Source organism: Elgaria multicarinata, chromosome 17 (assembly GCF_023053635.1).
Source record: "Elgaria multicarinata webbii isolate HBS135686 ecotype San Diego chromosome 17, rElgMul1.1.pri, whole genome shotgun sequence".
NCBI classification, from domain to species: domain Eukaryota; kingdom Metazoa; phylum Chordata; class Lepidosauria; order Squamata; family Anguidae; genus Elgaria; species Elgaria multicarinata.
The window spans coordinates 555127-833499 of NC_086187.1; the positions used below are offsets into that span (position 1 = coordinate 555127).

General features: G+C 46.9%; 2 protein-coding genes across 2 annotated transcripts; both read left to right on the forward strand.

Annotated features, from left to right (window-relative positions):
• Positions 1-33620: 33620 nt before the first annotated feature.
• On the forward strand, positions 33621-176261 carry LOC134410237 (maestro heat-like repeat family member 5). The gene is made up of 34 exons (XM_063143408.1): positions 33621-33650; positions 35818-35892; positions 37062-37073; positions 78243-78441; positions 80697-81199; positions 110252-110369; positions 112539-112693; positions 116257-116385; positions 120856-121015; positions 121431-121486; positions 122894-123001; positions 127536-127652; positions 135115-135213; positions 136016-136141; positions 137875-137997; positions 139262-139341; positions 139854-139992; positions 140590-140685; positions 141067-141171; positions 142847-142982; positions 148566-148681; positions 149875-150024; positions 152407-152564; positions 152708-152843; positions 153139-153329; positions 156468-156605; positions 157237-157354; positions 157534-157677; positions 162518-162694; positions 164716-164871; positions 166604-166726; positions 169756-169858; positions 175360-175434; positions 176164-176261. Exons 1-34 carry the CDS (start codon positions 33621-33623, stop codon positions 176259-176261), a joined length of 4449 nt encoding a protein of 1482 aa, XP_062999478.1.
• Positions 176262-187324: 11063 nt separating this feature from the next.
• Positions 187325-192754, forward strand: LOC134410238 (semaphorin-4F-like). Its single transcript, XM_063143409.1, has 5 exons — positions 187325-187400; positions 190166-190313; positions 190633-190693; positions 192021-192251; positions 192297-192754. Exons 1-5 carry the CDS (start codon positions 187325-187327, stop codon positions 192606-192608), a joined length of 828 nt encoding a protein of 275 aa, XP_062999479.1. The 3' UTR covers positions 192609-192754.
• The last annotated feature ends 85619 nt before the right edge of the window (positions 192755-278373 follow it).

Here is a 278373-nt window from a genome sequence, read left to right on the forward strand (position 1 = left end):
CGGAGAGTTGGGAGAAATTTGAGCACACCCAACCCTATTTGTCCCCACCTCTACACACTCCAGAAGTACAGCGCTCAGCATTCTGAGAACCTCATTTTCAAAAGAAAGTTTCTAGTCCTTAAGCTGGCTAAGGGTAGACTTGGAAGTCTCTGGGCTGTGCCTGGCAAGATCTCAGAAGCCAGAGCAGGGCCTGTGCAGGATTTTCAGTGATAGTGGGTTCTTTGCCCCTCTCCATAACAAGAAGGCTTGCGGAATTCAAGTACAGTACTGCTATTTCAGGCATTTCAAATAGCGCAGCATCTTCTTTCCCCATCCAGTCTAGAAAGGTTGCAGAACTCAGGTAACGACAGCTGTTTTTTGGACTGTTTTCCCGTTAAGTATGGAAAACCCTGTAATTGTGCTTGGTAACAGCTTTCATTTACTGAGAGGATTCAGCCCACTGACGATGGGGAATTTTCGGGGAGGTTCTAGGGAATGAGTGTACATATGGATGTACATATTCACTGGGCTCCCACGAAAGCACAGCCTCGGATCAACGTGCTGCTAAGGAGCTGGAACACTCCAAGGCACCCAACAGGCCTTGCCCTTCACATCTTACTCTGCAACGCTTTGAGGAGGCTCCCAAGCAGCAGCCCTCAGGATGGTATCAGTGACATGAAGGCGAGACAGACGGCTTTCCAGCGTAAGTGTTACCATTACGACACATGTGGCTCTCGTATTTCTTCCTGCAGCGCAAGCTCCACACACACAACATGGAACTTGGCGCAGCATTGCTAGCATCACGGCTACAACAGAGGAGATTTGCAGATGCTTCAAGCTGAACCACTACAGTGGGAGCTGCATCTTTAAATGTCGTTGGTTTACTTCAGAAGCCAGCAGAGCAGAGATCAAGCTTCTTTCATACCTCCGTAAACGTCGTTTTCTATTGTTTGGATCCCCAGAGGTAGAGGCGACATCCCCAACTGTACAAGTAGCACGAGAGCATAGGCTTTTCCTTCTGAGGGACACCAGCTTCTTGAAGCTCTCCCTAAAAGAGAGAGAGAGAGAGACCAAGGTGACAAAGATCAGTTGAAAAGTCACACCACGATCCCTCGGCTGTGGAGTGGACCAGGGTGGACCAGTCATCTTGCCTTGGCGGCTGTGACCCACAACTGGGTTGTGGCCTAACTCAGAGCAGGGGGGAATCACACCAATGACACCACTGCTATTTATTTATTTTTATAAAAAGTGAATAAACAGTTTTAAAATCTCTGCACCGGCTGCCAATTATTTTCCGGGCAAAGTAGAAAGTATAAAGTGTTGGTTATCACCTTCAAAGCCCTACATGGTTTGGGTCCAGGTGACCTGCGGGATCTCTTTCTCCCGTACAATCTGCCCCACACACTCAGGTCCTCTGGGAAGAATTTACTCCAGTCAACAAAAACAAGGCTGACAACTACTACCCAGAGGACTTTTTCCTCTGTCGCTCCCAGATTATGGAATGACCTGCCAGGAGGGACTCGTCAACTTAACAGTCTTCCAGGGCCAGATCTACACGTCGTTGCGAAGGGGCTTCCGTGCGCCTTTTTTAAAGACGTGCCTAAAAGAAGCGCCTCTTTCTTTCCTGTGTGTACTGTGAGCTAGGCAGCGCCGCCTGCGGAAGAATCTCTGCCCCATTCAAAGACGCTGCTCTGGCCGCTTCCCCCTCGCATGTTCTTCCATTCGAATAATCCCCCCTCCCACCCGGCGGCTCTTCTGGCGTGTCCCACCGGCGGCGGCTCCTCCTGCAAAACACTTTTCTCCCTCGGTCTGCAGATTTTAAAAAAGCTATAAAGACTGATCTCTTCCGGCAGGCCTACCCAGTTGAATTTTAAGATGCCTTTTAATAATGTGCTGCTTTTAATAATGTATTAGTTTTAAATGTTTTAATTATATGTATTTTATGGCATTTGCATATTATTATTATTATTATTATTATTATTATTATTATTATTATTATTATTATTGCATTAGTCCAAAGGTTACACAAGTGACCAATTAAAATTTGTCAGTAAAATTGTTAAGGTTAAAAAGTATTCCTAAAATAACTAGCTTTACTTATACAATACATGACACTATAAACCCGCATCAGAACGCATTTCTCATTATTCAGCATCTCCCAGGCAATTCATAGCAATGGAAACTACATACTTCTCCCTGTATTGAGCAGCCTTTACTGCAAAAGGTGCAACCCTCCAAACCAGATATTGCTTAGTTCCTTGTAGCAAAAATCCCAGTTTCCTCTTTACACCCCAAATTTCATTAAAAAAAAGGGGGGGCAATCTAACTAATGGGCTTTCCTGTCAATGTATAATTGACATTTGAGAGTATAACCTGCCAAATCCTCCAACGCCGCTTCCTCACAAACACACAATCTCTCTTGGACAGATACACCATGAAACCTAGTGGAATTCATCATACAGTCCATTTGTTCGAAGCGCAATCCATTGAAAGCCCTTCAGTATTCCACCGTCATGGAGATTAAGAGGTACCTTTGCGTTGATGCTGATGTCTGGTACCTGCCACCACCTAGCTATTCTAGAGGATGTAAGGAAAGCTATATCAGACTGGGTGTCAACATCCAAGACTTATTGTTTAAAGCAATTTCTAGTAACATTTCCCCATGGGTTTAAAGCCTGCAAGGAGCAACCAAAATTTAGTAATTTGAGAATTTCTGCAGCCATGAAGTACCTAGATTGCTTATTCTCTGTTTCTCTAGACCTGTAATCATTCTCATCCCCATTTCAGTTTTGAAACCCCTGGGGCCATTTTGAACTTGTTCACTTTTGGTGAGATTTGCATATCCCCACGTTTCTGCACTGAATGTTAGCATTGGGATCACCTTTGCTTTAAAAATATCCAAAATCGCATGCATTGACCCAGGGTATCTGAGACTCAGCAAACGGATTAGGGATTGCGCATGGGCAACTGATGTCAGTGATCCTCAGGGTGATGTGACACTTGTGCTCGTCATATGTGTCTTCTCAAATGCCTTCTCAGTGTTCTGCATTCTTTATCAAACCATAAAGTCTTCATAGGCTTTGTATCATTTGAACTGACAGTATAGCAGTCGTTAAGAAAGGTTTCAGAGTATCACACACGGCCTGATGCGCATGTAGAACTCAGTCAGGATCAGAATCACAAGACACAGTGATATTGAGCAAAGATCTAGCCATATTCAAATTCTGAAATGCTTCCAGCTTGATCGTATTTTTTTTTTGCTATTTTCATCTCTTTTCCTGATAAATTTCCTGGTTCTAGGAAAACCAGTGGTCTGAAAAAGTTTCAAGTCTTAAGTCGGATTCAGCAACCAGCATTACCACTACGAGTTGGGGATCCCTGTCTTCCCTAGGGGGAACCGTTACACTGGAGAATAGATGTGCTTTTTCTTTGGAAACACAAATGTAATCGAGAACAGTGCTGGAATAAGCCAAGAAATGAGTAAAAGGATATGTAGTGCTGGGACCATTGCCGCCTACAACATGCAATCCAAACATCTATGTTAGCCTAAATAAATTTAAAGCAGCACAATTTATCTTCACAACTCTGAATTTCCAGTAATTTAGTTCTACAGGGACATCTTGCGATATACCACCGTGTTCTGCAACTAATGGTAGTGATGAGTCCAGTCTGTCATTAACATCATCTCATAGGATAAGCAAAGCCTTTGGGAACTCCATATTCAGCTCCGTCAGTACTCGCTCCAAGTGCTCTTCTTTAACCAGGATGGCTAAACCCCTTACAGGTCTGGCCCTGTGATTTCTTTTGTCGGTTTAACTACACTGTAAAATGTGGAATCAGTAACTCATCTGTTGCAGTGAGCCATGTTTCTTGCAGTGATATCAGTGCGTCTATAGATAAATATGTCATCAACTCACAATCCTGAGCTCTGGCCTTCCTCTCTCCCCCCCCCCCAGCTGTATTCCATGACATAAGAGCAGAAGACATCCTTTTTTGGCCTCAAGCGAACCCTCCTTTGATTTCCTCCTGCTGATGTTTCTGGCCTGGGGGTCTTTCAGATTATGATCCTGCTGTTTGCGTTGTCAATTTATATAGCCCAGGTTTGTCATCTGCACCTCAGATAGCTCTTCCTCCTCCTTGATTCCATAGAAACATAGAATAGTAGAGTTGGATGGGGCCTATAAGGCCATCAAGTCCAACCCCCTGCTCAATGCAGGAATCCACCTTAAAGCATCCCTGACAGACGGTTGTCCAGCTGCTGCTTGAATGCCTAGTGTGGGAGAGCCCACGACCTCCCTAGGTCATTGGTTCCATTGTCCTACTGCTCTAACAGTCAGGACATTTTTCCTGATGTCCAGCTGGAATCTGGCTTCCTTTAACTTGAGCCCGTTATTCCGTGTCCTGCACTCTGGGAGGATTGAGAAGAGATCCTGGCCCTCCTCTGTGTGACAACCTTTCAAGTATTTGAAGAGTGCTATCATGTCCCCCCTCAATCTTCTCTTCTCCAGGCTAAACATACCCAGTTCTTTCAGTCTCTCTTCATAGGGCTTTGTTTCCAGACCCCTGATCATCCTGGTTGCCCTCCTCTGAACACGCTGCAGCTTGTCTACATCCTTCTTGAATTGTGGAGCCTAGAACTGGATGCAATACTCTAGATGAGGCCTAACCAGGGCCGAATAGGCAGGAACCAGTACCTCACGCGATTTGGAAGCTATACTTCTATTAATGCAGCCCAAAATAGCATTTGCTTTTTTTACAGCCACATCACACCGTTGGTTCATATTCAGCTTGTGTTCTATAACAATTCCAAGATCCTTCTCGCTTGTAGTAGGATTTAGTTTAAAGCCCTCCTGATCAAGTTCTTCATGCTGTGACCAAACACATTCTTCCCAGCCCTTAGGAGGTGCAACCCATCCCTTGCCAGCAGTCCATCTTCCAAGTAGCGTAGCCCGTGGTCCCAGAATACAGATCTCTCACGTCGGCACCACCTGTTAGCATAGGTGCCTCCATTTTCTTAAGGAAACTGTGAAGCAGCCATTATGTAGTAAGCAAAACGCCACGTCTCCAAGGGTGTCTCCTTGTATCTGTCTTATCTAATGAAAACAGTAGCCTCGGCTCCAGGCAAAAGTTAGCTTACTGTAACTTACTGTGAGCAAAGGGATTGTTTAAGCAAAGATTAGCTATGCTCCAGTGTTACGTTCTGATTGGTTAATGCCGCTACTGGGCACTGCCCCTTTCAAGCTTCAAAAGCTGTGCTGAATCCCCTGTTTCGGTTGTCTGACTGCTCGCCTTCAGAGACCAGACCTTGATTACTAAACAATAAAGTGCTTTTGAACCCTCTGTCGCTGGAAGTGTGGAGTCGTGCTTAGGGGCTGATTGGATCTCGTCCCTAAGGGCAAAGAACTTGTACAACACACCTTCGTAGCCAGTCATTCACCCAGAGTATTCTTCTTTCCCTTTCTTATCCTCTTCCAAGAACCGGGAGGATGGATGGGAAAACTATCTGGGCCCCAAAGTGCTTGAGTTTCCTTCCCAGAGCTTCAAAATCTGATGGGATTTCTTTGTAGCTCCGCTTGGCAATACCATTTGTTCCCACATGGATGAGAAGAAAAGGGTATGTGTCAGTGGGCAACATTATGGGACTCAACCAACTAACGTTTGAAAGTGCTGGACACATGTCTTTTCTTGGATAAGGGATATTGGATGTTGCCTTTTGTTTGGCTAGTCTCTGCGGGGAGCCAAATGCCTCATCTTCCAGGTATCTCATACCTGCCCAGGCAGAAGGTCTTCTTAAGTCCGTAAATTTTACAGTGGGCATACTACTTCCCTCGTATGGCATCTCTGTTCTATCTTACTTAGTGGGTTAGTCTCTACTGCCTTGAGGCAAGATGATGCGCCCTTCCCAGGCCTAAGAGGTTCCTGTTCATCTCCATCCCTTCCTTTATGACTATGGTCTGGCTGGGCTGAACAATAGCCCTCCATTAGCCAGTATGCCCCTTCTTCAGAGTCTGTGCATCTCCCATTTCCTGCCTGGAGATTTCTCATCTTTTCTTTCAGGCACTCAAATCTCATTGCAATTGCATTCTGTGCCTCTACTGGCAAAGCACAAAAAGAACGTAACAAGGCTTTCTCCTCGGTGTTGAAAAGAAAACACTTTTCTCTTAGGAGATATTTTCCAATGTTCTTGCATTCTGGCAGGTTCTGTCTCTTTCTGCGCTTGAATTTCTAAATTTAGAAAAGTGGGGTGATTTTCTGGGGTAGTATCGACTTTGCTGCCGAAATGAAAACATAAAAAAGAGAACATTTACTTTGAGGTTTTCATTTTCTGCCAAAAAGGCCCTCTTTGGCAGAAAAGCAGAGTTGAAATATGAAGGAATGAATTAACGAATTAATAATAAATTTATTTATTTATTCGTTAATTCATTCATTCGTATTTTAAAGCTGCTTTCCTATCGAAGGGAGCCTTGCTTGGCAGGAAATGAAAACATCAAAGAAAATGTTTCTCCCCCTCTTTATTTAAGTATTTCGAGAGAAGGATAAAAGAAGAAAGATTGTGAAAGGGCTTTTTCTAGAACACAGGTTTGAACTGATTCTCCGCAAGGAACCCCAGGAATTGTAGTTCTGTGAGAAGAGGGAGTTCAAAGGCATGTCTCAGGTATGATGCGCTGGAGAACTGGAGCTCCAGTCTATGGTACTGTTCAACATCTGTACACTACATCATTATCTTTGGTTAGATACATGAAGAAGGAAACAGTCTTTACGAAGTTTGAGGGAACCCTTTAGAACAAGGAGTCACAAAGCTGACTCAAGTATGCGGGCACCAAACATGATCTTGAATGGAGTAGTGAGCACTAATCACATCCAATAAGAGTTTTCATCTGGTTTTAAGCGAATGCTCTAGATTAAAACCAGAACGGGACACAGTTTAAGACCACCAGGACTCTCACCAGGTTTGCATATTCTCCCAATACTCATCACACACACAAGAAAGAGATAAAGCACTAACTTGAGCACAAAATCATATTTCGGCTGGCGCAGCTCTTCGTCCTCTGGGTCGTCTTTGACGTGGGATTTAGAAGGGCGCATTCTCTGCAAAGCTGTCGGACGAAGCCTGCTTGCACGGCGAAGAGTAAGCTTGTGGGGAGTGGGCGGCAACAATACCAGCAGGTGCAATAAATTCCCTCTCTGAAAAAAGACACATGCGATGCAAACTTGAGGCGACTGCCCTGGCAGATTCAGGACTAGCCATTAATTCTCGCCCCATGTTTGAGATAAGCGTGTTCAGTGCCGGCTGAGCGCTTTCAAGGTGATCCCTTTTAGCTGGTAATCTTATAGCGCAGGAAGCCATCTGGGCCATGTGAGCGAACAAAGTGTGCTAACTGGTTGCTGTCCGGGAACAGACGAGGCTACTATCCAGTTCTCATGGATTATTCTCACCCCAGCCTTCGCGCTGCTCCATGGCAAATAGGTTTGTCTTTCTAAATGACAGACATGCAGGGCTGCCATGTCATCTTTACTTCACGAATGGAAAAAACAGGCTACAGCCTGTGAAAGGGGAAAGGAGCTACTGCGCTATTGTGAATGCTTGAAACAGTAAATGCTAGTAAATGGGGAAAGGAGCTATTACACTATTGGGAATGCCTGAAAGACAGGAAAAGAGGTACAATGCTATTGTGAATGCCTGAAACAGCACTACTGCACTACTGTGAATGCTTGAAACGGCACCACTGTGATACTGTGAATGGAAAAATGAGGCTAGGTATTGTGAATGGAAAAGCAGTCCTATTTCAATTGGGGATAAAGAGGGAAATGGGGGAGGAAGGGGTGGCCCCACCGCTTGACCAGTTCACAGCCAGGTCAGAGAAATAGGCATGCCCAGGATTTAATGCCGGTGGCTGGGGCACACTGTAGTGGAACTGCAGGGTAGCAGCCTTTAAGGGGGAAAAGATGCACTAAAAGGACTTTCCAAAACTGCGGGGTCACTGTGGATTGGCGACAGTGTCATCAGTCACAAACAAACCTGGTGTGCTGCCCCTCTGCACTAAATCAGTCGTGTGGGTGGGGCCCTAAAATATTGTCATTAACAATATTTTGCTTGTGACAAGCAATCATTTTGCACTGTTTTACGTTACCGTGTTTTGTGATAAGAGCTTAAGAGCAGCTCCGCTGGATCAGAGTAAAGGTCCATCCACCCAGCATCCTACCTTCTGCTATGATCGCACCAGATGCTTCAATGATGCCTACAAGCAGGGCCTGGTGGCAAGAGCAATACCCTCCCCCTAGTCTTGCTACCCAGCAGCTGGAATTTAGCAGTATACTGCCTCTGAATGTGGAGGTTCCATATTCAGCTTCCAGGATTAAGAACCACTGATAGACCCCCTCCATCCTATCATGGGTCTAATCTCCTGTTGAAGCCATCTAGGCTTGTGCTTCTCACCCCATTCTTTGGCACCCAACTCCATCCGTGAGTTATGCCTTGTGTGAAGAAACACTTCCCCGCCTCTGTTCCGGACCTCTTGGCAATCCACTTCATTGGGTGACCCCACCTACCTCACGCTTCTTTTGGTCAGGCAATGGGTTTCTGAAGAGCGGATGATCCCCAAGGGGCGAGTCGTGGAGCAGCTGATGAACTACTTGCTGGTATCCTGAAGCATCTGGATGGAAATGAAGGACAAAAGTCAGTCCGATATCCCACAAGAAAATCCAGAGGAGGCCAACTTGTGGCCCTCCAGATATTTTGGCCTCCAACTCCCATGATCCTCACCATCGGCTATGCTGGCTTGGGCTGATGGGAGTTGTTGGCCCAAGTTTCTGGAGGTCTACACGGTGTCCACCCCTGCACAGAACGATTCAAGAAGCTGCTGAAAGAAGAACTGGGGTCTGTTGTCCTGCAGGTAAGCCCAGGGGGCAACAGCTTCCCTTGCCCAAGCGCTGGGCCCCTTCCCCGTTAGCTGAACGTTAGCTGTACAGGCTCTCAAAGAAAGCTCACAATGGCCAATGAATGCACCTGAATATGATGACTTGGTGGACAAAAGAGACAAATTGATGGAAGGTTTGGACAAGGATTTTCTGGCTAAGGCAGACTGGTCAAAGATTTATTTGGTTAAGTGGAAATTGCAAATGCCAAAGAGACTGCAACTTCAGCAATGGTGGATCTCTCTGTAAAGGGGCTGCCAGGACCTGTGCAGCAGAAATATACACATGTAATTTTAGGGTGGGGGAGAAGACTGTGAAGGAGCCAGTGAATGCAGTATAACAATGTCTGGGTGCTCAAGAAAGGAAGAGAGAAGACCTAAATGGTTCCATCATGGTTATGCAGGCGACTCCCTTGAAAACACAGGCAGGCAGGGGTGGAGGGAATAGCGGAAGAGGGGGTCGGGGAGGTTTTAGTGGCAGAGGAAAGTGAGGAAGAGGTCAAGGACGGCAAGGGGGACAGCTGCAGGGAACCCCAGTTGGAGGACTGAGAGCTGAGGTGCTGCCTTTCAGCCCAGGCTCAGGAGAGTGTTTTCATTGTGGTCAGACAGGGCACTGGAAAAGAGAATGTCCTTACGTTGAAAAGAAAGTGCCATAGGAAAGCGCAGCTACAGAGGCATGCGGAAGAAGGGGGGAAGTGACTCAGACTCAGAAAATGATGGGTTTACACAAATGTGTAGAGAAAGGTTGTGGTCTGGAAGTGATAGAAATTGGGTCTGGATTGGAGCAGACTATGATTGGGATTTGGAAGATGCTATGCATTTTGCCTGTGTTCAAGTCACTCCCCACCCGGGAGTGGGTACTCAAGTCTCTTTGAAAGTACCTGGGTGCGAAGTAGAACTTTTGGTGGATACAGGGGCTACAGATTCCACTCTTAACCCACAAAAGTGCGCCTTGCCTCTAGGGCAAAAGAATGTGAACGCGATTGGATTCAGTGGGTGTCTGAAACCCGGCCAATGTCAGAGGACGTGTCAGTGGAAGTGCCAGGGAGGCAAGAGATTTTGGAACATGAGATTTTGGAGCACTCCAGTCAATGTACTAGGTATAGACTTGTTGTGTAAGATTGACTGTGCAGTGGGTGCAGCGGAAAGTAGTGTACTTGGGACAAAGTTGTTTTTGTGGGTGTCTCTGCCAAAAGGGGGGCAGAAGGATGGCCATTGGCAGGATATGCTGTGGCAGGAAGCGCAGGAGTGGAATTCGAAGCTGCAGCCCTGCCAGGGAGTTTGTCAGCTCAGGGAGCGGAATGGTTTGCGCTCCCTCGAACTTGTTTGATGCATGAAGGCCGGAAGGTCACAGTACATACAGATGCTAGATATGCATTTGGGACAGTCCACAAGTTCAGAATTCTGTGGGGAAATAGAGGGTTCCCAACAGCAACAGGGACACCGATAAAGAACGCAAAGAGTGTAGAGGGACAACTGAATGCCTTGCAGAAACCCCTTGCAGGTGCAGTGGTTAAACGGGCAGGACACCAGACAGGAGCAGATCCAATAAAATGGGGAAACGACTGGGCAGATCAGGCCGCAGGAAAGGCCACAAGAGCCTTCGTAGGGATAGTCCAGGATGCCACCCACACTTTGCCCAGTGCCCTTGGACATTTGGCAGCAACACAACGTGCAGCCGGCCTTGGTGAGCAACAAGAATGGCTCAAATGGGGCTGCAAGCCGGATCCTGATGGGATCGTACGTGAACCCCCCACCCACAAGCCAATAACAAACCAAACCATGGTAACAAACCAAACCAAACAACGTATGTCATGTCAAAAGCATAATGTGGGGAACGCAACCAAGGTCCCGCAGGTGAAATTGCAGATTGATTTCATCCAAATGGCCAAATGTCAAAGATTTCAATATGAGTTAGTAAGAATCGACATGTTCTCCCAACGGATTGAGGCCTATCTGACCTTGAGGGCGGATGCCATGCCAAGAAACTGCTCTGGGAACTCATCCTGAGAGTTGGATTGCCAGCTACTCTACAGAGTGACTGGGGGACTCGTTTTACCAGCAAGGTGATCTCAGTCCTAGAAAAGGCTTTGGGCGTAGACCGACGCCGTCGTGGTCCTTCTCACCCGCACGCCACAGGGCTCGTGGAGAGGCATAATGGGATTCCAAAGAACAAAATTGCCAAAATCTGTGAAGGGATGGGACTCAAATGGCCAGAGGCGTTGCCTCTAGCCTTGTATGCAATGAGGGTCACTCCAGGTCCCCTTGGTCGGTCACCACATGAGATTGTGATGGGCAGGCCAATGCGTGTACCAGCTTCACCACCACCATGCAGTGAACTGCAGCGGGTCGATGAGCGGATTAGAGACCATTGGTCCAGCTAACCAACTCTATGCAAGGACGCTTTCCACAGGTCAAAGTTGCTTTACCTGCTCCCAACCAGCACAAAAGGGGCCATAAGTTGAAAGCAGGAGATTGGGTGTGCATGAAGTCATTCCAGTGAAACAAGCCAAGGAAGTCTGCGGGTTAAAATAGGCCAAACTTGCCAAACTTTTAAAACATTCTACACAGTACGTGATCTAACGAATGTGGCAGAGGGTGCGCGGTGTACAGAGTTCTCTAATGCTACTGTCTGGGAATGTGTCTGGGCCTCAAAGGGAGAATGCTACCTAAATGGTACCAAAGTAAGTGCCCCCACTGCCAAAGATAGAGGCAGTGTTATACCATTTGGAGGCCACTATGCATACTTCACACTTGGCTCTGATAGAAACGCCATTGCACTCGAAGGTCATTATTTTGTACGTGGTATTAAGGCTTACAAGATCTTGCGTGGCAATTGGTACGGCATATGGGAGACATTGCAATAGATGCACCGCTGAGGATTCCAAGGCAATGTTAGAGAACGGTTATAAGAATCCCCTCACTCAAGGGAAGTTGGTTGGGTGCTCCACAGTAGGGATTCTCCCAGTGGTGGGAACAGCCTGCCTGAGACAATATGTCATAAGACCTCAAGCGGTTGTTCGAAATCATGGCAGATGAATTCAAGCAGTCTGTTGGAGAGTTGGGCAAGGCAGAACAGATCAGACAAATGGGAATACCGAATCGGATGGCCATAGATTTCAGACTCAAAGAGGAAGGCAGAGCCTGTGCAGTTCTTTCATGGGAATGCTGCGTATATGTAAATAGCCCTTTTCAAGGGGTTGAAGCCCATATGAATGATGCTATTGTCCGTGCTAATAAAGCTAGCCAAATAGCAGATGTTCCCAGAGGCAGCTCTATGGACTGGCTGAGTGGATGCTTGCCCAGTCTCACAGGATGGGTGAGGGCCGTGCTGAAATATGTACTTATGGGATTATTTATTCTCATGTGATTGTATGCGATAGTGCAGTTAGTAATCTATGCTTTAAAATCCTGCATTAAGAAAACATCTGATTCTGTCCAGGCCATCTCAGCCACCAAAATGAAAATGATGGTATACAAAAATGTACACCTTTCAAAAATGCAGACAAACATTAACATATTTGCAAAAATGTACAAAAAAGACTTTATTCAATGTGGGTGGGGGAATGTGTACATTGGCAAAATTGTGCACAAAAATGTGTTCATTTGGGGGAATGCTTAAAAAAATTGAAAGCGTGCATATGCAGACTCAAAAACATATTGCAATCCAATGCAGAATTAGGAGAAAAAGCATATATATATATATATATATATATATATATATATATATTGAGGAAACCTGAGTGAAAAATGGGAACCAGAGTGAAATTGAGCATGACAGATTCACCCATCCCTATTGAATACAACAGCCTACAGATTTAAATATCTTTAAACTAATAAATAAGCCAAAGGGAAGCATTTGACTAAATTGTTAGTGTGGTCTTCATTTTGTGGACATTATAACAACAAATGAAGACCATACAGCACACTTATTAATTCATTTATTTGTTTATTTTGTTATTCCTTTTCCCTTCCATTTTTTTGCTTTTCTTTCCTTCTTTGTATTATTCTCCCCCCCCCCAAAAAAATTGTATTACGTAATTAATTCTATATAACAGCTGTTTACGCATCAGTTGTTAGGGGACTGATCATTTGTTGGTTACATTAAAATAAATTTGAAAATTTGAAAAGAAAGGAAAAAAAGATTTGCCTAAATCGTTACCCGAAAGTCCCCTTGTAGTTGTGCCAGATGAGGATGCGCTGGTGGCCGCAGGTCTCTTCCTAAATCGGGGCTGAAAAGAAAACCCTTAAAATCCACAGAATCACACACTTAAATACCCGCACGCGCACATCCACACGTCACAACCAACCATTGGTGCATATTTTCAGTTAGCTGCCAACAAAGGTCTGGGGAGACGGATGCCTTGCTGCCACCCGTATAAAGCACGTTAGCCCTCCACCTGCTTTCCAAATGATGGCTTCCTGATCCCTGGCCGTGTCGGGCATAATACTGAGCTATGGGCGTGGGGAGGGAAGAGTCTTGTGCTTCCCACTCACCCCCCAGCATCTCCTGGATACACGAGTGCCAGGACAGGACAGACCATGGTGGGGGGTTACGATGGTCTTGTCCTAGCCAGGCGTCTTCCCTTGTTGAGGGAGAGAACTGCTGCGACAGACGGTCTTCTTCACCATCTAGGGTCACAGGGAGGAACAGACCTTCTTGGAGATTAAGGCCCCTGCCGGGAGAAGGAACAGCTGCCAACTGCCAGCCACATACCCCACCAATGGGAGAAGGCAGCCAGAAACACTCCTGGGTTAGTCTTTGCCCAATGCAAAGGTCACCAAGGGACTTTCTCCCTGGAGCCCAAAGTACCGGTGGCCAGGGGGCCTCACTCAGTGTGATGTCTACCCACAGGGCTTAGGGTGGGAACTGTGCAGTTTGGGCTCATTCATGCACTACGGAAGAACACAGCCGGGATCACTTAACATGCTGCATGGCGCACTTTGTTGGGGTTGGTGCAGACTGCAGACTTGGCCATTGTGTCGGTGCCTGCAGGAGAAATGTTATCGGCCATCTCGGCTCCCGTAGGCTTGATTTCCGCTTCCCTGGTGCCAGACATCCCATCAGCAGTCAGTCATCATATGGGTGGAGCAGCAAGACTCCTGGGAGCACCTTGCTCAAGACTCCATGAAGCACGGCTACTTGCCTTTTGGGAGAAGGATCGGGTACCAAGAGAAACAAAGAGCCAGGCTTTGCTTACCATGGCATACGGGGCATGTGAACGTATCCACTCCCTGCCAGTATACGGCATCCTGGCGCTTGGCTCCCTCTGTCTGCTCCTGTGAATGCCCTGGAAGGAAGCCCTCCCAGCCTTGGACAGTGCCTCCCACTGCTCCTTCTCCTAGTCCAGGCGCAGGAAAGTTCCCCAACCTCTCTGCTGCTCGTGGCAGAAGAAAGGCGCAAGGCAACTCTCTCTTTCTTCAAATCTCAACAATCCCTAGTCCACCACCAACTGCCACAGAACTCCCAAGAGCAGCTGAATTCCACCCTCCCTTTAAAGGGGCCTCTGTGCTACAAGGATTCCGCTGAAGCAGCACCCCTGGTGTTTCACCCTGAGAACATGGATGCGGCTTCGTACCGAGTCAGTCCATGCTCCTTAGTCTAGTTGGCGTTGACTGGCAGCCACTCGCTGGGGCTTCAGGCAGGAGCCTTTCCCTTCGACCTGGAGAGGCCACCCATCGAGTGTGGGGTCTTCTGCATGCAAAGCATGTGTTCCACCACTGAGCCTTTCCGCAAAACTTCACACCAAAGTTCAACCACCGTTGGCTGGTTATTGTCATGCTATTCACAGCCGAATCTTCCGTGCCCCACATGGTTTGCATAATGCATATGTGAAGGACAATGGGTCTGAAATGGTTCTGCTTTGATCTAATGTTGCTTTTTGTGTCTACCAAGAACGAGCAAAGTGCATTTCGTGGTGTTTCAAGTTTCGCTGTCCCAGGCTCGGGTGGGAGGGAGAGAGCTGGGAGCGCCTGCCAAGGTCGTCTTGGCCTGGCGCTTCCGACTCCCGCTCTAGCACCTGGGAGTTATCAGGGGCTGCCTAGATGTTAACCCATTTCAGCTGTGGGAAAGAATGTTGCTAAGATGTGGGTCTCGCTCCTGTTGGGAGGGGTCGCCGGAAGCCCGGGAAGGGCATCGGTTGGTTGGCGTCGGTCATGGGGCCAGGTGGTCGAAGAAGGGATAAAAAGTCCAGTGTCAAGGAGTCGTCATCTTCCTGACTGGACGACACGTGTGTCGAACAGAAGATCAGGTCCGGGCAGTCAAAGGGGGCTGCTCGGAGTTAGTTAGGCTTTTCTTAGGTTTTAATGTGTTGGGGTATTGTGGACAAGGTCAGCCGCTGCCGCTGCGGCTGGGTGGTGGAATGACTGATGGTTTTATTGGGGTAATGGCTAGCCTTTTCTCCCTCAATTTCCTTTCTCACTCCTTTCTCCCTCACCCCCTTCTCCCAACCTTCCCTTGTCCCCTCTGCTTAGCTTTTACCGACCAAGGCCTTACATGTTAGTCTTAGTGGTGTTAATAAACCTCCTTTGGTCCCTAATGTGTGCTTGTGCTTTCTTCTTGGAACATCTGGCTCTTCCCGGTTGTGGACAGGGCTAGGGAGATGGGTTGCCTGGGAGCTTGGGACGTTTGGTCCAGGAGCCTACCTGGCAGGGACGTCAGGTAGACCCTGACATCCATTACAATGTATACACAGACATCCAGTGGGCTGACTTCACAGGGGAGTTCCTGCTGGCTGGAGGTGTTATGAGATCCTTTGCGGCACATGACGTCGTGGCCAGGATGCTCAAAAACAGTCCTTTCGGCCAGCTGAGGAGGTTTCAGGTGCTCGATCTGCAATGTGCCCCAGGCCGCCTCATTCAACGCTGGGCCTGCCTGTGATGTGGGCTGGCCCTCGGCCATCCCCTCCTTGAGCATTCCCGTTGAGAGACGTCTATGCACTTCCTGCATTGTTATTGTTGTTTTTCTCTTTTCTTTCTTTATATAACAGAGAATAGAACAGTCCCCTAAGAATTGGGGTTTAATCAGCTGTTACAGAAAACTTGGTTAATACAATTTTAGGGTTAGGGTTAGGGTTAGGGGAATCATTTGTATTGTAGCAATTTGCCAAGGTTCCATTTATTCCATTTCTTCAAGTCTGTAATCACAGTTTTAATAATTTCATTTATTTTAAACAATTTGTTAATTTATCTAAAGGAAGTTCTACAAATTAGTGTTCCCATGGTATGGCTAATAAGGTATTGATGGTTGGGGTGAATGTTGTATGACATGATAGTAGATTTTTCATAATTAACTTCTCAACCTGCCACTTGTCTGAAATTTTCAAGTTCTTCCTTTAGGTTAGAAACTGATTGATGTGGGTCCCCCAGCAGAATTATCATGTCATCCGCATACAGGTTCATCACATGTTCTTCACACCCTCCTCTGTGTCCGAGAATACCTGGGGGTTGGTGTATAATGTTAGGGTGAAGAGCAGAGGCCTTGTTTCATTCCCCGTGCCAAGCTGATAGGCGGAGAATCTATATTGTTAGTACGCACCATTGCAGTACTAGCAGCGTATAATTTGGAAATTGCGGTCACAAATGAGGTTCCTGGCTGATAATAGTTTAGGACTCTTCACAAGTATTGCCATTCAAGACAGTCAAAGGCCTTGACTATGTCGAGTGAAATTAGTGACAATGAGTGACCTGTTCTGCTTGCATCATAGATAATATTTAAGACTGGTTGTATCGGTCCAGATATATGTCTTTGGGGAATAAGTCCAGTCTGGTCTACCTGAAGACCTACCACCTATTTAATCGTTGAACTAAAAGTTATGAAAAAAATTTTTGATCCTGATTGAGTAATGTGATTGGGTGATAGGATCCCACCTTTGCGTTGTCTTTCCCAGGTTTTGGTATTACTATTATCCTGGACTTCTTCCAGGTGTTGGGGTTTGTTAGGATTTTAGGAACAAATCTGGAAAGGGGGATTATGAAATTTGAAGAAAAATCCATTTTTCCCCATCCTCCCCACCCCAAGGGTCGCTCTACTTTAATTAGAATTAACAGAAATGCTTACAGCACTGCCATTTTTAAGGATAAAGAGTTGAAACTTGGCACAGTGGTAGCTCCTAGGTAGAGCTTTATCCATGCCAAATTTGAAGCATATCCATTCATTTGTTGATTTTTAGGAATTTTCAAATTTTGAGGCTTTAATTTTTAAAAAACAACACCACACCATCATTTTTAAAGGTAAAGAAATGAAACTTTGTACCACAATAGCTCTTAAGTAGGGCTTTAGCCATGCCAAGTTCAAAACAGATCTGTACATCTGTTGATTCTTAGGAATTTTTTTAATATTGAGGTTTTAAAATTATTATTTCTAAAAGCCACGGGAGCTATACCCTTCAAACTCAGGTTATCAAGCCTCCTCTTTGGGGTCTTTCACCTTGAGCATGTTCAGCCCTTGGCATCAAGGGGATCTCCAGTTTTTAGCTAAGAAGTGCTGGGTTAGGAGGGCAGCTTTCCTGTTGCAGGTTTGGTGGGCAGTCGGGCACCTGGAGCTCAGCAGAGGTGAGGCAACCACAGATCAAAATGTAGGAAAGGAGAGGTCAGTCAAAGCAGCCCAGAGGTCAGGCAAAACAGAATGGGCCAGAGGCCTTTTTCTCAGAGTTCCACATCATGGGCGATGAAGGGTCATCCTTAGATGAAAACACTCATGACCAACAGTGACCCACAAAAAAGAACCTTTGCCTGCAGAAGGATCATTAAAACCTGTCGGGGACAAGCTTGTTGCGAAAACAGGAGGCAAAGGTCATAGGTTGCATGGGAGTGTGGATTCTGGCACACTTTTTTAATGTCTCTGAAATTCTCCGACTGTTTTTCAGGTGTCAATGCTCTGTGTGTGTGTGTGTGTGTGTGTGTGTGTGTGTGTGTGTGTGTGAATTGAATAACTCCATATTTGGAAGGTGATGTGTGGGGTGAGGGCTAGCTTTGATATTGACATCTGCAGCTAACCAATTAGGAATTGCCACAGCGCTGTCTGTGACCGTCTCCTCCTCCAATTGCAGTGTTTGGGGGAGTGGGAAACACTAACTGGCTGCTGATTCTACCAATGGGGTGAGGGAGAGGGAGGGCACTTCTGCTCAGGCTAATAGAAGTCAATCATCCACATTCCACAGTGTAAAAGTGCTGTTGGGCTGGCTGGCATCGAGAGTTAGAATGCTCCTACACCTGAGTCAGGCACAGGCTGGCTCTCTGTTTCAATTAAACTATTATTCCTGTTGCCTGGATGGGCTTCCAATGCAGAGGAGGGGGCCTCCGTCCAATAGATCTGGAGGGCACCAAGTTGGAGAAGGCTGGAGTAGAAACTTGCACCAGCAGCAGTGGAACTCTGCGTCAGCAAAGTAAAGGATAGAAGTTCCCTCCATAATTTGCAGGGCTGGATTAATGTGTGTGTGTATTTGTGTGTAAGGGGAATAATGTTTTGTTGGGGGGGGGGGGAAACAAAAAATCCTAAAAAATCAAGACATGAATGGATCTACTGCAAACTTGACATGTCTAAATCCCCACTTAAGAGCTATCACCATTATTTATTTATTATTATTTATTTACAATATTTATTTACCGCTCCCTATTGAAAATTTTGGAGCGGTGTACAAGATAAAATGAAAATAAAAACAGAATAAAACACTTAAAACAGATTTTAAAAGAAGCAAACACAGTGTGTCATGGCTGGACATTAACTTTGTACCACAATAGCTCTTAAGTAGGGCTTTAGCCATGCCAAGTTCAAAGCATCTGTTGATTTTTAGGATTTTTTTTAATATTGAGGTTTTAAAATTATTATTTCCCAAAAGCACTGGAGCCATACCCTTCAAACTCAGGTTATCAAGCCTCCTCTTTGGGGTCTTTCACCTTGAGCATGTTCAGCCCTTGGCATCAAAGGGATCTCCAGTTTTTAGCTAAGAAGTGCTGGGTTAGGAGGGCAGCTTTCCTGTTGCAGGTTTGGTGGGCAGTCGGGCACCTGGAGCTCAGCAGAGGTGAGGCAACCACAGATCAAAATGTAGGAAAGGAGAGGTCAGTCAAAGAAGCCCAGAGGGCAAAACAGAATGGGCCAGAGGCCTTTTTCTCAGAGTTCCATATCATGGGCGATGAATCATAGAATCATAGAATAGCAGAGTTGGAAGGGGCCTACAAGGCCATCGAGTCCAACCCCCTGCTCAATGCAGGAATCCACCCTAAAGCATCCCCGACAGATGCTTGTTCAGCTGCCTCTTGAAGGCCTCTAGTGTGGGAGAGCCCACAACTTCCCTAGGTAACTGATTCCATTGTCGCACTGCTCTAACAGTAAGGAAGTTTTTCCTGGTGTCCAGCTGGAATCTGGCTTCCTTTAACTTGAGCCCGTTATTCTGTGTCCTGCACTCTGGAAGGATCGAGAAGAGATCCTGGCCCTCCTCTGTGTGACAACCTTTTAAGTATTTGAAGAGTGCTATCATGTCTCCCCTCCATCTTCTCTTCTCCAGGCTAAACATGCCCAGTTCTTTCAGTTTCTCTTCATAGGGCTTTGTATCCAGACCTCTGATCATCCTGGTTGCCCTCCTCTGAACATGCTCCAGCTTGTCTGCGTCCTTCTTGAATTGTGGAGCCCAGAACTGGACACAATACTCTAGATGAGGCCTAACCAGGGCCGAATAGAGAGGAACCAGTACCTCACGTGACTTGGAAGCTATACTTCTATTAATGCAGCCCAAAATAGCATTTGCCTTTCTTGCAGCCATATCGCACTGTTGGCTCATATTCAGCTTGCGATCTACAACAATTCCAAGATCCTTCTCTTTGGAGTATTGCTGAGCCAAGTATCCCCCATCTTGTAACTGTGCCTTTGGTTTCTATTTCCTAAATGTAGAACTTGGCATTTATCCCTATTAAATTTCATCCTATTGTTTTCAGCCCAGCACTCCAGCCTATCAAGATCACTTTGAAGTTTGTTTCTGTCTTCCAGGGTATTAGCTATACCACCCAATTTTGTGTCATCTGCAAATTTGAACAGCGTTCCCTGCACCTCCTCATCCAAATCATTAATAAAAATGTTGAAAAGCACTGGGCCCAGGACTGAGCCCTGCGGTACCCCACTTGTTGCCTCTCCCCAGTTTGAGAAGGTTCCATTGATAAGTACTCTTTGAGTCCGATTCTGTAGCCAACTGTGAATCCACCTAATAGTTGTTCCATCTAGCCCACTTTTAGCTAGTTTGTTAATCAGAATGTCATGTGGTACTTTGTCAAAAGCTTTGCTGAAGTCAAGATATATGACGTCCACAGCGTTCCCACGGTCCACAAGGGAGGTTACTGTGGCGTTACACCCCACAAGTCAATTCCCAAAGGTATGTCTGCTGTTTGTAAGTCTGTGGTTTGTAGAATGTTGGCCTGAGTGGGCAGAGTTAGAATGTCTTGGGAGGGGGAGGAGTGATATATAAGGGAAGGACTGAGGGGATTGAGAGTTCTTTCCAGGGAGACTTGTTAGGGACTCTTAGAGTCTGTAGTGCTCTCTGTATTTATGGTACTTAAGTTTTGGGAAATTTGAGAGTATATCATTATCTTTAACTTTCTTTAAAATAATATTTTAATCGAATAAAATAGCTATGACTTTCTATTGCCAAACTTAAACATTAGCAATTGTTAAATACTCTTACGTACTACTTCTTTGTCTACTTTTCAGACATGCAGCCAGCTCACAGCCAGCAGCAAGGTGAAGATCCACCACTGTCACCAGCAGTTGCTGAGGCAGCATCACCAGCAGTTGCTGAGGACCCAGGTCTATCCCTGATTCCAAGAAACGGTAGAATAATTTAAGACATGAAGGTAATGAGTGATGATCCCTTTTTTTCATAACTAAAAGTACATGCTTCCCCTTTCAGGGACATCCACCCTCGATCCTCCTGCAGCTGAGCAGTCCTGCATGGAATATTAACAGTTATACTTACTCTATTCATAGTGCGTCGCTTGCAAAGGAGAGTCTCCTTATTAGAGGAGGACAATCGGCAGCTGAAACGCACCGTCCAGGTGCTCCAAGAGGGTCCACCAGCACAAGCCCCTCCAAAATGATCAGTGATCAAAAACTATTTTGTAAATATATTTTTTTATTTTAAAACATAACTTTATTATGTTGTATTAAAGAAATGAAAGAACTGTACATTATAAAAAAGTATATTACCATGCACTTACAAAAAAAGTTGTTGCAAAGAAAACATAAAAGTCTTATCTCCTTTATTGTAGTTATAATACTTACAATGCAGTAAAGCCGAAGTTTTAAAGAGTAACACTAACACTTTTGTCTTGTACACCTTAAAGCCCTAACATATTTTTTTAAAACAAAATTAGAACTATTACAGTAGAACCACAGTTTAAACGAAGCATTTACCAACTCCAAAAACATTTAACACGTTAAAAGTGGTTACATGAGTAATATTATAGTGATGGTGAAAACACAATAGGAGGTTTTATAAGCCCTCTGGGACTTACAGCATCTGCTAAAGTACCATTAAACTACTAAAGGTAAACGTGCTAAATACAAAAAAAAAAAAAAAACATTACAAGTACAGCAACCCTTTAACAACATCATAAACCAGATACATTAACATTTAACAAGTTTTAGGTTACTTCCACACTACTTTGACAGTTATGGAGAAAACACTAAGGGACGTTTAATCAGCCGTCTTGGACGCTCAGGATTTTCTACACCTCTTTTGGGAGTAGATGTAGCAGATGAGGAATTATTAGACATAATTTCCTCATTTTCAAGAATCTCAGCATTTACTTGCTGAGCGGCACTTTGAATCTCTGCTATTTCTGCAGCCTGGATATTCCTGTGTTGCACCATGCTGTTGGCATCTGGAATTTTATCAACCAGGCGTTCCAAAATAGATGAGTGATGTGCAATAGAGTTTATCAGGATCTTCCTGTCGCGTTTGTATTCCTCATCTGATTCCAAGGACTTGCGTAAGAAATCATTAAAAAAAATTGAATCTTCCTGCATCATTGCTCTTGTTTTAGCACTTTCTGACGAAGAGTGCTGCATTAACCGGTCAGCAATATCATTTGCTGTACGTCGGGTTTTTCGATTTCTAATCATCGCAAGCCTTGTGGCAGGCGACAAAGTGGCCTGTGTATTTGGAATCCCTGTGTCTGATAAGAAAAAAAAGGAATTGAAGTTAGAGGTAGTGGTTGTTGGCATTATCATGACTTAGAATATTAATTTCTAGACCATAAAATATGATGGATGGTCTCATGTAAGATTTACCAGTTCCAGGGTGCTGGGATGCTTGCTGTTGTGCATCAGCTGCAGTGCTGCTGGCTGAGGCTGTTTCTGTGAATATCAGTTGAAAAAGATGAACTCAGTTTCTCTTTCCATCGTTGACATGTTCACACTGGTTCTTGGTATAAAATTGAGGAATATCAATAGTTACAATGTTAATATTCTACATTAGAATGCTTTTTAAAAACACAGGAATAAAAAGTAACAGCATTATTAAATGTGATTATCGCATTGGAAAACATGTGATTACTCGTAGCCAATGCTACCCCGGGGAAAACAGGTTCAAACCCCAAAACATTGTCAGCCCATCTTTAACAGATCCAAACCTTGCTCCACAGTAATCGGCGCTTGCTCTTGATCTGTCACTGTGCAGCTCATATTTGGATCCGAATCCATGCTGACCTGTTCATCTGTGAGAAGTTTAAAAAAGCAATACTTAATACACACTTCTCCTGTAGGTAAGGGAGAAATATAATATTAACGAAAAAAATACTCACCATTGTAAAGGTCTTCAGTATTCACCGTTTCCAGAGGCACATTTTCTTCTTCCTGTGAGGACCCATAACTGATGTTCGATGAACTTCCGGATGAGCTGCTGCTGCTGCCTGATGACGGCATGGTCCTTCTAATTTCTAAACTTGATACTACACGCTTAGGTCTCATTGTAGCCTCACCCCTGAGAATGCTGTGTAGCTGGGAGAAGTAGGGACATGTGGTTGCATTGTTCCCTGACTTTGCATTGTGCCTGATGACTCTGCGGTACTCAAGTCTCATAGCTTTGCTTTTCCTCCTGCACTCTACAGCTGTTCGGTTGTGCCCCCTCTTTTGTAGTTCCTGTGCTATGACTTCAAATGAATCAATGTTCCGATGGGTTGCCCTCAGTTGCTCCTGAAGTTTTTCTTCCCCCCATACGACAAGCAAATCGAGAATTTCTGGGTGACGCCATGAGGTGCCTCGGCCCTTACGGCCACTTGCCATTCTCAGATCTAAGGATTATGAAGAATAAAAATATTTATAATATTATGAATTAAGAAAGATAACTCTTGCTTAAACTCGTTAACTCCTTGATTTGGTTTTAATGTTAGGTCAATGATCACTTAGCAGAATTGCTAACAGAATGTAGGTTTTTAATATGTGACCAAACATAAAGCAACTTTTAAAAGTATTGCACTTGGAATAACTCTCCTCATAAAACCATTACCTGAAATATGAAGAACTATACAAAAGTAGGTAAAGTTCCTGAACTGAAATATCACTTCTAAGAGATACATGTAAACTTCAGCAGCAGAAAAGGAACACTGTTATTTTACGAAAAAGGCATGCAAAAGCTTGCAATAATCTATGTAGGGGCGGGGTGGGTTTGTGTGTGGAGGGGAGAAACTTAATATTAATTACATTTCAACATCTAGACATTTAAACAGCATCATTTTCTTCTAAAGAAACTAGTAACATTACAAATGAGAAAGCCAAAAGAGTGAACGACTGAGGATAATGTATACCTGCACCCTCCCCCCTCCCTCGCTGGAAAAATGCGAAGAGGAAAAATGGAGACTGTTTCTCGCGCCAGATTTGGGGCTTGCCTATACTAGCCGGCGCTCTGTAAAGGGGGAAAAGGGGGAATATAAATAAATTAAAAAAGAATTACAACTGGGAATGGCGACTGAGGGTAATGGATACCTGCCGCCGCCGCCTCCGCCTCCCTCGCGCGAAAGGTGAATAGGAAAAATGGCTGCTTTTCGCGCCAGAATTGACCCTTGCCCATAGAGTTTAAAGCACACTTGCGTGTGCTGTGCGCCTATACACGATACACAGAGTCCGCTGCGCTCTGTATGGAGAATATTAAACGTATATGCACTTATGCGCATAACTCAGAACCCTAGAAAAAAATTAAAACTGGGAATGGCGAAAGAGGGAAGGCTTAGGAGAATGGATACCTGCCCCCTCCCTCGCGCGAAAGGTGCAGAGGAAAAATGGAGGCTGCTTTTCGCGCCGGATTTGGGGCTTTGCCTATACTAACCAGCGCTCTGTAAAGAGCCTTTTAAACGAATATGCATTGATGCGCATAGATCAGAACAAATTAAAAAAAAAATAGAAATGAGAAAGCCAAAAGCGGAAACGACTGAGGTAAATGGAACCGACCTCACCTGTCCTCGCACGCGGAAAAGTTGATGATTACAGATTAAAGAGGGATGGTGTTGTTCGGACAAGAAATATTATCGGAAGAGGAGAGGAAGTCAAAAGGCAACAAAGTAAGTCTGGTGGGTGGGGCGGGGCGGGGCGGGGCGGGGAGGAAAGAGCGACTAATTGATTCACACCTTGGAAGAAGGGACGCCTTAAACTGACCTAAGACAGACTAAATAACAGCGCCCAAAAGCCGGGAAAAGGCGCTTTGAAAGTACGCCTGTGTGCACCGATGAGCTTCGGGGCGCACTCCAGACACAAGCAAGCGATTTCGGAACGACGTGTGGATCCGCCCCAGGATACTCCAGTTCCTGGAGGGGACCTCATGTGTTCCACGGGCACCACGCAGACGCCTGCTTCGGCTTTTGGGAGAAGCAGTCTGCTGTGGGGTGCCTGCAGAACACACGAGAACTCCTCCAGGAACTGGAGTGTCCTGGACCACGTCAGGGAGTGGGCGATCACGCTTGTGAGTGGGCGATTGCAGCGGCAGCAGGGAGGACGTGAGTGCCCACTGACCCTGGGCTCTGGTAGGCTCAGCCCTCCCAGGCAATGTATGCTGGGAGTTTTTCATTTATTTGTTTATTTATTTATTTATTTATTTATTTATTTATTTATTTCCTTTATTACATTTATATCCTGCCCCATAGCCGAAGCTCTCTGGGCGATATACAAAAGTCGTAGGCGGTTTCTTCTTTAAGGAGGCCTAGGACTATGCATTGAAATGGTGGTTCCGTGATAAAATAACAGATCCCTTACGAAATGACCATCGTAATTTGGATTTCAAATTCTGAGGCCCGAGGCTTGCACAGACCTAGTTGTAACTACAATAATGTCTCTTATTAAAATTTGGAGGTTTTGCCTCAAGACCGGCTCACATTTGTCAAGGCAGAAATTAAACTGAACCAAAGTACACTCCTCTCCCTTTAGTTTCTCCTATCAGCATGTAGATAGGAAATCAGGCCTGGAGCAAGCTCAGTTCCAACTACTCTAAGACAAACACTGTTGCTACGTTGCCCCTAGGTGCCAACACATAACATATATTACAGTTTCCTTTAAGGTCCAAAGACCAATCGAAGATAGAATTCAGGAACTGAGATGGCTCAGCTACTCCCTCCTTTCCCACCTCCTCTCTTGCTGTAAAGAAAACAGTGTGATTTTGGTTTGATTTCCCCATCCATTGGGGGGATAGTCTCTGGAGAAGGTGCCATTCCCAGGGTCCTATATCCCCTTCCGGAGAGCACCATTTCGTAAAGTCTCTTACAACGCCAGTGATTACAGACATGTTAGAGTAGTCCAGTCATGATGTTCACCATGCACGAAGCATTACGGTGAGGTCCAACTGAACCAGGGATGGGTGCACCATTCCATTCCAGGGAAAAGCACACCTGGCCACAACTATTACCTGACCAGGTATGGTCCAGGAGTATCCCCAAGCTGCTGTCCTGATCTTTCAAGGGTGCACCATTCTATGCTGAGTGCACCGTTCTATGGGTGCAGTACTCCATGCTGAGGAAAAGCACACCTGGCCAACCATCAACTGAGCAGGTATGGTCCAGGAGTATCCCCAAGCTGCTGTCCTGATCTTTCAAGGGTGCACCATTCTATGCTGAGTGCACCGTTCTATGGGTGCAGTACTCCATGCTGAGGAAAAGCACACCTGGCCAACCATCACCTGAGCAGGTATGGTCCAGGAGTATCCCCAAGCTGCTGTCCTGATCTTTCAAGGGTGCACCATTCTATGCTGAGGATTTCAGTCTTAATTTTTGCAATTTTAAAAAGGGGGGGGAAACGGGGTGGGTGTCTGGGGTGGGGGAGCAAAGCGAGGTAGCAAGTGACCATCTCACCTCCCAGTGTAGGGAGGAGGAGACTTCAAATGCAGCACCAGGACCTCCAACGGCAGAGGAATTCAGAGGCAAATTACAGTTACTGAGAGGATTAAGCCCTCCTTTCCCATGTGGGGGCTCCCAATAAAAACTGGACCCCCCATTGTTAAAAAAGAAAAGAAAAAGGTGGTGAGATGCAGGATCCCCACCCCCACGGAGAACGCTTCCATACTATACATGTAGTGCATTTTTTAAAAGGTAATACACAACAAATTAAAAGTCATAAAATGCTCTTTTTCAAACATGGAATACATTCTAGTCCTTTTTTCAAACTGCATCGATAGCTGTTAAGACCATAACATACAGTCAACTCAAAGAATCTAATTAGTTATGCAGCAAAATCTAGCAACAAGATTAACAATACCCATTACATATACATATTTTGAGCGACCTGTTATAAGAAAACAGACGGGCAAGCTGCAATACTGCAAACACAATTCGCTTGATTAAAAAGCCTCAGCGTTTGTTGTGAGTCCTGCTATCAGAACTAAATTTTTTGGGTGCATATGTGTGTGTGTGTGAACAAGCCCTGATGCATTAGGGAAGGTGCGGGTTGATTTTATAGTGTTCAGCTGAGTCGTGATGGTGTGATTTAACCCTGAATGGTGATCAAAGGGTCAACGGTAAGTTAACAGTGATTAATTGTGTGCAATTAATTCTAAAGTATCATTGAGCCCTCCTGCAGTGAGGGACTTCAGAGATAGAATCCAATAGAGTTCTCTCCTGCTAAGAGTGGCTTCACTTCCTCTAGTTTTTTCAATGGCCCACAACAGGATAGATTCTGGTGAATGTTACTAGTGTAGGGTGACCATATGAAAAGGAGGACAGGGCTCCTGTATCTTTAACAGTTGCATAGAAAAGGGAATTTCAGCAGGTATCATTTGTGTATATGGAGAACCTGGTGAAATTTCCTTTTCATCACAGCAATTAAAGGTGCAGGAGCTATGCTAGAGTGACCAGATTTAAAAGCAGGCAGGGCACCTGCAACTTTAACTGTTGTGATGAAGAAGAAATTTCACCAGGTTCCCCATATATACAAATGACACCTGCTGAAATTCCCTTTTCAATGCAACTGTTAAAAATACAGGAGCCCTGTCCTCCTTTCCATATGGTCACCCTATACTAGCGGGGCTTCAATTTTGTTATGTCTCAAATTATAAAGATATTCCCCTATTCTGTCTTCAATTGCCTTGTTGTTTTCCCTAGGTAGAGTTTTGAACAAGGGCAGGCAATGGCATAATCCACTCCTATGGACTGAGAGGTGAGGAAATCTTTTATCTCTACACAACAGGGACACTGATTCAGAAGCAGCCAAAGGACTTCGCTTGAAACTGACAAGACATTTTGGGTGAAACTGACCAGGGGCAGATTGAGAGACTAGCTCTGGTGCAGATAAAAGTGCTACGAGCCGGAATTCTTTGATTAGAGGCAGTTCAGGCGAACGCTCAAAAAGGAAAAAGGCTCCAGAAAATATTTAACATATAAGAATAAGGTTTCCAGTGTCAGCTCCTGAGGAAGGAGTATTATTAATCCGAAACATCGAACATTCTGGACACAGATGAGAATTTATAAAGATTTTAATCACTTTTATTGGCACCAGAGCTAGTCTCTCAATCCGCGCCTGAAACTGACCAGCCTTTGAAGAGGCTGTTCGGGACCTACGGAGGAACGTGTTCCTTTGCAGTTAAACACACACACAGATCTAAAGAGTCTCTCCCCCCTCACCTTCCATTCTTCCCTGGAGGTCCAGTGTACTTAATTTGCATATAGGTGGGTGAGGGTTGCTGCTGCAAATCCCATTGATTTCAATTGCTACACGCTGCCCCTTGAACTATGCTTAGGAAAAGGGCGCAGAAAAAGGGGAAATCTTTCCAGCCCCCTTCCCTCTGTTTCTCTCCCCTCCAAGCACAGACCAAGGGGCAGCAGTTCAAATTAGCAGTTGAAATCAATGGGATTTACTTTTGAGTAAAGGACAACCACCTGCCAGGGATGCTTTAGGGTGGATTCCTGCATTGAGCAGGGGGTTGGACTCAATGGCCTTGTGGGCCCCTTGCAACTCTGCTATTCTATGATTCTATATAATCCCCTACTGGGATTTCCAGTACTGGGTAAGTGTCCATTGGATAGGGTGACCCTATGAAAAGGAGGACAGGGCTCCTGTATCTTTAACAGTTGCCTAGAAAAGGGAATGTCAGCAGGTGTCATTCGTATATATGGAGAACCTCTTGATCACAACAGTTAAAGCTGCAGGAGCCCTGCCCTCTTTTAAATCTGCTCAGTCTAGTATAGCTCCTGCATGTTTAACTGTGGTGATGAAGAGGGAATTTCACCAGGTTCTCCATATATACAAATGACACCTGCTGACATTCCCTTTTCTAGGCAACTGTTAAAGATACAGGAGCCCTGTCCTCCTTTCCATACGGTCACACTAGGTGCGTGGAGCACCTGAGTCCTCCAACTGCTCCGCCCCATATCCCGGAAGTCTGTGCATTAGGAGCCCATGCAGTAGCGCCAGCCATTTTTGCGTGGACTAGCACGTAAATGTACGTTTTTACGGGGAAATCCTCCGTTCCTCTAGTGGCTCATGGCCTGTCATGCTCGCGGCCATTTTGAGTGTGTCTGCTGTGCCGGCTAATGCCATCCGCCATGTTGGTGACTCCTCTTTATAGTACAGCTCCAGCGGCCATTTTGAGTGTGTCGGCCATGGGAATGAGCGGGCCAAAGCAAGCGAACGGGACGCATCATCAACAAGCGACATCGATATCATGACACAACAAAGGGAAGAAGTGCCGGGCAATGAGGAAGTAAATGTGAGTTTAACACGCGCCTGTTCAATCAGACGTAACTGCATCAAAATCTTTGCCGACTATGCAAAATGGTGGCCTCTGCAGACGCTTAGGCAAAGCAGCCGTCTGGAGCAGTGAAATTGCCCGCAGTATAGAGCAGCCATGGCAATTTTGGCCACTCTATACTTGAGGCTCTATTATTTCAGCATGTTAACCACAGACATGTGTCAGATGACACTTTTAGCCATGGTTAGTGCTGCTAACCATGTTCCATAATGCCAAGTTTGAAGCATATGGGTTCATCGCCTGATTTTTGGGAGTTTTTAAAAAAGTTTGAGGTTTTTTTAAAAAAATGAAAATATGCTGTCATTTTAAAAGGTAAAGACATGTAGCTTTGCACCATGGTAGGCCCTTAGTAGGGCTTTAGGCATGCCAAGTTAGAAGCATATGGCTTCATCCCCTGATTTTTTGGAGTTTTTTAAAAATCTCAAACCTCATTGAGGACTAGAGGCTTAAGAAGTTTCCCCCCAAAGGGAAGGAAATTACTGAAACAAACATAAAAATTAGCACCATGGTAGGTCCTATGTAGGGCGTTAGGCATGCCAAGTTTGAAGCATATGGAGTCATCCCCTGATTTTCAGGATTTTTTAAAAAATTGAGTTTTTTTTTAAAAAATGTTTAAATACGCTGTTATTTTTAGAGGTAAAGACATGTAACTTGGCAACATTGTAGGTCTTTAGTAGGGATTTAGGTATGCCAAGTTTGAAGCATATCGGTTTATCCCCAGATTTTTAGGAGTTCTTTAAAATTCTCAAACCTCGTTGAGGACTAGAAGCTTGAGAAGGAAGTTTCCTAAAAAAGAAATGAAATTACAGAAACAAACAAACAAATTAGCACCATGGTAGAGCTTCAGTAGGGGTTTAGGCATGCCAGGTTTGAAGCCTATTTGTTCATCCTCTGATTTTTAGGAATTTTTAAAAGTTTGAGTTTTTAAAATTATTTTTTAAAAAATACACTGCCATTTTTAAAGGTACAGACATGTAACTTGGCACTATGGTAGGTCCTAAGTAGAGATTTAGGTATGCTACGTTTGAAGCAGATGGGTTCATTGCTTGATTTTTAGGAGTTCTTTAAAATTCTCAACCCTCGTTGAGAACTAGAAGCTTGAAAATTTACCAAAAAAGAAATGAAATTACAGGTACAGGCATAATAATTAGCACCATTGTAGGTCCTAAGCAGGGCTGTAGGTATGCCATGTTTGAAGCATATGGGTTCATCCCCAGATTTTTAGGAGGTTTTTTTAAAATTCTCTTACCTCGTTGAGGACTAGAGGCTTGAGAAGTTTTCCCAAAAGGGAAGGAAATTACTTAAACAAACATAAAAATTAGCACCATGGTAGGTCCTAAGTAGGGATTTAGGTATACCAAATTTGAAGCACATGGGTTCATCCCCTGAATTGTTCAGGCTACACCAGTTGAGTCACATTCAGGCAGTTTGTGATGGCATCTAGAACTGCGGCTTTGCCTTGTGGGAAAGTCAGATGTCTCATCATTTTGCGACCAGCATGCAGCTACAACCCCCACAAAAGAGGGGCGGTGGGTGTGCAATTCCCCTGAGTTATGCCCATCATGGTACGACTGGAGGAGGGCTAACATAGGAATGTAGGCCTGATTCTGGGATGCCATCACTGGGCCTCGGGCCTCTCCTGAACTTGTGCAGGCTCCTACTGCATGTGCTATTAGTGGCAGCTGTACTGCCTGCTGGCCATTAATGACTCTGAATACTCTTTAGAACCCTGGACTGCATTGCAGGGTTGTTGTAAATCACCATTTCAGCCTCAGGCCAGATCTACACCGAGCAGGGAATGACACTTTGAAGGCGGTTTGAAAATGGTATATGGAGCATGTCCTGGGCCCCATCAGTTGTCAATACCATTTTAAATGGTTACAAAGCAGTAGTGTAAGGGAACAATTCTATGCTCCCTAGACAGTGTCTGGGGGGCCACAGGAGACTGAGGATTCCAGGATCATGGAAGGCAGCGCTCTGACCTCAGATCTGGAATCAATCCTCTGCCCCCCCTCCCTCCTCCTTGCAGCCAACACAGAAAGAACCATGATTGATGCCTCTCCGAGGTCAGGAACTCCCCCAGTGGGCGGGGCAGAGGGGAGGGGATTGGGGAGGTCAGGATGGAGGTTATCCTGAGGCTTTTCCAGCCTCCTTCCCACCCCCTCCAAAGCGTCCCAGCTAGACGGGCAAACAAGCCGATCTCATGAAAGGGCAGAGAGGGAGGAGAGGCAGGCGGAAATTACTCCCGCCATGTCTCTGGCTCTCCATGGGATACTTGTGAGCTTCCACATTCAGAGGCTTCCGACCATCGAGGCTGGAACGGATAGGATGGTGTCTTAACATGACTTTGAACTGCTTAAAAAAAGGCATAGGATTGAATCCATTCAAACCGGGCAAAAAAATTATTATTTATTATTATTATTATTATTCCACCTTTCTTCCTCTTGCAAAGAACCCAAGGCAGCTCACATAGTCCTCCTCCTCCTCTCCATTTTATCCTCACAACAACCCTGTGAGGTAGGTCAGGTTGAGAGTCAGGGACTGGCCCAAACTTAGCCTGTGAGTTTCATGCCTGAGTGAGGAAACCAGATCTCCTGAGTCCCAGCCCAACACTCTAGCCGCTACACCACACTGCCTCAATGCCTTCGGAAGTGGTTTAAGCTGGTTCAGAATGCCAATCAAGTAAATATCCCTGCCCTCTTTTAGACATAAGTAATAATGATTTATAAAATGATAAAAAAGGAGGAGGAGGCTTTTATAAAGGAAGGCTGGAAGGAGTCAGCAGGAGCATTGCTCGTGAACTCACAACCCTCTGGAAGGCGGTGACCGATAGGGAGGGTCATTCCTCACAAGAACTGGACTGCCGTGTTACACGAACAACGTGGGAGGACTTTGGGGAGCAACAGTCCAAGGATTTGGAACGGACTGACTTGCTCCCTCCATTGCTGGCCAATGGCCGTCTGTGATAGCGGATGGAATTAAGTCACTCATTGTGCCAGTGAAAAGCAACGCAGCCCAGCGTATCCCCCCACCCCATTAATTAAAGGTCGTTGTTGAATGGTGGGCACCAGTACTGGCATCACGCTTTATTTGCACTGAAGTGTTCCTGAAAAGTCCCAGCAGAGTGGAGGGGGCAATATTGGTCCCCATAGATAAAATGGGGGGAGACGAGAAAATCCAACTGGCTATAGACCTCGTCTCCTGGATTTATTCTATTCTTTATCCTATTCAATGGATTTGTTGGAAACAGCTGATTCTGACAAGACTAATCCATCTGTCTTAAGACAATATAAGAGGTCTTATGATGAAATGCAAATGACAGGTGTTTAATGATAAATATGTAAATAAGTAAAAAGTAGTAGAATTGTATGAAAAGGAAGATACAGGTTGACATTCAACCAGATTCCTGTTGCAAGGAGTCTTGGGCCCCCTGAAAGAGAAACAAGTGTTGTATAGCATAAGAAACGTGGGCTTCCAGATGCACTTCATCCGCTGAATGAAGTGTCACCCTCAGATAGCAGTTCCTGGACTCGCTCATCAGGCAGCTGAATTCCATTCATTCAGGTCTGCATAGGGACTCCTGCAGATATTAACACCATCACCTTAGCAGTGCTGAAGAAATGATCACCAATTACTGTCGCAAAGGGTTGCTGTGCTTGTGATGTTGGGGACTGCGTTGAATAATCAATGCAGCACCACTGCACAGCCACCAAGGGGCAAAGAAGACATCTAGACAGCCCCCTAGTTTCCTTCTAGGGCACCTATTGATTTAGACTTTTCCCCCTCTCCCTTATATTCATCTATCATCTATCGCACCAAGGTCAATTCTTTTGGTTACATTTCCTTCAACGTAGAGTTCCCTGAAATTCTTATAGAAGGATGAAAATTGCAGTATTAAGCCATTAGACCAAACATTCCAATTAATCATGTCAGATATATCGTATAATAGAGACGAGGAATAATCAAAACAATACATTTAGGCAGAAAACCCATTGATCTCTCACAACAAGTGCTTTAAACCTTCCTTTCTATTGCAACTCAAAGGATCCATGGCTAGGATTATGGCTCATGGGTCAGTGGGGGGTGAGGGTGGGGTGGGGTAGAAGGCCCCCTTCACCCCCCTGTGGTTGCCCATGGTGGTCACTGCCTATATCAAAATCCCATCCAGTCCAGAGCCGGATTCTCCACAATGCCGGAGTTCTAGCAGCCGTGGTGACGCAGGATTCCAACCCCGAGAGACCGTTGGTGTCTTGAGAGAGTGTGGAGGATTAGTGTGGGAGTGTGGAGGATTAGTGTGGGAGTGTGGCTGTTTATAGTGTTTCTAGTGCTATCAGCATTTATTGTTCATTTTTCTTTGTAATTTTAAAGTTAAAGTTTAATATTTGGATAGGTTATTAGTTGCGAACTTAATTGCTTAATAGTTTAGCCTTCCCTTCCCTCCCCTCCCTTCCCCCCATCCCAGAGAGCCGACCCCCTTCCCCCTCCCCACACCGTCTTCCACCCACCGCTGCTCACGATGAGCATCATCAACCCAACGTGGCGCAAGGTAAGAAGGGTTCCATCTTGGTGGTTTAAATTTTTTATTTTTTTCCCAACAGCAGCTAAGCAAACATCCCACATGGTACATACAAACAAGGGTATACATATAACCACTACAATTACACTAAAAACACTTAAGGGTGAGGTTAAAGTATATTTTTCTTTTGCCCTCTTCATGCCAAAAATGCTGATTAATTTCTTCATCACCCTTTATATATCCAATTCAATTTTTCTTATGATCTTATAATTTATTAAAATCTCCTACATTGGATTCACAGAGTTATGCTTCTTTCCTCCCTTTCCCCACATCGCTGTAAGTTTTTCCATCTCTGCAAGTTCCAACATCTTCAACATCAATGCATTCATTTTTGGTGTTATTTCATTTTTCCAGTTCTGTGCGAATAGCAATCTTACTGCCGTCACCCTATACGAAAACAACATTCCCCCCTTCTCTTTTATTTGTTTGTCCATTACTGCAAGTAAGAAAGCTTCTGGTTTCATTTCTTTAATGTTTTTTGGATTAAGGAGGGATTTGAGTCCAAAAGGTCTTGGCTTTTTTACAAGTCCACCAAAGACGATAAAAGGTTCCTTCTTCTTTTTTACATTTCCAACATTTACTTGAAGCCCCTTTAAACATTTTAGCTAATTTTACAGGTGACATATACGATCTGTACATCATCTTATACAAATTCTCTTTAAGATTTGCACATTGTGTAAATTTTAAACCCTTTCCCCACATATTTCCCCATTCTTCCATTAAGATATTATGCCCAATATTTTGTGCCCGTTTTGTCATACAGTCTTTTACTTGTTCATCTTCTGTCTCACATCTTAACAACAATTTAGGGTCCCATCTTGGGAAGTGTCAGCTGGTGGCTCTGGAGAGAGAGGGCCAGCGGGGAATCGGGGGCTTTGCTTCTCCCACAGGCACTGGAGGAGATTTCATGGGTTAGGGGGTTCTGCCACAAGCGAAGACAAAATTGGGGCAGCTTTGCAGGGGGGAAGGCAGGGCACGTCCTGGGGCAGGAGGGAAGAGCCCTATTTCGATGACACCTCTTTCATGCCAGAAGTTAATCGCATGCACCTGGCCGCAGCTCTTTTGCCATCGCTCATATAAAATCACCAAACTTATCTTCGTTTTCTGCAGGAGAGAACGAAGAAATGTACTAAAAGGTGGGCTGTCAACTTATTAAAGATGACACCATTGAGTTGGGATATTTCCTTTCCCCCACAGCTGTACTAGGGACTCCACCGCCTTTATTTCAGAGGTGTTTCACTAGACAGGAGTTATGGGATGCCCACTAATGAAATTAATCTGGGCTACAGAATAAATAGAAGAAGACTCCACACATGTAGCTAGGTCATAATGAACGATTCTTCAATTCAAAAGAGTAAATCGAGCAAGGCCTGCCTTATCTTTCATTCTGGCACCTGCAGATGGAGATGTCCCAAACAGGGGTGGCCTCAATTCATTACGGTTTGGCCCCCTTTTGTGGTCGACTGAAGTCTTGTCAAGTTAGAATTCCAGTGTGCATAATTCTGGACTGCCTTTTTCACACCACTTTTTCTTTTTGTGGGGATTTGCACCAAATCACACTTGCACAAATAGGCATCACTAATGCACTTTATTAGATCTATGCTAACGGGCATTAGTGTAAATGGGATGAAATTCTTGGACTTCCTTAAAAAAAGTATTGATTTTTTCAATGAGTGGATGATGGAACGAAAGACACCTGACAACATGCAAAACACAGGCAGAAAGACTGAACGAAATGCGTACACCCTGGGCCCAGCAAGTGCAGCCTGAATTACAGGAGTCAGAAGCGCTGCCAAGCCCTCTGTGGTCCACTGGAAACAGGCCAGTCTCCCCCAGGTAGACCACGCTCTGCCTCCCCCCCTGTCTTTTCTCAATGCCACAAGTGGGCTGACTTGCGTGATCCACGCTCTTTTCTTTTTTAAAAATGGAATTCCACTTTCAGAGAAGTGTGTTTTACACAGATAAAGCTGAAGGCATCTGCCTGATCTCTGAAGCGCTACCCTAATCTGTTAGGCGATGCTGAGTGTGTTGTCTCCCTTCTGCCCGCCCTGGATCTCCCCTAAAACGTCGACACGTTCTCAGTCATCCTGGATTGGATCCGCCAGTTGTTGACCTGTTGTCCATCTTTCTCTTGCAGGGCCTGGGTGTGACCAGCTACCCAGCAAGGCGGCTGCTGTGGGACTTCATGGTGGCGCAAGAACATCAGTTGCGTGTAAGTCTCCCAAAGCTCTGAACTTTCTTGTAGAGGTGGGAGGAAAAGTCAGGTAGGAAGTCCCAATTCCCAGACCTAGGAAGATGCCCTTACCTTACATGCAACAGGCCATAAAAACAACTATTCGGTAAGTACATATTCAAAATGAATCTCAGCGCCCCCCCTCAGGAATGGGACCTTCGATGCCTGGAGGAGCCAGGGGAGCAGCTCCAGCCCATTAACTGAACCCATGTCCATAGGTGAGATTCCCTTTTCAGTGCATTTACAAACTTATCCCACGACTGAAAATTCCAAATGTGGACAGGTATAATCTAATGTTTCTGTATCTTTAATAGGTGCATCCCATAGTTGTGGGATAAGTTTGTAAATGCGCCGAGAAGGGAATTTCACCAATGTATGGTAGCAAACATGTATTACCCCCAGCGCAACAGATGAAGGATAAATGAGGGATGAGGAGGAAAGCCTAACACAGAATTTAGGAAAGGCCTACGTTTCCCCACCCCCAACATCTGCAAAGAGCAACTGAGTATTCATTGACAAAAAACATCAGTTTCAAAGTTCAACAGCTTGGGAGACAGAGTGTGCGCCTCCTTAAGCACTACACACACACACACACACACACAAAAGCACACACTTTTGAGAAAACACAGGCAAAAGCTGCAGCAGGAGAATTGTCGTTTTGTTTAGTTACAAAGTATCTTTGCGGGGGTTGATCCAGGCATGGTGAACACAGCTAGGGTGACCATATGGAAAGGAGGACAGGGCTCCTGCATCTTTAATAGTTGTATTGAAAAGGAAATTTCAGCACATGTCGTTTGTATGCATGCAGCCACTGGTGGAATTCCCTCTTCATCACAACAGTTACAGCTGCAGGAGCGCTGTCCTCCTTTGTGTCTGGTCACTCTAGTATAGCGCCTGCAGCTTTAACTGTTGTGATGAAGAGGGAATTCCACCAGTGGCTGCATGCATACACATGGCATGTGCTGAAATTCCCTTTTCTATGGAACTGTTAAAGGTACAGGAGCCCTGTCCTCCTTTCCATATGGTCACCCTAACACAGCGTTCAGAGTGGGAATTTGACTTGCCTTCTTGTGCGATTGCAAATCACACAACGTCTATCGGCGTTTTGTCCACTCACACCCCCTTTTTTGTTTGTCTTTGTGTTTCAGTGTTTGCAAATTGTAAGTGCTAATTGTTTTAGCATCTTAGTTCTCCAAAATCATGTTTCCAGTTTCCTTTTCTTTGCATTTGGACGTATACTTTGCCTAGCCATGGTGAAGAAGTACTATTTGGTTAACTTTAAGATGACACCTTTGTTTGTTGCTTTTTATTAAATTGTATAAAGAAACAGTTTTCTAAGTGTCCACCCTCCACCTCTGCTTCTCGGGCGTGAAAAACGTCAGTAAGAAACTGTTAAAGGTACAGGAGCCCTGTCCTCCTTTTATATAGTCACCCTAGCCATATGGAACGGAGGACAGCGCTCCTGTATCTTTAACAGTTGCATAGAAAAGGGAATTTCAGCAGGTGTCATTTGTTTATATGTAGAACCTGGTGAAATTCCCTCTTCATCACAACAGTTAAAGCTGCAGGAGCTATACTACAGTGACCACATTTAAAAGAGGGCAGGGCTCTGGTCATCCTTTACAAAAAGTCATGAAATTCAAAAAACAAAAACCTACGGTTTATGAAACAACGTTAAGTACGTACACTTTTCCATCAAGCACCAAAACGCGGGGAAATTGGGAGTTAAGGCTCACCAACCTTAACGCCACATCCTCCATAAGGAGGCAGAAAGTCCCAGTGAAATTCTCATTCTGCCAAAGCAGATAAACCATGAGGACAGGATGGAGATTAGGATATGCAGAGGTGACTGTGGCGTTGTGGAAAACGGATGACGAACAGCTTAGAGCCGCCTACTTCTTTTTTTGTTTAGAGCAGCTCTTCCCCAACCTGGTGCCCTCCAAAGGTGTTGGATTGCAATGACGGAGCAGGTAAGAACCCCCCTCCCGCCTGGGCCCTCACCTGGACCCGCTGCCGCTGCTGTGCGAACTGCGGCGCTAGCTCTCGGCAAGCCCCCACCCCAGCCCACCCCACTTACCTGCTCCGTCGTCGCTGGGCCCGGGCTTGGATCGAGCGCCCTGGTCCGCCCGGAAGCAAGTCCGCACCTGCAGCCTTGCTTTTGGGTGGACTCGGGGGCTCGATTCAAGCACAGGCCAGGCCTTGACGGAGAAGGAAAGTGGTGGGGTGTGTGGGGGGGCTTGCCTGGAGCTGCCACCCCAACAGTTCGTGCAGTGGTGGCAGGTCCAGGTAAGGGGCCAGGTGGGGAAGGGGGGTTCTTATCTGCTCCGTCGTCGCCTGGCCCAGGCTTGAAGAGAGCCCCTGGGTCCACCCAGAAGCAAGGCTGCAGGTGTGGCCTTGCTTCCGGGTGCACCAGGCGCTCGGTTCAAGCCCGGGCCCAGCGACAACAGAGCAGGTAAGTGGGGTGGGGTAGGGGGGGGGCTTGCCTGGAGCCGCCGCCCTACGTTCCCCATCCTGCTGTCCCAGCATTCCTGACCATAGGACATACTGACTTGCAATGATGGATCGTCGTAGTCCAACACCTTTGGAGGGCACCAGGTTGGGGAAGGGCTGCTCTAAACAAAAAAAGAAGTAGGTGGCTCTAAGTTGTTCGTCATCAGTTTTCCACAACCCCACAGTCACAACCCCACTGACCTGTCCAACACCTTTGGAGGGCACCAGGTTTTTGGTCTTTGGTCTTTGTAAACCACCCACAGAGCCTAGGCTATTGGGGCAGTACAGAAATGGAATGAGAGAATGGGTGAATCAATGAATATCAAGGGAGGGCCAAGTTAACCTCCTCACTCAGGGGAGAACCGAACTGGGCGACCACAGGCCAGGCTAAGCTAGCTGACTTGGTTAGGCTCTCTCAGCATGATCTACATCACACAGTTGTAAGATATTCACACTTTTAAGGATGAATTGTGGCGGAGAACAGAACCATGGAAGCCCTATTGATCCTCTTCAAGAAAATGTGGGATATCGGTAAATAAATGTCTGCGGTTTTGTCATTCTTTCTGAAGCAGTATGCAGGTTAAATTCATTGTGGATTTCTTTGCCAGGTACTCTTCTCCCTTTCCCTCAGACACTGACATGGTTTGTGTGTTTTTCCTTCACAGAATCCCCATCAGAATCGCCTCACCACAGCAGCAGGCAAGGTTAGTGCCTCTTCCGTCTTCCGTGTTTTGCTGCCAAAGGCTGTTAATGGGAGGACGGCATGGGTTGCGGTTTAAACTTCCTTGGGGAGCAGTAAGAATGGAAAGAGAGAACTCCAGGGCTCTTCTTCCAAAGCCTTTTGTGGGGGTGATCAGGTTTCTTTGTGGGATTGAGAGCATTGCAACATGAGGCTTTTCTTGTGCGCTCTCGATTGGTTACTCAGTTGGTGGTCAAGCCCTTTGGGGACTGGACATGTTGGTGGTCACACCCTCTTGGGCCGGCCATTTGTCCTCCTCTTTGGTTTCCAAAATATGGCCCCCCTATTATTAAGTGACCCCAAAGTTCAACTCCTCACTCAGGGGAGAATGTAACTGGGGGATCATGGGCGAGACGAAACACTATTGCCCCGCTCGTGCTCTTCGCTCCTCTGATGCCATGTTTCTCGCCTGCCCAAGGGCCTCTACTTCCCTTGCTCGGCTTCGTCCATTTTCGTCTGCTGCCCCTTACGCCTGGAACGCTCTTCCAGAACATTTGAGAACTACAAGTTCAACCACAGCTTTTAAAGCTCAACTAAAAACTTTTCTTTTTCCTAAAGCTTTTAAAACTTGATGTTGTGCAGACTTCTACTGTTACTTTCTACTGTTAGTTTTTCCCTACCCTGTGCCTGCTTACCCTTCCCTGTACCTGTTGGCATTCTCTTCCCCTCCTTATTGTTTTACTATGATTTTATTAGATTGTAAGCCTATGCGGCAGAGTCTTGCTATTTACTGTTTTACTCTGTACAGCACCATGTACATTGATGGTGCTATATAAATAAATAATAATAATAATAATAATAATAATAATAATAATACTTCACAGGTTTAGGCTCAATGAGCAGACCCTACCCCACAGTTGTAACTTACTCACACATTTTAAAGGTAAAATGGGCTGAGGAGAGGAAAGAAAACTGTGGAAGCTCTATTAAACTCCTTCAAGAAAACTTTGCCTATAATAAATAAATACCACCTGACACATTTGTCACAGTTATCATCAGACCTTGCCATTGTTTGTTTATTTTTGCTTCACAGAACGCATGCCTGGCCAAAGGCCAGCCAACCCCTGTGGTAGTCAAAGTAAGTGTGGCGTCTCCCTGTTCCATGTCTTGCTGCCCTGTGGGGATAGTGGGAAGACAGCATGATGCACCCAGTTTATACATTTATATAGTTACGGCTTTACAAATTCTAAATTTAGCAGAAGGCTATGGTTCAATAAGCTCTGTCTCCTCCTCCCCATTGATATCAGGTTTCACTGGAACCATAAACGTTGCCTCCTTCCTCTTTCTCATTTGGGGGCTCCGTTCCACTGCTGATCTCTTTGGAAGATCTGGGTCAGTCACTACCTCTCAGCCTAACCTTCCTCACAGGATTGATGTGGGGGTAATGGGGAGGAAAGGCAGAACATCAATGTCATTATATATGTGTGTGTATATATATGTCTGTGTGTGTGTATACACCAGAAAAGCAGAACGACATCAAGAATGTGTGGTAGGTGCAACTTGCGCTCAATCTCAGTAAGTTCACCCTGAGGTTTGGCAGCGCTGGTGGCCCTCAGGGCTGTTGTTCCCTAACCTTGACGTACAAACAAAGGGTGGGTTGAGAAGAAGACACTACCGGAAGAAATTCGAGCAAAGCAGAGCCTCCCACTGACTGAACCTTTTTGTCGCCTGCTCAGGAACCAATGATACCATCCAAAGAACTGTCCCACCAAATAGCTGCAGCCCTGGAAGCCTTAGAAGTAAGTCTTCTTCAGGTCTAACATTCCTGATGGAGGGTGGAGCGAGGAGCCAGGGAAGGAAATGCAGGTTGCTTACCTGTAACTGTAGTTCTTCGAGTGGTCATCTATGCATTCACACATATGGGCTTTGCGCCTGCGCAGAGACCAGACCGGAACCTTCTCTAGCTGAGTGGAACGTTTTTGGCGGGAACCCCTCCCCCACGCTACCGCGCATGTCCATGGGGTTCCCGCCCTTACCTCAGTTTACAGGAGTCCGACGTTGTGCCCCCATAAACATGAGAGTAAAGAAAATAAAGTACATTCCACAATAAAAACAGTGTCATTTATAAGTCTCACACCACCAAGTGGGGATGGTGGGTGGGTTGTGTGAATGCATAGATGACCACTCGAAGAACTACAGTTACAGGTAAGCAACCTGCATTTCTTCATCGTGGTCTCTATGCATCACACATATGGGCGAGTAGCAAGCTGACATACCTTTGGAGGTGGGTTGGTGCATCATCCGAAGATCTCTGAAAGCACTGTCCTCCCAAATGAGCAGTCCTGCCTCGCACGGGTGTCCAAACTGTAGTGCTTGACAAACGTGGATGGAGTAGACCACGTTGCGGCTCTACAGACTTCAGTCAGTGGAACACCTCTGGTGAAGGCCACCGACGTTGAAACAGCTCTGGTGGAATGAGCTGTCACAGGTTTCACTAACTCTAATTTAGCAATAGAGTAGGCCAATTCTATTGTCTCCACTATCCAACGTGACAGTCGTTGGCAGGAGACAGGGAGTCCCTTAGAAGGCTCACCATAACAAATAAACAGTTGCTTTGTCTTTCTAAATGTCTCTGTCCTGTCTTTGTAAAAAGCAAGAGCCCTTCTTACATCCAGAGTATGCAAAGAAGACTCAAGAGGTGAAGTTGGATTAGGAAAGAAAGCAGGTAAAGTAATATGCTGGGACAGATGAAAAGTTGACACTACCTTAGGTAGGAAGGCTGGGTCTGTGCGTAGCACAACCTTGTCCTTATGAAAGATAGTGTATGGAACATCTATCCTTTTTTTTTTTTTTTTTAATTTTTTTTATTTTCTACAATACTAAACATATACATACATCACATAAAAAAAACACAACAACATACTACATAATTTTCAGTTGAATACAATATCTTATCTTAATAACATAATCTTAATAACATAATCAATACACCTACAGTGCACCCCCCACCACGGGATCTCATTCCTGCTTCCAAAATCTCATACTTTCTTCTGCTGGTGGATTCCCACTCCCTCTAGAAAAAACAAATATTAGGAACTGTTTCCAAATTCCTTCAAAATCATTTGATTTAGCTATACCTCTTCTCCATTTAATATTACTTGTTAATTTATCATTAATAGCTATATCCCACACTTCTTTATACCATTCTTCAATAGAATATTCCCCTTGTATCTTCCAGTTCCTAGCTATAATTAGTCTTGCTGCAATCAACAAATTCGTTATCAGTTCCTTAATTTCCTTTTTACATTTAAGATCTTCTTCAAATAGCGACAGCAATGCAACTTTTGGTGTTCTTTCTATCTTCATTTCAACAATTTCTTCAATCTCCAGAAACACCATCTTCCACAAATTCTGAACATAGTTACATTCCCACCACATATGCATATACGTTCCTTTAACCCCACAACCTCTCCAACAATTTGCCGATTGCTGCTTGTTTATCTTATTCAATCTAACCGGAGTTAGGTACCACCTCCATACAATTTTATAATAATTCTCTTTTATTCTTACTGACATATTTCTCAACGCTCTTTGCCTCCATAATCCCTCCCAACCCTGTTGTCCTATTTGTACCTTCAAATCTGTCTCCCAAACCATTTTACCCGAGTTATCCACTGTCCCTTTCTCCACCAATATTCTGTATATTTCGCTCATCAACCCTTTTAACACTGTTCTTTTCCCCCTTTCCTTATCTTTTTTATCTATTAATTCTTCAAACCTTGTTAATTCTCTACACTCTCCATTATCTCTTACCCACTTTTTAGTCCATTGTTCTAATTGCGTATAGTTTAACCAAGTTAACTTTTTATCCTTCAAGACTTCTTCTATATCCTCTCTTGTACCCATTCCTCTTAACCAATCTCTTAATTTCATTTTATTTCTCTCTATTAAAACTTTACTTAATCTACTTTTTAATTCCTCTGGGAAATTCTTCAACAATATTACCGGTGACAAGGGAGAGCTGCTCGGAAGCAGCGCCCCTTTATATTTACTCCAAATTTCCCAGTGAGTCCTCAAAAGTGGATTATTTATACCTTCCACCCATTTTTTTTTCCCTTCCATAAAAAAAACATTTTCTAATTTAGTCTCTATATTACTCATGTTTTTTTCTTCCATCCAATCTAAGTTCCCTAATCCTAAAATTGCCTCCATTATATATCTTAATCTATTGGCTGCATAATATAATATAATATTCGGGAGACCCAATCCTCCCTTTTTTTGACTCAAATACCATTTACTTTTATTTACCCTCGCTTTCTTATCACCATTACAAAAATTATTTATAATCCTTTGCCAACTTTTTAACTCTAATTCTGAAATTTTTATTGGTAGCATCCTAAACACAAAATTTATCCTTGCTAAAATCTTCATTTTTATTAATGCTATTCTTCCAAACCAGGATAAATTTAACCTTTTATATTTTTCCAATTTTACTAAAATCTCTTTTTTTAAAACATTTAAATTTTCTTTCTCTAGATTCTCTAACTTCTGCGTAATTTTTATTCCCAAATATCTAATCTGAGTCTTAACTCTCATTTCTCTTCCCTTTTCTTCCCAATCTTTCTCTTCTTTTTTAGTATAATTAAATAACATCAATTCTGATTTAGACCAATTTATTTTTAACCCCATAACAGCCTCAAATTCTCTCAAATGTTGTTTAATTCTCCCCATCTTCTCTATTGGATTCTTAATCGTCAACAACGTATCATCTGCAAACATATGCAATTTAATTTTTTTTATACTACCAATTCCTTCAATCTCCTCATCCTCTTGTATTGCGTTCGCCAATAATTCCATTACCATTACAAATAGGACTGGTGAGAGCGGACATCCTTGTCTTGTCCCTCTGGCTAGTCGTATCTTATCTGTCACACCATCATTCACTACCACTACGGCTGTATTCTGAGAGTATAACTGTTCTATTATCACTTTAAATTTATTTCCAAATCCCATTTTATTTAAAACCATCTTTAAGGCTTGCCAGCTCACACAATCAAAAGCCTTGAAAATATCCAATGCCAGAATTCCCGCTTTAACCCTCGACTTATTTATCACCTGAATTGCATTTAATACTCTTCCCACCAAATTAGGCATCTGTCTACCTACCACAAATCCACATTGATCCTCCCCTATATATTCCTCTATAAATTTATTCAACCTCCTTGCTAAGATAGTTGAAAAAAGCTTAGCATCCTGATTTATTAATGAAATCGGTCTATATGAATCAGGAACAGTCAAATCTTTATCTGGTTTTGGTATTAAAATTATTAATGAATGCTCCCATGATTCTGGCGTTTTATCCCCTTCCAATATGGAATTATACAAATTTATTAATTTTGGTATTAAAATTCCTTTAAAAACCTTATAATATTCTGGTCCTAAACCATCTACCCCCGGTGATTTACCCGGCTTCAAATTCCCAATTACTTCTTCAACTTCTCCTTGAGTTATTACCTTCTCCATTAACTCTTTATGCTCTATTTTTATTCTCTTCATTGTATATTTTTCTATATAAGCTTCCAACTTTTGTTCTTGAGTATCCTTTCCCTTATACAAATCCTGGTAAAACTCCTGAAATATCTTTATTTTATCCTTCATTGTGTGACAATACTTCCCTTGTTTATCTTTCAAAATCCCTATCCCATTCCTTGCTTTTTCCTTTTGTGTGAGTCTGGCTAGCAATTTAGAATTCCTGTTACTGTTTTCGAAATACTCCCTTTTCATATATATTAGATTCTTTTGGACCTCCTCTAAATTTAAATTTTCTAATTGCTTTTTCTTTGCCTGTATTTCTATTAATTTATGCTTATTTTTATTTTGCCAATAATCTTTCTCCATTTTCTTAATCTCTTCCTCCAATTGTTCTTGCTCTGCTACTTGTTGTCTTCTCAAATTACACATTTCTCTAATAAATATCCCTCTCGATACTGCCTTCATGGTATCCCAAACTACTGCCCTTGATGTTCCTCCTTTCTCATTAATTTCCCAAGCCTCCGTCAATTCACTTTGTATTTTTTCTACCACTTTATTATATTTTAAAAGTTTTGTGTTTAATTTCCACCTAAACGCTTCCTTGTAATTTTTTTTAACTGTAAATTCTAAATTTAACATTGCATGGTCCGTTACCTTTATTACTCCCATTTCCATTTTACACACCTTACTTGCAAACTCTTTTGAAATCAATATATAATCTATTCTAGAATATGTCTGATGAACTGGGGAGTAAAAAGAAAATCCCGGATTCACGCCATTCAGTAAACGCCAACAATCCACATAGTCTTTTTCTCTTACTAATTTATTCAATATAGTAATGTTATTTCTTTTTTCCACGTTTGTGGGGTTTGATCTGTCCACTCTATTGTCCATTACCATATTAAAATCCCCTGCCAAAATTAAATATCCTTCCCTAAACTCCTCTATTTCACTAAATAATTTCATAAAAAACTCTCTATGTTTCTCATTAGGAGCATAAACATTTACTAATGTATATTGTTCACTTTCTATTTGCCCCTTTATCATAAGATATCTACCATTATCATCCTTTTTAACAGTTTCCAGTATAAATCCACTTTTTTTTGAAATCAAAATTGCTACTCCATTTTTCTTTGACGTCCCCAATGACTTTTCATAATAAACAGACCATCTTGTCCGGATTTCATTTACTCCATCAGATTTTTGGTGTGTTTCTTGCAACATAATAATATCTGATCTTTCTTTATTTAACATTTGTTCTATTCTCCTCCTTTTCACGACTGCCCCCAGACCTTTAACATTGAGCGTTGATACTTTAATATTCTTATCCATAATCTCCCTTTTGATTTTCCTTCTGATCCTGCGTGCTCTGTGACTCATAAACAAATACAACAACAATTATAACAATAAACCCTAACCCCCCCATCATCTCCCTCCCTCCCCCCCCACCCCCTCTCCCCCCCCTACTTTCCCCCTCCCCATATCCCCGCGAGTCTATTACTCCGGCCACCTAATTAGGGGAGAGGGGGGAGGCGGTGCCCCGCCACGACGACCCAATCTCTGTATTAATTTGTTATCATATCAATTATCTCATAAAACATTTCTCTTTACCCCGTCCCAGATGCTCCTGCTACTGCTCCATTCTCTTCCCCAGCCCCAACACTTCCATTCTTCATTAACCCCAATCTCTTCAGCAGCTCCCTTCCTTGCTCCAAAGAGGTTACTCTATATTCACTCCCAGCATGGAAAAACTTTAAGAAAACCGGGTAACCCCAAGCATATTTCACTACATTTTTTGTTAATGTCTCAGTTATTTGCTTGATGCTGCGTCTCCATTGGAGTGTTTGCTGACAAAGATCGTTGAAAACTTGCACTGCTTTGCCTTTATATTTGATCATAGCCATGGCCCTCAGCTTCTTCATTACTAACTCCTTCTTATAATAACTGCCAAATTTCACAAGCAAGTCTCTAGATGATCCCTTATACTTTGCTCCTCCCACTCTATGAATTCTTTCCAAATCGCTGTCGTTTATATCCGCGTCTGGCATCATGTCGTTGAACCACTTCAGAACTACTTTCCTCAAATCTTCTCCTGGTTCTTCAGCAAATTGCTTGATGCGTATGTTACAACGTTGAAGCTCGTCCTGAAGCCGAATCAGCTGTAGATCCTGATCTTTTGACTTTGCCTCAGAACATTTTTCAAATACTTCTTGTTTTTTTGCAAGAGCTTTAACTTCAACCCAACTTCCTTTATCTCTTTCTCATTCTCAGCCAGCCTGTCAGCTAGCGCCCCCATCCGTGCCTCTGCCTTCTTTTCATTATCAGCGATCTGCTTGCTGAGAGCAGCCCTAGTTTCCAGAATCAGCTTTTTAAGTTCATCCATTGTAACAGAAGAAGCTGGCACCTTGCCAGAACCTTCCGCCATTTTCACCGACTCGTCAGAGCCTGAAGCTGAATCGCTTCCCGAGGATTGTAAATCTTTTCCGACAGGCACTTTCTCAAGACGGGCCAAATTATGATTAGAAGGGTGTGCTCTTTGCCAAGCAGCCTTTCCCGGGTTTTTTTTCTTTCTAATATACAGCATGGATTATGTTTACGTTCCGTCAAAGTCCCGCTTCAATCCACCGCGTCTCCCCCTTCTTATCCAATAAAGTCCTGCTTTTCAATACTTTTTTTTTCCTTAAGAAGGGTGAATTTACTGCCAAAACATCTCTCTCAGATTAGGGGTATATAAATCAGCATCTATCAGACTGGAAAACAGGAGAGCTCCAACATTCCAAACATTCCAAACTTGCTTTGCTCCCCCCTCCTTCCGTCTGCTTATAGTCAGAGAACAGCCAGGAACAGGCTAATTTTCACCCCTTAATCTGTGATTTCGTTCACAAAAAACAGGATTTTCATCTTCACTCAATACTCATAAGCATCGTCCATCACTTTGATTAATAATCCACGCCTCATTAAGTGAGATAATAAGCTTTCCAGATCCCCCCCTCTCGGGAGTTTTCAAACAGAGATCTTACCCGTCATGACGTCCGGCTCCGCCCCCCTGGAACATCTATCCTAAGAGCTTTAAGCTCACTTGCACGTCTTGCCGATGTGATGGCTACTAAAAAGATTGTCTTTAAAGTTAGAAGCCTAAGGTCTGTCGAAGCCATGGGCTCGAAGGGTTTGCGTGTCAGAGCTTGCAGCACAACTGACAGGCTCCATGGCGGCACGATACTCTTCACAGTCGGTATCGTGTTCTTCAGACCTTTCAAAAATTTCTTGGTTGTTGGATGGGTAAAAGGTGTAAAACCATCTATACCCCGGTGAAAAGATGTAATCGCAGCTAGGTGTACTCTGATGGATGTGAGTTTGAGCCCCTGCTGGAAGAGAGTCAATAAATAATTGAGGATCAAGGATAAGTGGCAAGACTCTGGTGTATGGTTCTTTTCTGATGCAAAGTTCTGAAATCTTTGCCACTTTGCTGCATAAGCTTTCCTCGTGGAAGGCTTTAGTGCTGCCAATATAATGTGGTCCACAGTCAAAGCTCTGGTTCCAGAGGAGGAGTGGTTGCTATCCTCCATGCAGTCATCTTGAGGGTCGACAGATCTGCGTGTCGAACCCTGCCCTTGTGTCGAGACAGTAGCTTCGGTATCGACGGGAGCCTGATGTAATCCCCTCTCGATAACCGAAGGGCGTGAGAGAACCACGTCTGTCGAGGCCACCACGGTGTGATCAGGATGCAATTGGAGTTGTCCATCTGGATCTTGGCTAACACCCTTGTCAATAGTGGGAAGGGTGGAAATATGTACAGGAGATTTCCTCTCCAAGTCCTGGTGAAGGCGTCTCCTAGAAAGCACTTTCCTCTTCCTGCTCTGCTGCAGTACTTGGCACAAATTGCGTTGTCTTCGGTAGCGAAGACATTGACAACAGGACGGCCCCAGTACCGAAAAAGGCTTTCCCGCACTTCGACATCGAGTTCCCACTCGTGGTCGACATGGAAGGACCTGCTGAGAGAGTCCGCAACGATGTTTTCCTTGCCGGCTACATGGATCGCAGTCAGGTAAGTCCTTCTCTTTATGCACCAGTTCCATGTTCTGAGTGCAGAACGGTTCAGGGGGTGTGATCTTGTTCCACCCTGTCTGTTGATGTATGCCACCACGGTAGTATTGTCCGTTGTGATCAAGACATTTCGGCCCTCGATCATCTGTGCAAATGCTTTTACTGCATTTTCTACTGCCAGGAGTTCGAGATGATTGATGTGATGTTCTCTCTGGGATCGAGGCCAACGACCTTGAGAGGTAAGGGAGTTGCAATGGGCTCCCCATCCTTCTAAAGATGCATCCGTTGTGATCGTTACCGTAGGCGCCTGTTGTTGGAACGGAACGCCTTCGAGAAGAGTCGACATCGAGAACCACCATTTCAGAGATGACCTCACTTGCTTCGGTATCGAAAGGTAAGTTCGCCGAGCATTGCGCCTGAGATCGAAAGTTCTCAAAAACCAGGCCTGCAATACCCTCATTCTGAGTCTTGCAAACCTGATGACTGCCGTAGTGGCTGCCATCAGGCCTAATAGTCTCTGAACTGTCCAAGCCGAAACTTTCCGGCGGCTCTCGGTATCGATGGCTAACTGCTGTAAAGTGTTCGCCCTGGTTGAAGGTAAGTATGCTCTCCCGTCTCGAGAGGATAGGGTTACCCCTATGAAGTCCAATCTCTGCTGTGGAGTCAAAATGGACTTTTCGTGGTTGACCCACAGTCCCAACGAATCCAACAGGTTGAGGGTGGTTAGTATATCCGACTGGAGCGCCTCGCTGTTGTCCGCTACGAGGAGCCAATCGTCCAGGTAGGGATAAACGTAAATGCCTCTCTGCCTTAGGTGGGCGCATACCACCGCCATGACCTTGGTGAAGACCCTCGGCGCCGTGGCCAACCCGAACGGAAGAACGGTGAACTGGTACTGGGATGCACCGATCGAAAACCGAAGGTAAGCTTGATGCAACTTCCTGATGGAGATGTGGAAGTACGCATCCTTCAGATCCACCACTGCGAACCAAACTCCTTTTTGTAGAAGCTGTAAAATAGAAGTAACCGTTGTCATACGGAACTTCCTCGGGGTGATGAACTTGTTCAGTTGTCTTAAGTCCATGATCGGTCGAAGACCTCCATCCTTCTTCGGGACCGTGAAGTACCGGGAGAAAAATCCCTGATTGAGTTCCTCTGCAGGTACGGGAGAGATGGCTCCCTTCGATAGTAAGGTCTGTACCTCGAGCAGCAGAGGAGGGGATGGAGTCGTTACTTTCACGCCGGAAAAAGGAGGAAGGGCATCGAGCTCGATGGCATAGCCCGAGTTGATGATAGTGAGCACCCAGGAGTCCGATGTTATTGACTCCCATTGATGGTAATGGGGTGCTAGGCGGTTCACAAAAGGGAGTGGATCTGGGGCCGAAGAGTCAAACCCGCTGCTTCTTAGAGAAGTCAGGTTGTCTCTTGTCCAGCTGGAATCGGCTTTGGTAAGGTCTCTTCCTCTGCAACTGTTGTTGCTGCTGCCGAGGTTGAGGCTGGTATTGGGGTCGATGCTGTTGTTGCATCGGAGGTCTTGTCCATCTTCTCGGTCGGTACTGAGTCTGAGGAGGAGGAGCAGTAAACCCCATCTTCTTGGCTGTTGTTCTCGCCTTGTAGATAGAGTCCAGTGTCTCATCAGTCTTTGTATTAAATAGACCTTCGCCATCGAATGGCATGCTCTCTATCCTCCACTTTGTTTCCTGAGTAAGATTGGCTGATCTGAGCCAAGCGTGCCTCCTCAAAGAAATGGCCCCCATCATTGATTTTGTGTGGCAATCCACCTGGTGTCGAGCGGTAGACAATTGCTGCCTTGCTATGGCTGTGGCTTCGTTCTGAAAGACTCTTGCGAGCTCCTTTTTATCCTCAGGAAGATGCTCGCATAGGGAACCTATCTTTTCCCAAAGGAAAATCTGGTATCTCGCCATAGTTGCTTCGTACGCAGACGCTCTGATGCCCAAGGATGAAGACGAATAAACTCTTCTGGCAGTTTGGTCCAATTTTCTACCCTCTCTGTCGACAGGTGCAGAATGAGTCTTTTGTGACTGTCCTTGTGCCGATTCCACTACAATGGAATTCGGCTTAGGATGCTGAAGCAAAAACTGTGCATCCTCTTCCTTAACTCTATAGAGAGTTTCCAACCTCTTCGATGTTGCCTGTGTAACTGCAGGGGTTTTCCACGACAGTTGAGCCGTTTGTTTCAAAGCTTGAGGAATAGGAATGGCCAAACGTTGGTTCGTTGTCGATTGAAACACATCATAGATTGGGTCAACTACCGATTCATCTGTTTCCTGTATGTCGAGTCCCAATGCTCTGGACATCCTAAGCATATGGTCCGAAAAACGCACCATATCGTCCGACGGCGAGGAAGGATCGACATCTTCGATTACATCGTCCGGTGACGGAGCAGCTGGGACAACTGAATGTTCAGATTCAGAGTCAGAAGGATAGTTATCCTCTGGTGATGATAACGTCACCACTTGCAGGTCGTGTTGTTCCTCTTGCGGCAGCACAGTAGCAGATGCAACACGGTGTCGAGGCGTCGATACCGTCGACCTTAACTGAGCAGGAGGAGATGGCAAAGGTAACTGGCAGACTCTTGTTGTTGGAGGAGGTTGAACATAATATCCTTCCTGTGGGTAGTATCCTTGATCCCCTTGAAAAAATTGCTGAGGACGGTACCTTTCCCAATCATAAGTGCTGTATCTAGGCTGGGAATCAGAGTACTGTGATGCTCTGTCCCAATCGTTTCTTGAGGCCCGTCTTGGAGAAGGCTGTACAAGTTCTTGCGGCCTCATAGGTTGCCGCGCGGAGGCTACCGACACGGAATCTCGAATTTCACCCTCTGATAAACTTGGAGGGCATGTCGGTACCGTGGCCATCGGTACCGACATCGATCTCGATACCGAAGGTGACCTCGGTATCGACGTGGTCGGCGCGGCAGGAGGTGTGGAATGGCTCCTGGCCGATTCCCGCGGTCGAGGTGACGGTACGGAGGATTTCTCCGCGTCCCTCTTTTTCTTCTTCTTCTTTTTCTTCTCCGGCTCAGAAGAAGATATCAGAGTTCCGGCTTTCTTAGAGATTTTTTTAGCCATCGAACTCGATAAAGACCGACCAGGCGTGAGGGGTATCTCAGCCCTATTTGCTCTGGTCTGCACTTCAGTGCTATGGTCTGACGGTTTTTCCGTAACAGTCTTTGTAACTGCCGTTTTACGGGCAACAGACTTATGAACCGCCGTTCTTTCCATCGAAGGGGCCTCTGTGGCCTTGAGAGCCTTCTCCCAAAGTATGGAGCGGAGTCGGTCTGCTCGGTGTTTTCTGGTCTGTTTGGTAAAAGACATACAATGGTGGCAGGTCTCTACCACATGTCCCTCTCCCAAACAGACAATGCACAAAGAATGGCCGTCAGACGGAGGGAGCTTAGCTCCACACTTGACGCACTTTCTAAATGGTGCTTTGATTGCCATAAAAGCCTCACACGACCGAAGTCGCTGAGGAGAAATCTAACTACAAAAAACTTTTTTTTTTTTTTTTATAGATAAAGAGAGAAAAAGGACGAAAAAGAAGAAAGCTGAAGAAAAGGTAAGTTAGAAAATATTTTAAACAGATTTAACAGAGAAAACGCTAGAGGTAAAGTTATTCGGTCTAGGCACAACGGCGGACGACGAAGAACTGAGGTAAGGGCGGGAACCCCATGGACATGCGCGGTAGCGTGGGGGAGGGGTTCCCGCCAAAAACGTTCCACTCAGCTAGAGAAGGTTCCGGTCTGGTCTCTGCGCAGGCGCAAAGCCCATATGTGTGATGCATAGAGACCACGATGAAGAACAAGGAACGAGGCCATGAATGTGGCCTCTGTTGTGCCAAGAGCATCCAAGAGATGCTTCCTTTTCCTCGGGGGCATTTCCCAACATGTGCAGCTGAATGCAAAGTGAATTCAGCGTAGATTTCATAAAAGTTTGATCTTCTGCCTCCCCTTCAGACACCCTTTTATGGCTCTTTTTGTTTCACAGAAACATGTGTTTTCGAGGTGGCAAAGTCTGCTCGCGGCTGTGGGAAGTGAGGTCAGTGGCCGTTCTGTGTTGTCTGTTTTGCTGCCCGGTGGTGTTATTGGGAGGAGATGGTGAGCTGGGATTTAGATGTCCCTGGGCCCCTGAAAGGATATTGTTGGAAATTCGCAGTGTGTTACGCCTTGCGCTCTTCTTTCATTTTTGTGGCGTATTGGTGAGATTAATACGGTAAGTGGCTGGATGAGGGTGAACAAGCTGAGGTTGAACCCAGGGGAGATGGAGGTGCTGTTGACTGTTGTCTCATCCTTCCCATTGATCTGTTGACTGAGTGATCTGTTGACTGAATTTTTCCAGGAAACATCTGTACCGAGCAGTGCCTGGGAAGAGGCAGTCGCAGAGGCGTTGAAAGCCCTGGACGTAAGTCTCCTACAGATCTGACATTGCTGGTGGACGGCGGAGGGAGGGAGTCAGCGAAGGAGCAAGACCATGGTTGGGGACATTCTAGTGTAGGTTGTTACGGGTGCCTGACTGGGTCCAGGAGTCCAGAGGACTCTCCACTGCCTCTCCACCCACTGGGCCCAGCGTCTTTGGGTGCAACCAGGTCACTAAGAAGCTCACGCAGTGGCATGAGCAGGGGCGGGATTGGTGGTGGCGTGGCAGCTGACTAAGGCAGAGGCGGGCAAGTCTCTCCAGTCATATTCTAGCGCCAGCAGCATCCAAGAGATCCTTCCCCCCCCCCCCACGAGGGACTTTTCCTGAAGATCTACATCAAAATGGGTGGTGAATTCACGGTGGATGTCCGAAATCCCTTTGGATTTAATTATTTCTCTTTTTTGCTTCACAGACTCGCTGGGCTTCCTTAGGAGAGGCTTGGGCCACGGAGGTGACTAGGGAGGTCAGTGACTCTTCTCTTCTGTCTGTTTTATTTATTTATTTATTTTATTTAATTACATTTATATACCGCCCCACAGCCGAAGCTCTCTGGGCGGTTTACAACATTTAAAAATAGTAAACATTAAAAGTATACAATTTAAAAACACACACACACACACACACACACACACACAAACAGTATAAAAACAACAGTATCCATTTAAAAACAACAATTGTGGGGTCCATTAAAAACAAACTTAACGTTGTTAAATGCTGTTAAAATGCTGTTAAAAATGCCTGGGAGAAGAGAAAAGTCTTGACCTGGCGCCGAAAAGATAACAATGTTGGCGCCAGGCGAGCCTCATCGGGGAGATCATTGTGTTTTGCTAAAGACAGGAGACAATATATTAATTTCTTATTCATTATGCAGAGTTTTATACCGCTTTCCAATAAAACGATCAAAGTACTTAACATAATAATAGATTTAGAGTAAACTATAATAAAATATTTACTTATTTATTTATTGCATTTTATACTGCCCAATATTTGAAGCTCTCTGGATGGTTTAGAAAAATTAAAACCATGAAAAGCATTCAAAATATAAAACAAACAATATAAAAGCATAGTATAAAATAAAATATAAAAATACAACCAGAGAAAACTGAGCAGCAATGCAGAAATTAATACAGATCTAAAATATAAATTCATAACAGCAAAGTTAAAATTAAGTTAATAGGCTGTTAAAATGCTGAGAGAATAAAAAGGTCTTCACCTGGTGTCTAAAAGAGTACAGTGTAGGTGCCAGGCGAACCTCTTTAGGGAGCTCATTCCTCAGCCAGGGTGCCACAGCACAGAAGGCCCTGCTCCTCCTGGTAGCCACCTGCCTCACTTCCTTTGGCAGGGGCTCACGGAGTAGGACCCCTGAGGATGATCTTAGTGTTGTGGCAGGTACATCTGGGAGGAGGCGTTCCTTCAGACAGCTTGGACCCAAGCTGTTAAGGGCTATGAACGTTAATACCAGCACTTTGAACTGGGCCTGGACCTAGCAGCTGGAAAAGGACTGGCGTGATGTGGTCTCGTTGGCCAGTCCCTGTTAGCAAAGCTGCTGCCCCGTTTTAAACCAGCTGAAGTTTCTGGACACTTTTCCAAGGCAGCCCCATGTATAACACAGATCAGAGGTTATCAGAGCATGGATAACTGTAGCAAGACTATCTCTGTCGAGATGAGGACGCAGTTGGTATATCAGCCTAAGCTGATAAAAGATGCTCCTTGCCACTGAGTTCACCTGTGCCTCAAGTGATAGTTTTGGATCCAAGAGCACCCCCAAACTACGAACCCAATCCATTAGGGGGGAGTGCAACCCCCTCCAGAACAGAGTGAACACCACCTAACTGAACAGGTGAACCACCTGCTAACAGTACCTCTGTCTTGTCTGGATTGAGTCTCAGTTTCTTGGCCCCCCTCCAGTCCATTACTGTTGTCAGGCACTGATTCAGAACAGCCACTTCCACCACCTTCTGGAATTGGCCCTCCAAGTAGGAGCAGAGCCACTGCAACACAGTGCCTCCAACTCCCAACCCAGGCAACCTTTCCAGAAGGATACCAAGGTCGATGGTATCAAAGGCCCCTGAAAGGTCCAAGAGAATCAACAGGGTCGCACTCCCCCTGTCCCTCTCCCGGCAAAGGTCATCCCACAGGGCGACCAAGGCAGTTTCCGTTCCAAAATCATAACTGAACAATCAATCTCTAACTGCCTGTGGTTATTTATTTATTTATTTATTTATTTATTTATTTATTTATTTATTTAAAACAATTATACCCCGCCCTATATCATTAATATCTCAGAGCAGCGTACAGCTAAAAACATACAGTATAAAAACAATAAATATGCACAGTTAAAAACAAATTAAACCATGGTTTAGACTTTGACTGCATTCTGACGTCACAATAACCCACCATGGGTTATTTAAGAGAGTGGATTGATTAACCCTTCGTGGGTTATCGTGTCATCTGTCAGGAGCTTTTTTAGCCCACGATGGCTTATTTGGCCCAAATAATACAACATCAGTTATCGTGTCATGTGGTGGTCACAGTGGGCTACCTTGGGTCGCACTCCGGGTTGTCTGGGAAGAGCGGCCAAAACCGCTCCCACCACTCTCCTCCAGCCGGCAGATCTCTGTTTCCAGGACCCTGTCCCCTCCCCCGACGTTGGCCCTGTGCAACCCCCCCAGGTGTCAAACACCATCTTGGTGGGGAGGCAGCAGCTGCCTGGGGCTGCGATTCGCCCGGTGTGCATCCCTGCCAGTGGATGCTGCGCCTGAAGTTTTGTCCCGCTCCTGCAAGCGTCCCTGGAGTTATAGCCGCCCCCCTTTTTGTGATTTCACTTGCGTGGCTTTGTCAGCATGCAGGATGTTCAATGGGCCTGCTGGGCATCTCTCCTCGGGGAGACGGACTAGGAAGCTGGATTCCCATCCTGCAACCTTCCAAGGGTTTCTTTCAGTGCTCCTCTTCACAATCTTCCTCCGCCCTTCTCTGCCCGCTCCTCCACGTTCTCCGCTATTTTGGAGGCCAAGGCTGCCCCTCCTGCTCATCTCATGCTCTCCACCTTTCCCAGTCCAGCCCTGCTTGATTTCAACCAGCTAGCCTGGGCAGGGAGCCAGGCAGCCTCTCTCCCCCTCTCTCAGGCAAGGTGAACCCAGCAAGGTGACAGAGTTGGCCCTTTCCTGGACATCAGGGAAGCATCATGTGATGCAGCCTTCGCCAGGCGGCTGGGGCATGGATTCGGACATCACCAGAACCCAACATGGGTTATTTAAGAGAGGGGGTTAAATAATAATAATAATAATCATATTAATAATAATTTAATAATATTTCTTACCCACCCCTCCATTTTGATCGAGGCAGGGAACAACAATAAACGATAAAATACATAATACTCCATTAAAACATAATTTACATTCTTAAAAACATCCTAAAAAACATCGTGCAAACGTTTTAGAAATATCTTAAAATTCCATTCGATAATAATAATAATTCACTGAATTGTTCCAGGAAACATCTGTACCGTGGAATGCCTGGGCCCAGGCAGTGAATGCAGCCCTCCTAACTTTGGAAGTAAGTCTTCTCCAGAGCGAACATGGCTGGTGGATGGTGGAGGGCGGGAGTCAGCGAAGGAGCAAGGCCATGAATGGGGCATGGTAGCATAGGATGTTCTACTTCTGGGGGTGCAACCAGGATCACTGTCTGACAATGTGGGATGAGGGGAATATGTACTCCGGCGTAAGCTGCCTGATATCTGGGTGTTTCCTCCCCTCTCCCTGGTCAAAATGGTTCAGAAAGAAGCTGAGGTAATCCTGGGGTAAATAATAGATTCATAAAAATAGCTTGATGAATGTGTTGGCCAATCAGAATTCCCTGACTTTCCCAAGGGCAGCCCCTCAGGGCAGCCCTCAAGCCAAAGGAACGTAAACGTAGGGGAGCTTGAGTGGTGAAAGGGGGAAGTTATCAATTACGCTATAGCCCAAAATAGAGTTTATGTACTGGTATTTTCACAGGAGTCAGAAACATCATCCGCAACTTCACCTTCTCCTCCACCTCCTGCAACAACTGCATCTGCTACACCTCCTACAACAACAACAGGGCAACCATCTACACAGGTAAGATCACCTTCTCCGCCCTCTCCTTTTCCTCCTCCATCATCCACAGCATCTTGAAATGAGAGGCAACAGTGGTTCTGCAGTCAACCCATTGACTCCATTTTTACTGGGAAGCAGGGCCATTCCACCAGCCCTGCTGAAAGACCGGTCCTTCCCTGCACAGTAGAAAGGGAGGTACAAAGATGGGAAATAGCATGTAGGGATAGTCCAAGGGAATGCAGACCACCCGCCTTCGGCTTTTGGGAGATGCAGTCGGCTGTGGGGCGCCTGCAGAACACACGAGAACTCCTCCAGGAACTGGAGTGTTCTGGACCACGTCAGGGAGTGGGCGATCACGCTTGTGAGTGGGCGGTTGCAGTGGCAGCAGGGAGGACGTGAGTGCCCACTGATCCTGGGCTCTGATAGGCTCAGCTCTCCCAGGCAATGCATGCTGGGAGTTTTATTTATTTATTTTATTTATTTATTTCATTTATTACATTTATATCCTGCCCCATAGCCGAAGCTCTCTGGGCGATATATTATTTATTTATTTATTTATTTATTTATTTATTTATTTATATAGCACCATCAATGTACATGGTGCTGTACAGAGTACAAAATATCTGTACAGATATACAAAAGTCGTAGGCTGTTTCTTCTTTACAGCCTAGAGCTGTGCATTAAAAAGGTGGTTTTCCATCATAAAATGGCAGATCCCTTACGAAATGACCATCGTAATTTGGATTTCAAATTCTGAGGCCTGAGGCTTGCACAGACCTAGTTGTAACTAGGACAGTGTCTCTTTTAAAATTCGGAGGTTTTGCCTCACATTTGTCAAGGCAAAAATTAAACTGAACCAAAGTACACTCCTCTCCCTTTAGTTTCTACTATCAGCATATAGACAAACCGAAAATGAAGATACAGAAAATCAATTGATATCTTGAGTATACTGAACTAGTTTCCAGATACATTGGTCTTAACCCACAAGGTCCTTTGTATTGACAAGTTCAGCCTCTCCCTGGCCTTGGGATGTCACCTTCAATGGCGCAGGGTAACTGCCCGTTCTCCCGGCTCACCCAATGGGTGTCACTGGATGTTCTAGCTCTGAAGTTACTTCATCAGGAGAGACGCCGAAAGCAGTGGCATGATCTGAAGCAGGGATTGTGGTCCTTTCAGTCTCTCCGGAATAACTGGCATTATTCATGTTTGCCCAGTTAAGGTTCAGCAGCCTTATCCAGTCCTGGCCCATTAGACTAGGTCCTTTCCCTTTCCCTGCAACTAAGGGCAATTGTAAGGTCTCATTCGCATATATCACCTCTATTTATTGATTTATTTATTACATTTGTATACTGCCCCACACCCGAAGCTGTCTGGGCGGTTCACAAAAGTTATAAACAGTAAACACTTAAAAAGGATACAAAATTTGAAAATCATCAGAAACATAAAAACAGCAGTATAAAAACAACAGTATCTATTCAACATGGATACTGCCTCTCACTGGGGCATATTCACCAGTACATGTGTGTATCAACATTTTCTCTAGCCATGTCATACGTGGTGTACACCACATCTGTGCTCTCAGCATTCTCTCCTGCACCTGTAATGTGGTGTATCTGCTTGCTGTTGTGAGCTTCCTGGTCCTTTTTCTGTGTCCTTCTTGTACGAAACATTTTAGCGAAATGGCCTCGATTTAGGCACAACCAGCACTCACTATTCCTGTGGGGGCATGGGTGACCATCAGGTTTCCCTCCACATCGAAAACAGGGACTTCGGCTACCTTTGTGGATTCTGTCTTCCCCGGAGAGCCCTTTTCAGCCAACTTAGGCACAGTAGCAGAGACTATCTGAGCATCTCTTGGGTTGTAGAGACCCTCTGCAAATCGAAAGCCTTCTGAGTTGCCACCTCCACGGCTTGCACAATCTCCAGGGCTTTCTTGAAGTCTAAATTGGATTCTGCCAATAAAGGCCTCTGCATCCTGTCCTCATTGATGCCACAGACAGGGCATTCAAGGTATCTCCAAACTCATAATGCTCTGACAGGCGACACAGGTCTGCCACATAGTCTGCCACAGACATCCCAGGGGAGCGTGAGGGACTGTTAAACTGAAATCGCTGCACAATCTCTCTTTTTTTTTAATCATTTTTTATTATTATTTCATAAACACATGTAGCCTAAAAGTATTACATAAAGATATAAAAAAGGGAGAAGAAAAGGGGGAGAGAGAAAGGAAAGGAAAACACACATCAAGGTTAAGGTATGTTTTCGGCTCTCTACACATCAAAAATGAGAATTATATGCTCTCCTTGTTCAATACATTTAACATAATAATCAAATTCTTTTCTTTCTTCTAAGTTAACTAAATCTCATACATTGAATCCACAGACAAATATGTTGTTTTTCTAAGTCTCTTGCAGAAATCCTATCAGTGGTTTCCATTCCATTCCATTTGTGAACCGCCCAGAGAGCTTCGGCTATTGGGCGGTATAAAAATAAATAAATAAATTCTGATATAAATGTGGCGGTTGATTGATCCTTCATTATCGCTGTTAGTTTTGCTGTTTCTGCCAACTCGAACATCCTCAATATGCGTTCTTGCATTGTTGACGTTGTTTCATCTTCCCACTTCTGTGCATATAATAATCTCCCTGCCGTTGTCATATACAAAAGCAAAGTTCCCCCCTTCTCTTTCAGATGATTGTCCATTAGCCCCAATAGAAAGGCTTCTGGTTTCATTTGTATATTAGTCTTTAATATTTTCTGAATTAAAAGGTGTATTTGCATCCAGAATGCCTTAGCTTTTTTGCAGGTCCACCAAAGGTGATGGAAGTTCCTTCTTCCTCACATTTCCAACATTTACCCTTATACATTTTGGCCAACTTCTTAGGTAACGTACTGCATGCCATCAATACATCTTCTTATAAAGATTCTCTTTAACTCTTGAACATAATGTAAATTTCAAACCCTTTCCCCACATATTCTCCCACTGTTCCACTGAAATGTTATATCCAAAATGTTAAGCCCATTTTATCATACCATCTTTAACCTGCTCATCCTCTGTTTCATACCTTAATCAAAGATTATATACATCTTTGAAATCACATGCTCATCTTTTGTACACAGTGCCATTTCAAACTCAGATTTCGATTGCTCAAACCCACAATTCTTTTTATCTATTTTAAACCTTTCCATAATTTGTACATACAAAAACCATTGACATATATGACCTTCTTTCAACAACTCCTCCCTTGATTTGAATTTACATTCATCTTTTAACATTTCTAATACATCATTGTATGTTAACTATGTATGCATAGATGACCATTCCCTCCTATGAATAGCCTCCTGGGCAGATACCCAAAGTGGTATTTTCTGTCCGAACCTAGGTTTATATTTATTCCATCCTCTTAGGATAGCACGTCTCACATAATGATTATTAAATTCTATGTTAACTTTAGCTTTGTCATACCACAAATAGCCATGCCATCCATATCTCAATTCATGTCCTTCCAGTTCCAACAGGCTCCTATTTTTCAACCACATCCAATCTTCCATCCACACTAAGCAGCAGGCAGAGAAATATGCCTGGAGGTCTGGTAAACCTAGTCCTCCTCTTTCTTTGGCATCCTGCAATATTTTAATTTTAACTCTTGGTTTTTTTGCTTGCCAGATAAATTTAGATACATATCTCTGCCACGGCTTAAATGATACGTCCGAGGTTACAATGGGTATTGTTTGAAACAAAAATAACATTCTCGGCAAATTCATTTAAATTGTTGCAATTCTCCCCAGAAAAGACAGTTGGAGCTTTTTCCATCTTTTAAACTTCATTCCACACCTTAACATAGTTATGATGAAATAACATACGATTCATATTTGTTAGTACAATTCCCAAATATTTTACCTTCTTTTCAATTTGGAAGCCTATCTTTTCTATCAATTCTGATTGTTCTTGGGAGCTCATATTCTTTGTTAACAACTTTGCCTTTTGCTTGTTAACTTTGAAACCTGCTACTGCCCCAAACGCTTTCAATTTTCTCACCAAGATTTCAATGCCCTTTCAAGGACCTTCCAAGGTAAAAACCAAATCATCCGCAAATGCCCTCAGCTTGTATGACTCTTTTTTTCTCTTTATTCCTCTGATTCGCTCATCTTGTCTTATATCGTGGTTCAGCAGTTCTAACTCCAAAATAAACAATAACGGGGACAGGGGACAACCCTGTCCCGTCCCCCTTTGTATTTCACAGGATTTGGTCACATTTCCATTGATAATTCCTTGCGCTTTCTGAGAGGTATCAATAGATTTCACCCATTTTATGAAGTTTACTCCAAAATCCAGGTCCTCTAGAGTTCTAAATAAAAAGGGCCAATTAAGATTATTAAGCGCTTTCTCTGCATCGAGAAAAATCAAAGCAGCCTGTTTCTCTGGGTGTTTTTCCAAATATTCCACAGCATCTATGACCGTTCTTACATTTTCTCTCAACTGCCTCTTAGGTAAGAAGCCACTTTGATCCTCATGTATGAATTCTTGTAGGACTTCCTTAACTCTTTCTGCCAAAATTGCCATAAATAGCTTATAATCATTATTTAGTAATGATATCGGCCTATAATTCTTGGTCAAGGTCAAGTCCTGTCCTTCTTTCTGTATAAGTGTTCTATAAGCCATCTTCCAAGTACCAGGTATCTCCCCACTATTCAAAATAGAGTTCATTGTAGACTGTAGTGGTTGTAGGAGATCATCCTCAAGGATCTTGTAGTATCAACCTGACAGTCCATCCAGTCCTAGGGATTTCCCCAACTAATCATTCTTTTCGCTGCCACCATCTCAGCTGTTGTTATGGGACCATTCATCATTAATAGTTCTTCCTTTTAAATTTTGGGTAATTTTTGTTTTTCAATGTATTTATCCATTAAATCTGTTGATATATCCTGTCTCTTAGATAAATTTGAATAATATTGATGGAAGACGCTTTGTATGGCCGACCGTATCATCTCTGAATTCCGCTCCATTTTCCTTTATTTTAAATATTGTTCTCTGTTCTCTTTCTTTCTTCAATTTATAAGCCAGGCATTTTCCTGGCTTGTTTGCGGATTCAAAACTTCCTTGTTTCATATAACTTAACTTTTTTCCCATATCCCATATTGTTAACATTGATAATTGTTGTGGAAGCATTTTAATTTGTTGAAGTGCACTTGTCTTTCCAGACGTTTTCCTTAATTCTTCTTCTCTTTTTTTGATCTCATTCAGAATATTTTGTCTTTTCTCTTCCCTTTTTTCCTTAAGTTGACTATTTTGTTGATCAAAATGTCCTCTCGTATAGGCCTTACTTGCGTCCCAGACCATTTGGAGATCTGTTCCTTTGTTCAGATTCATTTCAAAATACTCTTTCAATTTTCTTTTACTGATGTCCACCATATCTTTATCTTGCAGCAAAGTTTCATTTAATCTCCATCTAAATGTTTTACCTTTTCTCCTCTAGACCATAGATATAAGATTGTGATCTGAGAAAGATTTAGGTAAGATTTCTATTTTGCCCACTTTTGTGAAAAATTCCTTAGTTTTCAAGATCATATCTATTCTTGAGAAGGACTTGTGCCTTTCTGAAAAATAGGTCTACTCCTTTGAGTTGCCATTTCTGCATCTCCACAATCTCTGATGGCCTGGGGTTGCGATGATTTGAGACAATCCCAATCAATTCCTCAAATGATTTGTCACTGGGCTGATCAGGAGCTACTAAACTTCTTTTGAGTCCATATGTCTTTGCTCCACAAAGAGTCAGTCAAAAGGCACGCTTCTGGCCATGAGCAATGAAATACTGGGAATATCTCTCTGCATAGTGTACCCAGGCCTCCTGGTCAGGATCAAACTCCTTCATAAATCCATAAACAGCCATCTTCAGCCACACTGCTCCTCACAATGTGTGAAGAATCAAAGGAGTGATGTATCCTGTTTATCCTTGTCACCAGTGTAATAGAGGTAGCTTACACCGGTAAAAAGAAAGAATTACTTCTTCGTACATTGCCATTTGGAGTCCATCTCGAAACCACGCCCAGGAAATCAGGCTTGGAGGAAGCTCAGTTCCAACTACTCTAAGACAAACACTTTTGCTACATTGCCCCTAGGTGCCAACACATAACATATATTACAGTTTCCTTTAAGGTGCAAAGACCAATCTTTGGATAGAATTCAGGAACTGAGATGGCTCAGCTACTCCCTCCTTTCCCACATTCTTTCTTGCTGCAAAGAAAATAGTGTGATTTTGCTTTGATTTGCCCATCCATTGGGGGGGGGGGATAGTCTCTGGAGAAGGTGTAATTCCCAGGGTCCTATATCCCCTTCTGGAGAGCACCATTCCGTAAAGTCTCTTCCAACGCCAGCAATTACAGATGAACGACACTTCTAGTCAGTACTCATGTCCTTGCAAGTTTATTCCCAAGTCCCCATAGATTAATTGGGGTTGTACCTTCTTAGTTGTGACTTCTAGGCTACAAACAGCAACCACATTTTCTTTTCTTTTCTTTCCGCTCCCAGTCTCTTCTGTTGCTTTATTGATGACACTGTTTAATTGAAGAGTGTCATTTCCAAAGGACAGCGGAGTGTTGATCCGAATCCCACCAAGTCCCTTTCCAAGGGCCAGCAGAAGGAGAGCGCAGGTTAATGTGAGGTCCAGAAGGGAAGTTGCAGCTTCTCCTTCATCCGCTCCACATCTCAGGCAGCAGCGTCATTCACAGCAGCTGAGGCCTCAGCCTTGTTCTTGCTCTCCCTGTCTCTCTCCCTGTCCTGCCCTGTCCTTTCCATTACTACTTTTCCGAACAGCACAATAGCTGAAGCTGTTGAGCCATCGAAAACAACAAAGTCCTCTATGGTGAGGAGAGAGGATTTCAGCCATCAAAGGGATGAACCGAGAATACAAACGGAGCCAACCAAATGCTCCCAACCTTTCTTGCATGGTAAACATCGGTCTCACGCCTCTGACGGAGCAAAAACCGAGGCTGCTGCTATGGCGAAAAGAGGTGCAAAGCATGTAAATTCTACTGACTTGACTAACAACCTATTGCACTGAACAAGCTGCAGAGCAAGTTGAACCAAGGAGGACTCTTGTAAACTATTTTGAATCCGTGCACTGATCCTTTGGGCAGAAACCTTGGGATGGTGGAAGACCATGTGACATCCTCCCCTGCTTTGACTGTTACCAATTTAAAGAGAACGTTTTCCAGGTGCTGAGAAACTCTCGAGGGCTGTGCTATCACGACACCGAGGTGCAAGTCTCTCAGAGATCAGAGGGAGAATAACCCGGAGTCATCCCAGACGTTGCACAAGCTAAGAACTAAAGAAAGTATATCATTAATAGAAGAGGTACACTTTGCATCCTTCTGAAAACCTGCAAGTGATTTCCCGAAATGAGAAAGGATTAGGCTCATTGAACTAAGCAAGTCAGAATAGGATCACTGCTGCCCTGAGAAAACCCCAAACCTTTCTATTCCTCCCAAGACACACATGAGAGGCCCCCAGTGTGTCACATAAGAAGCAGACAATGGATGTGCCCCCCCTCTACCGTGTAGCAGCATCTGGCTCCAAGAAAACAAGAGGGGTTTCTCTCATTCTGGGCAAGAGGGGCCCCTTCCCCCCTCTCCAAAGCCCACAGGCCCTCAAAAGGCAAATTTCTCTGCTCACTGGGGCACGTGGGAAGGATATAGTTCTTCTTTGCTCTCTCTCCAGCCCAGACAAGGGCCAGTAGGACTTCCTGAGCAACACCCTGAACAAGCGGGATAAACCTAGGCAGGGTGCAGGGCTCCTTGGAGGGGATTTAAACAGAGTTCTGGTCGAGAAGGAAGACAGAGGGTCAGAGACTCTTCATTCTTCTCACCAAGTTAGAAGCTTCTCCATATATAGTGGAACTGCACCCAGAACTGGTTCCAGAATAGCCACATTCCTCTTCTTCTGGGCAACAGAGTCTAGCATCACCATTAGGTTTTTCTCCATCTCCCTCCTAAGCCCTTTCGTTGCATCTCATGGCTTGTTAGAGTGTATGCCTGAGGGCAGGGCCTGCCTTAATTTTAAGATCAGGAAGAGAGGTCCTTCTCATTTGCCCACCCGTGGGAGCAATGAGGTGGGTGTCTGGACTTCCACTCGAAAGACTAAGTCCCCAGCTGCCTTGGTTGAGGAGATGAACTGGATGGTCCTGCACTAGGAAGAGCAAATATATGTGGGTGTGTGGGTGTGTTAGGCCATTATGTGTTTGATTTGTAGTTTCACTGCTGATGTTTTGAAGTATTTTAGTGTTATCAGCTAGCCTAGGATGAATGTCCTTAAAGTTGTATTCAGCTCCTTAATTAGGAGTGTTCTAATTGTTTTAAGAATTTAATGGGAGCCTTAAGCAGTTATAAGTTGTGCCAGGAGCTGGAAAGTTTCTGTTCGGGCAGCATCCTGAGTTATTTTACTCTTATTTGACATTTGTATGTGAGTGTGTCGTTTCATATATCTACATTCTTAGCATATTTTACTTTTTACAATTGGTACATTACCTGTTTTATCTATAGATCTGTTTATTTATTCCCTTCTGGGACTACTGCAGTCCTTTGCCAAACGGAAAACAATCCTCCTTGGTGGAGCCGTTTATATACGTTTTATAAAATGTATCGTTCTGTAGGCTTCATGTATTACAGGAAGGATTGGCAAGAGCCTTGAATTGGGAAGTTGAAATTTAATTTATTTTAGAAAAACCTATTTTTGGATACCTTTTACTTGGATTTTAAGTAGGAATTTTTAATAAATAATATTTTTAAATAGAATACTGCCTTTGTATTTACAGGTCTTAACGCTGCAGTAGGGCCTAGTGATACTTGTGTTGTCTGTATGGTTGATATATGTTTGTATAATTGTGAATGTTCATTTTACCACTGAAGAAGACCATAGGTCAAAACGCGTTTGGTATTAGTAAAGTGTTTGTAGGTAAAGCGAGGTTTTCAATACTACAATATTGTGTTTTTATTGGCCTGATATATACCATGTATTTGTTTCCATGGACTTGCGACTGGATCGGCTCTGTTAACTTGGAACCCCCCAACCTAGAACCTTTTCCAAACCAGTGCCAAAGTTTTGTGCCGTTTTGTGCTCCAAACCCCGAGTTTTGTGCCACCACCGACAGCTCTGTTTTGATACTTCAAGCGGGGGCTCGTAGTTAACACACCAAAAAATGAACTTTCTCATAGAACCTATTTATTTATTTCATTTCTACACAGCTCAATAGCCAAAGTTCTCTGGGTGCTTCACAAAAATTGCAAGCCACAAGTAAAGCATAAATAAAAATATACTACACAATCATTAATGGCTCTAAGAGAGCTAGAAAACAGTTACAATAAGATACCAGACCCAATAAAACAACTGACAAATGCTCCATCACATGTTATCAGTTGCCTGTGGGTTTTTTCCTAATTCGATTAAGCTTCGATTCCCTAGTAATCAATCAACCTTTTTTTCCTTTTTCCTTTTTTTTTTTTTTTGGTATATTATACATATCCATATAATTGTCGGTTTGATATTTAGTGTTAGGGGATTGTTTGTATTCATTTTCTTTTCTGTAACACTTTAAATAAAATAAAATATTTTTTTAAAAAAATCTGGTGTCTGGAGGCTATCTAGAAAGAACGGGGGGCAGGGTTCCCATGTCTGGAGGCTATCTAGAAAGAAAGGGGGCAGGGTTCCCATGTCTGGAGGCTATCTAGAAAGAAAGGGGGCAGGGTTACCATGTCTGGAGGCTATCTAGAAAGAAAGGGGGCAGGGTTACCATGTCTGGAGGCTATCTAGAAAGAAAGGGGGGCAGGGTTACCATGTCTGGAGGCTATCTAGAAAGAAAGGGGGCAGGGTTCCCATGTCTGGAGGCTATCTAGAAAGAAAGGGGGCAGGGTTCCCATGTCTGGAGGCTATCTAGAAAGAAAGGGGGCAGGGTTACCATGTCTGGAGGCTATCTAGAAAGAAAGGGGGCAGGGTTACCATGTCTGGAGGCTATCTAGAAAGAAAGGGGGGCAGGGTTACCATGTCTGGAGGCTATCTAGAAAGAAAGGGGGGCAGGGTTCCCATGCCTTTCATTGCTGTGTAGAATTTTACACTCCCAATTGCCCTTCACCATCACTGGGATAGAGACATCCAAGAGACTGAAACTGACTCATGTGTTCAGCGCATTGGCAATGTTATGCTCCTCTGCATGGAATCCGATCACAAGGAAACCTTTTTGTGTGGGGGGGGGGGAGACCTCCCCTTCTGGGCACTAATGTACAAAACATCCCTTTACTGTTGGCTAGTATAATCTAGTTAGTACAACACTTCCCTGGATGTGCTCCGGAACTCACTAAGCCCTTCACTACCGCTTTTGGGGTGGGGTTTTAATTCCTATTTTATTTTACAAGGTGTTTTGTTAAGGTCTGTGGTTTTTTGGCTTTGGGAAAGAAAAGCCAAAGTGCCTTCCTTGTTACTTTTCCCAAGGTCAGAGCTGAAGGAAGGGGCCCTTGGCAACAGGGCTCAGAAACTCCCCTAGCAGCTGGACAGACTCTGGTGGGTCAGGAGGTTCATCCTGACTGGTGGCAGTCTATCAGAAATTCTTTTCTGCTGGGGAACTTATGTAAAGAACGGGTCCACCGGGGGGGGGGGGAATCATCCCTCTCCCATCCAAACATACGAAGACCATCAGAGCTCAAGTAGACCGAGTAAAGCTCCACCAAGACCAAAGCCCTCTTATACTCCTTCCTGCCAAGGAGGAGCCAATAGCAAACCTAAGAAGGCTCGGTCAATCCAGAGCCAGAAGGTTCTTCACCACCAGGATGCTGCAGTTATGTGGTTCACCACAAGCAAAAAAATGGTCAGTACAGTTCCTGGAAACCCTCTGAGCATATTCTCTGTTTTGGCATCTGCAAAAGAACCTCTCTGTGGCTGTCACAGAATCCCTGAATGTTGTAGAGATTTCAGGGACATATTCTAGGTGACATTGTCCACATAGGTCAGCACCCTCTCTGAACTGAGAGATGTCAAAGAGCAATACATAAATTCTCCGTAGCTGTGCATTGTCAAGGGCGTTTACTAGAGTCATCGAGCCACCTTTGAGGGTTCCAGAGTAAATAGTTTGGCTTTGGCAAGTCTCCAGAGTCGTCTCCAGTTTCACTGTTGTGCAACATCTATGACTGTGGGGCATGCATCAGTTTGGGTTTAGGAAACCGTAGAGGCAAGATTGTGGCAAGAAACCAGAATGATGCATGTATGAATTTCTCAATCCAGGCTAGAAAACCAGAGGGGCTGGGGAGATCTTGCTCTTCACAGTTGTAGCCTTCCTAAACCCTACTTGTAACTTCAGCTGAACTCCAGATAATTCAGGAACGTAGCACCAGATAAGACCAAAATATTCAGCATTGGGTTAAATTATGAATATCTCAAGCTGTATGATCTTTCTCCATAAACATGCAAACCTGTGCAAGTTTAGTTGTCAGTTGGTTCCATTGACTTCAGTAGGACTTAGCTATTCCATCCATGTTCTGTAGGACCATATCTCTTGGGTGCTCTGAAAGCATTCGTGAACATAACCGCCAGCTGTGCAATATGGAGGTGGTAGCCTGAAGTTAAATATTTTACACAAAGCTCCTGATGGGATAGAACACATCTGAGTCATGGCTCAGCTTCCAGGCCCATGCAATGGAGCATGTGAAGAATTCCTTTAAGCCTCTGCATTTCCACAACCATCAAGCAACTCTAAACGTCTGGAAAGAGTCATTAGGGCTTGCAGAAGAAATAATAATGACTTTCAGATAACCTTGAGCCTTGGCACCTCTCTGTTTGGAATTTAGGATTTATTGATTTATTGATTTATTGATTTATTTCATTTTTATACCGCCCAAAAGACTAAGCTCTCTGGGAGGTTCACAAAAATTAAAACCATGAAGAGCATAAAAACAATCAACAAATTTAAAACACAAATACAAAATACAGTATAAAAAGCACAACCAGAATAAAACCACACAGCAAAATTAATATAGGTTAAAATATCAGATTAAAACAGCAAAGTTTAAATTTAAGTTAAATTAGGTGTTAAAATGCTGAGAAAATAAAAAGGTCTTCAGTTGGCGACGGAAGGAAAACAATGTAGGTGCCAAGCGAACCTCTCTGGGGAGTTCATTCCACAACCGGGGGGCCACAGCAGAGAAAGCCCTCTTCCTAGTAGCCGCCTGCCTGGAATTTATATATATTTATGCATAGAGAATTTATACATATGCAAATATTTCTTGATGTGAAACCTCCGTAAAAACATATTTAGCAACATTAGTTTTTCAGCTTACAGTTTTAAAAGATATGACTGGTAGCAATCCAGTACACAGTGATGCCTCTTTCAGCCTCCCCAAATTTGAAATTGCCATGATTCCACATTTGCATTTTAGAAGCAGGCCAGAGTTGCCAACCTTCTAATCCAGCTGGACCAGAACATTGGTGTTTAAAAGAATGAACAGGTGTTGGTTTATATAATGGAACAAACAGCAACTGAGAAGCAGTAATAAGTAATGGCTCTAAAACCCTAGATCTACATTACTGCTTTATAGGAGTATTGAAGTGGACTGATAACTGTTGGGGCAAAATCCACATTCCATAGACCGCTTTCATAGTGTTATTTCCTGCTTTTCATTCCACATTCAAAAAGATTTGACACACGGTGTCACTCCAGCCACAGGAGTGCAGAACCCCTGGCCCATTGAGCCCCCTGGAGGGTTCCCCCTGTTATCTCCAGTCTGAGATCAGAGATAACAGCCAGGATTCCCTGGCATGCTGCTCTCCCTTCTATTGGGAGGGAGGGAGGGATGGGTGGATAGATAGGCCATCAGAGCATGTGAAAAGTGCTTCTCCTTCAAGTAACCAGAGGGGTACAGCAACAAGAGGGCAAATAGGGGTGAGCCACTGGTCGGAAGGCTTCCCTTCCCTCATCTTGTCTCCAGAGCCTCCCCCTGTTTTTCATAAGAACATAGGAACTTGCCTTATACTGAATCCGACCATCTGGCCCAGCATTGTTGACACTGGCTGGCAGCATCTCTCCAGGGTTTAAGGCATGGATTTCTCCTGCCCTTCCTGGAAATGACAGGAATTCAACCTGGATCCTTCTGCACGGGAAGCAGGTGCTCCACCACTGAGCCACAGCCCCTCTTTAATGCCACTCCTCTGCTCTTCTTGCTGCTCTCACTCCCTCTTTATTAGTCCCACTCTCAACCCACACACTACGGCTCCTTCCTCTCTCAAATTGATCTCAGTGCCCTCTGCCCATTGAAATGACATGACCCGTCAGACCAGTGCAGCCCTGGGCACATAGGGGGCATATCTGGTCCCAAGGAGGAAGTTGAGGTGTGAACCGGGACTCACGTGTTGGGAGCCGTGCAGCTCGGCCTGGAACTTGTGGCCAAAGCCCTCCGGGCAGCAGACACAACCTTCGATTTAAGTGAGTTCATATTTATTAGCCAAGCTGCAGATAAAACCCTGTGAGGACAGCCCCAATAAGGAGTTTGAGGGCAAAGCCTGAGGTTAAGAAGAGGCCCTTTCAGCCCCAATGGGCGAGAGAGGAAGGAGAGGCGTGGGAAAATGCAGTTCCCCTGCTTCCTGAGATGGCACAGATTCCCCCGGCTATGCTCATGTTTATTAAATACGGGTGTGTGTGTGTGTGTGTGTGTGTGTGTGTGTGTGTGTGTGTGTCTGAAATTATCATTATTATTATTGGGTAGAAAACTTAAAATCATTTTACTATATGCCTTAAGCAGGCCTGGTCTAGGCAGGCAGCTGCTGCTGAGTGTCCAGAGGCTCAGAGGGGCCAGTCCTTGACCCTAAGCCTGCTGTTGCAGCTGCTGCCATCTTCCTTCTCCTCCTCTGCACCCACCTGGGCAGCCCTAGGGAGTCCCATGTGGCTCAACCTGCAGGCCCCACATTTCAAAGGATTGTAAGACATTTTGAATAGCACTGATCTGAACCAATCAGACACTGCCTTTAGGGCAGACTTGGCCAATGAGGGTACAGAGTGTTTGTTATATCATCCCTGGGCCCTAATTGGCTGAGTCATACCCAAAGGTGCATCTGATTGGTTCAGACCCTCGCGATTACACAGAAAGCAACCTCTAAAATTCAAGAACCTATGAAAAATAAAATTACACCACTAATCAACGCATTACAAATCCGTTCTTTGACTGAGGCTATCCAAACTTTTACAATGGTTATGAATGAAGAATTTTCCGATGGGATTATAAATTTTGGCAGAATCTTTTCTATTTTTTTTCCCTGTAAAAATGCTGACCGAGAGTCTACAAACACAAGATATTCCCCTGAAAAGAGAGGACATGGAACATTTTTCTACAAGTGTCACTGGCTTTATCATATCTAGGAGGGGCCTGGATAACTGGTTAACTGAAAATGGTGGCTGGCTGAGTATTTTAAGATGCAGCGATGGTTATTTTAATATTGTATTGATTTTATATTCCCTTTTTTTAATACTATTTTTATTGATTTTCAAGTAAGGACAAATACAATAAACACACATAGGTTGTCTGAGCTGGGAGTTGGAGGTACTGCGTTGCAGTGGTTCCACTCCTACTTGGATGGCCGATTCCAGAAGGTGGTGCTGGGGGATTATTGCTCTGTGCCGTGGCACCTAAGCCACGGGGTTCCACAGGGCTCTATCTTATCCCCTATGCTGTTTAACATATACATGAAGCCGCTGGGGGAGGTTATCCGGAGATGTGGACTGAGGTGTCATCAATATGCGGATGATACCCAGCTCTACATTTCCTTTTCATCAAACCCAGGTGAGGCAGTGGCTGTTCTGAACCAGTGCCTGGGCATGGTAATGGACTGGATGAGGGCTAATAAACTGAAACTCAATCCAGACAAGACGGAGGTACTGTTAGCGGGTGGTTCTTCTGTCCAGCGAGGTGATGTTTGCCCTGTCCTGGACGGGGTTGCACTCCCCCTAAAGGATCGGGTCCGTAGTTTGGGGGTGCTCTTGGATCCAGAACTGTCACTTGAGGCACAGGTGAACTCAGTGGCAAAGAGCACCTTTTACCAGCTTAGGCTGATATAGCTGCGCCCTTATCTGGACAGAGATAGCTTAGCTACGGTTATCCATGCTCTGATAACCTCTCGTTTGGATTACTGCAATGCGTTATACGTGGGGCTGCCTTTGAAAACGGTCCGGAAACTTCAACTGGTGCAAAACAGGGCAGCACGCTTACTAACAGGGACTGGCCGACGAGACCATATTACGCCAGTCCTTTTCCAGCTTCATTGGCTGCCAGTCCAGGTCCGGGCCCGATTCAAAGTGCTGGTATTAACATTTAAAGCCCTAAACGGCTTGGGGCCAGGTTATCTGAAGGAACGCCTCCTCCCATATGTACTTGCCCGGACCCTAAGGTCATCCTCAGGGGTCCTTCTCCGTGAGCCTCTGCCAAAGGAAGTGAGGCAGGTGGCTACCAGGAGGAGGGCCTTCTCTGCTGTGGCACCCCGGCTGTGGAATGAGCTCCCTAAGGAGGTTCGCTTGGCACCTACATTTTATGGTTTTAGACGCCAGGTGAAGACCTTTTTATTCTCCCAACATTTTAACAATCTATAAATTTTAAATAACATGGTTTTAAATTTGTAATTTTGCATTGCTGCTGTTTTTATCTGGTTGAGTTTTTATATTGTATTTTATATTATGGTTTTATACTGTTGTTTTATACTTTGAATGTTTTTAATTTTTGTGAACCGCCCAGAGAGCTCCGGCTATTGGGCGGTATAGAAATGTAATAAATAAATAAATAAATAAATAAATAATAAAAGAAACCACTCAACAACAATATAGATGTTCCCACAGCACCACTATAAAAAAGCACGGGTGTTCATTCCTTCAATAAGCACTTGGTACAGAAAAAGATGCAGGTTAAGTTAGAACCTCTGACCAAAAGGATTCCTGAGTCATTGGGGGTCTAGGTTCGCCAGGATTCATATTAATAAATGTGAAAAAGTCCAGCCAGTTTTCCACAAATGTGTCTGCTGTTATTTCTCCTCTTGCTAACCTGCTATGTTGTGTCAATTTATCATTTAAAGCTAGTTTCCAAATCTTATCAAACCAGCGTTGATGGTCAAAAGGTCTGTCGCTTTTCCAGAATTGGGCAATTTCCCACCTGGCTGCAACCAGCAAATGGGTGTCCAAGGCTTTGGGAATAATTTTTCTATTGGCATTCCTAAAAATAGAAAGTAGAGCCAGTGCTGGGTCAGTTTCTACTTCAACATGAATAATGTTTGTAATGGTTTGGAAAACCCTTGACCAAAAAGTTTTGACCTGTTGACATTCCCACCAAAGATGAATATAAGTGCCAGGAACGGAGCAACCACGCCAACAGTGCGGGGATATAGTAGCACTAATATGGTGCAGTCTAACAGGGGTGATATACCACCTGTGAGTGATTTTCAGAGTGAGCTCTTTAACTTTTGCTGATATTGTTTTATAGGGTGCTGATTGCCACAAGCTTTTCCATTCACCTTCAGTGAAACTGGTGCACAGGTCATGTTCCCAAATCATTTTTAACCCTCCCTTATCTGGGAATTAACAATTCAATATCATGTGATATATATCAGAAGCTCCCCCTTTAACCTTTCTAGAATAAGTCAGGCAAGCTTTCTCAAATATAGTAAGCGAGCGTGGAATGTTATGGAATTGATTTAGAGCATTTGCAAAAGAGACTATTTGCAGTTTTTGGAGCCAGGGACAAGGGAGTGGGCTCAGGTTTGCCTCTAATTGTTGCATTGATATGATTTTTCCTTGTATAAAGAGATCACGAATATGGAAAAAACCTTTTTCTTCCCAACCTGCAAATTGTCTGTACTTAAATTGATCTCTGAATCGGGGGTGGTCTAAAATCGGGGTTAGGGGAGAAGGGGATGGTGCAAACCATTTTGCCCACTTTGCCCATACCTTTAAATTTGCTTTCAAAAATGGGTTATTAATTATTTGAATATGTTTTTTCAATGTTGGAAGGAATGGGATCGCCCTGATCGTAGGGATGCAGGGGGCGCTTTCAATTGACACCCACGGGATTGCTGTCTCATTTCTAATTATTTTGAGTAGTTGCCTCAATTGAAAAGCATCATGGTACAGCCTAAGATTTGGGACACCAAACCCCCCTAGTTTAGTTGGTCGGAATAGTGTCGCTTGATTGACCCGGATGCGTTTGCCCCCTCCACTGACTGTGGATAGAGCTTGTTGCCAACGTTTGAATTCATTTCCAGGAATCTCTACTGGCAGGGTATGAAATAAAAAAGACAGTTTAGGCAACAAAGTCATTTTCAGGGCTGCATTCCTCCCTAGCCAAGATAATTTAAGTTTCTTCCACAGTGTCATATCTTTTCTTAGAGCATTCCATAAAGGATCAAAATTGCGTATACGCAGTTGTTTGATTTCCTTAGTGATCTGAATGCCTAAGTATTTTAAACTGCCAAATCTTAAAGTGACTTTGGAAATTCGTTGAATATTGCGAATGGCCTGATTGGCTAACAAGCAATAAAGTTATGAATATTTTTCTGTTCAGCCAAAGGGATATTAAACACAGAGCAAATCAGATTTGTCATAATTGACCTCCAGACCAGCAACTTCCTTGAAGGTATGTATGTTTACTGTATGAAGGATTCCCCTCTGCTGCTGCTGCTGGAGGTGTACAAATTGTGCATGGACTACAAAATCTACCACGAAGCCCAAGCCAGGCTCCTTGCATTCTAAGCCAGCATTTCAGAAGTAAGCAGAAGCTTAATTCACTTGATGAAGCTTTCAAAAATACCCAAGTCTTTAACAGCTGAGGCAGATTCTGGTGCCTCTGCTTTGTATATTGTTGTGAAAGCTGCAGGTGTTCGATGGGCTGAGTGCCATGCTGCTTCTCTCTTAAATTCTACCAGCGCTCTAAGACAATTTGGCTTCTGTGGTGAGAGGATCCTCGAAACTACAGATGGTTGCTTTTTAAATAATTATTGGTCGCATTGATACCCCGCTGTCGGTGCCCCTCCCGATCCCACCCATGAGGCAGGTTAGGCTGAGAGTCCGCGCCAGGCCCAGCGCCACCCTGTAAGCTTCATGGCCAAATGCGGACTTGAACCTGATTCTCCCTAGTCCCAGTCTAACACTGTAACCACTACACTATGCTGCCTCTCAGTGGGAGAAGAGACACCCCAGAGTGAACCTCACCCGTTTCCCCTTTCTTCTTCAATGAATGAAAGCCTGTAGGAGAAACCAAGCGATCTGGCACATGGCAGAATATTCCTTGAGTGATCAAACTATGAGTCCAATTTATAAAAGGTTTATTAAGGTTTAAGATGAGGAAGTGGGAGAAAGAAGAAAGCATATATAGAAGTTTGTTTGAAGAAATGTGTAGTAAATGATTTATGGTGAAGATTTTTGTGTTTGATTCAGATACATTTGTTAATGTTCGATAATTGGTTTGATTTTATCATATTTATTTTTTGCAACAGGCCCGTTCCTCTTCTTAGCCTCTTAGGCCTTTCGTTACTCCAATTCCAGCCCTGTCTGGGATGGGGGGGGGGGGGGGGAATCAACCAGTTAGGTGAAGCTGCTGCTGCTGCTGCTGAGTCGCATGTTTGTCCTGCGCTTAGGGAGAGGAATGAGGCAGGCAGGACAAGAGGCGTGCATTGGCGCAATCTTTGTTCCCGACAGATACATCCACCAGGAGGAGGTCCTGCATACATTACATGGGGTAAAACATGGGCCACGATCCTATTCTTTGGGATCCAGCAGAGGGATTCCTAAAGGGAGAGGCATTGACCCTGTTTCGCCGGCATGCTAAACCACGGTGGTTAAGCATTTTGAGGTAAACATCATGGCTTAGCATGTTGTGTGAACCATTCCTAACCATGGTGGCTATGGAACCACGGTTTAAACACACACTCACCACTTGCTGCAAGAGGGTCGACGGCCTAACCGTGGCTTCGCATGTCCTCTGAACAGGCCCGAAGTCTACTGAGCCTGTTTCCTTAGTTGTGTTCTTTTGATCGTGAGTTTAATTTCACCAGATGAAGAACAGTTAACACCCACACACCACACCTTTCCTGGTGTGTACAACTCCTCATTTCCTAAACCTCTGTTGAGGAGGGTGGCTGTTCGCGCAAGTTGCCTCAATATGTCCCTGGCCTGAAGTCCGGGTGGTGGGCAGGAGTGTTCTGCAGCCCGCCTCGCTTACTCCAGGTGGCCTTTCCACAGCTTCCAGCCACACGTGATGTGCCGCCTCCCATCCTCCCCAGGCCCTGGGTGGAGTCACAGGCTTCATGTCTCCTGGAAGTGATGCTGCCGCAATGCAGGACCCAGGACGAGTTAGGAAAACGCCTTCAGCTTTTTGCAGCTACCAACATTGCTCTTCCTCACGGCAAGGACCATTTTGTGTGTGTGTTTCCTGTGGGTGGGTGTTGCCCACGTAGCCTAGTCGCTGGATTTACATTTGTGGATTTTAACTGGAGCTTAACGTCAGCCAGGGTGTCGTTTTCAGTGTCTGGCCTCAGGCGGCCCTTAAAGGCAAGCTAGGGTTAAAGAAGTCTTTAGCTGCCAAATTTGGGCTCCTTTTAAGTGTAATAGAACTTAAGAATAATAATAATAATAATAATAATAATAATAATAATAGACTGTGGCACAGAAATGGGATAGGAAACCAACAGAAATTTGGCAGAGCAGTAAGTAGTTTGCAAGTGCATTGAAAGGCCCGTGCCTTTCGACAGAAGGCCAAGCCTTCTACCTCTGCAGTCCCTGTCCTCTGTGTTCATCACTTGGGGAAGGGAAGGGACTGGGGCCACCAGTTGCTGATCAGCCTGACGTGGTTTATTTGTTTAAAACATTTGCTCTAGACTGATTCCAAGATGGTTTACAAATTTTTAGAAATTAGGAATGCATTAAAACAGTGAAGTGCTTAAATAAACTGGCACATGAAAAGGAGCACACTTGGGCAAGTTAGCTCTTGGGTACGTGAAGAAGTTTACACCTGGCATCTGAAAGGAAAGCAGCATGGATGCCAGTGGTACATTTTATTTATTTATTTATTTATTTATTTATTTATTACACTTATATACCGCTCCCATAGCCAGGGCACTCTGGGCGGTTTATAGAAATTCTAAAATTGAGGTAAAAACAAGTATACAAAATTTAAAACTCTAAAGCACAGTACATACACACATAAAGCATTAAAAACCGATTAAAACTAAACATGTGGGTCATTAGGATGTGCCGCCATATGCCTGGGCAAAGAGGAAAGTCTTAACCTGGCGCTGGAAAGAGAGCAGCGTTGGTGCCAGGCGAGCCTCGTCAGGGAGATCATTCCACAGTCTGGGGGCCACCACCGAAAAGGCCCTGTCCCTCATTGCCACACTGCTTGGGCACAGCCACTGAAGTGGCCGTCTCTGTCCTCGCTGCCCAATGTGCTTCTGGCCAGGGTGGCGCTCAGAGGAGGAGCAGGAGGAGGAGGAGGAGGAGGGGCCTGGGTGGCAGGTCGATGCGGCTGACCTCTGAGTCCCCGTTTGCTCCTTCCCCAAGGCTCTCGCCTCTGAAGGGCTGATGGCGCCACGTCTTCAGCAACGGCCCTGTCTTTTTTCCTTACTGTTTTTTGTGCTCCTTTTGTACATTGGGCCAGATTTGAAGAAGCTAAGTGCCCTCAGCTCTGCCTTGAAGGATTCTTCTGTCTTAATTGATGGTGCCATTTTAAGCAGTTACACTGTTGAGAATTTCCAGAATGAGCGCAGAAGAATTCTGGAACAGCTGCAGGAGAGACGCGCTTTTTCCGTGGCACGGGGAGTGGCAGAACTTGCAGAGTTGCCTGTGGACAACGTTGTTATCCAAGAGGTGTGCTGTAGTCCGTGTGGGTCCAAGGAATGTCTGGACACATGTTTGGAGCCGCCTGGGGCGGGCGCTCCAGAAAGCATAGGAATTTCCCCGAGCATCTTGCCTGTCCGTTTGGCATGGGGTCAGGGTGGGGTGGGGGTTCTCCCAGGCGGCAGGTGCTTCAGGATTGGCCTCCCCCGTCCTTCTCCGTGGTGCTCTGCAGGAGCTGGGCTGTTCCTTCGGTGAGATCTCCGCCCATGATTCTGAGAAGCTGCTTCGGGTGATCCTGTCCTCCCAGCAGCCAGACAGGGGCAAGAAGGCCCAGGCCTTCCTCACCACCCAGGGGCTGGAGCCAGAGATGGTGGCGGAGCTCGTGGCTGAGGAAGTCACCCGAGAAGTGCTGGCGCCTTTGCAAGGAAAAGGTGTGTACGGGCGAGTGGGGGCTCCAGTTCATAGGCCCATAGAATAGTCGAGTTGGAAGGGGCCTGTAAGGTCATCAAGTCCAACCCCCTGCTCAATGCAGGAGCCCACCTTAAAGCATCTCTGGCAGAGGGTTCTCACTGCTGTTGGTCTGTTTGCTCCGTTCCAGGCAGTTGATCTCCAAACTCTGGGAGTCTGGCTGACATTGTGCCTCTTGATACCAACCAAAACATTGTAGTGGCCCTTTCTCGATGCTGCGTTACGTTGTCAGCTCACGTTCAGGCTGCCATCCACTGTAAATGCCTGCACCCCATCCCACCCTCTTTACATCATCATCACCACCACCATCATTTAACTATTTATTACTGGACATCTTTCTCAGACCCAAAGCATCTTACAACAAGAATGAAAATACTTTTAAAAATTAAAATAATAAGTCACTGCTTCTGCCATGGCCGTGGCATTTAAATGGCTTTCTTGGGCCAAGGGCAGAGCTCGTGCAACTTATGGGGGAAGAACTCCGAAACTTGCGAGAGGAGAGGCTGCCTTCGTGGCCCAGGTGCTCAGCGGAGGAATGTGCTGTGGCCGCTATGTCTGTAGTATCCCTCAGGCATAGGGACCATACGGGTGAGCTTACCTGCTCAGCCTGCCACTTGCCTTTAGACTACCAGGCAATAACATCAGAGTCTTTTCATTGCTGGATTCTTTTATTACTAAAACTTCTTAGAACAGTGACACCAAACTCCCTCAGCAAGGCCCACAACACCAACTGACAGAAAACAGAGGCTCCGCCCAGGCCTTCGATGAGGACCTGGAGACTAGCAGCTACAGGCCTCTTAAAGGTATATACATCCACATATCACATCCCCCCTTCTCCATAAAAACAATAACTTTTGTTCAATTAAATCTTAACTTGTCAATCTCAGCTCTTCACCACTATCCCATAACATAGTCCTTAAACTTTGCTGGTAGTCTCACTTCTCGCCCACTCCGTGTCCGTTTGATTCCATCTGCTGTTACATCTGACGATAGCTCCAGTGGACTCTCCCCTTCAGAAATCCACTTGAAGAGGGGTTTTAGTGCCCGCCGCCATATTGGAATAAAACATGGAGCATTTTAAACCTCCTTCTGAGCTAAGCTTTATTGGGAACTTAGGAGAAAATTGGAGGAAATGGGAACAGAGACTACAACTATACCTTACAGTTACAAAAGCGGAGAAAGAGTCAGAAGACTACAAAATTGCTGTAATGCTGCACTGCATAGGAGAAAAGGCTTTAGAAATTTACAACACCATTCCTAATATCTATGCAGATCCTGAAAGTCAGACACTAGAAGAAGCCCTTGCTGCATTCAAAACTTATTGTGAGCCCAGGAGAAACCCTGTTTTTGAACGGTACCAGTTCTGGCAGCTTCCTTATAATGAGGACGCAGGCATAGACTGTTTTGTTACAGCCCTTAGAGAAAAATCTCAGCATTGTGAATTTGGGGCCTCCACAGACCTGCTGCTTAGAGACAAAATTGTTTTCAGCATCTCAGACAGCAAGCTTAAAGAAAAGCTTCTAGAAGACCCTAAGTTGACTCTAGAGCAAGCTATTACCATCTGTAGAGCAAAGGCTCTTATCAGGGCTCAGGCAACAGCAATGACCTCAGAAACAAACATCTTAGCCATCCAACATAAAAGCGGAAGGACCATAAGCTACCAAGAAAGTAAAAGGGCCCCAAAGCAGACCTTTGCAACAGTTAAACCTACAGCGGCAAGGGGCAATTCCTGCAGTAGATGCGGTTATGTTCACAGGCCCAGGCAGTGTCCAGCTTTTGGAGAGACCTGCAATAGGTGTGCAGGAAGGAATCACTTTGCTAAAATGTGTAGGACACAATCTGAGCCTTCCAGTCTCACCAAAGATGTAAATGCCTTATTCATGGGAGTAATAACTACATGCCATCAAGCTAGGCTCATGGGAAGCCCAGAAGCCTGGTATAGCACAGTAGTTGTGGCAGGACTTCCAGTTGTTTTCAAGTTAGATTCTGGATCTGATGCTAACACAATTCCAAAAGATATTGCAGAGTAGGGTGACTATAGGCACCGGTTTACTCCGGTAACCACCGGGGAAACCGCACGATCCGGAGGATCCGGAGTGGGCCGCTGAAACACCGGGGCGGGGGGGGACTCGGCCGCGGCCGCCCTTACTTGTCTGCAGCATTTTTTTCGGGTGCAGCGGCGGCCATCTTTAGAATCCATAGGCCCTGCCCTGGCAAGGCAAGCGAGGTGAGGCAGAGGCGGGCGGAGGCGGCGAGGTGGAGGGCAATCTGCGGCAAGTGCCGCCGCTTGTGGCGCCGCCGCCGCTGTCACCACCGGCCCGCCGCCGCCAAGAACACACAAGCGGCAAGAACAAGCAGCGAGGCGGGCGGCGCGGCCTGGCACAGCTCGGCGCGGCGCAGCCTGGCACAGCCCGGCGCGGCCCGGTGCGGCGCGGCCTGTCCCGGCGCGGCCTGGCGCATCCACAGCGGCAAGGACAAGCAGCGAGGCGGGCGGCGCGGCCCGGCACAGCCCGGCGTGGCGCGGCCTGGCACGGCGCTGTGCGGCCTGGCGCGGCCCGTCCCAGCGCGGCCTGGCGCAGCCGCAGCGGCAAAGACAAGTCCCAGGGCAGGCCGAACAAGCAAGGCGGCGGCGGCGAGGCGGAGTTGTTGGAGGACGCCAAGACGCGGGGAACAGGACGGCAGCAGAGGCCGAGGCTATACAAGCCAAGCGAGGCAGAGGCGGTGAGATGGGGGTGGTGGAGGACAAGCCGCCACCACTTGTGCCGCTGCCCCGCCGCGGCCAAGACAAGATAAGGCTCGGCTACTCGGCCGGGCCGCAAAAGAAGCATCGGGGGTGGGGAAGCAGCGTGGCCGTGGTGGGGGCCTGGCGGTGGTGGGCCAAGGTGCCAAGGACAACGTGGTGGTCTGGAAGAGAGGGCCGGCAGCAGCGCATGGACCAGCGCTGAATGCGGAAGGAAGGAGAACGAGGACATTACAGCCACGGACCAGGCAGCAGCAGGAGGAGGCAGCTGCAACATGGGAAAAGGTAGGCCGAGGCAAGGCCACCATCCTCCTTAACTTGGCATGGGGGTGGTGAGGAGGAGGGGGGAGAGGCTTGGACGTAGGGCTAGGGAAAGGCGTGGGGGGGAGGCTAGAGCTTGAGAGGTGGGACCTTCATTGCTTCAGCCACTTTAAAACTGGCTATTTGCAATTAAGTTTTCAAGAGTCCCTGAAAAGAGTACCTTGGTTACCAGGAGGTAAGGAAACGAAGGAGGAAAATGTGTCAGGTCAGTTGCAAACAAATATGGGGAAGTAAAAAGAGATGATGATGATGATGATAACGTAGGCTGACCATATGAAAAGGAGGACGGGGCTCCTGTATCTTTAACAGATTGAGAGGGGGGGCTTAATTGCTTCAGCCACTTTAAAACTGGCTATTTGCAAGTTTTCAAGACGTCCCTAGAAAAAAATAACCTTGATGATAATGGATGGTGTTGGTAATATTAATAATGGTTCTCCTTGTCTTGGTGATGATGATAATGGATGGTGATCCCAATATTAATAATGCTTCTCCTTCTCTTGGTGATGCTGATAATATGATATTAATAATGCCAGTTATCCTTTACTTTTCCACACCCCAATATAATTCCTTGTGCCATGGAGATCATAGAATCATAGAATAGCAGAGTTGGAAGGGGCCTACAAGGCCATCGAGTCCAACCCCCTGCTCAATGCAGGAATCCACCCTAAAGCATCCCTGACAGGTGGTTGTCCAGCTGCCTCTTGAATGACTCTATTGTGGGAGACGCCTCACCAGGCAACTGATTCCATTGTCATACTGGTCTAACAGTCAGGAAATTTTTCCTGATGCCCAGCTGGACTCTGGCTTCCTTTAACTTGAGCCCGTTATTCCGTGTCCTGCACTCTGGGAGGATCGAGAAGTGATCCTGGCCCTCCTCTGTGTGACAACCTTTTAAGTATTTGAAGAGTGCTATCATGTCTCTCCTCAATCATATTCAGCTTGCGATCTACAACAATTCCAAGATCCTTCTCATTTGTAGTATTGCTGAGCCAAGTATCCCCCATTTTGTAACTGTGCCTTTGGTTTCTATTTCCTAAATGTAGAACTTGGCATAGATGCTAATAATAGATTAGCACTGAACCTGCGAAAACCATTATCTTTAATGCAAACTGCTCTGGGCGTTTAAACCCAGTAGCTATGCAGTGCATAGCAAATGCCAGATCAAAGTTACAAAGGTGGCCATTTATGACTTTAGACATATTCTAAACCTTAGCACTTTCTTGCCAATAATTTTACATGTTGTCTGAAAGTGTTTCCATGTGATATACATCTTGATATCTAACAACTGCCGTGCATCTTCATTGCTACTCACTGTTTCTACATAGCTCTCCGGACAAGGAAACAGTTGTGTAAAATGTACTTGAGTCTTGAATCTTACCTGCTTCTGAAAAATGGATGCTTTAAATCCATATACTTATGCTATACTGTGTAGTGGCAGGGTTGTTGTTAGGGTGAGCTGAAGTAAGTGACATGTTTGAGATTGCATTTAAAAGGGACTTGCCTGTGAATTGTAGCTAACTGCTTTGAAGGTGGTTTTATTTTATTGTGTTGAACATACACTTAATGTGGATTCTTTCGTGTTCAATACAACTGAACTTTAAAATTAAGAATTACAGTATGTCCAGATTATTTTTGCCTTGGACAAGAAGTTATACAGTTTTTCAAAGTTGAAATCTATGTTAAGGGAAGTGTTGTTGTAGTTCTGTCCCTTTTTCCTGCATTTCACGACAGTAATAGATTGGGAACAACTATTCTAATGTGTTCTATGACTGTTGTGGTTGTTTATTATGTTATAAAAATAAAGAAATGGTTTTATATAAGTGTTAATTCTTTTTTTAGTATTTAGTATATTATTATAGTAGTTGTGTGCATTTGGCACTCATTGGTTGCTATCATTTACTTTTTGTGAACCACCCAGAGAGCTTTGGCTATTGGGCAGTATAAAAATGTAATAAATAAATAAATGTGACCGAGGCCACACCCCCTTGGGGGCCGGGCATGTTGAATTGGCTCCGCCTTGGGGGTGGGCATGTTGGTGTGGCCACGCCTCCTGAGGGCGGCCATTTTGTCCTCCTTTTTGGTTTCCAAAATATGGTCACCCTATTGCAGAGTGCTTGCAGGATAAAGTGCATACAGCAATGACAAATGTGACACTAATTGCCTTTGGTGGAGCAAAGGTCAAACCAAGAGGTACCACTATAGCTCCTTGCAAAAATGGTCTGAAGAATCGAAATCTAACCTTCTATGTCACAGAAACTGGAGATCCACCACTTCTGGGTCGGTCAGCCTGTGTAGCCCTTGACTTGATCAGACGTGTGCACGTATTAGCAGTACATTCTCCAACCAAGATGGAGGGTCTCCTCAAACACTATTCTGATGTTTTTGAAAGCCTGGGTCGTTTCCCAGGTGTGCATCATATTCATGTGGATCCCACAGTATCACCTGTGGTGCATGGATGCAGAAAGATTCCATATGCAATCATAGCCCCTTTGAAAACAACATTGGAAGACCTAGAGTCAAAGGGAGTCATTACAAAGGTGACTATTCCAACAGCATGGGTCAACAGCATGGTGATAACACAAAAAAAGAATGGTTCACTCAGGCTGTGCCTTGATCCCAGGGATCTCAACAAGGCAGTGAAGCGACAACATTTTTCAATCCCTACAGTTGAGGATGTGCAGAGAGAACTTGCTGGCAAAAAGTTGTTTACCATTTTAGATGAGAAGGATGGCTACTGGCAAGTGGCCCTAGACAAGGAGTCATCGGAACTATGTACGTTTAACACCCCGTGGGGGAGGTATCATTTTAATAGACTGCCCTTCGGCATTAAGTCAGCAAGTGAAGTCTTCCAGCAGAAAAATTATGAGTGCTTTGGGGACATTCCTGGCATCCATATCATTGCCGATGACATGATTATTGCAGCATCCAGCAAGGAGGAGCATGATAAGATACTTAAACAGGTACTTGACAGAGCGAGGAAAAAGGGTGTCAAGTTTAATAAGGACAAAATTCAATTATTGGTGGATACTGTCAAGTATATGGGCCACATCTTCTCTAAGGATGGTGTACAACCAGATGACAGCAAGGTGGAAGCAATCATCCGATTACCTCCCCCTGAAGATAAGAAAGGTCTCCAAAGAATTCTGGGCACCATTCAATACTTGGCCCAATACATACCTAATGAGTCCAGCCTAACAGCTCCCCTCAGGACTCTTCTACGAAATGATATTATGTGGCAATGGGGGCCTGAACAGCAGGCAGCTCTTGATGGACTAAAACAAGCCATTACAACTGCACCAGTCTTGCAGTATTTTGACCCTAAGGAGCAACTATGGGTCCAAGCTGATGCATCCAAGGATGGTTTGGGGGCATGCCTATTCCAGAAAAAGAGACCAATTGCATATGCTTCTCGTGCCTTATCCAAGGCGGAGCAAAATTACGCACAAATAGAAAAGGAACTCTTGGCAATCGTCTTTGCAATGTCAAAATTCCATCAGTATGTTTTTGGTGTCCAAGTAAAAGTCCAATCAGATCATAAGCCACTGGAGGCAATTTTTGCCAAGCCACTGGGGAAGGCCCCAGCAAGATTACAGAGAATGTTATTACAACTGCAGAAATATGATATTCAGATCCACTATACGAAAGGCAAGGACATGTTTATAGCGGACACACTTTCTAGGGCGACTACAAGTACTCTCCCCACAGATACAGAACCTCTGATGGAAGATAGAGTGATCTACAGTTTGTCCAGTACAGACCCGCTTAGTGATCATATGCTCAAATCATTGCAAGAACACACGTCAGCAGATACATGCCTACAGGGCTTGAAGACTCTACATATTAATGGCTGGCCCAGGAGGCGCAAGCAGATTAGGCCTGAACTTTATCCCTATTGGCCTCTCAGAGACAGTATTCGAATTGAAAATGACTTGTTGCTGGTGGGACACAAAATCATCATCCCCCAGGGCGCCAGAGACAACATGTTAAAACTGCTGCACTTACCACACCAAGGGGTCAATAGATCTAAAGCACATGCTCGGGCATTGATGTATTGGCCTCGTATGAATGAAGAGATAGAACGGTGGGTCAACAATTGTCAGCCATGCCAGGAACATCAGCCAGCCAATCAGAGGGAACCAATGATCCCTCACGAGATCCCAGACCTGCCATGGCTAAAGGTAGCAGCTGATATTTTCGAGTTACAAGGTCACTCTTACCTGGTAGTCATGGACTACTTTTCTAAGTTCCCTGAAGTTCTCCACTTGACAGATAAAACAGCTGTGACTGTTGTTGCCAGATTGAAGGCAACATTTGCACGTCATGGTATACCTAAAGAGATAATCTGTGACCATGCACCATTTGCGAGCCAGGTTATGAGACAATTTGCAACTGAGTGGGGGATCACCTTGACACATTCGAGCCCAGCTTACCCCCAGTCCAACGGGCAAGCAGAACGTACTATACAAACCATCAAGCACATGCTATCGAAAACTCTACAAGATGGCGCTGATCCATATCTGGCTCTGTTGAACCTGCGTAATACTCCAGTAACAGGTTTAGATTTTGCTCCTGCCCAATTGCTCATGGGACGTTTACTACGGAGCACACTGCCAGCTATTACATCTGCCCTGAAGCCCAGGGTGCCACGTGGAGCGCACCCTAGATTACAAGATCGACAGAGGCAGCAGAAAGCATATTATGACAAGCACACAGCACCTCTTCCACCTTTGCAAGTAGGAGACAGGGTCAGGTTGAAAACAACTTTAGGTTGGATGCCAGCATCAGTAGCTCAGAAAAGAAGAGAGCCACGCTCATATGTAGTGGAGACTCCCCAAGGTCAAACTTATAGAAGGAACAGGGGGCACCTCAGGAGGGATTGCTTTTCCCCTGTGAGTGCAACCAATGTGGATCCCACAGTATCACCTGTGGTGCATGGAGGCTGGAAAAGCCTCAGGATAACCCCCATCCTGACCTCCCCAATCCCCTCCCCTCCGCCCCGCCCACTGGGGGAGTTCCTGACCTCGGAGAGGCATCAGTCATGGTTCTTTCTGTTTTGGCTGCAAGGAGGAGGGAGGTGGTGGGGGGCAGAGGACTGACTCCCAGATCTGAGGTCAGAGTGCTGCCTTCCATGAACCTGGAATCCTCAATCTCCTGTGGCCCCCAGATGCTATCTAGGGAGCCTATCTGTTATTTTACTTTGTATATTATTTAAGGTGTGTGTGAGTTTGCTTGGGGCTACAGCTTCACCAATCCCCAATACAAACAAAAAAGTCTGAGCCAAAGACAAAGAAAAGTTACTTAAGTATCCCTTTTTACTTATTCCCCCCCCCTCCAACATTGGGATTGGAGGATGCTTCACATGGGCTGATCACTTATCACGACTGGGTGATGAAGATGCCAATCAACGTTAAACAAAGGTTCCCCCTCCCTCTTTTACCCATTCAATAAAAATTTAAAAACCCAACCGCTGAACTTTTTTTTTTTTTTTAAATCAACACAAATGACCCTCAATCATCAACGTCTCTAAGCACACTAATTTTCAGGGATCTAGCTTTAAAAACAAGTTATAGGAGTTTTTTTGCCTAATGCAATCCTATGGGGAGAAAAGTCCAAAATGGCGGACGGAGCTCCAAAAAGACACGGAGCGCTCTGCAAATCAGTAAATTGCTCAGCTGCCCACAACCCGCTTCTCCACTTTTGACGGAGGCGAAGCAGGTCGCTCCGCTCCCACTTCTACAACCTGAAACGGGATGGAGCACAGCCCGAATTAACATTGCCCATATCAAGGGAATTCCTCATTATAAAGTTGAAGATGTACACAATGCAGCAGATGCCCTCAAATCCACAATCATGCACAGCCTTCACCATGTTGGTTTCTCCTCTGGCCATGTAACCACAGGTGAGCCTGGCCAGCCACCCCTCCACCATGTACTTCATGGCCTCCATAATTTCAGCCATCTTGTGGGACTGTGTTCTGTTAGTAGTATAACTGTATAAATTTAATACTTAAGGATAATTCTGTATAATTACACCGTTAATACTAAAATCATTAGTATTAATATTGGAGGACGCTTCAAAAACAGGTACCCCCTCCTGCTCTTTTACCCTATTTTTTAAAAAAATATAGCAAGCAAACTGCAGCACACAAAGTGCTGAAAATAGGCACAAATGTTTCCCCACCCATGACTCTCTATAAGCACATTGTTTCAAGGAGGTAGCTTGAAAAAAAAGTTATCAGCTAACCTTTTCCGCAATGCAACTATGGGGAAAATATCCAAAACGGACGTGCCCAGGGGGAGGGGGATATGCCAATTTGACTGGCCCTAAGTAGGTATCAGTCTTTAAGAAGCTACCTTTCACTTCAGCACATGATAGGCATTAGCTTCTCCAGTCTCCACTGGTTACTCTTCGGAGTGCTCTGATTACCCTCCAAGGGCAGGAGTGTGCACTGGGCATGTCCACATGCCCTAGGGGACCTCATCGACTTGCACCACATCTATTCAGTTGTTCACCAAGGTTAGGGTGAACCTTGTGATTTGTGATTAGATGTGAACCTTGTGATTTGTGATCAGTTGTGATTTGCTGAATCACAACAAGTTTTTTTTTTTTTAAGGCTATATCTGTCTTTTACCAGTAAAAGGAAAGTGGACATGCCCAGAAGCTAGCTTACACTTCAACTCATTACAGGCATAGGTAGCTTCACTGGTTAATCTTTGGAGGGTTCTGAGGACCCTCCAAGGGTAGGAGTATGCACTGGGCACGTCCACATGCCCTAGGGGACCTCATCCCCTTGCACCACATCTATTCAGTTGTTCACCAAGGTTAGGGTGGTTAGCAGTGCTGTGTTTCCTATTTATTTATTTATTTGCTTAGTATATGATTTCAGGTTGTGTTTGTGCGTTTGGTGGGGCTACTGTTTAAAAAAACACTGGGAAAAGTCCGTTCAGAGACTAAGAAAGAGAAGTTATCCAGTATCCCAGTTTACTAAGTATCCCGTTTTGCCTATCCACCCCTCCAACTTTGGGATTGGAGGATGCTTAGTCAGGTGATCATGACTGGGAGTTGAATCTGCCTCTCAGCACTTCAAAAAGGTACCTCTCCAGCTTTTTTTACCCTATTTTTAAAAAAATTATAGCAAGCAAACCGCACCACACAGAGTGCTGAAAATAGGCTCAAAATGACCCCCACCCACGACTCTCTAAGCACAGTGAGTTTCAAATAGCTTGAAAAACAAAAAAGTTATCCACTAATCTTTTCCGCAATGCAATCCTATGGGCGAAATAATCCAAAATGGCGGGCGGATCGCTCCGCGAAAAGAGGACCACTCCGTTTATGGTCACCTGTCTTCGCCATGCTTCTCCAGCCCCCGATTTGCTTCTCCGCCTCAGGCGGAGGAGGATCACCCCAATTCGCTGTTGCTTCTCCAATCCTAAGGGAAGCAGATCACACCCCTAGCAGCGGTGTGCACGGACCCCCTGCTCCGCTTCTCTTCCAGATCCGCATTTTGCGGATTGGGCCACTTCGCTCCACCCCCGCTCCGCCTATGTCCGCTCCACTCCGCTGCGGAGCTCCGGATCCAGATCGGAGCTCCGTTTCCCCCCCATAGGGTTGCATTGAAAGCTAAAAAAGTAAACAACTTTTTTTCTGTTAAAGTTAGAAACCTCAAGTTTGGCACCATGACACCTCATGGACGTATACACACGCATGCCAAGTTTCAAGGGAATCCCATCATCCCCTGATTTTGGGGGAATTTTTGAAAATCGGGCACCCCATTCACACCCCTTTCGATAGCTCCATCAATTTGCACGTTAAAAACCTCAAACTCGCCACCATGAAAGCTTATCCAGGGATACACACGCACACCGAGACTCAAGGCAATCCCATCATCCCCTGATTTTTGGGGAATTTATGAAAATCGGGCACCCCATTCACACCCTTTTCGATAGCTCCGTCAGTTTGCATGTTAGAAACCACAAACTCGGCACCATGAAAGCTAATCCATGTGTCCACATGGACGCTGAGACTCAAGGCAATCCCATCATCGCCTGATTTTTGGCGGGGCTTAAACCTTTTAACTCACCCCAAATCAAGTCCCATTCTACAACTACGTCAATTTGCACGTCAGAAACCTATCCTTTGGTCCCATGACAGCTTACCCATGTGTCCACATGGATGCCATGTTTCAAGCCAATCCCATCATCCCCTGATGTTAGGGGAAGTTTTGAAAATCGGACACTCCAGTATGTCAGGGATTTAAAGTTGCAATGCAGACAGCTCAATGGGGCCAGTTCAAAGGAAATCCCAACATGCCATGAGATAACCCTAAATCTTCTTCCACACTTGAAAAATGGATTTTTGAACTTGATAAAGTCTAAGTGACTGCAGGAAGGACTTCTCCCCTGAGTCAAAGCAAGACACATACACCATCCCTGCGAGGCGGGAAGGGGAGAAGGGAGGGAAGGCAGGCAGGCAGGCAGCATGCATTGTAGTGCCGCAAGGATGGCTTGAGCACTAACGCATAGCAAACCAACCCGTAAGCGGGCGCAAGGAGGAAGTGAGGCAAGGATGGCTGGTTGTTTCTTTCTAAGCCAGCAGTTACGCATTGAGGGGCATAGAGGAGGACGACTGGGAGCAAGCGTGCCGGAGGGTGCTGGGCACGAACCGCAAAGCCCATCTCCCAGGCACCAGGCAGGCAGAGCAGGCGAGGAGTCAGTCCTGGCAGATGCCCCACCACAGTAGCACCCTGGGTGGTGGAAAGCAGGCAGGCAGGCAGGCCCAGAAAAGCTGGTACCTTGCACAAGTAAGCCATAGATCTGCGGGGGAGTCAGTCCCAGCAGATCCAGCTACCTCACGAGGACGGCTCCCAGGCATGCGGGCATGCGCATCCACCGTAGTGGCTGTGCTCAACTCGGCGCACTACAAGAGGAGTTGAAGTGAGAGCTCACTTCTCAGAAAACTTAAACTGTCCGTACGCACTAAGTGGCTGTACTATGGGAGATCGGTGGACTCCTGGAGTACCTCCCGCACATAGGGGAAGTCAATGAGTTGAAGTGACAGCTTGCTTCTCAAATAGGGGTTACAGTGGAAGAGGGGTGGGACGAGACCGGGGAGAGAGGCCTCCAATATCATCTGTACGCCGATGATACACAACTATATCTGTCATCTCCGGAACTTTCTCCTGATGTTCACGTTCGTATCTCGGCATGTCTTTCAGATATCTCAGCTTGGCTGCTTCATCGTCGTTTGAAACTTAATATGGCAAAGACTGAATTGCTTGTTTTTCCTCCTAAACCTTCTCCTCATCTCTCATTCTCTCTTACTGTCAATGATGTTACGCTTACTCCGGTCAAGGAAGCTCGTAGCCTTGGCTTTATATTTGACTCCTCGCTCTCCTTTATTCCTTATATTGAGGCAGTAGCTAAATCTTGTCGTTTTTTCCTGTATAATATTGCCAGGATTCTATCATTTTTGTCTGTCTCTTCTGCCAAGACGCTTGTTCATGCACTGGTTATTTCACGGTTGGACTACTGCAACCTTCTTCTCTCTGGCCTTCCTTCTTCTCACATCAGTCCGTTGGTTTCTGTCCACCACTCTGCCGCAAAGATCATCTTCTTGGCTCGCCGCTCTGACCATGTTACTCCGCTTCTGAAATCTCTTCATTGGCTTCCAATTCACTTCAGAATCCAATATAAACGTCTAGCTCCTTCCTATCTCTCCTCTCTCATCTCACACTATTGCCCCGCTCGTGCTCTTCGCTCCTCTGATGCCATGTTTCTCGCCTGCCCAAGGGCCTCTACTTCCCTTGCTCGGCTTCGTCCATTTTCTTCTGCTGCCCCTTACGCCTGGAACGCTCTTCCAGAACATTTGAGAACTACAAGTTCAATCGCAGCTTTTAAAGCTCAACTAAAAACTTTTCTTTTTCCTAAAGCTTTTAAAACTTGATGTTGTGCGGATTTTATACTGTTAGTTTTACCCTACCCTGTGCCTGCTTACCCTACCCTGTTCCTGTTTGGATACTTCTGGATCAGGGAGTACGTCTTCCACTCCAAGGGCACTCCAAAGGGCGACCCGTGGACTGCTGGAGAGAGGCAGCCTGGCTAGTGGTGGTGGTGGCAGGCATTGCCTTGCCCCCTGCTTGCACCTCACCCAAACACGTGCAGTCAATCATGGAGTCTTTTGGAACTGGGTGGAAAACTATCCGGATGAGTTTACTAAGCTGTACCAGACGCCACAGAAATGAAATGAAATCAAGTGTGGTGCTTTGCCCTCACACAGTCACACACACACACACGGACGCTGACGAACTCTGCCTACAGCTTTTAGAGGCTCATGATGCCCACCAGGCAGGAAGTATTCTCCTTTAGGGGAAGATCCAGCCTGGCAGTGCTGCCTGCTACGTCGTCTACTGTGGTAGTGAGGAAGAGAAGAGAAAGCCTGAATTTGACGGAGTGAACTGAATTGTAGAAGGACTACAGCCTGCCTGCCTGTATGTATGTAAGACGAAGAAGGCATGACCTTACTGAGACAGACGAATCGAATGATTCAGAGTTGATGTTGTGAACTGAAACACAGCCACTAAATAATAATAATAATATAATAATAATAATAATAATAATAATAATAATAATAATAATAAAGAAAAAGCCTGCCTGAACTGTAGTCTGCCTGCCAACCGAAGGAGGGGTGGAATTAAAGGGAGGGGAGCCTGCCTGTCACTCCCACGAGGGCTTGAGGGTGGGGTATCCCAGCAGGGGCAGATTGCTCTTCAGAAAGACCAGCTGCTCCACCAAGTCCGGCTCCAAGCGAGAGCGGTGAGGGGTCACTATGTCGCCCACCATAGAGAACACCCTCTCGCATGGAACACTGGTGGGTGGGCAGCTGAGTCGATCCATGGCCACCCGTGCCAGTTCTGGCCAAATCTGGCAGCGGGATGACCAGTAGGCCAGGGGGTCCATGGAGCAGTCCTCCATGGGCTCTGCCAGGTAACGCTGCACGGTGGTTCCAGCGTCATCCTGGCCGGTGGCTGGGGAGGGTCTCTGCCAAACCACGGAATGCAGAGCCTCTGCCCAATACCCCTGGCCTGTGCTACTGCTGGCAGGGATGCAGGTGAGGCTGCTGCTGGTGCTGCTGCTGCTGCCGCTGCAGGGAGGGGTGGCCTGCTCCTCTGCCTCACTCTGCCCCTCTGCCTCACTCTGCCCCACCCTCTTGGCCCGTGCCGCCCGCACTTCACCCACCAGCATTTCCACCCAGTGCTGCCTGGTATTTGGCCCACAAAGCCCATCCTTCACACGAGGGTCGCACATGGCCGCCAACATGTAGGCCCTGTCTGTTTGGATGGGCTCCAGCCTCCGCATCAGGCCGTCCCTCAGCCTGGTCACCGCTTCGCGTACCTCGGGCTCGAAGCGCCTGCCGGTGACGGGATCCTTGTACTCCAGAAACTCGCCCATCTGTTTCTGGAGATGCCTGCATAGAGGGATCACCTGGCTGAGGAGGGCAGAGCTAGTGCTCAGGGTCTCGGTGGCCTCAAGGAACGGCTTGAGGACCACCACCAGCTGGGACATGGCGTCCCACTGCTGCTTGCCCATGTGGTGGACGCCCATGTCCCTGACCCTGAACAAGTCGTGGATGGCACGCTGTTGCTCCACCATACGCTCCAGCATCAGGTAGGTGGAGTTCCAGCGTGTCACCACGTCTTGCACTAGCCTGTGCTGTGGGAGATTCAACTCCTCCTGCTTCTCCCGCAGCAAGCGACTGCCCTTGACGCTGTGGTGGAAATGCCCTGCCACCTTTCTGCAGCTCTCCAGGAGGTTACGGATCCCGGACAGGGGACCGAGGTTGGCCTTGCTGCCCATCCCAAGGCCATCCCTCACCACCAGGTTCAAGATGTGCCCGATGCAGCGGATGCCCTCGAATCCGCCGTCGTGCACCGCCTTCACCATGTTGGCTCCCTCGTCGTGACCATGTAACCGCGGGTGACCTTCTGCCCAGCTAGCCACCCATCCACCATGCGGTTCATGGCCTCCGTAATCTCCCCTGCTGTGTGGGACTGGTCTATCACTTGCGTGTGGAGGAGGGCCCAGCAGTAGCCCTCCTTGCCAGTCCCTCTAGTGCTGGATGCTTCCTGCCCCACGGCTGCCCACCAGTGTGCCGTCAGGGACAGGTAAGCGTGCACTCCACTCTCGCTGGACCAAATGTCGGAGGTGAAGTGCACCATCCGTGCCTCCGCCTGGCACAGGCGACCCAGCACTAACTCCCTGCAGGAACGGTACAGGGAAGGCACCACCCACCTGCTCAGGGTGGTGTGACACGGCAGCTTATAGTATGGCACCACAAGTGCCATCAGCCTCTTGAAGCCTGCGTTGTCGACGAGGCTGAATGGCTGGTCGTCCAACGCCACCATCTCACCGATGCGGGTAGTGATCTTGGTGGGCGTTGGAAAATGCCATCTTGTGGGTCCATACTTCCCCCACCCCATGTCCTGCAGGGTTGCCTGCCTAACCCTTGTGGGGATGGGAGATAGAGAGCTTAGAGTGGCAGTGCCAGCAGCAGCAGCCGCAGCAGCAGCCGCCGCCTTTGGCTTTCCCCTGGAACCAGTCGCCTTGCCCGCCTCTTTCCCCAACAAGACCGCCTGGTGCTGCCTCTGAAGATGCATCTTCATGCTGCTGGTTCCATAATGCCCTGTCGATGAACCCCTGCTTAGGGTGAGTTTGCAGTGGCTACAGACAGCAAAGCGGGGATCCGCCCTACCTCAAAGTGGTCCCACACTATACTTGTCTTTCGCTTCCGTGGTGACACCAATTGCCCGCCTGAGCTCTCTGGTGTTGCCACAGAAACAGGGGTGGCAGCGGAAGAGGTGTGGGATGAGACTGGGGAGAGAGCCTCGGCCTGCTGCTGCTCCTCCTCAGCCCACACATCCTGGAGGACCACTGCCTCCTCCTCCTCCTCCTGCCCCTCCACTGTGCTGAGGACCTCGTCTAGGTGGTCTGGAGACAGGTCCATCAGCAGGCTCGTGGGCTCAAACGATAATGAAGGAGTTGGGGATACTTCTCTAATGGCACTGCTGCCACGTGCCTCTTGCAAAGGGGCACTTTTCCCACCCTCAAAAAGAGAACGCCGGGCACAAGTTGCAGAAGAGAGTGCGCCTGCCTGCTGCTTGTCCTGCTTCTGTTGCGGAGCAGCCAGCCAAGGAGTTGCCCGTTTGATTTTTACAGCAGGAGAGGCAGCCTGCTGCTTACTGCTGGTAGCCTGAGCCTTGCTGCTTTCAGCACGCCTGCTCCCTCTTCTCATGATGATATAATATACTACTAATAATATCTACTAATAATAATATGTATAAGAATAAAATATTAATACTAATAATAATATGTATAAGAATATACTAATATACTACTAAGAATATGTATAAGAAGATAAAAATATGTTTAAGAATATTACTAAATGTAGGGAATTGGGACAAGAAGTGTGTGTATGCTTTCCCCAAACAGGATTTGAAATGCTCAATCTGTGGCTGTTGCACTTCACAAACAGTGCACTGTACACACACAGCACACAGCACACAATATAACACAGTCCAAGTAACAGAGAGAAGAAATAGAGAATAATTTTTTATTTGGTATTTATTTTTTTGTATATAGAAGGAAGATGAAACACAGTCAGTCAGGCTTTAAGAGAAGGAAAGGGGGGGGGGAAACCAACCAACCAAACACTCACTCCACAATTTTAAAATAAAGTTTATATTAAATCAAAGTAAGGGAAAAACACACAGCAAACTAAGCAAAAAGTCAGAAAGAAGCAAAGAAACACACACACGCGCGCCAAGCTAAATCCTAATCTATCTCCAAAGTACACAACAGCAGCTAACTAAAGTAGACCCTCTCTCCACGAACGCCAAACCCACAAAGACACTGAAAGCAGAAACGTCTCAGGGTGGCTCTGCCTTTGTCCCCCCTCCCACGCTGGGATTGGAGGATGCTTCATGAGGTGATCAATTCTCATCAGGATTGGGAGTTGAATGTGCCTGTCATCGCTTCAAAAAAAAAAAAAAAAAAAAAAAACCCAAACCGCCGGTTTACCAGCGCTGTCCCTGTTTGTTGACCCGATTTTTAAAAAAATATTGCACGCGAACCGAACCACGCAGAGAGCTGAGAGTATTCTCAAAATGACCCCCATCCACGACTCTCTAAGCACAAGATTTTTCAGAAAGATAGCATCAAAAACAACACAGTTATCCGCGATTCTTTTCCGCAATGCGAAAATGTTTCCGCAATGCGAAATGTTTCAAGATGGCGATCAGAGCGGACTGCGTAAAGAGAAGCGCTCCGAAAATGGCTGCTTCTCTTCGCCTTGCTTCTAGGGGCCCGCGGTCCGCTTCTACTCCGCCTCTGGGCAAGGCGGAGCAGGCCAATTCGCTCCTGCTTCTGCGCTTCTAATCGGAGCGGAGCACATGCCTAATTCTTAACATATAAGTGCACCCCCCACCTCGGGATCTATTCCTGCTTCCAAAATCTCATACTTTCTTCTGCTGGCGGTTTCCCACTTCCCTTAGAAAACACAAATATTAGGAACTGTTTCCAGATTCCTTCAAACTCATTTATTTTAGTTATACCTCTCCTCCATTTAATATTACAAGTCAACTTATCATTAATAGCTATATCCCATACTTCTTTGTACCATTCTTCAATAGAATATTCCCCTTGAATCTTCCAGTTCCTAGCTACCATCAATCGTGCTGCAGTCAGCAAACTCAATATCAGTTCTTTAATTTCTTTTCCACATTTTAAATCTTCTAATAGTGACAGTAATGCAATTTTTGGTGTTTGTTCTATTTTCATTCCCACTATTTCTTCAATTTCCAAAAACACCAAATTCCATAATCTTTGTACATATTTGCATTCCCACCACATATGTAAATACGTTCCGTTTTCCCCACAACCTCTCCAACAATTTGCTCAATGCTGATTATTTATCTTATTCAATCTAATCGGGATTAGGTACCACCTCCACAAAAATTTAAAATAATTCTCTTTTATTCTCACTGACATATTTCTCAACACTCTTTGTTTCCAGAGTCCCTCCCAGCTCTGTCGTCCTATTTGTACCTTCAAATCTGTCTCCCATACCAATTTTCCGGAACTATCCACCAGCCCTTTCTCTAGCAATATTTTATATATTTCACTCATTAACCCTTTTAATACTGAACTTCCTCCCTTATTTTTTTTCCTTACATTTTTCCCTTTTAACTATTAATTCCTCAAACTTCGTCATTTCTCTACAAACTCTATTTTCTCTAATCCACTTTTTATTCCACTGTTCTAATTGCCTATAATCTAACCAAGTTAATTTTTTCTCTTTTAAAACCTCTTCCATATCTTCTCTTGTATTTATTTCTCTCAACCAATTCTTTAACTTCATTTTATTTTTCTCTATTAATATTTTACTTAATCTGCCCTTCAGTTCCTCTGGGAAGTTCATTAACATTATTTACCGGTGACAAAGGGGAGCCGCTTGGAAGCAGCTCCCCTTTAAATTTACTCCAGATTTCCCAGTGAGACCTCAGGAGCAGATTACCTATACTTTCAACCCATTTTCTCCCTCCTTCCCTAAAAAAAACATTTTCCAATCTCGTCTCTATATTACTTGTAGTTTTGTCCTCCATCCAATCTAAGTCTCCTACTCCTATAATTGCTTCTACTATATGCCTTAATCTGTTTGCTACATAATATAATTTTATATTTGGGAGACCCATTCCACCCTTCCTTTGACTTAAATACCAATTATTCTTATTTACCCTCGCTTTCTTATCTCCATTACAGAAATTGTTTATTATATTTTGCCAACTTTTTATCTCTAACTCTGAAATTTTTATTGGTAACATCCTAAACACAAAATTAATCTTTGCTAAAATCTTCATTTTTATTAATGCTATTCTTCCAAACCATGATAAATTTAATCTTTTATATTTTTCCAGTTTTACTAAAACCTCTTTTTTTAACTTAATTAAATTTTCCTTCTCTAGATTATCTAAATTTTTTGTAATTTTAATTCCCAAATATCTAATCTGTTCCTTAACTCTCATTTCTATTCCCTTCCGTTCCCATTCCTTTTCTTCTTTTTTAGTATAATTAAACAAAATCATCTCTGATTTGGACCAGTTTATTCTTAATCCAGTAGCTTCTTCAAATTCTCTCAATTGTTGTTTAATTCTATCTATCTTTCTTATTGGATTCTTGATAGTTAATAGGGTATCATCCGCAAACATATTCAATTTTATTTTTTTTACACCACCAATTCCTTCTATCTCTCCATCATCTTTTAATGCATTCGCCAGTACTTCCATAACCGTTACAAACAGGACCGGCGAGAGCGGACATCCTTGTCTTGTACCTCTGGCTAGTCGTATCTTATCAGTGAGTCCGTCGTTTACCACCACTACAGCTGTATTTTGGGAATATAACTGTTCTATTATCATTTTAAATTTATTTCCAAATCCCATTTTATCTAAAATAATCTTTAGTGCCTGCCAGCTCACACAATCAAAAGCCTTAAAGCTATCCAGTGCCAAAATTCCTGCCTTAATCTTAGATTTTTTTATCTCATATATTACATTTAAAACTCTTCCCACTAAATTGTGCATCTGTCTACCCGCCACAAATCCACATTGGCCTTCTCCTATGTATTCCGATATAAATTTATTTAACCGTTTTGCCAAAATTGATGAAATTTTTTTAGCATCTTGATTTATTAGTGAAATAGGTCTATATGAATCAGGGACAGTCAAATCTTTATCTGGTTTTGGAATTAATATTATCAATGAATGTTCCCATGATTCTGGCGTCTTCTCTCCTTGCAATATAGCGTTATAAAGTTTCAATAATTTCGGTACTAAAAACCCTTTGAAAACCTTATAATATTCTGATCCTAGACCATCTGCTCCCGGTGATTTACCCACTTGCAAGTTGTCTATTACTTCTTCAACCTCTCTTTGAGTTATTACCTTCTCCATTAGCTCTTTATGTTCTATTTTTATTCTCTTCTTTATATACCTTTCTATATAATCTTCCAACTTCTTTTTTTGGATATCTTTCCCCTTATATAGTTCTTGATAAAATTCCTGAATTTTTTTTATTTTATCCTTCATTGTATGACAATAATTCCCTTGTTTATCCTTCAATGCTCCTATCCCATTTCTCGCTTTTTCTTTTTGTGTGAGTCTGGCAAGCAATCTAGAATTTCTATTGCTATTTTCGAAATACTCCCTTTTCATATAAATTATGTTTTTCTGAACCTGTTCTATATTTATATTCTCTAACTCCTTTTTCTTAGGTTGTATTTCTATTAATTTATATTTATTTTTACCCTGCCAATATTCTTCCTCCAGACTCCTAATCTCTGTCCCTAACTTCTCCTGCTCTGCATATTGTTGTCTTTTTAAATTACACATTTCTCTAATACAAATTCCTCCTGCTACAGCCTTCATGGTGTCCCAAACCACCGACCCTTCTGTTCCTCCCTTTTCATTAATTTCCCAGGACTCTGACAATTTCAAAATTTTTGTATTCAATTTCCACCTATATGCTTCTTTATAATTCTTCTTAATTGTAAACTCTAAACTTAACAATGCGTGATCTGTTACCTTTATTACCCCCATTTTACATACCCTAGTTGCAAACTCTTTCGAGACAAATATATAGTCTATCCTAGAGTATGTATGATGAACTGGGGAATAATATGAAAACCCAGGCTTTGCCCCATTAAGTAAACGCCAACAATCCACATAATCATTTTCTTTTACTAATTTATTCATTATAGTGATATTATTTCTCTTTTCTCTTGTCAAGAAATACTTTTGTAAGCCGCCGTGAGAGCCTTTTTTGGCTGAATGGCAGCATAAAAATCCATACATAAATAAAATAAATAAATAAACGTTAGTGAGGTTTGACCTGTCCCATCTATTATCCATAACCATATTAAAGTCCCCAGCTAAGATGACATACCCCTCCTTAAATTCTTCTATTTCTTTAAATAATTTTATAAAAAACTTTATAAACATTTGGGGCATAAACATTAATTAATGTATATACTTTTCCTTCAATTTTGCCTTTTATCATAAGGTATCTACCACTACCGTCCTTCTTTATAGTTTCTAATATAAATCCACTTTTTTTGAAATCAAAGTGGCCACTCCATTTTTTTTGAAGTCCCCAATGACTTTTCATAATAAACTGACCACTTTGTCCTTATCATATTTGCGTTCTCGAACCCTTGATGTGTTTCTTGCCACATAATAATGTCAGATCCTTCTTTATTTAACATTGTTCAATTCTCCTCCTTTTCACGACTGCCCCCAAACCTTTAACATTGAGCGTTGATACTTTTATTTTTTTATCCATGGTCACCCTTTTGATATCTCTTTCGATCCCTTGTGCTCTGTAACTCAAATTCACATATATAAAGACACAAATACCATAAAAAACCTCCAATCCCATACTCCAACCCGCTTCTTCCCCCCTACCCCCCACCCCCCACCTCTCCCCTCCCAAATCCCCGTAAGTCTATCACTCCAGCCATCTACTTTTAGGGGGGAGGGGGGGAGGCAGTGCTTCGCCTGGCCAGCAAGGTCTCTATATTTTATCAATTCTGTCTACAATTATCAGATGCCCCTGCCTCACTTCCCTCCCCGCCTGTTTCAGTCAAACTAGCATCATCATACAGACCCAAACTCTTCAGCAGCTCCTTGCCCTGATCCAAAGAGGTTACTCTGTGCTGCCTCTCACCATATGTAAATCTTAAAAATACAGGGTAACCCCAAGCATATCTTATTGCTTTTTTCACTAATATTTCCGTTATCGGCTTAACACTACGTCTCCAATTAAGTGTATGCTGACAAAGATCGTTGTAAATTTGCACTGTTTTGTCTTTATATTGTAGCAGGGCCATGGATCTCAATTTCTTCATAACTTGCTCTTTCTTGTAGTAACTGCCAAATTTTACCAGAATATCTCTAGTCGCTCCCTTGTAATTTTGTTCCCCCACTCTATGAATTCTGTTTAAATCACAGTCCTCTATTTCCAAATCAGGCATCATATCTTTGAACCATTGCAGAATTATGCCTCTCAAATCTTCTTGTGATTGAATCAGATGTTTAATACGAATTGATGAACGACGATTGTAATCTTCTAATTGGATCAGCCTTAATTCATGGTCCTGAAATTGGACATTAGAGGTTTTTTCATGAACATTCTGTCTTTTCTCCAGGAAATTTACTCCTACCTCCAGATTTTTTATGCTCTTAACGTTCTGAGCAATCTTATCAGCCAGCACTGCCATTCGTTTATCTGATCTCTCAGCCTGTTGATCGATTCTCTTAAAAATAGTATCATTATTCTCTACTATGAAACTTTTGATTTCAGCCATGGTGGCTGGCTCCTTGCCAACTGGTGCCTTGCCACCTTCCGCCATTGTAGGGTCTGCCGCTGCTATCTCTGTCTCTCCCTGCTCTTCTTCCAAGGCCAATTTCTCAAGGTGGGGGAGGTTGTGATTACTGGGTCGTTTCCTTGACCAGGTAACTTTTGAAAATTCGGTTTTAATTTTTTTTTTTAATGTTCGACATAGGGCATAAATCTCTTTCTTAATGTCCTGGCTCTTCTTCCTTGCCCGGGGTATTTTTCTCTCTCTGTAGTTCCCGGGAATTTACAACTCTCTCTTCTCCAACAAAGGGTGAGATCCACCATAAATCAAGTCAGCATTCGCTGGGGGAGCTCCAACAGTTAGGGTTCCAAACTGTTCCAAACAGCTTAGCCCCCTCTCCAGATGCTGCTTCAAAATCAATTTCCCCACTCCTTATGAATCTCTTTCTTAATGTCCCGGATTAACACAGTCCTTGCCCGGGCTGCTTTTATCTTTCTGTAGTTCCAATAATTAATTGCTCTCTCTTTTCCAGCAAGGAGTGAAATTCACCATAAATCAAGTCAGCGTTCGCTGGGAAAGTTCTAAAAATAACACGCAATTACTGCAGTGCACAATCCAGCACAGTACAGCACATACGCAGTTTACTTTCGCTTTCCACTCCGAAACGCTCAGAGACACTGCTTTATCACATCAGTTCCTCCACTCCTTACATCATTTCAACTCTCGCAAACATCAATAACACCGACAATTAATATTCATAGTCCTTTTCCAACATGCTCATCTGAGACTTATGTGCTTTTAAACAAGATAATTGACTTTCCCGGTTTGGCCGGTTTGAGCTTCACAATTCCCTTACCAGTTCCATGGCTGCCAGGCTCCGCCCCCTCCTTTTCTTTGTCTGACCACTCGCCTTTTAGAGCTCAGATCTTGATTTAAATCAATAAAATGCTTTTTGAACCCTCTGTCATTGTGAAAGTGGAGTCGTGCTTTGGGGCTAATTAGATCTCACCCCTGGGCGGAAGAACCTTTGTCTAACATGGTGACCTACTTGCTGCTTCCCATCCCTGCCCTAAAACACAGAAGGAGGAGGAGGACAAAGAAGGGCAACTTCTATAACGACCGGCGTGCCCCCAGCATTCCACCTAGGAAGAGGGTTCCATTGGCAGTTGGCTGAGTGACCAGGGAGAGGAGGAAGAGTCAAGAGAGCAACTTGTACAACTTGCAGTGTTTCATCTTTTCAAAATCAGCATTTGCTTACGAAGTGCCTGCCTTCCCAAAAGCAATGCTCACGTGATAATAGCATAACACGGTACCAGGAGTGAACATGGAGACTTCATATAAGCTGAAGGTGACTGGAGTTTTTAAAAGAAAATAAAAGAACCACAGTTTTAAGCTTGACTGTGCTGTGAATGTGGCTGAAAGCATTTCATGCAAGAGACTGATTCCAGTATGAAGGTCTGTAGATGGAAGTCCAAGGAAAAAGCCATTTTTTTCCTCAAAGGAACGACGGTGGAATTTTGTTAGACACTCCATGTCTGACATGTCTATTGCAGTTTAAGCATAACCCAGAGTTTCATATATGACCTCAGGTAATACAATTGCTAATACAATTTCAGTTATGGGTTTTTGTAGGCTAGAGGCTCAATTCAAAGGGTAAGAAGGAAATAGTACTTTTATCATCATCATCTTCATTATAATTATTATTATTTTCATTTCTATATTGTCCAATAGCCGAAGCACAATTTATCATTGTGATATCTATTTTACAAAGATGCTTAGTGCAAAGCCTAAGCATTTGCACTAAGGATTGTCCTCTCCTCTGAAACCATGTGCGTATATTTATATATTTGATATCTCAATACTCCAAGTCTCTGATGAAGTGAGCTGTAGTCCAGGAAAGCTTATGCCATAATACAGAACTGGACAGCACATATATACTAGAAGCCAACATGGATTTGTCAGGAACAAATCCTGTCAGACTAATTTGATCTCATTTTTTGATAGGACTCCCTTGTGGACTGTGGGAATGCTGTGGACGTCATATATCTTGACTTCAGCAAAGCTTTTGACAAAGTACCATATGACATTCTGATTAACAAACTAGCTAAAAGTGGGCTAGATGGAACAACTATTAGGTGGATCCACAGTTGGCTACAGAATCGGACTCAAAGAGTACTTATCAATGGAACCTTCTCAAACTGGGGAGAGGCAATGAGTGGGGTGCCTCAGGGCTCAGTCCTGGGCCCAGTGCTCTTCAACATTTTTATTATTTATTTATTTTATTTTTATTTATTACATTTTTATACCGACCAATAGCCGAAGCTCTCTGGGCGGTTCACAAAAATTAAAACCACAATAAAACACCCAACAGGTTAAAACACAATTACGAAACACAGTATAAAAAGCACAACCAGGATAAAACCACACAGCAAAGTTGATATAAGATTAAAATACAAAGTTAAAACAGTAAAATTTAAATTTAAGTTAAAATTAAGTGTTAAAATTCTGAGTGAATAAAAAGGTCTTCAGCTGGCGACGAAAGCAGTACAGTGTAGGCGCCAGGCGAACCTCTCTGGGGAGCTCGTTCCACAACCGGGGTGCCACAGCGGAGAAAGCCCTCCTCCTAGTAGCCACCTGCCTCACTTCCTTTGGCAGGGCTCACGGAGAAGGTCCCCTGTAGATGATCTTAAGGTCCGGGTAGGTACATATGGGAGGAGGCGTTCCTTCAGATAACCTGGCCCCAAACCGTTTAGGGCTTTAAATGTCAATACCAGCACTTTGAATCGGGCCCGGACCTGGACTGGCAGCCAATGAAGCTGGAAAAGGACTGGCATAATGTGATCTCACCGGCCAGTCCCTGTTAATAACCTTGCTGCCCTATTTTGTACCAGCTGAAGCTTCCGGACCGTTTTCAAAGGCATCCCCACGTATAACGCATTGCAGTAATCCAAGCGAGAGGTTATCACCAGAGCATGGATAACTGTAGCTAGGCTATCTCTGTCCAGATAAGGGCGTAGTTGGTATATCAACCTAAGCTGATAAAAGGTGATCTTTGCCACTGAGTTCACCTGTGCCTCAAGTGACAGTTCTGGATCCAAGAGCACCCCCAAACTACAGACCCGATCCTTTAGGGAGAGTGCAACCCCGTCCAGGACAGGACAAACATCACCTCGCCGGACAGATGAACCACCCGCTAACAGTACCTCCGTCTTGTCTGGATTGAGTCTCAGTTTGTTAACCCTCATCCAGTCCATTACCGTGCCCAGGCACTGGTTCAGAACAGTCACTGCCTCACCTGGGTTTGATGAAAAGGAAAGGTAGAGCTGGGTATCATCCGCATATTGATGACACCTCAGTCCACATCTCTGGATAACCTCCCCCAGCGGCTTCATGTATATGTTAAACAGCATAGGGGATAAGATAGAGCCCTGCAGAACCCCATGGCTTAGGAGCCATGGCACAGAGCAATAATCCCCCAGCACCACCTTCTGGAATCGGCCATCCAAGTAGGAGCGGAACCACTGCAACGCAGTACCTCCAACTCCCAGCTCAGACAACCTATCCAGAAGGATACCATGGTCGATGGTATCGAAGGCCGCTGAGAGGTCCAGGAGAACCAACAGGGTCGCACTCCCCCTGTCTCTCTCCCGACAGAGGTCATCCCACAGGGCGACCAAGGCAGTTTCCGTTCCAAAACCAGGCCTGAAACCCGATTGAAATGGATCTAGATAATCCGTTTCATTCAAGAGTGCCTGGAGTTGTCCTGCAACCACCCGCTCAAGCACCTTGCCCAGGAAAGGGATATTAGCCACCGGCCTGTAGTTGTTAACATCTTCCGGGTTCAGATTAGGCTTCTTCAGGCTTCTTCTTCTTCTTTTAAAGAGGCCGGCACCACTCCCTCTCTCAAGGAGGCATTTACAACCTCCTGGACCCAGCCGGCGATCCCCTCCTTATTTGATGTAATGAGCCACGAGGGGCAAGGGTCAAGCACACAAGTGGTCGACCGGACTTGGCCAAGCACCTTGTCCACATCCTCGGGCCTCAATAACTGAAACTCATCCAATAAAACTGAACCGGACGGCACTCTGAACGCCTCTACTAGTGGAGCTGCATTAAGTGTGGTGTCCAATTCATGACGAATCTGAGCAACTTTATCTTCAAAGTGCCATGCAAACTCGTCACAGCGTGCTACCGAGGGTTCCACCATCTCTCGCCCTGGCCCAGAGTGTAACAGGCTGCGAACCACCCGGAAAAGCTCCGCCGGACGACACTGAGAAGACGCAATGCTGGTGGAAAAGAACTGCCTCTTTGCCACCCTCACCGCCACAGAGTAGGCTCGATAGTGAGCTCTAACCCATGTTCGATCAGACCCAGCACGAGTCTTCCTCCACCTGCGTTCTAGCCGTCTCCCCTCTTGCTTCATCGCCCTCAGCTCAGGTGTATACCAAGGAGCTGACCGGGCTCTGCTCAGAGAGAGAGGACGTTTGGGCGCGATCGTGTCAACCGTCCGAGTCATCTCTGCATTCCACAGAGCGACCTGGGCTTCGACAGGAGCACTGGCCATATCAGCAGGAAAATCCCCCAGAGCCCTCTGGAATCCATCGGAGTCTATTAGCCTCCGGGGGTGGACCATTTTAATAGGCCCCCCACCCTTGCAGAGGGGAAAGGCCGCCGAGAGTCTAAACCTCAATAGGAAGTGATCTGACCATGACAAGGGGGTAGATGTTAGTTCCCCCACTTCCAGATCACCATCCTCCTGTCCAGTCGAGAAAACCAGATCAAGCGTGTGCCCCTTTGCATGTGTTGGGCCGATGACATGTTGAGACAGCCCCATGGTTGTCATGGCAGCCATGAAGTCCTGAGCCGCTCCAGATACAGCAGCCTCGGCATGGAAGTTGAGATCCCCCAGAACCACCATCCTGGGGGTTCTCAACACCAGGTCCGAGACAACCTCTGTCAGCTCAGGCAGGGAGACTGTGGGGCAGCGGGGTGGACGGTACACCAGCAGAATCCCTAATCTGTCTCGAGTACCCAACACACAGTACAGACACTCAAGATCAACACTCGACTGAACAGGAAGCCTAGAGAGGGAGATTGTATTCCTATAGACCACGGCAACCCCCCCTCCCCGGCCCTCGAGTCTGTGCTGGTGCTGCACCGAGTACCCAGGAGGGCAGAGCTGGGTGAGAGCAACCCCTCCCAGTTCCCCCACCCAGGTCTCAGTGATGCATACCAGGTCAGCCCCCTCATCCACAATCAGATCATGGATGAGAGAGATTTTGGTTTGGACTGACTGGCATTCAGCAGCAGCAGCACCAGACCCGAGAGCAAGCTGATAAGGCCGCCAGGAACCATCTGGTTGGGGAAAGGTCTAGAAGAGGGGATAGCTGTAAGGAATCTGTCCCCTCTTCTCCTCATCTGGCCTGTTCCTCCCCCAGCACCATACCTCCCCCTACCCGTGACCACAGTTATGCAGGCACCCCCATATTCCCCAGAGCTCCCCAGGCACATATTAAAAATTATTTAAAAATTGATTAAAAGTTTTTTGAGAAATTGCTGTTGGTTGCTGGTCTGCTGGTGTTCTCCAAAACAGGGTGGCTCCTCTGTGCGACGCAAAGTGCGGCGCCAGCGCCGAGGCGCTGCCTCTGGCCGGCTGGAGCTTTACCTGTAAGCAAGGCGGGGCACTAGTCAGCAGATGTTCAGCAGCTGGGGGAAAGAGACTGCAGAGCCCAGGCTCCTGCAGCCCCAAGGTCTTCTCTCCCCACTGCAAGCACACCCCACCTTCCTCTGGCCGGCTGGAGCTTTACCTGTAAGCAAGGCGCTCCGCGGAGCCCAAGATGGGGGACACGTGGCTCAGCAATACTACAAACGAGAAAGATCTTGGAATTGTTGTAGATCACAAGCTGAATATGAGCCAACAGTGCGATATGGCTGCAAGAAAGGCAAATGCTATTTTGGGCTGCATTGATAGAAGTATAGCTTCCAAATCACGTGAGGTACTGGTTCCTCTCTATTCGGCCCTGGTTAGGCCTCATCTAGAGTATTGTGTCCAGTTCTGGGCTCCACAATTCAAGAAGGATGCAGACAAGCTGGAGCGTGTTCAGAGGAGGGCAACCAGGATGATCAGAGGTCTAGAAACAAAGTCCTATGAAGAGAGACTGAAAGAACTGGGCATGTTTAGCCTAGAGAAGAGAAGATTGAGGGGAGACATGATAGCACTCTTCAAATACTTAAAAGGTTGTCACACAGAGGAGGGCCAGGATTTCTTCTCGATCCTCCCAGAGTGCAGGACACGGAATAACGGGCTCAAGTTAAAGGAAGCCAGATTCCGGCTGCACGTCAGGAAAAACTTCCTAACTGTTAGAGCAGTGCGACGGTGGAATCAGTTACCTAGGGAGGTTGTGGGCTCTCCCACACTAGAGGCATTCAAGAGGCAGCTGGACAACCATCTGTCAGGGATGCTTTAGAGTGTATTCCTGCATTGAGCAGGGGGTTGGACTCGATGGCCTTGTAGGCCCCTTCCAACTCTGCTATTCTATGATTCTGACTAGCTCAGTGGCAAAGCATATACCTTGCATGCAAAATCCCCCACAGCAGACGCAGGTAGGGCTAGGAAAGACCCCCGACTGAAACTCTGGAGGCCGCTGCCGGTCAATAGGGACAATACTATTGGTTTATTATTCTATTTCATTTGTACCCCACTTTTCTCCCAAAACATTTGGCACTCAAGGCCAGATGGACTAGTGGTCTAACATGGTTTAAGGTATCTGCCTATGTTCCTAATGTGGATGGGTTTTGCTCAGCCAGCTCAGAATACCACCTTGCAGTAAATGATGGAAGCAATGAAATGTGGCTGTGTTAACCAAGAAAATGCCATTGCTGTAATTCGCTGCAACGAAGTTAGCATAAATGATGAGGTTCTCTTCAGAGATAGCAGGTTAGTGGTGTTTTAGTCTAAGATGTAGGGACATGGCTCATGGGAGAGCCAGTCCAAGGTTCAATCCCCAGCGGCATCTCCAGATAGGGCTGGAAACCCTATCAATGGCCCCTTTCAGACAACACGCTAAACCATGCTGATTAATCACAAAATGGTTAAGGTTTTGTGGTTAAGCAGCATGGTTTAGCGTGTTGTCTGAATGAGGCCAGTGTCGAGAATATTGGGCTAGATATTGGACCCAAGGGTCTGACTCAGGCCTTAGCTAGACCTAAGGTTTATCCCAGGATCGTCCCAGGGTCATCCCTGCCTGCACCCGGGATATCCTGTGTGTCATTTACATGAACAGGGATGACCCCGGGACGATCCCAGGATAAACCTTAGGTCTAGCTAAGGCCTCAGTCTAAGGCAGCTTCCCAGGTGTCTTGTATTCCTATAAGCCCTGTTGGAATCGATACATGAGCATGGAAATTGGATACCATTGGGCATGGAGAAATGAAAAAGGAGAACCAGAAATATTACGTGTCAGCCATAAATTATTGCTATAGTAAACTGATAATGCACCACCATTTAAATGTGCTGAATTTCAAAAACGTTTATTAGAACAGGATTTTGAACATGCCACTTCCAGTTCAGAATATCCCCTGTCCAATGGATTTGCGGAAATGTACACTGATGGTGCTATATAAATAATAATAATAATAATAATAATAATAATAATAATAATAACCACCAGAGGATTTACAAGCTGATCCATATTGGGCCCAGTCACATTATAAAACTACTTCTGTAGAAATAGGATGATAATCCTCAGATGTGGAGATGTGTGATCCCCCCCAGTGACCCTGCATTGTTTGCAGGAACCCTTCCTGCTCCAAACCCACGGATCAGCTGTGTGCTCCACGTGACTTCCCGTCTCCAGGGGGCATCCTAAGGGTGCAACTGCTGCTGCTGCCCTCGGCCTGGGCAAACTGGGACTTCCAGGCCGTCATGCCAGTGCTGACACTGACTGTGATGAATGGATTCAGCCGTGATTGTGATGTCACATATGACATAAAGCACCTTGTAATGAGCTAGAGTTGCCCACAAAGGTCTGGAAAATTTCTGCTTTTGAGTCAAGACGAAATTGAAGGTTGAGTCAAGACGAAATTTACCAGAGAACATGACTTTCTGTGGAAGGTGATGTGTGCCCCAGGGTTCGGGTTTTACATCCTAGATGACTGACAAATCTTTGGGCCTGCAGAGCTTGCCGAGAGAGGAGGAAGCCCCACGATTAGGAGCAAGGCCCTGCTGCTGGGTGGAGCAAATGCCACAATCCGGTGTCTTTACAGCCCATTTGTTTTAACAGGATTTAGATACGCTTGATTGTGTGCTGTGCTGCGCCCACAGTGTCTGTGCCCACACAAAAAAGGGGGAGTGTTAACCTCTGTTTAAGATCTGTTTGATAGGTTGTGAAGTTGCGTTGATGCGTCTAAAACACTGAAGTCTAGACTAGTTTGCGTTTTAAGCCTTCCTGCCTTATAATTAATAAGTCCCCCCACCCCTATAGATAGGTTCTATAAAGTTATCAGTCTTCATAGAACCCAGCCGGTAAATAAAATCCTGGCTGGAACAGATTGGTAGAAGTTCAGGCCTAGCTGGTCTACTTGGAGAGAAGCGAAGGGCTTTATGTATGTATGTATTAAAATATTTGTATCCCAGCCTATATTATTGAGATCTCGGCGGTGTACAGATAATATCAATTCAAACAGTATAAAACGATACATAAATTACACAGCTAAACATGTATTAAACCATTAACAAATACCAGTAAAACCCAAATAAAACTGCATGCAGCTTTAGGGAAATTAGCCCTCAAAGGCACTGATAAAAAGCCACATTTTAACTTGGCACCGAAACGAAGCTAGCGTCTGGACCAGTTGGGCCTCCCAGGGGAGAGCCTTCCATAACTGGGTTGCCACAACAGAGAAGGATTTGCAATAATGACAAGAACCACAAAAGTAAAATTGTACGTAGCGGGATAGTGCCCTCCAAACCTGGCTCCCTCATTACCGGGGAAGTTTATGCTGGTCAGCCCTTGCTAGGCCATCCCTAGCACAAACATGGCTTTAGCCTGATCTTACATCTATTGCACAACTGAACAACGAGGGCTCCATAAATTAGTATTGATACCTTACTGGGTTCGCCTGCCTGCCCTGCAGTCCCACCAGCCTATTTCGGTTTCTCTTGAAAGCTACGATGACCTTTACTGTCAGTTTACAACATGGAGGATTTTGGAAACCTCTAATTAATCTTTTAGAAATGTGATCCCTTGCCAAGAAAGGCCCATTTAATGTCTCAATTTTGTTTCAGGCTCCGCTCATTCTTCAAGAGAGTCAGGCATAGGAAGAACAGGATTTGTCACCATGAAGAGGAGTGCAGCAGAAGCACAGACAGCTCCCAGCAAAAAGAAAAGGCTAAGCCTCAGAAGGAGGAGCTGGATGAAAATGGTGAGACTCTTGTGGGGACTGAGAAGAGGTCAAGGAGGCTCCGTGCTTAAAGGATCGTGGGCACAGGGCTCCCACAGGAAGAGGAAGGGAGCACCCACGTGGTTAGGCAGTGGTTCAACAGGAAGGCGGCAGGCAGTTCCTGGCCTGCGGGAGGCCTCAGCTAGCCCAAGGGCCCGGGATCCCTCTGTGAGGCAACAAGCAGGAGTCATCATTTCCCCCATTATTTATGTATTGATCTCCTGTGTGCCAATCTAGAGGTTCTCAGAGCGACTTACAATAAGAATGTCAAAAATAACAAACTCAATGAGCAGTAACAACAAAAATTAGAAGACAGCAAGCAACGTAGCCTATGAAAGCAGAATTAAAATTGTCAGGGGGGAAATAAGGCTGATACCACAACTGCACCTGGGAATTGTCTAGGAGCCGTTGCGGCTGTTTCAAGACTGGCGTATATGTGTGTTTCATACCCAGTCCCTGTCAGTAATCCAGCTGCAGCATTTGCAACCAATTAGTTCCTGCACCAAAGCAAGATTGGACCTTTGGCTGGGACCCTGCACCGCTCTGTGCTGCTCAGTGGTGCAGGCTGTGCTTGGGAGCAGGCAAAGGAAGTAGAGAGTCTAGCAGAAACGCCCGTGTCTTTTCATTATTGCAGGGTTTCCCCTGGGTTTGGGTCAAATGGATAAAGATGAGAAGTCAATTAGACTGGAATTTTGGATGTCAAGAAGTTATCTCACCACAGCAAACATGCCTCATTTTTTAGCTATCCTACTGTCAACGTGGTCTGTAGCTACCAGAAACTGCCAACACACACACCCCCTTTGGTCAAGACTATCACCCCAGAATCAATTGGGCCAGAGGCATTTGGCTCTGTCTTAATAAACACTCTGCCCAAGGCTGGGGTTCAGCCCTTGTCTACTGTGATTTTGAGTTCCCATTTCAATCTCTGCACAGAAGGTCCAGTCTCACAGGTACTGATGATGATCACTTGGACGTGTTCTACTGCTTTCAATAGGTCTAAGTTGTAACTTTTTATTCATTCATTTATTCATTCATTCAAGGTGGCAACTATCAAACCTAAAACCAATACAAACCTCCTAGATTTTTTTATTACTAAAGAAGAGTGGTAGAATAACGCCACATTTGCAGTCGTTCAAGAGGTCCCCAAAAAAGAACCATACAAAATCACAGACATGATGCTGTCTTTGTAGCCTGTGTCTCTATACTAGGCTAAGTAGACCTTCAGCTTGTTCTGATTCAGAAAGGCAAATCTTGTGATTATAGAACGTTTATTGATTCACTCATAAAAAAATTCCAAGGTGGCTCAAAGAAACGGCAAAATTGACTATCAGTTTGCAGTCGGGTATTTGCCTTAAGGACTGGTGTCTAGTTAAATATGAGGAAGCAGAGAATAGAAGAAATGCTCAGTTTTCACACTGTGTGTGTGTGTGTGTGTGTGTGTGTGTGTGTGTGTGTGTGTGTGTGTAAACAGTGGGGTCCCCCCTCCCCCAAGGATCTGTGTTGGGGCCTTTGCTTTTTAACTTGTTCACAAATTATCAGGGGTAAGGGGGTGAGCAAGGGCAGGGCCAAGTCTGCAGATGACACTAAAGGAGAAACTGACCAGGAAACTGACCAGGTCATGGTGGACAAGCTCAATCAAAATGCCAGCCTGATGTGTGCAGCAGCTGTGAAGAAAGGTGGACTCCATGCTAGGGATTATTAGGAGAGGAACTGAAAATAAAACTGGCATTATCATAATGGTGCGAACATGGTCACTATGTCCTGGTCACTGCACCCCAAGAAAAATATTGTAGAGCTGGAGAAAAGTTAAAATATTTGGGGCTGTTTCATTTAGGAAAATGCAATTGAGGGGGAACATGGTAGGGGGGTGTTTAAGTATGTGCAGTGTAGAAAAGTGGGTAAGTTTTACTAGAACCCAGCAGGGTCATCCAGTGAAGCCAGATGGTGGGAGATTCTGAACAGACCAAAGGAAGGCCTTCTTCAAACAGCACATGGTTAAACTATGAGATGTCGTGATAGCCACAAATTGGGATGGCTTTAAAAGGGGACTGGACAAATTCATGGAGGAAGAGCTAAGGCTATCTCTACTCATCTTGGTGGCTACAGTATGTACCATTTGCTGACCTAAGCTCTGTTCTTCCTCTTTGGCAGAATCACAGATCTGTTTTTTCAACTTGAGGAATCTCAGAGAAGGAAATGGCCCTTCCCTGGTGCAAGAGTCCACAGACAACCTGTGTGCCTTGGCTGAGACCAAGGTGGCCGGGGTCCTGCGGGCCATCTGCAAGTACCGCCAGAGCATCCACAAGGTAGGGGCCCCCTTTGGCGCTCTTTGGGCCTCTTTCAGCTGGTTCTTTGCCTGTTTGTTTTAATGCTGCTCAAAAGTGAATTGGGGATTAGAGGGCAGACGCATGACATCTCAAACCATCTCGCTGTCTATGTTTTTCGTTCTCATCCTGACTTTCTCTTGGGCCAATTCCTATCCCATATCTAGTGGGAAGGTCCCTCAAAAAAGAGGGATGGTCAGCTTCTTTTTTGGCAACTGGGGGGCTGTGTCCATAGGGCTGCTTGGGTGCATGGTGAGGTGCTTGGCGCCACATGATATCGTGGCCAGCATGCACCCAACCAGCGGCGTCCACCTTGGAAAACCACAGTATCACTATCACAGAGTCATTTCACTGTGTTCCTTTTAGTTGAAGCAGCTTCCATGCGCTTGCTGTGCCATGTGCCCCCGCTCGCCTGCATTAAATCCTGGGTGTGCCTCTGTAACCTGACTGTGACATGTTCAAGGGATGCAGGTGCCCCTCCCCTTATCAGTCCTTTTCCTAGCCCATTCCATTGGGAGCCTTCATTAGGCACTTCCTTATGGCTGCCTTACTTCGCTTCTCTGATGTTGTGTTACTTCGTTTCGCTTCTCTGCTGTTTAGAGTAAATAAGGTAGAAAGTGACAGTTTGCTAGCATGGGGCGAATTTGGGGTGGAGGGTGCACTCAAGGAGTGGGGCTGCCCCTTCACCCTCATCAGTCCTTTTTCTAGCCCATTCCATTGTTATTTAGATTCTCTGATGCTGTCCTACTTTGCTTCTCTGATGCTGTGCATTTCTGGAGGGAGCTTATATTCTTTACTTTGCTGTTACCAGCTGCGCATCTCCGGTTTATAAAAATAGAGATCTGCCGCATTAGTTCATTCCCATTCCCATTCCTACAATGTAGCAGGGGGAGCCTGGAGAGGAGTGGGCAATAAGCCTTTCTCATGGATGACTTTGGTTCTACCCCATCCCTACCCAGAAGTATGTTTTTCCAGGCTCTGCAAAACCAGGTTTTAAGGACGACTGGCTCCACCATGTAACACTAATGAAGTAGAGCCGGTTTCATCATACTAGCACATGTCCTGGGCTCAGGGTCTCACTGGAATTCATCGGCCCATGGGAGAATCCCCCTGACACACACCAGTTCATAGAGATCTGCTTGGGATGGTGTCCCTGCTGATCAGAAGAATCAGTCCAACCCCGTTTCGAGGTGTGGGACCTACCTTTGTGCACTCTTGCCAGAAGGCGTTGGTGTGCCTGAGGTCTTGTGGGGGCAAATGAAAACTTCTCTTTCCGAGGGGCTGTGGCATCCACTGCTGGTCCAATGAGCTAGAGAGGGACACCTTGATCCACCCATGAAGGACCGGGGCAGCAGAAGCGCCGAATCAGCCCCTTCCCCTCCTCAGAGCGGGGCATGCCCAGAGTGCTGCCCCGCTGCACTGGGCAAGGGTGTGGGTGCAGCAGAAGCACAAGCCCTCCCGCCACCTGAAGTGAGGAGGCACCACTGGGCACCCCCAGCGGCTGCCCCTGTGGTCACAACCCCCCTGCAGCGGCTGTCCTCCCTCCCTTTGGCTCCATGTAACCCCTCTGAGCGAGCCAAAGCGCCTGCTTCCTGGAGAGCCACGGCAGTCACTCTTGCAGCCAAAGTGGCCCTCCAGAGAGCCCGCCTGCCTGCCTGCCTGCCCACCCACCTGCCCACTGGCTCTCTCCAAGTGGGCTCTTAAAAGGAGCCAGAGGGGGGCAGGTCCCCCAGAGCAGCCACCCACCTTCTGCCTCACTTGGAGGATGCCCTGAGAGAGAAAAGGAGGGTGGGCAGCTGCTGGAGGAGCCTCACCAGCCGCGGTATTGGCCACCATGGGTGAGCAGGGCTGGCGGGGGTCTCTGGACCACCTGCTAGTGCCACCACCTCGCTCCAGTGAAGAGCAGTGGGGACCCCTCCTGGTGGGGAGGGGGAGTGCACCATGTGCTGCTCCTCCCGCTCCGCCACGTAGGGGGTCACCCTGCCTCTTGAGAGGGCTGGCCCTGTTTGGGTGGGATGCGCGCATGAGAGCGCCTGCACACTGGCTTAGCACCATCGATTGCAGCTGGGATGGCTCTGGGTCTGCTCCTCCTCCAGGCCAGCAGAGTAGCTAAACTCAGCGCGAGGAGTTTGCTTGCATGCGGCCAATACGTGCAGCTGTTTGGGGGCGGGGGGCGAATCCATCAAAGCATCAGCTGTTACTCAAGACCATAATAACCCAGCTCCATTCTTTAAGTTCAAAATTCCATATTAGAGTAAAACCTTTCAGACCAGTAAAGGGGTGGGACTCATCCATGGCTTGCTGTGCCCAGTCCTGCAAGCCCCGAACAAGAAAAGAACCGGATATTACAAGCTAGACATAAGGTGATGCCTTATAGGCCCCTTCCGACTCTACTGTTCCTTGATTCTGTGTGCATCATTAGATTTTGCTTGATTTAAAAAACACAAAACACACCCCAAATAAATAAAAGCTGTGGGAAGAAGGAGAGCCCAGTTGGAACCATGCTAGGTGGGGCCTTCACAGTTTGACTTCATCACAGTCCTGATCTGAATCAGAGGGACAGGAGCGCTATTTGCCCTGGGAGGAAACCATCCATAAAAGGAAGCAACAGTGGTGGTATCTCTTAAGTGTTCTTAAGAGTGGGGGCAACTCCAGGCGTAAGACAGGACACAGAGGGAGAAAGGGTAGGGTCTTTTGAGGCAGCAGCAGGAGACCTTTGGACAGCTGAGGGAGAGACCTTCACAGGCATGCCTGAAAGAGAGACAGTTGGAGAGATGGTGGGGTGGGGGTTAGGCCTTGCATGGCCTTGGAGGTCAGGGCAAAGGGTTTGGGCTGGATCCGGCAGCAGACAGGGAGCCTGTGTAGCGATTTAAGGAGAGGCATGTTGGCAAGATCAGTGGCCAATGGACCATGCTGAGACCATGGGGGAAAAACCAGAGGGTTAGGAAACAAGTCCTAGGAGGCAAGGTGGAAAGAACTGGGTATGTTTAGCTTGCAGGGGGGGGGAGGGTGGCAGGATAGCACGGTCTTCAAAGACCTGAATGCAGCTGGGACTCTGTTCTCTGATGCTCCGGAGGACAGAACTCGATCTAACAGGTCTAAGTTACAGGAGGGTAGATTTCGGATGAAGATTGCCTGTGTTGAACAGGGGGTTGGACTAGATGGCCACCAAGGCCCCTTTCAACTGTTATGGTTCAGTTATCTGTGATACTATGAGGTTTATGCTCACATTGGGGCTCTTTGGTTTATCCTCTGTGTGCATTGATTTGGAAATTCTTCAAATGTTTGAAAGTTGTATCATGTTGCATTTTAAGATTTTAATATTTGCATTTTATCATGTGAACCCCCAGAGAGCTTTAGTTATTGGACAGTATAGAAATGTAATAAAATAATAATAATAATAATAATAATAATAATAATAATAATAATAATAATAAGGCTTGTGCTCAGACCGATGCTGTACCTTCTGTGTGTCTGTGTGTCCCCACCCACAGCACTTCACATAACCCTGTTGTTTCCCTTTTGTGTTCCCTTCCATTCTGTAGATTTCTCCAAAGCATCGCTTGTGCATTAATCAGATCCTGCAAGCTGTGATCAAGTCAGCCAGTAGCATAGACTACAAACTGGCTAACGTCCTCATCAAACTGGCCGCTGAAGATATGCTGAGGACCACGGTAAGAGCCAAGATGACAAAACAGATGCCAAAAGTGGCCCTTCCAAGAAATTCCTGACATGTATGGGTGATAGCTTTCTCCTACAGAAAGTGGAGGAAGGAACTAGAGGATCGGCAATCCTTGACTTGATATTGACCAATAGGGATGACTTAGTGGATAAAGTGGCAGTTACGGGAACTCTGGGGGAAAGTGACCACGTCATACTTGAAATCTTGATTATGAAGGAGACAAAAGTTGAGTGTAGGCATACACGTACTCTGGATTTTAGGAAAGCTGATTTTAATAAACTCAGAACTATGATGACTAAGGTCCCGTGGCAAATGAGCCTAATGAGAAAGGGAGTGCAGGATGGGTGGGAGTATCTAAAAAATGAAATTTTAAAGGCACAGTTACAAACAATTCCAACAAGGGGAAAAGATAGAAGACAACAGAGGAAACCAATGTGGCTCCACAAAAAGCTTAGAGATGACCTAAAAACAAAAAAGGATACATATAGGAAGTGGAAGGAAGGCCAGGCTACAAAAGAAGAGTACAGACAAGTGGCGCAGAAGTGCCGAAATGACGTCAGGAAGGCTAAAGCTCAGAATGAGCTGAGATTAGCGAGGGATGCTAAAAGCAATAAAAAGGCTTTCTTCAGATATGTGAGTAGTAAAAGACAGAGGAAAGAAATGGTGGTTCAACTGCTTAATGAGGATGGCAAATTGATAACAGACGACAAAGAAAAGGCTGAAGTGCTCAATTCCTACTTTGCCTCTGTCTTCTCCCAAAAGCGGGTCTATGACCCCCCTGGAGAAAGTGAGGCAGAAGTTGAGGGGGCAGGATTGCAATTTGAGATTGATAAACAAATGGTCAAAGAACACCTAATTTCCTTGAATGAGTTCAAATCTCCAGGGCCCGATGAACTGCATCCTAGAGTAATGAAGGAGCCAGCGGAAGAACTCTCAGAACCTTTGTCTATTATCTTTGCAAAATCATGGAAGATGGGTGAGGTGCCGGATGACTGGAGGAGGGCTAACGTTGTCCCTATCTTCAAAAAGGGCAAAAAGGAGGAACCTGGGAACTACAGACCAGCCAGTCTGACATCCATCCCTGGGAAAATTCTGGAGCAGTTTATAAAGAAAATCTGTAAACACCTTGAAATCAATGCGGTGATCACTAGAAGCCAATATGGATTTGTCAGGAACAAGTCCTGTCAGACTAATTTGATCTCTTTTTTTGATCGGGTAACCTCCCTTGTGGACTGCGGGAATGCTGTGGATGTCATATATCTTGACTTCAGCAAAGCTTTTGACAAAGTGCCCCATGATATTCTGATTAACAAACTAGCTAAAAGCGGGCTAGATGCAACAACTATTAGGTGGGTTCACAGTTGGCTACAGAATCGGACTCAAAGAGTACTTATCAATGGAACCTTCTCAAACTGGGGAGAGGCAACGAGTGGGGTACCGCAGGGCTCAGTCCTGGGCCCAGTGCTCTTCAAAAAAATTATTAATGATTTGGACAAGGAGGTGCAGGGAACGCTTATCAAATTTGCAGATGACACCAAATTGGGTGGGATAGCTAATACCCTGGAAGACAGAAACAAACTTCAACGTGATCTTGATAGGCTAGAGTGCTGGGCTGAAAACAACAGAATGAAATTTAATAGGAACAAATGCCAAGTTCTACATTTAGGAAATAGAAACCAAAGGCAGTTACAAGATGGGGGAAACTTGGCTCAGCAATACTACAAACGAGAAAGATCTTGGAATTGTTGTAGATCACAAGCTGAATATGAGCCAACAGTGCAATATGGGTGCAAGAAAGGCAAATGCTATTTTGGGCTGCATTAATAGAAGTATAGCTTCCAAATCACATGAGGTACTGGTTACTCTCTATTGCGTCCAGTTCTGGGCTCCACACTTCAAGAAGGACGCAGACAAGCTGGAGCGTGTTCAGAGGAGGGCAACCAGGATGATCAGGGGTCTGGAAACAAAGCCCTATGAAGAGAGACTGAAGGAACTGGGCATGTTTAGCCTGGAGAAGAGAAGATGGAGGGGAGACATGAGAGCACTCTTCAAATACTTAAAAGGTTGTCACACAGAGGAGGGCCAGGATCTCTTCTCGATCCTCCCAGAGTGCAGGACACGGAATAACGGGCTCAAGATAAAGGAAGCCAGATTCCAGCTGGACATCAGGAAAAACCTCCTGACTGTTAGAGCAGTACGACAATGGAATCAGTTGCCTGGTGAGGTTGTGGGCTCTCCCACACTAGAGGCCTTCAAGAGGCAGCTGGACAACCATCTGTCAGGGATGCTTTAGGGTGGATTCCTGCATTGAGCAGGGGGTTGGACTCGATGGCCTTGTAGGCCCCTTCCAACTTTGCTATTCTATGATTCTATGAAATATAGAGTGAGGCTCTTCTTCCCGCTCCATCCAACTAGCTTGTTTCCCAAACTTGAGCAGGTATATCTGAGATTCACCAGGGGGCGATCGACACCCGCGATTGGGTGCGAAAGGAGAGCAGCTTGAGGCCCTTTGCCACATCGTGGCCAGTCCACAGCCATCCAGCCACTTCCCTCTTGAGAAGCTGCATTTTCTCTGAAAGTCCTTTTACTCCAATCTTTTTACTGCAACCAATATGCTTCTAGTAAGAAGCTCCTGTATTCTGAAATCAGCATGTATTTATACAATTTTTTGTGTAGAAGTTACCTCATAACTAATGTTATCAACTGTCCCATAAATTAGGGCTTACATCTCATTGTTGTTAAACATTCCTTTAAAAATTGGAATGTTCATATAGGTGTTTCACGTACACCTTTCTGGCTTGATGACATCAATTTTTAATTATACCTTCCAGATAATTTCCTTTACTCAAAATTTGCTAATTAAACTTCAGTCTATATTTTTTTCTAGACAAGCTTTTTGATGTGTATTCCTTACACAATATTTTTTGCTCATTAATTGATAAGCAGAAATTTTAAGTACACTTTTGACCTGGAATAATAAGACAGCCTCATACCTGTTCATTACTCAAATATCTTTTTGGCCTGAGTGATTGGCCTTTATATCAGCATTCTCTCTTTGAATACTATCCAGGTCATTTTGACCATTATTTCATGCCAGTTCCTCTAATGATGTTCTTAAAAGCCATGCTGGATCAGACCAAAGGCCTGTCTAGTCCATCATTCGGTGTGCACAGTGGCCAGCCAGGTGCCCCAGTGCGAAGCTTGCTAGGAAGACACGGGTGAATAGCACCCTCCCACTTGCATTCCCCAGAAACCTGGATGGAGAGAAATCCTGCCTCCAGTACTGGAGGTAATGTGCAGCCATCCTGACTGCAAGCCATGGATAGCCGCCTCTGCCTCCTCCTCCTCCTCCTCTTCCTCCTCCTCCATGGATTTCAAGACATGCAAGTTGGCAGGCCATCACTACAACTTGTGATAGCAACGTCCACAATTGACTTTGTGTGCTGTATGAAGAAGTTCTTCTCCAGAGGCTCATGGAGGGCATTCCGTGCCTGTGAGCTGGTGCCTCCCCCAGGAATACCCAGTCAGGGCTGGTCGTTGCTTCCTGCCCTCCCTGCCCAGTGAGACGTACAGTCATGGGGAGACGGGACTGATGGGGCTCCCCAGAGCTCAGGGCCCCTCGCTTCGACTGACCCAGAGCACCTCTGTCTTGTCTGGATGGAGTTTCAGTCATTGCTCGAGCGGGGAATCAGGCCAAAGCCACCGTGCAGAAAGGGGCAGCACCTGCCGGCCAGCCTTTCTCCAGGGACCCTCCTCCTAAGCCTGAGGTGCCGCCTTTTCCAGCCAGAGTGGGCCGACCCTTCCAAAGCGCCGCTGGGTCGCAGGCCGGCTGATAGGCTCTGTTCACTCCCAAGCAAAGCAGCGGAGCTTCTGGGGCTTCCGGGCATCAGTGCCCCCCTTCCCCCCCCCCCGGGCAAGTGTCTATTTTCAGTGGTGACACCAAGTTAGGGAATCCCTTTCCCAAATTCCTGCCTGGCACCTATGTTGTGCTTTTGCCTCAAAACTTTTTAAGCTTCTAATGTTAAAAAAAACAAAACACTTTTGGTTTTTTCAAAACTTTTCTGAAGTTTTGAAATTTCTGGTGAGTTTGCTATAGTGACTGGTTATAGGCTGTGTTAGATTTTATGGCTTTCTAGTCTTCTTGGTATATTTGATAGTTTCATCTTTTATTGTAAGCCAATAAAATATGTTTTGATAATTGGGAAGCCTAAGAATGTGGTTAGGAAAGGAATAGGCTAGTGTGACTCCGCCACTCCAGCAGGGCAAGAGTCCCGTCCACTCAGAGGAGCGGCGCTGTGGCTATTGCTGTGCCACGTTCCACCCGACTCCGTTGCTCAGGAGAAGCCATTGCTGGCAAGAGCAGACACGAGAGGCGGGTGCTGCCGGTGCCGGCAGTGCGTGCAACTCTCAGATTGCCCCCAGCGTGACGCTTCTGCCTCCCCCCACCCCCCGGTTGCTGCAGGATCTTCAGGACCTGTATCAGGACGCGGCTGGTGACATCCTGGTGGCCTTGTGGAGCCACTTCCCGGCAGACGTGTTGACCAAGCTCCTGGAGGGCTTCCGAGGCCGGCTGCTCCCGTACCGTAGCATCCTCTGTGTCTTGGGGAAACTGGCAAACAAAGGTACAAACCACCATTCTCCCAGAGACCCTTGCGCTGAGTCCGCTTGTCGTGGGAACAGGGTTGATCTAATTCAAAGGGCCTCCTCTGTTTGGGATCAGGGTTGCTCCGAGGAAGCTGGGGTGGCAGGCGGGGACGGGCTGTGAAATGCCTGTGCAGCCCAGTGGGCCTGGCACAGCAGCTCAGCCAAGGGTCCACCTGCTGTATCAGCAGGCATATTTATTTTGCACAGTCCAGCGGGCACGTTGGACATTTGAGCTCTGACTTTGTAAATCCTTGAGCCATAAGCTTGTAGAGTGCCATCAGCATTGAGCCTATGCTGGAAAGGAAGGCCCCTTCTCCACAGAGCCATCTAAGGCCACCCATAATATCTGTTGCGCACCTTGGCCCTGAACGATTCCCTTCCTCACCTGCACAGCTTTCACCGAGAGTGACACCTTCAAGATCGACGTGTGGGAGCAGAAGCTGGTGGAGGTATGGTGAGGGCTCTTCTTCCTTGGCCAGGTTCCCACTGAATCTGGCCTGGGCTTTTTCCCACCTTGGAAAAGGGGCCAGGAGTTATTAGCGGGCACAGGCAGGAGGCGGGTGCATCGCTGAGTCCTCCTGCATTGCCATGGCCAGCGAGGGCTTGCAATGGTCTCCGTCCCTCACCACAGTTCTGAGCCCATTGGAGTTTCGTGCTATGTGACTTGGGGACACCACCACCACCCGCTAAGGCGAGCAGATTCCTTTGGGCACAACTGAATGGAGGTGGCATGAGGGTGGGTGGGTGGGTGGTAGGAATAAGGGAGGCCCAGAGGGGATGTTTGCTGGGGTGGCCCCTGCTTGAAGTGCCCCCCAGCATCCTCCGGCTGAGGAGCAGCTGATGCGGGGGGGGGGGAGCCAAGGTCTCTTCCTGCTTCCCACTCCACGTGCGCCCCACAGCCAGCCAGCCACTCCATCGGAAGTCAGCGTAGACGGCCAACCACGGAGAGGCATTCCGCTGCGTTCATCGCTTGTCCCCCGAGGCTTCCCTCCTCCATAGCGCGTGTCCCCACCCCCCACCCCCACGGGCTAGTAGGAGAGGTGTTCTTTGCTGGCAGAGATGGATGCAAGACAGGACCAAGCCACAGGTGATCGGATTTGAAGAGATCAGGCCAGGGAAGGAGATGGAATGAAGGGAAACCACCCGCCCTCAGCTTGCTGCTGCTGCTGCTGCTGCTTTAGTGGCCATGTGATGGGGAGAAGCATAGAATCATAGAATAGCAGAGTTGGAAGGGGCCTCCAAGGCCATCGAGTCCAACGCCCTGCTCAAGGCAGGAATCCACCCTAAAGCATCCCTGACAGGTGGTTGTCCAGCCTTGTGCTCTCCTTGTGAGCTGCAGCCTTTGAGGCGTCTGAGCTGATCACTGTGGGCAGCGGGGAGGGGGACTCACTTGAAGATAGTAGCGTACTTTATGCCGAAAAAGGTATCTTGACATCTTCCTTCCTTCCTTCCTTCCTTCCTTCCTTCCTTCCTTCCTTCCTTCCTTCCTTCCTTCCCTCGGGGCAGAAGAGGCTTAGCTGCAGCAGTTGCTTTAGTGCCTGTTTTCTTCTCCCACCATTTTTGGCTGGTGACCCTAGAAAACCACTGTAGCCATCATTGGACCCAGAGTGCACAAGACCTTTATCTGCCCCAGCGAGAGGAAGGAAAGATGCGTGTGGAAACGACGCCTTGGGCGTAGGAGATGTCTGCCATAAGAACATCCCCACCTGTGAGCCCCGTTTTGTGGCCTCGGCCCACGCTTGGGGCATTCGTCCCTTGCTGGGCGCCACCACCTCCGGAGGCCAACTGCTGAGCTGGACGAGCCTCAGCCGGACCCAGCAAGCGGTTGGCCTGATTTCCCCACTTCTTCCTGACAGTTTGTGGAGCGGCTCTTGATCGATGTCACGGATAAGGCTTGCTTTCAGGAACTCCATCAGGAGCTAGTGAAAGGGGACACAAAATGCGACAGCCAAAGCCCTGAAAAGGTGAGTAGCTGCATCTAGCGTTCTGCTCTCTGGGCCCCAGGAGGAGGGCCCGCCGGCTGCCAGCCACGATGTTTGTGGGAGATGTGGCTCTCTGCCTTCCGTGATGTCAGCAAGGTTTGGCGGGGGTAACCACGGTCAGTTCTGTGCTGGCTACCCTTAGAGAAGGTATCTCATGGAGGTTCTCAAGTCCACCACCACCACAAGTCCTAGCGTAGCCTCACTAGACAATGCCAGGACTGAGGCCCAGAATTTGGCCATTTGGTGGGTACCTCCAGGGCTCAACATGTTTCAACCCTGGACGCTGCTTTAGCATCAGTTTTCAGCCTGGGGATTGTATTATTATAATCAGAGTAATAACAGCAGTAGAAGGACTAAGATACTGTGTGTGAAGAATGCTGGTCCCTTGCTGACACTCTAAAGGATTCGTGGTGTGTGTGTTTTCCTCAGGAAAGTGAAACTGGAAGTATTGCCATGCTTTTTGTCAGTAGTAGTTAGGCCTTCCCTCTCAGTCAGTTGCATCAGCAGAAAATTGTGCTCTGTTTGTTCATCTCAATTTGGTATAAAATAAGAGAATAAAAAGAAAATCTCTAGTCCTTATTTGCAGAGAAGCTGTTCTGGTGGGATCTGGTCTGCAACACCCTTGATCACTGAGAAGCCCCAGCTAGTCCCCACACACCGGGGCGGGGAGGCGGGGAATTGTAGACAAGATTATCTGCTTCTAGTTTGAAAATATATTTTGGACTTGAGAAGAAAATAGTGAATAATCTCTCATAGAAACATAGAATAGTAGAGCCAGAAGGGGCCTATAAGGCCATCGAGTCCAACCCACTGCTCAGTGCAGGAATCCACACTAAAGCATCTCTGACAGACGGCTGTCCAGCTGCCTCTTGAATGCCTCTAGAGTGAGAGAGCCCACAACCTCCCTAGGTCACTGGTTCCATTGTGGTACTGCTCTAACAGTATGGAGGTTTTTCCTGGTGTTCAGCCAGAATCTGGCTTCCTGTAACTTCAGTCCATTATTCTGTGTCCTGCACTCTGGGAGGATCGAGAAGAGATCCTGCCCTTCCTCTGTGTGACAACCTTTCAAGTATTGGAAGAGTGCTCTCATGTCTCCCCTCAGTCTTCTCTCCTCCAGGCTAAACCTGCCCAGTTCTTTCAGTCTCTCCACATAGGGCTTTGTTTCCAGACCCCTGGTCATTATCGTTGCCCTCCTCTGAACCCCCTCCAGCTTATCTGCATCCTTCTTGAAGTGTGGTGTCCAGAACTGGATGCAATACTCAAGATGAGGCCTAATCAGTGCTGAATAGAGGGGAACCAGTACCTCGCGCAATTTGGAAGCTATATGTCTATGAATGCAGCCCAAAATAGCATTTGCTTTTTTTGCAGCCACATCACACTGTTGGCTCATATTCAGTTTGTGATCTACAACAATTCCAAGGGTGTTAGCTATCCCATCCAATTTTATGTCATCTGCAGATTTGATAAACATTTCCTGCACCTCCTCGTCCAAGTCATTAATAACAATGTTGAAGAGCACTGATCACAGGACTGAGCCCTGTGGTACCCGGCTCATTACCTCCCCCCAGTTTGAAAAAGTGCCATTGATAAGCACTCTTTGTGTCCAATTCTGTAGCCAACTGTGGATCCACCTAATAGTTGTTCCATCTAGCCCACTTTTAGCTAGTTTGCTAATCAGAATGTCATGTGGTACTTTGTCAAAAGCTTTGCTGAAGTCAAGATATATTATGTCTACAGCATTCCCATAGTCCACAAGGATGTGATCAGATTGGTTTGGCAGGATTTGTTATTGGCAAGTCCATGGTGGCTTCTAGTAATCAATGCATTGTTTTATAAACTGCTCCAAAAATGTCCCAGGGATGGATGTCAGACTGACTGAGCTGCATTTGCCAGGTTCCTCCTTTTTGCCCTTTTTGAAGGTATGGACAACATTAACCCTCCTTCCATCATCCAGCACTTCACCCGTCTTCCATGATTTCACAAAGACAATAGTCAGTGGTTCTGAGGGTTCTTCTGCCAGTTCTTTTATTCCTCTAGGATGCCATTCATTGGGACCTGGAGATCTGAACTCATTCAAAGAAATTAGGTGTTCCGTGACCATTTGTTTATCAGTCTCAAGCTTCAATCTTGCCCCTTCAGCTTGTACATTTTTGCCCGGGGGGCGGGGTCATAGATCTGCTTTTGGGAGAAAACTGAACCAAGGTAGGAATTGAGCACTTTGGATTTTTCTTTGTCATCTGTTATCAATTTGCCATCCTTGTTGAGTAGCTGAACCACCATGTCTTTCCTGTCTTTTACTATGCCCGTTCCTGAAGAAAGATTTTTTGTTGCTTTTAGCATCCCTCGCTAGCCTCGGCTGATTCGCAGCTTTAGCCTTCCTATTCCATTGCTTCCTTCCCTTGAACCCAAAAAGGAGACTAAGTTATAGACTTGAACTGTGGTGATACCTCTTACTCTAGCTCTGGGTGTCTAGCTCTGGGTGTCTGCCCCTTACGCCTGGAACACTCTTCCAGAACATTTGAGAACTACAAGTTCAACCACAGCTTTTAAAGCTCAACTAAAAACTTTTCTTTTTCCTAAAGCTTTTAAAACTTGATGTTGTGCAGACTTCTACTGTTACTTTCTACTGTTAGTTTTTCCCTACCCTGTGCCTGCTTACCCTACCCTGTACCTGTTTGCATTCTCTTCCCCTCATTGTTTTACTATGATTTTATTAGATTGTAAGCCTATGCGGCAGGGTCTTGCTATTTACTGTTTTACTCTGTACAGCACCATGTACATTGATGGTGCTATATAAATAAATAAATAATAATAATAATAAAGGTCCATGTTCTCCTCTGATTGTGTTAGTGACATCTTTTAAGGAATAAAGAGGCCGGGCTCCCTTAGTACCCCTGTGGGATGATGTGTGACATGATTGTGGACTGACGCTTTTGGAACAGCTAACAAGATCATTCTTAAAAGAGCCGGGCAATTGAAGAACGAAGCGCCCCTAAAGGCAGAGAGAGGGCCAGGAGCCCTTGGAGCCCTTGGAGACCAAAGCCTCCAGCTACAGTGACTTGAGAGTCCGTGTCCTTTTGCGCTGGGGCCCACTCATATCCATCCAGGAGGTGCCACTGCCCTTTAACTCCGAGGAGAGTCCCTCAGCCTCGTCTAGTGAATAGGGAGACCAGGGGAGCCATTCCCAACTGGCTCCTTGTGTCAAAGCGGAGGTGCTGCCCGTAGTGAGCTGGAGCATCCAGAAAGGCTTTCTTGGCATGTCGATTCATCCTGCCAGTTGCTCCCAGTCAGGGCTGCTGGGGTAGTTGGGTTTCCACTTTAGCTGCAGGACTGGAATCCACTGCCAGTCCCAGCTGGCACCAGTGGTGCTGCTCCTGATCCAGTTGCCTGCTCCATCTTGTGCCTCCAAGAGCCGACAGCAGGAGCAGCAGGACACCTTCATGCTCTCTGACCGGGTGTCTGGGCATTGCCCAGCTAAAGGTGCAAGGTGGCAGGTGGAGGTCCAAGATGAACATGCCCCGTTCTTTCAGTCTCTCTTCATAGGGCTTTGTTTCCAGACCCCTGATCATCCTAGTTGCCCTCCTCTGAACACGCTCCAGAAGGATGCAGACAAGCTGGAGCGTGTTCAGAGGAGGGCAACCAGGATGATCAGAGGTCTGGAAACAAAGCCCTATGAAGAGAGACTGAAAGAACTGGGCATGTTTAGCCTGGAGAAGAGAAGATGGAGGGGAGACATGAGAGCACTCTTCAAATACTTAAAAGGTGGTCACACAGAGGAGGGCCAGGATCTCTTCTCGATCCTCCCAGAGTGCAGGACACGGAATAACGGGCTCAAGATAAAGGAAGCCAGATTCCAGCTGGACATCAGGAAAAACCTCCTAACTGTTAGAGCAGTACGACAATGGAACCAGTTACCTAGGGAGGTGGTGGGCTCTCCTACACTAGAGGCCTTCAAGAGGCAGCTGGACAAGCATCTGTCAGGGATGCTTTAGGGTGGATTCCTGCATTAAGCAGGGGGTTGGACTCGATGGCCTTGTAGGCCCCTTCCAACTCTGCTATTTTATGATTCTATGAATACACAGAGAGAGAATAGTCTCAGAGGCTACAAATGAATTTATTGCTGAAAAGACCAATAATAATAATAATAATAATAATAATAATAATAATAATAATAATAATAATTCTTACCCACCTCTCTGTTTGGATTGAGGCAGGGAACAACAATAAGTATAAAATACATAAAACTGAATTAAAAACATAGTATACATTACTAAAACAGTCTAAAAACATCCTAAAATTCCACTGGATAGGCTTGCCGGAATAGATCAGTCTTTATAGCTTTCTTAAATGCTAAAAGACTGTTAAGTTGATGAGTCTTCTCCGGCAGGCCATTCCACAGTCTGGGAGCAACAGAAGAGAAGGTCCTCCAGGTAAGGTCCTCTGATGTGTTTCAACCTCTAGTTTTTTTATATCCAGGTGCCTGATCTGGTCCTCCTCCTCCTTCTTCCTCCTACAGATCTTCCTCTACCAGTACTATGGAGCCATCCTGCGTACCTCAGATGACTCTCAGTTAGTCCAAGAGCAACTCTGCAGTATCCTGTCCCTGTCCCACCGAGGACCTTTGGAAGCAATGGTGAGATGGTGATGATGCCGGTGACAATGACACACCTGCTCTTCTCCTGGGAAAGAGAATGGGGCCCTATTGGTAGACAGAGCCTCACACCTCCAGCCTATTCCAGACCTGGAACAAGTGAGACAAAATAGCCCAGGGTGTTGCGAGGTGGAGTGTGGGAGGGAACCTTCAGGTGGGGCAAGCCCACAGGAGGGGACCTCCCACCATCAGGGTTCTCCTCCTGGGACAAAGGAGCCTCTTCTCAGCGTTGTTGTCCTACTTTGGCTGTAGCAAGCTCTAAATGCAGTGGAGTCAGCAAACAGGCCTACAGATGATCGGCTGAGGGGGTTCAGATTACAACAGCTGTGGTCTAAATCCAGGCAGCGGTCAGAACACAGGCAGGCAGTTAGACGAGAGGATCAGGCAACAACAGGAGTGGCCACCATAACAGGCAAGAGGTCAAACTCAGTGAATCAGTCTGGTACATTACACAGTCCAGAACCAGGGTCATTAGGCAGTCCAAAAGGTCCAGAAACTGAGCATCAATCACAGGCATGGTTCAGGAGGCAAAGTACACAGTAGAGGCAGGATGGACCAGGTTGTTCCAACGTTGGCTGGGTTTTCAGTGAAGGCTCTCAAGCCCCAGACCTGCTGGACTCCACCCAGAGCTCAGCTGTAGCAATCAGAGCTTCCTATCCAGAGGCCTACGAGCCTGTTGCTTGCGGGGACAACACTCCTGGGGGTCAGGGGTTTTCTCAGCCTCTGCCTCAAAGACAGGCTCCCTTTCTCCTGACAGGGATGTCTCTGCAACCACCTCTCCCAAAGGCTCAGGTTCCTCTGGGTCTGGTGGCAGTCCCTCGTCTGGGCGGGGGGTGGCGTAGCAGTTGTGTGCATTTCCACTTCATACAGAATAGGGGAAAGGCTTTTGCCAAGTAGTGCCAGAGAAAAGCTTGAATGCCCATGCACAAAGTAGGTTTCATTGCTGGGGTGGGGGGATAAATTCGCCCTTGCTTCTGCTTTGGAAATCCCATGACTCTCTTGCGTCATCCTTCCCCTGATTTATTTATTTATTGTTTACTTATTTAAAACAGTAAGATCCCACCCTATATCATTAAGATCTCAGAGCGGCGTACAGATAAAAGCATACAGTATAAAACTATAAATATGTACAGTTAAAAACAAATTAAACCATGAACCAAGTTAAAACACTATATAATTTAAAAGCAGCAAAAGCAGTTAAAACAGTTAAAACAATGTGCCATCTTTGTGAGTTTAACCATCAAAGGCTTTGTTAAAAAGCCATGTTTTCACTTGGCGCCGGAATAAAATCAGTGTTGGCGCCAGTCGGGCCTCCAAGGGGAGGGCATTCCACAGTGGGGGTGCCACCACAGAGAAAGCCCTCTCCCGTGTCCCATCATAGCATATATGTTGCATTGGTGGGATGCGGAGAAGGGCTTCTCCAACAGATCTCAGGTCAGGCAGGCATATATAAGGAGAGGTGCTCTCTCAAGTATCGAGTCCCAAGCCGTTTAGGGCTTTAAACGTCATTACCAACACCTTGAATTCCGACCAGAAGCGTATAGGCAGCCAGTGCAGTTCCTTTAAGACCAGTGTTATGTGGTCTCTGTAAGATGTACCCGCCAGCAGTCTAGCTGCTGCACTAGCTGCAACTTCCTCATCATCTTCAAGGGCAGCCCTATGTAGAGTGCATTGCAATAGTCTAATCGGGAAGTTACCAGTGCATGCAATACTGTGGCTAGGTTGTCCCTGTTTAGGAAAGGCCGTAGCTGGCGGATCAGCCGAAGCTGACCCCAAGTACTCCATGCCACAGAGTCCACCTGGGCCTCCAGTGACAATGATGGGTCTAGGAGTACTCCCAAGCTACGTACCTGCTCCTTCAGAAGGAGCGCCACCTCCTCCAGAACAGGTCACTTACCCAATTCCCAGACTCGGGAACCACCAATCCACAGAGCTTCCGTCTTATCAGGATTCAGCTTCAGTTTATTGGCCCTCATCCAGCCCATTACAGCCTCCAGGCACTGGTCCAGCACCTTCACAGCCCCAGCTGACTCCAACGACAAGGAGAAGTAGAGCTGAGCATCATCAGCATACTGATGGCACCCAACCCCCAAACCCCTAATGACCTCACCCAACGGCTTCATATAGAACAGCATGGGGGATAGAATAGAACCCTGTGGTACCCCACAGCTTAATTGCCATATGGTGGAACAGGAATCCCCCAATACCACTCTCTGGGATCGGTCCCACAAGTAGGAGCAGAACCACTGTAACACAGTGCCTCCTACTCCCATCTCGCAGAGCCGATCCAGTAAGATACCATGATCAATGGTATCAAAAGCCGCCGAGAGATCCAGGAAGATCAACAGGGTAGGACCCACCCTTTCATCTGGAGTAGGTTGTCAGTCAGAGCCTCCAAGGCTGTTTCAGTGCCGTGCCCTGGCCTGAAACCAGACTGAGAAGGGTCCAGATAATCCGTTTCTTCCAAGAATGTCTGAAGTTGCCCGGCCGCCACCTGCTCAAGCACCTTGCCCAAAAAGGGGATATTAGCGATGGGGCGGTAGTTCTCACATACCTCTGGGAGGGCCTCTTCAGGAGAGGGCGCACTGCAGCCTCTTTCAAGGCAGCAGGCACCACTCCCTGACAGAGGGAGGCATTTACCACCCCCTGGACCTACCCAACCAATCCACCTCTGCTAGATAGAATTAGCCAGGATGGGCAAGGGTCAAGCTTACATGGGGTGGGACGGACTGATTCAAGTGTCTTGTCAACAAATGGAACTGATCCAAAAAAACATGATTAAACGGGGCACTGTACACCTCCCCAGGCTCTGCGATAACTGTGGCATCAACTTCTGAGTGAGCACGAGCAATTTTCTCCTCGAAGTGCCTAGCAAATTTATTACAGCAGGTTCCCAAGGGTTCCCAATCCTGGTTTCCCAGAGCCCCAGCCTCCTCCCAACAGGCTCTTCACCACCTGGAATAATTCTGCTGGGTGGCATTTTGAGGATCAGATTGAGAAGGCAGAGTAAGATTCTTTTGCCCTCCTCACTGCCGCGTAATAGGCACAACAACGGAGAGTCTTTGCTGATCTTCTGTCGTACTCCCTCCGAGACCTACGCCACCTGCACTCTAGCTGTCGTCCAGCCTGTTCCATTGCCCGTAGATCTTCTGTAAACCCAGGGGAATTACGGGCTCCACAGCACAGGAGTGGGTGCTTGGGAGCGATTGCATCGTTGGCCTGTCCCATCTCACCATTCCATCGTGAGACCAAGGCCTCGGCCGAATTGCCAGCCCTATCAGCTGGAAAATCCCCCAGAGCATTCAGGAACCCTTCAGATTCCATCAGTCTCTGGGGGCAGACCGTCTTAATGGGTCCCCCACCCCTGCAGGGAGGATCTGCTGCCGGCAAACCAAATTTCACAAGGGAATGATCTGTCCCATCTGTGTGCCCCCAAGGGCCGGGTCCCAGAGCGGACAGAAAGGGGCTGGAGGACAAGAGGCTTTTGGACACACGCCTACTCTCCAGACTCCTGACAAATTTATTTATCTTCCCCGCTCCCCAATCGCTTACCTCTCTCAGCTCACCAGGGGCAGGATTAAACCGTCCCCTCTGCATCAATGGTCTTGGATCAGAAAGCGTGGGAAGCCCCACCTTCCAAGTGTTTGGGGGCTGAGGGTGCCCTGGGAGGATCGAGCGACGGACTTCCAGGGAGTACCGGACAGTTCAGCCATTGCCTGGAAAGAAAACAGCCAGGCTGATCTCTTAGATACGAGAGGGGATTCCGCACTTAACCCCACCCCTTCATCCCTCCCCCCCCCCATGTGCACAAGTCAGTATTGCTCCTGGTAAAAACCAGCAGTAGCACTTTTCTCACTTGAGAATACACCGGATTGAATGGGAAGGGGGAGCAGGTGTTCATGTTTTGCCTGCATCATGAAGGGGCCGCTGCAGCCACCACCACCACCCCGCCCCCGCAACCCTGGCCCCACTGCCCATCTGTTTAGGCATCCCTGAGACATGGAGCTGAGCACAGCTGGGCTCCACCATGTACTAGTGAAACACCAGTAGGATGCACCTCCCAAGAGCAAAAAGGAGACGGGGCAATAGGTCAAAGGAGGAAACACTCCCACCCGATCCTCGTCCCTAGCAATGTCAACACCACACCGCTCAACACCCGCCTACACGAAGTGGGACGTAGCGCGATGGCAGGAATAACACAGGGAGGCGATGGCAGTTTCATTGCGTGACCACAAGAATACCGCATTTTCCTCATTCCCAAATAATACCAGGAAAAGGGGGAGGAGGAGTGAGACAGCAGCTGCATGGCAATGACAGCGTGTAAAGCATGCAGGAAAAGCCATGAACCACAATGGCCATGGGTGGGGTGAGGTGGGGGGAAACCGGTAAGAAGGAGCCTGAAGATATTCCACCATTTCCCAGTTTGCTCCAACTCCTTGGTGGGAGGAAGTGCAAGAGCTCCTGGCGAGTTTCTGACCAGGCCATTAGCAAGAACTGGCTTATTCCCCCTCATAGAATCATAGAATAGTAAGAGTTGGAAGGGGCCTACAAGGCCATCGAGTCCAATCCCCCACTCAGTGCAGGAATCCACCCTGAAGCACCCCTGACAGAGGGTTGTCCAGCTGCCTCTGGAAGGCCTCTAGTGTGGAAGAGCCCACCACCTCCCTAGGTCACTAGCTCCATTGTCGTACTGCTCTAACACTCAGGAAGTTTTTCCTGATCTCCAGCTGGAATCTGGCTTCCTGTAATTTGAGCCCGTGATTCCGTGAGAGCTCCAGCTATTGGGCGGTATAGAAATGTAATAAATAAATAAATAAACAGGCCCCGTTGTTTCAGTCTCTCTTCATAGGGCTTTGTTTCCAGACCCCTGATCATCCTGGTTGCCTTCCTCGCATCCTGGTAGCCCTTCCATGGCTGCAAGGAAAGGCTAAAGCCCCTCCACTCTTTTCTTGCCCTAGTTCTGAGTAGGTTAATAAAATACTGAGTCAAGGGACATAAATATAAAGAATTAAAATGGCATAATATTAAAAAGTGCAAATGTTAAAAACATTGTAACGGGGATATATTGTGACACAATATACAGATAAAATACTGTAGTAATTGTCGTTTGTGTCTTACATTACTACAGTATTTAGCATTACAGCATATAGGTTTTATGTACTTAAGTTTTTATCTGTATATTAATAAAATAAATAGAACCATAATATAAAATCTCTAAAAACTACAAATAGGCCAAATGTGTGTCGACTCCCATCTTTGTCAGTGGCTTACAAGAAGTTCTGTGGCCTAAACTCTCATTGGAAAACCTTTCATTGGCAGGCCAAGTGAATCCATCCATGTGTCTTGAACATGGATATGGGCTCTCCCACACTGGAGGCCTTCAGGAGGCAGCTGGACCACCATCTGTCAGGGATGCTTTCGGGTGGATTCCTGCCTTGAGCAGGGGGTGGGACTCGATGGCCTTGTGGGGCCCTTCCGACTCTGCTATTCTATGATTCTATGAAATGTTCTTTATGGGCAAGCAGGTGCTTGATAATATAAGGCATCTCTAAAAGAGCGATTTTTAGCACGCTTGTGGCTGGCCATTTATTGATTGATTGCATTTCTATACCACCCAATAGCCGAAGCTTCCTGGTAGGTTCACACATATTAAAACCATTCAAAGTATAAAACAAACAGAATAAAAACATGATATAAAATACAATATAAAACCACAGCCAAGATAAAATCAGCAGCAGTGCAGAAATACAAATTTAACACACAAATTTAAAACAGCAAAATTAAAATTAAATTTATAGCCTGTTAAAATGCTGAGAGAATAAAAAGGTCTTCACCTGGTGTCCAAAAGAGTATAGTGTAGGTGCCAGGTGAACCTCCTTAGGGAGCTCATTCCATAGCCGGGGTGCCACAGCAGAGAAGGCCCTTCTCCTGGTATCCACCTGTCTCACTTCCGTTGGCAGAGGCTCATGGAGAAGGACCCCTGAGGATGACCTTAGGGTACGGGCAAGTACATTCATGGGAGTTTGTGGGTCGATTACATAACATTAACACCAGCCAGGATGTCTCCCGCCATTTCACCCTTATCCCGTTTTCAAAAAGATCGGACATAAACTGGAATAAACACCTTAACGGTGTGAAATCGACAGTGTGTAAAGCCGGTGTTGTGCTATGAACTTGTCAAAGAAGGCCTTTCTATGTTTGCAATTGGAGGGAGAAGAGGGTAAAATGCCCCCCTGCAATAAAGGGAGGCAGCTCTGATCCCCCCACCCCACCAAGAGCACCCCTTTAAGTTCAGTGGGGTTTACTCCCAAGTAAGTCTGCCAAGGGTTGCAGATTAACAGCACTCTCATATCTACTCAGATGCAAGTCCTGGCTTTGCTGGGGTCTGTGAGGAAATGGCACGAGTTCAGTGATGAAAACAAGACACCCACACAACCCACACACACACATGCCAGGGAGGGAGGCGCTCCCTCGATTCAAACCACTGTCTGCCCTATAAAGGTCCCATCCTAATAGCACAAAGAACCCCAAACAAAAACCCACGGCAAGGATATGGGTTTCTGTGTTGGGGGTGGGGGAGGTTGCTTAAGGTCGAGACACTCATAGGGATTTGAATAAGTTAGCAAACGCTGAACAGCCGAGACGGCAAGTGAAAGCATTTCCTCCTCTTCCGCCACCCTGAAGCTGCTTAAAGCCCCCACCCCACCCCACCCCACCCCACCCCCGGCCATTGGAGCTCACAAGAGAAAGGGCTGTAGGGATGTGGGGCGGAAGGAGGGAAGAGGGGAGCGTGGGGCGTGCCTGGAGTTCAGAAAAAGTGTGTCTGAAGCGTCCTTAAGAAACAGCTTCCAGAGGGTCCCTTGGTTTGCTTACAGCAAAGTGCTGTGGTGCCTAAAAGGCCGCCCCGTGCCCTCATGCCAGAACCTTCTGTGGGCCAGAGCACCATGGTTCGATGTGCAGAGCGGTCAGCGCAGTGGCCTGGCCTACGTGCGCACGGATGGGGACAGGGAGGCCTCTGGCACTCAGGCCCTTTTGCCCACCAAGCACCTGGCTGAGACCGAGGCGGCCCTCTGGTCCAGGAATGCTGGCGCCAGGATACACATCTTAGTCTAGGAGGGGCTCCGAGGCTCTTCGTGGCCTTTAAGGGACTTGCCTGAGAATTATGTCCTCAAAGGACCATGGGTTTAACAGAGACTTTTGGTGCATCGGGGCAGCAGACAGCCCTTTGCTGCTCCAGAGTGCTGTGTTCACTGCAGTGCCTTGAGTGCTCCTGGCATATCCGTGAGAGACATGGTTCTGCCCAAGGAAGAGGCTCTGTGAACCCCAAGGGCGAGGATATCCCTGCCCAGGCACAGGGTGGGCCCACCGCAGCGACTCGGCCTCGTGGGCAGAGAGCTGGACGGCTGCTGCCATCGTGCCATTTCCACTTGCTGCTCCCTCCCAGGGCATCGCTTCCGCTGTGGGCTTGGCTGCATCCCGCCACCCCGATGAGGTTTTAAAGGCACTGGAGAACTTCAACAAGAATGGGTCACAAGCCAGCCAGGTATCATTTCAGAAATGCAATTCATTATTTGTGTGTGTCAGCAGGTGTGGGGGCGATCCTGGGCTTGCCTTTCCCCCCTTTTTTAAAACGTTTCATCAGAACCAACATTTTGCTGAAGTTGAAAGTCCTTTCTTTCAGGAAGTTATTTTCTTCCCCCACACCATCATTGTTCAAAATGACCTCTCCTTATCTGATGTTTCATTTCCATTATTTCACTGTGGAGGAAAAGTGCAAAGGACTATTAATGTGTATATTGCGCCCATTAGTACCAAGTAATTTGTTCTCTAATAATAATAATAATAATAATAATAATAATAATAATAATAATAACAACAACAACACCCCAGCAGTATGCTGCTGAAAAGGGCCTGAAGGGAACGGCAGAGAAGGAAAGCGGTGTGGGGCTGGGGGCGTCCAAAGGCCCCCGCCTTGGGCAAAGTGAAGGAAGGCTCAGGCCTGCCGCACTGGGGGGTGGGGTGGGGCTCTGCTGCCCTCCCCTCCCCGATTCCATGAGGATGGTGTGTGGACGCCTCATGAAGACTGAGGGAGCGGAGTGTGGGGATTCCACACTTGGTGGCCTGGGCCTTGCGCCGGCGTGTCTTTGGGGCAGGGGGGCGGGGGGGGGACTCCCCTCTTCTGCCTGAGCCCGGCAGTCCTCTGGGGTGACTCCCAAAGGGCTTTTCAGGCTGCTTCGAATGCCTTTTACCCTGGCTTGCCCTCCCGCCCTCCACGCGCATCGGCCCTCCTGTGACTCTGGGCAGGCTCTGAGGAGGCGACGCTGTGCTCTGCCCTTCCCCTCCAGCACTGCAAGTCGACCACGCTGCTGCTGTGCTACGGACGTGTGGCCCTGGGCATGAAGGAGGAGCTGCTCCCTCGGGTCGAACTCATCCTGACCAAAATGATGGAGCACTTCGCCATCGCCCCCTTGGTACGGTGAAGACGTTTGCCTTTGCACGGGGTGGTCAGGCGGGGGCGGGTCTGCCTCGCGCACCAACTGTCTCTTGTCGCCCTCCTCCTTGGAGCTGAAATGGGCTGCTGGGGAAGTTTGTGGGGGTTTTGCTAGCCAGTTCAGTCTGGAGCAGGAGAGAAACGGCTCAGCGTGCAGCAGCTGCTGTGCCAGAGATGACTTCCACTGGCCCTCGGTTGCCTGGGCACCAGCGTGGGCTGGCAGCCTCCTTCCAGCTCCTTCCAGTCTGCAGGGATGCTCACCACCATGAGTCAATTAGGTGTCAGCCGCAATTGTGGCCCCTCACTGCTTGCTCCAGACTCCAAAGCATTTAAATGAACGTGGGTGTGGGTGTGGGTGTGTTGTGAGGGTGCTAAGCTGGCGTTTTCTGGTTCCCTCTTCCTTCTACGGGGCTTTTAGGGTTCTCAGCCAACAGTTTTTGTGTGGGTGTCATTAAATCAATGCTGAAGCAAGAGGCGAGAACTTGTGTGTGCCACCCCAGGCAGCACTTCATAAGAGGCGTCCTCTCCCCGGTGTGAGCAGCGGGGGCATCTCTCTCTCTCCCCCCCCCTCTCTCTCTCTCTTTCTCTCTCTCTCTGGGGCCCTTGCCACCTCCATTTGAAAGAAGTGTCAGGGCGCACTGCTGAGAGCAAGCCCCGGGGGTCACAGGCCAATAGGGAGGTCCGCAGGCAGAAGCCGCCCCTTCTCCCAGTGATTTGCTGTCACTGCTTCTCCAGAGTTACTGTTCCAGTGGCAGAGAGGGCAAAGGGGAGCATTCGGGGGAGGGCATGTCAAAGCCCCCCTGTTTCCCAGAACCAGGATGCTGGCCCTGGAGCTATCCTTTCCCGCTCATTGGGAGAAACAAACCACATTGATGTATTATGTAACATGGCTTGAGAAGGCCATAAAAAGGGAGGGACAGAGGGAGAGGAGGGGCGGAACTGCACAGGGCTGCCCACCACCTGCCCCAGTGGTGTCAGCCTGCAGGGGTTTTGGAGGGATCCATTCATGGCCCAGCTTTTCCTTCCACACCCCCATATTGTGTTTTGTTTTGTTTTGTTTTTTTGGTGTTTTTTTAAAAAGATCTGCTGCCCAGAAGTCACCTTTGTAGCTGATGAAAGGTCTGAATGGTCAATATAAATGCCGCAGCCCTAGAACTTCATATACAAGAAATCATCATAGAATCATAGAATAGTAGAGTTGGAAGGGGTCCTATAAGGCCATCGAGTTCAACCCCTGCTCAATGCAGGAATCCACCCTAAAGCATCCCTGACAGAGGGTTGTCCAGCTGCCTCCTGAAGGCCTCCAGTGTGGGAGAGCCCACAACTTCCCTAGGCCATTGGTTCCACTGTTGTACTACTCTTATGGTCAGGAAGTTTTTCCTGATGTCCAGCTGGAATCTGGCTTCCTGTAACTTGAGCCCGTTATTCCGTGTCCTACACTCTGGGATGATTGAGAAGAAATCCTGGCCCTCCTCTGTGTGACAACCTTTCAAGTATTTGAAGAGTGCTCTCATGTCTCGCCTCAGCCTTCTCTTCTCCAGGCTAAACCTGCCCAGTTCTTTCAGTCTCTCCTCATAGGGCTTTGTTTCCAAACCCCTGATCATCCTCGACATTGCCCTCCCTTTGGGGTAGATTATGCCTATGAAGCCATATGAAAGGATGTGGCTTTGTTTGTTCATGGGGATCTGTTTTCTGCCCTCGGACTGCATTTAGGACATAAACCTGAAGAAAACCTTTTTGATTGCTGTGCTGATGTTCCTTGAGGCCGTTGCTGCAACAGGTAAAGCACAAGGCATCTGTCTGGACAAGAAAACGGCACTGGTGGAATGCCTGATCGTAAGTATGCTCCGCTCACTTTCTGTGGAAGCACAATAGTTGCTAGTGAACCTGAGCCCCACCTCTGCTGGCCAGCTGCCCCCAAGGAGCCTCCTGCTGCACGAATAGAGAGGTTGGACCCAGCGGCTGGTGCCTCTTCTGGCCCCTAGAGCCATCCCTCCTCTCCATTTGGCCAGCAAGGGCTGTGCCCAGTGCCTGGCCCTTTTGCCAGAGCCCTCAAGCAACGCCTGCGGCTTGGGTTCACACGACATGAGAAGCCATGGCACGCCAGGGGCCCGCAGGCCCTGTGCAAAAAGGGTGCCCTCAGGTCCTGGGCATGTCGTGGACAGCTCCTGCAGGTCAATGAAGCCACCCTGAGCTGTCATGACCTGTGAACAGCACTGGGGAGGGGTTTGTAGGCCCACTCCTAGGCCCTCTGTCTATGGAATGCCCCCCGCCCTAGCGGGACCCCACGGTCACCTTCAATGTGTACATTTAGGTGCCAGGATAAGACCTTCCTCTTCCTATTTATAATTAATCTGTTGCTCTAATTCTTGGTTTTACTGCTGACTCCTCAACGTTCTTAAAAAATATTTTAATATTGTAGCATTTTGTTGCTTTTTTGTGGGTGTTGATTTAGTTGTTGTTGTTGTTGTTGTTGTTGTTGTTGTTGTTGTTTGGTTTTATGATTGTGAACTGCCCCAAGGGCTTTGGCCAGTTGGAAATTATACAAATCTAATTAATGACTAAATTAATTTACAAATCACAAAAATGAAAGCCAAGATTTTCAGCTATAATTTGTTACTCTCATTTTAGATTGGAGGGAGGGTGTGTGTGTGTGTGTGTGTGTGTGTGTGTGTGAGAGAGAGAGAGAGAGAGAGAGAGAGAGAGAGAGAGAGAGAGAGAGAGAGAGAGCACTCCACCAGAAGCAAAGCATCTCTAAAAGGCAGGAGCAGCAGCCTCTTCAGTCATGAACGCCGCAAAAGCAAGATCCCATGCGCCACCCAGTGGCTGCTGTCTTGGGTCTTGACCTGGCCCACAAGCGCATGCAGATAAATAGATGGGGGTGTTGGGAAGGAGCTTGGCCTCAGTAGGGAGGCCAGGGTCACATCAGAGGAGTCTGGGCTGTTGGTGGCGAGATCGTCCATGTGGGAGGCTCTTCCGGTTGCAGCTCAGTTGTTGGTGAAAACACCTGCCTGTTCTCGTCAGATCCCTAGATACCTCTAAAGGGGAGTTGCTGTCGCCTGTTCAACATTCATACTGTGTCTCTGTAATGACCTCCCAGGTGCTGATTGAAAGAGAACCTGTCCACACACTGGCCAGCACAGTGCGTCAGGATGCTATGTACATCGCGAAAGAACTCAGGTAGTGGACAGGAACAGCATTTCAAATGTCGGGCGGGAGGGGAGATTCGCAGCGAGGCTCGAGGGTCACCCTTAGTAGAAATATGTCAGAAGAGCAATGGCTCCCAGTCCTTTGGGGGCCCAGTTCAAGGTGGAAGGCATAGAAAGGCTCCAAGGGCCCTGGCGTGCTCCTGAGGCATGGCAGGTAAGCCCAATGACAGCTGGACGGCCCCCTGTTGCCCACCCCTGCCATAGGGTCTTGTACGCCGGCTTGAGCGAGGTGACCTGGGACCTTCTTGTGCTCTGCCCCGGAGCGGGGGCAGCCTGGGGGGCGTTGCATTTCCTCCCCAGCCATCCTCCTTTACTTCCTTGGCAGTAGCGAATCTGGGCAAAGCAGCCTTTTTGCCTTCATGAGAGATTGTGCGACTGACAGCTCCTCTGAGCCGGAGGATGAGGCCAAAATCCCTTGGGCGCTGACAGGGTTCCATCCCTTCTTGCTGCAACTAAACTTCGGGTGTGTTCCTCTTCCATCAGCAAGCTGAAGCCTCTCCTGGAGGCAGAGAAGAAATCCCAGCTGCTCTGCGTCTCCTTCGTGAGCGTGTTTGGCCTTCCCCCCCTGGACAGCCTAGAAGGGCAAACGTACGGAAACGAGCCGGCAGTGGATGACGTCAAAGTGAGCCCTTGTCTGCTGCACACCTACCAACGCTCATAGAATCATAGAATAGTAGAGTTGGAAGGGGCCTCTAAGGCCATCGAGTCCAACCCCCTGCTCAGTGCAGGAGACTCACTGCTGTGGTGGTCCGTTCTGATGACAGTTTCAGGATGAAAATCAGTGCAGAAATTAAATTCCGCATTTGAAGGGCCTGCCTTGCTCTGGAGTGGCAGCGGAGGTGTGGCTGGGTGGTGCCTGGTGGAAGGTGACCTGTGGTTGGTCGCCTTCCACCAGGAAGAGGGCAGGGGCGGCTACAGTCCCCAGGCGGCCACCCAGAACCCCGTGCTCCCTCCTCAGCTTTGGGATTACCCGACGCCACGCCAGGGAAGGAAGGCGCAGGGTTTCAAAGAGGTGCAGCACCAACCCAGCGCTGTAAAGACACCCCCTTGGAGACCTCTTTGGGGGCTAGTCCAGGGCCAGAGACGACCCAGACCCATTCAGGGGATGGGCCGGGCTGTGGCAGCACCCGGTGCATCTTGTCCACCTTCCCTGGCTCAGCCCTTCCCTCCTCCCAGCAGGACGTGTGGGGCTCACACCTGCTGCTTCCTTGTGCTTCAGGGCCTCTACCACCAGACCATGAGCAGCTTTGAGGAGATGCTGCAAGACCTGCTGCTGGAGAACCCACGCCCAAGTGAGCTGCAGCACCTGATGAAGGTAGGCGGGGGGGGGGGGGCAGGGCGCCCAGCATGGCCCTTTGCACCCTCCTCACGGGGGGGGGGGATGCTGGTGCCAGAGCCTCCACTTTGGCCTTAGAGGGGCAAGGAGGCTGGGGAAATGCCGGACGGGCCCACTGGGCTGCCTTTGTTCGGCCACACTGGCTGGAAACCCTCTGGGACAGGAATTTCGCCACCCTGGCCTCACTGGTCCAAACCTGCTCTTCTGTTGATGCTGCTTCTGAGCCTGCCTACAAGTGAGACAATGGAGACTTCCAATTGTCAGTAGTCACGTGGGGGTCGTTTTTCAGCTCATCTTGATCTTCCTGTGGCCCAGACAAGGTTAGGAACACATTCTCTGTGTCTGCCCTTCGTTTGATAGATCATGGAACCATGGATGACCTCAAAATCAGATCATGTGCGTGAGAGAGCGGTGGAGACAGCAATGAAGCTCTTGAAATTTGTAGCTGGGCGTTTCCACTTTGATGTGAGTAGCCGTTGCGCTCGGGAGGCCAGTGTACTCATGACCAGAGGGGGGGCTCTTTTCCTCAAGGCGGCGCCCAGGCTACAGCCATGGTCTGCCCAAAGGAACCCAGGAATTGCCCTGCTGGATCAGGCCCGGCATTCCGTGTCCAGCCAGGAGCCTCCGCGAGCTCCCAGGTAGGAGGGCACCTGGATATCGGAACAGCGTTATGTGTGAATACGGAGGCTCCCCGTCCGCCTCTCTCCAGACTGCTGGAATATGTGGCTTTCTGGCTCCTCTCCATAAAAGGCAAGCAGGGTGGGGGTGGGGGACACTGCCACGACACAGGCTCTGAACACCAAGCCTGGCCGCAGCTACTCCCTGCTCCAGCCAAGCCCCACTGCTTGATACGCCTGAGGCAAGGGATAAAAAACCCCTTCCTCCAAACTATGTGGAGAAAGGGGTTAAATGGAGAAGGATTTCAATATATCAAATAAAACACTGTGAGTTATATGTGCTGAGGTGAATTATTGTCAGAGTGGGTGCTAAATGTGTAAACTTCAGATGATAAATGCCAAACAGACACGTGGGATTTTTGTGGTAGTTAAAAACAAAACAATCAAAATTTATTTTCAAAAGTTCACAAGCTTTGTTTCAAATAAAACATTTAAAACCCTTTTTGAAACCTTTCATTCAATCCTTTCACTCATTCACATACACGCTTTCCTTTCTCTCACACAATCACTCTTGAGCTTTCTTTATTATCTGTATTGATTAATATACATCAACTATGTGCACACCACACTCCAGAGACACCACTCTCTACCCTGAACCTCAAATTTCCCAGAACTTAAGTACTCTAAACAAAGAGAGCACTAAAGACTCTAAGAGGACCTAAAAAGTCTCCCGCAATCCGCTCCGTCCTTCCCTTATATATCCCTCCTCCCCCTCCCCAGACATCCTAACTCCGCCCACTCAGGCCAACATTCTAAACTCACCACAGACTTACAAACTGCAGACATACATTTGGCCACAGACACCTTCCCAGCCTAGGAGCTCTTAAGAAGCAGGAGACCTAAATGAGGTTGTGCATCTGTAACACCGGCATTGTGGCTCCTTTCTGTGTAACCTAAGGATAATGGCCCACATGCTGCCATGCTGAGGGTCTGGCACGGCTGCCTGACTGCCGGCTTTGGGCTGTGTGTCCAGTAGCCCAAAGAGCCCAAAGAGCCAGGGTGGAGAAGCAGAGCACGTTCCTCATGACTGGGGCAATGAGTTGCCCTCTGGGGACGTGGGTGTTCCTGGCGAGACACCCTCACGTACACTTGCCCAGTGCTTCAGCTGAATTCATGGAGGCTCCTTTGGACAGTGGTGGGGAAACGGTTCCTCCTCTAAGTTGGCACACCTGGGATGCTTTGGCAGGACACCTGCGGGCGCCTCCTGCTCCACACAACAGCCTGGCAAGCTGGTCTGATCATCTCCAGAGTCAGCGTGTGACTGGCACCACAGCGTGTGACAGTCGCTCCCTGGGTGTCCCAATTGCCACAAAGGAGAGAGTTGGGGGCTCATCAGATGAGTGTTTTATTGCCTGCTCGCTGCTGCCCACTCATGGTTTTTCGTGTGTTCTTTAGGTGGGGGCTGGCTGGAACACCCACCCCCTGGTGGGGCTCAGCTAATGCTTTCCCTTTCTTTTCATCAGCTGTCTCGGGACTTCAGCAAGCTGGCCCACCTGACTGCTGTTCTGATAGCTCTGTGCAATGATCCGGTGCAGCGCATTAGTGCTTTTGCAGTGCAAGGAGTCAGCTGCCTCTATGAGATCTTGTTGCGCCGGAAGGGTAAGGCCCAGGAGGCGAGAATTCAGCAGCCTGTGCTCCTTTGTCAGGGGAGATCGCTCAGCACAGCGCGGGAAGGGGCGGGCAGGCAGGCACCCTGGTCTGCCCTGAGGTCGCTGACATCCTGCCCCTTGTCCCAGGGTTAATCCAGGCCACTTGTTATTATCATGAGGGACAATGAAAATGGCTAATAGGGAGGTCTTGGGGGATCAGAAACGTCCAGGCAAAATATATGAAAATGCTATGCAATGTGTCACGGCACAGCTAAGAGGGCTTGGTTGGGTAGAGCGTCTGTGGCAAATGCAGGTGCTGCTCTGTGGCCAAACTCACTCCCAGAGAACAGCTGGTAACTAGGAATTGCCCAGTACTCGATTGATTGATTGATTGATTGATTGGGGCTGCCCTCCTATACAGCTTTACCTGGAAGTACATTCCGTGGAACTCAGTGGGACTTACTTCAGTGTAGACATTTACACAGGATTATTATTATTTATGTATTTATATAGCACCAACAATGTACTTGGTGCTGTACAAAATATACAAATAAAACAGCGATGCCTTGCCTAGAGGCTTACAACCTAAAATCACATTAAAACATATGAAGGGGAAAGGGTTTCACAAAACAGAAATAAGGGAATAATCATAGTAATAAGAACAGTAAATCAAGCTAAAATACCAAAAGCTATGGAAAACAAATGAGTTTTCAAACGCGTTTTAAAATCTACAATGGAACTCGTAGTACGTAGTTGCTCTGGAAGAGCATTCCAAGCAAACGGGGCGGCCAGAGAGAACGGGCGAAGCCGGGCAAGAGAGATAGAGACTCTTGGGCGGGAGAGCAACGTAACATTTGAAGAACGGAGGGTACGAGGGGGATGGTAGAGTGAAATGAGAGAGGAAAGATAAGAAGGTGCAAGACCAAGACACGCTTTGAATGTCAGCAAAAGAAACTTATACTGAATTCTATATGGGATCAGAAGCCAATGAAGAGATTTCAACAAAGGAGAAACATGGTCAAAACAACGAGCCAAGAAAATAATCTTGGCTGCAGAATGGCGAAGAGAGACCAAAGAGGAGAGATGAGCATAAGGAAGACCAGTCAAAAGAAGATGACAAAAGTCCAAACGGGAGATAACCAAAGCATGGACAAGGGTCTTAGCAGAAGATTCAGATGAGACCGGACGGATCCTAGCAATGTTATATTGGAAAAAACAGCAGGACTTGGCTACAGCCTCGATATGTGAGGAGAAAGAAAGTGAAGAATCAAATATGAAGCCAAGACTACGAGCTTCTTCCACTGGATAAAGTGTGACATTATTAACAGTAACAAAGAATGAAGAGCGAGGGGACAGTTTGGGAGGGAAGACAAGCAAAACTGTTTTTGACGTGTTTAGTTTGTACATTTAAGGCATTTATATACCACCCTTCAAAATATGTATCCCAGGGCAGTTTACAATGCATTGGTCACATTCTGGCTAGACATCAAGAAAAACGTCCTGACTGTTAGAGCAGTACGGCAATGGAACCAATGACCTAGAGAGGTCATGGGCTCTCCCACACTAGAGGCAGTCAAGAGGCAGCTGGACAGCCATCAGTCAGGGATGCTTTAGGGTGGATTCCTGCACTGAGCGGGGGGTTGGATTTGATAGTCTTATAGGCCCCTTCCAACTCTACTATTCTGTGTTTCTATGATTTATTTCCCTATACATAGCCCTTTGACTGATGCACAATCTGATGCACAGTGGCTATATACTAATGCCCAGAGTATGGAAAACAAACAGCACAAACTTGAACTTATACATGAAGGCAAATACATGAAGGCAAATCCGACTTGATAGGTATAACTGAAACTTGGTGGGATGACACCCATGACTGGAATGTAGCAATTGAGGAATATAACTTGTTCAAAAAGAACAGAAAAAATAGAAAGGGAGGTGAGTTGCACTATATGTTAAAAAATACCTATCGCTGCACAGAAATACAGGCAGATGAGCCTGGGAGCCCCATTGAGAGCATCTGGATTAAGATTAATGGGGCAAGGAATAAAAAGAACATGATGCAGTCTACCGCTGACCACCCAATCAAGGAGAACAGGAGGATGAAACTTTTGAGAAACAAATTGCCAGTGTTTCAAAGAAGTCTGATGTATAGTGATGGGGGACTTCAATTACCTTGATATCTGTTGGAAGACAAATTCTGCCAAAAGTGGCTCCTGCAAGAAATTCCTGATGTGCGTGGCTGATAATTTTCTCCAACAGAAAGTGGAGGAAGGAACTAGAGGATTGTCTATCTGACTTGATATTGACTAATAGGGAGGACTTAAGTGGATAGAGTGGCAGTTAGGGGAACTCTGGGGGAAAGTGACCACAGCATACTTGAGTTTAAAATCAATTTTAAAGGAAACAAAAGCTTAGTGTAGCCATACACGTACTCTAGATTTTAGGAAATGTGATTTTAATAAACTCGTAACTATTATAAGTGACTCTAATGAGAAAAGGAGTCCACGATGGGTGGGAGTTTTGGCTCCACAAAAAGCTTAGAGATGACATGAAAACAAAAAAGGACACATATAGGAAGTGGAAGGAAGGCCAGGCTACAAAAGAAGAGTACAGACAGGTAGCACAGAAGTGTTGGATTGGCATCAGGAAGGCTAAAGCTGAGAATGAGCTGAGATTAGCGAGGGATGCTAAAATCAACAAAAAAGCTTTCTTCAGATACATGCATAGTAAAAGACAGGAAAGAAATGGTGGTTCAGCTACTCAGGGCGTTACTAGACGAGGCTCTAGCGCGCGTTACTTTCCGCAGTCACGTCGAGGCTTACAGATGACGTTCACGAGGATCCGCCGTTATCCTGCGGTGAAGCCTCTTTCTCCCGACTTTAAAAAAGTGAGTTCTAGGGCGCCTTTTCCTGCCGTCCCGCGGTAATTCGGAGTATGTGTGGGAGGATGTGAGGTCACTGCGGTCCGCACTGTGCAGGAAAAGGCGTGCTAAGGGGGAGTGGTCAGCGGCTTCGGTCAAGCCGCGCCCGCCATTTGCGCGCAGTCCGCCAGCTGGGGCAGCGCGGCGGAGTGGCTTTTTTTTATTATTTCCCCAGTGACAGTTTGCGCAGGACCGGAGGACCGGAAAAGTGGCTGGTGACTCCTCGCGGTGGGCAGCTACCATGGCCGCATAATGGCGGTGCTGTGCGCTGCCTGTTAGTGTGGGTACCAGGCTGGCAGAGGCCAGAGCTGTTTGTGGGCTGCTGCCATGGCTATGACCAGATGTGGGTTGGCTCCTTGGGATGGGGCAGAGGGCACAGAGCCGGTCATCGCCGGCGACACCTCAGAGGCATGATGGGAGATGTAGGCACAGAGTGCCCATGCAGACGATTGACCTCGGGTCATATTACTCCCGCCACGACCCCCATCAGGAAGTGAGCGCATCATTGTTGACTCTCAACAGCACCAGCAGCACTTCAGCTGGCACTGCCACTGCCGCCGCCGGCTCCGGATCTGCCGCCGCTGCCGCCGGGGTCGGCGGCGGCATCGCTGACAGCTGCGCAAGTTTGCGGTCTTTCGGACTTGCGCAAACCGTGCAGCGAGCGGGAAAAAAAAGCCGCGGCAATCAGGCCGGTGTGGCTGCAGAACCGTGCTCGCGGCGGCAGCAGCACAACCGGCGCAAACTTCCACCACAAATCGAAGGCAGGTGTGGAGCATGAGGCGTCACGGCTGAACAGGAAAATCCGCTTTCACCGCTCCTCAACGACGGAACACCTGGTAGGTCTAGCAACGCCCTCAGTGAGGATGGCAAATTGAGTGCTCAATTCCTACTTTGGCTCAGTCTTTTCCCAAAAGGAGGTCTATGACCCTGGCCTGGAAAAAGTGAAGTACAAGCTGAAGGGGCAGGATTGCAGTTTGAGATTGATAAACAAATGGTCAAGGAACACCTCATCAGGGCCCAATGAACTGCATCCTAGAGTAATGAAGGAGCTAGTGAAAGAACTCTCAGAACCACTGCCTATGATCTTTACGAAGTCATGGAAGATGGCTGAAGTGCCGGATGACTGGAGGAGGGATAACATTGTCCCTATCTTCAAAAAGGGCAAAAACGAGGAACCTGGGAACTGCAGACCAGGCAGTATGACCTTAATCTCCTAACTGCTTGGCTGGACCCAGGGCCTGCCTTAATGCCACACTCATTGACTGAGCAGGGCTATCCATCATCCCACTGGCAGAGTGGCTACCCTGCCTGTTTGGTGTGGAGAAAGTTAACTACTATTAAAGCTCAAACTTTGAACTTTTTCAAAGTATCAAAATTTTCTGCATGTCTACACTGCTCAAGCTTCACTTTAAAACAAAAATGAGCAAGTTTTGTGTGGTAGAGCTCAAGTAAGAAGCCTTACACTACTGTATTGATAGATAGATAGATAGATAGATAGATAGATAGATAGATAGATAGATATGCTCTGGGATAAGGTTTTCGGCTACTTGTCTGATGACCCACCTGGCCTCATTATGTAGCTACTTGTATTATGGGGCCCTCTTTAACACTGCTAAGTGAAAGTCGTAACTATAAATGGAACATCTGCACCTCTTGATCTGGATTCCTTTCTTATCAGTAAAGGGTGCTCATGATCAAACTCTGCTTAGGGGTCAGAAGGCCAAGCTGTGTTGCATGAGGCATTGGGATCTCATTTTTATTTCCGGAATACTCTTGGAAGCATTTGATTATAGAATTTCCTAATTGAGAAGCAGGGGTAAGATGGTGCAAATTTGAAAGGTCTGCCTAATCTGCTTCACCTGTAAATTTTATTTGAATGCCTATTAGAAATAGGTGTCCTTGAAACCAACTCAGCTCTCCGCTGCTGAGGATCCTGGCCCTGCCCTGCCCAGGTTGCCTCCCGCCCACCCAACCCACTTGTGTATTTCTGCAAAATCCTCCTTGCAGGCCTTCCTCGAGCCCTCCACCCTACTCCGCTCCAGCCGTGGCGTCTCGCTGAGTCTGGTCCTCTCCTCCTACCTCTCCAGAGGCCCCCGTCCTGCCCTGCTCTTGCTGGGATAAGGCCTCTGCTCTCCCCTCTGCCGCTTCCCACGCCCCCCTCCCTGCTGCCTCCTTTACAAGCCCTCCCTCTCCTTTGCCTCCTCCTGCTCCGCCCTTCCCGTCTCTGGCCTCCTCCTCCGGTCCTTCTGCTCCTGGCCCCTCGCCGGCCAGCCATCAGCGTCCCCTAAGAACATCAGAAGAGCCCTGAGGCTGGGTCAGACCAAGGGTCCATTTCATCCAGCGCTCTGGGCACACAGCAGCTGACCAGCTGACGACCAGGAATCCTCCGCAAGCAGCACACGGCGCAACAGACCCTCCCAACCATGTCCCCCAGCGACTGGTGTCCATAGGCTTCCCCTGACGGCCCACAGATCCCTCACCACCCCGCTTCAGGCCCGGCCACCTTGTCACGGTCCTACAGAGGTCCTGGTGCTGTGCACAGCTCTCTGCTGCTGCTGCTGCTGCTGCTGCTGCTGCTGCTGCTGCTACGGTGGTGGAACAAGGCCCCCTTCCTCCCCCACCACTGTTGATGCCCACTGGGGTCTAGCAGCTGCTCTGTTTTTGCCTCAGGGCTGAAGAAGAGCAAGCAGAAGAGGAGGAAGTGGCCGTTGCAGAGGAGCTTCAAGGCCCAGGAAGAGGAGTGGTGCTCCCTCGTGGTGCTGGACAGCAGCTGGCAGATGGCAATGGTACTGTGGCTGCCTTGCAGATAGGCAGAGTTGCAAAATGCTGACCCTCAGTGGGCTCAGCTCTGGCCTCGTGGCCTCATTCCACCCCTGGCAGGGTGGGGAGCACACTTGCGTGTTTGGGCTGGGGTGGGACAGTTCTGACATCATCATTATTTATTTATTTATTTATTTATTTATATAGCACCAACAATGTACTTGGTGCTGTACAAAATATACAAATAAAACAGCAAATAAATCAGGGAATAAGTGCCTTCAGCATCCCTTTCCAGGGGTCCCCTCCCTCAGCAAGTCCCCCAGCTGTGAGTGGTAGCGTGGGGCAAAGACCTATGGGTCTCTGCAGGGGAGGGGGGACCTGCACGACACAGGGGGGATTGGACTCGCACGCATGCACACACACTTCCCTTCATCTGTGACATCAGGAGGGCACCATGGTGGCAGCAGAGAGGCAGCACTACCATCAACCAACCGACAGGGAAGATGTTGGGCAGGACTCCAGAGCTGCTTCCTGAAGGTAGTGGAGAGGGCTGCGTGCCCTGCCTGCCTGCCACACCAGCCAGCCCCTGCAAACCGGCCCACAGGCTGCCATGGTGGAGCGGAAGCTGCAGCAGTGGCGCCAAAGCCACGTGGGCAACACGTCGGGGGGCTTGCACCCAGAGCAACACAGGAGCATGTGGCCCAGCAGTGCTGGGAGAGAGGCAGATGAGCAAGCAGAATTCATTCCCCAGGGAATTTCCCAGCCTGGAGCAGCCAGTTCCGCCCAGGTGGCCTCAGGGCGGAGGAGCCCTGCAGCTGCGGGCCTCTGCCCCATGCGTTGCAGGCGTATCTCTGTAGAACGGCCCCTCTCCTAGCACTGGGGGAAGTTTGGAATGGCAGCGGCAGAGCCTGGCGAGGGGATCTCTAGGATGCCTGCCTCGGCCGTCGCGTGATGGCTGCGTTCCTGGAACGCCACAGCTCCTCCACAGGGCAGCTGAGGAGCAGCCTCTGTACTCGGGCAGACGGCGTGCCCACCTTGCCGGGTCTGGCCTGCTCTGCGGGGCAGCAGGGTCTCCCTGGGCTCTAGGGCAGAGAAGGGGCCTCCTCCTCAGCCACCCCCCAGATCCTCTTCCCTGGAGATGCTGCTGGGGACTGGCCGTCGGCCACTGAGCTACAGGCCAGCGGGGCCTGGCTTGGCCAAACCGCCTCTCTCTTTGCAGCATTGTGGCGACCAGGCCTTCTCCGCCCAGCTGACCAACCTGCTGCTCTCTGTTCTGGATAGCCTGAGGGACTCCAACGCAGAGCAGCTGAAGGCCGCCGAAGAGGTGCTCAACGCGATCCTGCAGAACCATGCCATGAAGGTAGAAAGGGTGAGAGGCCCCTTCAGCCGCTTTTTTCCTGCGTGTTAAAAGACCCCCACTCCGGATGTAGCTTCCTTTGCAAATGCCAGGTACAAATGCTTCAGACACCAGGCTCCGAATGTCCTGGTCAGTGATCACTTGCTGGAAAGATTCACAGGGAGGACAATGGCCTCCGCACCACTGAGCAGGTTGCAAACGATGAGGCTGGCCAGGGTAATATCGAAATGAGTATCGTGGGCTATAAATGTCGGGTTTATATACGAGAGACCTCCACGGTTTGGCAAAGGTGCCGTCTCCCGGGCCACAAGTTTTCTCGCAGCTTCACGATGGGCCAGTCTTGTCGTGAAAGGTCTTCCATGTGAGCAAACTCCAGAATGACGCAAGGAAGGAGGCTGGGAAGCAGGCGCTGCCGCCGCCGCCACCGCTAGATTTGTGGTGCCGCTGGTCTCCTTCCAGGCAGACTCACGGCTGACCTTGTTGTGGCCTCCTGTGACTCCTGCTCAGGGAGCTGCATAGCAGATTCTTCTCTTGTTCCCCATCAGCTGGATGGCCAAGGAGGTGTCGGGAGTAGAAAATGGATCAGTCGGGAGAGGGCGGATGTTTGGGACACAGCACGCCATCCCAATGCAGCAGGGGCAGCCAAGCCTCGGCCTGAGCCAGCGGCCTGATCACGGAGCAGAGCAAGGGGAAGGCAACCTCTGCCCATGCCCTGGCTGCTCAAGAGTAGGACGCGCACCCACCCACTGCCGACTAAAGCCTGGGCCCACACAGATCGGGGCAGGCGGTTGCTTCCTCCGGCCTCTGCAGCCGCTTATTTATTTATTTATTTATTTTATTACATTTTTATACCGCCCAATAGCTGAAGCTCTTGGGGCGGTTCACAAGAATTAAAACCACAATAAAACAACCAACAGGTTAAAAGCACAATTATAAAATACAGTGTAAAAAGCACAACCAGGATAAAACCACACAGCAAAATTGATATAAGATTAAAATACAGAGTTAAAACAGTAAGATTTAAATTTAGGTTAAAATTAAGTATTAAAATATTGAGAGAATAAAAAGGCCTTCAGCTGGCGATGAAAGCAGTACAGTGTAGGCGCCAGGCGGACCTCTCTGGGGAGCTCATTCCACAACCGGGGTGCCACAGCGGAGAAAGCCCTCTTTCTAGTAGCCACCTGCCTCACTTCCTTTGGCAGGGGCTCACGAAGAAGGGCTCCTGTAGATGATCTTAAGGTCCGGGCAGGTACATATGGGAGGAGGCGTTCCTTCAAATAACCTGGCCCCAAACCGTTTAGGGCTTTAAATGTCAATACCAGCACTTTGAATCGGGCCCGGACCTGGACTGGCAGCCAATGAAGCTGGAAAAGGACTGGCGTAATGTGATCTTGCTGGCCAGTCCCTGTTAGTAAACGGGCTGCCCTGTTTTGTACCAGCTGAAGCTTCCGGACCATTTTCAAAGGCAGCCCCAGATATAACCCAAGCGAGAGGTTATCAGAGCATGGATCACTGTAGCTAGGCTATCTCTGTCCAGATAAGGGCGTAGTTGGTATATCAGCCTGAGCTGATAAAAGGTGCTCATTGCCACTGAGTTCACCTCTGCCTTCTAAAGGATCCGCTACCGGCCTGGCAGTTCCAGCTGCAAGGGATGTGTTGGGTGAAGGCCCGGCGTGGCCGTGGCTCCGGGCCTCCCCCGTGCCTGCCCCCCCCCCGTGGCCCATGGGGCTGATTTCCCAGTGCCCTGTTGGAGGCTGAGGCAGCACCGCACAGAGGGCTCGATCGCTCTTTGTTATGGGTGAAGAGGCCCCTTTTGGGCCAGGCTGGCCGGCAGGTGGAGCCACATCAGCCTCTGGAGCTCCGGCACAGGGGCCCTTTGGGGTGGGCCAGCCTACGGTCTGTTACTCATCGTAGTTGCTTGATTCTACTTAATCGACAGAACAGGTCCGTGCCCCCTTTTTTGCACTAAAAGCCCACCCACCCCGGTGGCAGCTTACAACATATCGAGATCATGAAAAAGAGCATTCAAAGCCAAAACGAAAGAGACAACGAAACAGTAGAAACGAACTACAGGCCAGATGTGCCAACTCCCCCCTTGCCCCAGAGGCACAGCAGTCCCAGGGCAGAAGCGCCTCACGGCCTGGAGATGGAGGTGCTTCCGGGCCTGGAAGCCTGACCAGTTCCGCACCAGGCGGGTGGCCCAGCAGGAACAGACCGGCATTTCGCAGCCACCACCTCCTGCTCCCCTCACCGCCCTGGGAGAGCAGGCTGCGCTCAGCAGTCCCCACCAGACTGTGTGGGGAGGGGCTGGTGGGGCAGCCCCGGTAGCCCCGGCAGAGCTCAGGCTCAGCGACCCAGCGTCAAGGCGGCCTTCGGCTCTTCTCTTTTGTTCAGGTGCAAGACATCATGGGAGCTATCTACATGTGCCTGCAGCTGCGCCAGGCCTCGTATTGGACTCGGAAAGTGGTGCTGAGGGCATTAGCCTTCCTGATCCCGTATCACATGGAGGAAGTCCTGCGAAGCTGCCTCTCTTTTTCAATACCCGTGAACAGGTAGGGGCCTGGTGGGCTGCCCTGCGGAGCCACGCCCAGCCTCTCCTTGGAGGGGCCGCATCCTGCCAGACTGAAGGCCGAGGGAAGGCCACTGACGGATTTCTCTTCCCCCACCCCACCCACCACCCTTGCTGGTTTCACAGGCACGCTAGTGAGCTCTGGGCAGCAATGGCCTCAACGCCCCCTGTGGCCGGGCAAATCCTGCAGCTGTTGCTGAAGAACCTCCAGGTCAAGGATCCTTCGGAGGGGGATGAAGCCAGCGCCACCATGTCTCTGGCTGTAAGTCACTGGGCACCGCTCATGGAGGCCTGCCTGCCTTTCCAGCTGCACTTTTTGCGGCTGGCAGGACACTGTGGTGCTCTGAGATAAGCTTGGGTGGGGATTTCAAGGAGCAGCTGTGTGCTGGGACCTCTTTCGAATACTGACTTTAAGTGTGGGTGATGGGCAGGCTGGGAGAGTGGAAGTGGGTGGGTGGGTGAGGGGGGGTGCACCTGTGTGGGCGGGAGGCGGTCGCCGAGTGAGGAGCGTCCCACTGAGACTGGCCTCTCGCGTGTCCCCTCCTCTTTCTTGCCAGGCAATGAACGTCATCTACGAGACCTTCCACATTCCCGGGTACCGCGCAGCCCTGGCAGAGATGCACCTTCAGCTATTCATCCCTTTGCTCAAGCAGGTCCTTTACGTGATGCAGCTCAACTTGCCAGAGGCCTTAAAAGCCAGGCAGGAAGTCATCCTGAGAGAAAACCCTGAGGCACTCAGCTTCAAGAGGTACCTGGCAGGATGTATGTGAGCAGGCTGGCTGTCTCGACACAGGGATCCGCAGGCACAGCCTCCCTGACAGGCCTCTGGCGGAACCCCTCCCGCCAAACCCCCACCTGCCAAGGCAGCCTGTGCCCTGTCCGGCACCTCTTGTGGTCAGGACGCTTCTCGGGAGGGTTTGCCCAAATCTGCCTCCCTGCAGTTTCCACCCATCAACTTGAGTCCTGCCCAGAGAGCAATTGTGCTCTCTGCTCCGCGTGACGTTCTCTTTCTCTCCCCTTTCTCTTCTCTTCTCTGGGCTAAACATACCCAGCTCTTCCAAATACTCCTCACAGGATCTGGGTTCCAGAGCACCACCAGCACCCATCCTGATTGCCCTCCTAGGAATGTGCATTTTTGCTGAGGGCCTTAAGATGTAGCACAAGGTTTGGGTTCTTTAGCTTAGAAAAAACGGCTAAAGGAACAGGGAGACATGGTCGAGCTACACAAAGCTATTCCTGGCAAGGAGGACATGTTTTTCTCCCTTTCTCCTGACACTAGAACCCAGCAGAGTCCCATGAAGAGAACTGGTAGGAAATTCAGATCAAAGGAAGGGCTTCTTCACAGAGTGCAGAGTTCCAGTGTGGTATTTGTTGCCCCAATATGCAGTGATGGCCACCAACAGGGGTGGCTTTAATAGGGGAACAGACCAACAAGGACAATGAGGCTGTCTGTGGCTAGTAGTCCTGATGGCTAAAGATTACCTCCTGCATTGAAGGTAGCACTCTTCACACAGAAGAGGATCAGGACTTGACCTCTGCTGCCCAGGAGAGCCATGACTAGGTCCCCTGGGGGCAAATTCCAGGCAGGTTGAGTTGGGATAAACAGCAGGAGAAAACGCCTTGGCAGGAAGTGCCCTTCAGCCCTGGGGTCTGCTCCCTGGAGGGCCAGTGGTGGGACGGGGCTACAAGCCCCCCTCCCTCTCTGCCGTTGTTCTGCTGTCCCCTTTGACGCTCCCACCCTGAACATATTTTATCCTTTGTAAGTCCCACTGATTGTAATTGTGTTAACCATTAAGGATGCATGCTTAGGGCTGCAGCCTTGTTTTAATCCATGATTCAATTACAATCCTATGTGAAAAGTTGCTTCATTTCAAGTCAACCACAGCAGTGCGTGGGGTGGGGGTGGCGGTGGCGGTGGAGAGCGGGGACAGCGAGCTCTATGGCAGCAGAGGCCCTGGCTTGTCTTCTCTGTCGCTTGCTTAAGTGTCCCCCCGCCAGCCCCCCCCCCCGGAAAATACTCTTGATGAGAGAGGAGGACAGACTATTTTGTATCAATTCTATGGAGACTTGCAGAGCAAATCCTAGAACCGGATTACTTTCCAGGCATCATAAGAGGACCCAACATCGGCACCAGTCCCAGCCCGCAACAGCATGAATGCACAGAGGTGTCTGATTGGTCATATGCAGGACCGGCGCTGCCGTAGAGGCAACTCAGGCGGCGGCCTAGAGCACCAAGCAAACGAGGGTGCCGAACGGGAGCTGCTCTCCTAGAGCAGCTTCCGAGTGCGTTGTTCCAAAGCCGCCGCCCCGGCCGCCCGCCAACCCCAGCGTCCTGGCTTCAAAGCCAGCGCCCGACCGGAAGCCGCTCCTGGCTTCGAAGCCAGGATGCTGGGGTTGGGGGTGGAGGCTTCAGAACGGCGCACCAGGAAGCCACTTCCAGGTGCGCCGCTTCGAAGCCTCCGCCCCACCCCCCCCACCCCCCAACCCCAGCATCCTGGCTTCAAAGCCGGGAGTGGGCGCTGGACGGAAGCTTCAGAATGGCGCGCCAGGAAGCCACTTCCGGGTGCTCCACTTCAAAGCCTCCGCCCCACCCCGCTCCGCCCCCCCAACCCCAGCGTCCTGGCTTCAAAGCGGGGAGCGGGCACACACACGGGGGGCGGGGCGGAGGCTTCAGAACGTGCCTGCCTAGGGCGCAATATAGTCTGGCGCCGGCCCTGGTCATAGGGTCAATGACATCATCAGTCATGTGACGTTCTAGAGCAGGGGTGGTGATGCATTTGGCCCGAGGTCCGCCGGAGGTGCTGGGCAGTGAGTTGGCAGGGCAGGGGGCACGCGTCCACGCGTGCTTCCCCCACCTACCCACCCCGTCTCAGGGCTCAGCCTCCCCTCCCGGCCCACTGAGACCACTCCATGCTCGCCCCCGCCCCGGGAGAAGCACAATTTCAATGGAGAAGAGGGGGGCTGCCCTGCCTTTTTCATTGAAATCGCATCTCCAACTGCAGAGAGGGTGGCCTAGGAATTAAATGAAGGCAGAGCTAAAGGAGCAGCAGCCTCGCCGCCGCTAACCCCTGTGGTCCTGGTCCAGCTGTGCCCACGCCACCTTCCTTCCCCTGCGCATCAGCCACGCGCTCCTGGCGCTCCCAGGCCCCCAACGCCGCCTGCCTAGAGGGCCATCACTGCCGAGCGGGGCTGGGCTGCAAAGGCGCGCCGGCGCGCTGTGCAATTAAGCCAGATGTGCTTGCTTAAAAATCAGCAGAGGGCAGAAGTGAGTGCAGGCCAACCTCATGAAGGGGGAGGAGTCAGTCCAGGGGGCTGCCAGTCGAGGGGCTCTGAGCCTTGTGCCAGGGTTCAGCAGCGGGGGGGGGGATGGGAAGACGGCACGTGGAAGACGGCGACTTCTGCGCACATGTGCACCCCACTGCCCCACCCCGACCAGAAGTGTGTGGGGTAGGGTGACTGCACACTGAAGGCAGCATGACAGCCCAAGGTACTTTGCTGCCTGAAAAGCAAAACACCCCCAGCACCCACCGTGGCTGGGGCCAAGTCTTCCTGCGCCTTTTGGGCCCCCACTTCCGGCTTCATCTCTCCCACCTCGCCCCCTCCCCACGTGGTCTCCTGCAGTCGCTTGTTTGCCATCAGCAGCAGCCCTGTCCAGGAGGCGGGGAAGAGCTCGTGCTCAGGATGGGTCACCAGCCTGCGCCTTCCCTGGGCGGAAGGGTGGACGAGGCTTCACCCCCGCCCGCAGCCAGCCGCACGGTTGCTCCTGTGGCCACGCGCCACCTCCGCCCTCGTGTGGGCCCGCACCTCCTCTCGGAGGGGGCCCGGAGCCAGGGGCTGGGGCAGCGCGGGGAGAGCGCCGGGCCTGACGAACGGTGTCACTTCCTAGCATGGCAGTCGAGATCATGAAAAAACTGTTCTCTGTCGCTTGGGACTGGCCGGTCTACGCCTGCATCGAGTTCCAGCAAGGATGGCTGGCGCTGAGCACCCCGCAGCAGTTCTTACAAGGCACGCGTCTGCTGGCCAGGTAAGGGGGCCCCCAACGGAAAGCTCCCCGACCCGGGCCCTGCGGCTACCCCTCCTCAGGCGATCCGCACCGCACCGCAGCCACCCTCCCTTCTCCCCGCCGTCCATATTGAGAGGGGCTTGACTGGACCCCTCCCCCACCCCACAACCATCCCGCTCCATTTCCTCCATCTACATCTGTTGTAGCTCTGAGTGCCCCTGGGGGACAAAAGGCCCTGTGGCAGGACCTCCTCCATGGCTGTTCCCCCTACCCTCTGTGGTAAGGATAGGATCTGCTATGGAGGAGAGGCAAATTCCTTAGTAAAAATGGTGCGGGAGGGGCGCATCATCCCTCCTCCCTCCCTCCCCATGTGCTGCTGGCTCTGGTCAGCATGGGGCCTTCCTCTCCCCTCCCCCCAGCACAGCTGCTGGGCAGACGAAGCACCCGGTGGGCGACCCAGTCCCAGCGTCACCCAGGGTGGCTGGATGCGGAGAGGGACGGCTTGGCTGGGAAAGGCTGCCCACCCCATGGGCAGCTCTGGGCCTCCCTTTCAGGACTGCCAGGGAGCTTCTTGGCCAGAAGAGTGGGTGGCGCCCTCCATCACCCCAGCCCCATCGTAAGCCCCACAGGGCTCTGTTCCTCCACCCCACAGGGCCATGACAGAGTGTGACAGTCCACACATCCCCGGCATCTTTGGGGAGGCCGCCCTCATCCTCAGCAGCGAGGAGGACGAGCTGAGCAAGATGACGGCTTTGGCGCTGGTCATTGAGGTGAGCCAGAGGTCCGGAGGCTGCCTTGGGCGACCCACCGGCTGTGTCTCTCCTGCTGCGGGGCGGGGGGGCCTGTCCGTCGGGGCTGGCGGGCGGACCTTGCCCCCAAGAGAGGACCGCTCGGGGGACCGCACGAGTGCTTCACCTGGCGGGGTCCTGTTGCCCGTCACCCTCTCCAGTTCCTCAAGAGCCCCTCTGCCGCCAAGCTGATGAACAGGTTCAACCTCAAGGACCACCTCGAGGACGGCGTGGCATCCTCCAATCCGGTCATCCGAGACCTTTGTGTGAAAGGGCTGAGCAGCTTTGTGTTCCAGCCAGGGAAGGTGAGTGCCGGAGGGGTCCTGAGCAGCTTTATTTCTTACCCGCCTCTCCATTCTGATCGAGGCTGAAAACAACAGTAAATATAAAATACATAAAAATGGCGCATTTACTGCCTCCTGAACTGCACGAGGGTTAGGGCTTTGCAGAAGGTGGGTGCCGCTACTGAGAAGGCCAGACGTTGGGGTGTGGCAAGGTGAACTTCCGTTAGTTCCGGAATGACCACCCAGGCCTCCTCTGCTGATCTTAAACGTCACCTGGGCATGTATGATGAGGGAAGGCGGCCTGCTAGGTATTCTGGCCCCAAGATGTTTTGGGGCTTTGCAGGACAATAACATAACCTTGTACGTCGCTCGGTAGCTAACTGGTAGGGGTGTGCACGGACCCCCCGCTCCGCTTCTCTTCCAGATCCGCGATTTGCGGATCGGCCCGCTCCGCCCCGCCCCTGCTCCGCCTATGTCCGCTCTGCTCTGCTGCGGAGCTCCGGATCCGGATCAGAGCTCCGTTTCCCCCCCCCCATAGGGTTGCATTAAGCTAAAAAGGTATGCAACTTCTTTTCTGTTAAAGTTAGAAACCTCAAGTTTGGCACCATGACACCTCATGGGGGTATACACACGCACGCCAAGACTCAAGGCAGTCCCATCATCCCCTGATTTTTGGGGAATTTATGAAAATCCAACACCCCATTCACACCCCTTTCCATAGCTCCGTCAATTTGCACGTTAAAAATCTCAAACTCACCACCATGAAAGTTTATCCAGGGGTCCACACGCATGCTGAGACTCAAGGCAGTCCCATCATCCCCTGATTTTTGGGGAATTTATGAAAATCCAACACCCCATTCACACCCCTTTCCATAGCTCCGTCAATTTGCACGTTAAAAATCTCAAACTCACCACCATGAAAGTTTATCCAGGGGTGCACACGCATGCTGAGACTCAAGGCAGTCCCATCATCCCCTGATTTTTGGGGAATTTATGAAAATCCAACACCCCATTCACACCCCTCTCCATAGCTCCGTCAATTTGCATGTTAGAAATCTCAAACTTGCCACCATGAAAGCTTATCCAGGGGTGCACACGCATGCTGAGACTCAAGGCAGTCCCATTATCCCCTGATTTTTGGGGAATTTATGAAAATCAGGCACCCCATTCACACCCCTTTCCATAGCTCCGTCAATTTGCACGTTAAAAATCTCAAACTCACCACCATGAAAGCTTATCCAGGGGTGCACACGCACGCCAAGACTCAAGGCAGTCCCAACATCCCCTGATTTTTGGCGGGGCTTAAACCTGCAGACATCTCAATGGGGCCATTTCAAAGGAAATCCCAACATGCCATGAATTGAGGAGTAGAGATAAACCTATGAATCTTCTTCCACACTTGAAAAATGGATTTGGAACTTCCAAAAGTCTAATTGAGCGCCGGAAGGACTTCTCCCCTGAGTCAAAGCCAGACACACACAACATCCCTGCGAGGTGGGCAGGGGAGGAGGGAGGGAAGGCAGGCAGGCAGCAGACATTTCTGGGGGCATAAGGAAGTGAGCCAAGGATAAGCCAGTAATGCATATAAAATGGAATAAATAAATAAATAAATAAACAAACAAACAAACAAACAAAGGAGGGGTGGAATTAAAAGCAGCAGTGTTGCTGAATAAACAACAAGAAGAACTTTTTTTAAAAGGCTATATCTGTCTTTTACCAGTAATAGGGGGATGTGCCCGGGGGAGGGGGAAGCAGCTGCCAATTTGACTGGTCCTAGTGACCAGTCTTTTAAGAAGCAACGCTGTCAGTTCAACTCATGAAAGACATTGCTCCACCACTAAGAAGTAGACCGCTCACTTCAACTCATGATAGGCATTGCTCCACCGGGTTACTCTCTTTGGAGGGCTGTGATAGCCCCCCAAGTACAGGAGAGAGTGGGGGCACGTCCACATGGCATGCCCTAGGGGAGCTCATCCCCTTGCACCACATCTTTTCAGTTGTTCCCCAAAGTTAGGGTGGGTAGCAGTGCTCTCTTATTCGTGGCTTAGTATATGATTTCAGGTGGTGTTTGTGCATTTGGTGGGGCTACTGTTTTAAAAAACACTGGCAAAAGTCCGTTCAGACTAAGAAAGAGAAGTTTCCCAGAATCCCAAGTTACCCGTTTTGCCTATCCCCTCCTCCAACTTTGGGATCATGTGATCATGACCGGGAGTTGACTCTGCCCCTCAGCCCTTCGAAAAAGGTATTTTTCCCGTCGGTTTTTTAAAAAATTCTAGCGTGCGAACCGCACCACGCAGAGAGCTGAGAGTAGTCTCAAAATGACCCCCATCCACGACTCTCTGAGCACAAGAATGTTCAGAAAGATAGCTTCAACAACAACACAGTTATCCCCCTTTCTTTTCCGCAATGCAATCCTATGGGCGAAATGTTTCAAGATGGCGATCGGACCGGACCGTGGAAACTGGAGTGCTCCGAAAATGGGCGCTTCTCTTCGCCTTGCTTCTAGGGGTCCGCGGTCCGCTTCTACTCCGCCTCTGGGCAAGGCGGAGCAGGCCAATTCTCTCCTGCTTCTGCGCTTCTAATCGGAGCGGAGCACATGCCTACTAACTGGCATCCAGTGCGGTTCTTTTAACGCAGGCGTCATGTGAGCATAGCTGGGTGTCCCAGTGAGCACCCTAGCTGAGGCCTTCTGCACTAGCTGCAGCTGCTGGACCGCAGACCAGGGTAGCCCCGCAGAGAGCACATTGCAGTAGTCTAATTGTGAGGTTACCAGTGGATGGATGACCGTGGCTAGGCTAGCCCTATACAGGAATGCGTGTAGTTTATTTATTTATTTATTTATTTATTTATTTATTTAATATATTTATTACATGTTTATACTGCCCATCAGCTGAAGCTCTCTGGGCAGTGCACAAATAAATTTAAAATGTTAAAAGTTAAAAAGGCAATATAAAACCAGCTAAGTTTTCAGGAGGCGTTTAAAAGACGTTACGTTTTCCGCCACCCAAACCGCATGAGGGAGGGTTTTCCGGAGGGTGGGTGGGGGCCGCCACTGAGAAGGCTTCATGGCGGCCTCTTGTTTGTTTCGGAATGGCTGGCAGGGCCTCCTCTGAGGACCGTAGTTGTCATCCAGGTGCATACCAGGGAAGGCCGTCTGCTAGGTATGCTGGTGCCTTGTATGTGGCTCGGTAGCTAACAGGCAGCCAGTGTACCAACCATAGTTGGCCATGGATGCTCCGGGCCACCGAGGCCTCCAGTGACAAAGATGGATCCAGGAGCACCCCCGAACGATGTTCCTGCTCCTTCAGAGGGAGTGCAACCCTGTCCCAAACAGGCGGACAGCCCAATTCCTGGACCTGGGAACTGTCCTGTTGGGATTCTGCTTCCGTTTACTGGCCACCGTCCAGGCTCCCCCCTCCCCCGCACTCCCCCTTCTTCATATTTTCCCCATCAATGTTTTCAGGCCCCCTTACCTGCTGAACAGCCATCGAGGTGGTATACAATTTTTAAGAATTCAACCTTAAAGCAATAAAAACAAGAACAGTAAATACATTAAAACCTTTAAAACTACATATTTAAAGAGGATCTGGGCTGGACAGCCCCTCCAATAGAGGACAGACCTCTGCTAAGTAGGGTACATGGGCCACCCTGTCCAACAGCAACAGGGAAGGGGTCACCCTCCCTCACCCAGTGTCAACTGGACCACCCTTCCCCTCCCTCCCGCTGCCTCTTCCTTACTGCCAGGCACTGGGCACCCTCCTCAGGGCGATTCCATTTCCTTTCGTTTTGTGCTTATAGTGTAAAGAGCGCTTTGTGTGCAGTGGCAACGTATAAATGCTTCTTTTCAAGAATAAGGCTGCAATCCTGTGTACACGTAACCCTATTGGACTCCTTTTGACTTACTTCTGAGTAGACATGTGTAGGATGGAACTGTAAAACAATGCTTTTGTGGTGGAGTGGGGTGGGCTTGAGCGTTCATGACGCGTGGTTTGAAAAGCCACATAAATGCTGATTTTTCGAAGGAAACGTGACACCTGCTGTGGGGCAGGAAGGAGCAGCGGGCGGCTTCTAGCTGTTCTTCACAGGGGTGGGGTGGGATGGGGGGCATTGTACCTCCTTCTCCAATGACCAGCAGATGATGAGGCCTTTTGGAAGACGCCTCTGTCCTCCACTCCCCTTTCATAAGAACGTAAGAAGAGCCCTGATGCTGGATCAGACCAAGGGTCCATCTAGTCCAGCACTCTGTTCGCCTCGAATACTGGAGGTAGCACACAACCATCAGGGCTAGTAGCAATGGATAGCCTTTGTCTCCTGGAATTTATCCAACCCCCTTTTCAAGCCATCCAAATTGGTGGCCATCACTACATCTTGTGGTAGTGAGTTCCACAATTTGACGATGCGCTGTGTGAAGAAGTCCTTCCTTTTATTGGTCCTGGATCTCCCACCAATCGGTTTCATGGGATGACCCCTTTGGGTTCAAGTATTTTGAGAGAGGGAGAAAAAGGTCTCCCTGTCCACATTCTCCACACCATGCATAATTTTGTACACCTCTATCAGGTGTACACCTCTATTTTGTACACCTCAGCCTTCTTTTTCCCAAGCTAAACAATCCCAGCTGATGTAACTCCCCTCATAGGGAAGATGCTCCAGCCCCTTCATCATTTCAGTTGCCCTTTTCTGCCCTTTTTCCAGCTCTATAATACCCATTTTTAGGGGTGGTGACCAGAGCTGCACACGGTGTTCTAAGTGTGGTCACACCATAGATTTGAATAAGGGCAGTTCTGATACTGGCCATTGTATTCTCCATTCCTTTCCTTATCATGCCTAACATGGAGTTTGCCTTTCCCTCATGCTTGCTCAGGTCAAGCTTCTCCGAGAAGAGCTCCCAACCCTGATCGACTCCATGTTCAGCGGGCCTAAAAAGCACATCCTCGAGGGACTGGGAGCTATCATGACCGCAATCTATAAGATGGATGGCCAGGGGATTGGGCCTCTCTGCGTGGACCTGGCTATGAATGTTCGCTCATTCTTTGAGGATGTGAGTTCCGGTTCTTCGGAATAAGGGCTCTCTCGAGGGCATCAGAAGCTCCCGCTGGGTCATCCAGGGCCGCGGGCCACTTCTCACACCAGCCCCCTTACTGCCTCTGATACTGGAGGCAGCATAGCGTCCCCAGCACCAAGCCATGCTGTGGAGAGAGAGCTCTTCCCTTCTTAATCTCCATCTGACATCAAAAGCACACCAAAGTCAGGGTGCCACCAATGAAAAGCCCCTTTCTCTACTCACAGTGAGCACAGTGCTCAGACACGGACCAGTGGCCAGGGCAGTGGTCTACCTATTGGGCAAGACCTGTCCCCTTGCCTGGTCCCCGTCAGTAACAGACCCCCACTGCGTTTGGCCCCAAAGACAGCTTCCTGGCAAACAGCTTCCCAAGGCAGCCCCATGTACAATGCAATGCACTAAGTCACATGGGATGCTAGCAGGGCATTGACTCCACAGCGCACACCCAGCTCTGAGATGGATTGGGGCCCTAGCATCAGACTGAAGGCCGCGTCCCGGGAGGAAAGCTTGCAGGCGCTTGGTATGTTTAGCCAGGAGAAGAGGCTCCAGGGTTTGCCGCCTGCAAATGTTTGAAAGGCTGTCATGTAGATGATGATGGAGCAAATTTGTTTTCTGTTGCTCCCCAAGGCAGGATCTGAATTACAAGAGAGGGGTTAGAAATGGCCACCTGCTGAGGAATCACAGAATTGTGGGGTTGGAAGGTCACCACAGGGATCATCTAGCCCAACCCTCTTCAATGTGCAGGAAAACCGTTTAAACCATCCCAGAGAGGCGGCTGTCCAGCCTCTTCTTAGAAACCTGCAGAGATGGAGAAGCCACCACCTCCGTAGTTAGACTATTCCACTGTTGTACAGATCTTGCTGTCAGGAAGTTTCCCCTTATATTGAATCAAAATCTAGGCGGCTGTATCTTATACCCGTTATTTTGGGTCCTAATTTCTGTGGCCGTGGAAGGTAGTTCTTGACCATCTTCCCTGTGGCGCGCTTTGATGCGCCTGAACACTGCTCACACGTCTCCCCTCAGTCTCCTTTTGTCCAGACTGAACGTCCCCAGTTCTTTCAGCCTGTCCTGAAGTCCCTGCATCACCTTTGTTGCCCTCCTCTGAACCTGAACAAGCGGCATGCTGCAGCTACTGGTATTCAGCATCAACGGCAGGAGCTGGACTAGACGGTCCGTGGGATTCTCTGACATGCGCAATTTCAAACGCTGTTGGTGGGGGAAGTGGTGGTGGGGAGCTGCAGTTCATGCCTTTAGGTTTTAGGCAGAGGCTCCTGGATTGGCAGAGAATGAAAAAACAGAGTGTGCTCGGCTCCCCCTTACTCCAAGCCTGCCAGGGGCTTCACCTAGACTTTCAATATCATGGATGAGAGCAGAGAGCCCCCTGCCCCCCACCCCACGCACACACTTTCGTCCGTGTTCCTTCCAAAGCACAGAAGAGCCTTCCCCTCATTCTCTGGCCGTGTGCTATCACCAAAGTAACCAAGCTGAATTCCATGCACTGTGACCTATATTAGCCAAATGTCACATGCAGAGGTGAGGAGGGGTTGCTTCCCCTCCTACACCCAGATTCAGTCAAAATTCAGTCAAAACTCCGGGCTATTAGGAAACACAGAGGGGTCCAGCAAGGCCACCGGAAGAATATTGTTCTGCAACAAGAACGGCTGAAGACAGCTCTTGCCCTGGCTTCCGGAGGGAAGGGCCGATCCGGCACTGGGTCCGTGGCCCAGGCACACCTCGCTCCGTGCAAGTGGTGTGGAACTCCTGCCTAGCACCGTCTTGTAGGGCAGGCAGGGTTTCCCTGACCGGAAATGGTGAGGTCGGCAGGCAGAGGGTACGTTTGGGCCATGGCCTGGAAGCAGCCTTCCCGGCCAGCAAGCGTGAACCTGTCCCAGCGAAGGGCTCGTGGGAGGGCCTGCGCCAGGCCATCCCGCAGCGGTGCTCCTGTGCGCTTTACCTCACGTGGATTTCAGAGGTGCTTGTGGGGGGGGTGTCGTCCCCAGGAAAGCGCCAGCGTGCGTGCAATGGCCATCTCGCTGTTCGGGCAGCTGGTGATGAGAGCGAAAGAAGCTGACAAGACCCTCCTGGAGAAGGAAGTTGTGCACAGCCTGCTCCCTTTGCTGCTCCACCTGAAAGACCGGGACGGCACAGTTGTCATGGCAAGTCTAGAGGCCCACGCAGGACAGAGCCAAGCCCCTCCTCAGGCGCATTTCCCCAGCCCATGGCGGGGGTGTTCCGTAGCCCCCTTTTAGAGCACCTACTTTAGGGCCAGCACTTCCACGGCACAGGCTGAATCCCCTACTCAGGCGGTGGAGGGGTGGGTGGGTGGATCACGCCCACCCACCCAGACATCACTGGGCCCCCTGCGGGCACTGCTGCTACACCTGCCTCCCCCACACACACACATTCTGGCAAAGGCCCCTGAGGGAGTGCGGCCAGCGAGCCACGCTTCTTGGAGGGTGAGCCCCCCCTCACAACTCTCTCGCTCTGAGCCCTCCCCCGAAGTGAGTGCTCTGGAGAGGCCGTCTGCCTGATCTGTTCCTCAGGGGCTGTGGCGCATGTCCTCCCCCCCTCCGCATGGCGGTGGGACCGCTTGCGCTGCCCTGCTTTGCACAAGGAAAGACCCGGGTTCAACTGCTGGAGGTCTCTCCGGTGACAGCTGGGGAAGGAAGACCGACTCACACACACACACACACACACAAAATCCCCAGAGAGCGGCCGGTGAGGGCACTGACTGATTTGATGGCATTTATAGCTTGCCTTTTTCCTCTCCCAAGGAATCCAAGCCAGCTCACACTTTAACATTTTATTTTTACATTTTTAGTGCAGTCGACATTTATTTCTAGTTCTGATAAAGGAAAAGGAAAGGAACCTCTCGTGCAAGCACTGAGTCATTGCTGACTCTTGGAGGGACGCCAGCTTTCGCTGACGTTTTCTTGGCAGGCCTTATAGTGGGGTGGTTTGCCGTTGCCTTCCCCGGCCTAAGGGATTTACACTAAAAGACATACACAATACAATAGAAAAGCAATATAAACATAATAAATGGTTCAAAACACCACAATAAAGAAACAATCAAGCAAAGCAGGAAAGCCCCGAGTCACCACGGAGGTTTCCACAACGTGCCACAGTGGTGCTGAGTCGGATGGCCCATGGCTGCCTCTTGGCAAAAGGCGGCTTCCGAGCCTCCCAGCGTGGTGGTGATCCAGGCCACTGCTCCCCGTGGCTCGAACCTCGGGTGGCTTCTGCCTCCCACCTCCCAAACTGAGGACGTTCCCGGACTGGGGAGCCACCACTGAAAAGGCCACTAGCCTTAGTAGCTCCCCATCTCCCGCCATCTGGTGGAGGCTTCTGAGGAGGACCTTGGAGTCCCGGCAGGGGTATGGGAGAGGAGGAGGAAGAGGCGCCACAGTTGCCCTGGCCCTAAGCCCTCAGAGGGAGCCCTGCCGGGGAAGGCCTCTCCCTGCCTAGGCCAGCTGCAGCTCTTCTGCTGCCCCAAGCAGCTGCATTGCTCCAGCCGAAGAGGACCCCCACCCCCACCCCCACCCCGTTCTTTCACAGCAGCTGTCTCCATGCATGTCGCTCAGTTGGAGTCTTCAGCCTGTTCTTGTCCCAAACAAACACCTGGGTTGAGCAAGGAGTGGGATCCCCCCACCCCACCCTTGCTTGAATCCTGCACGAAACAAGCACAGATAGCAGCCCTGGAATTTATTATTATTATTATTATTATTATTATTATTATTATTATTATTATTATTATTATTATATACCGCCCCATAGCCGAAGCTCTCTGGGTGGTTTACAAAGATTAAAACACTGAACGTTAAAACCGATACACAAGTTTTTACACAACCGATACCTCACGCGGTGACCCAGCTTCCCCTTTGCTTGCAGAGATGCAAACTGGCCCTTTTGCATTGTGGCGTCTTCCTTGGATGGGGTCACATGAAGCTGATGTTCTGCAGCCTGGCCTGGGACAACCACCAGAGATGCTTGGTGAAAGTCTGGAAATACCTGGTCAGTGATTGCGTGGGCCGGCAGGCAGGGTTTTTAAAGATACCAAATTATCCATATAGATAAGGTCACGTGGCCACTTATTAATAGCCAGCAAACGGCACATTTATGAATATCAAACATGTGAATCGGATTATAGAGCACTGCTCACCTGGCTCAGCACTGTCACAGTGTTTTTCATGAACCCACTGGAGGGGGATCAGACCAAAGGAAGGGGTCTGTCTAGTCCACTGGGGTGGCCCAGTGGGAAGGGGAAAGGGCCCATCTTCCCTGCTCTGGTCCCGCCCGTACCCTTTGCATCCGGTAGCAGACTCCCTCTGGACCTGCAGGCCCCAATGAGCCATCGTGACTAATAGCTGCCAATGGGCCTGGCCCTCCTCCAATTTCTAGAACCTCCCCTCACACACATACTTTAAAGCCATCCAACCTAAGAGCCACCAATGCCTCATTTGACAGTGGGTTCCATAAATTAATGGCACTCACGCCAATGATGGGCAAACCACGAGTAGCCCACAATGAGTGTCCTGAAGGAAGTCCGTGGCCCAAAGGGGGCTGCCTGGGGGTTTCTGTTGGCTCAATGGACCAGGTTGACAGCTATGGCCAGTAGTGCCACCAACCCTTACAGTTTGGGGTGTGAGAGGAGGGAATCCAGTCCCATGGGCCCCCCTTCTTTTCCCTTGCCCATGAGGCTGGCATGAAAGGATGCAGTGCCCCCACACAGCCTCAGCTCGTGAACAAGGACACGGGCGTGCCTTGCGCTCCACTGGATCGTGACTCAGACTAAGAGATGCTTGTTAGAAGGGGCGGCCTCTGTCCATCCCCTCTTTTAAATCCCCTGCCACAGGGGAGGGCAACCGCTGGACCTCAGCCTGCAATCAGGCCTCTGGCAGCAGCAGCCTGACCCTTCCCTGGCAGTCCACAGAAGGGAGGGGGAGAGGGAAGGTCAGAGAGGGGATGGGTTGATCCCCTCCCCTTCAGCTCTGGCCCTGAGCAGCAGCAGCAGCAGCAGCAGCAGCAACATGTCTGCCAGGGAACATGGCCCTCAACCTCAAAAGGGCTGCCTGCCCCATCCCTGCCCTTCAATGGAAGCAGCGGCAGCAGCAGCACACGAGAACCAAAGCAGGTTCAACCAATGCAGGCGTCCCCGTCACTCACAGGCCTCCGGATGGATGGATGAACAGACCCTGGCTGTGACTCCGTCATGGGCCCATGGAAGCGCCGTCGATCTGCTGGCATTGGGAATTCAAGTGTGACTATGCAGGGGGAAATAGCACCATGTAACGAAAGCACTGAAAAGAGACAAGCTCTGGTGCTTCAGAAATCATATAAAAGTTGTTTTATTGGTTAATATCCAAATGTGTTCTGCTCCATGTTTCGGACTAGTTGTCCTTCGTCAGGAGCTATAACAATTTTTAAAATATACAAGTTAAAATCGAAACAGGAACAACACTCGAAAATTAAATTGCATTCCTTTAACAAAACTATGTAAGTCTCAACTGTTCTTACATTCACATTTGCTGTCAACAAAAGTACAATAAGAAATTCCAGAATAGTACACAAAATATTCCTAGACGTTTTGCCTTGTCAGTACCACAGAATAGATATTACAGTTTGTTATTGCCAATAACTAAATATTTCTATCCCAAGGACAGGTTTTTTTGTTTGCAACCTCAAGCTCCCACCAGGATTTCCCGGGGGAGGGGGGGAGCAATGCCCAATCAGGTAGCATAGGTAAGCTCAAAGCCTAGCTGGCAGATTCCTGCCAGTCTCCAGTTGTCTGTATTGCTGTGTGTTTGGAAGTCAGTCTAAATGGCCTCTAAGCAACCCCTGCTTGCTCCTCAGCTGCTCAACAGATCTCTTTGCAAGACAAAAGCCGCGCTCCTTTTGTGTCAGGTTCAGCTTTCCCCAGATTCATTTCCTCTTCTCTCCCTCAGGCCTTATGGGATAAAAGGTTGCCCATTTAGGAATTACAGGGTGTGTGTGTGTTTGCCTTTTAAATATGTCTGATATATATATATAATGTACAGCACCATGTTTATTGATGGAGCTAATAATAATATACACATAATGGCCCGATCCAGCTACTATTAAACAATTTTAGCTACCTAAACTTGTGCATGTTTACTTAGAAGTGATTTCCAGATTGCTCACTGGGACTTACTTAATTATAAAGAATCTCTTTAAATCAACACAGTACGTCTTGACTAATGAGTCAAAAGCATATTACATGTCAGTCATTTTCAGTCTACTAAGCACAGGTTGCAGTTAAACCTCAAAAAAACCAAGATTATGGCAACCAGCTTGATTGATAACTGGCAAATAGAGGGAGAAAACGTGGAGGCAGTGACAGACTTTGTGTTTCTGGGTGCAAAGATTACTGCAGACGCTGACTGCAGCCAGGAAATCAGAAGATTTCTTGGGAGGAGAGCAATGGCAAATATTGTTAAAATAGTTAAGAGCAGAGACACCACACTGACAACAAAGGTCCGCATAGTTAAAGCAATGGCATTCCCCGTAGTAACCTATGGCTGCGAGAGCTGGACCATAAGGAAAGTTGAGCGGAGGAAGATACCAGTCCATACTCCAGGAAATAAAGCCAGACGGCTCACTTGAGGGAATGGTATTAAAGGCAAAACTGAAGTACTTTGGCCACATAATGAGAAGACAGGATACCCTGGAGAAGAGGCTGATGCTAGGGAAAGTGGAAGGCAAAAGGAAGAGGGGCCGACCAAGGGCAAGATGGAGGGATGATATTCTGGAGGTGACAGACTTGACCTTGGGGGAGCTGGGGGTGGCGACGGCTGACAGAAAGATCTGGCGTGGGCTGGTCCATGAAGTCACGAAGAGTCGGAAGCGACTGAACGAATGAACAAAAAGCACAGGAAGAGGGTCTTGATGGCATCTGATATTCTTGCATTGGGTCATGGGGAAAAACGTTTGAAGAACACTGGTCTATGGTTTAGAACAATGGATGGTGGCCAAGGCATCCAACATCCATTGGAAACATACGCCTGCCTTTTCTTTCTCTGCAGATGAGGAACAGCCATGACAACATCCACCTCTTCCTATCCCAGGCCTTGGGATACCTCCATCACCCGCAGATAGAGATAAGTCACGCGGCTGCACGGTTCACAGGTAAGCCAAGGGAAATGCCCTCTGCCCCTTCTGCAGAATGGCCTCTGGGATGTCGCTTGTGTGTGGGAGGGGGGCCTCCTCGGGCCACAGAGGGGACACTAGGAAAGCCCCACCCCACCCTACAGCCTCCATTCAAATACTGAATATTCGCTACATATTTTTTGGATGCATGAATAGGCAGCAAACCTTTGCTATTCGACAGGACTTTGAGGCAGCTGTTGGCAGATTTTTCCCCAGTATGATTTATTAAGTTTTGCATCACACTCAATGATTAATTTGATTAATCTGGAAACAGCCCCTCGAATAAGTGCTGGAAATCGAAAATATTTCTATTTTGATGTCAAATTTCAAAGTGGAGATGTTTCAGGTTGGAGTGAAATGTCAACGTCCGAATCTGAATTGTGGAGCTTGCCCATTTCCCCCTGGTGCTATCCCACCCCCCACCCACCCCGCTTCTGTTCAGCTGGAGAGCAGGATCACGTGGGCAGCCATTAAGAAGCAGAGTTGGTGAATTGGTGCTGCGTCAGTCATATGACGCAGCCGCCAGTTCTCAGCCACTGCGGGGCAAATAGACGCAAATGCTCAGTAGCAAAGTTAGGGATTCACCCCGGCTTTTTTCTTCAGAGCGAGGTCACCACGGCCCTTCCACTGTGTGACCTCGCTCCGGCAGGGACCCAGGAGCCGTCTGGGGTGACAGCTGATTGCTCGCTGGAAGCCAAAGACAGCGCGGGGAGGGGGGAGCGGGGGTTCCTGTACCCAGATGACCACCGGACCCCCCCCCCCAAGCAACCTGCATTACATGCCGCCACCCTGCAGCAGCGAAACCACAGGGTTGAGTGGCAGAGCAGGGCCAAAGCAGCACTGTGAAGACCCCCACCCCACCCCCACATCAAGAGAGAGAACACAATGGCCTTAAAGGACAAGACCCTGCTCAGTGATAGATGTGTGAATCCAGCTGAGTGTTTTGGGCTTCCGGAATTAATTTATATGGGCGTTGTGGTCCCTGAAATGTCTCTCAAGCCAAGTAACACAAAGTGGTGCTACAAAATATGCATTTACCGCTCAAATGGTATCAAGGATCTTTGCGATGATGAAACAAGCAAACCACATTATTGTGTACAATGCAATGTGGACAATTAGAAACCTAATAGAAATCGTGGCTGGCACATTCTTTAGTAATATTATTATTATTATTATTATTATTATTATTATTATTATTTATTTATTTATTAATATAGCACCATCAGTGTACATGGTGCTGTACAGAGTAAAACAGTAAATAGCAAGACCCTGCCGCATAGGCTTACAATCTAATAAAATCATAGTAAAACAATAAGGAGGGGAAGAGAATGCCAACAGGTACAGGGTAGGGTAAGCAGGCACAGGGTAGGGTAAAACTAACAGTAGAAAGTAACAGTAGAAGTCTGCACAACATCAAGTTTTAAAAGCTTTAGGAAAAAGAAAAGTTTTTAGTTGAGCTTTAAAAGCTGCGGTTGAACTTGTAGTTCTCAAATGTTCCGGAAGAGCGTTCCAGGTGTAAGGGGCAGCAGAAGAGAATGGACGAAGCCGAGCAAGGGAAGTAGAGGCCCTTGGGCAGGCGAGAAACATGGCATCAGAGGAGCGAAGAGCACGAGCGGGGCAATAGTGTGAGATGAGAGAGGAGAGATAGGAAGGAGCTAGACCGTGAAAAGCTTTGAAGGTCAACAGGAGAAGTTTATATTGGATTCTGAAGTGAATTGGAAGCCAATGAAGAGATTTCAGAAGCGGAGTAACATGGTCGGAGCGGCGAGCCAAGAAGATTATCTTTGCGGCAGAGTGGTGAACAGAAACCAACGGACTGATGTGAGAAGAAGGAAGGCCAGAGAGAAGAAGGTTGCAGTAGTCCAACCGTGAAATAGCCAGTGCATGAACAAGCGTTTTGGCAGAAGAGACAGACAAAAATGATAGAATCCTGGCAATATTATACAGGAAAAATCGACAAGATTTAGCTACTGCCTCAATATGAGGAATAAAGGAGAGCGAGGAGTCGAATATAAAGCCAAGGCTACGAGCTTCCTTGACCGGAGTAAGCGTAACATCATTGACAGTAAGAGAGAATGAGAGATGAGGAGAAGGTTTAGGAGGAAAAACAAGCAATTCAGTCTTTGCCATGTTAAGTTTCAAGCGGCGATGAAGCAGCCAAGCTGAGATATCTGAAAGACATGCCGAGATACGATCGTGAACATCAGGAGAAAGTTCCGGAGATGACAGATATAGTTGTGTATCATCGGTGTACAGATGATATTGGAGGCCATGAGATTGAATAAGCTTGCCCAAGGGCAACATGTATAAGGAAAACAACAACGGTCCAAGCACTGAGCCTTGCGGAACCCCTACTGAAAGGGGAAAGGAGGAAGATGAGCTGCCATTAGTCAACACGCTGAAAGAGCGACCTGCTAGATAGGAGGCAAACCAGTTATAGACAGAGCCACAAAATCCAAGGTCATGAAGGGAATCTAAGAGAAGATCATGATCAACCGTGTCAAAGGCTGCAGTTAGATCAAGGAGAATAAGAACGGAATAATGGCCTTTAGATTTGGCAGTAAGGAGATCATTGGTGATCTTAGTAAGGGCTGTTTCGGTGGAATGCAGAGGACGGAATCCAGATTGAAATGGATCCAAAGCAGAGTTACTAGAAAGAAAGTCAAGACAGCGAGAGTAGACCGCACGCTCCAGGATCTTTGAAACAAACGGCAACAAAGAGACAGGTCGGTAGTTAGACAGAGAGAGCCTATCAAGAGTAGGTTTCTTGAGAATGGGAGAGACTGTAGCATGTTTAAAAGCAGAAGGAAATGAACCAGAGGACAGAGAAAGATTAATAATATGTAGCAAGGAAGGGAGGATAGCAGGAATAAGATTAATAAAGACGCGAGAAGGAATCGGATCACGAGAACAAGTGGAAGGCTTCGAAGAGCGCAGTATTGTAGACAGTTCATCCGCAGAGACCGAAGGAAACGCAGAGAAATTTGCAGGAGGAGCTGACAGATGAGGAACAGGAACTGGAAGAGGAGCAGAGCTGGCCAGATCAGAGCGGATAGTTTGGATTTTAGCATTGAAAAAAGAGGCAAAGTTATTAGCAGAGAAGCGGGGAGAGATGGCGGATTAGGCTTCAGAAGAGAATTGAAGGACGCAAAGAGCCGCTGAGGATGCCTAGCATTTGACTGGATCAGCGTTGAGTAGTACTGCTGTTTGGCCAGTGAGATGGCAGAAGAGAAAGAGGAGAGTACAAATTTGTAATGGACAAAGTCTGCCCGGTCCCTGGTCTTACGCCAAAGGCGTTCAGCTGCCCGGGAACAAGAGCGAAGGTAGCGGAGGGAAGAGGTGAGCCACGGTTGGGGTTGAGAAGGGCGAACTATCCGAGTTGTAGATGGAGCAAGATTATCAAGAGTTGAAGATAAGGAGGAATTAAAGAAGGAGACAGCTGAGTCCAAGGAGACAGCCGAACAGACAGAAGGAAGGGAGGAGGCTAGAGACTGGGGGAAAGCCTCATAATTGATAGATTGCAAGTCACGACAAGAGCGAGAAGCGGGACGTGAAGGAGGAGGATTATGAGTAATATTGAAAGAAACTAGGTGATGATCTGACAACGGAAAGTGAGCAGTAGAAAAGTCCAACACAGAGCAATTCCGAGTGAGAACAAGACCCAGACAGTGTCCAAGGGAATGTGTGGGTGCATCAGACCAAAGCTTAAGATCATAAGAGGAAGATAATAAGCAAAATCGTAGAGCTGCAGCATCTTGAGGGTCATCCACATGAATATTGAAATCACCCAAGATAAGAGTAGGACAGTTATCAGAGAGGAAAAAGGACAGCCACGAATCAAAATCAGAGATAAATTTTGAGGATGAGCCTGGGGGGCGGTACAGAACTGCAATCCGCAGTCGCAGTGGAGCGAAGAGCCTCACCACATGTACCTCAAAGGAGGAGAAGCAATGTGAAGGTGGAATGGAAAGAGGCTGGAACTGGCACAAACTAGATAATAAAAGACCCACACCACCACCCCGACCCTCTGGTCGACTAGTGTGAGAGAAAGAGAGTCCTCCAAGAGAGAGGGCAGCAGAGATGGCAGTATCATGGGCAGGAAGCCAGGTCTCAGTAAGAGCAAGGAGGTGGAGAGACCTAGAGATAAACAAGTCCTGGATGACAGGGGCCTTAGAAGCAACAGAGCGACAGTTCCATAAGGAACATGAAAAAGGCAGCTGAGAAGAGGGGAGACACCGAATAGGAACTAAGTTGGGAGAGACGAGATTGGAACGAGCCATAAGGAACAGATATGAGGAAAAAAGAACTGAGAGGAGACAATGAGAAGATCGTGACCTGAATCAGAAAGTGGCAGCGACCGGACCGTGGCTGGGGTTTTTCCTCCGGAGTAGAAGATCCGCTTGACCGGCTTCGCGCCCACGGCCGAGAGCCACAGGCCGAGAGCCCTTGTGCTCTCCTCCTTCGGCTCGCGCCTCCAGCAGACTGGAGGCTTGAAGTACCTGAAAAAGGGAGGAACAGAAGCTGCAATTCAAACAGACCAATCACAGTTAGTCAGTGTTGCTCAATGGCTTCTCAGAGAGCTAAGTTGCTTCTCCTCTTCAAGCTGCAAACTGCAGCAGACTGGAGGCTTGAAGTACCTGAAAAGGGGAGGAACAGAAGCTGCAATTCAAACAGACCAATCGCAGTTAGTCAATGTTGCTCAATGGCTTCTCAGAGAGCTAAGTTGCTTCTCCTCGTCAAGCTGCAAACATGCAGCTTGAACTGTTCCTCTCAGCCAACAAAGCGGTCCTCCTTGAGCTCTTACAGTTGCCCTCCTGGCAAGCGTGGGGCACAGAGCGTGGGTCATGGTGTCTGGTGGGCATCTCGTTCTCCCTGGGTCTCTCTGGGGGGCCTTTGACCTTTATAACTTGCACAGGGTCAAGGACCTCACCCTTACTTTCAAGCTTGGTCCTACTATTCTCAGTGTGGTCTAGTATTGACAACAGTAAGACGTGGACGAAAGGCTCCCTGCCCAAGGGATCTCTGCTCCCACCACCCAACCTACCCACTGGTGGCAACCTCCTTACAATGCCAAGCCTGCATCCTGTTGCTCACAGTGCCCTCATAACATGTACACGCAACTAGTCACGGCTGTCACTGATCACTTAGTCAGCCTGTGCAGATCATGAGGAGCACCACTCCTACGAAATACAAGGGCGCGTTGCATTCATGCTGTGTGAGACACAGGTGTTCTGGCCCCGGCCCCGACTTGCTCCCCACTTGCCTCCCTCCCCCACCCCACCAGTGCCTTGTAAAGTGCATCATTCACATGTGCATCGTTGCAGTGTTTATTTGGTAAATGCATAAAAGGCACCTGTGCCCTTGAAACACTGCCTTAAGTTGTGTGTGTGTGTTGTGGGATTGGGGGTGGGTGGGGAATCTGTCTGTTTGCCAGATTATTTGAGTCTGTTATGCTACTCAAGCGGTTCATCCCTGTATAGGTGAGACGCTCAACTATTACAGCTCTGAGCTATCAGAACACCTTGAACAGGAGGACATTTTGTACCTGAAGAAAGGTAAGGGGTCAACCACCTTCCTTTGAACGGTGTGGCCAGCAGGGATGCCACGTTGCCTGCCTGCCTGCCTGCCTGCCTGAGGGGGCCCGCCACTTTTGCCCATTGAGGGCTGTGGGGTGAGAAAGGAGAAACTCTCACAAAGTAGGGTGCTGGCTCTGCCATGTGTGAACCTGAGAGAGTTGTTCGGGAGAGCTGGACGTAGACTTTTTGCTGCTGGAAGGAAAATGTCTAAACGAGGCACCAAAGGTAGCAGAGTATTTCAAGCTGCTGCAGCCTCTCATGGCCCCCTTGGATCGAGGGCCCTCCTTAATCAGGTGGGTCTCCTCTGAGGGAAGGAAGCTGAGCACTGGAGTTAGGCCAAGAAGGCCAAGATGTGGCCCCTGTCCCCCAAAGCCAGGATCATTTCCAAGCCTGCCTGCAAATGGTGGGTTGGGGGGGGGGGCACAGGAGAGCCACAAGACCATCTGGCCTCACGAGCAGCCAGGATGGGCAGACACACCATTGGCCTAGATCCAGGGGTCTCTGCACGAAGGCCCCTGGGACAGAGGTGGACTCAGGCAACTGCAGGGGGTGGGGGCTGGCTCACAAGCCCCACAGCCGCTTCACGCAAGCCCGATGGACTGGTGTAGCTGTCCTGGGAAAGGGAAACAGCCGTGGGATTGGGCTGATCAGGGCTTCCAGGCTCCAAGAGAATCCTCCGGTGTGACCTGACCCACTGCTTTCCCCTAGTTTTCCAGAAGATGAAATCAGGCCCAGATCCCAGCAGGGTGCACTTCGCCAAAACCTACCGCGTGGCTTTGCAGAAGCTGTCCGTGAAACGGAGGTGAGCACCGAAGCCGCACGTTGCGGGGCCTGAGGGCCCAGGCAGTGCCTTAGTCGAGGCCAGAAAAGCTGGCGAGGAAAGTCAGGTTGCTTACCTGTAACTGGAGTTCTTCGAGTGGTCATCTGTGCATTCACACTGATGGGCTCTGCGCCTGCGCGGAGACTGAATCGGGAAACTTCTATAGCCTAGAGTTTTGGCGGGAACCCCTCCCCCTCCTATATATATATATGCTGAGGTTCCCGCCCTAATCCCTCAGTTTCTCGGAGACCGACATTGTGGCCTTCTTTACCGAGAGATGATAGTACTATGAAAGTACATATTAGAAAAACTTTCTCCAATACCTATAAACACATATCTATACACCAAGAGGGGTTGGTGGGTGGGTTGTGTGAATGCGCAGATGACCACTCGAAGAACTCCAGTTACAGGTAAGCAACCTGACGTTCTTCTTCGTGGTCTCAGTGCATCACACGGATGGGCGATTAGCGAGCTAACATGCCTTGGAGGTGGGATGGTGTCTTTAGTGAAGAATTTCTGACAGTACCGCTCGTCCAAAAGTGCAATCCTCTCTAGCACGTACGTCGAGTCGGCAGTGTCTTATGAGAAGGTGGAGGGTTCCGCCCAAGTAGCTGTCCTACACAGTATGGGCAGAGAGACGCCTTTTCCAAAAGCCACTGAGGTCGCCACCGCTCTGGTAGAGTGGGCGTTGACTTGTGATGGCATTGGCAGATTTCCGAGCTTGATAGCCTGTACAACCCAGGCTGCCAGTCTTTGAGAAGTGACAGGTAATCCCTTTGATTTACCTGTGCCTGCTATGAACAGTCTGGGAGATTTCCGGAATGACTCCGTTCTTGCTTTATAAAAAGCGAGAGCTCTACGGACATCTAGGGAATGCAAGGTGCGTTCTAGTTGGGTTGATGGAGACTGGAAGAAAGAGGGTAGGACAATGTCCTGTCCCAAATGGAAGTCTGACACCACCTTAGGGAGAAAGGCTACATCAGGATGTAATACTACCTTGTCCTTATGGAAGGAAGGTAAGGTGGGTCTATTCTCAGAGCTGCGAGTTCCCCAGCCCTTCCAGCTGACGTTATTGCAACTGAAAACGCTACCTTGAAGGACAGGAGTCTAAGGTTCGCTTTTGCCAGTGGCTCAAAAGGTTCCTTTGCAAGGGCATGAAGTACGACTGACAGGCTCCATGTTGGTACTATGGATCGTGATGGGCCTATGGTGTTCGCCAATCCCTTCAGAAAGCTCTTGATAAGTGGATGTGAAGGTATAGTCTTTTTGTCAGCAGAATCTGCATGTGCTGAAATAGCAGCTAAATACACCTTCAAAGAATTAGGCTTAAGGCCGGTCTGGTGTAAGTGATACAAAAACTTTAGGATTTGAGTGACGGAACAGATTAATGGGTCGAAGCCAGCTTGTTTGGCAAATGTGGAGAAACGTTTCCACTTAGCCAGATAGGAGCGACGAGTTGAAAGCTTTCTAGATTCTGTAATGATCCGTTGTATCGGGTCAGGTAATAAGTCTTGGACTACGGCATTATCCTCCATGCTGTTAGTCCCAACGTGTTGGGGTTTGGATGTCTGACCCTCCCCTGATGTATCGTCAGAAGGTCTGGTTGCTGGGGGAGTTGATAGAATGTGTTCTCTGATAGGAGAGGTAGCTTTGTGAACCAAGGTTGGCGTGGCCACCAGGGTGCTACCAGGATACAGTCTGTGTTGTCCTCCTCTATTTTCATGAGAACGTTGGTCATCAGTGGAAAAGGAGGGAACAGATAGAACAGGGTTCCCTTCCATGATATGCTGAAGGCATCTCCTAGAGATCCCCGGCTGATCCCTGCACGGCTGTAAAAAGATCGACATACCGCGTTGTAATTTGTCGCAAAGAGGTCGATTGTCGATGTTCCCCAGTGAGCAAATATCTTCGCTATGATGTCGTGGTGAAGGCTCCACTCGTGGGTTGTCTTGATGGAGCGACTGAGGTGGTCTGCAATGGTATTGTCCTGACTGGCTATATACACTGCTGTTAAGTGTATGCGGTTGGTTATACACCAGTGCCAGATTTTTATGGTTAGGTGCAGGAGGCGGCTGGATCGAGTCCCTCCCTGCTTGTTTAGATAGAAGACGACTGTGGTATTGTCTGACGCCACTGTGATGTATCGGTTCCGCAGGACGGTGATGAAGGATTTTAATGCCCTCTGTACCGCCAGGAGCTCCAGGTAGTTGATGTGGTTCGTCGCCTCCGTTCGGGACCAGTGGGCTTGGATCTTGAGGGATCCACAGTGTGCCCCCCAACCTAGTAGTGATGCGTCTGTTATTACTGTTATGGTTGAATTCGGTTTGCGAAACGTGATTCCGTGCGTTAGATTGTTGTGGTGTTCCCACCACCTCAATGAGTGTTTTATGTGTGGAGGTATCTGGAGTTTGATGTGTTGGTTGTTGGAGTGGGTGTCGTAGACGTTCAGAAACCAGTTCTGCAGGTGCCTCATGTGAAGTCTTGCGAACTGTATGACTGAGGTTGTTGCTGCCATGTCTCCTAACATTTTTTGGATGTTGTGTGCGGTTGTTTTGCGTTGTACTCGATGCTTCTTGGCTAGAGTAGAAAGGCTTTGAGCTCTGTGATTGGGGAGAAAAACCCGGCCCACGTTGGAATCGATGTCTACTCCGATAAAACGGATAATGTGACTGGGGTGGAGAACGGATTTTTCTGTATTGACACAGAGGCCGAGGTCCCTTAGAAGCTGGAGAGTGAGGTTGAGGTGCTCTTTGAGTTGGCGATATGTTTTTGATACCACGAGCCAATCGTCTATATATGGATAGACTTATATTCCTTGTGTTCTCAGATGGGCACATACCACTGCCATACATTTTGTGAATACCCTCGGTGCGGTAGCGAGACTAAAGGGCAAGACTAGGAATTGGAAAGCTTCTTCCCCTATTGCAAAGCGAAGATATTGCTGACTGTCCTCTTGTATAGAGATGTGGAAGTACGCATCTCGTAGGTCTATAGTGACGAACCAGTCTCGTTTGGACAGTAGTGGGGCGATCGTTGTGAGGGTTACCATTCTGAATTTTCGGGGTGTAATGAATCTGTTGACCTCTCTGAGGTCTAAGATGGGTCTAAGGCCTCCATCTTTCTTTGGAACAGTGAAATATCTCGAGTAGAATCCTTTGTCCCGTTCGTGATGGTATAGGGCTCGAATAGCACCTTTTCTTAGTAGGGTATCCACCTCTTGTGAAAGTGCTGGTGATGGTCTCGTGATCTTTATCCCTGAGAAAGGAGGGGGTTTGTCGAATTCTATGCGGTAACCCTGTTGTATAATGCTGAGCACCCACTTGTCTGTGGTGATGGAGTCCCATGCATGATGAAATTTTGAGAGGTGGCCATCGAAGAAGACAGGTTGTTCGCTTTGCAAGTCGTGGGGAGAGTCAAAGGCGCTGCTTCTTTGGGAAGTCTGGTCTTTTGCAGTAAGTGGGGAGCTTACTAGATCCGTAGTTTGTTCTTTTCCCTTGCTGCAATGATGATGACTGTTGTCTGAAATTACGATCCGAGCGGAATCTGTTGGCTGGCTGGTATTGTTGTCGATACCAGGGGCGTTGGTTGGCTGAGCCGGAGTAGGTGGATCATGGAGAAGAATAGGGCCGGAGGCTGAACGGGTCGGCGAGACCTGGACAATTCTAAGGCCATGCTGTGCGTTTGCTTCCGCCATTCTGGGCGTCTCCCTGGTAGTGTTTGATTTCTTTGGGTGTGTCTCGACGGCTCAGAGGGCTTTATCCCACAGTAAGGAGCGTAGCCGATCTGCGCGGTGTTTTCTAGTCTGCCTGGTGAAGGCCATACAATGGTGGCAGGTTTGTACTATATGTCCTTCACCAAGGCACAAGACACATAAAGAGTGTCCGTCGGACGGGGGCAATTTGCTCCCGCAGCGGACACACTTTCGGAACGGGGCCTTAACAGCCATGCGCTAAGGCCAAGCGATCAAGGATCGCAACAATAAAAATACGCGAAGAAAAATAAGGATGCAAATAGAAAGAAGAAGTATAAGCTGATAGACAGTAGAGAGGAAAAAAACAATAACGAAGATATATATTATTTTCTTTTTACAAACTCTAAGCGCTGCAAAGCAGGGAAGTCCCTAAGTTGAGTCTACCACAATGGCGGTCAACGAAGAATTGAGGGATTAGGGCGGGAACCTCAGCATATATATATAGGAGGGGAAGGGGTTCCCGCCAAAACTCTAGGCTATAGAAGTTTCCCGATTCAGTCTCCGCGCAGGCGCAGAGCGCATCAGTGTGATGCACAGAGACCACGAAGAAGAAATGCGGGGTACCCTCATGAACCCGCAGGGGTGTACGTGCGATGATGACCCAGGAGGCCTGAGCCTGGCAGACCCTGGCCCCAAAGCTGGAGGGCCCAGGGCAAGGCGAGGTGGAAAGGTGGCCGGTCTCAGCTCAACTGGAGAACAGGGGGATCACGAGGCAGTAGCAGCAGCTCCAGGCCGGGCTGGGGTAGGCGCCTGCGAAGAGAAGCCGGAGAAAACATTGGTGCTGCTTGGCCTGGAGGCCAGCCGGATCGTCCCCCCCCCCCCACCAAGGCATCAGTGCGGAGGGGGCTGAAGGGATGTCTTTCTGCTCCCGCAGGCTGATTGAAGCCGGAGACAAGGATGCTCAAGTGACTGACAGCTGCCCTGAAGGTGAGACGTTCGGGGCGCCCCCTCCCACTGTGAGCCCCCTGCCCTCCGGGAGGGGAGCCCTCTTTCCCCTCCCCACGGCCCATCCATCCAGGGCTTGCTGTCACCAGAGATGTCGCTCTGATTGCAGAAATTGTCATCGAGGGAGGGGGGACACCTCTTCTTTTTTTTTTTTTTTTTTGAATATTTTTATTATTGAAACAACAAACACAAATCAAAATCACTTAATACAAGATATTATCATACCTTACTATCATATATTCAATATTAACCTATTAAACATAATATAATAAACATAACAGTGCTCCCCCCACCTCGGGATCTCATTCTTGTTTCCAAAAACTCATAGTTTCATCTGTTGGTGGAACCCCCCTTCCTTTAGAAAATACAAACTCCAGGAACTTTTTCCATATACTCTCAAAATCATTCGTTTTTACTATGCCTCTTTGCATTTTTATATTACATGTCAATTTATCGTTTATAGCAATGTCCCACACTTCTTTATACCATTCTTCAATACAATAATCTCCTGTAATTTTCCAATTCCTAGTTACTATCAACCTCGCAGCTGTCAGTAGGTTCGTTATCAATTCTTTCATTTCTTTATTACATTTAGGATCATCATGCAGTGAGAGTAATGCAATCCTTGGTGTAACTTCTACTTTAAATCCCACAATCTGTTCAATCTCATAAAACACCATCTTCCATAACTTTTGCACATATATACAATCCCACCACATATGTAAATACGTTCCCTTTTCTCCACAACCCCTCCAACAATCTGCTGAAAGCTGTTTATTAATCTTATTTAATCTAACCGGAGTTAAGTACCACCTCCATACAAGTTTATAGTAATTCTCCTTTATTCTTACTGACATATTTCTCAACACTCTCTGTCTCCATAGTCCATCCCACCTCTGTTGTCCTATTTGTATCTTCAAATCAGTCTCCCAAACCATTTTCCCAGCACTATCCAGCCCTCCTTTCTCAACTATTATATATTTGACTCACTAACCCCTTTATCCCTATGTTTTGTCCCTTATCTATTTCTTTTTGTTCAATTAATTCCTCAAATTTCGTCCTCTCTTTACATTCTCCATTTTCTCTTACCCAATTTTTAGTCCATTGTTCTAATTGAAAATAATTTAACCACGTTAATTCCAAATCTCTCAAAACTTATTCCAACCTCTCTCTTGTATTCATCCCCCTTAACCACTCTCCTAATTTCATTTTATTTCTTTCTTTTAAAACTTTGCTTAACCTCATCTTTAAATTTTCAGGAAATTTCTTTAACATTATCACCGGTGTTAAGGGGGAATTACTTGAAAACAATTCCTTTTTATAATTATCCCAAAGTTCCCAATGGAACTTCAGAAATTGGTTATCTAAATCATTAAGCCATTTACCCTTCCCTTTTTGCTTAAAAAACACATTTTGCAATTTCAACTCAATATTCCCTAGCGTATTTTCCTCCATCCATTTCAAATCCCCTACCCCTATAATTGCTTCAACAACATGTCTTAACCTATTAGCTAGATAGTAGTACTCAAGGTTTGGGAGACCCAGTCCGCCTCTCTTTTGGCTTAAATACCATTTGCTTTTATTAATCCTTGATCTCTTCCCTTCATTGCAGTAATTATTTATAAGATTCTGCCATCTTTTTAATTCTATCACTGAAATTCTTATTGGTAACATTCTAAAGAAAAAATTAATCTTAGGTAAAATTAAAGCTATTCTTCCAAACCAGGAAAGATTCAGTTTCTTATACCTCTTTAACTCTTCCTCTAATTCTTTTTTCAATCCATTTAAATTCTCACTTCCCAAATCTTCTAAATTTTTTGTAATCTTAACACCCAAATATTTAATTTTCTCTTTGCTTTTCAAAACTGAAGCCTTCCCTTCCCACTCCCTTTCTTCCTTTTTAGTATAGTTGAATAACATCAAATCCGATTTTGCCCAGTTTATCCTTAACCCCGTAACTTCCTCAAAATCATTCAACTGCTGTTTAATTCTTTCCATTTTACCTAAAGGATCTCTGATAGTCATCAATGTATCATCTGCAAACATGTTCAGTTTAATTTTATTACTACTGCCTATCCCCTCTATCTCTTCATCCTCTCTTATTGCGTTTGCCAACAATTCCATCACCAATACAAACAGGACTGGCGAGAGTGGGCATCCTTGTCTTGTCCCTCTAGCTAGTCGTATCTTGTCCGTTATTCCATCATTTACTACCACTACAGCTGTGCTTTTAGAGTATAACTGTTCTATTATTGTTCTAAATTTAGTACCAAATCCCATTTTATTTATAACCAACTTTAAAGTTTGCCAGCTCACACAATCAAAAGCCTTAAATATATCTAACGCTAAAATACCCGCCTTAATCCTTGATTTTTTTTATCCCCTGTATTACACTCAACACTCTACCTATTAATGTGTGCATCTGTCTACCTGCTATAAAACCACATTGATCTTCCCCTACATATTTAGCTATACATTTATTTAACCTTTTAGCCAAAATGCCTGAAAAAATTTTTGCATCTTGGTTTATTAGTGAAATTGGTCTATATGAATCGGGGAGAGTTAGATCCTTATCTGGTTTCGGAATTAAAATTATTATAGAATGCTCCCATGACTCTGGGATCCTCTCCCCCTCCATTATTGCATTATATAATTTCAGCAACTTTGGCACTATTAAGGTTTTAAATTTTTTGTAAAACTCTGGTCCTAAACCATCTGCCCCTGGTGATTTCCCTACTTTAAGCTGGTCTATAACCTCCTCTATTTCACTTTGCGATATTTTATTATCCATTATTTCCTTATGTTCTTTTTCTAATCCTTTCTTCAAAAATTTATCCACATATTCCTCCGTCCTCTTCATTTGGATATCTCTTTTCTTGTATAACTCTTCAAAAAAATCCTGAAAAATTTTTATTTTATCCTTCATCAAATGACAATCATTACCCTGCTTATTTTTTACTAACCCTATCCCATTTTTGGCTTTTTCTTTCTGTGTGAGTTTGGCAAGCATCTTAGAGTTCCTGTTACTATTTTGAAAATATTCCCTTTTCATATAAATTAAATTCCTCTGTACCTCTTCTAAATTAATATTTTCTAATTCCTTTTTTTGTGCCATTAATTCTATTAATTTATGTTTATTCTTAGTTTGCCAATATTCTTTTTCCAGCTTTATTATCTCTTTTTCTAGAGTAGCCTGCCTTGCCTCTTGTTGTCTTTTTAATTTACACGTTTCCCTAATACAGTTCCCCCTAAACACAGCCTTCATGGTATCCCAAACCTCAAGCACCTGTCCCAGGATCCCCCCTTGCGGTGGAGCGGAGCTGAAGGAGCACCTGTAAAGATGTGGAGGGTTCAAAAGGTGTTTTCGGATTGGGGAATCCTCCCCGCCCCCCCAGAAATAGGTTGTTCCTGACTCAGTCACACCTAACGCAGACCCACTGGGAACTGGGATTTCCGTACTTCCCCTTCTCACCGCCACCCCGTGTCTTGGCCACTCGCTCCTGCTCAGCCTCCTCCTCTGCGCACCGTTTTGTCTTCCCCTCCTCCCCGTGAGTCTACTGAAGCAGGGACCGTGAGACGGCTGGGGCCGCAGCACCAGCACCATCGTTGCTATTGATTCAACATATTGTTTTAATTCACCATTGCTGTTTTTTCCATCTACGAGACACCCTATAGCAGACATGCATAATCAGAGCCTTAAGCAGCCAACTGGAGCAGCCGTGGAACCACGCAAAGAAAAAGCCCCCTTCTGTTTGCCACGAGGGAAGAGAGGCCACACCAGAGAAGCACCCTGGAGCTGGATCAGACCCCAGGGAGTCTCTTGAGCGCCACGGAGTGGGGGTGGGCAGCCCACAGGCAGGGCCCCAAGGCCTCTCCTGGCCTATGCGAGGGGCGTTTAAGCTGCTGCTGCTGCTGCTCTTCTTAGGTTTTGGAACTGGACTGTTTTATTTGCATTTTTAAATTTATTGTATGGCATCAGTTCCCTTTTGAGAGCTGCTTTTGGAGGGCTTTGCCAAGAAAGGCAACATAGACATACTGGATCCATCCAGTCCTGCATCCTGTTCAAATAATGGCCAAGCAGACGCCCACAGAAAATGCACAAGCAGGACAGGAGTGCAACAGCATCCTCCCAGCCATGTACCAGAGCAACTGGTGTACAAACTTAGAAATGTACAAAATGATGTACAACGGTATAGAGAATGTGGACAGGGGGACATTCTTCTCCCTTTCTCATAATCCTAGAACCCAGTGGGGTCATTATCCCATAAAGCTGGTTGGTGGGAGATTCTGGACAGAGAAAAGGAAGGACTTCTTCATACAGCACATAGTTAAACTATGGAATTTGCTAGCACAAGATGTGGTTACGGACACCAATTCAGAGGGCTTTACCTAGGGAGGTTGTGGGCTCTCCCACCCTAGAGGCCTTCAAGAGGAAGCTGGACAACCATCTGTCAGGGATGCTTTAGGGTGGATTCCAGCATTGAGCAGGGGGTTGGACTCGATGGCCTTGTAGGCACCTTCCAACTCTGCTGTTCTATGATCCTATGAAAAGAGGATTGGATAAATGCCTGGAGGAGGAGAAGGCTATCCATGGCTACTAGTCCCGATGGCTATGTGCTGCCTCCAGGATCCAAGCCTATGTGTATTAATTGCTGGGGACCATGGGTGGGAGGGTGCTGTTGTCCTCATGCCCCTGCTTGGGAGTTCCTGCCAAAGGGACCCTTGGTCTGATCCAGCATCAAGGCTCTTCCTAACACATAACCCCCTTTCCCAGTGCTGTGCTACATCGTCAGGGCTGGCCAGGGGCCAGGCAACGTGGGCCTCCGTTGCTCACCTCTCACAGCCTGTAAGAAGTCAAGGGAGCCAAAGCTTAAGGCCTACAGGAACATCATTCTGCCCCACATAAACCAGGCCATATTCAGGGGGCCTTTTTGGTGGCGGCAGCCCATCTTTGGAAATCCCTCCCTAAGAAAGAGTCCACTTGGTTATCATTTGGGCACCAGGTAAAATGTTCTTCTCTCTCCCCCACCCCCCCCCCACCCCCAGATTTTAACTGTTCTTCTTCGTGGTCTCTGTGCATCACACAACATTGGGCTCTGCGCCTGCGCGGACTCTCGTCGGGAAAAAACTTCCATAGCTGAGGTGTTTTGGCGGGAACCCCGCCCCCACGCTGCGAGTGCACATGCGCAAAAGAGGGGGTTCCCGCCTATTACCTCAGTTCTCTTTTGACCGCCATTGTGGTGACATCGTTCGGGAAACTCTCTGTAGAAAGTAAAAATAAACAACTGTTAGAGGCGTTTTTTCCTTTTATTCTCTTCTCTTTCTATCATTCTCATATTTCTACTTTATTCTTATATTGTTACTTTTATTATTTTGTGTCTTTCTTTGCTTTCACGGAAAGCAACCGCCCTAAAGGGCGCATGGCCCTCAAGGCCCCTTTCAGAAAATGCAAGAATTGCGGGAGTAAGCTTCCCCGTCTGACGGGCACTCCCTCTGCCTTCTGTGCCTAGGCGAGGCCCACGTCGTGGAAACTTGCCGTTTTTGCCAAGCCTTTTCTAAACAAACACGGCGGCGTAGGTCAGACAGACTTAAAGCTCTCCTTTGGAGCAAAGCTTTACAAGCAGTCGAAAAGCCATCGACATCGAAATCCTGTACTATGGAGCCTGTCCAAAATTCGCCACGTTCTCCATTACTGGCTGACCCACAACAACCAGAATTACCGGCTACACCAGGGAGAGGCATTACGCTCTCGATTGCCAAAAGATTAACAAAGAAGGCAAAAAAGACTAAACATACTACCATGAGTGTGGAGGAGCAAAATAAAAAGAGAAAGAAAAAGTCTCTAAAAAAGAGTGTGCCGAACCCTACTCGGCCGTCTTTTCCTCCTCCGACTCCGGATAGACCGATACCGACGGTCGACACCGTACAACCGCAATCGGTACCGACAGATGAACCTGTGCCACAAACGTTATTGACCGAAGCCGTGACGTCGATGCCGATACCGGCGCAACTTTTAGCGCCTCCTCCACCACCACCTTTACTACTGTCTCCTATACCGACAGTACGGCTTCCTTCGGCGCGGGAGCAAAGACTCACATCGACATCTGAAGGCGGTATCAGAGATCTCTCGCCGACTCCTATACCGCCAAGGCAGATGCAACCGCAAGACAGGCATTATAGGCACGACTCACCAGATTCCATATACTCCACTCATTCCGGAAGACGATATTATCATTATGATCGTTCAGTTCGATCAAGGGATAGATCTTGCTCACCACACTACAGGGATAGAGCAGGTAGAAGCCCACACGGATACCAATATTGGGATCGGGACCCATATTATCGATGGCCGTATGAGGGTCAATGGGAACATTTCCCCCAAGACCATCGTAGTCGACACCGACCAGTTTACGAACAATCTGTGGAACAGTCAGCAAGGCCATCAGTGGCTAACCCTCCACAGCGCATCGAGCCACCAAGACAAATGGATCCACCTATAGCGCCATCATCCAATGTCTTAGCGCTACAACAACCTCAACCAGCTCCACTTGTGCAGCTCCCATCTGCTCCAATACACTCTCCTACATCAGGACAGGACGAATATGGCTCTGATTCATCCTCAGCTTCTTCGGCACGGCCTTCGATAGCGTCCCCTGACATGGAGGTTGCTCCGCAAGGGGGTATTTCTCCATCAGAAGATCTCGGACATTTTTCGGATCAGGTCATTAGAATGGCTCAGGCATTGGGTTTACAGGTGGAACAATCCACATCCACTGTCCAAGACCCAGTATATGACTCTATTATTTCAGATACAACAAAACCAGTTGCCATACCCATGTTACCGGCTTTGCTTGAAACTTTAAAACAATCGTGGAAATCACCTTCAACAAATCCCCCATCCTCAAAGAGGTTGGAGGGTATGTATAAGATCCAGCAATCTGAAGTCGAATTTTTGTTTCAGCACCTGCCACCGAATTCGATAGTCGTTGAGGCTTCACAGGGCAAGAGTAGACATCAACATTCTTCCCCTGTAGACAAAGAAGGGCGTCGTTTAGATCTTCTCGCTCGTAGATTGTACACTTCCTCTTCTCTGGCACTTAAGGTGACAAATTACCAGGCAGCTATGTCTGGCTATCAGCTACTGCTTTGGGATAAAATCGGAAAGCTAATGGAACACTTACCTGAGGACAAGAAACATCTAGCTAGACTCTTCCACTCCGAGGCTTCAGAGCTTTCCCGTCAGCAGATACATACCTCGAGACACCAAGTCGATTGTATAGCGAAGACCTTAACAGGAACCACAGCACTCCGTCGCCACGCATGGCTACGATCAGCGGGCCTTTCTCAGGAGGCACGCTCTAGAATAGAGGACTTACCTTTCGACGGGATCGGTTTGTTTAATGCCAACACAGATAGCTCTCTTGACAGGGTGCAAAAGGCAAGAGCGACAGCTCGTAGGATGGGCTTCAACCAACCACAGCAACAACCCCAAAGACGCTGGTCTAGGCCACTCTCATCATACCATCCCAACAGACAGCAGTATTACCAAGCTCAACCTCGACAACAACAACAACAACAGCAACAACATCTGCAGCAGGCTCCTCAGCCACGTAAGCAATTCGCAAACTTCAGAGGCAGAGCTTCCTCTCGTAAAAACGACGGTTCTTTTAGGCGGCGTCTTTGATTTTTTCGATACGCCAGCCCAACACACCAATTCTACCACTTTCTTTAACGATAGACTTTCCCGATATTATCAACAATGGAAAGCTATGGGTCCTCTCGATAATCCAAAAAGGATACCGTATAGAATTTGAAACCCTTCCTCCCCTCGGTACGGTAAAGATCACAACACCTACGTCACCTCTACTCCAGGAAGTAGACATGTTACTTGCAAAAGGTGCCATCGAAGAAGTTCCCTGGAGTCGACTCTTAAGAGGTTTCTACTCTAGATATTTTACCGTACCGAAGAAAGACAGAGGGCTTCGCCCAATTTTAGATTTACGCTTATTAAATACACATGTCAGTACCAGAAAATTTAGAATGATATCATTGGCTTCTATTCCTTTACTATCCAGAGGACAGTGGTTTGCATCTATTGATCTTCACGATGCATATTTCCACATCGCGATAGAAAGCACATACCGCAGGTATCTACGTTTTATAATTGGGCATAACATCTACCAATATAGAACTCTCCCTTTCAGCCTTTCCTCTGCCCTGAGAGTTTTTTCCAAATGTATGTCTGTTGTATGTGCTCATCTTCATTTGAATGGAGTAGAAGTCTACCCCTATCTTGATGATTGGCTTTTGGTTGCACCAACAAAACAAATTCTTCAAAATTCGATAGAAATTACTTGCTCCCTATTATACAAATTAGGACTATATATCAACTATGAAAAATCCCAATTACAACCCTCACAGGTCATCCAATTTATCGGGGGAATCCTCAACTCCATATCCATCCGAGCTTTCCTGATCTGAGCTGGCAGTGACTGAACAAGGAAGAGACCTTGGGTTTGTGGTGGGCAGATGGGGTTACCCTATAAGAAAAGGAACTGAGAATAAAACGGCCAGTCTCATACTCCCCCTATACCCAATCTATGGTGTGACCACACTTAGAATGCTGTGTGCAGTTCTGGTCACAGCACCTAAAAAGGATGATGGAGTTGGGGGGGGGATGGAGACAGGGGCCACTAAAATGATCGAGGTGTTCATCTTTTGGGATTTTTTAGCTCAGAAAATAGGCAAGGAAGACGGGACATGACAGAAGTGTAGAGAAGTGTCGCTGGTGTGGAGAAAGCAGATATAATACTAGAACACCACCTTAACCCTAACCAGAACTGGAGAGCAGGGCTTCAAGCAGAAATGCGAATAATACTGTGGAAAGCACATCAGGAAATTCCCTAAAAACCCCAGCCGTTTGGCATAGGAATTGTAATCTCGGAATGCTTCCCCGTAATCACCCAAACAAAGCGCCCAAACCAGCCCCATATGGACCCTTTCGGGTTCCCCAGTGCACCCCCGATCCAGGTTACACCCTCATGAGAACAGCTGGAGGGTCCCTCTTTACCTGTGCTGGGGCTCAGCGGCCAGCCTGTGCCCCTCTTTGTGACCCCTCTCGTCCCCCCGGGGATCCGTTGAGCATCCCGTCCCCCCCCCCCCGTGACCAAGGCCTCTCCATGCCTTCTCTGCAGGACTGGCTTCTGACAGCGGAGTGGCCCAGATCCGCACAGCCACCTGCGCCGCATACAGGACCTGCCAGGACTGCATTTTGGCCAGGGACCCCGCTTGCGCCTGGAGCCCAGTGCAGGAGGCCTGCCAGGACCACCGCGGACAGGCTGGGTAAGTGTGACAGCGCTCCAGTGCCATGGGGCTTTGCGCACACGCCGCTTTCCTCTCCTCCAAAGCAATGCTGCCAGGGTCCCAACCCGGCAGATGCCTCGCTCAGCGCAGCTTTGAGTGGGGCCTTTTGGGACTCGTGCCTTGGCCCGGGGCCAGAGAAGAGGCAGGTGGCAGGGCCAGGACAGCTGCTCCAAGCGGCCACTTCCTCTCCCATGGAAAGGGAGGGGCACGTTCACCGCCCCAGTGGGTCGTGGGTCTCTGGCCAGCAAGGGGAGGGGGAACACCGATTTCTCAGCCGCCTGCCTTGTCCTCTTCTCAGGCTGATCCAGGACATCACATCCGTGAAGGTGCTGAATTTGTGCCCCGTGCAGAGCAAAGGGGTGTGTGTGTGTGTGGTGGTGGTGGTGGTGGCGGCAAGGCGCCAGAGCTGTTCCTGTTCTGGTTCAGCAAGTCGCTCGAGCCCCCCCCCCCACCGCCCAGCTAGAGCTGTGACATATGCCAGTGGGGGTGGGCTGAGCTTTGGTGGACCTGAGAGGGAAGATGCTAAACCCAAGTTCTGGAGGATCGGGGGGGGGCAGGCGGATGCATGGGCTCCCCATCTATTGCTTTCCCTGAGGCTGAACATGGGCGGCATTCCTCTGCGTCCCAGATGGCGAGCGGAGCGCTCTCTCTGCGTTCACACGCTCGCAGAAGGATCCCCGGCCAGCGCAATCAGGAGGAACACGTTTGCAGCAGGGCCCCCCAGCAGGCTTCCAACTCAGGCTTCCCCTTAGCTTGTGGAACTCTCTGGAGGTCTCCAAGGGCTGAGGCCCCCGTGGGGGACGATTCGGGGGCAGCCGCACACCTTGGGCTGGACGAAAAAAGAGGCCTTTCAACAGCCGCCCAGCGGCAGTGGTGGCCGCATCACAGGCGCTGCTTTCTATCCCATGTCTCTCTCTCTCCTACCCGCCAAGGGAGACTTGGAATCTCCGCCCTCCAGGCCATGGGGCCCCTCTGCCCACCGTCTCCATGGAATGTGTGGTCGCCTCAGTCACAGCTGACAGATCTTTCCCTCTTGCTGCACCAAATGGGGAACTCGCCCCCACAAGATCAGGATTTGGCCAGCCATATCCCCCCCCGTGCGGCGGGTCTAGAGCTGGGGGTATCCATCCTGACCCCTCTCTTGGCCCCCACCCAACCCATCCTGATTCTTACTCTTTTTCTTAAGATGCCCTGGAGCTTCTCCTCTTTTTTCTGGGCTGGGCAGCTGCCGGGCAAAGGCCTGGCCTCCCGCCCCATCTGTACTGGGCTCCCAAGGGGAGGCTTTGTGTGTTTCGGAGTTCAGGCGCCCGCCTCTGCTCTGACCCTCGGTCCTTGGGCAAGTGCCTTCTCCTTTGGCCTCCCCAGTGGGCCTTCTGTGAAATGGCCGTGCTGTGACTGGCCAGGCCCACCACGGCAGCCACTTCGTGAGACTTCCCCATGCGCCCTCAAAGGGCCAAATGGGCCCACTGTCCAAAAAGGACCAGGGAACTGTGGTCTAGAGACATCCAGATCAGATGGGGGCTCCCACTTGCTTCTGGTGCTGAGCAGCGCTCTGTACACTGCGCTGCTGGAGGCTTGGAGCAACGGGTGGGAGCGCCCAGACCCTCTCAGGGCTGTGAGGTCTGGCAGGGGTGGGGGCCGCCTTGCCCAGGCATCCTCTAACCTTCTGCTTTCTCCCTGGCAGAGGTGCCCACCACCATTGAGGTGCCCGTGCTGCTCTCTGCCCGGGTGGTCCTACCCTGCGTCCCCCAGTCCACCTGGTCCAGCTGCGAGTGGCAGAGACCGTCCCCAGAGGCATCAGCCTACATCGTGCGCAGCGACGGACTGGAGTTCACCGTGACGGCGGAAATGCTGGGGGAATACACGTGCCGCTGCACGGAGTCTGGGGTGGGGGGCGTGGGGGCCTCCTACAGCCTGGTGAGCGCCAGCTAGGGCGAGCACAATCCATACCGGTCGGTCGAGCGCAGCTACAGCGTCCTGGTCGGCGGCTGCTTGTTGCTCCATGAAAGACGCCGGCGGGAGCGCCTGCAGCGGGAGCTGATCTGCCGGGAGAGGAACGGGCTGGACCTGATGCAGTCAACCACCACGAGCTGCAGCCACGAGCCACAAACCCCGAGCTCGCCGGAGGACGAGCGCCACCCGCTGGCCACGGCCAAGAAGAACGGCAGCCTCAATGGCTACCCCCACCTCTACATCAACGAGCTGGACACGGAGCAGGCCCGCATCTACCTGACTGGGGTGCCGCTGGCCAAGTGCGACGAGACCTCCATCTAGAGCGCCCTCTTGTGCTCACTCTTGCTGGTGCCCCGTGGAGGGGGCTGGGCGGCTGAGACCTCCACCAGGCTGGGTCCCGCCTCATCTGTGGCGCAGGGCCAGCTGGGCTCCTGCAGTGGCCGGAGAGGGCCTTGCCAGATGGCCTCCCTGTACAGCAGGCCAGAGGGACTTCTGCTCCAGCCCTGCTCACCCTTCTGGTAGGCAGAGGAGTCCACGCGGATGGATTTCCGTGGCCTGGCCACATGCTCGGGCGCTTACGACTGCTGTTTGCTTTCCAGAACGTTTCTCCGCCTGCCTCTTGTCCTTCCTACTGCTCTGCTCCCTGGGTTGGGCCTGGGGCCAGCTTCTCATGGAGTGGCCTGATTTAGCCTGTTCCCAAGTAGCCAAGAGGAATCAGAGGAACTGAACTGGGTTTCCTGGAACCCGACTCTGTGGGAATGGCCTGCCAAGCGGCAGGCGTGTTAGACAAATATCTGGTTCTTTCTTCCTAAGGGCGGATCCCATAGAAAGGCACAGATCAAGTTTGGAGGATGCAATAGATTTATTTTAGGCTTTCAGGCTGCAGCTCTGGGTGCGAAAAGCTTAAATGCCATTCGGACACTGAGTACAAGAAATTACAATGATTTATACAGTTAACATTACATATGCTTCTTTCCTGCCATTATTCTAAAAATGTATACGTGGTATAGTTAGCATTACATATGCCTCTTTTCCACCATTGTTCTAAAAATGTGTACATTGTACTGGTTCTGACTAAATGTCAGCAGGCATCCGGGTTTGGTTCAAACCGATTCCTCAACTGCTGATTCTGAAAAACCACTTACATAGGACAGGGGGTTTGGGTGAAACAGAGTTCACTCCCAAGTCACACAGCAAGATTTTTCTAAAATGGAGTTACGTTTGCTAACATTTCTCCCTCCTCTAAAGCGTTTTATAGATCATAAATCACAGTTTATCATTGATTCCTTCATCTATTTGTTCATACATTACAAGCATTTGTTTTTGCTTCAAGCTTTTTTTTGCATGTGGCGAATAAGAGCCATTAAACAGGGAAAGCAACAGGATAATACTAGACAAACAAACAATACGGCTAACATAATCATTATCAATCCCTTGAGCCAACTTAAATCAGGTAACCAGCTGGTAAGCCAGTTAAACCAATCATTTGGTCCGCTGATCCCTCTTATATTTTGGCTATTCATATGTTGGAGATTCTCAAGTTCATTTTCAATAATTTTATTTAAATCTTGAAAGGTGACTCGACACCCTTTACCAACTATCTTACAATATCCTCCTTGTTTGGCCAAAATATAATCTAATACAAAACGCTGCTGTGCAACTTCTTGACTAAGATCTTCTATTTCAGATTGCATTGCTCTAATCATTCTTGCAGTAGCATTTATAGTTTTCTCTAAGCGGCAGGTCAATCCTAATATACTTTTGCGGTTTTCCTGTGCAATGATGCCAGGATATGCTCCTAATGTTAGGATTCCAGAGAATAATCCACCTGCTACTCTTGAAGGTTCTGTTTTAGACATTTGTTCTCCTACAATCACCATGTCATTACAATTCTTTCCTATGGGTCCTACTAGCTGTCCTAAGCCCCCTGTCTCTCTCCGAGTTCTGGTTCCAGAAAGTTTTGCCACTTGCACTGGCATGGTCAGATACCCAACGCCCACACATTGGTAGTTTCCAGGGTGATAGTTAGTGGCCCATCCTTTATAAAAGAACCATAAATTGGGGTCTCTGGCTTACCATCCAGAGCAAATACTTCCTCCTTTTCCTGAATATTTCGCCTGAAACATTGGGTATTCAGGATATATATCAGAAAAGGTTGTTGGAAGTATTTCTCTGTACCCACAACCAAAATTTATCAGAACAATAGGAATAATTCTTTAATCATTCATAGAATGGCTTCCACTTTCCCCAATCTTTGGTCTTGTTATTCTAACTTCCTGAGTGTGAACAACAAAAACACATTCCTTTGGTGTACTTATTGGTTTTAAACTTTCGGTGTGGGTTTGCTCTGAATTCACTGCTAATTACTTTAGTAAAAAGAGTACCTGCTCCTTTATTCCCTAGCGTGGCTTGCAGAGCTCCTACAACCATGTCAGGATCAGTAATTAAACAAGGTATCATGGTAAAGTCTCTTACAGTAAGGGGATGTTCATAAAACAAAATTGCATCTTGTCTATGTTGGTTAAACATATATTCAGCATGTGTTTTGAACCAGTTTCCTTGTCCCATCTGGATTAGGATCAAGCATTCAAGCAGGACCAAGGTCATGCTTCTGAATCTTTTAAAAGTAGACATGGCCTATCGTGGAATTGGCACACTTTGATCGGTGCCGATCGTGGTGTACACAAATGGGAGTATCTAATTGAGACTCTTTACTTTTAAAGTGGTTACATGCTTATTTTTTAATTTAGGGCCGAGGCCGATAATTCTCTGGATGCCGCCTATACCACAAAGGCCAGTAGATTTTGGGCTCTACAGTCCCTAACCTCTGAAAGATGTAGGGGTTTTTCTGAGGCCCTTTTCCTTGTGTCCACACAACAGTGTTGTTCAGTTCTCCTTGGGGCAGTGGGTTTACAAAATTTTGAATGACTGGTTCAGCTGCTGTATGATAGTGCACACTTTGGAGGCCCACCCATCTACTAATTTTTCACAATTTTAACTTTGGTGCCTCCAAGAGGTATACAAGTATACTTAACACGCTTGTCTTGATCCTTGTTGGATTCTTGTCCTATGCTCTGAGCTGCTTCCGGTGAGTTCAGAGAGGGAGGGTTGCTGTCCTCAAGGTTGCCCGTGTCCCTCGAGCATGCGAGGCTCGAAGGAGGCAGGGGTGGCCTGTAGGCTTTAATTCTAGAACAATGAGTCCATTTATTTAGTCCAATTAACTTAACTGCTGAATGGCTTACAAGTCCTACTGAATAAGGTCCTTCCCACCGTACGCCGTCAGAATCTGGGTTCCACCTTTTCAACAACACTTCATCTCCAGTCTGGAAGCGATGGATCGGGGCATCAAGTGGCAATCGCTGGAAGGGTGCGGCGTACTTGTGGAGCTGTGTTAAAACAGACTGAAGGGCAGTTACATGATCAAATAACATCTGGTCTCCCATTTCCCACTTAACTTCTTCCCTTATCCCAGTCAGCACATGCGGTGGAAACCCAAACATCAATTCAAAAGGTGATATCTTTAAACCCTTGCGAGGCATTCTCCTAAGCTTTGTTAAGGCTAGGGGCAAGGCATCTACCCAATTTTGAGAGGTTTCTAGCTGGTTTTTCTTAAGTGTTTCTTTCAAGGACCTATTCATTCTTTTCACTTGTCCTGAGGCCTGTGGCCTCCAAGGAGTGTGGAGCTTCCAATCTATCCCTAGCTCTTTTAGCTACTCCCTGCACTATCTTAGAAGTAAAATGGCTTCCTTGATCTGATTTCTATGACTTCAGGTAAGGAAAAGCAAGTTACAATTTCTGACATTAACTTTTGAACTACAGATTTAACCTGGTTATTCTGACAAGGAAAGGCCTCTATCCAACCCATGAGCTGATCAACAAAAACTAACAAATACTTAAACTCTTTGGCAGGAGGCATTTCGGCGAAGTCTACTTGTAGACGCTGAAATGGGTAGTGTGCCCACGGTTTCCTCCCATCGCTGGAGGGGGTCGTCTGGGAATGTTGATCTTCTGACAGATGGTGCAGGTTGCAGCTATTCTTTGGGCTTCTTGGTGCATCCCTTTTCCAATGGTTGTTCTTTGCAGGTGTTCCACCATGCTGCTGGCTCCAGGATGTCCCAGGTTCTGATGAAGATCTTGTAGGATTTTTCTCATGATCAATCGAGGCAGCACTGCAAGTCCTTTGGGGGTTATCCACCAACCACTCTCATTCTTCTGGGCTTTGGCTTCTCGAGCTATAGTCTCTCTGTGTACTCGTTCACGGGTGGTGGCAGCTTGGTGGGATGGATTAGGAAAATTCCTGCTTCTCCTTGCAGGGCAGCCTGTTTAGCAGCTGGGTCTGCTTTCTGTTTTCCTTTTCTCAATTCTTCTCCAGGCGCACGTCCATGGGCTCGCACATGCATCACAGCCACTTCAAGGGGAAGCATCAGGGCTTGTAATAGGTCATTGATGAGACCTCAGTGCACGACAGGCTGTCCATTGGCAGTGATGAAACCTCTTTCTTTCCATAAGGCACCATGTACATATAATACAGAGAAAGCATAACAAGAGTCTGTATATACATTTAGGCGTTTACCTGTTCCAAACTCGAGGGCTCACGTTAAAGCAATCAATTCAGCGGCTTGTGCAGAGAAATGTGGAGGTAATCTCTCCTGCCATATGTAGGGTGACCATATGAAAAGGAGGACAGGGCTCCTGTATCTTTAACTGTAATGTAGAAAAAGGAATTTCAGCCGGTGTCAATTGAAGAGGGTGAAATTCTCTCTTCATCAACACAGTTAAAGCTGCAGAAGCCCTGCCCTCTTTTGTATCTGGCCACTCTACTATAGCTAGTGTAGCTTTAACTTTTGTGATGAAGGGGGAATTTCACCCACTTCAATTGACACCTGTTGCAATTCCCTTTTCTACGTTACTATTAAAGATACAGGAGCCCTGTCCTCCTTTTCATATGGTCACCCTAGCCATATGGTTTCTTCACTGGTTACCACAGCTGCTCCTGTGTGTCTTTTCCCTTCAGTTACAAAACTAGAGCCGTCAACAAAATAAGTCACATCAGGGTGCTCAAGGGGAATATCATTTAAATCAGGTCCAGGTTTGGATTCTAGACTTAAAGTCTCTAAACAGTCATGCTCGGGGCCCTCCTCTGAGGTTCCTTCAGGTAGCAATGTTGCAGGATTTAAAGAGGCAATGGCCTTGAAAGTCAATCGTTCAGTTAACAATAATCCAATTTCATACCTTGACTGCCATGCAGGGTTGAGATATCTCCTCCTCCTGATCCTAGGATCTGGGGCACTCTATGTGGCACAAGAACTTCCATCTCTCCTCCCATGGTCAGCTTGTCCGCTTCCTGGACGAGGAGGGCGGTGGTAGCGACAGCTCTCAAGCATGCAGGCCAACCTTTAGCTACAGGATCTAAGACTTTAGAATAATAGCCTACCGGTCTCCATGAAGATCCCAGCTTCTGGCACAGCAATCCTGAGGCCACTCCTTTCTTTTCATGCACATACAGGCGATATGATATGGCTTCCAGTAATCGGGTAAGGCTAATGCGGGTGGCACCTGTAATGGGCAGGATCTACACTATTCATTACACCGTTGTTTAAATGCATTGTTGCGTCCTCCCTTGCTACGTTACAAAATGCAACTTGAGCCCAGTCAATCGAAATACCTTTTCTTCTATCGTTTTACCCGGGCACACTCTTCTTTAGAACGTTCTTCATTATGCTCATACCGGCTCTGAAGTAAACCTCCTTCTTCCGGTGACTCTGAGCTAGACCTGCCGGGATAAGCCGGCAGGGAGGCGGGGCGACGCATAGGGACGAGGGAAGCCCTGCAGCGTCTTAAAGGGGCCACGTGCGCCCCGAAAGATAAGCGGTTTTTTAAAAAAATTAAGCCTCTGTCCCCTCTTTCACCGCCCTCCCTCCCCCTCCCCCTCCCCCTCGTCGCATTGTGCCAGCTCTCCCTCCCCTAGAAAAGCCCTCACGTCCTAATCAGGAAGCAAAGACCATGGTCACGAGACATGACTTTGAAAGACGGCATTGAATACAACGAAAGTTGGGGCACATTGTGTGCTTGCTGCTTGCAGTGGGGAGAGAAGACCTTGGGGCTGCAGGAGCCTGGGCTCTGCAGTCTCTTTCCCCCAGCTGCTGAACATCTGCTGACTAGTGCCCCACCTTGCTTACAGGTAAAGCTCCAGCCGGCCAGGGGAAGGTGGGGTGTGCTTGCTGCTTGCAGTGGGGAGAGAAGACCTTGGGGCTGCAGGAGCCTGGGCTCTGCAGTCTCTTTCCCCCAGCTGCTGAACATCTGCTGACTAGTGCCCCGCCTTGCTTACAGGTAAAGCTCCAGCCGGCCAGAGGCAGCGCCTCGGCGCTGGCGCCGCACTTTGCGTCGCACAGAGGAGCCACCCTGTTTTGGAGTACACTAGCCGACCAGCAACCAACAGCAATTTCTCAAAAAACTTTTAATCAATTTTTAAATAATTTTTAATATGTGCCTGGGGAGCTCTGGGGAATATGGGGGTGCCTGCATAACTGTGGTCACGGGTAGGGGGAGGTATGGTGCTGGGGGAGGAACAGGCCAGATGAGGAGAAGAGGGGACAGATTCCTTACAGCTATCCCCTCTTCTAGTCCTTCCCCCAACCAGATGGTTCCTGGCGGCCTTATCAGCTTGCTCTCGGGTCTGGGGGTGCTGCTGCTGAATGCCAGGTCAGTCCAAAACAAAATCTCTCTCATCCATGATCTGATTGTGGATGAGGGGGCTGACCTGGTATGCATCACTGAGACCTGGGTGGGGGAACTGGGAGGGGTTGCTCTCACCCAGCTCTGCCCTCCTGGGTACTCAGTGCAGCACCAGCACAGACTCGAGGGCCGGGGAGGGGGGGTTGCCGTGGTCTATAGGAATACAATCTCCCTCTCTAGGCTTCCTGTTCAGTCGAGTGCTGATCTTGAGTGTCTGTACTGTGTGTTGGGTACTTGAGACAGATTAGGGATTCTGCTGGTGTACCGTCCACCCCGCTGCCCCACAGTCTCCCTGCCTGAGCTGACGGAGGTTGTCTCGGACTTGGTGTTGAGAACCCCCAGGATGGTGGTTCTGGGGGATCTCAACTTCCATGCCGAGGCTGCTGTCTCTGGAGCGGCTCAGGACTTCATGGCTGCCATGACAACCATGGGGCTGTCTCAACATGTCATCGGCCCAACACACACAAAGGGACACACGCTTGATCTGGTTTTCTCGACTGGGCAGGAGGATGGTGATCTGGAAGTGGGGGAACTAACATCTACCCCCTTGTCATGGTCAGATCACTTCCTACTGAGGTTTAGACTCTCGGCGGCCTTTCCCCTCTGCAAGGGTGTGGGGCCTATTAAAATGGTCCACCCCCGGAGGCTAATGGACTCCGATGGATTCCAGGGGGCTCTGGGGGATTTTCCTGCTGATATGGCCAGTGCTCCTGTCGAAGCCCAGGTCGCTCTGTGGAATGCAGAGATGACTCGGGCGGTTGACACGATCGCGCCCAAGCATCCTCTCCCTCTGAGCAGAGCCCGGTCAGCTCCTTGGTATACACCTGAGCTGAGGGCGATGAAGCAAGAGGGGAGACGGCTAGAACGCAGGTGGAGGAAGACTTGTGCTGGGTCTGATCGAACACGGGTTAGAGCTCACTATCGAGCCTACTCTGTGGCGGTGAGGGTGGCAAAGAGGCAGTTCTTTTCCACCAGCATTGCGTCTTCTCAGTGTCGTCCTGCGGAGCTTTTCCGGGTGGTTCGCGGCCTGTTACACTCTGGGCCAGGGCGAGAGATGGTGGAACCCTCGGTAGCACGCTGTGACAAATTTGCACGGCACTTTGAAGATAAAGTCGCTCAGATTCGCCATGAATTGGACACCACACTTAATGCAGCTCCACTAGTAGAGGTGTTCAGAGCGCCGTCCGGTTCAGTTTTATTGGATGAGTTTCAGTTAGTGAGGCCCGAGGATGTGGACAAGGTGCTTGGCCAAGTCCGGTCGACCACCTGTGTGCTTGACCCTTGCCCCTCATGGCTCATTACATCAAATAAGGAGGGGATCGCCGGCTGGGTCCAGGAGGTTGTAAATGCCTCCTTGAGAGAGGGAGTGGTGCTGGCCTCTTTAAAAGAGGCGGTAATTAGACCACTCCTGAAGAAGCCTAATCTGGATGTTAACAACTACAGGCCAGTGGCTAATATCCCTTTCCTGGGCAAGGTGCTTGAGCGGGTGGTTGCAGGACAACTCCAGGCACTCTTGAATGAAACGGATTATCTAGATCCATTTCAATAGGGCTTCAGGCCTGGTTTTGGAACGGAAACTGCCTTGGTCGCCCTGTGGGATGACCTCTGTCGGGAGAGAGACAGGGGGAGTGCGACCCTGTTGGTTCTCCTGGACCTCTCATCGACCATGGTATCCTTCTGGATAGGTTGTCTGAGCTGGGAGTTGGAGGTACTGCGTTGCAGTGGTTCCGCTCCTACTTGGATGGCCGATTCCAGAAGGTGGTGCTGGGGGATTATTGCTCTGTGCCGTGGCACCTAAGCCATGGGGTTCCACAGGGCTCTATCTTATCCCCTATGCTGTTTAACATATACATGAAGCCGCTGGGGGAGGTTATCCGGAGATGTGGACTGAGGTGTCATCAATATGCGGATGATACCCAGCTCTACCTTTCCTTTTCATCAAACCCAGGTGAGGCAGTGGCTGTTCTGAACCAGTGCCTGGGCACGGTAATGGACTGGATGAGGGCTAATAAACTGAAACTCAATCCAGACAAGACGGAGGTACTGTTAGCGGGTGGTTCTTCTGTCCGGCGAGGTGATGTTTGCCCTGTCCTGGACGGGGTTGCACTCCCCCTAAAGGATCGGGTCTGTAGTTTGGGGGTGCTCTTCGATCCAGAACTGTCACTTGAGGCACAGGTGAACTCAGTGGCAAAGAGCACCTTTTATCAGCTCAGGCTGATATACCAGCTGCGCCCTTATCTGGACAGAGATAGCTTAGCTACAGTTATCCATGCTCTGATAACCTCTCGTTTGGATTACTGCAATGCGTTATACGTGGGGCTGCCTTTGAAAACGGTCTGGAAACTTCAACTGGTGCAAAACAGGGCAGCAAAGTTATTAACAGGGACTGGCCGGCGAGATCACATTACGCCAGTCCTTTTACAACTTCATTGGCTGCCAGTCCAGGTCCGGGCCCAATTCAAAGTGCTGGTATTAACATTTAAAGCCCTAAACGGTTTGGGGCCAGGTTATCTGAAGGAACGCCTCCTCCCATATGTACCTACCCGGACCTTAAGATCATCTACAGGGGGCCTTCTCCATGAGCCCCTGCCAAAGGAAGTGAGGCAGGTGGCTACTAGGAGGAGGGCTTTCTCCGCTGTGGCACCCCGGTTGTGGAACGAGCTCCCCAGAGAGGTCCGCTTGGTGCCTACACTGTACTGCTTTCGTCGCCAGCTGAAGACCTTTTTATTCTCTCAGTATTTTAACACTTAATTTTAACTTAAATTTAAATTTTACTGTTTTAACTCTGTATTTTAATCCTATATCAACTTTGCTGTGTGGTTTTATCCTGGTTGCGCTTTTTATACTGTATTTCGTAATTGTGTTTTAAACTGTTGGGTGTTTTACTGTGGTTTTAATTTTTGTGAACCGCCCAGAGAGCTTCGGCTATTGGGCGGTATAAAAATGTAATAAATAAATAAATAAATAAATAGTTTTAAAACGATTTTAACAGAAAGTGGAACGGTTTTAAAAGTCAGAAGAAACGTAACAACAACAGCGTCACGTGACTGCTGACGTCATCTCTGCCAACTTGTTACGTTTCATCTAGACAAGTGTAGACGGGCTCCTGTAATGCTGATTTAAGGTCTTAAAATGCTTTATTCATCTCTCTTCCCATTTTCAGCCCAGATGTCCTGCATGTTTCAAGTGAGTGTTTCCAACTTTGGTCAGTAGAGGGCGCGTAAAGGTCTTATCCCCCACTTTAATCTTAACCACTGGGTTGGTGCTGGCTGAATCAGTTTAAAGAATGGGGGAGCCCGACCCGGATCCCCTTCATTGGGATTCATAAAGAACTGGTGTTGGTCCAGACCCTCCTCTGGGACTTTCATGTTCCAATTTTGCCTTTAAAATAGGGCATTCTTGTTTTCATTGTCCTTGTTCAAAACGCACATTAACTCTTATCAAGGGGCTGCCTTCTTGCCTGCCTTCTTGAACCTCCTCCTGATTTCTAACTTTCTTTTTGTCTTTCTCCTCTAAGGCTAGGGCAATAAATTTTGCCTGTTGCCTCACCTGGTTCTTCTCATCTATCTCATCCCTTCGATCTTATACTGCTTGAGCAATCTCTAAAAGTTCTCCAATTCCTTTCCCATACACTCCATCTATCTTCTGCATTATATATATATATATATATATATATATATATCTGTGTTGTATCTAAACTGATTCACTATTACCCTTTGGTTGGCATCATCCAAGGGACCCATGCCAAGGGATCCATGGATTCCTGCATTGAGCAGGGGGTTGGACTAGATAGCCTTGTAGGCCCCTTCCAACTCTGCTTTTCTATGATTCTACGCCAGAATACATTTTAAAAGTATTTGTCAGCCGTTCAAAAAAAAAAAAAGCAGAAGGGCTCTCAGTTTTTCTCTTGTTTGATTTCAAAAAATTTAAACAGGTTCATTGGTTTACAAAACAATCTATCTTAAACCGGCTACAATACAATTGTAATAGGCCGTGCTCTCTCTGCCTGGTCGGTTCCCCTGCTGGGATCCGCCTGAGGCATGAGCTGAATCAGCGGCATCCGCTGAGCCCCCGCCAACTCCTATAAATTTGAACAGACTTGCCAACTTCTCTGGGTCTTCGCTAAATGAGGAGTTCTGATTTTTCCAATTGTGCAGATTTGAGGTGGAGAAGAGAGAGTAAGCAAATATGTTCGCAAGCGGAGCGGCATTACTCATGACGGGGCAAACGCTCCCTCCTCTTGATCAGAGTCAGAGGAAGGGGGGGCTTTAACTTCATTTGTCTTAATCCTATTGACTGCAGGAGATGCCCTGCTGGGAGCGTGAACTTTATTCTTGGGGGTAGGTTTCAAAGGGGGATGATCAAAGGGATCATCTTTGCCTCCTTGAGAAGGGGGGGTGCAAAGGTTTCACTCTGGGGTAAAACATGGGACTTTAACTCCTTAAACCGTTTCTGTATTAACATAATATTACACCTTTGCATTTTACATTTTTAAAAGCCAAGAGGGGGCAGGCTGTTAGATCAATGTTCTTTTCACCCAAGGACGAGATCCAAACAACCCTTAAGCACGACTCCACTATTCCAGTGACAGAGGGTTCAAAAGCGCTTTATTGATTAGTAATCAAGGCCTGGTCTCTTCAAAGGGAGCAATCAGACAAAAGACATAGGGAATATGGTACAGTATTAAAGCTTTCAAGGGGCAGGGCCCAGTAGCAGCATTAACCAATCAGAACATAACACTGAGGCATAGCTAATTATGCTAAACAGTCCTGTAAACAATACCTTTGGCCTGACAGTAAGTTACAGAGAGTTAACTTCGACACAGACAGCTGGAGCCAGGACTCTTGTTTATATTAGTAATCAAGGATGCAAGGACGCACACAAGGAGACATTCTCATACAGGGCATTATGACATTTTGCTTGGTGTGCAATGGAGATTTTATAGTTTCCTGTTAAAAATGGAGGTGGTTCTGCTAACATTCCCCCCTTTAAAGCAATACAAAACTCAAGCTTGCTAGCTTCTTTTAGATCATCTGTGGCTAAGGCTTCACAATACAAATACATTTGCTGGTGGATTACAGACTTTGCAAGACTTTTCATAAAAGACAAAATACAGGGAAGGCAAAAAGCAAGGATAAACAAAAATCATTACAATGGAACAAAATACAATGCAAGAAATCCTTCTTTTAACTACTCCATATTGGATAACTAGTGAGCCATCTAAATAGATCATCAGTGGGTGGTTCAACTGCTTAATGAGGAAGGCAAATTGATAACAGACAACAAAGAAAAGGCTGAAGTGCTTAATTCCTATTTTGCCTCGGTCTTCTCCTAAAAGCGGGTCTATGACCCTCTCCTGGAAAAAGTGAAGCAGAAGTTGAGGAGGCAGGATTGCAGTTTGAGATTGATAAAGAAATGGTCAAAGAACACCTAATTTCCCTGAATGAGTTTAAATCTCCAGGGCCCAATGAACTGTATCTAAGAGTAATGAAGGGGCTAACAGAAGAACTCTCAGAACCCTTGTCTATTATCTTTGTAAAATCATGGAAGACGGGTGAGGTGCCGGACGACTGGAGGAGGGCTAACGTTGTCCTTATCTTCAAAAAGGGCAAAAAGGAACCTGGGAACCTGGGAACTACAGACCAGTCAGTCTGACATCCATTCCTGGGAATGATTATAAAGGAGCAGATTATAAAGAAGTCAATCTGTAAACACCTTGAAATCAATGCAGTGATTACTAGAAGCCAACATGGATTTGTCAGGAGGTGTAGGGAACACTGATCAAATTTGCAGATGACACAAAATTTGGTAGGATAGCTAATACCCTGGAAGACAGAAACAAACTTCAAAGTGATCTTGATAGGCTGGAGTGCTGGGCTGAAAACAACAGAATGAAACTTAATAGGAATAAATGCCAAGTTCTACATTTAGGGAATAGAAACTAAATGCACAGTTACAAGATGGGGGACACTTGGCTCAGCAATACTACAAACGAGAATTGTTGTAGATCACAAGCTGAATATGAGCCAATAGCGCAATATGGCTGCAAGAAAGGCAAATGCTATTTTGGGCTGCATTAATAGAAGTATAGCTTCCAAATCACGTGAGGTACTGGTTCTTCTCTATTCAGTCCTGGTTAGACCTCACCTAGAGTATTGTGTCCAGTTCTGGGCTCCACAATTCAAGAAGGACGCAAACAAGCTGGAGCGTGTTCAGAAAAGGGCAACCAGGATGATCAGAGGTCTAGAAACAAAGCCCTATGAAGAGAGACTGAAAGAACTGGGCATGTTTAGCCTGGAGAAGAGAAGATTGAGGGGAGACATGATAGCACTCTTCAAATACTTAAAAGGTTGTCACACAGAGGAGGGCCAGGATCTCTTCTCAGAATGCAAGACACGGAATATCGGACTCAAGTTAAAAGAAGCCAGATTCCGGCTGGACATCAGGAAAAACTTCTTAACTGTTAGAGCAGTGCGACAGTGGAATCAGTTACCTAGGGAGGTTGTGGGCTCTCCTACACTAGAGGCATTCAAGAGGCAGCTGGACAACTAACCGTCAGGGATGCTTTAGGGTGGATTCCTGCATTGAGCAGGGGGTTGGACTTGATGGTCTTGTAGGCCCCTTCCAACTCTGCTATTCTATGATTCTTTGTTAACTTTCTTTTACAACTAACGTAGGGCTCTAAAAGTCCTTGGGTAGAATCATAATATGTGTACACAATTCTGAACCTTTAATTATCTTATATTTTGGCTTGTGTGGTGATCACAAGCTTTTGCAAGGAAGATAAGCGTTTGCAAAGAACATTTGGCAATTGTGGAACGAAGCCAAGTCACTTATGAGTGGTAAAAGGCACAAATCCTTTCTTAAAAACATTTGCTATGGCAATTAAAGAAACACTTGGAACCTACTAAAGTAAGAATTATCAAAATTACAGCTACATAATCTTCACACACATGTAAGATAACTTTAGTGTCTTTTAAATGTTGGGTTGAGTACCTAGGTTGCTCCGTGCTGGTTTCTTCGCCTATGTTGCTGGTGGCTTCCGGTGCACCAGAAGGCAGATGAACTTTGCTTTGCCTGTGTCCTTCTGGCACAGGGGAGGCTTTATTTTAGAACAATGTGTCCATTTATCTGTCTATAATAATTTCACTTACAAGTACGAAGCAGCAAGGGCTTTTTTAACTTCTGGGGTCCTACTTTTAAGCAGGTAGGCTGGAACAAGCAGGGCTCTTCTAACAACAATCTCTGGAAAGTTGCAGGTAACGATGGAGCTGGAAAAGAGAAAACTGCAGGGCAATTACATATTCTTGGAATAAAACATTTCCTAATTCCTATTTAATTCTTTCTTGTTCCCCCACTAAAAACTGAGAGGAAAAGCCAAACATTAGCTCAAAATGAAACAATTTAAGACCTTTTTCTGACTTTAACAATGCAATTGGAAATACATCCACCCATTTCAAGGAAATTTCTAATTTGCTAGGGTCTCTTTTCAGGGTCCTATTAACTCTATCTGCCTACCAGACTGGAATCTTCATGAGATGCCAGCCTATTTTTAGGACAAAAGTGCCATGTTCTACACTACCTAAGAAGTAAAATAGCTTTCTAGATCTGATTCTATGGTTTCAGGCCTGAACAAAACAGTAGGTGTTCAGAAAAAAACTTTTACATTTTAACAAAGTCAATCTGGATTCTTAAAAAAAAGATAACAAGTCCATGTCTGCAGAGGCTTCTCTTTTGATGCATTTACAAATGAGGCCAGTAAAAACAATTCACTGAGCATTTATATTCCTTGGCTGATCATGGTTCTCAAAAAAGTCTTTCAGTCATTGAAGAGTCTGATCAATGTCCATCTTGTGAGGTCTTTAAACACCTGGTCTTTAAACAGGGCGGTCATGATGATTCTTGGCACATCAGGGGTAACAAATCCCATCTTTCTGGGTTCTTGAAAACTTTGAGTTATTGTGCTAATTCCAAGTCTTCTTTTTCATAAGGTGGATTCAAATACTGAGAAATGGGCTAGCTCCAATTATGGCAGCTGTTTGTAGACAAATTAGCCAATTCTTTTGGCAACATCAGGGCTTCTAACAGATCAACTGTTAGTTCTCCATGGATCACTGCTCCATGGGCAGTCACAAATCTTCTTTCTTTCCAAATCTGTCCATGTGATATTTTGAATCAGTAAATATAGTCTTTTGCCTGAAACAAACATCAGGGCTTCTGTGCATACTACGAGTTCAGCTGCTTGTTGTACAATTGTAGCTGGATCCATCAGTAAACAACTCGAGGTCATCGTATAGGTCTGGGCGAGGTTTGGTGCCAAGTTGCAAGACTTCAAGGCATTCATGCTCTGGAACTTCTTCTTTGTAGTTCAGGTATCAACGTGGCAGGATTCAATGAGTCGAGCCTTGGGTCCACGAGGAGGTTGATCTCATATCTGGACTGGCAGGCAGGGTTCAGGTGTCAGCTTCTTCCACTGTACTCCACTGGTCTGTGCCACGTTTTTAGCACAGCACACTTGAGGCTGGTAGTGCAAACACAGTAATGCAAGCTGGAGTTTTTAATTGCTTTAATCATTTCACAAGTCCATTTTTAAAAAGTAATAGCTGTATTCTTCTTCTGGCTTCTAATTTCAAAGGATACTGATGCAAGAACACAGGGGTGCTTTTAGACTTCAATTGTAGTTGCATTTAGGGCTCAGGCTCAGGGCTCAAAGCATTTCAAAAGTTCTATTAGGCCAAAGTTAGAATATCTCTGCCCCCCCAAAAAAAGAACCACTGGGCAATTTTCAGAACACAACGTTCAAAACACACACAAAAATATAGCAATTCAGTATTTCCAATCTTCGTCAGCAGAGGATGCAAGATTGTCCATTCACTAACTTTTTCAAAGCAGGGCTTTTTTACCCCCCTTTTCCTTCTGGTCAAAAACCATGCCACGTACACTAACTTTCAAACACTTTCCTTTTTCACTACGTTTCAACTTCTTATCTTCTTCTATTCACATACACTTTACTCTTCTTCAAATCAACTTCACTTCAAATCAACATCTTTTCAAAACAACCAAAACAACCTTTTTAAAAGTCTTTCAAACTATCTCTTCTGCACAGCCTTCTCTCTCTCTCTCTTTTTTCAGACATTTCTCTCATCCACTTTTAACAACATACTTTTTCTTTCTCTCATTTTGGCAAAACGGTTGGCAACAAGGACTTGAGCTTTTCAACTCAGGCAGTGAATCTTCAAAGCTATGGAAGACATTTCTTCCGTGAAAATGGGGTTCTACATTTTCTAATTATCTGAGGTTTGTGAAAGACAAAATACACAAAGTCTTCAAAATCTAAAACAAAAACTTTCACTGAAAATAAAACTGCTTATCTCTAGCTGCTAAGCATAGGAGAAGCAAAAAAACACTAGGGAGGAGAAGGAAAACAAAAACTTCAAATTTCTTTCACTTGGGCCGGGTGGAAAACACAAACTGACAATTTTTTCTTTCACTTTAACACAACACCAACTTTTCTGTAATTCACATTCCAACACTAAAGGGCGATCCTTTGAGAGGTACATTTACTCAATTACATTTCTATGTTTACAAATTGATTCCAATGACACAGCTGAAATTAACTTTGGATCAAGTTCAAAAAAATCCACAATCTAACATAAAAAAGACATCCATTCACAGTCACAAACATTTTTAACTAATTGTTACACTGTTACAGTTTCAAACTCTCAATTTCAGCTTTCCCAAAGACAACAACTTTAACCAATGGGCTCGGGGACTCTTTTCCAATACGAACTATAAGCTTCCCATTTCTGAGGTCAATTGTGAACACCCACTCCCTCCATTTCCCATCAGGGTCCATGGGATTAAAGGTTTCACTCACCAAATAGCCGTCTCCCGTCTTCGCCCTTTCTAATCACGTCTGATTGCAAATTGTTGTTGCCTGTTCCCTTCCATCTGTCGGGTGGAGTCGATTTTGTAACCTTGGCTCGAATGGTCCCGTCAATTCGGTCTCCATGTCTGCACAGTGCATGTCAACCTACTAGAGGCAAGAGAAATCTCTCTTGGCGATCGCTCCTCAATCTAGGCTCCACTGGCAGGCATGAATCTGTCTTGGGGTAGATCCGAGTCACGGCACCATTTGTTAGATCAATGTTCTTTTCACCCAAGGACGAGATCCAAACAGCCCTTAAGCACGACTCCACCATTCCAGCGACAGAGGGTTCAAAAGCGCTTTATTGATTAGTAATCAAGGCCTGGTCTCTTCAAAGGGAGCAATCAGACAAAAGACATAGGGAATATGGTACAGTATTTGAGCTTTCAAGGGGCAGGGCCCAGTAGCAGCATTAACCAATCAGAACATAACACTGAGGCATAGCTAATTATGCTAAACAGTCCTGTAAACAATACCTTTGGCCTGACAGTAAGTTACAGAGAGTTAACTTTGACACAGACAGCTGGAGCCAGGACTCTTGTTTATATTAGTAATCAAGGATGCAAGGACGCACACAAGGAGACATTCTCATACAGGGCATTATGACATTTTGCTTGGTGTGCAATGGAGATTTTATAGTTTCCTGTTAAAAATGGAGGTGGTTCTGCTAACAAGGCTGTGACGTCATCAAAAGACCCCCCCTGGTCTCCATCCAACGCCAAAAATTGGCCATTCACAATCACAAAACTTAATCAATTCATCTTTAGACATTTTAACACAATAGACATTTTTAACACAACAAACATTTTAACACAACACCACAAAGGCCAGAGAAATTTCTCAACATATAACCAAGTGGGGTTAAGGAACTTTCTTCTACATACTGGGACTTTAACTCCCATGTCTTCCCAAGTGAAATTCAGACAAGTCTGAACTTCCAATTTGAAGAAAAGAATTACACTTACCCCTGTTCCCGGGAACTCCAAAGACAATATTGCAGTCACGTCTAACTGCCAAACAATACAATGCAACTATTTCTAATTGCGAACCAATATGCAATTACGTCTAATTGCCAACTTAAGACGCCTTTCCAAAGCCTCCGGTCTGTGTCTTCACTTTCAGATCCTTGCCTAATTGGACATCAGCATCGGTCAGTCTGTGGTCCTGAGGCAAAGAGGGAAGACTGAATTCAGTCCTGTGGCCACACCCTAGTTGCCCCACACTTCAACAGAATGGCCGACAGCGATCCAACTTAGAAGACATCCGAGTCGCGGTCACCAATTGTTAGACAAATATCTGGTTCTTTCTTCCTAAGGGCGGATCCCATAGAAAGGCACAGATCAAGTTTGGAGGATGCAATAGATTTATTTTAGGCTTTCAGGCTGCAGCTCTGGGTGTGAAAAGCTTAAATGCCATTTGGACACTGAGTACAAGAAATTACAATGATTTATACAGTTAACATTACATATGCTTCTTTCCTGCCATTATTCTAAAAATGTATACGTGGTATAGTTAGCATTACATATGCCTCTTTCCCACCATTGTTCTAAAAATGTGTACATTGTACTGGTTCTGACTAAATGTCAGCAGGCATCCGGGTTTGGTTCAAACCGATTCCTCAACTGCTGATTCTGAAAAACAACTTACATAGGACAGGGGGTTTGGGTGAAACAGAGTTCACTCCCAAGTCACACAGCAAGATTTTTCTAAAATGGAGTTACTATTATTATTATTATTATTATTATTATTATTATTATTATTATTTATTTATATAGCACCATCAATGTACATGGTGTACACGTTTGCTAAGAGGCGGGCCGATGCCTAGGCGAGCACGCCCCTCACTGCCACCCGCGGACATGGTGGCGGTGGCAGCACTTGGCATGTTGACTGAGAAAGTTGGGGCTGAGCCATCCGCTCCCCTGTCCACCTCCATTTCAACCCCTGCAGCTACACTTTGGACAGAGGCTGCTCCCTGTCCTGTCCTGTCCTGGTAGATTCTGTCTGATAAATGTGAAGGAAGATGCGACCGCCTCCCCGCAACAGGGAGGCCAAGGAGAGGAATCCTTTGAAGCCCCCTCACCCTGCCAAGGGGCACAGACGGTCATTCCTTGCCTGGGAATGTGGCCAAATCTGTGTGCCCCCCCACCCGCCGATCCTTCCCCCTCCCTCTCCTATTCTTACCCGCCCCCTCCCCTCCCCTCCCCTCCCTCGTCACTGTGGTGCCCCACAAGGCTTCTGCTCCCAAGAGTCAGGGCCAGGGGCCACCAGTCTATGAAACGGGTGCCGTGTGCTCCTACTGTTGTGTTTTTGTTGTTTGAAGCTCTTGGATTTGTGACTTATTAAAAAGAAGGAAACGGAAGAGCCTGTTGGCTGAATTCCTGCCTTTGGCTTCTTGTGGGCAGCAGCTTGTTTAGCGCAGAGACTGCACATGTGAGTCTGAAAAGGGCACCCAGGAAGCTCAGCCTCTGCCTCCCCCTTGGACAAATGCCCAGGCCCTGGACAGCCACATTGCACCCAATGGTGAGTCTCCCTCCTGCAGTGCACCTTAAAACGTGAGTGCCCTGCTGCTGTGGCAGAGCGTGTGCCTTCTGCATGCCATCACCTTCCCCTCTGCAGCCCTTGATGGAGGCCGTCTGTCTGGCCCTCCTCCTCGCTACAGTGGCTGCTCTTCTCGGAGCTGCGTTTGGCCCCGAAAGGGGCAGGCACTAGGTCTGTGAGGGGAAAGGGTGAGCGGAGCAGGGCCCCATCCCAGCTTTTAGCAGTCAGTGCAAGGAGCCGTGTTTGTAACAGATTTCCGTGTTCACAAGACTGGCTGCCCCCCCCCCCAAATGGCTTTGCCCCATCACCCACACGTAAGCACTGTGGGAAATCTGTTAAGGAGATGGAATTGCTACACCTTTGGCCTGTTAGCACCTTTGGACCCTTCAGATCTCAGGCCTGAAAGAGACCGGGTAATGGTTCAATAAAGCACTCAGCTGCGCCGGCCCATGGGAGCTGCCAGCACCTCTTCCAGAGAGGACTTGGACCGTGTTTGCTTGGCTGAAGTGTCCTGGGTCAATTCCTCCCTGGGGCAATGGAGCGGCTCCCAAGACCTGCCTGCTCCAATGTAGATGTGTATTGTCTGCCCCGGCCTGAGTTTCTGCTTCCCAAAGGAATGATAAAACTCAGCATAAACGGAACGGTGGGAGTTTGGATGCTAAGGGAAGCTTCCCACGGCTTTGTCTTTGTGCGCGTCCCCAGCCTCTCCGAAGGGTCGGTGGCCTTCCTAAATACTAGGCTGGATGCTGCCGGAGTTCCTGTGAACGTCCTGTGAATTCCTGTGAACAGCCACACGAACCAGGTGGGCCCATGGGCGAGGTGGGGAGAGCCGGGCCCTCTCAGGCAAGGGAGGACCGGCTCCTCCATGTCCTTTTAAACCTTCTCTCCCGCTGCCCAGCTCTTCCACATCATGCAGGCCCCAGATTTCATGGCTGGGGATGAGTTCACCCCCCACAGCGGGCATTCACGGCGGATCTTTGCCTTGTGCTTCCACCCCACTGAATTGCATCTCTTCCTGACAGGAGGCTGGGACAATTCTGTCAAGGTACGTTGTGCCACGGGGGCTGTGTTTCCTGACTTACCCCCATCACCTCCCGGGCGTGTCTTCTTGGGAACGGGGACTGGACCGGTGTCCCCTGTAAGGGGTGCGTCCGTCCGTCTGGTCCTGGGCTGTGGGTGCACAGTTCACGTTTTCTCTTCTTTGCGCCAGGTGTGGGACAAGCGGCTGCCCAAGGGAGCCCAGAGTGTGATCAGTGGTCCTCACGTCTGTGGCCCTGGTATTGATGTCAAGGTGAGAAGGAGGTTGGCATGAGTGCGGGCTTGTCAGGAGAGCCCTGGAAACGGGCCAGACCCAAGTTTGCACTAGTCCAGCATCCTGTTCCCCACAGCGGCTGGCCAGGTGCCCCCCTCCCTCCCGCTGTGCTTCCCCAGTGAGTTGTATTCAGATGCCCGCTGCCTTGGGCCTGAGGCGCTAGGAAGCCCTCGTGGCCTCCCACCCAGATGGACGATGACTCAGGGCTAGTGCAAGGCTTTCCCGTGGTGGTTCACCACCAGCAGGCCTTGGGCCATTCACACAGTCAAGCCTTGCAAGAGACTGATCCCAGGATGTACAAAGCGTGCTTGCTTGTAGAGCATGGATTGACCCAGCGGAGGATCTGGGGCTTTGAATACCACTGGCTGCCCAAAGTAGACCTGCGTTGCTCAGAGCACCAGCAAGACGCCCTCTTTGTCTCTTCCTCCAAAAGGGCAACCAAGTCCTGACAGCTTCGTGGGTGCCGCGCAACGCCCTCCAGCTGTGGGACTTGCGCATGTCTCGACTGTGGCAAAACCTGCCCTTCCCTGGGAGTCCCATGCAGGGGGACTTCCTCTATTCGGCCCAATTCTGCACAGCGGACGTGGTCTTGGCTGGGGGCAGCGGGACCAGCGGGACCAGCCTTCTCCACACAGGCACCGGCCAGGTGAGGAGGGCTTGCAGCTCAGTCGCTGGGGGAACGGCGGGGTTCAGGGAGCGAGAGTGGCAGGCCCAACAACGCGTGGTAAGTGATGCTTCCCAGGCTGGGTGGTGCCAGGTCGGGTGTCCCTGGCAGCATCCCTGCAGGGAGGGAAGGCGGGAGGGCATTCCCAGCTCTCAGGTACAAGATCTCTTGAGACTGAAAGGGCGGGCATTGAACCTGTAGCCACCTGTGGCCTTGCGTTTAGAGTGACAGAGGATGACTGGGGAGACCCGAGTTCAAAGTCCCAGTTGGCCGTGAAGCTCGCTCGTGTCCTTGGACCAGTAACGTGGTTCCAGCCTCCTGTAGAACTTCCTGCAGGAAAGATGGGCTGCACATGAAGCGGCCATGCAAACCACGTGCCTCACTGTGGCAAGGAGGGGGTGGGTGGGCCTCCTTGCAGGGCCCTTTGTGCTGGGAAGCACAGGCAAAGCCCCCCCCCCCGGCGGTACCTGTGTGTGGAAGGAGCCTGCCATTGGGCTGCTCCAGTGACTCCCCCCTCCTCTCTGCCTGCTGCCCACAGGTGGTCGGAGAGATCCTGCTGTCCAACAAGCCAGTCCACGTCGTGGCCTCGGCACCTGGAGGACTCTCGGTGGCTGTGGCTGGGGCCGGAGGGAACCTTCACCTGGCAGAGCTGCACTGAGTCCTCCGGGCAACCAGCCTGGGAGCCGAGGCAGTTGCAGGCCCAGCCGTCACGCTGAACAGCCAGCAGCGCCCAGCAGCAACCTCCTTTCTGTGGCAACGCCCTTTGCGGCTTTGACCCATATTGGGGCCCCCTCCCATTTCCATTGCCTGACCTGCCCCACAGGCACCCCACACAGTGCCTTGGGGAGAGGCCACGGACTGTACGGGGCAGGCATCTGCCTGCCCAAGATTTGTGCAATAAAGTAGCCTGAGTGCCATGTTTGCGACAAGCCTGCAGCCTGTCGGTGCCTCCCTCTGGACACGCACTTTGCAAGGCGTTGTTTCGCAGCCAGTATCCCCAATCTATCCCATATTTCTTTGCGCTCAGCTCAAAGACTGTTGCTGCTTCCCTGGCAGTCTGATGGTCCTGGGTGGAGAGGAGATCCCATGCGTCTCGCTCTGAAGAGGCAGGGAAGGAGAATGGGTTTATGGCCGGTCGCCGGCCTTGGTAGCGACATGGAGATGCCAGGCTCACAGGTGTAGCAGCTTCTGGTCCTCAGCGGAGGGCCCTGGCTTTGGCACCTGCAGCCTCCAGGCCCCTGTGGGGCAAGCGCCTCTGCTTTCTTTGCATATGTATGGGGCTGTGGGAGGAACGGGGCAACAGCAAAGACTCCCGTAGTCGAGCAGGAGCTGGGCAGAGGCAGGAGCCAGGTTCAGCCTTGCAAGGGCTGTGCAAGTGAGTGAGTGAGAGACCGCTCCAGCCCCAGGCAGCTTTGTGCCAACACCACACTTGGCCTCCTGCACGCCGGGGCAGACGTGAGAACAAGCCGCCTGCTGGGGTGGGGAGGGGGAGGGAGGGAGGGAGGGAGGGAGGGAGGGAGGGAGGACATAGGAGCCCCCTGAGCTCAGGCATGCAGGGGAAGGCAGACGTCTGTCTCCAGTCATCCTAGACGGCTGAAGGAGCAGCAACTTGTGCTGGACGCCTCATGGATCAGTCAGAGCAGTGGTCATGCAGGGAGAGGGCAGCTGTGGCTCAGGGATTTCCCAGAAGGACAGACCCCCCACCCCCCCGGGCAGGCCTGATCCAGTAGCCAGGCCCTCTGGGTGGCCCACAGCCAAGGTCCCTGCCTCTCAATTGGGTGTGGTGCTCTTTGGCTGGCAAAGTAGACCTGCCTGCACTGTGGCGAAGACGCTTCATGGTGAAAGCAATACTACAAGCTGGAGCGTGTTCAGAGGAGGGCAACCAGGATGATCAGGGGTCTGGAAACAAAGCCCTATGAGGAGAGGCTGAAGGAACTGGGCAGGTTTAGCCTGGAGAAGAGAAGATGGAGGGGAGACATGAGAGCACTCTTCAAATACTTAAAAGGTTGTCACACAGAGGAGGGCCAGGATCTCTTCTCGATCCTCCCAGAGTGCAGGACACGGAATAACGGGCTCAAGTTAAAGGAAGCCAGATTCCGGTTGGAGATCAGGAAAAACTTCCTGACTGTTAGAGCAGTGTGACAATGGAATCAGTTACCTAGAGAGGTTGTGGGCTCTCCCACCCTAGAGGCCTTCAAGAGGCAGCTGGACAACCATCTGTCAGGGATGCTTTAAGGTGGATTCCTGCATTAAGCAGGGGGTTGGACTCGATGGCCTTATAGGCCCCTTCCAACTCTGCTATTCTATGATTCTATGAATACACAGAGAGAAAATAGTCTCAGAGGCTACAAATGAATTTATTGCTGAAAAGACCAATAATAATAATAATAATTCACAATGTTGGCCACATCACAAGCCCACAGATAGTTGGGGACAGGCCACAGTGTGGTCCTTTGGCTGGGCCAGTGCGGGGAGGGGGCTAGCTGCCACAGTGTTTTGCACAGCTGCAGGGCCACATGTGGCCTGCTGGTGGTCCTGGACAGCTGCCTGCTGCACACAGATGCACCTTGAGGACAAACGCACCCTTGGGGTCAGGGGTCAGGCCGGCCTGCCCTAAGGGGCCCTTTGGCACTGTTGTTCCATCGTGCACCTGCCACGACACAGGCTCTGAACACCAGACCTCACGTCTGCCACCACTTCTTATGGGGCGATACAGACTCTGAACAACAGACCTGGCCGAGGCTACTCCCTTCTCAAGCCAAACACCACTGCTTGATACGCCTGAGGCAAGGGATAAAGCCCACCTTCCTCCAAACTATGTGGAGAAAGGGGTTTAAAATGGAGAAGGATTTAATATATATAATAATGCGCTGTGAGTTATATCTGCTGAGGTGAATGATTGTCAGAGTGGGTGCTGAATGATGTAAACTTAAGATGATAAATGCCAAACGGACACGTGGGATTTTTGTGGTAGTTTAAAACAAACAATCAAAATTTATTTTTAAAAGTTCATAAGCTTTGTTTCAAATAACAACATTTAAAAACCTTTTTGAAACCTTCCATACAATCCTGTCACCCTCACATTCGCACTTTCCTTTCTCTCACACAATCACTCTTGAACTTTCTTTATTATCAGTATTGAATAATATACTTCCACTACGTGCACACCACACTCTAAAGACACCACTCACTACACTGACTCTCAAATTTCCCAGAACTGAAGTACCATAAATACAGAGAGCACTACAGACTCTAAGAGTCCCTAACAAGTCTCCCTGAAAAACTTTCCTGAAAAGAACAAGAACAGAACAGAACAGAACGAACCATCCCCTCAGTCATTCCCTTATATATCACTCCTCTCCCTCCCAAGACATTCATTCTCCGCCCACTCAGGCCAACACTACAAACCACAGACTTACAAACTGCAGGCATACCTTTGGGAATTGACTTGTGGGGTGTAACGCCACAGCACCCCTTGCCCCTGGTGCAAGCAGGCATGGGGCCCTCCCAGTTAGGCCCACAGCAGGGTGGTGCCTTCCTCCTCCCAAAAGTGCTCATTAGGGGAGGGGCTTTGGGGGTGCAGGTTTCCCTTGCGGTAGGGGCCCCTGCAGAGAGGAAGCTGCAGCTGCTGGAGTGCATCTTTCCCCACACACACACACACACAGGAGACTCCCCCTGACCCCACTTGTGCCATGCATGCAGCAGCACATGCTGGTGACGCCTGTGGGGTGTGTGAGGCAACGCTGCCAAGGTCCATCGACGTGCTTGCCCCACGCCACAAATAGCAGCCACCGCAAAAGGAGATGCCTACACGTCGATGGACCTCGGCAAGTCGGTCTTCCTTCCCCAGCTGTCACCGGAGAGGCCTCCAGCAGTTGAACCCGGGCCTTTCCTTGTGCAAAGCAGGGCAGCGCAAGCGGTCCCACCACCATGCGGAGGGGGGGAGGACATGCGCCACAGCCCCTGAGGAACAGATCAGGCTGACGGCCTCTCCAGAGCACTCACTTTGGGGGAGGGCTCAGAGCGAGAGAGTTGTGAGGGGGGGCTCACCCTCCAAGAAGCGTGGCTCGCTGGCCGCACTCCCTCAGGGGCCTTTGCCAGAATGTGTGTGTGGGGGGGGAGGCAAGTGTAGCAGCAGTGCCCGCAGGGGGCCCAGTGATGTCGGGGTGGGTGGGCGTGATCCACCAATCCCCCCCTCCACCGCCTGAGTAGGGGATTCAGCCTGTGCCGTGGAAGTGCTGGCCCTAAAGTAGGTGCTCTAAAAGGGGGCTACAGAACACCCCCCCCCCATGGGCTGGGGAAATGCGCCTGAGGAGGGGCTTGGCTCTGTCCCGCGTGGGCCTCTAGACTTGCCATGGCAACTGTGCCGTCCCGGTCTTTCAGGTGGAGCAGCAAAGGGAGCAGGCTGTGCACAACTTCCTTCTCCAGGAGGGTCTTGTCAGCTTCTTTCGCTCTCATCACCAGCTGCCCGAACAACGAGATGGCCATTGCACGCACGCTGGCGCTTTCCTGGGGACGACACCCCCCCCCACAAGCACCTCTGAAATCCACGTGAGGTAAAGCGCACAGGAGCACCGCTGCGGGATGGCCTGGCGCAGGCCCTCCCACGAGCCCTTCGCTGGGACAGGTTCATGCTTGCTGGCCGGGAAGGCTGCTTCCAGGCCATGGCCCAAACGTACCCTCTGCCTGCCGACCTCACCATTTCCGGTCAGGGAAACCCTGCCTGCCCTATAAGATGGTGCTAGGCAGGAGTTCCACACCACTTGCATGGAGCGAGGTGTGCCTGGGCCACGGACCCAGTGCCGGATCGGCCCTTCCCTCCAGAAGCCAGGGCAAGAGCTGTCTTCAGCAGTTCTTGCTGCAGAACAATATTCTTCCGGTGGCCTTGCTGGACCCCTCTGTGTTTCCTAATAGCCCAGAGTTTTGACTGAATTTAGCAGGGGCTTCTGGGTGTAGGAGGGGAAGCAATCCCTCCTCACCTCTGCATGTGACATTTGGCTAATATAGGTCACAGTGCATGGAATTCAGCTTGGTTACTTTGGTGATAGGGCACGGCCAGAGAATGAGGGGAAGGCTCTTCTGTGCTTTGGAAGGAACACGGACGAAAGTGTGTGCGTGGGGTGGGGGGCAGGGTGGGGGGCAAGCATGAGGGAAAGGCAAACTCCATGTTAGGCATGATAAGAAAAGGAATTGAGAATAAAATGGCCAGTATCAGAACTGCCCTTTTTCAAATCTATGGTGTGACCACACTTAGAACACTGTGTGCAGTTCTGGTCACCACCCCTAAAAATGGGTATTATAGAGCTGGAAAAAGGGCAGAAAAGGGCAACTGAAATGATGAAGGGGCTGGAGCATCTTCCCTATGAGGGAAGTTACATCAGCTGGGATTGTTTAGCTTGGAAAAAAGGAGGCTGAGGTGTACAAAATAGAGGTGTACACCTGATAGAGGTGTATAAAATTATGCATGGTGTGGAGAATGTGGACAGGGAGACCTTTTTCTCCCTCTCTCAAAATACTTGAACCCAAAGGGGTCATCCCATGAAACCGATTGGTGGGAGATCCAGGACCAATAAAAGGAAGGACTTCTTCACACAGCGCATCGTCAAATTGTGGAACTCACTACCACAAGATGTAGTGATGGCCACCAATTTGGATGGCTTGAAAAGGGGGTTGGATAAATTCCAGGAGACAAAGGGTATCCATTGCTACTAGCCCTGATGGTTGTGTGCTACCTCCAGTATTCGAGGCGAACAGAGTGCTGGACTAGATGGACCCTTGGTCTGATCCAGCATCAGGGCTCTTCTTACGTTCTTATGAAAGGGGAGTGGAGGACAGAGGCATCTTCCAAAAGGCCTCATCATCTGCTGGTCATTGGAGAAGGAGGTACAATGCCCCCATCCCACCCCACCCCTGTGAAGAACAGCTAGAAGCCGCCCGCTGCTCCTTCCTGCCCCACAGCAGGTGTCACGTTTCCTTCGTAAAATCAGCATTTATGTGGCTTTTCAAACCACGCGTCATGACCGCTCAAGCACCCCCCCACTCCACCACAAAAGCATTGTTTTACAGTTCCATCCCACACATGTCTACTCAGAAGTAAGTCAAAAGGAGTCCAATAGGGTTACGTGTACACAGGATTGCAGGCTTATTCTTAAAAAGAAGCATTTATATGTTGCCACTGCACACAAAGCGCTCTTTACACTATAAGCACAAAATGAAAGGAAATGGAATTGCCCTGAGGAGGGTGCCCAGTGCCTGGCAGTAAGGAAGAGGCAGCGGGAGGGAGGGGAAGGGTGGTCCAGTTGACACTGGGTGAGGGTGACCCCTTCCCTGTTGCTGTTGGACAGGGTGGCCCATGTACCCTACTTAGCAGAGGTCTGTCCTCTATTGGAGGGGCTGTCCAGCCCAGATCCTCTTTAAATATGTAGTTTTAAAGGTTTTAATGTATTTACTGTTCTTGTTTTTATTGCTTTAAGGTTGAATTCTTAAAAATTGCATACCACCTCGATGGCTGTTCAGCAGGTAAGGGGGCCTAAAAACATTGATGGGGAAAATAAGAGGAAGGGGGAGTGTGGGGGAGGGGGGAGCCTGGACGGTGGCCAGTAAACGGAAGCAGAATCCCAACAGGACAGTTCCCAGGTCCAGGAATTGGGCTGTCCGCCTGTTTTGGACAGGGTTGCACTCCCTCTGAAGGAGCAGGAACATCGTTCGGGGGTGCTCCTGGATCCATCTTTGTCACTGGAGGCCTCGGTGGCCCGGAGCATCCATGGCCAACTATGGTTGGTACACTGGCTGCCTGTTAGCTACCAAGCCACATACAAGGGACCAGCATACCTAGCAGACGGCCTTCCCTGGTATGCACCTGGATGACAACTACGATCCTCAGAGGAGGCCCTGCCAGCCATTCCGAAACAAACAGGATGCCGCCATGAAGAACCTCGGTGGCAGCAAAGCCTTCTCAGTGGCGGCACCCACCCTCCGGAAAACCCTCCCTCATGCGGATTGGGTGGCGGAAAACGTAACATCTTTTAAACGCCTCCTGAAAACTTAGCTGGTTTTATATTGCCTTTTTAACTTTTAACATTTTAAATTTATTTGTGCACTGCCCAGAGAGCTTCAGCTGATGGGCAGTATAAACATGTAATAAATATATTAAATAAATAAATAAATAAATAAATAAATAAATAAATAAATAAATAAATAAACAATACACATTCCTGTATAGGGCTAGCCTAGCCACGGTCATCCATCCACTGGTAACCTCACAATTAGACTACTGCAATGTGCTCTCTGCGGGGCTACCCTGGTCTGCGGTCCAGCAGCTGCAGCTAGTGCAGAAGGCCTCAGCTAGGGTGCTCACTGGGACACCCAGCTATGCTCACATGACGCCTGCGTTAAAAGAACCGCACTGGATGCCAGTTAGTAGGCATGTCCTCCGCTCCGATTAGAAGCGCAGAAGCAGGAGAGAAGTGGTGTCCGGGAAAGCTGCCAAATGGCTTGACAAAGACAAAACCAGCACAGTTGGTATCTTAGCAACAAGGAATTTATTGTAGTTACAGACTTGAAAGGAAGTGCAGGGAAAATGGGCTTGCAAAGGGAAAAGACAGACGTCGTCAGACGAGGTGCAGGCTTACAGAGAGGTCGATGTCCGGTCCGAGGTCCAAGGAGCGTGGCAAGGCAGAGGTACCGTGATTCAGTCCGAAGTCAAGCACAGCCAACAGTCAGCAAAGTCCACAGATGCAGTCCAAAGGTCACAGGAGTAGGCACGGGCAAAACGTCGTCAAAGGCAGTCCAAGGTCACAATAGGATTCCAGAAGTCATCAGGCGTGGTCACGGGGTCCGGGAGTCAAGGCTGGGTTCAGGAACTCGGTATCTGGAGCAAGGTGCGTGGTCAAGAGGTCTGAGAGCCAAAGCTTCCGCCGAAGAGCTCAGATAATCTCTGACAATTTGGCAGGGCTCCCGGCTGCTCTTTTATCCCCAGTCAGAGTGCTGAGTCAGCGTTCCGCAGCTGATCTCTGATTGCTTGGCGTTTCTGTTGGAGACGGCTAGACCGGCATTGTAGTATCCCTCAGGCATAGGGACCATACGGGTGAGCTTACCTGCTCAGCCTGCCACTTGCCTTTAGACTACCAGGCAATAACATCAGAGTCTTTTCATTGCTGGATTCTTTTATTACTAAAACTTCTTAGAACAGTGACACCAAACTCCCTCAGCAAGGCCCACAACACCAACTGACAGAAAACAGAGGCTCCGCCCAGGCCTTCGATGAGGACCTGGAGACTAGCAGCTACAGGCCTCTTAAAGGTATATACATCCACATATCACATCCCCCCTTCTCCATAAAAACAATAACTTTTGTTCAATTAAATCTTAACTTGTCAATCTCAGCTCTTCACCACTATCCCATAACATAGTCCTTAAACTTTGCTGGTAGTCTCACTTCTCGCCCACTCCGTGTCCGTTTGATTCCATCTGCTGTTACGTCTGAAGATAGCTCCAGCTCACCTTGAGGGCCTTCTGGCAAGACCACTGCCTCAGGGGATGCCAGCTCCTCTGCAACCCCTAGATCCACATTGGTTGCACTCACAGGGGAAAAGCAATCCCTCCTGAGGTGCCCCCTGTTCCTTCTATAAGTTTGACCTTGGGGAGTCTCCACTACATATGAGCGTGGCTCTCTTCTTTTCTGAGCTACTGATGCTGGCATCCAACCTAAAGTTGTTTTCAACCTGACCCTGTCTCCTACTTGCAAAGGTGGAAGAGGTGCTGTGTGCTTGTCATAATATGCTTTCTGCTGCCTCTGTCGATCTCGTAATCTAGGGTGCGCTCCACGTGGCACCCTGGGCTTCAGGGCAGATGTAATAGCTGGCAGTGTGCTCCGTAGTAAACGTCCCATGAGCAATTGGGCAGGAGCAAAATCTAAACCTGTTACTGGAGTATTACGCAGGTTCAACAGAGCCAGATATGGATCAGCGCCATCTTGTAGAGTTTTCGATAGCATGTGCTTGATGGTTTGTATAGTACGTTCTGCTTGCCCGTTGGACTGGGGGTAAGCTGGGCTCGAATGTGTCAAGGTGATCCCCCACTCAGTTGCAAATTGTCTCATAACCTGGCTCGCAAATGGTACATGGTCACAGATTATCTCTTTAGGTATACCATGACGTGCAAATGTTGCCTTCAATCTGGCAACAACAGTCACAGCTGTTTTATCTGTCAAGTGGAGAACTTCAGGGAACTTAGAAAAGTAGTCCATGACTACCAGGTAAGAGTGACCTTGTAACTCGAAAATATCAGCTGCTACCTTTAGCCATGGCAGGTCTGGGATCTCGTGAGGGATCATTGGTTCCCTCTGATTGGCTGGCTGATGTTCCTGGCATGGCTGACAATTGTTGACCCACCGTTCTATCTCTTCATTCATACGAGGCCAATACATCAATGCCCGAGCATGTGCTTTAGATCTATTGACCCCTTGGTGTGGTAAGTGCAGCAGTTTTAACATGTTGTCTCTGGCGCCCTGGGGGATGATGATTTTGTGTCCCACCAGCAACAAGTCATTTTCAATTCGAATACTGTCTCTGAGAGGCCAATAGGGATAAAGTTCAGGCCTAATCTGCTTGCGCCTCCTGGGCCAGCCATTAATATGTAGAGTCTTCAAGCCCTGTAGGCATGTATCTGCTGACGTGTGTTCTTGCAATGATTTGAGCATATGATCACTAAGCGGGTCTGTACTGGACAAACTGTAGATCACTCTATCTTCCATCAGAGGTTCTGTATCTGTGGGGAGAGTACTTGTAGTCGCCCTAGAAAGTGTGTCCGCTATAAACATGTCCTTGCCTTTCGTATAGTGGATCTGAATATCATATTTCTGCAGTTGTAATAACATTCTCTGTAATCTTGCTGGGGCCTTCCCCAGTGGCTTGGCAAAAATTGCCTCCAGTGGCTTATGATCTGATTGGACTTTTACTTGGACACCAAAAACATACTGATGGAATTTTGACATTGCAAAGACGATTGCCAAGAGTTCCTTTTCTATTTGTGCGTAATTTTGCTCCGCCTTGGATAAGGCACGAGAAGCATATGCAATTGGTCTCTTTTTCTGGAATAGGCATGCCCCCAAACCATCCTTGGATGCATCAGCTTGGACCCATAGTAGCTCCTTAGGGTCAAAATACTGCAAGACTGGTGCAGTTGTAATGGCTTGTTTTAGTCCATCAAGAGCTGCCTGCTGTTCAGGCCCCCATTGCCACATAATATCATTTCGTAGAAGAGTCCTGAGGGGAGCTGTTAGGCTGGACTCATTAGGTATGTATTGGGCCAAGTATTGAATGGTGCCCAGAATTCTTTGGAGACCTTTCTTATCTTCAGGGGGAGGTAATCGGATGATTGCTTCCACCTTGCTGTCATCTGATTGTACACCATCCTTAGAGAAGATGTGGCCCATATACTTGACAGTATCCACCAATAATTGAATTTTGTCCTTATTAAACTTGACACCCTTTTTCCGCGCTCTGTCAAGTACCTGTTTAAGTATCTTATCATGCTCCTCCTTGCTGGATGCTGCAATAATCATGTCATCGGCAATGATATGGATGCCAGGAATGTCCCCAAAGCACTCATAATTTTTCTGCTGGAAGACTTCACTTGCTGACTTAATGCCGAAGGGCAGTCTATTAAAATGATACCTCCCCCACGGGGTGTTAAACGTACATAGTTCCGATGACTCCTTGTCTAGGGCCACTTGCCAGTAGCCATCCTTCTCATCTAAAATGGTAAACAACTTTTTGCCAGCAAGTTCTCTCTGCACATCCTCAACTGTAGGGATTGAAAAATGTTGTCGCTTCACTGCCTTGTTGAGATCCCTGGGATCAAGGCACAGCCTGAGTGAACCATTCTTTTTTTGTGTTATCACCATGCTGTTGACCCATGCTGTTGGATTAGTCACCTTTGTAATGACTCCCTTTGACTCTAGGTCTTCCAATGTTGTTTTCAAAGGGGCTATGATTGCATATGGAATCTTTCTGCATCCATGCACCACAGGTGATACTGTGGGATCCACATGAATATGATGCACACCTGGGAAACGACCCAGGCCTTCAAAAACATCAGAATAGTGTTTGAGGAGACCCTCCATCTTGGTTGGAGAATGTACTGCTAATACGTGCACACGTCTGATCAAGTCAAGGGCTACACAGGCTGACCGACCCAGAAGTGGTGGATCTCCAGTTTCTGTGACATAGAAGGTTAGATTTCGATTCTTCAGACCATTTTTGCAAGGAGCTATAATGGTACCTCTTGGTTTGACCTTTGCTCCACCAAAGGCAATTAGTGTCACATTTGTCATTGCTGTATGCACTTTATCCTGCAAGCACTCTGCAATATCTTTTGGAATTGTGTTAGCATCAGATCCAGAATCTAACTTGAAAACAACTGGAAGTCCTGCCACAACTACTGTGCTATACCAGGCTTCTGGGCTTCCCATGAGCCTAGCTTGATGGCATGTAGTTATTACTCCCATGAATAAGGCATTTACATCTTTGGTGAGACTGGAAGGCTCAGATTGTGTCCTACACATTTTAGCAAAGTGATTCCTTCCTGCACACCTATTGCAGGTCTCTCCAAAAGCTGGACACTGCCTGGGCCTGTGAACATAACCGCATCTACTGCAGGAATTGCCCCTTGCCGCTGTAGGTTTAACTGTTGCAAAGGTCTGCTTTGGGGCCCTTTTACTTTCTTGGTAGCTTATGGTCCTTCCGCTTTTATGTTGGATGGCTAAGATGTTTGTTTCTGAGGTCATTGCTGTTGCCTGAGCCCTGACAAGAGCCTTTGCTCTACAGATGGTAATAGCTTGCTCTAGAGTCAACTTAGGGTCTTCTAGAAGCTTTTCTTTAAGCTTGCTGTCTGAGATGCTGAAAACAATTTTGTCTCTAAGCATCAGGTCTGTGGAGGCCCCAAATTCACAATGCTGAGATTTTTCTCTAAGGGCTGTAACAAAACAGTCTATGCCTGCTTCCTCATTATAAGGAAGCTGCCAGAACTGGTACCGTTCAAAAACAGGGTTTCTCCTGGGCTCACAATAAGTTTTGAATGCAGCAAGGGCTTCTTCTAGTGTCTGACTTTCAAGATCTGCATAGATATTAGGAATGGTGTTGTAAATTTCTAAAGCCTTTTCTCCTATGCAGTGCAGCATTACAGCAATTTTGTAGTCTTCTGACTCTTTCTCCGCTTTTGTAACTGTAAGGTATAGTTGTAGTCTCTGTTCCCATTTCCTCCAATTTTCTCCTAAGTTCCCAATAAAGCTTAGCTCAGAAGGAGGTTTAAAATGCTCCATGTTTTATTCCAATATGGCGGCGGGCACTAAAACCCCTCTTCAAGTGGATTTCTGAAGGGGAGAGTCCACTTCTGACACCATGTAGTATCCCTCAGGCATAGGGACCATACGGGTGAGCTTGCCTGCTCAGCCTGCCACGTGCCCCTAGACTACCAGGCAATAACATCAGAGTCTTTTCATTGCTGGATTCTTTTATTACTAAAACTTCTTAGAACAGTGACACCAAACTCCCTCAGCAAGGCCCACAACACCAACTGACAGAAAACAGAGGCTCCGCCCAGGCCTTCGATGAGGACCTGGAGACTAGCAGCTACAGGCCTCTTAAAGGTATATACATCCACATATCACAGGCGTAGGGTGGCCTTCTCCGCCCGTAACTGGCTGAAACCGGGCTTGTCCGTCTCCTCCTCAGATCCCTGCGGCTCCTCCAGCGTCTTTGCCGGCATCAGGCCCTCAGAGCTGGCAGAGGTTCCTGCTGGCCTTGGCTCCTCTCCCTGAGGCTCTGCCACAGCCTCTGCCAGTCCATTCTCCTCTCCTGAGCCAGGCCCCACTGTACTGGGTCCAGCCTCTGCCAACTCCCCCTCATCTCCCGACTCCGGTTCCATGCAGGGCATGACAATTGGCCTGCTCCGCCTTGCCCAGAGGCGGAGTAGAAGTGGACCACGGACCCCTAGAAGCAAGGCGAAGAGAAGCGCCCATTTTCGGAACACTCCAGTTTCCGCGGTCCGGTCCGATCGCCATCTTGAAACATTTCGCCCATAGGATTGCATTGCGGAAAAGAAAGGGGGATAACTGTGTTGTTTTTGAAGCTATCTTTCTGAACATTCTTGTGCTCAGAGAGTCGTGGATGGGGGTCATTTTGAGACTACTCTCAGCTCTCTGCGTGGTGCGGTTCGCACGCTAGAATTTTTTAAAAAACCGATGGGAAATACCTTTTTCGAAGGGCTGAGGGGCAGAGTCAACTCCCGGTCATGATCACATGATCCCAAAGTTGGAGGAGGGGATAGGCAAAACAGGTAACTTGGGATTCTGGGAAACTTCTCTTTCTTAGTCTGAACGGACTTTTCCCAGTGTTTTTTAAAACAGTAGCCCCACCAAATGCACAAACACCACCTGAAATCATATACTAAGCCAAGAATAAGAGAGCACTGCTACCCACCCTAACTTTGGGGAACAACTGAAAAGATGTGGTGCAAGGGGATGAGCTCCCCTAGGGCATGCCATGTGGACGTGCCCCCACTCTCTCCTGTACTTGGGGGGCTATCACAGCCCTCCAAAGAGAGTAACCCGGTGGAGCAATGCCTATCATGAGTTGAAGTGAGCGGTCTACTTCTTAGTGGTGGAGCAATGTCTTTCATGAGTTGAACTGACAGCGTTGCTTCTTAAAAGACTGGTCACTAGGACCAGTCAAATTGGCAGCTGCTTCCCCCTCCCCCGGGCACATCCCCCTATTACTGGTAAAAGACAGATATAGCCTTTTAAAAAAAGTTCTTCTTGTTGTTTATTCAGCAACACTGCTGCTTTTAATTCCACCCCTCCTTTGTTTATTTATTTATTCCATTTTATATGCATTACTGGCTTATCCTTGGCTCACTTCCTTATGCCCCCAGAAATGTCTGCTGCCTGCCTGCCTTCCCTCCCTCCTCCCCTGCCCGCCTCGCAGGGATGTTGTGTGTGTCTGGCTTTGACTCAGGGGAGAAGTCCTTCCGGCGCTCAATTAGACTTTTGGAAGTTCCAAATCCATTTTTCAAGCGTGGAAGAAGATTCATAGGTTTATCTCTACTCCCCAATTCATGGCATGTTGGGATTTCCTTTGAAATGGCCCCATTGAGATGTCTGCAGCTTTAAGCCCCGCCAAAAATCAGGGGATGATGGGACTGCCTTGAGTCTTGGCGTGCATATGTATCCCTGGACAAGCTATCATGGTGGCGAGTTTGAGATTTTTAACGTGCAAATTGACAGAGCTATGGAAAGGGGTGTGAATGGGGTGCCCGGTTTTCATAAATTCCCCAAAAATCAGGGGATGATGGGATTGCCTTCAGTCTTGGCGTGCGTGTGTATACCCCATGAGGTGTCATGGTGCCAAACTTGAGGTTTTTAATTTAACAGAAAAAAGTTGTATACTTTTTTAGTTTAATGCAAGCCTATGGGGGGAAAACGGAGCTCCAATCTGGATCCGGAGCTCCGCAGCGGAGCGGACATAGGTGGAGCGGGGGCGGGGCGGGGCGGAGCGGGCCGATCCACAAATTGCAGATCTGGAAGAGAAGCGGAGTGGGGGGTCCGTGCACACCCCTACCAGTTAGCTACCGAGCGACGTACAAGGTTATGTTATTGTCCTGCAAAGCCCCAAAACATCTTGGGGCCAGAATACCTAGCAGGCCGCCTTCCCTCATCATACATGCCCAGGTGACGTTTAAGATCAGCAGAGGAGGCCTGGGTGGTCATTCCGGAACTAACGGAAGTTCACCCTGCCACACCCCAACGTCTGGCCTTCTCAGTAGCGGCACCCACCTTCTGCAAAGCCCTAACCCTCGTGCAGTTCAGGAGGCAGTAAATGCGCCATTTTTATGTATTTTATATTTACTGTTGTTTTCAGCCTCGATCAGAATGGAGAGGCGGGTAAGAAATAAAGCTGCTCTGAGCAAAGGCTTCATGGAAGAGCAGACGGCCAAAGATGGATGGGACAGATGAGAGCCCCCCCCCGCCCCATCCCTGAGAGGTTCCCGCTGGAGCCTTTGAAAGGCAGCCGGGGGCTCCCGCCGACTGAGGATGATGCACCAAAACCCCTTCGGCTGCCTTTCTCTGCCACCCCCCACCCCGCCCTGCCTTTCGCATCTTTAGGAACTCACCTGTCCTTCATGGGCTCCTCATCTCAAAAAGCAGCGCCCCCTTCTCCACTCCCCTATCCCAGCTGCCAGGAAGCTGCAGGGGGCACCAGAGGGCAACACACGCCCCCTGAGGCGGCATTGCCTCTGGTGGGCAAGAGAGGCCAGACTGCCCCCCCGCCTCATTAGAGAGGCACTTTTCCATGGCTGGCCTCTCTGGTGGCCACAGCCCTGAGCCCCAGTGCTGCTGCTGTCTCCTGCTCCTCCGCCTCCCGGAGGCTCTTCTTCAACCCCGCCCTCGGCACGCAGAGCTGCTCAGGACCCCTCCGGCACTCACCTTCCCTGGCTGGAACACAAAGCTGCTCAGCCCTTTCACACAAAGGTCTCAGATGACCGGGTTGGAGGCTGCCGCGCTGTCCTCGAGGTGGTCCTTGAGGTTGAACCTGTTCATCAGCTTGGCGGCAGAGGGGCTCTTGAGGAACTGGAGAGGGTGACGGGCAACAGGACCCCGCCAGGTGAAGCGCTTGTGCGGTCCCCCGAGCGGTCCTCTCTTGGGGGCAAGGTCCGCCCGCCCCGCAGCAGGAGAGACACAGCCGGTGGGTCACCCAAGGCAGCCTCCAGACCTCTGGCTCACCTCAATGACCAGCGCCAAAGCTGTCATCTTGCTCAGCTCGTCCTCCTCGCTGCTGAGGATGAGGGCGGCCTCCCCAAAGATGCTGCGAATCTGTGGACTGTCACACTCTGTCATGGCCCTGTGGGGTGGAGGAACAGAGCCCTGTGGGGCTTACGATGGGGCTGGGGTGATGGAGGGCGCCACCCACTCTTCTGGCCAAGAAGCTCCCTGGCAGTCCTGAAAGGGAGGCCCAGAGCTGCCCATGGGGTGGGCAGCCTTTCCCAGCCAAGCTGTCCCTCTCAGCATCCAGCCACCCTGGGTGACGCTGGGACTGGGTCACCCACCGGGTGCTTCGTCTGCCCAGCAGCTGTGCTGGGGGGAGGGGAGAGGAAGGCCCCATGCTGACCAGAGCCAGCAGCACATGGGGAGGGAGGAGGGATGATGCGCCCCTCCCACACCATTTTTACTAAGGAATTTGCCTCTCCTCCCTAGCAGATCCTATCCCTACCACAGAGGGTAGGGGAAATAGCCATGAAGGAGGTCCTGCCACAGGGCCTTTTGTCCCCCAGGGGCACTCAGAGCTACAACAGATGTAGATGGAGGAAATGGAGTGGGATGGTTGTGGGGTGGGGGAGGGGTTCAGTCAAGCCCCTCTCAATATGGACGGCAGGGAGAAGGGAGGGTGGCTGTGGTACGGTGCGGATTGCCTGAGGAGGGGTAGCCACAGGGCCCGGGTCGGGGAGCTTTCCATTGGGGGCCCCCTTACCTGGCCAGCAGATGCGTGCCTTGTAAGAACTGCTGCGGGGTGCTCAGCGCCAGCCATCCTTGCTGGAACTCGATGCAGGCATAGACCGGCCAGTCCCCAGCGACAGAGAACAGGTTTTTCATGATCTCGACTGCCATGCTAGAAAGTGACACCGGCCGTCAGGCCCGGCGCTCTCCCCACGCTGCCCCAGCCCCTGGCTCCGGGCCCCCTCCGAGGGGAGGTGCGGGCCCACACGAGGGTGGAGGTGGTGCGTGGCCACAGGAGCAACCGTGCGGCTGGCTGCGGGCGGGGGTGAAGCCTCGGCTGCCCTTCCGCCCAGGGAAGGCGCAGGCTGGTGACCCATCCTGAGCATGAGCCCTTCCCCGCCTCCTGGACAGGGCTGCTGCTGATGGCAAACAAGCGACTGCAGGAGACCACTTGGGGAGGGGGCGAGGTGGGAGAGATGAAGCCGGAAGCGGGGGCCCAAAAGGCGCAGGAAGACTTGGCCCCAGCCACGTTGGGTGCTGGGGGGGTTTGCTTTTCAGGCAGCAAAGTACCTTGGGCTGTCATGCTGCCTTCAGTGTGCAGTCACCCTACCCCACACACTTCTGGTCGGGGTGGGGCAGTGGGGTGCGCGTGTGCGTGGAAGTCGCACCCCCCCTCCATGAAAGAGTTGTTATTCACTGGAAATCACAGAGAGATAAAAATAGCCTGGGCAAGGAAGGAGAACCAGGACATTAAGAAAGAGATTTATGACCTATGTCAAATATATAAAAAAAATTAAAACCGAATTTGCAAAAGTTACGTGGTCAAGGAAACGACCCAGTAATCACAACCTCCCTCGCCTTGAAAGTTTCACTTTGGAAGAAGTGCAGGGAGAGATAGAGACAGCAGCGGCAGACCCTAAAGTGGCGGAAGGTGGCAAGGCACCAGTTGGCAGGGAGCAGCCACCATGGCTGAAATTAAAAGTTTCATAGCAGAAAATAATGAAATTATGTTTAAAAGACTGGATCAACAGGCTGAGAGATCAGATAAACAAATGGCAGTGTTGGCTGATAAGATTGCCCAGAACATTAAGAGTATAAAAAACTTGGAGGCTGGAGCAAATTTGATGGAGAAAAGACAGGATGTTTTTGAAAAAGCTTCCAATGTGCAATTCCAGGACCATGAATTAAGGCTGATTCTTCTAGAAGACCAAAATCGTCATTCATCGATTCGTATCAAACATCTTATTCAAGTACAAGGAGAAAATTTGCGAGATATAATTCTGCAGTGGTTCAAAGATATGATGCCTGATTTGGAAATAGAGGATTGTGATTTGGACAGAGTCCATAGAGTGGAGTGGGGGCAAACTTATAAAGGAGCTACCAGAGACATTTTGGTGAAATTTGGCAACTATTATAAGAAAGAGCAAGTTATGAAGAAACTGAGATCCATGGCCCTGCTATAATATAAGGGCAAACCAGTGCAAATTTACAACGATCTCTGTCAGCACACACTGAATTGGAGATGCAGTGTCAAGCAGATAATGGAAATATTAGTGAAAAAAGCAATAAAATATGCGTGGGGTTATCCTGTATTTTTAAGATTTACATATGGTGGGGGGCAGCACAGAGTAACCTCTTTGGATCAGGGCAAGGAGCTGCTGAAGAGCTTGGGTCTGTATGATGAAGCAAGTTTGACTGAAACAGGCGGGGGGGAAGTGAGGCTGGGGCATCTGGGATGTAACAGAATTGATAATTGCACTATGAGATAATTGTACATAGAATTGTTAAAGCATAGAGACCTTACCGGCCAGGCGTAGCACTGCCTCCCCCCTCCCCCTAAAGTAGATGGCCGGAGTGATAGATTTATGGGGATTTGGGGGTGGGAAGAGGTGGGGGTGGGGGGGAAGGGGGGATGGAGTGGGTTGGAGTAAGGGATTTGAGGGTTTTTTAATGGTGTTTGTGTTTTTATGTATGTGAATTTGATTTACAGAGCACAAGGGATCGGAAGAGACATCAAAAGGGTGAATATGGATAAAAAAATAAAAGTATCAACACTCAATGTTAAAGGTTTGGGGGCAGTCGTGAAAAGGAGGAGAATAGAACAAATGTTAAATAAAGAAGGATCTGACATTATTATGTTGCAAGAAACACATCAGGGGTTCGATAATGTCAATCAGATAAGGATAAAGTGGTCAGTTTATTATGAAAAGTCATTGGGGACTTCAAAAAAAATGGAGTGGCTACTTTGATTTAAAAAAAAAGTGGATTTATATTAGAAACTATAAAAAAGGATGACAATGGTAGATACCTTATGATAAAAGGTCAAATTGAAGGTAAAGTATATACATTAGTTAATGTTTATGCCCCAAATGAGAGACATAAAGAGTTTTTTATAAAATTATTTAAAGAAATAGAGGAATTTAAGAAGGGGTGTGTTATTTTAGCAGGGCATTTTAATATGGTTATGGATAATAGATGGGACAGGTCAAACCCCACTAACGTTGAAAAGAGAAATAATATTACCATATTGAACAAATTAGTAAAAGAAAATGATTATGTAGATTGTTGGCATTTACTTAATGGGGCTAAACCTGGGTTTTCATATTATTCCCCAGTTCATCATACTTACTCTAGGATAGATCATATATTTGTCTCGAAAGAGTTTGCAACTAAGGTTTGTAAAATGGAAATGGGGGTAATAAACTTAACACATTGTTAAGTTTAGAGTTTACAGTTAAGAAGAATTATAAAGAAGCGTATAGGTGGAAAATGAATACAAAAATATTGAAATATAATAAAGTGGTAGAAAAAATCCAGAGGGAATTGTCAGAGTCCTGGGAAATTAATGAAAAGGGAGGAACGGCAGGGTCAGTGGTTTGGGACACCATGAAGGCTGTAGCAAGAGGAATTTGTATTAGAGAAATGTGTAATCTAAGAAGACAACAGTATGCAGAGCAGGAGAAGATGGCGATAGAGATTAGGAGGTTGGAGGAAGAATATTGGCAGGGTAAAAATAAATATAAATTAATAGAAATACAACCTAAGAAAAAGGTGTTAGAAAATATAAATATAGAACAGGTTCAGAAAAACATAATTTATATGAAAAGGGAGTATTTTGAAAACAGTAATAGAAATTCTAGATTGCTTGCCAGACTCACACAAAAGGAAAAAGCAAGAAATGGGATAGGAGCATTGAAGGATAAACAAGGGAATTATTGTCATACAATGAAGGATATAATAAAAAAAATTCAGAAATTTTATCAGGAATTATATAAGGGTAAAGATATCCAAAAAAAGAAGTTGGATATACCTTTCTACCTTATATAGAAAGGTATATAAAGAAGGGAATAAAAATAGAACATAAAGAGCTAATGGAGATGGTAATAACTCAAAGAGAAGTTGAAGAGGTAATTGATAATTTGAAAGTGGGTAAATCACCGGGAGCAGATGGTTTAGGATCAGAATATTATAAGGTTTTCAAAGGGTTTTTAGTTCCGAAATTATTGAAACTTTATAATGCTATATTGCAAGGAGAGAGGATACCAGAATCATGGGAACACTCATTGATAATATTAATTCCAAAACCAGATAAAGATTTGACTGTCCCTGATTCATATAGACCTATTTCATTAATAAATCAAGATGCTAAAAAATTTTCATCTATTTTGGCGAAACGGTTAAATAAATTTATATCTGAATAAATAGAAGAAGACCAATGTGGATTTGTGGCGGGTAGACAGATGCATAGTTTAGTGGGAAGAGTTTTAAATGCAATACATGTGATAAAAAAATCTAAGATTAAGGCGGGAATTTTGGCATTGGATATCTTTAAGGCTTTTGATTGTGTGAGCTGGCAGGCACTAAAGATTATTCTAGATAAAATGGGATTTGGAAATAATTTTAAAACCATAATAGAACAGTTATACTCCCAAAACACAGCTGTAGTGGTGGTAAACGACGGACTCACCGATAAGATACGACTAGCCAGAGGTACAAGACAAGGATGTCCGCTCTCGCCGGTCCTGTTTGTAATGGTTATGGAAGTACTGGCGAATGCAATAAGAGATGATGGAGAGCTAGAAGAATTGGTGATGTAAAAAAAATAAAATTGAATATGTTTGCGGATGATACCCTTTTAACTATTAAGAATCCAATAAGAAAGATAGACAGAATTAAACAACAATTGAGAGAATTTGAAGAAGCTACTGGATTAAGAATAAATTGGTCCAAATCAGAGATGATTTTGTTTAATTATACTAAAAAGGAAGAAAAGGAATGGGAACGAAAGGAAATAGAAATGAGAGCTAAGGAACAGATTAGATATTTGGGAATTAAAATTACAAAAAAATTAGATAATTTAGAGGAGAATTTAACTAGGTTAAAAAAAGAGGTTTTAGTAAAATTGGAAAAATATAAAAGATTAAATTTATCCTGGTTTGGAAGAATTGCATTAATAAAAATGAAGATTTTAGCAAAGATTAATTTTGTGTTTAGGATGCTACCAATAAAAATTTCAGGATTAGAGATAAAAAGTTGGCAAAATATTATAAATAAATATTGTAATGGAGATAAGAAAGCGAGGGTAAATAAGAATAAATGGTATTTAAGTCAAAAGAAGGGAGGAATGGGTCTCCCAAATATAAAACTATATTATATAACAAACATGTTAAGATATTGTAGAAGCAATTATAGGAGTAGGAGACTTAGATTGGATGGAGGATAAAATCAGAGGTAATGTAGAGATGAGATTGGAAAATGTTTTTTTTTAAGGAAGGAGGGAGAAAATGGATTGAAAGTATAGGTAATCCGCTCCTGAGGTCTCACTGGGAAATCTGGACTAAATTTAAAGGGGAGCTGCTCCCGAGCAGCTCCCCTTTGTCACCGGTAATAATGTTAAAGAATTTCCCGGAGGAACTGAAGGGTAGATTAAGTAAAATATTAAAAGAGAAAAATAAAATGAAATTAAAGGATTGGTTGAGAGAAATAAATACAAGAGAAGATATGGAAGAGCTTTTAAAAGGGGAAAAATTAACTTGGTTAGATTATAGGCAATTAGAGCAGTGGAATAAAAAGTGGATTGGAGAAAATAGAGTTTGTAGAGAACTGACGAAATTCGAGGAATTAATAATTAAAAAGGAAAAATGTAAGGGAGGAAGTTTAGCGTTAAAAGGGTTAATGAGTGAAATATATAAAATATTGCTAGAGAAAGGGCTAATGGATAGTTCAGGAAAAATGGTATGGGAGACAGATTTGAAGGTACAAATAGGACGACAGAGCTGGGAGGGACTCTGGAAACAAAGAGTGTTAAGAAATATGTCAGTGAGAATAAAAGAGAACTACTTTAAAATTTTGTGGAGGTGGTACCTAACCCCGATTAGATTGAATAAGATAAATAATCAGCATTCAGCAAATTGTTGGAGAGGTTGTGGGGAAAACGGAACGTATTTAGGTATGTGGTGGGAATGCCAATATGTACAAAGATTATGGAAGATGGTGTTTTTGGAAATTGAAGAAATAGTGGGAATGAAAATAGAACAAACACCAAAAATTGCATTACTATCACTATTAGAAGATTTAAAATGTGGAAAAGAAATTAAAGAATTGATATCGAGTTTGCTGACTGCAGCACGATTGACGGTAGCTAGGAACTGGAAGATTCAAGGGGAATATTCTATTGAAGAATGGTACAAAGAAGTATGGGATATAGCTATTAATGATAAGTTGACTTGTAATATTAAATGGAGGAGAGGTATAACTAAAATAAATGAGTTTGAAGGAATCTGGAAACAGTTCCTAATATTTGTGTTTTCTAAGGGAAGTGGGAAACCGCCAGCAGAAGAAAGTATGAGATTTTGGAAGCAGGAATAGATCCCGAGGTGGGGGGTGCACTTATATGTTAAGAATGATTATGATTTGTTATGATATGATATGTTATAGTTAATATCTACTCAATATATATGTATTCAACTTTTACTCAACATGTATGTAGTATTATGTTGTTGTTGTTTTCTCTTTCTGTAATGATGTATGTTTAATTATGTGGAAAAGCAATAAAAAACAATTTTAAAAAAGGGGGTCTATTGTGTTACAGAGGCGGGAGGCGCTTGGGAGGCGGACGTCGTCATCGTCTAAAAGATGTGCGCACATCCGTAAGTGATCAGTAGCGAGTGTGCGATAAAATGCTCATCTGATGAACCTCTGTATTAAGCAGCATCCCAAGAATTATAAACAAATAATGAATCACAATGGTGCAAAAGAGGCTAACAAGGTGCCAGCATTCAATCCCCAGCAGCATCTCCAGGTAGGGCGGAGAAATAGCCCTGCCTGAAACCCTGGAGAGCCGCTGCTCACACTGAGCTGACAACCTGGAGCTCAGTGGACCAGCAGGTTGACTCAGTGTAAGGCAGCTGCCAGGGATCCCTATGGCCATAAGAATTGCAACTAGTTGCAAACGTGACTGCTTTGCAGCATTAAAGCCAGCGAGGAAAGGCTCTGCAAGCACCTTGCAAGTAGGAGATGGGCCAGGATGGGTCAGATAATGGGGAAAGTTTGCGCGCGAAGAATGGGATTGACTCCCTTGTTGGAGCTTCTAACGAGGAGCTTGCAGGAGCACGGGGTCATTCCACTTGGGGGCTGTAATGGAGAACGGCCATTGCCAGCAGGCCCCCTGGGTTGAGCTTCCTTGGGCCTTTTGGCTGGCCACTGCTGGAGGCCAAACCTTGGACTAAATGGAGCCGTCCAACAAGGCAACCTGCATATTCCTAACAATGGCTGGAATCGAGGGTGCCTTGCTGTTGTAGAAGGCAGAATGGGGTGTCCCTTTGGTTTCTCCAGTTCCATGGGGGAAAGGGAAGGCTCGTAACAGCTCTGGGATGTTGAATGTTCCCGCTGGTGGGCCATTTCACAGACCTGAATTCTGGAGTTAATTCAAGAGAGAACTAATATAAAAGTGGCTTGATCACATTCTGGACATGCCTTCACAAGCTTTTATCTCAAAAATCTAAGGCAGGGTGAAATTCAGGGGGTTTAATTGGTGCTGGATGGCTCTGCTGGCCCAGGAATTTAGGGACATGTTCCCTGGGGAACTGGCTGGTGCCATCCACTGGGCCTTTGCTGAGCCTGAGTCAGGCCAGGGACCCGTAGACACATGTAAAGCTGTGCAATTGCATCCTAGCCATGTTTGCTCAGTCCCATCACCAAACACCAGGAGAAGTCTTACTCCTGAGGAAGTGGGCAGGAGGCTGCAACTCTCAGGCATCAGGAGCCAGGAGTGGAGAAAGGGGTGCTTGCTGCTGCCCCCAGATCAGCCCACCTGTTTGGGGGCTCCCCGCTAGTTGCCCCTGCCGGCTGAGCTAAGGCAGGCGGCAACCAGGCAGAGCTTCTTTGATGTGGTGCCTTGCTTGGGGAACTCCCTCCCGAGAGGCTCACCTGGTGGCAGGTCAAATGCGCCTCCTTCTCCCAAGCGTTTAGAATGCTAATTCTTTTTAGCTTCTCCTGTGCTCTCGGATTTTTTATTTTGATTCAGTTCTTATGTAAACGGCCAAGAGTTTTGCTAGAGGGCAGTCTACTGATTTCTTACATATTTGTTTGCTAATAAGCCAAGGCCACGGCTGTAGGGGGAACTGAAGGAGTCGTCGTCGAGGGACACTGTTCAGGGGAAAGGTGGGCACCCCTGCAGTTAGTCTCAGATGATGCCAGCAACTCCTGGTTTATCTCCCACACTGGCCCGGCCAGGGGCAACTTTCCCTCCAACCTGCTTTCCTGTGTATATAAACGACAGAGCCCCCAATCCAGCCTTACCTGCTACACAAAAGGAAAGTCAGCCACCAGGATGCAAGCCTAAGAAAACAGAGAGAGGAGGCCAAGATTGTGACAGCAGACACACTGGGCTGGGACAGGGCAGGGGGCAAGGAACGAGAAAGCCCAGGAAAGGGCACAACCCCCGGCCTGGCCTGGCCGTGGCTCCCTTTCCGACTGCTGGCCATCAGCAAGGCCGCCCTGTGAGGCACAGCAGGGATTTCTCCATGGGAATGCACATGGGTACATGTACAGCACCATGTACATTGATGGTGCTATATAAATAAATAAATAAATAAATAAATAAATAAATAAATAAATAATAATAAAAAGGGATTTTGCCCAGCATGGGGCCTGGTCAGATTTGCAGAGGAAAGCCGCAGGCCTGACAGGTGGCTTGCCAGGGAGCGATCCGGCTTGCTTGCCTCCCCCACCCCGGTGCCATCAGCCACGAAGCTCCCTCCCTCCCTCTGTGCCCTTGGAAGTCGGGGAGGGAAGGGGTGTCATGGCCCATACAGTGGCCTCCCTCCACCTTGACCCTTTGGACCCGAGGCTGCACTGCGCCAGCGTGCAAGAGACGCTCAGGGCTGAGCAGAGGGCTGCAGAGACCCACACCCACACCCCACAGCAGTCGTCACCCAGGAGGCTTCAACGTCCCAGTGGGGCCAGGGCGGGTGGGGGCTAGGGGTTCCTCACCCTCTGGGACGGGCAGCGGGAGGACAGCGTCCCTTTGGCCGGGTCATTGTGCGCCCCCCACCCCCCACCTGCAGCTGGCTGGAGCGGAATGGCCGGTTCCTCAGGGCCTGCATGGGGGCCTTCCATGGGGCCGGGCAGCGGATGGACGGGTCACACTCTCCCCTCCCTCCCTGCCTACCGGGGTCCTTCGGCTGGGCTGGGCCGGCCTGCCATTTTGGAGGGAGCTCTGACCTTCCTAGAGCTTGGAGGGGGCGGGAGAGACAGGCCAGCCCGAGGCCCAGGCAGCGGGGAGGAAGGAGCACAGCTCAGCCCAGGCTGCAGGTTCTGGGTGGGGGCAGGAGGGCAGGCAGGAAAGGCCTCGGCCTCGGCCTGCCATGCCTCCTTCCTCACCGGAGCCAGGCCAGGCCAGGCCAGGCCCCTCACCCGGTGTTAGGATTGCACTCGAGGAAGCCTCCTCAGATGAAGAGGAGGCAAACTTACAAATAGTAGAGGGTATCTCCTCCCCCACAGCCAGACCAGAGACCGGTGCACAGTTGGAAGGGAGTCGTGCAATGGAGGAGGATGCAGGCCCCGTGGAGGAGCCACGGGTCAGTCAGTCACTCCCTCTGCCTGCCTCTCCTGAGGCTGAGTCAGAGACGGAGGTGGTTCGGCCGCCCAGCCCCCGCGAAAGGAGACGTAGGAAAAGGGCAGAACAAAGGCAGGGGATCAGGCGAAGTACGCGCCTGCAGAACAGGCACGGAGAAAACGCTGAACTGTAGTAAGGGGAATGAGGCACAGCTGGGAGCTGGGTGGGGTCATGCTGGCAGGGCTTGAAAAGGGGAAATCTGACCGCTGGTCCACTGTAGCAAACACCTTTCGTTCCTCCGGTTGCTACTGTGCCCCACGCCTTACCGTTTGTCTGTGACTTTGGTTTCCTGACCTGGACTGGCTTGATTGACTCTGCTTGAACGTTTATCCCTGGCATTTTGGACGACTGACTTGGCTCTTGATATCGGACTGGACTTGACCTTCTCTTGCTCTTGGCTCCTTGACCCCAGCACCCTCTGTTTGGTTCTTCGACCCGGATCGGTAGGCTTGCACTTCAGAACTTGTCTCTGGCTAGAACTATTGGACTTTACTTAAAGGACTGTGTTTTTCTTAAACTGCAGCAGTTCCCTCCTGCATTCTTGGCCAGAGATTTATGGCTGGGTAATTGGCAATAAAACACTAAAGCAATAAAGCATTCAGCAGAACGCCTTGACTCGTGGCTGGTCATTGAAACCCGGCCAAGTGCTCCTGCCTGCCCACCGACCAGGCTGGGTCGGAGGCGAGGAGCACTCCCTGCTGCAGGGAAGGAAGGAGCTGGTGGGAGGTGAACAGGGGCAGGGCAACCCAGGTTCCTGCCACCATGAGAGAGTGATGTGTGTAAAAGGGAATTTCATTCTGTGAGATTAGTCTATGCTCCAGGTGAAAGGTTAAGAACTGCCCCCAGCATCCCTTCATGGTGGATTCTAGGTGCATCTTAGACAAAGGAAAAACTTTCAGCCAATCAGTGTCGAATGTAAGCTGTGATGTATGAATTGTATGCACCTTACCTTGTATTGGCAATGTAACCTAGTTTGTTAACAGCACGGACCAGTAAAGTCCATTAAAGATAAGAGCACTGACCAATTATGTTACTAACAAGTGATGTAACCAGAGCCTATATATTCCAGAGGATCCCTTTTTAATCCAGAAATAAAAGGAACTTACCCGTTTCAGAAGATCTCTCTCTCTCTGTCTGTCTCTCTCTCCCATCAGATTTTAGCTTGCTTCTCCAAGCATACACCTTTGAACTCCTCCCCCCAGCTCCCAGAACGCTGGACAGGAGGAATGTGACCCCAGAAAAGTGTTCTGGTGCGCGCTCGTCATTTTTCCTCATCTCCAAGACAACAGGAGCCGTTGGGAGGAAAACCAAGGTTAGGCCTTCTGAGCAGCTTCTCCTGGCTGGCTTCGCCAATTTGTTAGCCCTCAAACCTGAGGGCTGGACAGGCCGCTCCCTCAGTGTATACTTTGCCAATAAACACACCGGGTTTGGAGAATGCAAGTTAAAGTTTATTAGTAAATGTTGCTCTTAATTTGCATTTCCCGCTGGAGCTCCAATGTTGCAACATTTACTAATAAACTTTAACTTGCATTCTCCAACCCGGTGTGTTTATTGGCAAAGTATACACTGAGGGAGCGGCCTGTCCAGCCCTCAGGTTTGAGGGCTAACAAGAGCAGTGGGGTAGCCCAACCCACCTGCCTGGCTAACTAGGTGCAGAGAAGAAGAGGCCCAACGGCTGCCAACATCCGCTCAGTCATCACAGGGCCGGCCCCGCCCTCTCTAGTCTCTTAAGGCCGGCGACGGCGGGAAATGGCTGGCCATCTGCGTGAATGAGAGGGCGATCATTTCACTTCCCTGTATTTTGAAAAGGGAAGAGGTGAGCGATCAGCTGAGCCAGCCGGGGATAAAGAGACAGAGTCCTGGCACAGCGGTGGCCACCCCACCCCTGGGAGAGCGTGTTCCGGTCTGGAACTCTGCCCCTGATAGGAGCTCCAAAGCACGGAGGAGCAGCGCCTTTTGCATCTTGGCCCCCAGACTGCAGAACAGCCTCCCCACGGAAATCCGGTGTTGTTTTTCTACCACTGCTTTCTGAAACGGTGCAAAACCACAAACTGTTTTAAAAGGCATTTAGCTAAAGAGGCCCTGTTTTGGCAGCTGAAGAAGATAGATTCTTTCTATAGCAGAGCTTCCAGGATGCTTCACAAAAACAAGGTAAAATACAAGTAAAACAAACAATTTATTAAAAACAACCAGTAATACATTATCAAGCCGGGGAAACAAAAATGTCTTTGCTTAGCGATGCACAAGAAGAGGACACATCTCAGGATGCTAGAAAAATTGCTTTCATTCTGGAGACAATTCAATGCATTTCAGCCCAGATTTTCTTTGGGGCTTTCTTTGGGGGATTCTAGAAGATAGGTCTCATACTTTATTTGCTGAATGTACAAGACATATCTTTCAGATTTTTCCAGAGTTCTCTGAAGACAATTTTAAAGAATTCTCTGAGAGAAGACACCCCACCCCACCCCCACAAAAAAAAAAAAATCAAAAAAATCTGGGCCAAAATGTGTTGAACATTCTTAAAAAATAAAAGCAATTTTCTAGCATCTTGAGATGTGTTGGTAATTTAATTACCAAATTATACGGCATGACATTCATATGATGAAAGCAATTATACAGCATGTGGTAATTCAATAAACAGGAGTCCAGTACACATAACCTGTTTTGCCAGGAATGCTTTCTTAGGACACACTATATAGAACATAAAAACATAGAATAACCATTACAAATGCTGTATAATTGTTTTCATTATATCAATGTACTTTATTTTGATTATTACTAATGTATATGGTACATGCCACCAATACATAGATATACTTTTGAAATATAGTAAGTGGCTATAAGTATTTTGTTTAAATTTGTGATATGACATGCATTTGTATACTGATGTGATTGGTTAGGATTTAAAAACAATATATTTACATAGTTTGAGGCAGGGTAACGTAACTTGCCAATAAGAATAAGAACAATAATATATACATCTATTTAAACAGATTTTTAAATAATTGTTTGGTTTATTCCTATTTTGGTTGGAGGATGTCTCACCCCAGCTTTTAACTCAGTGAGAGCCAGTGTGGTGTAGTGGCTAAAGTGTTGGACTGGGAGTTGGGAGATCCAGCGCTATGTAAGCACTATATATGTGGAAGCTCACAAGTATCCCATGGAGAGCCAGAGACATGGCGGGAGCAATCTCCGCCTCCCTCTCCTCCCGCTCTGCCCTTTCATGAGATCGGCTTGTTTGCCCGTCTAGCTGGGACGCTTTGGAGGGGGTGGGAAGGAGGCTGGAAAAGCCTCAGGATAACCCCCATCCTGACCTCCCCAATCCCCTCCCCTCCGCCCCGCCCACTGGGGGAGTTCCTGACCTCGGAGAGGCATCAGTCATGGTTCTTTCTGTGTTGGCTGCAAGGAGGAGGGAGGTGGGGGGGGCAGAGGACTGACTCCCAGATCTGAGGTCAGAGTGCTGCCTTCCATGAACCTGGAATCCTCAATCTCCTGTGGCCCCCAGATGCTATCTAGGGAGCCTATCTGTTATTTTACTTTGTATATTATTTAAGGTGTGTGTGAGTTTGCTTGGGGCTACAGCTTCACCAATCCCCAATACAAACAAAAAAGTCTGAGCCAAAGACAAAGAAAAGTTACTTAAGTATCCCTTTTTACTTATTCCCCCCCCCTCCAACATTGGGATTGGAGGATGCTTCACATGGGCTGATCACGACTGGGTGATGAAGATGCCAATCAACGTTAAACAAAGGTTCCCCCTCCCTCTTTTACCCATTCAATAAAAATTTAAAAACCCAACCGCTGAACTTTTTTTTTTTTTAAATCAACACAAATGACCCTCAATCATCAACGTCTCTAAGCACACTAATTTTCAGGGATCTAGCTTTAAAAACAAGTTATAGGAGTTTTTTTGCCTAATGCAATCCTATGGGGAGAAAAGTCCAAAATGGCGGACGGAGCTCCAAAAAGACACGGAGCGCTCTGCAAATCAGTAAATTGCTCAGCTGCCCACAACCCGCTTCTCCGCTTTTGACGGAGGCGAAGCAGGTCGCTCCGCTCCCACTTCTATGACCTGAAACGGGATGGAGCACAGCCCGAATTAACATTGCCCATATCAAGGGAATTCCTCATTATAAAGTTGAAGATGTACACAATGCAGCAGATGCCCTCAAATCCACAATCATGCACAGCCTTCACCATGTTGGTTTCTCCTCTGGCCATGTAACCACAGGTGAGCCTGGCCAGCCACCCCTCCACCATGTACTTCATGGCCTCCATAATTTCAGCCGTCATGTGGGACTGTGTTCTGTTAGTAGTATAACTGTATAAATTTAATACTTAAGGATAATTCTGTATAATTACACCGTTAATACTAAAATCATTAGTATTAGTATTGGAGGACGCTTCAAAAACAGGTACCCCCTCCTGCTCTTTTACCTTATTTTTTTAAAAAATATAGCAAGCAAACTGCAGCACACAAAGTGCTGAAAATAGGCACAAATGTTTCCCCACCCATGACTCTCTATAAGCACATTGTTTCAAGGAGATAGCTTGAAAAAAAAGTTATCAGCTAACCTTTTCCGCAATGCAACTATGGGGAAAATATCCAAAACGGACGTGCCCAGGGGGAGGGGGATATGCCAATTTGACTGGCCCTAAGTAGGTATCAGTCTTTAAGAAGCTACCTTTCACTTCAGCGCATGATAGGCATTAGCTTCTCCAGTCTCCACTGGTTACTCTTCGGAGTGCTCTGATTACCCTCCAAGGGCAGGAGTGTGCACTGGGCACGTCCACATGCCCTAGGGGACCTCATCGACTTGCACCACATCTATTCAGTTGTTCACCAAGGTTAGGGTGAACCTTGTGATTTGTGATTAGATGTGAACCTTGTGATTTGTGATCAGTTGTGATTTGCTGAATCACAACAAGTTTTTTTTTAAAGGCTATATCTCCTATGTTTCTCTATGGGCAAGGGATTTGCAATGAATCCCTATGGGCAAGTATGGTTAATCTATGGAGAATTCTTTCCTATGTTTCTCTATGGGCAAGCGATTTGTAATAAATCCCTATGGGTAAGTATGGTTTTTCAATGGAGAATTCTGTCCTATTATTATTATTATTATTATTTATTTATTTATTTATTTATTTATATAGCACCATCAATGTACATGGTGCTGTACAGAGTAAAACATGAATCCCTATGTCTAAGTATGGTTTCTCCATTGCTAATTCTGTCCTATGTTTCTCTACGGGGAAGCGATTTGCAATGAATCCCTATGGGCAAGTATGGTTTCTCTATGGAGAATCCTTTACTATATTTCTCTATGGACAAGCGATTTGCAATGAATCCCAATGGGCAAGTATGGTTTTTCTATGGAGAATTCTGTCCCATTGTTTTCTATGGGCAAGGGCTTTGCAATGAATCCCTATGGGCAAGTATGGTTTCTCTACGGAGAATTCTGTCCTATGTTTCTCTAAGGAACAGCGATTTGCAATGTATCCCTATCGGCAAGTATGGTTTCTCTATGGTGAATTCTGTCCTATGTTTCTCTACGGACAAGCGATTTGTAATGAATCCTTATGGGCAAGTATGGTTTTTCTATGGAGAATTCTTTCCTATTTTTCTCAATTGACAAGCGATTTGCAATGAATCCCAATGGGCAAGTATGGTTTTTCTATGGAAAATTCTGTCCCATTGTTTTCTATGGGCAAGGGCTTTGCAATGAATCCCTATGGGCAAGTATGGTTTTTCTATGGAGAATTCTGTCCTATGTTTCTCTAAGGGCAAGCGATTTGCAAAGAATCCCTATGGGCAAGTATGGTTTTTCTATTGAGAATTCTTTCCTATTATTATTATTATTATTATTATTATTATTATTATTATTATTTATTTATTTATATAGCAACATCAATGTACATGGTGCTGTACAGAGTAAAACATGAATCCCTATGTCTAAGTATGGTTTCTCTATGGCTAATTCTGTCCCATTGTTTTCTACAGGCAAGGGATTTACAATTAATCCCTATGGGCAAGTATGTTTTTTCTATGGAGAATTCTTTCCTATGTTTCTCTATGGACAAGCGATTTGCAATAAATCCCTATGGGCAAGTATGGTTTTTCTATGGAGAATTCTGTCTAATGGATCCCTTTGGGCAAGGGATTTGCAATGAATCCCTAAGGGCAAGTTTGGTTTCTCTATGGAGAATTCTTTCCTTTGTTTCTCTATGGTCAAGCGATTTGCAATGAATCCCTATGGGGAAGTATGGTTTCTCTATGGAGAATTCTGTCCTATGTTTTTCTATGGGCAAGCGATTTGCAAAGAATCCCTATGGGCAGGTATGCTTTTTCTATTGAGAAATCTTTCCTATGATTATTATTTATTTATTTATTTATTTATATAGCACCATCAATGTACATGGTGCTGTACAGAGTAAAACATGAATGCCTATCTCTAAGTATGGTTTCTCTATGGAGAATTCTGTCCCATTGTTTTCTACAGGCCAACGATTTGCAATGAATCCCTATGGGCAAGTATCGTTTCTCCATTGCTAATTCTGTCCTATGTTTCTCCATGGGCAAGCGATTTGCAATGAATCCCTATGGGCAAGTATGGTTTTTCTATGGAGAATTCTTTCCTATGTTTCACTATGGACAAGCGATTTGCAATGAATCCTTTTGGGCAAGTATGGTTTTTCTATGGAGAATTCTGCCTAATGGATCCCTTTGGGCAAGGGATTTGCAATGAATCCCTAAGGGCAAGTTTGGTTTCTCTATGGAGAATTCTTTCCTTTGTTTCTCTATGGTCAAGCGATTTGCAATGAATCCCTATGGGGAAGTATGGTTTCTCTATGGAGAATTCTGTCCTATGTTTTTCTATGGGCAAGCGATTTGCAATGTATCCCTATGGGCAAGTATGGTTTTTCTATGGAGAATTCTTTCCTATGTTTCACTATGGACAAGCGATTTGCAATGAATCCCTATGGACAAGTATGGATTTTCTATTGAGAATTCTGTCCAATGGATCCCTATGGGCAAGGGATTTGCAATGAATCCCTATGGGCAAGTATGTTTTTTATATGGAGAATTCTTTCCTATTATTATTATTATTATTATTTATTTATTTATTTATTTATATAGCAACATCAATGTACATGGTGCTGTACAGAGTAAAACATGAATCCCTATGTCTAAGAATGGTTTCTCTATGGCTAATTCTGTCCCATTGTTTTCTACAGGCAAGGGATTTACAATTAATCCCTATGGGCAAGTATGTTTTTTCTATGGAGAATTCTTTCCTATGTTTCTCTATGGACAAGCGATTTGCAATGAATCCTTATGGGCAAGTATGGTTTTTCTATGGAGAATTCTTTCCTATGTTTCACTATGGACAAGCGATTTGCAATGAATCCCTATGGACAAGTATGGATTTTCTATTGAGAATTCTGTCCAATTGATCCCTATGGGCAAGGGATTTGCAATGAATCCCTATGGGCAAGTATGTTTTTTATATGGAGAAGTTTTTTTTTAAAGGCTCTATCTGTCTTTTACCAGTAAAAGGAAAGTGGACATGCCCAGAAGCTAGCTTACACTTCAACTCATTACAGGCATAGGTAGCTTCACTGAACCCCTACATGCATGCCACTGTGACAGATTTTTATGGATTGCATTGTTTGCAAATGTAGTAGTCTGGCAAGGAAACCACTTTATGTCCCAGACATGCTACATCAGTAGTTCTCAAAGTGGGTGGTACCGCCGCCTTGGGGGGTGGGTGGGATTGTATAGGGGGGCATTAAGAGGAAAGGTGGCAGCAAAGGGGAGTCAGGGGGGTGCTCGAGGTGGACTTTTCCGAGAAGCGCCTCTCCAGAAGGTCTTAAAACCTAGGGGCATTTTTATGGGAGAAGGTAGTTTGGTCCCAAGCCATGTAGGGAAGAATCCACACAGGTATGGAGAGTGGTTCAGAAGCTCCTGGTTGCATTTCCAACATCCTATTTGGTGGAATGTGGTTTTAGTGTGTTTTGCCTACTTCTCTCCAAACAAAGAAATCGACTCCAGATTACCAAACATGGTGATTTAAGGCTCAAGTTAAGGGACTTCAAACCACACATTGGGAAACTGGTATCCCTTCATCAAGCCCATCCATCACATTAAGAATTTACAGAATAGTGAGGTACTCTATTCTGAATAATGGTTTTTATAGTGTAGGGCAGGGGGCACTGGGCATGAGTTTGTGGAACCAAGGGGGCGGTTACCTAAAAAGTTTGGGAACCACTGTGCTACATGATATGTCCTGCAAATGAAACAGAAAACAGTCACCTTGTTCATCTACTTTCCTCTTTGTCTATCCACTGTAATAGATATGTTGACAATGGTGCCACCACAACCTCCACAGCTGAAGATATTCTAAGTAATTTTGTATGCATTTTGGTGTAGATGAGAACTCTTTTCCTTGACTTTCCTTTCTTGCAGGCACAATTCTGATGCATGCCCACCAGTATCCCTATCCAAGACATTGCTGTCTTACTTACAATGGTGCTGCATTCCTCCCCAGATATGGTTGTGTATGCATTTAAAACTGTGTGTATTCCACAGTCATAGGAATTCCTTTGTTATGGTATATCCTCACACAAAAACACCTTCCAGTCTTTGTAGTCTATCTTCAATGGCACCGAGCCTACCTGATACCATACAGCGGCAATACAAAAGAGAATGTGCCCATGCTGCATTGATCGTTCTGTATTTTTCATTGAATCAACTATAAATACTTCTTTGTTTTGAAAATTATAATACCTAGCAGCCAATGTTGACCAGTACCAACAATCTCAGTGTTCAAGGGTACCATCGGAAAATCTTTGTTAAGAGACTGAATCAGAATCATGGAATTGTTGAGTTGGAAGGAGCCTATAAGGCCATCAAGTCCAACCCCCTGCACAATCCAGGAATCCACCTTAAAGCATCCTTGACAGATGGCTTTCCAGCTGCCTCTTGAAGGCCTCTAGTGTGGGAGAGCCGACAACCTCCCTAGGTCATTGGTCCCATTGTCATACTGCCCCCCCAGCCAAAGCTCTCTGGGCGGTTTACAACAATTTTAAATAGTAAGTTTTTTCTGACGTCCAGCCGGAATCTGGCTTCCTTTAACTTGAGTCCGTTATTCCGTGTCCTGCACTCCGGGAGGATCGAGAAGAGATCCTGGCCCTCCTCTGTGTGACAACATTTAAAGTATTTGAAGAGTGTTATCGTGTCTCCCCTCAATCTTATCTCCTCCAGGCTAAACATGCCCAGTTCTTTCAGTCTCTCTTCATATGGCTTCGTTTCCAGACCCTTAACCAACCTGGTTTCCCTCCTCTGAACCCCCTCCAGCTTGTCTGCGTCCTTCTTGAATTGTGGCGCAAGAGTAAGATCTGTATCCAGGAAACTGTGGAATACATCTACATTGCCTAAGGCAATACTTTTACATTTGTGCAGAGTAGGAGTCTATCCTTTAATTGGAACTGACGAATGAAATTGCAAATAGCTTTATCAATAATTTCATCTAACCCTCCGTTTCCACATGGGCAAGTACTTTGCAATAGATCCCTATGGGCAAGTATGGTTTCCATACGGACAATTCTGTCCCATGGATCCCTATGGGCAAGTATGGTTTCTCTATGGAGAATTCTGTCCTATCATTTTCTATGGGCACAAAGGGCATCTTAAAACTCAATTAACCCTTTCATTTCCTACAATCCCCCCTTTGAGACTCACTTCTTCCTTAAAATGATGTGAAGTCTCACTTATCTGCTTAACTTTTACGAGGTATCGCAGTGTGCTTTTCTCGTGTATTATTGTCTATAAGTACAGATTTTAAGCTTAGCCTTCCCAAGGTGCTTTGACGTGTATGTCTTTTCCTTGTTGGCTTCTTGTGTGGGACCTCTGTCAGCTTCCGGTACTGTGGCAGAGGGACCTACGTTGGTGTCCTCAGGGATGTATGGCTTTAATCTACTACAATGTGTCCATTCATTTGACCCAATTAGTTTTACACAAGCATGTGTGACCAGTCCAACTACATATGGCCCTTCCCAAGACGACCCCAAAGTTGTTTTATTCTGCTTTTTCAGCCACACTTGGTCTCCGGGCTGGAACCGATGCAGTGGGGCGTCCAAGGGAAGCGTCTGCCGGGTCAGTACGTATTCTCGAAGCTGTAAAAGACATAACTGAAGGCCAGTTAAATGTTCTCGTAATTGGCTGTCTCTTATCTCCCATGTAACTCCAAATGAATGTGGCCGGGGAGGAAATCCAAAAAGCATCTCAAAGGGAGACACCCCTACCCTCTTTCTGGGCATAATTCGAGCTTTTGTCAGTCTATTGGTAACGCTGTAACCCAGGACATTTGGAGCTCGATCTGCAACTTCTGAAGTGTACTTTTCAAGGTCTTATTCATCCTTTCTACTTGTCTGGAGGCCTGCGGTCTCCAGGGGGCATGCAATTTCTACTCTATTCCTAGAGCTTGAGCTGAATATTTACTGGGCAATTTCTCCAGGTACTTTCGAGCGGATTTAATCATGATTACAGCACATCCGGTATATCTCTGTCCATCTTTAACAAAGCTGGATCCATCCACAAACATCTCAAGGTCTGGCTTCACAAGGGTTACGTCTGACAGGTCGGGGCGAAGTTTGGTATCTATCTCAAGGACTTCTTCACAATTCACCTGGTCCCTTCTTCTGCCCCTCTCCTTCCTTCTAAAATGCTGCTATCATCTTCACAGTTCTCTTCTCTCAAACACCCCCCTTGCTATCTCTAGTAAGGCCAGCAGGGGCAATCTCAGAGCTCCCGGAGTCTTTTGGAGCTTTCTCTGAATATCTGGGACAGCCTGCCGGATAAATTGCATAGTCATTAAATGCAAATTCTCTGGTAGGCTCATATCAAGGTCCGTATATTCCTCGAACCCTGTCTTCAGCCTTTCCAAAAAGGCAGCTGGAGTATCATTCTTCTCCTGCCTGATATCAAGGGCCTTACTGAGATTCGGGGCTTTCCTGGCTGACTTTCGCATTCCTTCTAGTAACAGAGAAAAATATCTCTGGTGCCTTTCTCTTCCTGCATCACTATTCACGTCCCAACCAGGGTCTTGTGTAGGAAGGGCAGCTGTAATTTCATTTTCAGTGGCCCCAGGCTTCCTGGACAGAAACTGCACTTTTGCGCTTGCCAATATCATGGACTTAATCTCCGGCAGGCAAGAATTAAGGAGCATTTGGGAGTCATGCCATGTGGGGCAGTGGGTACTAGCGAGAGATTCACTCTCCTGACGCGGATGCCATGGGGCCGTGGGCATGGTATATGGGGAAGGCACAAGATCATCATCTTCTCCTTGCTGAAACACTTCCTTTTTCACAGAATGTTTCAATGATTCTACCTGAGGTTTTATTCTACGGATCACCATGACAGGGTTGCAGGCTAACACCCATTTGGGTGGTGGCTTAGAGGTGACCACAGTCTGCCAAGGAAACTGATCTAATCTCCCTGTGTCTGTCACTATAACATGAACAGCGCTAACAAGTGCCGGGGAGAAAGAACCCCCTTTTGGCCAAGAAGGACACAATACTGGCCATTCTCTAGTACACAGTTGTTCTAACCTATCCTTTTTCATCTTTACTCCATAATCACCACACAAGTGCTCTAAGGGCGTGGGTCCCCTTGATGGGACTGTGAACCACCCATCATTTTATAGGGGTCCTAGAACTCACACAAACACTCACACAAAAACTTCAATCACTTTGTTCTTCGCCAGCCTTTCAGCTTGTAATCGAGGAACCGCGGCTCGGAACTCCACCTTCAGGCGGACCATGGGACTTTCTCCGAAAAGTCCTCCTTTTGTCCTTCATACAAACACCACACAAGTGAGTTCTCCCCCCCCCCCAGGTGCTCTGGTGTTTCTAACAAAACACACTCACCGGGCATATTGTTCACTCCATCCGTCTGGGACCGACCCTTAAGGTGCGTCTGCAGTGGCTCGAGCCTAGCCCGTCTCCGACCAGCGGGTTCGACAGAGCTCCAACGTTGGAGAGAACTCAGCCTCTCGCGACTTCTCTTCCACCGTGCCTTCGCAGCTTTGGACTACTGCAGCCCGCTCAGGGACGGATCCAAGTCCACGGCACCAGAAAATGTTAGAAATATGGCAGGTTCTTGTCCCTGACCTTAGGTACGAAAGACGAGCATAGAAAACACTGCAGAAGACACCACGTATCAGTATACTGAGGAGCGACTCGAACAGGGTCGGACCCTGATCAGAGCTTGCACGCTACTTTTATTCACATGAGGTCAGCTGACAACAAACAGAAAAGGGTGTGGGAAAAAGGGGGTGGGAAAAAGGGGAGTGGGATACATTTACACAACCTGTGTACAAGAGGAGTGGGATACATTTCTATACAGGATACCTTTACCTAGTCCCATCACCCTTCCCTGCCATTCCACATCTCTCTGGGATCTGTGAGTCAGCAACTTCCTCTTGCAGGGTCTACAGAAAGCACAAAGGGCATCTTAAAACTCAATTAAACCTTTCATTTACTACAAATCCCTATGGGCAAACACGGTTTCTCTATGGAGAATTCTGTCCTATGTTTCTCTATGGACAAGCGTTTTGCAATGAATCCCTATGGGCAAGTATGGTTTTTCTATGGAGAATTCTTTCCTATGTTTCTCTATGGACAAGCGATTTGCAATGAATCCCTATGGGCAAGTATGCTTTCTCTATGGAGAATTCTGTCCTATATTTCTATGGACATGCAATTTGCAATGAATCCGTAAGGGCAAGTATGGTTTCTCTATGGAGAATTCTGTCCTATGTTTCTCTATGGACAAGCGATTTGCAATGTATCCCTATGGGTAAGTATGGTTTTTCTATGGAGAATTCTTTCCTATGTTTCTCAATGGACAAGCGATTTGCAATGAATCCCTATGGACAAGTATGGTTTTTCTATGGAGAATTCTTTCCTATGTTTCACTATGGACAAGCGATTTGCAATGAATCCCTATGGACAAGTATGGATTTTCTATTGAGAATTCTGTCCAATGGATCCCTATGGGCAAGGGATTTGCAATGAATCCCTATGGGCAAGTATGTTTTTTATATGGAGAATTCTTTCCTATTATTATTATTATTATTATTTATTTATTTATTTATATAGCAACATCAATGTACATGGTGCTGTACAGAGTAAAACATGAATCCCTATGTCTAAGTATGGTTTCTCTATGGCTAATTCTGTCCCATTGTTTTCTACAGGCAAGGGATTTACAATTAATCCCTATGGGCAAGTATGTTTTTTCTATGGAGAATTCTTTCCTATGTTTCTCTATGGACAAGCGATTTGCAATGAATCCTTATGGGCAAGTATGTTTTTTCTATGGAGAATTCTTTCCTATGTTTCTCTATGGACAAGCGATTTGCAATGAATTTCTATGGACAAGTACGGTTTTTCTATGGAGAATTCTTTCCTATGTTTCTCTATGTGCAAGGGATTCGCAATGAATCCTTATGGGCAAGTATGGTTTCTCTACGGAGAATTCTGTCCTATGTTTCTCTAAGGAACAGCGATTTGCAATGAATCCCTATCGGCAAGTATTGTTTCTCTATGGTGAATTCTGTCCTATGTTTCTCTACGGACAAGCGATTTGTAATGAATCGCTATGGGCAAGTATGGTTTTTCTATGGAGAATTCTGTCAAATGGATCCCTATGGGCAAGGGATTTGCAATGAATCCCTATGGGCAAGTTTGGTTTTTCTATGGAGAATGCTGTCCTATGTTTCTCTATGGACAAGCGATTTGCCATGAATCCCTATGGGCAAGTATGGTTGCTCTATGGAGAATTCTGTCCGATGTTTCTCTATGGACCAGCGATTTGCAATGAATCCCTTTGGGCAAGTATGGTTTTTCTGTGGAGAATTCTGTCCGATGTTTCTCTATGGGCAAGGGATTTGCAATGAATCCCTATGGGCAAGTTTGGTTTTTCTATGGAGAATTCTGTCCTATGTTTCTCTATAGACAAGCAATTTGCAATGAATCCTTATGGGCAAGTTTGGTTTCTCTATGGAGAATTCTTTCCTATGTTTCTCTATGGACAAGCGATTTGCAATAAATCCCTATGGGCAAGTATGGTTTTTCTATGGAGAATTCTGCCTAATGGATCCCTTTGGGCAAGGGATTTGCAATGAATCCCTAAGGGCAAGTTTGGTTTCTCTATGGAGAATTCTTTCCTTTGTTTCTCTATGGTCAAGCGATTTGCAATGAATCCCTATGGGGAAGTATGGTTTCTCTATGGAGAATTCTGTCCTATGTTTTTCTATGGGCAAGCGATTTGCAATGTATCCCTATGGGCAAGTATGGTTTTTCTATGGAGAATTCTTTCCTATGTTTCACTATGGACAAGCGATTTGCAATGAATCCCTATGGACAAGTATGGATTTTCTATTGAGAATTCTGTCCAATGGATCCCTATGGGCAAGGGATTTGCAATGAATCCCTATGGGCAAGTATGTTTTTTATATGGAGAATTCTTTCCTATTATTATTATTATTATTATTTATTTATTTATTTATTTATATAGCAACATCAATGTACATGGTGCTGTACAGAGTAAAACATGAATCCCTATGTCTAAGAATGGTTTCTCTATGGCTAATTCTGTCCCATTGTTTTCTACAGGCAAGGGATTTACAATTAATCCCTATGGGCAAGTATGTTTTTTCTATGGAGAATTCTTTCCTATGTTTCTCTATGGACAAGCGATTTGCAATGAATCCTTATGGGCAAGTATGGTTTTTCTATGGAGAATTCTTTCCTATGTTTCACTATGGACAAGCGATTTGCAATGAATCCCTATGGACAAGTATGGATTTTCTATTGAGAATTCTGTCCAATTGATCCCTATGGGCAAGGGATTTGCAATGAATCCCTATGGGCAAGTATGTTTTTTATATGGAGAAGTTTTTTTTTAAAGGCTCTATCTGTCTTTTACCAGTAAAAGGAAAGTGGACATGCCCAGAAGCTAGCTTACACTTCAACTCATTACAGGCATAGGTAGCTTCACTGAACCCCTACATGCATGCCACTGTGACAGATTTTTATGGATTGCATTGTTTGCAAATGTAGTAGTCTGGCAAGGAAACCACTTTATGTCCCAGACATGCTACATCAGTAGTTCCCAAAGTGGGTGGTACCGCCGCCTTGGGGGGTGGGTGGGATTGTATAGGGGGGCATTAAGAGGAAAGGTGGCAGCAAAGGGGAGTCAGGGGGGTGCTCGAGGTGGACTTTTCCGAGAAGCGCCTCTCCAGAAGGTCTTAAAACCTAGGGGCATTTTTATGGGAGAAGGTAGTTTGGTCCCAAGCCATGTAGGGAAGAATCCACACAGGTATGGAGAGTGGTTCAGAAGCTCCTGGTTGCATTTCCAACATCCTATTTGGTGGAATGTGGTTTTAGTGTGTTTTGCCTACTTCTCTCCAAACAAAGAAATCGACTCCAGATTACCAAACATGGTGATTTAAGGCTCAAGTTAAGGGACTTCAAACCACACATTGGGAAACTGGTATCCCTTCATCAAGCCCATCCATCACATTAAGAATTTACAGAATAGTGAGGTACTCTATTCTGAATAATGGTTTTTATAGTGTAGGGCAGGGGGCACTGGGCATGAGTTTGTGGAACCAAGGGGGCGGTTACCTAAAAAGTTTGGGAACCACTGTGCTACATGATATGTCCTGCAAATGAAACAGAAAACAGTCACCTTGTTCATCTACTTTCCTCTTTGTCTATCCACTGTAATAGATATGTTGACAATGGTGCCACCACAACCTCCACAGCTGAAGATATTCTAAGTAATTTTGTATGCATTTTGGTGTAGATGAGAACTCTTTTCCTTGACTTTCCTTTCTTGCAGGCACAATTCTGATGCATGCCCACCAGTATCCCTATCCAAGACATTGCTGTCTTACTTACAATGGTGCTGCATTCCTCCCCAGATATGGTTGTGTATGCATTTAAAACTGTGTGTATTCCACAGTCATAGGAATTCCTTTGTTATGGTATATCCTCACACAAAAACACCTTCCAGTCTTTGTAGTCTATCTTCAATGGCACCGAGCCTACCTGATACCATACAGCGGCAATACAAAAGAGAATGTGCCCATGCTGCATTGATCGTTCTGTATTTTTCATTGAATCAACTATAAATACTTCTTTGTTTTGAAAATTATAATACCTAGCAGCCAATGTTGACCAGTACCAACAATCTCAGTGTTCAAGGGTACCATCGGAAAATCTTTGTTAAGAGACTGAATCAGAATCATGGAATTGTTGAGTTGGAAGGAGCCTATAAGGCCATCAAGTCCAACCCCCTGCACAATCCAGGAATCCACCTTAAAGCATCCTTGACAGATGGCTTTCCAGCTGCCTCTTGAAGGCCTCTAGTGTGGGAGAGCCGACAACCTCCCTAGGTCATTGGTCCCATTGTCATACTGCCCCCCCAGCCAAAGCTCTCTGGGCGGTTTACAACAATTTTAAATAGTAAGTTTTTTCTGACGTCCAGCCGGAATCTGGCTTCCTTTAACTTGAGTCCGTTATTCCGTGTCCTGCACTCCGGGAGGATCGAGAAGAGATCCTGGCCCTCCTCTGTGTGACAACATTTAAAGTATTTGAAGAGTGTTATCGTGTCTCCCCTCAATCTTATCTCCTCCAGGCTAAACATGCCCAGTTCTTTCAGTCTCTCTTCATATGGCTTCGTTTCCAGACCCTTAACCAACCTGGTTTCCCTCCTCTGAACCCCCTCCAGCTTGTCTGCGTCCTTCTTGAATTGTGGCGCAAGAGTAAGATCTGTATCCAGGAAACTGTGGAATACATCTACATTGCCTAAGGCAATACTTTTACATTTGTGCAGAGTAGGAGTCTATCCTTTAATTGGAACTGACGAATGAAATTGCAAATAGCTTTATCAATAATTTCATCTAACCCTCCGTTTCCACATGGGCAAGTACTTTGCAATAGATCCCTATGGGCAAGTATGGTTTCTCTATGGAGAATTCTGTCCTATCATTTTCTATGGGCACAAAGGGCATCTTAAAACTCAATTAACCCTTTCATTTCCTACAATCCCCCCTTTGAGACTCACTTCTTCCTTAAAATGATGTGAAGTCTCACTTATCTGCTTAACTTTTACGAGGTATCGCAGTGTGCTTTTCTCGTGTATTATTGTCTATAAGTACAGATTTTAAGCTTAGCCTTCCCAAGGTGCTTTGACGTGTATGTCTTTTCCTTGTTGGCTTCTTGTGTGGGACCTCTGTCAGCTTCCGGTACTGTGGCAGAGGGACCTACGTTGGTGTCCTCAGGGATGTATGGCTTTAATCTACTACAATGTGTCCATTCATTTGACCCAATTAGTTTTACACAAGCATGTGTGACCAGTCCAACTACATATGGCCCTTCCCAAGACGACCCCAAAGTTGTTTTATTCTGCTTTTTCAGCCACACTTGGTCTCCGGGCTGGAACCGATGCAGTGGGGCGTCCAAGGGAAGCGTCTGCCGGGTCAGTACGTATTCTCGAAGCTGTAAAAGACATAACTGAAGGCCAGTTAAATGTTCTCGTAATTGGCTGTCTCTTATCTCCCATGTAACTCCAAATGAATGTGGCCGGGGAGGAAATCCAAAAAGCATCTCAAAGGGAGACACCCCTACCCTCTTTCTGGGCATAATTCGAGCTTTTGTCAGTCTATTGGTAACGCTGTAACCCAGGACATTTGGAGCTCGATCTGCAACTTCTGAAGTGTACTTTTCAAGGTCTTATTCATCCTTTCTACTTGTCTGGAGGCCTGCGGTCTCCAGGGGGCATGCAATTTCTACTCTATTCCTAGAGCTTGAGCTGAATATTTACTGGGCAATTTCTCCAGGTACTTTCGAGCGGGTTTAATCATGATTACAGCACATCCGGTATATCTCTGTCCATCTTTAACAAAGCTGGATCCATCCACAAACATCTCAAGGTCTGGCTTCACAAGGGTTACGTCTGACAGGTCGGGGCGAAGTTTGGTATCTATCTCAAGGACTTCTTCACAATTCACCTGGTCCCTTCTTCTGCCCCTCTCCTTCCTTCTAAAATGCTGCTATCATCTTCACAGTTCTCTTCTCTCAAACACCCCCCTTGCTATCTCTAGTAAGGCCAGCAGGGGCAATCTCAGAGCTCCCGGAGTCTTTTGGAGCTTTCTCTGAATATCTGGGACAGCCTGCCGGATAAATTGCATAGTCATTAAATGCAAATTCTCTGGTAGGCTCATATCAAGGTCCGTATATTCCTCGAACCCTGTCTTCAGCCTTTCCAAAAAGGCAGCTGGAGTATCATTCTTCTCCTGCCTGATATCAAGGGCCTTACTGAGATTCGGGGCTTTCCTGGCTGACTTTCGCATTCCTTCTAGTAACAGAGAAAAATATCTCTGGTGCCTTTCTCTTCCTGCATCACTATTCACGTCCCAACCAGGGTCTTGTGTAGGAAGGGCAGCTGTAATTTCATTTTCAGTGGCCCCAGGCTTCCTGGACAGAAACTGCACTTTTGCGCTTGCCAATATCATGGACTTAATCTCCGGCAGGCAAGAATTAAGGAGCATTTGGGAGTCATGCCATGTGGGGCAGTGGGTACTAGCGAGAGATTCACTCTCCTGACGCGGATGCCATGGGGCCGTGGGCATGGTATATGGAGGAGGCACAAGATCATCATCTTCTCCTTGCTGAAACACTTCCTTTTTCACAGAATGTTTCAATGATTCTACCTGAGGTTTTATTCTATGGATCACCATGACAGGGTTGCAGGCTAACACCCATTTGGGTGGTGGCTTAGAGGTGACCACAGTCTGCCAAGGAAACTGATCTAATCTCCCTGTGTCTGTCACTATAACATGAACAGCACTAACAAGTGCTGGGGAGAAAGAACCCCCTTTTGGCCAAGAAGGACACAATACTGGCCATTCTCTAGTACACAGTTGTTCTAACCTATCCTTTTTCATCTTTACTCCATAATCACCACACAAGTGCTCTAAGGGCGTGGGTCCCCCCCTTGATGGGACTGTGAACCACCCATCATTTTATAGGGGTCCTAGAACTCACACAAACACTCACACAAAAACTTCAATCACTTCGTTCTTCGACAGCCTCAATCCGCCTTTCAGCTTGTAATCGAGGAACCACGGCTCGGAACTCCACCTTCAGGCGGACCGTGGGACTTTCTCCGAAAAGTCCTCCTTTTGTCCTTCATACAAACACCACACAAGTGAGTTCTCCCCCCCCCCCCCAGGTGCTCTGGTGTTTCTAACAAAACACACTCACCGGGCATATTGTTCACTCCATCTGTCTGGGACCGACCCTTAAGGTGCGTCTGCAGTGGCTCGAGCCTAGCCCGTCTCCGACCAGCGGGTTCGACAGAGCTCCAACGTTGGAGAGAACTCAGCCTCTCGCGACTTCTCTTCCACCGTGCCTTCGCAGCTTTGGACTACTGCAGCCCGCTCAGGGACGGATCCAAGTCCACGGCACCAGAAAATGTTAGAAATATGGCAGGTTCTTGTCCCTGACCTTAGGTACGAAAGACGAGCATAGAAGACACTGCAGAAGACACCACGTATCAGTATACTGAGGAGCGACTCGAACAGGGTCGGACCCTGATCAGAGCTTGCACACTACTTTTATTCACATGAGGTCAGCTGACAACAAACAGAAAAGGGTGTGGGAAAAAGGGGGGTGGGAAAAAGGGGAGTGGGATACATTTACACAACCTGTGTACAAGAGGAGTGGGATACATTTCTATACAGGATACCTTTACCTAGTCCCATCACCCTTCCCTGCCATTCCACATCTCTCTGGGATCTGTGAGTCAGCAACTTCCTCTTGCAGGGTCTACAGAAAGCACAAAGGGCATCTTAAAACTCAATTAAACCTTTCATTTACTACAAATCCCTATGGGCAAGTATGGTTTCTCTATGGAGAATTCTGTCCTATGTTTCTCTATGGACAAGCGTTTTGCAATGAATCCCTATGGGCAAGTATGGTTTTTCTATGGAGAATTCTTTCCTATGTTTCTCTATGGACAAGCGAATTGCAATGAATCCCTATGGGCAAGAATGCTTTCTCTATGGAGAATTCTGTCCTATGTTTCTCTATGGACAAGCGATTTGCAATGTATCCCTATGGGCAAGTATGGTTTTTCTATGGAGAATTCTTTCCTATGTTTCTCAATGGACAAGCGATTTGAAATGAATCCCTATTGGCAAGTATGATTTTTCTATGGAGAATTCTTTCCTATGTTTCTCTATGGACAAGCGATTTGCAATGAATCCCGATGGGCAAGTATGGTTTCTCTATGGAGAATTCTGTCCTATGTTTATCTATGGGAAAGCGATTTGCAAAGAATCCCTATGGGCAAGCACGCTTTTTATATTGAGAATTCTTTCATATTATTATTATTATTATTTATTTATTTATTTATTCATATAGCAACATCAATGTACATGGTGCTGTACAGAGTAAAACATGAATCCCTATGTCTAAGTATGGTTTCTCTATGGCTAATTCTGTCCCATTGTTTTCTACAGGCAAGGGATTTGCAATTAATCCCTATGGGCAAGTATGTTTTTTCTATGGAGAATTCTTTCCTACGTTTCACTATGGACAAGCGATTAGCAATGAATCCTTACGGGCAAGTATGGTTTCTCTATGGAGAATTCTTTCCTTTGTTTCTCCATGGACAAGCGATTTGCAATGAATCCATATAGACAAGTATGGTTGCTCTATGGAGAATTCTGTCCTATGTTTCTCTATGGACAAGCGATTTGCAATGAATTTCTATGGGCAAGTACCGTTTTTCTATGGAGAATTCTTTCCTATGTTTCTCTATGTGCAAGGGATTCGCAATGAATCCTTATGGGCAAGTATGGTTTCTCTACGGAGAATTCTGTCCTATGTTTCTCTAAGGAACAGCGATTTGCAATGTATCCCTATCAGCAAGTATGGTTTCCCTATGGTGAATTCTGTCCTATGTTTCTCTACGGACAAGCGATTTGTAATGAATCCCTATGGGCAAGTATGGTTTTTCCATGGAGAATTCTTTCCTATATTTCTCTATGGACAAGCGATTTGAAATGAATCCCTATGGGCAAATATGGTTGCTCTATGGAGAATTCTGTCCTATGTTTCTCTATGGACAAGCGATTTGCAATGAACTTCTATGGACAAGTACGGTTTTTCTATGGAGAATTCTTTCCTATGTTTCTCTATGTGCAAGGGATTCGCAATGAATCATTATGGGCAAGTATGGTTTCTCTACGGAGAATTCTGTCCTATGTTTCTCTAAGGAACAGCGATTTGCAATGAATCCCTATCGGCAAGTATGGTTTCTCTATGTTGAATTCTGTCCTATGTTTCTATACGGACAAGCGATTTGTAATGAATCCCTATGGGCAAGTATGGTTTTTCTATGTAGAATTCTTTCCTATATTTCTCTATTGTCAAGCGATTTGCAATGAATCCCTATGGGTAAGTATGGTTTCTCTATGGAGAATTCTTTCCTATGTTTCTCTATGGACAAGCGATTTACAATGAATCCAAAAGGGCAAGTATGGTTTCTCTATGGAGAATTCTGTCAAATGGATCCCTATGGGCAAGGGATTTGCAATGAATCCCTATGGGCAAATATGGTTTCTCTATGGAGAATGCTGTGCTATGTTTCTCTTTGGACAAGCTATTTGCAATGATCCTTATGGGTAAGTATGGTTTCTCTATGGAGAATTCTTTCCTATGTTTCTCTATGGACAAGCGATTTACAATGAATCCCTATGGGCAAGTATTGTTTTTCTATGGAGAATTCTGTACAATGTATCCCTTTGGGCAAGGGATTTGCAATGAATCCCTATGTGCAAGTATGGTTTTTCTATGGAGAATTCTTTCCTATGTTTCTCTATGGACAAGCGATTTGCCATGAGTCCCTATGGGCAAGTATGGTTGCTCTATGGAGAATTCTGTCCTATGTTTCTCTATGGACCAGCGATTTGCAATGAATCCCTTTGGGCAAGTATGGTTTTTCTATGGAGAATTCTGTCCTATGTTTCTCTATGGGCAAGGGATTTGCAATGAATCCCTATGGGCAAGTTTGGTTTTTCTATGGCGAATTCTGTCCTATGTTTCTCTGTAGACAAGCAATTTACAATGAATCCTTATGGGCAAGTTTGGTTTCTCTATGGAGTATTCTTTCCCATGTTTCTCTATGGACAAGCGATTTGCAATAAATCCCTACGGGCAAGTATGGTTTTTCTATGGAGAATTCTGTCCAATGGATCCCTTTGGGCAAGGGATTTGCAATGAATCCCTATGGGCAAGTATGGTTTCTCTATGGAGAATTCTTTCCTATGTTTCTCTATGGGCAAGCGATTTGCAAAGAATCCCTATGGGCAAGTATGCTTTTTCTATTGAGAATTCTTTCCTATGATTATTATTTATTTATTTATTTATTTATATAGCACCATCAATGTACATGGTGCTGTACAGAGTAAAACATGAATGCCTATCTCTATGTATGGTTTCTCTATGGCTAATTCTGTCCCATTGTTTTCTACAGGCCAACGATTTGCAATGAATCCCTATGGGCAAGTATCGTTTCTCTATTGCTAATACTGTCCTATGTTTCTCCATGGGCAAGCGATTTGCAATGAATCCCTATGGGCAAGTATGGTTTCTCCATGGGCAAGCGATTTGCAATGAATCCCTATGGGCAAGTATGGTTTCTCTATGGAGAAACCTTTCCTATATTTCTCTATGGACAAGCGATTTGCAATGAATCCCTATGGGCAAGTATGGTTTTTCTATGGAGAATTCTTTCCTATGTTTCACTATGGACAAGCGATTTGCAATGAAACCTTTTGGGCAAGTATGGTTTCTCTATGGAGAATTCTTTCCTATGTTTCTCTATGGACAAGCGATTTGCAATGAATCCCTATCGGCAAGTATTGCTGCTCTATGGAGAATTCTGTCCTATGTTTCTCTAAGGACAAGCGATTTGCAATGAATCCCTTTGGGCAAGTATGGTTTCTTTATGGAGAATTCTGTCCAATGGATCCCTATGGGCAAGGGATTTGCAATGAATCCCTATGGGCAAGTAAGGTTTTTCTATGGAGAATTCTTTCCTATGTTTCTCTATGTGCAAGGGATTCGCAATGAATCCTTATGGGCAAGTATGGTTTCTCTACGGAGAATTCTGTCCTATGTTTCTCTAAGGAAGAGCGATTTGCAATGAATCCCTATCGGCAAGTATGGTTCCTCTATGTTGAATTCTGTCCTATGTTTCTCTACGGACAAGCGATTTGTAATGAATCCCTATGGGCAAATATGGTTTCTCTATGGAGAATGCTGTGCTATGTTTCTCTTTGGACAAGCTATTTGCAATGATCCTTATGGGTAAGTATGGTTTCTCTATGGAGAATTCTTTCCTATGTTTCTCTATGGACAAGCGATTTACAATGAATCCCTATGGGCAAGTATTGTTTTTCTATGGAGAATTCTGTACAATGTATCCCTTTGGGCAAGGGATTTGCAATGAATCCCTATGTGCAAGTATGGTTTTTCTATGGAGAATTCTTTCCTATGTTTCTCTATGGACCAGCGATTTGCCATGAGTCCATATGGGCAAGTATGGTTTTTCTATGGAGAATTCTGTCCTATGTTTCTCTATGGGCAAGGGATTTGCAATGAATCCCTATGGGCAAGTTTGGTTTTTCTATGGCGAATTCTGTCCTATGTTTCTCTATAGACAAGCAATTTACAATGAATCCTTATGGGCAAGTTTGGTTTCTCTATGGAGAATTCTTTCCCATGTTTCTCTATGGACAAGCGATTTGCAATAAATCCCTACGGGCAAGTATGGTTTTTCTATGGAGAATTCTGTCCAATGGATCCCTTTGGGCAAGGGATTTGCAATGAATCCCTATGGGCAAGTATGGTTTCTCTATGGAGAATTCTTTCCTATGTTTCTCTATGGGCAAGCGATTTGCAAAGAATCCCTATGGGCAAGTATGCTTTTTCTATTGAGAATTCTTTCCTATGATTATTATTTATTTATTTATTTATATAGCACCATCAATGTACATGGTGCTGTACAGAGTAAAACATGAATGCCTAGCTCTATGTATGGTTTCTCTATGGCTAATTCTGTCCCATTGTTTTCTACAGGCCAACGATTTGCAATGAATCCCTATGGGCAAGTATCGTTTCTCTATTGCTAATTCTGTCCTATGTTTCTCCATGGGCAAGCGATTTGCAATGAATCCCTATGGGCAAGTATGGTTTCTCTGTGGAGAATCCTTTCCTATATTTCTCTATGGACAAGCGATTTGCAATGAATCCCTATGGGCAAGTATGGTTTTTCTATGGAGAATTCTTTCCTATGTTTCACTATGGACAAGCGATTGGCAATGAAACCTTTTGGGCAAGTATGGTTTCTCTATGGAGAATTCTTTCCTATGTTTCTCTATGGACAAGCGATTTGCAATGAATCCCTATCGGCAAGTATTGTTGCTCTATGGAGAATTCTGTCTTATGTTTCTCTATGGACAAGGATTTCCAATGAATCCCTAAGGGCAAGTATGGTTTCTTTATGGAGAATTCTGTCCAATGGATTCCTATGGGCAAGGGATTTGCAATGAATCCCTATGGGCAAGTAAGGTTTTTCTATGGAGAATTCTTTCCCATGTTTCTCTATGGCAAGCGATTTGCAATGAATCCCTATGGGCAAGTATGTTTGCTCTATGGAGAATTCAGTCCTATGTTTCTCTAAGGACAAGCGATTTGCAATGAATCCATATGGGAAAGTATGGTTTTTCTATGGAGAATTCTTTCCTATGTTTCTCAATGGACAAGCGATTTGCAATGAATCCCTATGGGCAAGTATGGTTTTTCTATGGAGAATTCTTTCCTATGTTTCACTATGGACAAGCGATTTGCAATGAATCCCTATGGACAGGTATGGATTTTCTATTGAGAATTCTGTCCAATGGATCCCTATGGGCAAGGGATTTGCAATAAATCCCTATGGGCAAGTAAGGTTTTTCTATGGAGAATTCTTTCCCATGTTTCTCTATGGCAAGCGATTTGCAATGAATCCCTATGGGCAAGTATGGTTGCTCTATGGAGAATTAAGTCCTATGTTTCTCTATGGACAAGCGATTTGCAATGAATCCCTATGGGAAAGTATGGTTTTTCTATGGAGAATTCTTTCCTATGTTTCTCAATGGACAAGCGATATGCAATGAATCCCTATGGGCAAGTATGGTTTTTCTATGGAGAATTCTTTCCTATGTTTCACTAAGGACAAGCGATTTGCAATGAATCCCTATGGACAGGTATGGATATTCTATGGAGAATTGTTTCCTATGTTTCACTATGGACAAGTGATTTGCAATGAATCCCTATGGACAGGTATGGATTTTCTATTGAGAATTCTGTCCAATGGATCCCTATGGACAAGCGATTAGCAATGAATCCCTATGGGCAAGAATGGTTTTTCCATGGAGAATTCTTTCCTATGTTTCTCAATGGACAAGCTATTTGCAATGATCCTTATGGGTAAGTATGGTTTCTCTATGGAGAATTCTTTCCTATGTTTCTCTATGGACAAGTGATTTACAATGAATCCCTATGGGCAAGTATTGTTTCTCTATGGAGAATTCTGTACAATGGATCCCTTTGGGCAAAGGATTTGCAATGAATCCCTATGGGCAAGTATGTTTTTTATATGGAGAATTCTTTCCTATGTATCTCTATGGACAAGCGATTTGCAATGAATCCCTATGGGCAAGTATGGTTTTTCTATGGAGAATTCTGTCCTATGTTTCTCTATGGGCAAGCGATTTGCAAAGAATCCCTATGGGCAAGTATTCTTTTTCTATTGAGAATTCTTTCCTATTATTATTATTTATTTATTTATTTATTTATTTATTTATATAGCAACATCAATGTACATGGTGCTGTACAGAGTAAAACATGAATCCCTATGTCTAAGTATGGTTTCTCTATGGCTAATTCTGTCCCATTGTTTTCTACAGGCAAGGGATTTGCAATTAATCCCTATGGGCAAGTATGTTTTTTCTATGGAGAATTCTTTCCTATGTTTCTCTATGGAAAAGCGATTTGCAATGAATCCTTATGGGCAAGTATGGTTTCTCTATGGAGAATTCTTTCCTATGTTTCTCCATGGACAAGCGATTTGCAATGAATCCCTATGGGCAAGTATGGTTGCTCTATGGAGAATTCTGTCCTATGTTTCTCTATGGACAAGCGATTTGCATTGAATTTCTATGGGCTAGTACGGTTTTTCTATGGAGAATTCTTTCCTATGTTTCTCTATGTGCAAGGGATTCGCAATGAATTCTTATGGGCAAGTATGGTTTCTCTACGGAGATTTCTGTCCTATGTTTCTCTAAGGAACAGCGATTTGCAATGAATCCCAATGGGCAAGTATGGTTTTTCTATGGAGAATTCTGTCCTACGTTTCTCTATTGGCAAGCGATTTGCAAAGAATCCCTATGGACAAGTATGCTTTTTCTATTGAGAATTCTTTCCTATTATTATTATTATTTATTTATTTATTTATTTATTTATTTATTTATTTATTTATATAGCAACATCAATGTACATGGTGCTGTACAGAGTAAAACATGAATCCCTATGTCTAAGTATGGTTTCTCTATGGCTAATTCTGTCCTATGTTTCTCTATAGACAAGCAATTTACAATGAATCCTTATGGGCAAGTTTGGTTTCTCTATGGAGAATTCTTTCCCATATTTCTCTATGGACAAGCGATTTGCAATAAATCCCTACGGGCAAGTATGGTTTTTCTATGGAGAATTCTGTCCAATGGATCCCTTTGGGCAAGGGATTTGCAATGAATCCCTATGGGCAAGTATGTTTTATCTATTGAGAATTCTTTCCTATGATTATTATTTATTTATTTATTTATTTATTTATTTATTTATTTATTTATTTATATAGCACCATCAATGTACATGGTGCTGTACAGAGTAAAACATGAATGCCTATCTCTATGTATGGTTTCTCTATGGCTAATTCTGTCCCATTGTTTTCTACAGGCCAACGATTTGCAATGAATCCCTCTGGGCAAGTATCGTTTCTCTATTGCTAATTCTGTCCTATTTTTCTCCATGGGCAAGCGATTTGCAATGAATCCCTATGGGCAAGTATAGTTTCTCTATGGAGAATCCTTTCCTATATTTCTCTATGGACAAGCAATTTGCAATGAATCCCTATGGGCAAGTATGGTTTTTCTATGGAGAATTCTTTCCTATGTTTCACTATGGACAAGCGATTTGCAATGAAACCTTTTGGGCAAGTATGGTTTCTCTATGGAGAATTCTTTCCTATGTTTCTCTATGGACAAGCGATTTGCAATGAATCCCTATGGGCAAGTATGGTTTTTCTATGGAGAATTCTTTCCTATGTTTCTCTATGGACAAGCGATTTGCAATGAACCCCTATGGGCAAGTAGGGTTTCTTTATGGAGAATTCTGTCCCGTGTTTCTCTATGGACAAGCGATTTGCAATGAATCCCTATGGGCAAGTATGGTTTCTCTATGTAGAATTCTGTCCAATGGATCCCTATGGGCAAGGGATTTGCAATTAATCTCTAAGGGCAAGTATGGTTTCTCTATGGGGAATTCTGTCCTATGTTTCCCTATGGACATGCGATTTGCAATGAATCCCTATGGGCAAGTATGGTTTTTCTATGGAGAATTCTTTCCTATGTTTCTCTATGGACAAGCGATTTGCAATGAATTCCTATGGGCAAGTATGGTTTCTCTATGGCTAATTCTGCACCATTGTTTTCTATGGGGATGCAGTTTGCATTGGATCCCTATGGGCAAGTATGGTTTTTCTGTGGTGACTTCTGTCCAATGGATCCTTATGGGCAAGGGATTTGCAATGAATCCCTAGGGGGAAGTATGTTTTTTCTATGTAGAATTCTTTCCTATGTTTCTCTATGGACAAGCGATTTGCAATGAATCCTTAAGGGCAAGTATGGTTTCTCTATGGAGAATTCTGTCCAATGGATCCCTATGGGCAAGGGATTTGCAATGAATCCCTATGGGCAAGTATGGTTTCTCTATCGAAAATTCTGTCCTATGTTTCTCTATGGACAAGTGATTTGCAATGAATCCCTATGGGCAAGAATGGTTTCTCTATGGGGAATTCTGTCCTATGTTTCCCTATGGACATGCGATTTGCAATGAATCCCTATGGGCAAGTATGGTTTTTCTATGGAGAATTCTTTCCTATGTTTCTCTGTGGACAAGCGATTTGCAATGAATTCCTATGTGCAAGTATGGTTTCTCTATGGCTAATTCTGCGCCATTGTTTTCTATGGGGATGCGGTTTGCATTGGATCCCTATGGGCAAGTATGGTTTTTCTGTGGTGAATTCTTTCCTATGTTTCTCTATGGACAAGCGATTTGCAATGAATCCCTAGGGGGAAGTATGTTTTTTCTATGTAGAATTCTTTCCTATGTTTCTCTATGGACAAGCGATTTGCAATGAATCCTTAAGGGCAAGTATGGTTTCTCTATGGAGAATTCTGTCCAATGGATCCCTATGGGCAAGGGATTTGCAATGAATCCCTATGGGCAAGTATGGTTTCTCTATCGAAAATTCTGTCCTATGTTTCTCTATGGACAAGTGATTTGCAATGAATCCCTATGGGCAAGAATGGTTTCTCTATGGGGAATTCTGTCCTATGTTTCCCTATGGACATGCGATTTGCAATGAATCCCTATGGGCAAGTATGGTTTTTCTATGGAGAATTCTTTCCTATGTTTCTCTGTGGACAAGCGATTTGCAATGAATTCCTATGTGCAAGTATGGTTTCTCTATGGCTAATTCTGCGCCATTGTTTTCTATGGGGATGCGGTTTGCATTGGATCCCTATGGGCAAGTATGGTTTTTCTGTGGTGAATTCTTTCCTATGTTTCTCTATGGACAAGCGATTTGCAATGAATCCCTATGGGCAAGTTTGGTTTCTCTATGGGGAATTCTGTCCTATGTTTCTCTATGGACAAGTGATCTGCAATGAATCCCTATGGGCAAGTAATGGTTTCTCTATGTAGAATTCTGTCCTATGTTTCTCTATGGACAAGTGGTTTGCAATGAATCCCTATGGGCAAGTATGGTTTCTCTATCGAAAATTCTGTCCTATGTTTCTCGATGGACAAGCTATTTGCAATGAATCCTTATGGGCAAGTAATGGTTTCTCTATGGAGAATTCTGTCCTATGTTTCTCTACGGACAAGCGATTTGAAATGAATCCCTATGGGCACGTATGGTTTCTCTATGGGGAATTCTATCCTATGTTTCTCTATGGACAAGGGATTTGCAATGAATTCCTATGGGCAAGTATGGTTTCTCTATGGAGAATTATTTCCTATGTTTCTCTATGGACAAGCGATTTGCAATGAATCCCGATGGGCAAGTATGGTTGCTCTATGGAGAATTCTGTCCTATGTTTCTCTATGGACAAGCGATTTGCAATGAACCCCTATGGGCAAGTAGGGTTTCTTTATGGAGAATTCTGTCCCGTGTTTCTCTATGGACAAGCGATTTGCAATGAATCCCTATGGGCAAGTATGGTTTCTCTCTGGGGAATTCTGTCCTATGTTTCCCTATGGACATGCGATTTGCAATGAATCCCTATGGGTAAGTATGGTTTTTCTATGGAGAATTCTTTCCTATGTTTCTCTATGGACAAGCGATTTGCAATGAATTCCTATGGGCAAGTATGGTTTCTCTATGTCTAATTCTGCGCCATTGTTTTCTATGGGGATGCGGTTTGCATTGGATCCCTATGGGCAAGTATGGTTTTTCTGTGGTGAATTCTGTCCAATGGATCCTTATGGGCAAGGGATTTGCAATGAATCCCTAGGGGGAAGTATGTTTTTTCTATGTAGAATTCTTTCCTATGTTTCTCTATGGACAAGCGGTTTGCATTGGATCCCTATGGGCAAGTAATGGTTTCTCTATGTAGAATTCTGTCCTATGTTTCTCTATGGACAAGCGGTTTGCAATGAATCCCTATGGGCAAGTATGGTTTCTATATCGAAAATTCTGTCCTATGTTTCTCTATGGACAAGCGATTTGCAATGAATCCCTATGGGCAAGTAATGGTTTCTCTATGGAGAATTCTGTCCTATGTTTCTCTACGGACAAGCGATTTGAAATGAATCCCTATGGGCACGTATGGTTTCTCTATGGGGAATTCTGTCCTATGTTTCTCTATGGACAAGGGATTTGCAATGAATTCCTATGGGCAAGTATGGTTTCTCTATGGAGAATTATTTCCTATGTTTCTCTATGGACAAGCGATTTGCAATGAGTCCCGATGGGCAAGTATGGTTGCTCTATGGAGAATTCTGTCCTATGTTTCTCTATGGACAAGCGATTTGCAATGAACCCCTATGGGCAAGTAGGGTTTCTTTATGGAGAATTCTGTCCCGTGTTTCTCTATGGACAAGCGATTTGCAATGAATCCCTATGGGCAAGTATGGTTTCTCTATGTAGAATTCTGTCCAATGGATCCCTATGGGCAAGGGATTTGCAATGAATCTCTATGGGCAAGTATGGTTTCTCTATGGAGAATTCTGTCCTATTTTTCTCTATGGACAAGCGATTTGCAATGAATCCCTATGGGCAAGTATGGTTTCTCTATCGAAAATTCTGTCCTATGTTTCTCTATGGACAAGTGATTTGCAATGAATCCCTATGGGCAAGTATGGTTTCTCTATGGGGAATTCTGTCCTATGTTTCCCTATGGACATGCGATTTGCAATGAATCCCTATGGGCAAGTATGGTTTTTCTATGGAGAATTCTTTCCTATGTTTCCCTATGGACATGCGATTTGCAATGAATCCCTATGGGCAAGTATGGTTTTTCTATGGAGAATTCTTTCCTATGTTTCTCTATGGACAAGCGATTTGCAATGAATCCCTATGGGCAAGTATGGTTTCTCTATGGCTAATTCTGCACCATTGTTTTCTATGGGGATGCGGTTTGCATTGGATCCCTATGGGCAAGTATGGTTTTTCTATGGAGAATTCTTTCCTATGTTTCACTATGGACAAGCGATTTGCAATGAATCCCTATGGGCAAGTATGTTTTCTTATGGACAATTCTGTCCTATGTTTCTCTACGGACAAGCGATTTGCAATGAATCCCTATTGGCAAGTATGGTTTCTCTATGGGGAATTCTGTCCTATGTTTCTCTATGGACAAGCGATTTGCAATGAATTCTTATGGGCAAGTATGGTTTCTCTATTGAGAATTCTGTGCTATGTTACTCTATGGGCAAGCAATTTGCAATGAATCCCTATGGGCATGTATGGTTTTTCTATGGAGAATTCTGTCCAATGGATCCTTATGGGCAAGGGATTTGCAATGAATCCCTAGGGTGAAGTATGTTTTTTCTACGGAGAATTCTTTCCTATGTTTCTCTATGGACATGCGATTTGCAATGAATCCTTATGGGCGATATGGTTTTTCTATGGCGAATTCTTTCCAATGGATCCCTTTGGGCAAGGGATTTGCAATGAATCCTTATGGGCAAGTATGGTTACTCTATGGAGAATTCTTTCCTATGTTTCTCTATGGACAAGCGATTTGCAATGAATCCGTATCGGCAAGTACTGTTTTTCTATTGAGAATTCTTTCCTATGTTTCTCTATGGACAAGCGATTTGCAATGAATCCCTACGGGCAAGTATTGCTTTCTATGGAGAATTCTTTCCTATGTTTCACTAAGGACAAGCGATTTGCAATGAATCCCTATGGGCAAGTATGGTTTTTCTATGGAGAATTCTTTCCTATGTTTCTCTATGGACAAGCGATTTGCAATGAATCCCTATGGGCAAGTATGGTTTCTCTATGGCTAATTCTGCACCATTGTTTTCTATGGGGATGCGGTTTGCATTGGATCCCTATGGGCAAGTATGGTTTTTCTATGGAGAATTCTTTCCTATGTTTCACTATGGACAAGCGATTTGCAATGAATCCCTATGGGCAAGTATGTTTTCTTATGGACAATTCTGTCCTATGTTTCTCTACGGACAAGCGATTTGCAATGAATCCCTATTGGCAAGTATGGTTTCTCTATGGGGAATTCTGTCCTATGTTTCTCTATGGACAAGCGATTTGCAATGAATTCTTATGGGCAAGTATGGTTTCTCTATTGAGAATTCTGTGCTATGTTACTCTATGGGCAAGCAATTTGCAATGAATCCCTATGGGCATGTATGGTTTTTCTATGGAGAATTCTGTCCAATGGATCCTTATGGGCAAGGGATTTGCAATGAATCCCTAGGGTGAAGTATGTTTTTTCTACGGAGAATTCTTTCCTATGTTTCTCTATGGACATGCGATTTGCAATGAATCCTTATGGGCAATATGGTTTTTCTATGGCGAATTCTTTCCAATGGATCCCTTTGGGCAAGGGATTTGCAATGAATCCTTATGGGCAAGTATGGTTACTCTATGGAGAATTCTTTCCTATGTTTCTCTATGGACAAGCGATTTGCAATGAATCCGTATCGGCAAGTACTGTTTTTCTATTGAGAATTCTTTCCTATGTTTCTCTATGGACAAGCGATTTGCAATGAATCCCTACGGGCAAGTATTGCTTTCTATGGAGAATTCTTTCCTATGTTTCACTAAGGACAAGCGATTTGCAATGAATCCCTATGGGCAAGTATGGTTTTTCTATTGAGAATTCTGTACAATGGATCCCTATGGGCAAGGGCTTTGCAATGTATCCCTATGGGCAAGTATGTTTTTTCTATGGAGAATTCTTTCCTATGTTTCTCTATGGACAAGCGATTTGCAATGAATCCTTATGGGCAAGTATGGTTTCTCTATGGAGAATTCTTTCCTATGTTTCTCAATGGACAAGCGATTTGCAATGAATCCCTATGGGCAAGTATGGTTTCTCTATGGAGAATTCTGTCCTATGTTTCTCTATGGACAAGCGATTTGCAATGAATTTCTATGGGCAAGTACGTTTTTTCTATGGAGAATTCTTTCCTATGTTTCTCTATGTGCAAGGGATTCGCAATGAATCCTTATGGGCAAGTATGTTTTTTCTATGGAGAATGCTTTCCTATGTTTCTCTATGGACAAGCGATTTCCAAAGAATCCTTATGGGCAAGTATAGTTTCTCTATCTTCAAAAAGGGCAAAAAGGAGGAACCTGGGAACTACAGACCAGTCAGCCTGACATCCATCCCTGGGAAAATTCTGGAGCAGATTATAAAGAAGTCAATCTGTAAACACCTTGAAATCAATGCAGTGATTACTAGAAGCCAACATGGATTTGTCAGGAACAAATCCTGTCAGACTAATTTGATCTCATTTTTTGATAGGATAACCTCCCTTGTGGACTGTGGGAATGCTGTGGATGTCATATATCTTGACTTCAGCAAAGCTTTTGACAAAGTACCACATGACATTCTGATTTACAAACTAGCTAAAAGTGGGCTAGATGGAACAACTATTAGGTGGATCCACAGTTGGCTACAGAATCGGACTCAAAGAGTACTTATCAATGGAACCTTCTCAAACTGGGGAGAGGCAACGAGTGGGGTGCCGCAGGGCTCAGTCCTGGGCCCAGTGCTCTTCAACATTTTTATTAATGATTTGGACGAGGAGGTGCAGGGAACGCTGATCAAATTTGCAGATGACACCAAATTGGGTGGGATAGCTAATACCCTGGAAGACAGAAACAAACTTCAAAGTGATCTTGATAGGCTGGAGTGCTGGGCTGAAAACAACAGAATGAAATTTAATAGGGATAAATGCCAAGTTCTACATTTAGGGAATAGAAACCAAATGCACAGTTACAAGACGGGGGAACACTTGGCTCAGCAATACTACAAATGAGAAAGATCTTGGAATTGTTGTAGATCACAAGCTGAATATGAGCCAACAGTGCGATATGGCTGCAAGAAAGGCAAATGCTATTTTGGGCTGCATTAATAGAAGTATAGCTTCCAAATCACGTGAGGTACTGGTTCCTCTCTATTCGGCCCTGGTTAGGCCTCATCTAGAGTATTGCGTCCAGTTCTGGGCTCCACAATTCAAGAAGGACGCAGACAAGCTGGAGCGTGTTCAGAAGAGGGCAACGAGGATGATCAGAGGTCTAGAAACAAAGCCCTATGAAGAGAGACTGAAAGAACTGGGCATGTTTAGCCTGGAGAAGAGAAGATTGAGGGGAGACATGATAGCACTCTTCAAATACTTAAAAGGTTGTCACACAGAGGAGGGCCAGGATCTCTTCTCGATTCTCCCAGAGTGCAGGACACGGAATAACGGGCTCAAGTAAAAGGAATCCAGATTCCGGCTGGACATCAGGAAAAACTTCCTGACTGTTAGAGCAGTGCGACAGTGGAATCAGCTACCTAGGGAGGTTGTGGGCTCTCCCACACTAGAGGCATTCAAGAGGCAGCTGGACAACCATCTGTCAGGGATGCTTTAGGGTGGATACCTGCATTGAGCAGGGGGTTGGACTCGATGGCCTTGTAGGCCCCTTCCAACTCTGCTATTCTATGATTCTATGATTCTATGATTCTATGGACAAGCGATTTGCAATGAATCCTTATGGGCAAGTATGGTTTCTCTATGGAGAATTCTTTCCTATATTTCTCTATGGACAAGCGATTTGCAATGATTCCCTATGGGCAAGTATGCTTTTTCTATGGAGAATTCTGTCCTATGTTTCTCTATGGGCAAGCGATTTGCAAAGAATCCCTATGGGCAAGTATGCTTTTTCTATTGAGAATTCTTTCCTATTATTATTACTATTATTTATTTATTCATTTATTTATAGAGCACCATCAATGTACATGGTGCTGTACAGAGTAAAACATGAATCCCTATGTCTAAGTATGGTTTCTCTATGGCTAATTCTGTCTGATTGTTTTCTACGTGCAAGCGATTTGCAATGAATCCCTATGGGCAAGTATTGTTTCTCCATTGCTAATTCTGTCCTATGTTTCTCTATGGACAAGCGATTTGCAATGAATCCCTATGGGCAAGTAATGGTTTCTCTATGGAGAATTCTGTCCTATGTTTCTCTACGGACAAGCGATTTGAAATGAATCCCTATGGGCACGTATGGTTTCTCTATGGGGAATTCTGTCCTATGTTTCTCTATGGACAAGGGATTTGCAATGAATTCCTATGGGCAAGTATGGTTTTTCTATGGAGAATTCTTTCCTATGTTTCTCTATGGACAAGCGATTTGCAATGAATTCCTATGGGCAAGTATGGTTTCTCTATGGAGAATTCTGTCCTATTTTTCTCTATGGACAAGCGATTTGCAATGAATCCCTATGGGCAAGTATGGTTTCTCTATCGAAAATTCTGTCCTATGTTTCTCTATGGACAAGTGATTTGCAATGAATCCCTATGGGCAAGTATGGTTTCTCTATGGGGAATTCTGTCCTATGTTTCCCTATGGACATGCGATTTGCAATGAATCCCTATGGGCAAGTATGGTTTTTCTATGGAGAATTCTTTCCTATGTTTCTCTATGGACAAGCGATTTGCAATGAATTCCTATGGGCAAGTATGGTTTCTCTATGGCTAATTCTGCGCCATTGTTTTCTATGGGGATGCGGTTTGCATTGGATCCCTATGGGCAAGTATGGTTTTTCTGTGGTGAATTCTGTCCAATGAATCCTTATGGGCAAGGGATTTGCAATGAATACCTAGGGGGAAGTATGTTTTTTCTATGTAGAATTCTTTCCTATGTTTCTCTATGGACAAGCGATTTGCAATGAATCCCTATGGGCAAGTATGGTTTCTCTATGGGGAATTCTGTCCTATGTTTCCCTATGGACATGCGATTTGCAATGAATCCCTATGGGCAAGTATGGTTTTTCTAAAAGAATTCTTTCCTAAGTTTCCCTATGGACATGCGATTTGCAATGAATCCCTATGGGCAAGTATGGTTTTTCTATGGAGAATTCTTTCCTATGTTTCTCTATGGACAAGCGATTTGCAATGAATCCCTATGGGCAAGTATGGTTTCTCTATGGCTAATTCTGCGCCATTGTTTTCTATGGGGATGCGGTTTGCATTGGATCGCTATGGGCAAGTATGTTTTTTCTATGTAGAATTCTTTCCTATGTTTCTCTATGGACAAGCGATTTGCAATGAATCCTTATGGGCAAGTATGGTTTCTCTATGGAGAATTCTGTCCAATGGATCCCTATGGGCAAGGGATTTGCAATGAATCCCTATGGGCAAGTATGGTTTCTCTATGGAGAATTCTGTCCTATGTTTCTCTATGGACAAGCGATTTGCAATGAATCCCTATGGGCAAGTATGGTTTCTCTATCGAAAATTCTGTCCTATGTTTCTCTATGGACAAGTGATTTGCAATTAATCCCTATGGGCAAGTATGGTTTCTCTATGGGGAATTCTGCGCCATTGTTTTCTATGGGGATGCGGTTTGCATTGGATCCCTATGGGCAAGTATGTTTTTTCTATGTAGAATTCTTTCCTATGTTTCTCTATGGACAAGCGATTTGCAATGAATCCTTATGGGCACGTATGGTTTCTCTATGGGGAATTCTGTCCTATGTTTCTCTATGGACAAGGGATTTGCAATGAATTCCTATGGGCAAGTATGGTTTCTCTATGGAGAATTATTTCCTATGTTTCTCTATGGACAAGCGATTTGCAATGAATCCCGATGGGCAAGTATGGTTGCTCTATGGAGAATTCTGTCCTATGTTTCTCTATGGACAAGCGATTTGCAATGAACCCCTATGGGCAAGTAGGGTTTCTTTATGGAGAATTCTGTCCCGTGTTTCTCTATGGACAAGTGATCTGCAATGAATCCCTACGGGCAAGTAATGGTTTCTCTATGTAGAATTCTGTCCTATGTTTCTCTATGGACAAGCGGTTTGCAATGAATCCCTATGGGCAAGTATGGTTTCTATTTCGAAAATTCTGTCCTATGTTTCTCTATGGACAAGCGATTTGCAATGAATCCCTATGGGCAAGTAATGGTTTCTCTATGGAGAATTCTGTCCTATGTTTCTCTACGGACAAGCGATTTGAAATGAATCCCTATGGGCACGTATGGTTTCTCTATGGGGAATTCTGTCCTATGTTTCTCTATGGACAAGGGATTTGCAATGAATTCCTATGGGCAAGTATGGTTTCTCTATGGAGAATTATTTCCTATGTTTCTCTATGGACAAGCGATTTGCAATGAATCCCGATGGGCAAGTATGGTTGCTCTATGGAGAATTCTGTCCTATGTTTCTCTATGGACAAGCGATTTGCAATGAACCCCTATGGGGAAGTAGGGTTTCTTTATGGACAATTCTGTCCCGTGTTTCTCTATGGACAAGCGATTTGCAATGAATCCCTAGGGACAAGTATGGTTTCTCTATGTAGAATTCTGTCCAATGGATCCCTATGGGCAAGGGATTTGCAATGAATCTCTATGGGCAAGTATGGTTTCTCTATGGAGAATTCTGTCCTATTTTTCTCTATGGACAAGCGATTTGCAATGAATCCCTATGGGCAAGTATGGTTTCTCTATCGAAAATTCTGTCCTATGTTTCTCTATGGACAAGTGATTTGCAATGAATCCCTATGGGCAAGTATGGTTTCTCTATGGGGAATTCTGTCCTATGTTTCCCTATGGACATGCGATTTGCAATGAATCCCTATGGGCAAGTATGGTTTTTCTATGGAGAATTCTTTCCTATGTTTCCCTATGGACATGCGATTTGCAATGAATCCCTATGGGCAAGTATGGTTTTTCTATGGAGAATTCTTTCCTATGTTTCTCTATGGACAAGCGATTTGCAATGAATCCCTATGGGCAAGTATGGTTTCTCTATGGCTAATTCTGCGCCATTGTTTTCTATTGGGATGCGGTTTGCATTGGATCCCTATGGGCAAGTATGGTTTTTCTATGGAGAATTCTTTCCTATGTTTCACTATGGACAAGTGATTTGCAATGAATCCCTATGGGCAAGTATGTTTTCTTATGGACAATTCTGTCCTATGTTTCTCTACGGACAAGCGATTTGCAATGAATCCCTATTGGCAAGTATGGTTTCTCTATGGGGAATTCTGTCCTATGTTTCTCTATGGACAAGCGATTTGCAATGAATTCTTATGGGCAAGTATGGTTTTTCTATGGAGAATTCTTTCCTATGTTTCCCTATGGATATGCGATTTGCAATGAATCCCTATGGGCAAGTATGGTTTTTCTATGGAGAATTCTTTCCTATGTTTCTCTATGGACAAGCGATTTGCAATGAATCCCTATGGGCAAGTATGGTTTCTCTATGGCTAATTCTGCGCCATTGTTTTCTATGGGGATGCGGTTTGCATTGGATCCCTATGGGCAAGTATGGTTTTTCTATGGAGAATTCTTTCCTATGTTTCACTATGGACAAGCGATTTGCAATGAATCCCTATGGGCAAGTATGGTTTCTCTATCGAAAATTCTGTCCTATGTTTCTCTATGGACAAGTGATTTGCAATGAATCCCTATTGGCAAGTATGGTTTCTCTATGGGGAATTCTGTCCTATGTTTCCCTATGGACATGCGATTTGCAATGAATCCCTATGGGCAAGTATGGTTTCTCTATGGCTAATTCTGCGCCATTGTTTTCTATGGGGATGCGGTTTGCATTGGATCCCTATGGGCAAGTATGGTTTTTCTATGGAGAATTCTGTCCTATGTTTCTCTACGGACAAGCGATTTGCAATGAATCCCTATTGGCAAGTATGGTTTCTCTATGGGGAATTCTGTCCTATGTTTCTCTATGGACAAGCGATTTGCAATGAATTCTTATGGGCAAGTATGGTTTCTCTATTGAGAATTCTGTGCTATGTTACTCCATGGGCAAGCAATTTGCAATGAATCCCTATGGGCATGTATGGTTTTTCTATGGAGAATTCTGTCCAATGGATCCTTATGGGCAAGGGATTTGCAATGAATCCCTAGGGTGAAGTATGTTTTTTCTACGGAGAATTCTTTCTTATGTTTCTCTATGGACATGCGATTTGCAATGAATCCTTATGGGCAATATGGTTTTTCTATGGCGAATTCTTTCCAATGGATCCCTTTGGGCAAGGGATTTGCAATGAATCCTTATGGGCAAGTACTGTTTTTCTATGGAGAATTCTTTCCTATGTTTCTCTATGGACAAGCGATTTGCAAT

Bases quoted from the DNA above. Each gene is read 5' to 3' on its own strand.
- LOC134410237 (XM_063143408.1), top strand. From the start codon at position 33,621: ATGAGCATCATCAACCCAACGTGGCGCAAG. The intron at 78,442-80,696 runs GTGTGTACGGGC...TGCCCTGGCAAG, and splicing joins GGCGCCTTTGCAAGGAAAAG to GCAAGCGAGGTGAGGCAGAG. The intron at 116,386-120,855 runs GTAAGAGCCAAG...CGGTTGCTGCAG, and splicing joins AAGATATGCTGAGGACCACG to GATCTTCAGGACCTGTATCA.
- LOC134410238 (XM_063143409.1), top strand. From the start codon at position 187,325: ATGAGGGTCAATGGGAACATTTCCCCCAAGACCATCGTAGTCGACACC. The intron at 190,314-190,632 runs GTAAGTGTGACA...TCCTCTTCTCAG, and splicing joins GACCACCGCGGACAGGCTGG to GCTGATCCAGGACATCACAT. The intron at 192,252-192,296 runs GTGAGCGCCAGC...CGGTCGGTCGAG, and splicing joins TGGGGGCCTCCTACAGCCTG to CGCAGCTACAGCGTCCTGGT.